The sequence below is a fragment of the Manacus vitellinus genome, unplaced genomic scaffold (genome assembly GCF_001715985.3).
Source record: "Manacus vitellinus isolate BGI_N305 unplaced genomic scaffold, ASM171598v3 scaffold_73_pilon, whole genome shotgun sequence".
Lineage (NCBI taxonomy): Eukaryota > Metazoa > Chordata > Aves > Passeriformes > Pipridae > Manacus > Manacus vitellinus.
The window spans coordinates 1,241,361-1,529,718 of record NW_021940773.1 but is presented as its reverse complement, the minus strand read 5'-3'; the positions used below and the strand labels follow the sequence as shown (position 1 = coordinate 1,529,718).

At 39.9% G+C, this 288,358-nt stretch overlaps 1 protein-coding gene across 1 annotated transcript; it reads right to left on the bottom strand.

The window, feature by feature from the left end:
* Window positions 1-101,855: 101,855 nt before the first annotated feature.
* On the bottom strand, window positions 101,856-232,068 carry FAT4 (FAT atypical cadherin 4). Its single transcript, XM_029964532.1, has 18 exons — window positions 231,949-232,068; window positions 226,159-231,393; window positions 165,556-165,687; window positions 161,964-162,225; window positions 159,890-160,240; window positions 154,713-155,635; window positions 153,821-153,995; window positions 138,498-138,678; window positions 134,935-135,185; window positions 127,632-131,981; window positions 122,130-122,234; window positions 120,181-120,488; window positions 115,967-116,052; window positions 114,730-114,909; window positions 113,579-113,703; window positions 112,231-112,448; window positions 107,376-107,637; window positions 101,856-105,290 (listed from the first exon to the last, which is right to left on the bottom strand). Exons 1-18 carry the CDS (start codon window positions 232,066-232,068, stop codon window positions 103,426-103,428), a joined length of 15,129 nt encoding a protein of 5,042 aa, XP_029820392.1. The 3' UTR covers window positions 101,856-103,425.
* Between the last annotated feature and the right edge of the window lie 56,290 nt (window positions 232,069-288,358).

Below are 288,358 nucleotides of genomic sequence, written 5' to 3'. Positions count from 1 at the left end.
ACTGTTCAGTACAGCTAATGCAAAACACTGCTAGAGTCACAGTGAGGGATTTGGCAGCTAGAGAAACTTGGAAAGTCTAGCAACTACAGTTTAGGAATGTGCCATGCACACAAAAATATAAATGCTATCCTGCATACACATGTAGTAGCATGAACCCAATCAAGAATTACTATTCCATCACCCCCATTTACTCTAAGCCAGTGTATTAGTTTTCTTAAGACAGCAGCACTTAATAGTCAGATATTCCAATAGTATTTCCAGTTGATAACAGATACGAAACTGAACTCTATTCCCTTCATTTCCCAGACAAATTTATTTTCCATACATCCACCTTTGCCATTCACATGGACTTTATTTTCCACATCAGTTGAAGACCATCCACATGCAGAATTTGCTTGAGTATCAGTACAGACAACATTGCAGCACTGTTTTAGGAATCTCCTAGCTAAGTCATGCTGTGCTAGTAAGGCTCGAGAGCACAAAGTACTTCTGGTATTTAGCATCCTTTAAAAAAGTGTACAAAAGAAGAAGGTGAAAAATGAGAAAAGACCACCTATTTTACCTAATTTATTATTTAATGGCTATGAAATTTGAATCTCCATCACATTTTCTTCAGCCCACATTTCCTTTCAGGAACAGATACTTCCCAAGATCAATGACAACATGAATGAAATTCAAAAAGTCATTTTCCCAGCAGGGAGCAGAAGAACATAATCCAAGAAAGATATTGTGTGTTAAGTGATGACAATGACAGTGAGAGTTAAAGCCCTGAATACAGGTGCCAGCCCAGAAAATCATGTGGTACTCATAGTACATTTGGAAAAAAAATAAAGAAAAAGAAATTCAGACTTTAGTTCTGTGAAGACATGACCTTTTTAAGGATACCTGTTTGCTATCAACCTCACAAACTCAGTGCTTCACAGATATATTATGCACTGCAGGATTGAACTCAGGAAAGGGACTTGGCTCTGCTGCTCCAACCCACATCTTTGCCTTTTAAGTGATCTTTTAAGAGAAACCTGCTCATTAGCGATGCTAGGGTAACACCAAAAAAACCCCATGAGCAATTCAGGATGACCAAGGACAGTGATAACAGTTGTGTTGGTGAGACTTGGAGAGATCATGACTCCCAAAGGTCCTGAGCTTTAACCTATAATTTTTTAGAGTTTTTTTAGGGGACTACATCTTCAAGATAATTCGTCTGTGAAAATGCACTAAGAAAAAAATTAAATTAAGATGCAGAATCTCAACTGGATTGAATTAGATGACAGGATCATTTCCCATGTGCCAGCTGGTAACTGGGTGTATGATTTGCAGGTTGGTTTCTTATTTGAGACGTCAGGGCTGCAGAGAATCTTACAACGAGTCCATATATTTATTTAATGCAAAGCCCTTCCTTTTACTTGAACTGCAAATGTGAGACTACTCAAAGCCTTTCCAAAAATACATCTCCCTTGAGGTGAACCTTCCTTGAACTGAGGACCCAGTTTCTTTTGGATATCATATACCATTCATGTTTCCCTGAGCTTTACACTTGGAAATGCTCTAATACAGAAATCACTCACCCTTGAGTGACTTGTACAGTCTTGGGCGTGGGGAGGTTGCTGTTAACCCCATTCTGTGACACAGGCAAAACCCACACAGATAAGGGAAAAGGTGTTAATATGTGGAACACTTTGTCTGAGTAGTCTCAAAAGTTCCTTTTTCCTCTTCTCATGCAGAGCTTTGTCCCGAGTGTATAAGTATTGATGACTCAATGGATTCTGTGTAGTAACTGCCACACTCAGAGGTCCAAGGGGTGGTAAGAAGTACAAGATCAATTTTAATTATTACTGGAAATACATTCTTCACACATTCAGGGTAGTGTTTTAAGGAAAAAGAATATAAAAACCAGCCTTTTGCTGTTGTTTTGTTGTTTGGTTTGTTTGTTTGTTTCTAATTGTGTTTAGAAAACTATCCTTTATTTTAAGTTTCAACTGTATCCTGAGTTTTTTCGCCAAGTTTTGTACCCACAAAATGGAGTGTGAAACATCCCTATAACTGCAGGAGGGAAGGTCTGTTATATAACTGAGTAAATAAGTTGTCCCTTCTCCTGAGGGAAGACAGTGGATGAGCCTGTTCTTGGTGTTCTTAAAGTAAGCACAACGCACTGATCTATCTGTGAATAATAGCTGACTTGGCTGAGAAGGGCAGAGAGGATCAAGTAATGTTTCAGATCAAGCTTTCAGACACTTTGAAAAGGTAACAGAAGGATTTATTCATTCAGAGAAATCCGTAGTTTTTCAAGTAATTGAAGGCATTTAAGGCAGGAATGGCACACAAAAGAGAAATATTAATTGTGCCGATCATAGCACTGTTGATCTATTTTTACAAACCACAGACAGATTTATACATAGCTGTTCCTTTGAAGCATTTGAAGGCACCATTTCTTTCTTCCTTATCTGTTTAACTGACGTCTTCATTCAACTCCAGCCAGCTGTTGTGCGAGTTTTTAATCATTTGATTTCTTTCAGGGGAAGGCTTAGTCTTTTGAACTCCAGGAATAATTATTATTGCAAAGCAGTTTTCTCTTTCCAAAGGGACTGCTTTGGGGTCACCACTGCTTCCAGCCTCTCTGGGCAGGAGAACAATGAAGCTTTGTTGGTGCTGGAACGCCGTCCCTTCCAAGGGGGCTGGTGCTTTTTCTTTCTACGCACGCCTCTGCTTCTTGAAGTGAATTGTGCCAAATCAAAAGGCTTGAAATTAGCACTTCACTGCCTGCAAGTGTCTGGAAGTTAATGCTAAATCATATGGGGCTAAGAACCTTTTCTACATCCTTATGCCCAGGTATACCCTTCAGAGTGCAAGGTGGCTTATGAACATAAACATAAAAATGATTTATGGTCATTTTCTCTCCTCATTAAACACAATCTTGAAAAAGCATATTTTTCAATTTTCAGATAATCATCAAACAGAATACGTACTATGCATTTTATGAGAGAAGAGCAGCTATAATTCTATCTGGGAAAAGGCTACTTTTCAGTGACAGGAGCATGGATTATTAGGGAAAAGGGATGGAAGCTGCAGAAAACACAGCAAGTGCTGCTGCCAGTAATAATCTTGCCAGTAAATGATCCTACTGACTATCAGACATGCAAATGGACTTAGCAAATCCAAATGATTCTGTAAGCCTGACAATTAGCACGAAAAGTAGATTTTTAACTTTGCATCTTCACTGCGTGTTCAAAAGCTTGACATGCAATCTTGAGCCATACAGAATCTCTCTTTATCCAATCCCTTGAAAGAAAACACAAATTACACTAAGTTTAAAATATTCTTCTTGACTCAGTAAATAAAGAACAATTTTTTGAAAGTTAGAGGAATCACATCTTCATGATTTAACTTCACAAGAATATTGTTTTTATACAATACTTTTATACAGAGGGGGAGAATCTGCTTGCAAGAGACCAGAATTTGCACCTGCTTTGTTGTGCTCCTTGTTGGTGTACATTGCAGATCAAATACAGATTAGAACTTTGAGGTTCACCCTTAATTTCTACTGTAGCTGTGGTTACTAGAACGACCTCATCCAGTGACTGCAGTAGCACATTTTAGAAGCAGAGCATACAGGATGTGTGAATATCCTCTGGTCTACCAATGCCCAAGTCAAAAGCTGCCTGGTAAGGGTCTGTGGGAGGAATGAATGCTGCTCACACCTCTGAAGATCATTAGGAGTTTCCCTGCCATGGACAACTCCATCTACATCCCAGTCAGCAACACTGGAAAGTAGTTTTATTATTTTCGTATGGGAGCAGAAGATACAGAAGATCTTGAAAAACATATAAATAATGTTTGCATCCCAAGCTGTGTCTTTAAGGAATGTGAATAATGCTTGTGATAACATGATGGGGTGAGAGGAATGGCTGAAAAGCAGTATCAGAGAAAACACTGCAAGGAGCAACAAAAGGTCACAGAAACCGCACAATTCCTTGTGCTCCACAGCTGTATACAGGACACATAAATAGTTTCCTAAAAACTAATTAAAGTCAGGAGTGTAATTTGAAGAACTTTGTGTCAAGACAGAGACAGACACTGCTCTCATTCATTAGCACCCAGCACAGCCCAGTAAATGTGGCTTCCAGTGGGTTTATGGGCCAGAGGAACTCTGCTAGGCCCTTGCTCTGTTTACCTGACAATCACAGTTGGTGAAAGGAAACCTAGTCAGATGCTAATTCCAGTCAGGCAAAGGGAATATGAAGTTGGTGAAGTTGCTTCACTGCTGGGTTCTCTGCTTTCTTTTTTGCGTAGAGGACAGTTACTATTTTTGGGATTCCTCTTCCAGCTTGTAGAATTTTTTTTGTTATTTGTTTTTCTATAAAGGCTGACCCAGTCTTGTCATCAAGAGGTTCTTGGGGACTGTTATAAAACCCCAGTTACACATCTCCTCTGCCTAGGAGTGATAACTGCCATTAAATTTTGCTACCCCACTGTACAAAACATACCAACCCTTGAGGAACTACAGACTTAAAACTAAGCCTCACAATCTCAGAACCATACATAAGCAAAAGGAGAAAATGGGATTTTAAAGTGTGCAAAAATTTTTTTGCCTCAGGTTGTGAAAGGTGGAAGCCCAGGCCATGCTGAGCAGCAAGAGATGCTCTAAGGTGCCCAGCATGTTGTCAGACCTGTACAGCTGTGGGAACAAAGCATGTTTCTTGCCTGGGTGCCTGATCCTGATTTCCTTGCAGTCAATGGCAAAACTCCCCACCCATTTTAAAAGCACAAGATCGAGCTTTCTGTGGCCATATTGCTAATTCATTTGATAGTCCTAATTAGAGCTACATATAAACTGCCAAATGCAAATTTGACTCCAGATACATATTTTCCAATGTCTGGTTTACCAAGACAAGAGGGTTAGTCCTGAAATACAGAGTCAATTTAGATAAAAATGTTTTGTAATTTTAAGACTATTTAAGACCAAAGATTCAAGTTAGAATTAATATTTTTTTTTAGTCTTTTCTAACAAGAGTAATGGGGAAAAAATGTGGCAAACACCTTCCACTAGACCAAAAACCTGGTCTAGCAGAAGGTGTGCCTGCACATGGCAGAGGGGATGGAAAGGGATGATCTTTAAGGTTCCTTCCAACCCAAACAATTCCATGATTCTATGATAAAAAAATGTAGAGTATGATTGAGATCTACTACAAAGACCCATTCCTTTCATGGAAAAACAGTAACTTACGGAGGAATGCAAGTTTCTCTGCACACAGGTAAAAGAGAAAAATTTATATTAAAAATTACAGTTAAGTCCAATAAGATCCAGGGTTGAGAGACACAAACCTAGCACAACATTAGTTTATTTCACAGGCGAATCTCTATGACTGCTTTCCCTGTTCTGACAAGTCTTTCTGGCACTCAGTGGGTTTCTAAGTATCTTCACAGTAGGAGGTTTGAATGGGAGCATCCAGTTTTTCTTAACAATTCACCAGTAACTGGCGCTCAAAGTAAGCTGTAGGTGCATGGCACAGTGTCGTGGTATTTAATTGGTCTTGGAGAGGTTTGAATTCCAGTGCAGGAGCCATTTGCCTCATAACAAGGTCCTTGGTCTCTATCCTTGAAAGCATGAACAACCTACAAAATCCAGATCCTTGTCAAAAGCCCTAATTTTAAGTAGGTAGATGAAAAGTGGAAAGGAAATGCTAAATATAAATTAAATCTAATACCCCAGTGATGCATATGTGACATGTTCTGAGGAAAAAATAATTAAAGAAGAGCAAAGAGGGTCACGCACTGAGGTTCATTTTTATAACCATTGTATAAGATTTCTGTTTGAGACTGAGAGTACATTAAACAGTCATGGTCTGTCAGTGACCTTATATTTAAGAGCAGAGAGGTAATATGGGATTATTGGTAACACATTATTTTACAGGGCATCAATAACCATGTGTAAGAAATTACCATAGAATTACAATGTTATTACATGGTTATTTGTGGCTTTGCCAAATGCAATGTTACTTGATCATCCTTGGATTAATGGGGTGTTGATCAGGTTTGGCCATTTACCTCCATCCTGGGTCATAAACCTGATGTTAGCTGAACTAAGTTCCCAGCCTAGCAGTCATAGCATTTAACATTTCTTTCCCTCTGCAAAAACAAGTTGATGTTGGGAGGTCAAATCACAAAAGACTCTGATTCTTAAATGCAGAGGCTTTCAAGAAGACTTCATCAAGACCTTTTCAATAAATGCATGTTATTTTATATTCCCCATAGTCTGTAAACAGATTCTCTAAGTCTGGAAATTCGTATTTTCCCAAACTGTTTTAATTTTTCCATCAATAAAACACTACTTGCCACCACCCTTCTCTGCCTTGTAAATGGAAATAAAATTAACTAGCTAAATTTCATTTAACACACAACTTTTATGAAGGCAACATTCTTGCAAAGCCTTTTGTTTGTTAAATTTTGATGCAGGTAAAGCCAACAGACCCTAAGTTTGGTCTTGGAAGGCTGTAGAAAATCTTTATACACGTCTGTGTGCATACACATATTTCACAAAATCACAGAATCACAGAATTAATTAGTTGGAAAAGACCTCTGACATCATTGAGTACAACCTATGACAAAACACCACCATGTCAACTAGACCGTGGTACTAAGTGCCATGTCCAGTCTTTCCTTAAACACCTCCAGGGATGGTGACTCCACCACCTCCCTGGGCAGTCCATTCCAACTGGATGGTCCATTCCAGTCCAATCACCCCTTCCATGAAGAATTTCCTGCTAATATCCAACCTAAACCCTGCCTGGCACAGCTTGAGACTATGTCCTCTCTTCCTGTCACTTGTTACCAGGGAAAAGAGACCAATCCTCACCTGCCTGCAACCTCCTTTCAGGGAGTTGTAGAGAGTGACAATATCTCGCCTGAGCCTTCACTTCCTCAGGTAAACACCTCCAGCTCCTATACACATATATATATATACACACATACATATATATCTGCACTTAAATATACACACACACACACATATACACATATCCATGTGGTAATTAACGTTTGTTCATAGGCTCATAGAACAGAATTGGAGAGGTTTGAAAAGACCCCGAAGATCAGAGTCCAACCACTAGCCCAGCACTGCCCAGCCCACCACTAAACCACGTCCCTAGCATGGTGAACACTTCCAGGGATGGCCACTCCACCACTTCCCTGTTCCAATGCCTGACCGCACCTCCAGTGAAGAAATTCTTCCTAATATCCAATCTAAACCTCCCCGGTACAACCTGAGGCCATTTCTTCTCGTCTTGCCACTTCTTACCCGGGAGAAGAGACCAATCCCCACCTGGCTACAACCTCCTTTCAGGTAGATGCAGAGAGTGACGAGGTCTCCCCTGAGCCTTCTTTTCTCCAGGCAGAGTACCCCCAGCTCCTTCAGTCAATCGTCACCAGACTTCTGCTTCAGACCCTCCGCTCACTGATGGATGCCATAAGAAACTATAGGTGAGCAAGATATTTAGACCAATGTCCTTGTGTGTTTAGAAATTTTTAAAAGAAATGTCAAGTTGTGGACATGAGGCTTTGGCACAGGGGATGGCCATCACCTCTGTAGCTTAAACGCTGACAGCAACGGGCTGTTCCCACCCTGGATTTCTGTTTTCCTAGTCTTTCTCCCAAAACTAAGGCAGGTTGAACCCAGCCCTGGCACCAGCTATTTTCTTTACTTTACATACATCAATCACAGAGCATTTATGTGACCAGGTCCGAGAGAAGCCTAGTAGTATCCTGCAACATTCTAGAAAGTTCACCACAGTGTAGGCTTTCTGTTCCTTATGAGTGAGACTTTAAATGTAAAGATTTTAATGTAGATACAGAATTGAAATTCCTATGTGCTTAGGTTGGCTTTATTGGTATACCTCACAGCAGCAATAAAAATAAAACAATTTCTAAAAACCAACTGCAATTCTAAAAGAGATTGACCTTGTCTTCCACCTCACTGAGTAATAAGAGAAAATACTGTGGTCACGGTGCCTTGTGCTCATTTTGTACTCACTTTACAAAGTTGTAAATTGAATATATTGCACAGTCCGGGTCATACATAGCACTCATTTTCTGGTCAGCAAGGGTCACCCCATACCTCACATGACCCTTATTGCAGTCTGATGTGTGAGAAACTATTTATTTTTAATCAAAGACATGCTGTGAAAGACTAGGAAAGAATAAGCAGCAGGGGTTCAACAGCACACGCACAGTCCTCGTGGCTTTATTTCGCCCTGCCAGCGATTCCCCCTGCCATCTTGAACAAACTAACTCCTTGGTATCTCACACTCCCCCAAATCCCAAATGCAATAATAATGCTTCCTGTCTCTATAAGTGAAGGAGGGAATTTGCTAATATCTTCAAACCACTTCAGCTTCTCTGCTAAAAAGTGCTATTCATAATCAGATTATTATATTTGGAGCTGAGGATAATGTTGATAATTCAGCTATATGGCCTGTCTATAACTCAGGTGCCTTTTTTTTTGCTTGAAATGTAAAGCTCTGAGCTAACTGAACACCTACCATCAAAGCAACTGCCATTTTTCATGTTGATGCAGCTGTAATTCATAATTTCTTTTCCCTAATCCTATGAAGATCCAGAAGGGAGAGAGGAGAAGCCACAGCTTTTTGTGGAAGTTGCTGTCTCCTCAGTCAGGAGGCTACTCGGGAGGGTGGGCAGGGGCTCTGGTAGGGCTGGCAGTGAAAGTTCTCATCACCAGGTTTTAATCAAACCCACCAGCCCTCCTGTAAGGGGGCTGTCTGTCAGCAGCCCTGGCAATTCACTGCTGAAAATCCTCCTTGCTCCGTAGTCTAATTCAGGAAACAACTCTTCTTTAAGAGTGTTAACATTGGCATCCACTGCCTCATTCCAGCTTATATTTTAGCAAATAATTTCTCTTTCCTTTCACCAAATTTATCCTCAGTGGAAATTAGAAATATATATTGCCATACTCTTGAAAATTCCTGAATAAATCAAGAGCTCGGTGATTTGAATTTATAACAGCACCATCCCTCACTCCTTGAACCCCTTGAACACTTAATCCTCTGTCTCTCTTCCATTTGAAAGTAATCTACTGTGTATAAAATCACGTCAATTTTCTTACCAAAAATATTAGTAACATGGCAATTTCACCTACACAAATTTGTCATTCCAGATACAGAATATTTCTACCTATTATTTGTGTTGTAAAGATTTTGGGACTATAACAGCAAAGAACATATGCAATTTCCACAACCTCTCTCTCCACCCAAAATTCCCTGTTTAATGATTTCGGTTTTGAAATTGCAAACCTCAAAATGTTAAGGCCCTGCTTACTGGAGTCACCTGAGTAGAAACTGCAGGGATTTGAATGTGGCCTAGCAGATTTTAACCCCAAATGCAGAAAATGTTTGATTTTGTATTCCAATTAAAAAAAAAGAATGATCTCATAGTGGAATTCTAGATTGATAATTGACTGTCAAATACAGGAATTTAAAGTAATAAAGGTGCAAAAGAAGAAGAAAAAAAAGACTAATCAGACAAAAAAGGTTTTGGCTTTTTTTGACATCGGGTTAAATAAAAATTTTTGAAAGTTAAACTGTAAGTTCTTAGAGCTTCACAAAGCTCCTTAAAAACAAATGTGTCTGTAAACAGTAACTACTATGGGGCAGAAAAAAACCTGTTGGTGTTACAGAAGGGGACTATTCTATAAAGGAAGGACCATCTGCTTATGGTTTTTGCCATGGTGTAAACTCTAAAATGGCCTCAAAATGACTTAGTGGATTCTAATTTATATTCAATGTTATCAAGATAGCCATGCATTGAGTGTAATATTCATCGATATTAATGTAATATCAGTAATATTAATAACTACAGCCAGAATTACGTGCAGAATTAGGACTCCAACCTGGATGAAATCCGTTGTAGTCTCTGCTCATGTTATTTTCCTTTCTGGGAGAAACTATTCGTCTGGAAAAGGAATTAAAAGCTGCATGTCTTGTAAAAATGGAATAAACATCAGAAGATGCGAGGAAATTAAAAAAAGAAATATGGACAGAACTTTGAGTACAGTTTTTCATGGAATTCCCCATAACTTCATATAACAATAATTATACTTCATAATTTTGTATAGTGATAAATAAGTATTTTCTCTGTGAAAAGTAAATATTATTATTTCTTGAATGCTATGCAAAAGAAAGAGGGAAGTATCTAAAATGAAAGCCAGGCATATTTTATGTTGATTACAGTAATAAAATCTCAACCTCTGCAACCATCGGAATCAATGTTACTGTAGGGGTCTGACCTAGAATTCACTGGAGTCTAGGGAGAGATTTGTCCTGACTTCAATGGGCTTTGGATTAGGTTCTGCAAGAACAGCCAAACCCTGCAAAAATTTGTTCTGCCAAGTTCAAAACCAGATCTTTGAATACAAATAAACCTGAACCTCAATATCATCTCTTCTTGCAATAAATTCTCCTAAGTTCATTGGGTAGAAGAAGCTGAGATTTCACAATACCTAAAAGCTCCATTTCTCACATTCCAACAGAAATAAAGAAACCTCATGGGGATTTACTAGTTCCATCTTTTCTAGTCTCCATGGAATACAGAAGAAAAGGCTCCTCACTCTTTGGTGGAACTCGTCTCTGTTCCCACGTGAAAGTGGGTAGGAACCTCTGCCACAATTACAGCTCTCAGGGCGGGAGCAGGATGAAAAACGCATCCTTCTCTTATTTGGTTTCCTCAGAGATTATGGATATAAATCCCATGCCCAGATGGAAGAGATGTTTGCTTTTTTTTTTTACCCCCTCCACAACTTCTTGGCTCCCATCTCTTACTTGGAAGTCAGTTTTATTTATTTGGGGGAAGGTGTAGGCTGGACAGTTGTGGTCGTATTTCATGAACATACAGTCCTATGACTTTAATTGCTCTGGGTTTTTTTCTGCTCATCATTTCCCTACTGCATTCACTCGTCACTGCAAAAACAATAAATCTCAAGATTAATCCCTTGGCTCTGTAGCATACTGAATGCACTCAGTGTCCTCCAGAGAGCCGGGGCAGCCATCACACCTCCCTGACTGCTCCCTGTCTGCTACATTCCCGTCTGGCACTTGCAATCCTGGTGCTGGACTGATACTACCATAGAGATGGTCTCGGTGTACCTGGCAGCTATTCAAATGCAGGTTTATTTAGATATTATGGCCCTGATTAATAACATGGGCCAAGGGATTCTGTGGGGATGGCTGGTTTCTCTATTGCCACTGGCGTAGGGTTTAAGGCTGGGTTGGAAAAATAGCGATCTTCAGCTTTTACTAGCTTTTTCATTAGTTGAAAAATAACATCTATCATTACATGGTACAGATTTTTTCTAACCAGCTCTTCCAGTAGTAGTCCTCTGCCAATAATGAGAACTCAGTCAACTGGCTCATCGTGCTACACAAACAGTTTTGTTTATGGAAGACAAAGGGATGGTACTTCTGCTTTCATGAGTCACAGTTAAGTCTGAGTATCATATGTCCTCTGTTTACATATGAAAACCACTGCAAAGTAGCAAACTGCAAGGAAATCTGTAACAAATCTTTCTGTTTCCAGGAGAAACTGATACTGACTTTAACTGTATCTGACAAGACAATGTTTTGATTTTCTGTAAAAATTTAAATGTATGAAGAAATCATGGAAAAGCAACTTGGTTTCTTCCCCCTCCGTTCATTAGCCATAACTAAAACTCAAAGCTTACATTAATTCTGAATAAATTACTTTTTGTGGAAAAAAAAATTAGATGTGAGCAGGAGATACTCTACACAAGGTTCATGTGTCATTCAGTAAAAAAACATGTAAGGGGTATGACAAGTCGTGTCTTCTGAGAAAACCCACTAAAAAATAGTTATGACTATTATTTTAGTGGACTTCAGAAATATGCATAAAAATAATTCTCACACAGGCTCTCTTAAATGTCTGCAATACTGTAGCTCCATAAGCCACTGCAATACCTGAATTTAGCAGTCATAATCCCCTACATTTTTTCTGCATAATATATACATATAAATACATACATACACATAGTTTTCCTGTTTTAAATACAGGCCACATTTAAGTTTCCTTTCTGTGGGTCAGGACAGATGGATTTAAGTTAGAGTAACAATAAACATAATGTATCTGTCTGGTCAACAGCTTTCAAGAATCGACTTCAATACACTCAGTAGAACAGCTCGACAATTTTACCAGCTCTGATATAACACAAATTTAAAATATGTGGTCGCTAGCTACAGAACATATGATTCTTTCCAACTAATATATTCACTGTCAGCTTCCTCCAGTTTTAGCTGCCAGAAAGTTTCTCCTATCCATCAAGGATGTTTTCATTAAAACTGATGAGCTGCTGAAAATAATAGAGTGAAATGGGACACCAATGATTTTTGTTCTAAAATTAGCTACTTTTTTTTTTTTTTACAAAAATATCATTAATTTCACCCACAGATCTTTATTTCCATTTCAAAAGCAGAACCCAACCATTATGTATAAGTGTAAAAAGGTGGAAATAATGGGAGAAGAATTCTGATTATGAGCATATCCCCTTACTTTCCCAGTATATCTGTACTCAATTTCTGTTACTTCCAAACACTGATGAAAAACTTTTTATCCCAAGACCTACATATCTGTGTTAATGACAATTAAAAGGAATTGGAGATACCCTTTTTTCCCCCTTGGACAAATCTTGCTCAGGAGAGGATACAACCATCGGTTTGAAGGCAGCTTTCAGACAGCCACAACAGAACACTGCAATACCCAGGGCTGCTCCCTGCTAATGCTTCCAGTGTTGACTGTCTAATAGACCACCTTGCTTTCCCCGCACTAACTTGCAGACTACTCATGTCACAGAAAGGAGGTTATTTCTATAAGAAAAGACACTTATTTGGTTAAATTTTACTATTTTGGGGCAGGTGAGAGGGAGGGAAGCATTTTTTGTACAAACAGCCAGGAAAGAGCATCCTTTTGACATTAGCTTGCTTCTTCCCTGGTTGTATCAGCTTGTGTATCCTGACTACAGCTGCTGCTCAGCACTGGCTCTGACACATGGAAGTAGCTCCATGCAGCAATTTGCTCAGAATTAGAAAGAGGAAACTCAAAAAGACACAGCAGACAGAGACGATGTCCAAATGTTTGAAGAGAATTTCTTATGAGGATTGAACTTTCTGTAACCAAAACTACTTAGTTTGCTGTGAAGACTGTTAATTCACTGACTTTTATTATTTTAATATGTCTCTCTTAAACTAACAATGTATCAGGAACCAAATCCTCAGCTGAGATAAATTGATTTATCAGCCTACCTTCACAGTACCCTTTTTGCTCCAGCCTGCAGTGTTAAATCCCACTTCAACTTCACCAGTAAAAGCCTTTCCCAAGTTAACGTGTGGGAAGTACAGAGGAAAAGCTTTTTCCTGTTGTTGCTGATACTGCTCAGAGGCTTAGCATGGATTTTTCAGGCTAAGGATTTAATTGCAATGTCTAATCTGAGTTGTCTTTAAATCTTGGATGATGTTTATTAGACAGATATTTTCTGCTTCTTTTTCCAAAACTTAAGCATCACATAAACAAGACTGTAAAGCTGGAGCCTCAAAAACCCGCTCTAGGCAGATCAGGGAGACAATGGTGTTCCTAGAGGAGATTGTTAAAACCTGAAAATAGTGTTTCTAGGAATCTTTGCCAAAGCCCTTTGGAACCTCTTTCTACAAATGCGACAAACAATAGGCTGTGACTGAAAGAGCTTGAGAAACAAAAGGTTCAGGACGTGAAATGCTTTTACCCCAAGTAGCCTGACCGAGTAACAAGTATTAGATATTTATGTTCTATAATGCCCACACTGCTGTAGGTGGCGAGACAGGAACATGCAGCTCCTGCCCAGAGACCTGCCTGGGCAGAAAGGCTTTCACCACCCTCTACATGGAGAGGGATGGTAAAGTTTCCCTCTAACACATACCTCTGCAGAGCAGTCTGGTCAAAACTGTTTAGTCATTATTTTATTCCTTTTTATACTTCAAACACTCATGAAAAGTGGCACCAAATCATATGTACATGAAGAAATGTTGCCTGACACTGAGCATCAGTGGACAATTACATTTTTCTGTAATAGGATGTGTTCAAAATCTCCTCCAGTTATTTTATTCATGATTTTCATGATTTTATATAACAAAATGCAATAACCCCCCCATTTATTCTCAATTCTATTTTTAATAAAACAAGCAAAAATAAACTTGATAAGCTCATTTTGCTAATTGGATTGTGAAATGCTGCACATATTCAAGAATTATTTGGCAGCCAGTTAAATCACTAGCAGAAAATCCTTGATTTTTCTTATTTGCTGCAAAGTCTGAAATCAAGTTCTTCCATATTTGCTTTATATAGTGAAACATATCGCTATTTCCAAATGAGTCTCACAGGTATGAGGGTTATACTGAGTGTCCTTCTTTTGATAAATGGGTATAAACTGAGGCACTTTATATTTCAGATCATCCAATACACAGGTTTTATTTCTAAACTTTTTTCTTCTGTATAAAGCCCTTTATATCTATTTTTGGTGTGCTGTCCCTGACAGTATTTTCCCTCACAGTTTCATATTTTTTTGGTGTGTCTCTCTGCATTTGATAGAAAATATGAGTACAATTTCTGGGGATTTACAGTGGTATAAATGACAGGAATATTGAGCTTAGAATATCACCAGCTCTTCTCAAGCTACTGCCTTTCATCCTTCCCTAATACTTTTTCTGCGGTTAAATCTTACTCATGTTCCCATTTGATTCAAAAACAAACAAAACCCAGTTATCTCTGGTGAAGTCCTGCAAATTACAACCTTCTAGCCTAAAATGATAACTTAATCTTCCAGGAAACAGCACAGACAGACAGTATTTGAGCTTTGGGGAATAGTAGCTCACTGTGGCATGTGAAGCCAAAGCTTCATCCCTTCACATGTCCTGGACCAAAGGACATGTGAAGGGATGCAAGGGCCAAATAATTAATTTTGCTTCTGATTTTCACACAGAAGGGTGTTAATGCATTTGGCCTCAGGTGTTCACTCTGGAAGAGCTCTCTGTCATAAAGGTGGGCCTAATTTTCCACTTTTAGTGAAATAAGAAAGTTGGATTGTAACACGAGTGAAGCAAGTGTTGGTACCAGCCCTCTGGGACCCCAGGCTTGGGGATGCTCCGCTGGGGATCCACTGTCCCCATCGCTCTGCAGTTGTTCCTGTGCTACAGATGAGCAACTTTCTATTCCTGTTACTGCGGCTGTTTAAAAATACTGCATCCCAGAACCGAAGGAGGGAAATTGCAGGCGCTCGGCCGGCCCTTCCTGGTGCACAATGGCAGGAAGGCTCTGCTATGGTTTCTGTGAGACCTGGGAGGCCTGATATCGTTCTGTGATAGAAATACAGTGAGTGTGCGGGGCCAATCCATGTAGGATACGTGAGCTCCGTGTTAAAGGACAAATAACGCGGGATACGTTAGCAGCTGCGCTATGAGAATGTCTTGTCTGCCGGTAGTAAATGCTATTTAACCCTTGGCATCTTCATACATAAAACGCATTTACCTTTAGCAAATAACCATTATACTTATGCATCATACCTTTTTTCTTCCCTCACAGGTTGTCATACTGAACTACTATGCCTTACTACTGAGAGAAAACATACCATGGCTGAGAGAGTTGGGGTTATCCAGCCTGGAGAAGAGAAGGTTCCAGGGAGACTTTAGAGCACCTTCCAGTACCTGAAGGGGCTACAGGAGAGTTGTAGATGGACTTTTTGCAAGGGCATGTAGTGACAGGACAGGGGTAATGGCTCTAAAATGAAACAGAGTAGGTTTAGATAGATATTAGGAAGAAATTCTTTACTGTGAGGGTGGTGAAACACTGGCAGTTTGCCCAGAGAAGCTGTGGATGCCCCATCCCTGGAAGTGTTTAAGGACAGGTTGGACTTTGCCAGATTGGTCTATTGGCAGATATCTCCGCCTACGGCAGGGGGATTGAAACTAAATGATCTTTTAGGTCCTTTGCAACCCAAACAATTTCATTATTCTTGCTACCCATTTGAGAGCTTGTAACACTTCAGATCACAGATATAAGTGACTGTTTTGGGGGTCAAAAACCATCACCAAGACACCCACAAAAAGGAAAGTGATTCCAAATCCTTCAGAGTCTCAGCCCCCTATTCTTTCTGACATACACAGTGACATATAGTATGTGGGCCTGTAATTAAAATTACTACAGAGACAAAGCAAACAAACCCCAAAGCATACTAAAAACATCTAATCATGGCAGAAAAATTGCACTACAAAAGTATGCTAAACAAAACACTTATTATGAGTACCTTAAAAACAATGACAAATGCAAGATTGTAAAGATCAACGATAAAAATTAAACGTAAAAAAACCTCAAAACAAACGTCTTCTAAATTAATGACAATATTTATAGAACAGATCTAAGCACAGACCTAATATTTAGCTTTATTTAAATTTTGGCTCCCAAGAGAATTAAAAAAACAGCTGGTATTGTTGATCTAATAGCGCCATGTCGTCCCAAGCAGACGATGTAAGGACTGTGTGAGGTTCAATGTCAACAAGCTACGGACTTGGAAATATTGAGTTTACTATTTTATTTTATTTTATGTTGTGCTGCAATGAGAGTGGAATTAGATGAAATTCTAGAGCAAATATACAATTTAAACCCTAATTCATTTAGTCAGTTGAAGCAAAGGGAGAAATAAATATCACCCCACTCAGTACAACCAACTGAACTGTATAGAACAACATCCACAGGGAGCAACAGCTGGCTTGGGAACTTTGTCCTTTGGAGTTCACTTTGGTTTTCAGGAGAGATCTTTAAAACTAAACTACAAGCAACATCACAATCCCGATTCAGTTCCTCATAAGTCACCTATGGAGAGGAAGCACTTTATTGTCTGAGTTTTGAAAACTTTACAAAAATTTGGCTGTCTAGACATTTATTTGTGGACTATAATGTCTAACTTTTGGCAATGGAAAAGTCACTTAGGATCCTTTCTCTTCTAAATAAACATAATTCAAACCACCACAAAAAAAAACCACCAGAAAAGCTTTTTTTCATATTGTAATCAACCTTGTCCTGCTGTAATACATTAGTAATATATTAGAAATGATAATTATCTCCAGTGTGACATTGTGGTCTCTGAATTAGATTGTTCAGTTACAGCTCTCCACAACCTTTCTCCACAGCAGACATGTATTCAGTGATCCTGAGAAAATATTTGCAGCTTGTTCGGCATGAAAGGACCTATGTAAGAATCAAGAAGTCCTGAGCAATCTGGTCTAGTCAAAGATGTCCCTGCTCATTTCAGTGAGGTTGGACTAGATGACCTTTAATGGTCTCTTCCAACCCAAACCATTCTGTGATTCTGTGATCAGTGAGAACTAATGAGGACTTTGCAATCACCTTAGACAGCTTCATAAACTGTCAATATAAATTTATATTTCCAAATTTACACACACATATACATATATCTGTATGATGCTGCAGACAAACTAAAAGTCTATTTGCTCGTGCCAAAGCTGATTCTATATTGCACATACAGAATTATATAAACCACTTACATGCCTAGAGGTTGTGGAATGTGTAGGAGGGGATGAGAGTAGCCAGCTGCCCCCCCAGCCCAGTGCACATATGAAAAAACACCCAAAGGACTATTTGAGTGGCACAGTACCCAGGCAACAAATATTTAATTAGAGTGACAAACAGGATGAGTGCCCCCTATCCTTCTTATGTTGAGGGAACAAAGCAAAACACTGAGAGGGAAGCCTCTGTAACGCCTCAAATGCTTCCCTCCTGGAAGGATGTTTCTTCCCTCCAGCTTTTCCATCTTGGCCCTTTTCCATCTCATGTGGAACAAATGTCAGAATAATCCTGACATGGAAATCTCTTAAACATGCTCTAAAATCTGTCCTCACATGGGAAAAAAAAATAAAAAATTCTGATACATGCATCAGTATGGGACTTCACTAATTGACAAAAACCTGGAGATAAATACTCTTATCTGCCAGGATTGCCTGCCCAGGTCTGTGCCCAAAACTATGCTACTGCTGTGACATGTTTCTTGGTATAAAAAGCTATGTAATATGCCCCTTTTTCTTCTTTATATTCATTCATACTGAGAGCCCATAATCTTTTACTAAGATGAATTTTTCTAAGAAATAACAGAAAAGTGCTTCTTAAGCCCATTTTATAGGGAAACTTACTTTTTTGTTTCCAATCATTGCATATCTTTATCCCCTCTGGAATGATTTCTCAGTGATATATAGTGCTAGATGCTCTTTACCATCAGTTTCTTGGCATTGAATTGCACTCAGTTTAGTTTCTGACACATCCGGTCGAACAATAAAGTTTTTGGAAAAATTTGAGCCCTGACACACAGGAGCTGTACATAAATTTACTTTAATGTTCCTAACGGCATCTTTTGCATTCAGGAGACCATTTAATATCACTAGACTTATTTTCTTTGACTCTTCTACATTCTCCTTTTTTTGGATCACACCAGTGAGAGGAGCAGAAATTATGGAAAATCTCTGGGTTACATTTCCTATAATATCCTTGCAATCTAAATTTTTTTGTTATCTGAATATAGAAATGGCCTCTAAAATAGCTTACAAACCTGGGTTTAACCTTCATTCTTCAGTCTAAAAGTCAAGGATTTAGCCTTATTTCTGCAACAATCGCTGTTTCATATAAGCTTGGGAATGACCTGAAATCTCACTCAAAGTATTTGTTTCAGGTCTGATGACAATTTCAGTGTATCTTGATCTAGAACCTGCCATATTTGCTGTAATGTTTAGACATAGACAGAGAAATTAGTTAGGGTAACCCTAATTCAGCCCTAGCAGTTGACCTTACAAGCACAGGGAAAGACCCTGAGCTATATTGAACTACCAACTCATGTCATGAAATATGTTGCCACACAGCATTTTGCTCTTTTCTGGACATGCCATCTGCAGACTGAATATTTTTAATATCAAAAGTCTCCTCCTCCTTGTTAGCTGTTGAACCACACAAAAACCTACATTTGCTACATACACTTCTAATGCATAATTTAGAAAAGATAAGCTAACATGTTGCCTGTGAGCTGAAATTTAATCAGTAATTCCTTGTGGAGTTCTCATTAACCAGAAACAGTAGGAACAGTCATAGCCTGAGGTACTCCTCCCTGCCTGCAGTTTTATTTTGTTTTTCTGCACATCTGCTTCCCATTGTGCCTTTTAGTACTAACACCTTGAACGTGAATGATTCCCCTAGGCTTTCTGGCTGGCCACCTTGCTATTGTTTTTCTCCTTTAAAAAATAATGGTAGAAAAATCCCCTGACCTAAATGGTTCAGTTCTCCCTTAAAGTACTACTGTCTTCACTGAATCTTTGTGATAGATCATATTTACATAGTTAATCTTTAATGAAGGGAATTCAGTATTTGCTTTGTGTTCACTGTTGCACATTATACAAGAAATACAATTTGACATATTTTTTTCTTTGCTATAAACCATAAATTTTCCTAAGATCATCCTTTATGTCTGTGTGTATACATGCAGGATGGTCCAGCAATATAAGCTGATTGCCAGAAATCCAGGCTCAATTCTTTCCACCAACACAGACTTTACGCAATTCACCCTTAGCTAAGCCATGCAGAGTTTGCCTTTCCTGTGTGCGTAGGTCCATATTCCCTGAAAAGGGTTAACCTGAAGTTTGGCCCTGGCAACTCATCACTGAGAAGATGGAGAGTGTGGTACTTCACAGGACATGCACAGGAACCAGCTGTGACAGCTGGCCAAAAAGGAGCAAGAACACATCTGAGCAGCTTCCCCTAATACTGGTATCTGGACTGGATCGGACTGCAGGGAGGTACTCAATGTAATAAATCAATTTCTATCCAAGATTCCCAGCCTATTTGACCTGCAGCCACTTCAGCAATGGATGAGAAGATAGATTTGGATGAATGTGGGTACCTTTCAATGCAAAGGCTGCAGCATGTTGAAGATCCTCTGGCTGATGCTGTCCAAGCTTATATCAGACCTCCAGATGCTATTGCTGATACAAATAAATTGGCTGCTGGGGTTTCTTAACCTTTCTATTGAGCAATTTTTCATCATAAGAAAGACAGCTTTTCAGAGTCAGAAAAGAGAATAAGACTTAATATGGCCTCACAGCACACTCACTAGAGAGACCAGAGACATGAATTGTAGTTTTTACCCTAAGACGTGTTTACACTTTAACTAAGAGTTTAATGGAAAGTACATTGACCTGGCCTAAGTGCTTCTGCACCCATGTGCAAGAAAAAAAAAAGGCAATGTTGTAGGTCCCTTCCATTTTCCAGACATTTCCTGCTTGCTTGTTAATAAAAAAAATTTAAACCTTCTCAGTGACTCTTCACACTTTTGACTTTGATGGAGTTTGCACTACAGGCAGAGAACTTTCAGAATCTGCATATAGCCTTTCAGAGCTAGAACCAGAGCCAAAAATGCTTTGGACTGTTCAGAAACCATTTATATTTTACCAATATGGCTTTCTCACACTTACTACTTAATTGCATTATAAAAGAATTCCTCCTCTGTCATGACTGGTTCAAAAGCAGGCAGCACTCAAATGTTCTGCTCTCTGCCAGACTGTGATGCTTGTGTGAGTGAAGGAGAGAAGCGCTTCACTCCGAGATAGGCACACATTGTATTTGTCTTGTCTTTGTTTTTATGAGGTCTGCTATATCAAACAGGATATGTCGGAGGCCCCTATTTAAGTACACAATTCATTTTATGCAAATGTTTATGAGCATGACTGAGTAGGAACGGCTTTGCCATATTAGGAGCTAGGAAAAAAGGAATAGTTTGAATAGTATATGTCCAAAAATCATGAAGATTCAACTACAGATGTCTCAGCAAAACTCTTGAAAGGAAAACAAAAGTCCAGATAGGGGCAGTGTTGTTTATCAATAAAGTTCATGAACTCATTCATTCCTTAAAGGGAGGCAAAAAAAGGCCAAAAATGTATTTATAAGGGGAGAAAAGGGAAAATGTTTTAATTTAAGATCACAGTGGTCAGATTATGTGCAGTTTAATAGATTATGCTCATACAAAAAAGTTTGTCATAGAAGGATGAAGTCTTTCTGACAAAGTGCCTCCTATAGTAGTTTGTTTCTTTTTCTATCATGAATTCCCAGTAAACTTAAGAAGGCAAGATCCTACAGATGATGTAGCTGCTCAACACCGAGGCTTTCAAAATGATGCCAAACTTGCAGAGCTTTCAAAGCTCCATTTCCCCTTTGTTTGCCACTTCCTGCACCACTGTTCTCCATGAGGTGCCAGAACTTTATGCATCCCATGCCAGCAATGCTGTGAGGAGATGGAGAGCTGGATAAAGACTCATGAAAGCAGCTCTCTCAGCTCTTTTATAACTCTTTTTGTGAAACATTACTTGATCAAGAAAGGACTCTTCCTTTGCCAAACAGGGAAGGAAGACAGGTTAGAAAATAGAAATCAAAATACATCTCACTTTCTAAAAGAGTCTCTTCTATTAGTCCCTTCTTCTATAAAAGTAACATACCAAGTGCCAAGATTATGAAACCTTTGTTTAGAACACCTTGGGTCTGGCTGGTTTCCACTTACAAATCACAATAATAGAAACACTGCATAAAGAAAGGGCCAACAAGCTGAAAATTAGAGCTGGAACGTGCCATGCAGCGAGTTCTGGTCTTAGTGGTTTGTGCACACTGACCTAACACTTCTTCCTTTTTTTCCACCCCATTCCCACTTGCTTACTGAATTTTAGTTTTGCAGACTAAACGTCACCCATCATCTATCTCTAGCAATTTAGCCCTCAACAGTTTCTACCTAACAGGCCAGTGCTCAAATTTTTCATACTTATGCAAGTTCTCTTTGGGGGTGCATTTCTATTCCTGTGAACTTCTTTATCTGACCAACTATTCCAGACTCTTGCAAAATATCTTCCAAGAGATATTTGGTCTCTTAGATGCTGCCAACTCTTGTTTCTCTGAAGCTATTGCATTTAGTTTGAGTTCCAGTGCACTTTTTGAACGCTTTTAGTTACAGAAACTTCAGAGCTTTTCCCATTATGCTTGGTATTTATACCCCTAGGCCTGCTAGTAAAACAATACATGAAGACATATTCAGATGTTTCCAGACTCAAATTCTTGTACAATTTACTTCAGTTTAGAGAAAAAAATTATTTTACATAATTTTCTTCACTAACTGCTTTTATCAACAGCCTGGCTATACTGTGTTTCCCAGCAGTCTAGTTTGCTCTATCATTTCAACTTGGTGAGTTATTCATAGAATTCTCTGTGAAACAGAGTAAAAGAAACCTTCTCTGTGAGTATCGCCCATAATGTATACCTTGTTCTTCAGGAATCTCACAAACATCAATTATTCCGCATTGACCATACCACAGTGGAGAAATAAAAACATTTGTTCCAAGATTTTATTCCTAAGGTTTTCTTACTTTTTTTTGGCATCCACAAATCACCGTGACAAGTCTGAAGTCCTTCAAAGTCTCTCAAGAAGACATGTCAAAAGAACTGTAAAAAGTAAGGCTTCAGAAAACATCTGATTCAATGTATTTTCGTTTCACTCCTTATTCTTCAACTGGCTATGACATCCTTAAAGAATAAAAATTGAAGAGCAGACCTTTTTTCTTCACCAAACTTTCCTAAAAACAGCACTGTAGTGTAAGTAATTTGGGGATGTTGCATATGCTTTCCTTAAACTTTCTACCAGAAAATAAATTTAGGAGTTATAAATAGCACATGCGCATATAGAAAAGAGTTTACCCTTAGGCTTAATTTTATATGTAATTTCAGTTGGTTTCTGTGTTTTGTGTACATTAGAAAGCAAGTTATATTCAGTGTATGGTTGATATTCTTAGTTTTGATAATGGAGGAGGAAATAGCACTAAATCATTTTTATTTGCTGAAATATCAAAAGTGCTTTAGCTGACATAACATCAGGGAAGAATTGGCTGTGACTCCCAGCAAGTTAAAAGGTACCATTTTCATGGAAGGACGGCAGAGATGAGAAACTTCTTGCTTTGCTCACACTGCTTTCACTTTCCTCAGCTGCCTGACAAGGCACTTTTGTTCAGCTAGATGTAGACAGAGAAAACTTGCAGACTTACAAGCTTTCAGAAGGGAATCAAGAAGCAGGGAGTGCTCAGCAGCACACACGACTGGATGCTGACCTTAATAAAACTGCCTCTTCACAGGCAGCCCCCAGAATTTGGCAAGCTGAGCTTCCAGGCGCTAATTAAAAAGCAGCCGAGCCAAACGTGTTTGCACAAGTGTCATGGTCACACTTCTGTCTTCATGCTAGTTATGTGATCAGCATCAGAACTGCTCATTAGAAAGGCTTTTTGAAATGCTCCGGGAACCCAGCTTTGGCAATTTGGGTGACAGCTTCTTCAGCTGCGTGTGCAATTAGGGGATGCATAAATGAGTAGGCAGCTGAATTATTTTCCCCGTGTCTGTGAAAACAAGGTTAACCAAGCACATAATGGATGCTGAAGGAAAATGACAGTCACTGTTTATGTATTTCTGTCAGGATGAAAGATAACTTTTCACAACTGCCATGACATATCTCATCTTGAAAATCAGTCCTTAATTACCTTCCTGATGCTACAAGCAGCCTCACTTAGGTAGAGTCAACATGCTATACAAGAAGAGATTTCAAAGAAGTGTTGCTCCAATGCTTAACTCATAAAGCCTTTGCAGGGATTGGGGAACAGCAGGAAGGATCTCAGCTATGCTAGTTATGCATACCAATAACATGCCTCTCCAACTAGTTTAGTAGTGGAGGAGAGGTGATCAGGTTGTCAGAAAGGCTTTTTGGGTCCGCCTACATGCCCCAGGTAGTTTCATCTACCAGATCCTGTGTGAGACAAATGCCAAAATTATAGAGGGCATTATAAAATGTCACATAATATTTATTTTCAGAAGTAGTATGACTGGCTTTGGATTTTACTCACAAGTATAATGAATTTTACTTACATTTCCTTACTTACATTTCCTAACTGCTGCTTCTGTGCAGGGCACATTGTGCAAATTCATTTTAAAAAAAGGTATTTCTGTGAATTACAAAAATCAAACCTTCTCCTTTGTGACAGGCTTGCAAAGAGCTGACACCAGGCTATGTGAGAAGAAATGAAAGGAGCTCGCTTCTTGCCACTGAAAAATGTGGAAAGGTGGATGGATCATTGGTTATCCATTCCAATCTGACACCTCTTACATTAAAGCATATTGCAAGTAAGAACTGTCTTTGATATCAAGATTGAACAGCTGAAGGTAAATGTGTTATACTTTAATCCATAGGAGTTCAGGTCCAAGTTATACAAGATTTAGAGCATGTTTAACACACAACCCAAAACTGGAAGAAATATAAGGAAGGAATAGTCAGATATGGACAGTATTAAAAAAAAAAAAAAAGGAGAGAGAAAAAATACATGATAGGTGCTTATTTTTGGAAGTCTAACAGTGCAGACAGTTTCCAGATAGTTCTTTCAGAGGTGAAAATTCAACTTCTAAAACTCATCAAATCTAATTAAGAAGCAATTAGGATTGACCACCAGACAGTTTTGGGAAGAAAAACACACCTTCTTCTGTCCATCCATCCATCCATCCATCCCTCCCTCTCTCCCTCCCTCCTTGCCATTAGAACTGTTAACTATTACAGCACTAGAGCTGCATAACTCTGACAATAGGAAGTAATGTGGGAGAGTATAAGGCTATGAGGGATGAAAAGATAAAACAGCTCAATGTTTTGTTTTCCTTGCAGTGAATTTTGTGGTTCTGTGCAACTCAGGGGTAAATTAGAGGCTTTACTGCGATCATCACCTGAACCCCATAGTTTTCAATAGCCAGACTGTTGATGCCTTAAGACCCTTTGAATCTTGTTTAATCTCTAAAGGGGGGACTGATGCCTTAAGACCTTTTTAGTTTCTTATTTTTCTAATTTTGTAAGCTTTATAAGTTTTATAAGAAGTAGAAGTAGATTTTAGAAGCAGCAGCCCTTATTCCTCACCCTTTAGTACAAGTAGTTTACACATTCCTCAACCCTCTTACCCCATTCCATGCTCCTCATATCAATTCTACCCCTGAATTCAGTAGAAAATGTTTAGTCTTTTGTCAAGGCAAGGCCTATGCTGTTTAGAGAATACTCATATCTTGGCCTGAACAATAGAACACAGTCAAGAACTGGGTGGCCGTGTACCCTCTGTACTCTGAAGATGATGAAGAAATGGTCCCAAAAGCTCCCAGACCCAAGTCCCAGGGGGTGGACCAGGGGGTGGACCAGGGCAAAAGCTATGGGATGGACAAAACTTGGATTGATTGGTCAGTATTATAAAATGTAACATCTCAGGCAGGGCCTGTGCGCATCTTGTAACATCTATGCCTAGGCACAAATTAAACCCTTTCCTTATCTCATTCTCAATTAACTGCGTCAGAGTTTTTTTTTCCTTAGCACCATTAGGCATCACTGTCAAAAAGCTTTCTGGTGAGAGTTTATGTTGTCACAAAATAACTTCAAAATGGGTACTTTACACACCGTAGAATGTTAGAACAACCTAAAAAGACTTACTAGAAGAAATCATGAAGTTACTCTGAAGAGTAGACATCCACGAGGAATTTGTACAAACTGACTTAAGTGCCAGTAAAACTGAAAGCAAATGAGATCACTCTACCTTCTGTATATGTTACTTATTTTACAGAAGCCATATTTTGGGTGTTCCATAGAGAGCTCAAAATACGTTTTATAAGCTCTTCTTCTCCATCCCTCTTTCATGAAGTCCTGCACCACAAACCCATAAGAACAGACTTCAGAGAAACACACACAGCTGACATGAACCCTCCTCCTCTCCAAACAGGACTTAGTAATTAGGAGCACCATTGCACTGTCATTAGAACAATGATTAAGATTGCAAGGACAATCACGGAGAGACCCAAACTACGCAGCTGAGAACCAGATCAGGATGCAACACATTCCTAGCACTGAAAACAATGGCTTGCTGGATCCAAAACCTATAATAAACCCAGTGCCAACTATTGCAGCAGACTCCAATCTGGAGCAATACATTTATTTTAAATAAATACCTTGTGTGAGAGTGGGCAATACATATGTTTTGGTTACTTTTCCAAGGCAGATGTTGTTAGACAGAGACTCTGAATGCCCCAGGAAGTGTCCTGGCACAAAAATATTTTGTAGGTTAAGAGGTCAAAAGGGGGTGCCCCTTAACAGGGGAGGGCTCAGTTTATCAAGTGACCCTGCAATTTGTCATGCTGACATCATTATCCCACAACATCTGTTTCAAACATACGCTATATAACATATATATATGTAGCAAACATTTTCCCAACTGTTTTGTACTGCATATGCATGTTTATTAACTTACAGACAGACACACACAAAGGACTCTGCTCTTTTTCTCTTTCACTCTCCAGGATCACTCCCATCAAGCACACAACAGGCACTGGCAATGTTTGTGTATATATCCAGTTTGAACATCAAGAAATTAATTGTTACTTTACAGTATTATCTTAGATTGACTGTGGCAATGCATGTGTCTTCCAGTTTGTATCTAAGCATCTGTGTCCACAAACATAACTGGACATAATATTCTTCTTTTGTCTCTTTGTCTCAGGTCTCCAAGACCATGGAGTTAATTTTCTCCAGAAAACATCTCAGATGTATTGATCATAAAATCACAGAATGGTCTGGGTTGGAAGGGACATTAGAGATCATCTAGTTCCAAACCTGATATTGCAGGCAGGGACAGCTTCCATGAGACCAGGTTGCTCAGAGCCCCACCCAGCCTGGCCTTAAACACTTCTAGGGATGGGGCAGCCACAGCTTCTCTGGGCAACCTGTTCTAGTTCCTCACCACTCTCACAGTAAAGATTTTTTTCCTAATACCTAATCTAAACCTACTTTGTTCAGTTTAAAACCATCTCCCCTTGCCCTGTCACTACGTGCCCTTGTAAATAGTAGGCTTGTTTCTTGTAGGCTCCCTTCAGGTCCTGGAAGGCTGCAATTAGGCCACCCCAAAACCTTCTCTTCTCCAGGCTGAACAAAAGAAGGTATTTCAGCCTTTCCTCACAGGAGTGGTGATTCATCCCCCTAATCAACTTGGTGGCCTCCTCTGGACTTGCTCCAACAGGTCCATGTCCTTCCAGTGCTGGGGACCCCATTGCTGGATGCAGCACTGCAGGTGGGGTCTCACCAGAGCAGAGCAGAGTGGCAGAATCACCTCCCTCGACCTGCTGCCCACACTGCTTTGATGCAGCCCAGGATACAGTTGGCTTTCTGTGCTGCCAGCACACATGGCTGGCTCACGTCCAGCCTCTCATCCACCTGCACCCCTAAGTCCTTCTTGGCAAGGCTGCTCTCAATCTGGTCATCCCTAGCCTGGATTGATACCAGGGGTTACCATGACCCAGATGCATTGATAATGCCAGCTTACCCCATAACATCCCAAGACAGGGAACTTTGAAAGGAAAGTGGGTGCTCCTCTTTTAGCTCTTGGTCATTTTGCCTACTTGCTGAATGTGCTTTCCTTTTACAAGCAGTTGGACAACAACGATAAGAAATTACCAGATGCCACTGAGTCAGATAAAACCCACTAACCCAAAGAAACATTGGAAACTTTAAAATGTGATCTACATAGAGAAAAGTCATCACTACCCAGATGATCATGAATGAGTGAGAATGTTTGCTTCAGAAATTTGAACCAAGCAGTGCTCTCTGAGAGGACTTTTTGGCCTTTACAGAAATGTAATTTGTGGATTGATGATAACTAGGCACAGTACTGACATTAGCTCCTAGACACTGCTAGACAATAGGAAAGTACAGGAAATCCATAAGCTGAATCTTTCTCCTTGGGGGATACACTTTGTCTGACCTGGAAACCACACACTCAGCCCTGTCTAAAAAGGAAAAGATTAGTCACTGGTAGGTGGGCTCTCAGTCCTACCTTGCATGAGCCTGATGACAGCCTTTCAAGGACAGGTCCTTGTGAAAAGGGACTTGGCTGGAAAACAAAATATTACAGTGAAAACATTACCATTTGAGCTCCTTCATACTTTCTATCTAAAAGCAAAGACCACATACTCAAGTAGGATGCAGAATTAGCATCGGCAGAGGCAACATTCCCCTGTTTAACCATTAGTATGTAACTGCAAATTTTACTATGTTATTATTCTATAGCTCATAGGGTTCTCATTAACATTGAATCTGAAAAATTAGGAAAGAATAACTGTCCGTGAAATTATTGGGAATTCCTAAGTGCTATGTATTTCTAGAGTGTCTACTTTGTCTCTTCCAACTTTCCTGTTAATGGAGAAGAAAATCTGTCAATACATTAATTGGATTACAACAGTCCCCAGATTTTTTCACTCTGACTGTATTTGAGTAATATCACTTTAGGTTAATAAAAATAGTTACTCTCTGGATTTCTTGTCATCTCTTTATGCTGGGTTCACATCAACAGCTTCAGATACCTCCAGTATCACTGCTTCAGCTTCATTGTATGAGGAAAGCAACCGCCCTCGAACTATTTTAAGTGCTTTTTTTTCCATTACACAGGGCTTCTCTATTCCTCATCTGTGTTTTCCAGCTATTTCCTTTGCTCATACACTTTCCCCATCCCATAACAGAGTAGTTCCAACCCTGCATAGCCAAGTAAACAGGCATTTGGGGCCAGAGTAATGCACAAGAGAATCCAACCCACTGCAATGACAGCAGTGCAGGCTTCAGCATAAAGGAGCCCTGATAAGCATTTCTGTCTCCTGTGGCACCCCTGGTTCTGAGGTCACTCACCCATGGCCCTGTGCCAGAGGTGCATCCAAAGGCAGGAGATCTTCATCGAGCAGGGTTAAGACAACTGCTGAGACTTACCTTAAAATGGCAACTGGGTTTCTCCTTTGAGATGTTCATAGATTTTATAGCAGTTTTCAGCCACCATTTCTTCTTTACTGGAGCTTTCCTGTTTCTCACTGCCGGCTTTCACACTTTCTCCTATACTTTGGCCCAAGAGCTCTTTTAAAGGGACTGAATAACATTTCCCACATGACAAATTGGCAGCACTGGATCCTTATTATTCTTTAGGTTAAACAAACAGTTTAGGTAGGGAATAGGTCTAGGTTAACTGAGGTAACAAGAGGAAGGAGCAGAGCTGCTGCTGAGCCCAAACACTTGGTGGGTGGCATTTGCTTGATTCCAAATTGCACAGGATTGGCAACCCAAGGGTTTTACAATCAGGAATCAGAACCAAAAATCTGTGCAGTTTTGGCACTGAGGTCACAAGCCAGAGTTTGGGGGTGGTTTTTTATGGCTTTCCTCCTTAGATAGGAGATCTAGCAATTTATTGTTGCTTTTTGGTTTTGTTTCTTAAGTAGATCTGCTTATCTCACAAATATTTGTCTTTGTAAGTCAAGGCTTGAAGACAACACCCAGTGGTGATGCCACCAAAAATCTCCATCTGCTCCAAAGGGGATTTTCCACTTGCAGCTTGGATGGATCTCTGTGGAAAGATGAGATATTGCTTTCTTTTAAGGAATGCTCTGATCTCAGCATCCATTTATTTGGGGAATCTCACAGGATTTATCCTGGTCATTGCCTTGCACAGGGACAAAATAATAAAAGTTACAGCTTTCATTTTAAGCAGATCTTAGTGTGTGGTATGAGAGTTGCTGCTGTGTCTGGACCAGATGGCAAAGTTTCATCTGAGTCAGGCTTTTCCAAGAGACAGGTAAATCCCTTGGTAACTGCAAGGAGGAATGGTTGAATTTCATTGTTTGTACAGAAGCCCATACACATACTTTTAAAGTAAACCAGCCTAGGTCCCCACAGGGTCTCTCAGCTTGTTTACTTTCAGACTCCTGGAAATTTGGGGTGGTAGTTTAATTGGCTTGTTACTTTAGTCTCCTGGCAGTTCCTCCAGTACCTTTTCTCACTATAGCCTAGCAAAAAGGAAAAGAGGGGAAAAAAGGGAAAAAAAAGAAAAATTAAATCCTATAAAGATAACACAATAAATGTTGCATCAGCAGTTTTCTAAAAGGATTTTGTTGTTATCAAAACTGGCAGACATTAAACAGACAGAGTCTCAGAATAATTGATATGGGCAAGAGGGTAAGCATTTAGTCTCCCGGTAGGCCAGCCACCTGTGCAAACAGCACTTCCAACTTCTATTTCAGTTGCTGGCTCCTGAACAGTCAATTATTTAGGGCTTTCCAGAGGTTTCAGTGGTAGAGAAAAAAAATAGCCAGGCCTGTGTTTGAAAGGTAGCTTTATCAGCATAGGCCAGTTGTGCAATTACAGCCTGTGTCTTTGTTCCTCTGGAGGTGACCGCAAGTTTCAGCAAGATGACTCTTTTGTTTAACTTTTGGGGAGTAACGGTAGTACCATTTGTAATGTTCCCACATTCCTCATAACGCACACAATCCTTTCTCCCTGCAATCTCCTTGCATACACTGCAGAAGAACAGGGTGGATTCAGTGAGACACAGACCATCTTATCACTTCCTTTCCTCCTAAAATGAGACAGATTCCTGAATAACTTCTAATGAGTGATTTCAGTAGTAACTAAATACCACTGAAAATAAACTGACGTTTATATGACTAAGAAGTTTTCCTGTAGTGGAAACTTTCCTGAGTTATCCTTCAACAATGCACAATAAAATAGAGAACTCATGAATTCAGAATGATAAGATGAACATATTTATCTTACTCATCTGGATTAGACATTAGTGTACATGATACCCATTGTTTTACCTAAGGCTAATGGTAACAAAAACAATAAGAAAACAACAACTTGAAAGAGCTATATGTCCTCCTGTTTGGGGGAGAAATAGAACCATTAACTGCTTAATAATACATTGATTATCCTGGTTTATGATTTCCTAAGTGTTTGTTCCAAGGTTTCTTGTACCCATGGCAAAGGAAGATATCTGATTTCAGAAACTTTTGATGATCTATATTATGCCTTGTTCTGCACTCTCCTGGGGATTTTGAAAGAAACTGTGTTACTTTTATTTAATGAAATGAATCCTTTTACACAAACATAAAATAATTCATGTGGGAAAACACATTTCTAAAGTGATGTATAAAATGTTTGGCTCTGATCTGCTCATTAGCACCCAGGAACAAGGTTTAACAGTCAGTGTTGACAGCTCAGTGTTCAGTGGTGGTCAGGAGATGAAATATCAAATCATCAAATATGCTCATACAGGCAAATATTTTCCCTGTGTGTTCTTCTCCTTCAAGGATTGTTTACAAGTCACATACTTGTAATTCTACCTTTGCTTTGTATTTGATGTCTCTCAGAATTGATTGCTCCAAATTCTTCAACTTGTTTAAACACTGTTGCCCATGACCCACTGTTGCTTGTTTGCTTCCTATTTTATTTGCCCAATAAGAGACTTGCCCCTTTATGTCCTACACAGTTAATGTTTTCTTACAAAGTTTTTGACTGCAATCCCAAAGTTGTCTTACTGAGTATTTTGGGGTCAAAACTCATGCTGCTTTTAACCAGCCAGCATCCTATTACCCTGTTGGTGTTGTTTGACTCTGTCATGGCCAAGTCGGGTTTAAGACTGTTTGAATCAGAAGTACAATGGTCCAGGAATGGGGTTTCTGGGCACAGCTGGAAGCACTGCCATTACACAAGAGCAGCCACTGACCTGCCCCAGTCCCTGCTGGCCATACTCACAGGAGTGCTCTCACTCTCCTTCTCTCCCCCCGAAGGACCTGCTCAGCAAAAGAAGGAAATCCCTTTTTAAACATATCTTCCGGTAAACCCAGAGACAGTACAAAGAATGTTCTCTAGACCAGACATGGCATGGTTTTCTTGTGGGGGAACTGGAGTCCCATCATTTCAGCAAGCGAGGTGATGGATCTCATAGATCCAGCCAAACCTGAGAACTGTCTCTCAAAGACCACAAGTTACACAGGGCTCTCCCCAAAACAGCACACTGCACACCAGCGGCTACTTCAGAGACTACCAGCAGAGACTACGGAGCTAAATAAGCAAGGGAAAAAATAAACAAAAAAAGAAACAATGTTTCCAAGTTTCAAGCCAAACTACTCTCTCTGACCTGAGGAAAGACAACCACCAGAAAGTTACTGGTGCCTCTTGGTCCCAGTGTGATGTTGTTTCCCTTCAGACACATTTGAGAGCTTTTTATAGCTCTAGTGACTCAAGGGGTAAAATTTCCACTATATTCTGCAGCAAATTATTCATAGCTCACTTAACAAAATAGATTTATTACTTTGTCTTCCTGTTAGCGCACAAATCCTATTCCCTATTTGTCCTGCTATTCCCAGTAACACTTCTGTCAAATGGCTATATGTCATGTTCTCCTGGCATATGGCATTTACAACTTTGGTCTTAAAACATTTCCCATTATCACCAACGTGAGAGATGGCACTGCATTATGCAAGTATGATTTAAATAATAATGCAAGGTTTAAACACCTTTTAGCTGCGTAAAACGTACTTGTTTTTTCATTTGAAATATTTTTCCCTTGAAACAGTGAATCTCTCCCAGGGATATTTCTGTTTGCACATCACTCTGGATGCATTTCCCACACTCAAGGGGTCCTACTAAAAGCTCCGCTGTGATGCCTGTACATATGATATCTCCTCACTTGTGGAAACCTGTGGAAACCTTACAGATTCCTTCTGCTCCATGCTCCATATATGCAAACAATGCATACAAAAATGCACACAAAACACGTGTGGTTCCCTAACTTTCCAAATAGTTTCCTCTCAACAGGAGTCTCAAAAGATCTTCTGTGATTTCCCCCGTGTCTGCTCCTGTGGGGGCTGTCAATCCCAGCTGAAGTGCTGTTGAACACATAGCTGTGACTGCAGAAAAATAAGTAGGAAACAGCACAAGGGAGTTAAACTCTGACTTTCTGCTTAAATTCAGCACAGTTGTTTTCAATAAGCAAGCAAAGCTTCAGCTAAAAAAAAAAAATCTGTTTTCTGCTAAAAGAGTAAACTTAGATAAAACCTTTCCAGCAAAACTAACCATTATCCGTGAAAGTAAATGGAGCCCAAAGTGCATCAGTTTTGTTTGCTTCACATGACTTTTTTTTGTGGAATCCATCAGGCAAATGCTACCCTAAAGTATTCACAGAGCACAGTCCTAACAAACATTTGGCATCCATCCTGTAGCAGTAGAACTTGTAATCACCGAAGAGATTTACATGGTCCAATCTGCCTTGTTTTGACTGGTCAAAACCAGTCTTAATACAGGGTGCTGGTTTCTACCAAGTGTCACTCATCCCTAAAGTAATGGTTCTAGGGCAGATATGTTAGGAAAAATCACAGTAAGTGAAGATTGGATATGCTATTTAAAAAGTAAAATCACCACAGCAATGAGATTGTCTCATTTGGATTCTTCATCCCATCACTGATATTCCCCCTCATAAAATGACAGATATTTCAATTACTTTACTGCTAACATTTCTGTGGTGCGTTGGTTTTCTCTGGTGGGTAAACAAGTACTCCCCTATTCACTCCCTGATATTTTTATAAGAGCCTTTTTATGTGTTGATGTATGTTGTAAACTTAATGTGGCCTGGTTCATTTTAAACTGTACTGGGAGAATACCGTGGGTTCATTTCAGAGGCTACCAAATGGAAAGTACAGCTTTACAATACATTTTGTTTTACACTCTACCTTTCCCCCAGCTTTTTAAATTTTATTTTAATTTCTAGCCTTTGTGTGCCTTTATTGATTTTAGAAGACCTGGTGTGTCTGCATCTTCCTCTTACTCAAAAGTCACTTTCATGAAGATCACAAATTATGACTGGCATAATTTCTTTTCTTTTCTATCATTGAAACAATTACAAAAAAATAAAAGAAAACATTTGTTTAACATTATTTTCCAAACACAGTGTCAGCGAACAGTAAATCATTTTTAGCCCGATGAAACAGCTTTGGATCTGTCTTGTCAATGGCAAAACTGCAAAATTCACATCAGTGATTCATACAGTCTTCCAATTATTGGAAAATAAAATGGTTAAAAGAATAGGAAAGCAGGTTCATATGTGAAAAGATTAATTTCTAGATGTACCAAAGTGTTTCATGACACACAGTTGCAGATATGCTATTCCGTATAAATGCTGGCAGGTGATATAATCTTTGTGTTGTTGTAGTAAATGAGACCCATAGACTCAGGTGTACATGACTTTCAGCTCTTTTTCCTAAAAATGGAATGGAGGACCTTGAAAGACCTTGCAGGATATTCACTTTCAAGCTTTTCATATCTCATGAGAACCATTACTGGGAACTGATGTTCCCAGTACACTCTAAAAGTCCTCCTCAGCCCATATAGAATCATAGAAATCTATGATTCTGTGATATGCAGAAGCTTTTGTGTCTACAGTAACTATACAGAAAGACTAAGCATTTAAATTAGACTCTGAGAATTAGACTTCATAGAAATCCTCAGCTCCCAGATAAATATCACAAAGGAGAGATTTCTCTCCCTCCAACCCCAGCAGCATAATCTGTTAATTCATCTTTTTCCCTTTGTGAGGCAGGACTCCCTCCTTCAGCTTTACAGACATGCTTTTGCCACATTAGAGAAAAAGGTATCAGAAGCTTCATTCTGTCATGATTTCTTGTGAAGGATATTTAATTGCATTTAATTGTCCTAGAGTATTTCCTGTGTCCCTAGTCTGAAATGGTGGGCTTACCCCCTCCCCTAGGTATCTAGAGTTCATAAAATAAGCAATCCTTTTCTGCATCCTTATCTGCCATCTGGACATTGCTAGGGTCAGTAATTCCCTATCCTGATGGAAGCACAGATGGATTTGGGGAATTAGGGCTTCACACAGATTGTGATGTAGATTCCCTTAAAATAGGAGCTTTTGTTTTTAAACAGATTAAGTACCTCCTCCTCTGCTTGGTTACAAAGACCTTTTTCCAATATCCAATCACATATCCATGTAATCCTTTTGTTATTGCAGCTTCAGTAACTACCTCACTGACAGAAATTAAAGCAAACTCTTTCTAGAAATTGTGGGCAGGGAGGCAGCTTCACCAACTCACTGAGGCACTGGGCTGGAAGCCTTTTGTACAATGTCTGGCTTGACTGTGCTATTTTTGCCCTTTTCCTATTATTTCCTCATGATTTGCCCCTCTGTGACTCCTTCTTCGGATCTCTGGAAAGTGCTTGAACCTGGGAAGGAGTTTTTGGAGCAAGATAACTAAGGCAGAAAATGAATCCTTCGCCAATCCTTCACGTGACAGCTGTGTGCCATCACTTCTGCTCAGACACCAAAGTACTTTCAATGGGCTTTTCCTTCATGTCTCTTCACTATTAAGCTATTGGGTCCAAGGAATGTTGCTGCATACGTTGTGTTTTTAAGGAGCTAATTTCAACCAATGTGTGATATTTGCATGGTTTCCAGAAAACACATGAAACAAAAACCTAGTCATGTTTTTCCTGATGATTTAAAGTTGTTATTAAATTCTACTTCCCTTTCTAATGAGTGCTGAAGAAAATCAGTCTTTTTTTAAAAATTGTTATTTATGATGTCCATGGAACCAAAAGTATGTCCACAAGACCAGAAAAAACCTTATACTCTTCATGCAAGCCACAACTTTAATAGTCAAAATGTATTAAAGTCATTAGAAAGCCCAGTAAACTGGACAGCTACAGCAAGCTAAAAAAGGTTACAGTCCCCAAAGTTTGCCTCGTTTAAACTACATTCATCACCAGTTTGGAGACAAACATGCATTTAGACACTTCGTCTGGCTGCAGAAGTATTTTCCAGCATCTATTATTTTCTGTCAGCTGACAGCACTGAATCTTCCAAGTATTGAATTTAATGCTGAAAGTAGAAACACTATTCCTGCTTTCCCTTGCTGTCCCAATGCACCCTCCGGGCTCCTGCCATGCTGCTAATCCTGGGCTGGGATTTCTGTTGGTGTCGTGGGCGGTGCTGGGGCCCCAGGGTAGGAGCTGATGGGAAGCTGACCATCTTAGATGATGGATGCCCTACACTACTGCTTTTCTAAATGCCATGGGACTTCTGCCCCAGCTGCTCCCTCACCAATTGTTATAAAAGTCATTTTAACTTTCACTGGGCCACAATGATGAGAGAAGGTGAGCAAAGAAGCCATACGTGATGTTTTGGCCTTGACCTCTGTGGATACTCAGATCTTGGTGCATGTTATCACAGTGACCCAATTGCAACTGATTCAGTTAAAGGCTACAAAATATTTAACTCTACTGTTTAATCTATTTCTAAAAATCTTATTCAGTGTTCTGGGAAGCAGATTTTTTTTTTTGTTTTCATACTTTGCATTCCATTACATGAGTAAGGAAAAGAATTACAATAATGTTAAATTCCTCTCATTCTTTTTTTTTGCTGAGAAAGCAAACTCATCACAGGTTTTTAAGACAAAAAGAGCTTAAAAAATACCTGTAAAGCAGAACTCCAAACTTTGACTATGGGAAATGATAAACAAGGTTTTTTTGCTATGTTTAAAACAATTTTGTATAATTGACAGTTCTTTGATTGAGAACTGAAGGCCAAAAATTAAATTATCCTGAAAGTCCACTTTAAGAGGTGGAGAAGCATGCATATACAGCCATTCCCAAACAGGTATGCCTAAGGTGGTGGTAAACCAAAGATCTAAAGGATGATTCCTCTCTGTACACATAGAAAAGACAAAATAACTAATGCTCTTAATGCTCTTACCCATTTCTCCTACCTTTCATTCAGCTTTGGAATAGACAAAAGCGCATGAATATGAAGAACAGAGAATCATGGAATTTTTTGGTTTGGAAGAGACCTTGATTCCAACCCCCCTGCCATGGGCAGGGAGATCTACCACTAGACAAGGTTGCTCAAAGCCCCATCTAACCTGACCTTGAACACTTCCAGGCATGGAGCAGCCACAAGTGGCCAAGGGAGTCCAGCTTATTCTACACAATGAAAGGAAGGCAAGAAAGGAAGGCAAGAAATGCCTTAACAGCACAATACGTGTGTACAAGAGTTTTGGTGTTGAAGATTGTTAAGACTTCTCTATTAAAGCCCTACAGTGGCTGACAGCTAACGATAGACTAACACAGCCTTGACATAGACACCTTCAAAGCTGTGAAAGTTAAACATTAGAATCCCTAATGGAGCAGGTGGGTGAGCTTTGACATAAGATCAGACAACACATCAAAATATGCTTTGATCAGTTTTCAGGATAATTTCTTCAGTCTCTATATGTGTTATGACTGAGACAAGACCCTTCCATTTATCACCTTCATTCCTTTTCGCTCTGAAAAATATCTTTGATTGCAATGTACTATCACATTTAACAGCTACACATTTGTACAGCAACTGTGATTGAATCCTGTTTAGGAAGGCTCTCTATTGAGTCTGAGCAGAATTATTTTTGCTTGAAGAATAAACCTGATTTGTTCTTCTCTCCCCAGCATCAGCAACTGCCAGCAGTAGGAGACAAGGTGCTGAGCATATAGGACAGGGTTCTTGGTCAGCAGAGAGAAATCCCCTCGGTCTACTGAACATTTAGTACCTCTTTCTTGGATCCCACCTATCTGGGGACTGAGGAAATTTTCCCACCAGACAGAGGTAGGGAAACACTTCTGGCTTTCAGCTTTCTCTGCAGCATGAAGGTGGAAGGAAACCCTCCAGGCAATCACTCTAGCTCTCCACTTATCTTCCCAGTGGGGTCTTTTGCTGTGGAGTCACGTTTTGTACTCTGGACACTAACGCACAGACTGAAGTCTTATAAATAAAGTCTTTGGTCTTGACACAGAATACTTGACAGATGCACAATGGTGTGTTTTACAAGTCTGTGCAAGGTGATCTTTTGATCTGTTCTTGGCCTAAGGAACAAATATTTAGATATGAAAACCATTGACTCCCCAACATGTACCTCCTCTAGTGACCTACATGCTGTGAGCAGAAATACCCCAGGCACTTATTCTTTATGAGCCTTCAAGCAATTTGAAAACATCACCTACACAATTTTTCCAATCTTTACAAAGAGTTTGAACCCAAAAAAGAGGCATGGAGATCATTACTAAAAAATAAAACAGGCAGTGCTTTATGTAACTGCAAGGTATACAGTACCTCTGTTCTTCAATTGCACAGTAATTGCTGACTGTTCAAGCTCATGGAAAATGTTTAAAGCCAAGTTCCATGAACATCTCATGTTTTTAAAAGACATACATGTAGTACCTTTATTTGCACTATAGCAAGCTGGATGTTTTAGCATGATCTTTTCTGCTCCAGTTGCAACCCCAATGGAGAAGCACTGCATGTTTAAAAACAGTCTCAAATCTGTAAGGCTGGCATATAAGCATATTCATATGGAATCTGTTTCAAACACTGAAATAGGATGCTCTTTATACTTATTTGAGTATAAGGGGTTTTGATTTTAAGGGATTTGGGTGCAGCAAGTACATTAATCAACTCAATCACTTGATTGTGGTCCTTGCAGTGAACACCAAATGTGCTTTCTCTATAAATAATAAGAGAAAATTACTTTTAAAGTGAGCAGTGTATCTAGTATAGACCTCAGGAAATGAAGTCTATTTCCCCAGTCTTAAGATGTAATGAATTTGCCTTTTCTCTTTGGAAATTCTTTAATCCTTTTTACTTGTCTTTTTTTCCCCCCTAAATTAGCACTTGGTAATTTAATGTGAAAACTTCTAATATCCTTTCCTTTTTCACAAAGATATCCATAAAATTACAAGAGTTATTTCTACCTACTCAATGGCCTCAAGTGGTTTCTGTTTGATTCCTGTAAACAGTTTCAGCTACAAGCTCCAGTGTGTAAATATCCACCCTTTCAGTCAGAGTAGAGGGAAAGCAGTGCAAGTAGAAATTATATTTGAGGATTGTATGATTTTCTCAAAGAGAAACAAGAACTGAAATATTTTTATGCCTATGAATTATTCAAATGCTCCAATACTCTGCTTTAGACTAAGTTGGGTTCTTGCTAAGGTAGTCTAATAATGACAGTGAACTGAAAGAAGAAAGCTTCTTAATCATATACCTTGTTTCAGCTTAAAAAACTATTTGATTTAAAATGAAAAATCTACACAGATCTGTGCTTTCAGAAACAACATCCAGTTTTAGGTTTACATGGGTGTAGATTAACAGATTTTAATCAAGAATTGCAGCAATTACAAATGCAGAGTCACAATTCAGTTACCTACTCTATGCCCACTAACACTGCTTGTGTTTTATAAACACTTAGTTTTCCACGTGAGTGTAGAGACAGGATGGAATTTGGAAGGAGAACTGATGTTTTTTTCACTGTTTCACCCAGCTGATGTGGGTGGCATTTCAAGACGATACAGATGACCTCTTCAGTGAACTGAAGGAAGTTTTTTTCAGGTTAGGTTTCGGATATTGCATGAAATGCTAGTCTCAAGCCATTTTCTTTATCTGACATGGCTCAAGCCCATGCAGAAAGGTCAAGTAACTTGCCCTAAGTGACAAAGTGACTGAGTGGCTCCTAGACCTCTGCTCTCAGCTACTAGACCTCCCATGCTCCTCAGCCACGTCACACAGAAATTCAACAGCCTATGCCATTAGGAAAGTGTTACTGCCTCAAGTCACGTCTTGCCAAAACTGTGTCTGGAGGGGGAAGTCAGTATCTAAAGGTGTAGAAAAACATGACTTTTGCCCTCATCAACAAGCTGTGATGAGGGCAAATGCTTGTTTTCCTTCCTCCTCTCCCCCCCATCCCATCTGGTTCAATAGCTATCAGTGCATCTCCCCTCACCAGCAGCCTGCCCCTGTACCAGTACCTTTCCAAAGACAGCAGATTGCAAAATATACTTCTGCTGTGGGGCTTATTTCTTTTCAGTCGTAACCTCCTGACTCACTTAATAGACTAAGTATCTGGGATGGAGCCCAAAACTTTGTAGCTGGATCCCATTTTCTGTCCCTTAGGGCAATTAAGTCCTTCAAGCAGTGCGAGCAGCTTGAGACCCCTCTAGTGTTGCCTGCTTGATCCAGGCGAGGCCATTGAAAAAGAGAGAAAAAGCCTATTCTGTTGAAGTCCTTATGTTCCCAGCAAAATATTGTTGCTTTGTTTTAAAAAGTGCTCTTAAAAGATCTCCACATATAATATAAAGCAGTCAGCCATCCAGCCCCAGACTTAGTGTGTTATATGGACAGGTTAGTCACAGGGCTCCCACTGACTTTAATAGGAGTTTCGATACAAAACCTATTTGCAGGGTATTGGTAATCTGTACGTTCAGATTACCAAGAGAATAAAGAGAAAGTTTTAGAGAAGTAAAATGTCTTGAGGGGTTTGAGCTAGTGGAAAAACTCTGTGACATCATGACAGCACAGCTCAGATCTTACATTACTCTTGAGTGTCTGAGTGGGTTGGTGAAGCCAAGAGTCCAGAGCTCTGGTATGAGATTTTACACGCTGTCTTATTTCCACTTCTGAAGAGTCCTGAAAATGCCCCTGCAGTATTCTGAAAGCCTTTATGATAGCAAATATGTGAATAGAAGAGAAAAAAATTTTCTCAAGCTGTTTCTGATGGTAAAATACAATACTACTTTTTAAATTATAGCTATCTTTGAGGGAATCTTAGCTTATTAATACTGGTTTGCCACATATAGACAGAGGCTATTATTTTCCTAACCTCTCTGAATATTTAGCATTCCACCAGAGGTATTTTTTTATTGGTTTGTGTCATAAATCTCGGTGTCATGGGTCTTTTGTGCATACTAAAAAGTTAAAGAGATTCACCAACTCAGCAAAAACATGCATAACTGTAAAGCTACAAAACCAGATTGTTTCTGAGATTTTGGAAAGAAAATAAAAGCCCAGAATTATGGCTTGATGGGATAAATCTGCAAGAAAACAACTGCATTAGCAGTAGATATTTATAAGTGATTAGGTATGATTGTTAGAATGATCCTTTGGAAACCAAATATATTGCACTTCCAAATACGATGCAATACATCTCTCTTTCTCTCAAAGGACTTATATCTTAATTTTAGACTAGACACTTTTAGTGTGTACGTGGATCAACTCAAAGAGCAGATCACTTTTCCCATAGAGAACGTGAATATTTTAGCTGTGCTTTCTAGTGCCCTCATTGCCTCCGTTTTTGGAGATACTACAAAATCAGTAAGTTTTTCTGTCAATGCCCTAAAAAGAGAGGGGAATCAGTGAATTACTTGATTTCAGAAATTATTTCAAGCAGTCTGTCACCTGCAGAGGATTATGAAGAGGTTACTGTACAAGGAAGGCAGTCAACTATACAATGGCAGCCTAGATTGCATACTAGACAACAGAGGTAGCTGAAATTTGATAGTGTGTGAAGAAAGAGCTGGTAGATTTATTGAAAATGCAAAGCAAACTGGCTACACAAAAGTAGGAAAAATAATTTTAACAGATGGTTGTTCAGGAGGGCTCAGAAAAGAGAAGATCACAAATATCACAGTAGGACATGCCCAGGAGATAAATAGATTAAATGGAAAGAAAATATGGATTTTGCTGCTCTGTAGAAAAAGCAGTGACAAAATATTCTTATGTCATGCAGGTGGGATGAACAAAAAAAGCAGATGTCAAATGGAATCGGCTGGGAAGAGTAGTGTCTGTTCTAAACACCACAGGAAAATATATCTAAAAAAATACGATATATATGTCTGTGTCTGAACAACTGATATAAGTGGCAGAGTTTTCCAGGATTCTGTTCACTGCTTATCTAGACAGGAGACCTGGCCAAAATGTAGTGTACTGAGGCTCCTTTTTGGCCAACATTTCTGCACTTAGTTCCATGGAAACTATGGTACGGACAGGTAGGAGGAAAAGGCCTCAAGTGCACATCCAGATTCCATCCCATCCCAGATCTGGGATGTGTCCAGGACCTGCACTTGGACCCAGAAGCCAGGAAGCACTGCCAAATCCTGCAATATTCACATCATCTTATCCCACAATATTCACATCATCTTGGCAGAGCGCAGGAGGATCGTGAAACCATCAGTGTGATGCAGCTGTGAAAGAGGCAAAATGTTCTCCTGGGATGGAGCAGGGGAGGAATTTCCAGTGGAGAAAAGGAAGCATTAATGCCTTAGAGAGGCCTTGTCTGGCACAGTGTACTCAGTGTCCTTCGCGTTGGAGGAAAACTGACTTGCTCAGGAAGATGTAGAGACAAGAACTACCTGGGTGAGGGAGAGACTGACACTGAAGAAATCAGTGGAAGACAGAGCTGGGTATTTTAATCTCCCCATAAAGGAGAAATGATCACTATTTTGACACTTGGGGACATAAATGTCAGTAAATTCCCATCCACTTACTCCTCAGAGCTTACGACCATCCCCTGCTTTGCCTGTCTGGAGAATTAACAGCATCACCACCAGCTACAACTTGCTGCTGTTCTCCCCTCCATGCCTTAGCTACTATTAAGGTGAAGGGAACTTGAAGGTTTCCCCAGTTGGAGACATGTTTGTCCAAAATAGCTGTGTTGTTCAGGCCCATATTACTTGCTCTCTCCATAAATTTAGCTACTTGACGGTGGTTTTGGTTTTAATTTTTTTTCTGGCACATGGCATTTGGTCCCACAACACACCCAGTGGCTCAAGCCAAGAATGACACTTAATTTTCAAGCAGCCTTATTGATGGTATTATAGCTAATATAAATTATACTGAAATATTTAAAATAGCAGCAAGTTCATTTTGTTGCCCAAAAATAGTATATGAAGGACTGTGTATTTTCTTTTAATCATTTTCAGTGAATAGATAAACACTTTGCAAGCAATTGTTTCTCATGCAAAGCCAAGACAGGTATTAGATAGCAGAGCTTATTAAATATTTGAGTTTGGGAACATTGATACACTGAGAAATGCTATGTTTTCATTCAAAAAAAAAAAGGCAAACCGGCCAAAACCTCTCTAACGAGCCTGACAAGAGCTAGACACTTTAGGAGGAGACACATCTGGGGCAAGATTATCGATTTGGGCCCCCAGCCTGGTTTCACTCTGGGGCTGCCAAGTTTGCCCATCTGTGCATATGCTTTGTGAAGTGTTTGCCCTGTGCAGAGAGCCTTCAGCACAGAGATCACCATCCAAATTCCACTTAAATCCTCAAAACACAGCCCAAAACAGACTTAAAGTGACATAGACCCATGTGCAAACTCTTTATAGAGGAGTAAACTAGGTCATTTTTCAGGCATTGACACCTGCGTGCACAGCTGATAGATTCTCACACCTGGCTGAACAGATGATTGAGTTTGCACCTGGAAAATCCATTTTAGAAATGATTTTTGCATGTATGAACCGTATGATGTTACAGTCTCTCTAGGAGTTTATGCATGAAAAAGACCATGTACAGGACTGGTAATCTGAGGTAAAGGTTGTCTCTCTATACACAGGACAAAAGAGAAATTGGGGATAAGAGAAGCAGAATCCTGTGGATCTCAAACCTTATAAAAAAAAAGTCTGGAAGCAGGTTTCCCCCCTCTTAATTCCATCAATACTTGAAAACCACTTAAGGCTGCAGCCTAGTACAGTCGTGTGTTGACCTCTGTGTCTTTTCCAGACTTTGCCAAACTTTTTAAAGTCTTCACACCCTACAGTTCTGTATCTCAGATTTCCCAGTCTGAACTGGAACAGACAAAATTACAAGCACTCTGGTCCATTGCATCCTTCCTCTGACTGAGCAGCCCTAATTCTTCTTCCCAAATCAATGAGCCAAAGTCAAGTGGATGCCTAGACAGCAATCCTGAAGCTTGCTTTCCCTGCTGCTGCAGCATAGAGCTGTGATGGGATACACAGGCACAACCCCAAAATGGCTGAGCTGCAGGGATGGAAAATTAATTTCACAAACATCAACCTGAAAAGATTCTAACTTAATAATCTGCAACCATATGCTATGCCCATGGACCATGGGTGGAGAACCATGCCTACTCCAAACTTAAATGGACCAGAGCAGACAGAAAATCCTCCTCTTAGTTTGGAGCCATTATTTTCCTCATCTTCACCACAGTACTGGGTTTATATTTCCATCTGTCAGAAATAAGATGCAGCACTTATTTGCTCCATCATTTGCACTAAATACTTTTGGTTTTTAAAACGTTATCCAAAACACTCTGCTGGCAGCAGTGCCTGGAAATAACCCATGCAGGAGATCCCCATAAAGATGGTGACATGTCAGAAGAAGGAATCTATGTATTCGTGCCATCACTGTTGCTATAAGAAAAGTAGGAATTAAACAGAAATGAAACCGAGCAGTCAAAAGGCTGTGACAGTCAGGGAGCACCAGGATTTCCTGGAAAGGTAGAGAGAAGCACCTCCAAGAATAATTGGTGAGACTATACCACAGTGGATATCCCTCACCATCCAGCACCTTGCTCAGTGAGCTAGGAAATGCCTGGGTGCAAGCATCAGTTTGGAAACGCCAATGGAATTTTGCTCAAGAAAGACAAAATAGGACTGACCCGTTAGGTGTGAGAATTGGCAGCCCAGCTGCCTGGAAAATGTAGAGCTGGTGGAGGCCACGAATGAAACAGAAGTTTCTCCGCTGCGCCAATCAATCATTTAACACCTTTGTCAGTTTGTGCTACCCACGTAACTTTAGCTGGATGTTCAAGTACAGAGGCTAAATATAAATTTGTAGGAAAATGTGATGCCACGTTGAGTGATGCTTCACTTGGGTCTGAATAGGTCCCTCATTTCTGGGCTCTTCCATCTAGTTACTGCTGAAAATAAGTGTGAACATGAGAAAGGAATAAATGGAAGGAGAAGTAGGAGGAAAGATAAAAAGAAATCCTTTGTCATTTGTTGGTTTCAACCACAGAAAAAAAAGAACATAGCTCCTTTATCTACCTATGAGTCTCATGGCCAGATTCTTCTGCCAGGCACTAAGAAACAGATGCAAGAAAGAGATGGAAAAGAGTTTTATTCCCTTTGTTTCATAACATGAAATGATTGTAGAGGTCTGTGGTTTAAGGGAAAACAAAAAAAGATCCACCATATCCAAGCCTATTACAAATACATAAAATGTTATTCTGAAGTGAGTGCAAATGGTGAGCCTTATGAGTAAGCACTACACTCAAAACCATTCCTAGCTGCCATTTATTACCATGTCAAAATTGCTGATTCCTGGAACAGTACTTTCTGTCAGTCCTGAGATGCATCCAGAAATTTCAGAGTAAAGTTGAGTTTATTTTTCCTAGTGAGGTCATCAGTCAAAATTAATTCTCAAGTGGATTTGCAAAAGAATAGCTTATTCAACATCTGTAAATGGCTTTATTGGTATTTAGAAGAATTAGAATCATCTCCTTTTCTGCTTTTCAGCAAAATCTGAAAGGCTATAGGGGAATAAAAGTCACACCCCTCCCCCCTAAAACCAGCAATTATGATTTTGAACAAAACCCAGGAACAGATCTGCTGACAAAGATCTTAGTAAAGATCAGAATGTTTACATTTATATCTAGATTTGTGCCTGAAAATGGTAGTGACATCTCAGTGAGGCGCACTCTCCATCCTCTGCCCCATGGACATTGGGTCTCCCACATATGAAGATCTGCTCCAGCAGCATGGACCCAGATCTTGACCTCTCTCTGAGGTCAGGGAAGATCATCATGGTCTTGCCTGGTAGCCCATCAAGCCTGAGTCCTCTGCAACTTCACTCCCAACACTTAAGTCAGATGGATTTTTATGTCTCCATAGTTTCAGTGTTAGCTTTATCCGAAGAGGAGAAAATGATTGGCTTTGTCTATTGTTTGCAGACACCAGGCAGAAGGATGGGAGCATTTTTCTTCCCATCCTTCTTTTACCCTTCCCCCAGCACCTCCATGGGTTTTGGCATCAGAGAATCAGACTGCAACATCAGCTTGTTACATCTGACCACTTGATTTTTAAAAGTCCACAAACACAAAAGGCTGTTGAAGTTTTTTCAACTTAGCTTAGCATCTGTGCCCATCAGCTCCTGTGTTTCTTTGTAATAAACTTATTAAAACTGTGTGGTTTTGTTCTGTGGATTTATTACTTGGATGCTTTTCAAAGTCCTAATCTTGGGTTTTTTGAGACCTTAAAATGTTAGAGAGTTTGGGCTAATCTTTTTCCTTTTATATTCTCATCATTTTGGTCCATTAAAAACAAAGTATAAATAATTGGTTTTACTCCTATCTGCTCTGCATAAAGTTTTGATAACTTAAATGCAGGCAAATTCTTCTTTGAAGCCAATTAAACTGAAGACCTTTGTAAAGAACAGAACTTGAAGTGGAAAAAACCAGATATCATATATAAAATAATGTAGGATTCCATTCCTTTTACCACAATAATAGCCTTGAAGGGTTTGCTTTCACAAATAATTCAGTCCCAGTGAAAGTGATATAACTCAGCTGAAACCAGAGCAACAGCTCTGAACTTTGATTCACTGTTTTGCTCAAATAGTTTAAACTTTCAGCGATATGTGATTTAATAAAGACAAAGTGGAACTGTCTATCCTAGCTGCTACCAAGTAATTTAATACACCCTCTTTTCAGCTGTAGATAAACAGAAAATACCATGACAAGGCTGCATCAGCTATAGAATTATTCACTTGAGAAGGAGACTGATCTTGGAAGTCCTTCTAAAATAAAATGAATGCTGTTGCTCCCATGAGCTCATCCTCCCCAGCTGCAGGGCCAGAATGAGGTGCAGGAACCATGGTGGGGACCAGAGGGGATGATGTCCTCTGCTGTACCACAGTGCTGTGTGACAATGTTGACCTGCCAGCCAGAAGTTTGCTATCATTGACCCAGATTAATTAGAAAAGTCTACGGTTTCAGTATACATTTCAAAATATAGGAGGAGAATAAAAAAAAAGGAAAAAAAAGCAGTACAAGAACTGAGGGAGCTGAAATCTTAATATTTAGATATTTCCCAATGATTTATATGGGATTTATTCCTCCATGTTTATCTGAAGCTCAGTGAACTGACAAAGAGCAAACCAACATGCCTTATTCCCAGATTTTACTCCCAAGGTTGACTTACATGGGAAGTATGATGCCACTTGGTTCTTCTGCTCACTCAGTCAGTTCTGGGCAGGTACAAGAAAACCTGGAATAAATACAATTTTTCCTTCTTCAGTGTGCTGGTATGGTTTTAGAGGAGTACACACAGTTATCTCTGTGCATTTTCCATTACTGCCATTTCAGAGGGTAACTGATACAAATCAAGGGGTTATAAGTTTATATATGGTTTTCTATATATAGAACACCCTATTCCTGCATGCCCACCATCAGAAATCAGACCTGAGATGCTAATGACCAAAAGAGCCAACACCTTGGGGCAAACCAGACGTTACCAAGAATAGGACGAGAACTTTCTAGGAATTTTCTATTTGACTATTAAATACCATATTTGCTCCCTCGCTGCTGCCTTTACTCAAAGAGAAATTCTAGAGGTATTACTTCGGTTAAATGAAATTTATTAATTTTGAACATTAAATTTGCAAGTTAGTTATAAGAATGAACACACAGAGACATTTTGGTCAGTAACTCCAATAATCAGTCACTTTATATTTCTTTCAAAAGCATTCTTTTCATATGAAAAATGTTAAAAGCAAGAAAGAAATTACTGTCTTTATTCTGGACTCTGTCAGTGAAATGAATTGATTGATTTTGATGGACTTATGCCAATAGATGTTTGGTACAAGGAAAATCAGGAACAGCCCTGCTTTGTTTTGTTTTGTTTGATTGGTTGGTTGGTTTATTTTGTTTTGTCTGTATATACCTTTAAAGAACAGCTGGCAAAAGTACCTGACTATCTGTAATCGTTTATTAAACTAGCGTCAAAACTCATATGTTCGCCCCATGAGGCAATTCCACAGCTCTAGGAAATGGCACGGGAGAGATAGGAGCTCTTCAAAGGACAGCTGAAAATAACCAGTAGGCAATCCAAACTGTGATGATAAAATTATACAGAAAATTCTTCAAAGAACAGTGTTATTAAAGGTTTCTCCTAAATGACCAGAAGTGAGACCTGGCCATTAAGAGTGTTGTTATTATTGCTGAGATAATTAGCTTCCAAAAAGCTTCTTGGAGTGTATGTAACTTCCTTTCTTCTAAGGAGAATTAACATTATTTCCTCTCAGAAATTAATTTCATTTGCCTTCTTTACAACAGGGCCAAAGCAAACATATAAGAAAACTTGGGACCAAATAATACTTTTTTAAAGGCAAAAAAAGGACTCCTAGTCTTTAATGTCTTTTTACATCTAAAGCCATACAATTCATCACGTTCTCCTCATGGAGGAGGAAGTTTCAAGCTAAGTAGAGAGAGCAGAAGTTGCAGAACCATGTTTCCTTCTACTTCATATAGTAGACATATTGAAAGATGACCTTTGGTCCTGAAGGTAAAAGAATAATCTCCCTTTTATTAAAAAGGTGAATCAGTAAGAAGAAATAGGAGTTTTACTTAGATATTAAGACAGTACCTGGGATAGAGAAATTCAGCTTTAATCCCTATTTTTAAGCTCTGTTTGCTCCTTTTATCCACTAACTCTGCAGCAGGAACAGGAAATGCCTATGCCTAATCCAGGTGTTCCAGAAGATGCTGTTGATAGGAAGTTGTTTTCATTCTTTTGGTAGCTGTAATTGCAGTATTAAGTAAAGCACAGCTGAATTCTTTCAGCTCATCTCCCTCTGCTCTGATGAGGCTTTCCACTGCCTCACTATTCCATATCAAACTGTATTTCTTGTGTCATTTACTTCTGGTCCTGAGTAGCATTCAAAAATTACAGAGGAGAAATGCTACCTTGGGTGTCTGAATTCCACCTGCTGTGCATGCCCTAATGTGAACCTCTCATAGCTGCTCACTACTAATAATTGTACTTCTTAAAGTACAATTTCCTATGCCGAACCTCATGGCTGTGGTGTAGAAGCAGGGAACCTTCCACCACAGGGTAAAAAGTACTAGTAGGGTACAGCTGCCACCTCTTTGGGAAATATGTTTTGAAAGAAAGCAGTGAGTCTTGCTGAATTTCACACGTAGGCTAGCATGGTAGATGTACCCATATATGTAGGTACATATTTGCACACTCAGGCAGGATAATTTAAGGAACACAGGTATCAAATACTTGCAAGATGAAATCAGAACATGAGTTTCTAAAACCAAAGCACATCTGGCTTGCAGAGGTTTAGAGGACTGTTAAGCAATCAAGTCCGCATTTGGCAGGCTAAAATTTCAGGTTTGGCTACTAAGCCCTACAAAGACCTGCTGGAGATGCCTCCTGCCTTTCGTGGAGCTAGATCTTCAGTTTTGTAGAGCCTGAGGCCAGGAGATAAATTTTCTGATCTGAGTTCTTAAGTATTTCTTGTTTTTTCCCCCCACCTTTAGCGACATGACTGATTATTGGAATAAGGCAGGTGAGGAGAACACTTGCTCGTGGTATTTACTGCTTTCCTGTTACTATGACTTCCCCCACCTCCACAAATGTTTTACCCACTCACCAAACAGTAAGTACATGGAGAGGAGCTATTAGGCACATTTGCTCTCTTCCACTGAGCATGGTATTGAGTCCTACCCTGCTCACAGCAGAGCAGTGCAGTGGAGAAAAAAAATGCTGCTCAAAACGCTCAATTAGGAGTCAGATTGGAGCAATAAATAGATACTGAGTTTCATCTCTGGGTCAGCACCGATGATGCCCATAACAGAAGTTTTTATAGCAATTGTGGAATTTTGCCCCGAAAGAGTTTTTGTGACTTATTGTAAATGTGAAGACTTAGGTAATTTCCCAACTTAAATTCCGTCTTTGATCCCATTACATATAACCCCCCTCCCATTGTCAGCACCCAACATTGATGGCGTATACCTACTGGATGAATGCCTTTCTCCTGTTGGGCTGCATGTCCTAGGACCATGAGGTCAGCACACTGGTCACGGTTTTATCTGGATGTACATCTTCTCTGCACCTGGAAAAATTACTTCAGTGTCTTGGTGTTAAGCTGGTATTTAGCCTTATGCTAGACATTTTATTTCGGAGTCCTTTATTAAATTGTCCTTGTGTGAGGATGTTTCTTCCTTTCAATCCCTCTAGGGCTGGTTCACCCAGGGTTATTTACTCTCCAAACAGCCATATAAGAAGCTTGTCCGCCTGATATTGTTAGTTTGCTTTAGCTGGATGAATTCATGGGCTACTTTGTGTGGGTCTTCAGGTGCTACAACTCTAAATTGTCTAAAAGCTCAGGTGCCTGTTGAGGTCCATGTATGTGCAAAAGACAACAAAGAAGCTTCAAGTTCTGGGTTACTGAGAGTCCTGGAAATACAGAAGCAATGATGTCCTCTGGTCTGCCAAGGGAGCCTTGACATGGACATCCATTTCTACATCCTTTGAACATTTGCGTTGCAAGGAATGAGGAGCATGGGGAAGACATGAGGGCTGTGGGGAAGCGCGGCTACATCCCCTTTGGATCTGGTGGCTAAGCACATCAAAGCAGAGACATAAAACAAGGAGTAGTGTGTATGAATAAACCCTTCTGGGGAAACAAAGAAACCTCTGTCTGGAATCTGACCCTTATGGCAAACCCTTAAGTGGTTGCCTCAGCCATGTTCCAGACCTGGGTTTATTGACCTAAAATTCTAGGCACATTCGAGAGCATTTAAGAGAGGCATGTGCTTCATGTCACACTTATCTTTCAGAACAGGAAAAAGGAGGACAATTGGTTTTCCTCCATGTTTCAGTTTCAGCCAAAATCTGAAAGGAATAATAGACTAGTATTGAGGTCTCCTCCTTTAGGCAGTTTTTATGCTAGACAAAATTCAAACCAGAAACTATCCTACCATAAAAACAAATGTAGAAAGATAAAAACTTTGTAGCAGAAAGTGGAAAATAATGGTTATATACTGGATTTCCCCATAGCTGTTTGAGTACTGGTATGAAAATCATGAACAAAAAGAAAAAGAGCTGTAACATTTGGATCTGGACTGACTGCACTGAAAGTTTTGATTTGGCCCCCAAAATTCTGGGTTGTTAGTAAGGGATGTCTCAAGACTGTGAAAATCTCAGAGTGAAAGAATGTGAGATCAGGTCAGCAAGGGAACACTTCCTCACTATGGCACGAAAGGTTGAATCTGGAGGTATTAACCAACTCAACAACAGAGCTCTACTGGGGTTGCAATAATATCAAAGCTAAATGTGTCCTCTTCAAAATCAGTTGCCACACTGAAGCTTTCTGTTCACTATTTTTAATATGAGGAAACTGAGCTGAAATCCAGAGTTATGATGTTTGGTTTATTAATTTACTCTGCTTACTCAACCTCATATGTCAGGAATCTCAGAGCATCACCAGAAGTACAGATGTCAGCAGTTGGCAGCCAGTGATTTCTGGCTGTTCCGAGGTCATTTTTCTCTTGGATTCCCCTGTGAAAGGTTTCAAATTCACCATTAAACGGTATCACATTTCATGCCTGCTTGCTACTTCAGGTCCAGGAACTAAAGTTCTCCTGAACAATGTAACAGTAAAAGCCAGAGAGGTTGTTTGCTTTTTGGTGTTGGATGATTCCTAGGTATGACTGCAGTGCCATAAACTGTTTGTGCCTGTAATCAAATCATACATCGTAAAATAGCCAACACACACGTCTGCTTACAGATGGATCAGAAAAAGAAAAAAGAGGAACAACATGGTTAATTTTTTTAAAAAATAAGATAATAATTAAAAACCATTTACTGACTTAGGTTAGATTTCAAAGCAATATTTTGTGCTGGTTTTATTTTTACTAGCAAACACTGAGTTGCTAGATACACCCAAAGAAATCTGTTTCATTCCTGTATTATCACTTCATTACATTTATGTACTTGGAGCTTAGCTTGAATGTGCAGGATTGAACAACAATAATGGTACTCTCTACTCCAAATAGCTGTAAAGTTAGGACATTTGAAGGGAGTGAATCTGACTTATGAGAAAAAAAGGAAAGTTGGACTAAAAGTTAGTTATTTTGGTACACGTTGAATAATTTGCAAAATATGAGCAGTTCATGTCATAGATATGGAAAGAGAGATTTCTCAGAAAGGTGAAAGGTCTTGCTTGTGCTGCATTAGTAGTGAGCAATGATAAGGCAAGAACACACAAAAAATTGTTAAACTTTGTTTTACAAAAGAAAAAGAAAATTGTGCTTTTAGTGGAAGATGTACTGCTTTTCCTAAAGTGCTGCTACTGAAAAATCCAGCCTTTCAAGAAGATCCCACTGGATTTCTGTGCCACAAGAACAAGTGAGGCAGGAGAAACTGAAGGATGTGAGGGTTGCAATGAGCATAAGGCAGATGCACAGCTTCCTTCTGTGCCTGACCAGCAGCTGTGCAAACCCCTTTGTTTTGGGAATAAAGCACTCAGCTGGTACCAAATCATACAGCTCACTCCACAGTTCTTGTGGAAGCATGTCTCTGAACTGCCTTGGACACAATGGTTCTCTTTAAGTGTACGTGTATGAAAACTATCTTGTGATATATTATTAATAATATGTGTTAAATACATAAGAATATTTTCGCTATAATGATAATATGATAATAAATAAAGCAAAAAACCTTAGATATAAGATAAAAAAATAATGTATATTATGTGTCTATTATGTATGTATATTAATGTGTGTCTAAATACTCTCAGCTCCCAATATAAAGTTCTTCTCACCCTGAAAATCTGCAAACAAACATGTATTGAGCATACCAGAGGTCTGTGATGTCACTCAGACAGAAATGTAATGGACACATTTCATCATTTGTTATGATTTATTATTTTTTAAAGGTGGGAAAATCCACAGCTACTTTTCTGTCACTTAATCAAAGAGCTCATCAGGCAGATGAACTTAAGAGTGTGGGGCTATGAGCTGATCATCTGACTTATTGCTGATGAGCATGTTCTACAATCAACAACAATTAATCAGTTAGCTTAAAAAAAGTTAGTATACAGTTAGTTAGTATACAGTGGTTTTCACCTCCAATAAATCAATCTGTATAAAAACATAAACATACAAGAAAATGTTTATAGATGGAAACTCTGACCTAAGGCTTTAAACAGACTCAGACCACCAGAGTTTTGTCCTCTTAGGATTTACATGCCCGAGTTGCCTAAATGGCACTGGGAACTCCTCAGAGCAAAGCCCTTTGTGTCAGGAATATTTAGCAAGTGATATTCAATGTTAGCAGTGGCACTCATTCCAGTAGATGTTTTTAACTGAAAGGACAGAAAAAAAGTAATGGAGCTTTTTTCCTACAGCTATTAGTTGGGCATTAGCTATGAATGGAAGAGGAAAATAAGGGAAAGGCCTGCAGCAATCAACTGAACTAAGCTGCTAAAGTCAGAATAGACATTATTTCAGCAGAGAAAGAGCTTCTATTCAAGCAACATGAAACCAGTTTTGCAATTTAAATAATACAAAATGCACAAAAAGAGCAACAAAAGATTATGATTTATATTATTATTTGTTTTTCCAACTTCCCTTGCAGAGGAACAATTAATTCTTCTGAAGGAGGTGCCAAGCTCAGGTTTTCAGACCTGAAGAGAAGGGGAAGGAGAGGTGACACAGTTGACAAGTCCTTTTAACGTCTCTACTTCAAAATAACATCAATGCATTTTAAGAAAGTATATGTTTGTATTTCTCACTGAAGCATGGCTTATACAACATGTTTCAAGGCACACTTCCATCAAGGCAAATCAAATATACAAATATGTATAAAATAAAATCAAATATATAAATGTATTTAAAATACTGTTGAAAAGAAATAAATATTTATTTCACAGAGCACAGGATATCTCAGAGCAAAGGGAAAATATTCCATATTCATTCACTGATTATGTAATGAATGTTTCTATATGATTATATAATATGTTTTCTCAATGGGTTTTCTAATATAATCTATATTATATAGGTTTTCTAATAATTATCAATATTATCATATATTCTAATAACAATATATGGGCTTCATAATAACAATCTATATTATTCATTCATTATAGAATCATTCTATTATTCTATAACATGTTCTCTCAGTGGACATTTCAGCATGTTAATGCAAATTTTCATATCAAGTATCTCACTGCACTGCTAAATTCACAAAAACCATTCCCATCAATTTTGGATTAGGATGGAAGCAGACACAGACTTATTGCATGGGCAGCACTTCAGGTGAGGATGCTGCAACCGGGTGCTAGGGACCCTGCAGTGGCTTTGGGAGCAGAGGGATGAGCTGGGACATAATCTGCCAGGCCTCTGACACTCTGCTGATGGCAGAGGCAGCGGCACAGGAACCTGCCCACGCACAACAGGCTGCAGTGTCAGAGGCAGTCGAAATCACCAGCTAATTTTTTTTCCTGGTCTGCTTATAGAAACATAGATAGGTGATTACAGGGCCTGTAAAAGCTGTTTACATGACTTTTATGACTTTGTTTTTTAATGGAAATGGTATATTCTGTCATTTCAGCTGAAAAAGCTCAAACATTTACTTTGGAAAGAAATCATAAGGAGCCAGAGCTGCCACTGAAGTGCAACAAAGATAAACATTACTTTATGGTAATTAATTGATTAGGCAGATAAAAAAGTTTAAAACAAAACAAAAAAATCTTGTAAGCCTGAGGGGTTTTTTTTATTCCTCTGCCATGAATTGCCTCTTTATCCTTCAAACAGGGAAAAAACAAGTGGATTATTTTTGGTCTCTGGCACCACGTATATGTTATAAGCACTACTTTTTTTTTTACAGCCTCTTTAGCTCATTAAGGTATCAAAAGTTTCACTCAGCTTTATTCCGTGTAGGATGCTGGGCACTGCTGGACATGGGATGCTTGGCTGAAGCTTCAAGTACTTTACTTGCCAAACCTCTAACGAGAAGTTTGCCTTTGAAGTCCTTGCCTACTTGCTGGAGGACCACTGTGTCCCAGTTCCAACCAAAAAGCTTAACCAGAAAAAGGTTCTTTGACGCAACTAATTTTTGGAGACAGAGATTGTGTAGCCTTGTGTCAGGGGATAAAAAACCACGACAACTCTTTGATTAATCCGATACCTGTGTCAGCAAATGGATTGTTGCTTTTTCAGCAGCTGTCTGCTGTGAAAAACAGTTCTAAATCAGTTGGTGACGTTAGTTTCCTGGTTCCTGAAGATCTTAAAAAGGAGCAAGTGAGAAAGCCAGGTTCATATCTACCCTGGAAAAATATAGCAAGAGCTTCATCACAGGGTGGCAGCTTTCTATGGTCATGACAGAGTGCTGAAACGATGATCTTGGAGTCATGATTAATGGAGGAATATGGATTACAATTTGGAAATATATTTTATAATTTTCAAGAAGAATCTTTTTATTAGGCTGTTAACAACTAAGTTTCAAATATCCCTGGCCTGGAAATGCATAGTGGTACTTCATAGTTTGCCAAAAGCTGGGGGAAAGCAGTTGCTCTTTGCATGTGCTGTGAAGACCTCCAGGAAGACAAAGTTTTTGAAGGAGTTTGTTATTGAAACCCAAGAGGGAATCTTGTGGTGACCCATACTAGAGACTAAAACACCATAACGTTACCAGAACAAAATTCACAAGTCAGATCATTTAAAGGAACTTCATCTCAGGTGTCCCTATTTACTTACCCATGTTAAGAACTGTTGTTCTGTTGTTTCGTACTGCAGATCTGGACCACTGCTCATATCAGACACAAGGAATTGCAGTCTAAAAGTGGACTGCAGTTATCCAAGGAAAAAGAAAGAAATGTGGTATCATATGGGACCATCTGAAAGCCCTTGAACAGCATAATTGGTTAGTAAACCTTATAAATTGATTATTCCCTCTCCATTCTCGTTAGTCTTTCATAGAAATTTTATCAGTTCTAATAATCTCTACTTATTTCTTCTTTTGATCCCCTCGCATTTCTTTTTAAAGCCATTTCATCCTTTTTTCGAACTCTTTAGGTCTCATTCTTTCTGCAACATACAAAACTGGTTTGATTTACTGAATATCGACTTATTTTTATGCTTCTCAATGTTCTCATGTGGAATGTATTCTGGATATATTCACACAAAAACGTACGGAGGATCCATCCTGTTATGTGATATTGTTGCACCTATATCTATATTTTTTACTTTCATAGTATTTGAATGTCCGAGCAAAAAAATTAGACTTGTAACAAATTAGAGTTACTCGGAATTGCTGGACAATGGCAGGTAAAGACTCCACTATTTTAAATTAGGAGACTTCCCTTGAATAAGCAGAAGGTTTTGTGCATTGTGTCTTGAGAGAGTTTGACATGATTTTTTTTTCCCTCAGGTGCTGAGTATGGAGCCTTTAGATATTTGCTTTCTGACCATACTCAGCAGCTGAGGCCTCTAAGGAATTTCTTTAAATAAAGAATAAAACCTAAGGTTCCTGTTGTCCTGATCACTGTCTTTCAGGGAAAGCATTAAGACACTTCTATTTAAAGCATGATGTCTGGTAAACCTGAAGAAATTAATTTAAATAATATTCTGGGAAAGACATATTACAAATGGAATTTCACTAAATTAAAGACCAAATGTTAATAAAAGTCACATGAAACTAATGGATTGAGAACATTTTTCTCTCCCATTCATAGTGACATAATAGAAAAATAATAATAGGAAAAGAAATGTTAAAATAAGCAAGTAAAAATTTTTGTTTGCTCTCAAACAAAACATACACAAATTTACATGAAATCTTGAAGACATATGTATATATAGAGAGAGAGAGAGGGTGTCCTCAAAAGCTATGGAAAAGCTGTACTATAATAATTATGCTTCTCATGTAGCAGTTAACAATTTTCTGTTTTACAGACAGTTAAGCTATGCAGTTACTACTCAGTCATCACATTAACATTACTGTTCCTTCAGAGCTTTTTCTCTGGCTCCATACACTTCATGCTCTAGATACTGCAGCTCCCAGTACTTAAAAAATGATTTACACAGATTACACAATGCTTCATTTATGTATAAAAATTATACAAATGCACTGGAGTATGAATTGGCAAAACAGAGTCAGCTTTATGTAGTACATTTTCCAGTTTCCATACTATTTTCCTAATTCTGTCAAGTTAATTCATGTACTGCTAGACACTTGACTTTTAAACAGACTCCGATTGTTGGTTCAAGAGCATTATAATGAGTGTTATTTGTTCCCCTTCATTATTATGCATTTGTAGATGGCAATAGTCATATTCCACCAAAGGAAAATAGTTTCCCACCATAGGAGAACCCTGGTTCTTTTCCTCAAAACTATGTGTTTTCCCTCACGAAGAGAAGCCTCACAAAGCTTAACCATGAGGGAACCAAGAAGACATACCACAGAATTTCTCGGACTAATCATGGTACTATTGGTGAAAACAACTTTTTAATTATTTTTCCCAGTCATGTCTTTTTACCAATCCTTTCCTAATCTTCCATTTCACTTTTCACTGGACTGGGCTTTTTATGGCTACCAGATGATGTTTCAATTTAAATCACTGAACTAGCCAAAGATTTGACCATACAGGTCATGCTGAAAAATAACTGGAGGCTGTGGTTCGCTGGGATAAATAAGCACCGAGACCTGCATCCCAGTATGCAGAGTAACAACCAGTGAAGGTCTTGGCAGCTGCCAGTCTCAAAAAGAAAAAAGTTTGGAAGCATATCCAAACTGTTTTTAACAGAGTCTGAAAATTTCCAGCTGTTTCTGGGTGGTTATTATAAAGCTGATATCTCCCCGGGTATTTCTGTCCCCTCTTGCTCCTCTTGTACAGCTCGGAGCAGCAGGATGCTCACCTGGCCACCAGAGTCAAAGCACCACACCCTGAACATCATCAGGATAAGAATATTCCTCTTTCTCCCAAATGTCTTCGTTCTGTTCACACCTACCACCTTCATCTGGTGAGTTTGATGAAAGGAGTGTCAGATGTAGAATCAGTAGAATATTTTTATTTGCAGGAAAGCACAAACGGGGTGCAGATGAATAAGCCCTGAGCTTAAATCTGAGAAACTAAATTGACCTTTAGACTAGATATTTTAGCATGATCTTCCTGCTGCACTTAATATGAATAATATAATAATTAATGCTGAGCCTAATTGTTAATGTAGCACACTTATTTTCCCATGCTTAATGTCTTCAGCTGATGCATATCTTCATTCTTGAAGTCTCAAGCTCACCCATCCTGCTTTCCCCATGCTGTGAACTCCATGGGAGACGGCAGTTAACATCACACCTACCTTTCCCTTGGCTCCCATGGCTGAGCCATCTGCATCCAGCAAGGATAATGTCTGTCCCATAAACAGAAGCACATATCAGATGCAATTAATAGTGTAAGAGCTACATTTAAAAATATTGATATAAAAATATCAGTGAATTTAATGGATTTTCACAGTTGTGTTTGTGCTGATGACCTTTGAGTTTGGCATTTCCTGGCTGTTAAAGATCTGTGAAGCTCAGGGCTAGTGGTTTCACCATAACTTTTACCCCAGCTCATCATCTATGAGCTGTCAGTAAATGCCCTCCCCATTGGTCGTTACTCCTTAACTATGTCCAGTGATTCCATCTGTGAAATGCAGCCTGGGTGCATTTTAAAGCATTATAGGAGTATGTCAATGAAAATATTAGCTATGACCTTTTTTTTTCTCTCTAATGGGTGCTGTATGCTATTTGCACTTCTAGAGTAAAGGCTATTTCAACTTTTTTCCATTATACAATTCTCCCCCCCCCAATGGTTTATAACCATGCAATAAAAATTCACTCAGTTTGAATCTTGGCAAACAAGGTTTTAAGTTGGAAAAAAAGTCACTAAAGCCAAGTTGGACTTTAAAGAGTGTAAACTCTGAAGGAAACTAAGTTTTCTTAAATACATTTTTGTGCTTATACAAATGAAAACCAGATTAATTCTTTATATTTATTGAACTTTGATTGCCATACACAAAATGCATTCACTATTGAGTGTGTTTTCCTTGGTCCAAAAGTACAAGCATGAAAGGTATATTATTTATTGTCAGACTATGGAATGGAGCAAGGTGGTACCTAGGATAGAAAAATAATCATATGAATAATTAACTTAAGCTTGAAATAAAGCTCATAATAGGAGGCTTTTCCAAGGTTGTCTACTTAAGTGACGAGGCTAAGCATTAATTTAAATGAAATGCAAACTATCTACCAGCCTCAAAAACTAAGGGGCCCATTTTAACTCACCATGGATGATATATCATATTTTTATTCATCACTAGGATGCCTTCAAGGAATCTCTGGAAGCAAGGTGCTCTGATACATCTCCTGGTTGTTTTAGAAGCACTTTTGAGATTGGTGAAAGACTGAAAACAGCTAGAACCTCTGGATGAGTGCAACTGAAGAGTCACAATGGCACTGTAGCTAAAAGGATGCTGTTAACAAAACCTTAATTTACTGTGAACTAAACGAACCTCTTATTGATGCCATGTAGGAGAGATTTATTATCTTATCATTTTGATCTCAGTGAGGGAAGGTGCTGTTACCAGAAAAGCATCTCAAAGAGCTCAGAACTTGGTCATTCAGCTATGTGGAACTGGTAAATGATGTTTTAAAGCCAAGTAGATAAAAAGTCTCAGTTCAAAAACACATGCAAGGTGTCTTGTTTGATATCTCTCTTATGGCTCTTTCCTGTTTAAGCATGGGAGCTCTTAGCTCTGGAATAATGCCTGAGAGGATTTTATCTGCAATCATTGTAAAAAAAGTGACAGACCAGAGGCTTAATTAGAGATGAAAAATCATAAAGCATTTAGTTCTATTAGTGATCCTCGCATATGAAAATAAAAGTGCCTGAGGAGGAAGATGAGAGGAAACATTAGCAGAAAGCCAAGATCTAAAGTGAACCCAACGGTGTCAGGTCTCATACTGAACTCCAGAAGTATTTCTCTTGTGAGAGATGCCCTGACCTCTCCTCCGAGTGTGACAAGTTCTCCTCTGTCCAGTCAAATGCTGATAATTTTTTAGGACCTTCTTTATTTTCAGAGCAAAGAGACTTTTCAGCAATCTGCACTTCACTGCTCAGCCAGTGTAGAAGTCAGTTTCTGAAACTGAGTGACCTTCACCCATCCCTATTTTCAGTTATGAGATTAACTGCAAATACACCTGAAATCTATCACTTCATCTGTTACACAGTGAGCAAAGATGAGCAAAGTCTGACCAGTCAATTTTCCTTTTTACCTTGTCTCAGCCTCAGCAGGTATTTACAGTTTCACATAAAGAAAGCAACCTTCTCCTTTTCTAACAGTCACTAACCAAAGACATTAAGATGATGAAAGCTGGAATAGAGCATGGGAAGGAGAGAGCAGCAAGGTAACTACTGTTCTGACTACTCTTTATTCCCATTCTGAATACATAAAGGATTTCCCACCTGTTCATTTACTTGCCTTTATCATGTTATCAACTCTCTGTTGTTATATGGTTCTTCCAACCAAAATACCTGATTTAGGAATCTGAAGAAGACTCAATGCAGTTTGATTATGTATTTCCTCTCCAAAATAACAAGTCTTTATAAAATACCCATGTAGAATTGAAAACTACTGCTTAATGATTAGAATAAAGGTCTGAGAGTCACAGCTTCTGATTTTTATTGTTAATATTGCATCATTAATGTTGCCACATGGTTGTTTTCTGGCTTTCGCAAGTCATTTAGTTTCTCCTGACTTCTAACCTTACACTAATGTAAGATGTATAATATACCTAATATATATTATGCAGAATGCATTATATATTTTATAAATATAGAATAAATAAACAGGCAAGGTAGCCAGTGTAAAGAACTCTAAAGACCTTCAGTAGAGGTACGTACATGCAAAGGATCCAAGACATATTTACCAACCACAATTTTAGTGTTTCATCAATGTATTTCAATACATTGTGTGCCATTGATAACAGAGAATTAAAGGAGTGCAGTAAATTTTCTCAGGAGTTATAATCTATAGATGTCTAGCGTTGCACCAAGAATAAACTAGTGGAATATAGTCGGTACTTCTCTTCAGAGATTAGTATTCATGAGAAAGTAAGAAATGTATTCCATTTTGTACTGTTTCCCACAACAGTCTGACACGAAATACATTATGAGAACTTTGGCAAGCCCCTAATATAATAAAATATTCAGTTTACAAAGCAGAAAGTGTGCCCCATTTTCTTCCATAAATCTACTATAATAGGCACTTGTGGCAAAAAATACATTTCTGAACACAGAGAAAACACAGATTACAGCATAATCATGATGTAATTGGTTGAAAGCCACCACGGCTGTTTTCTGCTGCAAGTCATATAAAAGGTTTGTGACTATTTTAAGTTCAGGATGAAATGAAGTGAGAGGAAGCCTCCACAGATTTAACTTTGCTGGAAGTCACATGAGCAGATGAAATGAGATCAACTTGTAAAGTCAAGGCAAGCTGTGGCTGGAAAGATTTCCTCATGGCTCCTGCATTAGTAAGCTCAGAGGAGAGCTAAAGTGATGTAGACCATTACTATGCAGTTAGTGGGCTGAACACATCACCCTTATTTTCTACTGTGCACTCTTACATCAAGTTAATAAGGTATAGATGGGAGCTCATTCACTGATCGGTGTAGCAACATAAACTTGAAACATCCAAAATACCAGTACAGAAGTTCCCAACCAATGCCACACATATGGCTGTTTCTATGAACCAACAGGGGAATTTTTCCAGGAAGAAGTATTGGAAATCCCTCACAAATGTGCTGCATCGATCCAAAACATTTATAATCATTTGATTTTGGTTTTGGGCACAGGGTTTCCATTTGCACATGTACACAGGCAGACAGATCCTCCCTGTCTCCCTCCCTCTCTCATGCTTTCTTATAAAAGCAGTTGCTATTTCCTGACTGGCTTTCTTCCAAATTTGTGAACTAATTTAATTTGGCACCTTTTAACTCATTCCATTTTGCCCACTACAAACCTTGCCTAGGAAAAAAAAAATCCCCCATCGGATTGAAGGAATGAGGTTGACAGAGAAGAAAACTAAACAACCAGGGAGCCAAGTTTACCAATGCTGGTGTATAAAACATGGAGCCAACAAAAATTCCACATACTGTGTGCAGTGTACTTCCACAGAGCCAAAGGTGGGAGTTAGAAATGATACAACTGTTCTTATTTGCAAGTTTCCCAGCCTAAACCCTACATGGTACCTGAATGACTTTACTAATTTGGGGCCCCAACTCAGCATCTGCACACAACCTTTTTTGGAACTGCCTCTCACCTCACTGAGCATCATTATGTGGGGCAGATAAAACACTCAGGAGACTGTCCATGTTGTTACAAGATACTGCCACAAACCCATGTGACTGAGTGGAAGATCCTGGAACTTTCTGGAGGTTTCCAGATGCCGTGGGGAGGGAAAGGCACCCACACTGCTCTACCAGGTGACAATATCCCCCTGACAGCAGTGAGGAAACTACAAACCAAGTGTGACTGTCACAGCTGGGCTGCAGCACCGGTATTGAGTCAGCACAGCTGTGTGCTCCCCCACCTCCCTCCAGCCCAGCTGTGTGAATAGTGTCCCAGCATCACATCAAGGAAATGTGTGGCTGCACTGAACAGCCATTGTGTTTCTTTCCAAAGGACCTCTTAGAGCAGCTCAGAGCAGTCCTTCAAAAGGTGTAAGTGGTATGAACAGTCCAAATTTTTCTCTTACTACTAGGAAGAAAATAACTCAGCTTCCCAGTCTTGGTAGTGTAAAAACATCTTAAGAGGAAGATTGAAAATACCTAAATTAGATCAACTCAACTGTGTCTTCTCCAGCAGCTGAAGGATCAGGATCCCTCATGCAACTGATACACAATTTATGTGGCACGATATGCGTGTTGTTTAATGCACCACCTCAGAAGAATCAGTGTGACAATATTTCTGTATCATTTCCAGGTAGAATAAAATTAAATAAAAGTTATATAAATAAAAATAACCCAGAAAATCCAGATGAATGGCTTCAGTTATACTTCACCTGCCCCAAGCTGCCATTGGAGCATGGAGGGGGAATATTCAAATGTCCTCATATCCTCAAATTCTTTGTTGCACAAGTTGCATCCCCTCCAAGCCAGCTCACAATATCCTTGCTGACAGGAATACCACGAAAAGCCAGACAGTCCCTAACCCAGGCACAGGGCTCAGAGGGCCTGTGCCACGATCAGGTCTTCTTCCTGAAGATGCCCAGTGTGTACAGTCGTTGTTCTTACTTGGAAAAATCATAGATCATAGGATCGTTTAGTTGGGAAAGATCTCCAGGATCATTGAGTCCAACCATTAATCCAGCTACCAAGTCCATCACTAAACCATGTCCCCAAGTGCCACATCCACATATCTTTTAAACACGTCCAGGGTTCGTGAATCAGTGCCTTCCCTGGGCAGCCTGTTTCCAATGCTTGGCAACCATTGCAGTGATGAGATTTTTCCTAATATCCAATATAAACATTCCAGGTGCAACTTTTGTCCTGTCACTTGTTACTTGAAAGAAGAGACTGATTCCCACCTTGTAGGGAAGTTTGGAACCCAATTAAATGGATAGTATTTGGTTTTTCAGAGTAACTACAGTTCTGCACTGAATCTCCTCCACAGTTAACCACTTTGGGGTCAGGAGTGGAGTTCTTTAATGTGCCACACGACAAATTCGGGAGTTGAAGCTGAGGTGGCTGAAATAACCAATCCACCCAGCAGAAAGCGAGGCTTGCATGAAATTATTCATGAGCTCCTGCTGGGACGAGCCCGGGAAAGTGCACATGACTGGGGTAGGGTTAACAGTCTTATGATGTTCTGTGATGAGATTATCTTGTATAAACAGTCACTTGAGATTAATCTCTGTTATCACAGTTACTCTTGTCAGAAGCTGAACCACTGCAGTGATGTTACACAGGACTTGCACATTTTCACTGTTCCAAAAATCCTCCTCTTCCACAAGGACAACTCCCAAAGGCACTAAGATTGTTGTCACAGTAAATTAATAAAAACCTAAACAAAACTCCCCAAATTGCTGCTGCCTTGTAACCAGAATTTCCCAGAGTTACCTATCAATACCGGGGATGGAAAAACAGGAAAGTTTTTACTTCTCCGTATGGTGCTAAAGAGAAAGAAAGCTGGGAATGGTCCCACCTCACCTGTTTTAGTGGACAGCCATCCTTTCTCCCATCTGCATCTGCCTGACAAGCATGTTTATCCTTCTTAAAATAAAGTTCTCTTTCAGTTTCTGTAAAATATTTTTATGAATTCAGAACAACAAAGTGAACAGGTAAACTGTCTCAGGAAAGACAATACAGCCTCTCTGATGACACATGTTACTAGTTAAAATATTGAGAGAGTTGGAGGACACTGGTAAAAGTAGGAGCATAGGAAAATAGTTTTCCACTCACTCAGGAAAAAAAAGAATGCAACTTTCAGTTAAATATAATACTGACACCACCATAACTAAAAGCTAATGCTTTGTTACCCATATCTTTTCAAAAGCTTGATTAAGCTTTATTCTCAGATCATCATCCATTGAATCCTAACCTTTTGTAGGATATCTAAGAGGGGAGTTAGGCACCCACTTGCAGGAAAACAAAAACGAGTGGAAATCTCATGGCATATGGACTGCCTTATTAACAAGGATGTACAAATAATTTTTTTCAATGTATATCTGTAACTTCTAAACTCAATTAAAGAATATCCTATTTAGGGAATGTCATCTAAAGCTTACAGAATTTGCTGATTTTGTTTCATCAAGAATGTTTTACCTGAAAAAAAGACTAAGCAGGAGAAAGCTCAAGAGAATCTCTAAATACTATGTTGCTTAGAAAATCTTGTTGGGTAACTTTGTTAATTAACCTCACTAACACCTTTTTCAGCAGAGCTGTTTTCCTTCTTACCTACACTGACAACCCTCTGCTTTAGCAACATAACACTCTTAAACTTGGAAAAGAAATTCTAATTCTAAAATTTCTCTTCAATAAGGCAAATACCACTTATGTCTTAAACATCTTTTCCAGTCACCAGCTCACTGTCACTTGAGTCCATTCTAACCAAGTCTTTCCATTAATACCAGTGGCCCTGGTTTGAATATTGTCATTAGTAAAGCTTTAGTTTTATCCTTAGATATAATGCAAATTGTAGAAACAAATAAAATATAACAATATACAAGAAGTATATAGTTAAAACAATATGTTACTACAGTGCTATCATCTAATAGTTGCAAATTATAACTTGTAAACCTGTGATACACAGAGGTCCCTCCGAACAAAATTGTTAGAGCTCATTAATAAACATAACTGAGTGCCCATCTGTAAACAAGTACACAAATCAAACAACCTTGTCCTTTTCCTTTGTTTGCCAAATTTAAAATTCTTACATCCTTCATGCCTTTTCAATACCTTTTTTCCAAAGGAAAGCTTCTATACACAGTACCTTCATATTGCTATATGACTAATAAACTCTTTTTGCCACTTTACACATATAAATAAATTTAAACTATATTTCATACATTTATGTCTCTCTTTGAAATGAAAACTGAAAATTATTCCCCTCCACTTTATGTTGAAACTGACTTTTTTTTCCTCTTTTGTTTGTCTGTTTGTTTGTTTGGGGTTTTTTTGTTTCTAGAAACAATTCTGCTTGAAACACTCAAAGCACAAGGCTGTTTTCAATACAGACAGAAGCTTTGGGGAAAATTCTCTACATTTACTGAAGCCTGGTAGGGCTGGCAAAAGAAATAAGGAGCAGCTGCAAAAATTACTAATGCAGAAGGAGGCAATACATATTAAAACAATGAAGTCAAATACCTCTTCAAATTGTAGAAGTTGAGGTGAGGCAGTGATTTACCTGCACCTCCTCCAAACCAGCTCTGAGAAGTTGTGAGGGCATCGCAGTCACACTGACCTGAGCTGGTAAGAAACCAGAGAGGGATGAGAGACATGAGGCTATGAAAGGGAAGCATTATCACTTTTCACTCTAGTCAAAGCACAGTCTCAAGGTGTTTAGTTACAGCAAAAAAGGTGCCAGATCATCAGAGGGAACAGACTATGATGAAAGCCATAAATTTATTTAGATTAACTGAAATTTTCAGCATTTGGCTTCAAACAGAAGAACTAAATATTTTTTCTTACAACTAATTTGTTTTGACTCTATGAAAAACATTTTCATTGCAATGAAGTTATTAAAGTCTTAGCACTTACTGTTTTGTAGTTAATATAGGAACTTTTTTCTCTCCCCCTGCTAGTTTCTCCGCAATAAATTTCTTTACACAGGTCGGCTCTTCACTCTCGTTCTCTTATTACTTCATTTAAGAGAATGATTTATTTTAAACCCCAAACCAAACATAGGATTGAAGAGTAGAGGTTAAGAAATGAAATAAAAAGAAAACAGACCTTCACCTTTCATTATGCTTGTCTTAAGTATCCGCTTTATTAAACTTACTCAGTGTTTAAGTCTGGTTTATTAAAAACCATCAATGTTTAGCTTATGCTATTTTTAAAGCAGTCTGCACTGTGTAATATTTAATAGGTTGTCCAAAACCAGGTTTTTTTTCTTGTTGTTTCAAAAGCAAACAAAGTTAGAATGCTCCAAGATATCCATTTGTATTAATTAGTTAACATTCACATAAAGCTTAACCAATATCATATCAAGTTAATTTTATAAACCAAAATCTGAAGTGTGTTTATTATATCTAATATAGCTACTCATTAAAGATATAATCTAGTTCTCTATTAGAAATCTCAGCATAGATTGACACTTACATCAGCGTTTAACCACACTTTTTATCCGTATGAAAATCTCCTTATGCTGCCAAGATCACATAAAGAATTATCTGTCAGTAGTAACCTGATTTTCTGTTCCACCCCTAAAATCTCAGCTCTTACATCAAGAATCACTTTTAATCAGCTTCACTTTAATATTTATAAAAAATATATAATATAATTATATATATATTGCACTTGTTACAATCAGTGGGAATACTGTTAAGGACTTAGTTGAGAGGAAGGTTGACTTACAGGGAATTTAGAACCAGGATTCAGCAGCAGACACTACATTTAAAATGTTACCTCTGAGCCATTGCTCCCATGATATCCACAGGGAATGCTATCATTTTGGTTATCAAGTGCTATTAGTTCTGAATCAGTGTAATCATAGCATCTCCACTGCATCATCATTTTTAGAAACAGGGAGTTTGGTATGAATCATGTGCATCTCTTATTTGGTATTGTTTTTCCCTATTTCTTAGCATGATGCAGTTTGGAAAGCTGCAGCAAGACACATGCTTCAATCCAGCCAGGAAAGTCCTGTTTTCTCTAGTCCTTATAAAATAAGAAGACTGCTTAACACATGATAAGAGCAGCTATATTTGATACAAGCAGGTCTTTCTCAGCCGTGACTAGCCAGCAGCTATGACTGTAAATACAATGGATAGCACAGGATAAATTTATTTGTCTAAACACAGCACTCTTTTAGATGCTGTAAGACATGGCTTTACTGCAGTCTGACCAAAAGCAGAGACCAATGTTTTAAACCATTGGCCCTGTTGAAGAGATACCTCAAAGAGCAGTGTCAGTCCCAGCTGAAACCTGTATCTTTGGAAGCCTAACAGCTCCTCCTGTCCTGGAGACAAGTCCCCTTAACTGCTCTCAGCCTGGAGCAGGGACCAGTCAGTCCAGTATGTGTCAGGACCCTATGGGAATTCACCAGGGTGACCACCAAGTCATCCCTTGGTTCCCTGCAGCTATCCTACCTCCACCCTCAGCCACAGTCAGTCCATTGCCTACTCGTTTCCCAGCTCCCAAGGGAGACCAGCAGACCCACGGCGTGGGTGGCTTGCGGCCCACACAGCTTCTCCTTCCCCAATCTGATTTAGGCTTGGCTGTGTCCAGCATCTCCATTTTGCAGGACAACTTGGTCACACAGCGACACTTCACCAAGGGCAGGGGGTTTGGGACCCACCTGAAGGACCCTCTACAGCCACCAGCAAGGACCAGCACTGTCATCAGGGACAGCCAGGGGCACGATGCATGTACAGGCAAGCCCATGCACTGTCCTGTCCTGTAACTCAGCCTAATGAAGCACAGCTCGCTGAAAGTCCATTTCCCTTCCCTGTAAAAATATATCGGTATTTTGCAAAAGCAAACAAAAAAGCCCCCAAATTTGTTCCATGTCAGAATGAAAAGTGGACATTTTTAAATTCCCAGTAGATAAAGCCGTGTTTGAGCAAACCCAAATTTCTGGACCTCACAAGTTGCCACACAGCAGAGTTGTTGTTGCCCTTCAGTCAGCTCTAATTATGAACTAATTGAATGAGTTTTTGCCTCAGACATTGCTGCAAACAGCCTTGAACTACAGAGTCATAGCCAAACATCTTCATTTGAAAAGCTGCTCCTGATTCTATACTCAAACATATTGCACATCTGTTTGGAATGCCCTGGAAAGCAGGTAAATAATTGAAAATTTGTAGCTCTCAAGCTTATCCCGAATCTAATGTTTAGCATCTTATAGAAATAACAGAGAAAGGAAATAAATGCAAGAAGGAGAAGTCATAAAAACAAAGGTCTAGGAGGTTCCCATGTAAGGGCACCAGAGGAGTTGAGAGGGTTGTTTTTCTTCTTCCTAATAGAGGAGCCTAAATTTAATCTCTCTTTTCATTTTCTACTTTAGTCTGTTCTTTTCCTCTCAATCTCCGTCCTCCTCCTCCTTCTTTCTTTTCCTCTAGTCTGAAATTCCATTCCCAGCCATATGTTTCTCATTGTGGTCCACCTTCCATTTTTGGTCATATAGCAAAATGTGGTTTGAAGATCCAAGTCAGAGCATGTTGACACAAGGACGTTGGATTCTAGGTTTTGTCAACACTGAGCTGAAGAGCTTTGGGCCTTGAATCAATTTTAGCCTCCTTGACCAAGGAAACCCTGCAGAGAGTCAGACTAAGATCAACGAGAACAGATTTCCAAGTGAACAGAGCCATATAAGTATATCTTGCTCAACAGGGGAGTGTTTTTTATTTTCTGTATGATCTGCCCTTGCTCCAATATTAAATTCAAACACAACTCAATTTTGCTTGGCATGCAGCTCTTTGCAACGAGACCCAAGTTTTCTTGTAGGTGATAGACAGTAATAAGACCCTTAAGACAAATTTGACTTTCAAACATCAGATGGCTTTTTCCTAGAAATTGAGATAAATAATAAACCCAAAACAACTCCAGGTTCTCTAGGTGATTTATTCCAAAAGCAACAGGGCTGGCAAGTGACAGTGTCTCACTCTTTTCCCAGATGACCTAGGGAATTTCCTGTTGAATTACTGTACTCCTAGACATCTGGGCATGTGAAGTGGGTCCACCAGCTAAAAGTCCATCCCCAACCACAGGATTCAACTGAAAACATGTGTATAAGGCTGGGTAATGGAAGAGAGTGCAGGGGAAGGAGAATTAAACTGATGTTGACATTATTTGAAATGTGCTTTAATTCATGCTCTGCCAGATAGCTGAAGATTAATCTCAAACTGTTTATTTTAATGTATCATATTTCTGACTTCCAGCTAGTTATCAGCTGGTGTAATATAAGCTTTAATTTTGGCACCACCAAGTCTTCATTGTGTTTACATTTTCACTCACACTTTCTTTGGTTCTATCATAAGCAATTTCATGATTTAATGGCACTTACTTTCCTGAATAAGAGCTGGTGTAGTTAATTTTTGGAGGCGGAAGAGGGACTTTTTATAAACTACCTATTGTCCATGTGCAGTTGCTTGCAACATTGAGAGTTTGAAAGATCCCTTAGTCATACGTCCACTTCTGAGGGAAAGTGAAAATGAAACAGAGGATTATCTGTTTTTAAATTCTGGATTAAGGATCAGGCTGATCTGAACAAATCTGAAAAGTTTTCATCATTTTTCTAGCTAACACTCCAAACTCCACATTGAAAATATGACACTTTCATTTGGCTCAAACAGAGCTATATTTTAATGCAGAAAGAACCAGGAAAACCCTGTCAATATAAAATCATAGCAACTAGAAAACAAAAAAAAAGGTATTTCGCTGAACAGAGTTACTCTAGCACAATCCAGTCTAGGAAAGAACCAGGATTGATTTATTTGATTCAAATATTTTTAATCACTTAAAAATATTGCTCCTTTAAATTAGCGTACACTTAGAAAGGCAGACCCTTGCAGATCCTGATGGCCATGGATAGGAAGTGCTCATTGCTGTCGCCTCATTGGCGGCATAGTCAAGAGCTGCATTCCCGTGTTTCCTGGGGTAGGACTGGCTTCTTGCTCCCTTCATCCTGCCAAAGGATGAGCCCAACTCTGTACTGAATTTACAACTGATGGTCTGTTTTTAGGATCTGTGGCAGGTTTCCAAGATGACATATTGGTGTGTTCAGATGCCTCTAATGAGCGGCAGCGACATGTCTAAGAGGAATTTTTATAAAACACATGTACATAAAGCTCAAGGAGTCATGTTTTACATGAGGCAGCACAGTCTGAAGATTCAGTCTTTATAACCAGGGCAATAACGCCGAAAAGTCCCAAACTACGCTCCAAGTATTACAACTTGCAAAACACTGCAGGACCTCACAAGTGTGCAGACACATAAGCAGGAGGCAAAATACATCACGACTTCTAGCCAGCTTTCTTGGCTTGAGAAAATTTCCCAGCTAGAGAAAGTTACTCTGATTCTGGAGCACACTAGAGAAATTCAAACAGGAACCATACATCTTGAAGATGCATGAAACTATAAAAGTATAGACAAAACTTTTTGTACCTATGTCTACAGATTTTATCCTCTTGGGACAATTCTCATATAGCATCTGTGGGAGAAAATGAACTGTGTAGAGGTAGTGAAAACAGAGAATGAGAAATTATAAAGAAGGCAATAAAACGAAAAGAATAGGAGACGACTCTTAGACCTCACACAGCCTCCGTTAAACAATGGGGATAAAAATCTTCCAGGAATTCAGTAAGATTTGAGAAGAAATAGAGGGACTGCTGGAACAAATGGTTGCTGGCTCCAGTTCCATTGAATGACCTTGACTGTGCACATTAGAGCTAGTTGTTACATCAGGCACTGAAATAGAGAACAGACCATAAAAACCCCTGAACATTTCCTCCCATAAGATTCCTTTGTTATAGGGCTCTTTTGTAACATTTAGTAATAATTTCCTCTCTGACAAATGTTCTTGTGCAAATTATAATGCCATTATGTTCTGATGCGAGCTTTTCCCTCGTTTCTTAGTTAATTCATCTTTATGGAAGCTCTTCAGCTGCCAGCCAGTACTGGAAAGTTATTAATTCCAAGTGAATTTAATAATGCATGGGAGCTGAGGAGAAGCTGAACAAACTCTCAAAATATTTCTTTACCAACACTTGAATGAATATTATATTTGTCCTCCAATTTCTATTCTTTGCTGGAAAACCTTCACCTGGATCTCTGCCATAGTTCATGGGTTTTTCAGCTCTGACAAGGTAGGTTGCCAGTAGGAAGCATAGGAAAGATGGGGAGTGAGTCGGCTCTTTATTCGCCATTTACATGCTAGGTTGATCATAGAAGTACTGCAAAACCTCTCCTCTGCTCTTTTCTGCACAAAAAGTGATTTTTGTTACACGTATAGCAGGGTCAAGGAAATCAGACAAAGCAAGTGAGACACAGGTGGTTGGCCACCATCAGCTATCAAAGTAAAGGGGTTTCAAGACAGCATGAACTTACAGCTCAGTTATTAAATTTCTTCTGATTGTCTAGATTACTGCTCTCACACTTTCTTCCTCTATTCTCTGGTATGTCCATAAGCCCTAGTTCACCCTCTAGGTTGCAGTTTAGTGGTGCCAAAACCTTCATAAATTATTATTCTCTCTGCTTCACTGGCCGATAACCTGTGCTTAGTCTGACTAAAAACTTGGCAAAAGGTTGTAAAATGACTGATGCACCAGAAAGACTGACCTTGGGAATACCTTTAATACGCACACAAAATGAGGTAAAAAATGTTTATAAAGTAATTTGTAGGAAAATCAGATTGCAGGAGTTACCAGATTTTTGCTTTAGATTATCTGACATTCAGTACCTGGCACCCACTCATCTGATCAAGAAGAAAGATACACTCTCATTCTGAACAACCTCAGAGGAACCCCACAACCTTACTCACCCTAAAGACAGTTTTCTGGGGAAGGGAATATTTCACTCTTTTGTAAGTTTCCAGAAAGATTCTTCTGCCTGGCTGTGAAAATCAGCATGATCTCTCTTTTCTTCTGTTTAGCTTTGTTCAAGTTTAACACAAACAGCTTAAATTCTGTGTGGTTACTGGAACAAAATATACTGCCAAGGACTGAAACTATTAAATCTTTTCTTTTATCTGTTCCTCATGGATATCGCATGCCCAGACAAATTAGATTGTTCATAACAGTCTGAGCTTAATAATATTTTCATTGTTAAAAGGAAAATACTTGTGATAACATATGTAGAGATGAACCTCTCCACAGTGATTTTATAGCATTTTTTTCCAATGAGGCTAATGAAACAGAGTTATAAAGCTGAATACTTTTAGTCTTGCAAGACATATGCATTTGCAGTGATACTATGTTTAGAAGCTTGCTCAGGCACTTCAAATCATAAAATGATGTATTTTCTTTTCAAAAAATTAATTACACCTGAGGACAGTTTTGGATGGCTGGAGACCTGTTCAATAAAATGATCAGGCAAGTGTTGCCCACTTAGTCATGCTAGAATTAATAGTCTAAGTGATAGGGTTACTACTTCTTCACGAACAGGGGCCATTACATTCAGCATCCACAAGGAACAAATAAAGCATCCCACGTGTGAAAGAGTGGGAGATGTCCCTGCCCATGGTATGGGGTTTGGAACTAGACAATTTTTAAGGCTGCTTCCAACCCAAAACATTCTATGATTCTATGTTGCATGAGCAACATGGGAATCTAATCCAGCACTTTATCTTGCTGAAGGGCAAGGACAAAACCCAGAGCATCTCAGGATCTGCTGGAATGAAGCTGTCTCTGAGGCTGCATGGCTCAGTGCCAGAAAACACAGGACCGTGTCCAAACAGATCCAATGCATTCCTTTGCAGTAAACCAACCCCATATGAAGTTCAAGCTGGACCACAGACATTCCTTGTTGGGATGTCTGAGGAAATAGGCACAGTCTTAGTAGTAGAGTAGACATAGCCTTAGTTCCGTGAGCAAGCAGAACCTTCACAAGAGGTACTATTGAAGACTAGTCAAGGACCAGCAAGTAAGAGTGGAAACGTGGTTCTTATGCAAAACTTTCTCCACAGGCATCCTTCAATGCTTCTTCTCTGGCTTCTCTTCCCTTCTTTGAGCTGGCAGGAGCAATAGGAAGGAAAATGCTATTTTGTGTAACACTGTCAGCAAAGATAACCTTGTTTGTCAGCACAGGGAATTACAGCAAGTGTCTGTAACCACAGGCTGTGAACTGAAACAGCAATGAAGTGTCTGGGTTCCTGTGGCTGTGTCTCTCGTGCTCAAAACACATCTGATTGCTGCCATTGGTCATGGTGGGTGGGTAGGAAGGCAAGGTGTCCCCTCCAACAAACAAAGAACATATTGGACAGGATCACAAACGGTGGCCAGATTGAGCAGAGGACAAGACTGCAGTGTCACGCGGTGTTTCTCACCAAAATGGAGTTACATCATTAAGGTATGAATAAACTAGGTGTCTAAAGTATAACTAAAAATTGATCAAGTATGAAAAGGAAATAAGATGTTATGTTGAATTCATAGTGCATTTTAATAGATGAGACCCAAGCTGTTTTGTTTTATTTTTTCAGAGGTCCAAATAATTCAGAGAAAAATACAGTGCCTAAATGACAGGTTTTGATGAGGAGACCAGGAAGGCAGAGGGAGGAAACTAAAATGAGAAAACTTGAAATAAAATAGGTGCAAGCCACTAAAAAACATGCACTATAAGAGGTTCATATGGAATACCAAAAGCTCAAAGCTTGCCTCTCAGTTGAATTATAGTTCAATTTGGTTGACTAAAGACCACTTCTGTGTACAATTACTCCATGACTGCTGTTTGTAAGATGTCAGTGGCTGCTAGACTCCATTAGTGTGGTCTTGAAAACCTAAAGGAAAAATAATAATTGTCTTTAACATTTCTGCTATTAAACAAGCTAATAATTCAGATTCTTTTAGTAGCCATCACTCCAGCCAACTGACTAAGTTTTCTGCTGTCTTATTTGTGCAGACATGAAAACCTTCACAGCCTTACAAGAAGCAGCAGCCCTCAATCCTCAGTCACACCACAGCTAAGCAATAGCCTGACACACTGATCTATTCTTTCCTCACTGCAAACTGTGATAAGAAAGGACCATCTTGCAGTTTCTTGCTGTTTCTCTTTTTGTACAAGAAAAAAAGCCTGCCATCAACCTGCTCTCTGCTGGCAACCCAGGAGTGTAAGAGACATCTTTCTAGCAGGAGAGCTATAGTTTTTAACAATTAATACATCAGAGTGTAAATCTGAATACTCTGAAGCCACAGCCAAACAGAAAGTCTGTTTATGATATTTTCTGTGTGACATAGGAGAATTCAGGCAAATCCCAGATATATTTACAAGTTACACGAGGTTGTATCACAAGGTAACTTTGGGTTACACAAGGTTTGTTTGTCATAGTGGTATCAGCTCTTGTGCTTGGATTCATCCAATTTTTTCCATGCCATTTTAGAGTTAGAAAATCATTCCAGCATGCCGAATGATTTCATGAGGTCAGAGCAAACAAACCTCAGAGTGTAGCCACCCAAAGGAGGGAGGGAGCAGATCTACTGATGAAGAAGAGGGTAAACTGCTCCCTCTTACCTCAAATCACAGCAACATTTGAAGCTCTGCTAGTGACCTCTGTGCCCAACATACTTTGAAAACCTTTCAATGGCAAAGTTGCTGATTGGGATCATTTTAGGATGAGTTTTATGGTATCTGAAGCAGAGAAAATACCTGTTGCCCTTGTTTAATTTTGTAATTATTTTTTTTATTAAAGCTCTAACTTTATATAGAGTTTAATATTTATAATTTAGCATTTATCTTTTAATATTTTTGAAGGGTTTCATTAAAATTTCTAAAAGACCACTTACTTTTGCTGCATAAATTAGCATGAAATTCGTTAGCTTTCCTAAAAAAAATGAAAAAATTAAAGTGTTAAATTGCATACAATAACAATTAAGTTATTTCATATCCACAAAATTACACTTTCCTAAACAAAAGGATATTTACCAGAGTAAACTCTAATTCCTTTCAAGAAAAACTAGTAACAACAACAAAAGAGATTGATGCAAATATTTTAGTAGCAGCGATATTGTTGCAGCTGTAGTGGTCTAAGGGCATAGGAGAGGAATCATTAGTAAGATGCAATATCTTTTTATTAGACTGACTGACACAGCTGTAAAACACTGACAAATCTTGGACAAAGAACACATAGCTCAGAAGAAAAAGAAAATCCAAAAATATGGTAAATCAAACATAGATGTCCTCATGCCTCATAGAGGACTTCTTCAGACAGAGCTCCACTGGGGCTTCCAGTACCGTAAGGTTTCACCCCTGCTGGGGTTCAGACATTGCACAGAACGGTGTGACAGCAGGGATCTAACTAAATACAGCTGTACCTGGGCATGCTTATCATTTTAAAAGAAACACATTGATATGTCTGTTAGAAGAGGTTATACATCAGAGCCAGGATAATGAGCTCCAGGGAACAGGCTAAGAGATGTCACTCAATGTGATTTGTTCTCCTGGAATTTTATTTATGACTGCTGTACTTAAAAGCACACTGAAGTTCTGGCCAAAGGCAGACTTAAATCTAAATTTGGATTAACCCTGACTAAAGTTTATCCTGAAGAGGATGACTTTGTATTTATACCCAAGACTCGAGTAAACTGTTTTCTCTCTCATCCTATCACTGCACTTGAGCCATGTGGAAGAAACTGAAATTTACTCATCTGCTAAGGAAGGAAAATATGTTGCAGTGATTTATATTCAGACACTCCCATTCACTTGTAATGAAATGTAGGTGCTTATTAGTGACATAAAATTTTAAACCTGAAACTAAGTTCCATGCATTACGGGCATATCCAGCAGCTCAAGCACTTTGCTCACTAAATCAAGGTGGCATACTACAAAACAGCAGCCAAAATCAGGACTCATTTCAGAAGAAAAATGTGATGAGGGATCACTAGTCCATCAGTTCCATCTAACATTACAGAATGTCTATTTTTGACTGGCCTTTCCTTCCTACACGTGCTTCTAGCAGGACTTGACTCCCAGTTCTCATGAGTTTTCCAGTCAGCTTGAGACACATAAATTTGTGTGTGTAAACATACAAATCCCACAATTCACATGTCATATGTTCAAAACAATTTGTTAATTTCACTTTCTTATATACATAGATACAAAAACCTCCCTATCCTGTTTAACAAAATGCTAAATTATACAGCTGCAGAGTCATTGATACAACTACATTTCTGCATTTGATTCGGACAAAGATGACAGAAGAAACAAAAGAAAAGAGTATTCTCCTGTGAAAGAGCCAAATGAAAGAAACGCTTCTGAATACTAGAATTAATTTAACCCTACTTGTTTGAAATGCTCTTCACAAGCATCACAATGTTGTTTCCAAAGAAACAAACAGAATTTAGATGTTGCCCTGAAGCACATTTTTTTTCAAGTTACAAAACCAGAAGTTATTGAATGCAATTGAATGTGTAAGCTGGTCACCATGAAGACAATAGAAACCGAAAATCAGGCTAGAAATTGGGAATTCAGTTGGGAAATTTATCAACCACCCATTTCCATACAAGAAAGGAGATTCCAGAAAAGTTTTTGTTAGAATATAAGCTAGATTTAGTCGCAATATAAAGAGCTCTTTTAACAACATATTTCTACATTTCTTGTTGAATTGGTGAAGATAGTGTTGAACAGGAGCAGTGTCCAAGAATAAACCACTCCTCTAGAAATGCCAGGTGCTGAAATCAGCTTTTATATGTATTGACATCGAGGCAGCTTTTCAGACCACTTGACACCATGAGTGGTAAGAAAGGGTAGAATACTAAGTCTCTGATTTTTTTTTTTTGGTTTGGGTTTTTCTTCCAAGTTAAATAGAAAGAACAGGAAAAAAACTATTTTAAGAGAGGGAAAGAAAACATTTCCCCCCAATAGAAAATATTTGAGCAGTATATATGACTGAAGCATTTTGACTCACATTTTGTTTTGTTGTAGTGGCCACTCAGTTGAAGAAAAATTACTTTTGTAATTTGTCAGATCATCACAAGTTTTGAAGTTTTCATCATAAAGGTGTGTATTGAAATAAGAAACTGTTCTTTTCTCTCCCCTGCCTTAGCAGGTTTAAGTACATCACAAATCTTTTTTTACTATAAAATGCTATGTCAGGGGAGAGAAAACAACAGAGGATAAACAAATAGCATCTCAATTTTGTACACACAGGTGGTTTTATATTTCAGCTGTAATATATATTAATGTAGTTTCTGTAAAGCAACATCTTAAGCATTAACAGAACTTTTCTAACAGCCTTTTCTGTCAAATAACTACAGCTGTAGTAACTTTAGGTTTTATTGTTCATGACTATGCAAAGTATGCCTGACCATCCGATAAATCTTCCTTTTTAGACTTTTGAGTTACAAAAGAAATGGTTTAACTCTGTTACCTTCTTCTTTCCTACTGAATATGTTGTAAAATACTTCAAAATGAATTATTGTGTAACTTCTCAAGCTGAAGTTTTTATGTAAATAGTCCACACACAATTTATAGCATTACTGTTTGTGTAACATTCTAGCTTATTGGCATTTGTCCTATGAATATACTGTTTTGGAAATTATGCACTAGGGTTATAAAACATTGTTTTCCCAATATACCATTTTAAAAAAAATAAAACCTAAAAATCGGTCTTGAAAGACTTGTCTGGTAAAATATTTTAAATTTAAAGATCAGGGTGAACATGTACTTTCATGAGGTAAGGAAACACTAGCTCCTTATTAGAGTAATAACCTTTGCAATTGTATAGGTATCCAGTGAAGGCCACAAGGCTTTGGGACAGTAATGAATATTATTTATATTACAGAGACCTTGGAAGTATTGACCAGCTCATACTGACAGGAAAAATAGCCATGGCCTGAATAAATACAATCCAAGACAGAAAAAAATGGGCGTTGAAGGAAGCTGGACAAAGTGATGGGAATTGTCCCCACCTGCCTAACTTGCCAAGAACAGACAACATCCAAATCCCAGAACAGGGTAATTGTCCTGCATACTGTTGATGCTGAGCCTTTAGTGTTTTTCACGTTGACGCATAGGAGTGTTTGATCCAAATGAGCAAACACACACAAAGCAAAAACACACGCAGAATAAAAGTTAAAAAAACCAGAAATCTTGCTTGCATGGTAACCACTAAAGGATGTTATTGCACTTCAAATCAGTCAAGCATGATTCCTTCAAATTAGCCATGAATTCGTTGTGCACTTAGTGCACACACAGCTTAAATATTTGCAACTTGTTTGAGTAGAAGCACACAGCATGTAAACATGCTCAGTAAAATATTGAATACAATTCAGAAAAAAGAGTGCTGTCTTCAGAGTGCTGTCTGTGCTCAAGAAGAGCAGAAGGCTTCTTCATTCATACAATGGCCACTTTTTTGTTTAATCCCTGAATCTTTCTTTCTCTGCATTCCCTCAAGCGTAGCTAAGGCCCCAGAAGATGAAAAATACCAGCAGTCATGCCTTCCCTCAGGAGGAGGAGGTTGTCCTTCTACTAATTCAAACCTGGACATAAAGCAATAAGAATTAAATGATTCTATATACCCAGAACAACAGGGGACTCATTTTTGTTCTGCAGCATTGTGATTTGGCCACAGACTCTGAGTGGATTGGGAAGAGATAGTGTTTTATCTTCCCAATATGTTAAAACACATATATATGACTTAAAAACACAAAAATAAATTCCAACAAACAGCGTAAATAATGGGCGCAAGAGGAGCAAAAGAAAGAGAGAAGCAACAAAGAGGCTAAACTAAACTCTACAGTAATTACAAAGGTCATTACTACCCATAAATAACTTATTAGTTTCAAAGTCATATCAATCTCATGATTATTAATGCAAGCTTTTAAAATATCAGTGATGTGGTATCACTAATTTCCATTTGTTGACTGTGTTGGACTTTTGCTTTAAATGCTCAGTACAGTCTTGATTCTGCAATGGTAACAACAAACTAGAGAAACTTTCTTCTCATTCTTAACTCCCTCCCTCCCATATCTACATTCCAGTGAAGATGGAAAGTGTCAATTTGGATTAGGTGTTTTTCTCACTACAGAATATAAATTTCATCATGACACCAGAGAACCCTATAAAACAATGAAACCATTGAAACATGTAATTCTTTAGATCCTTATTAGTAACATGTAACTTAAGCAACTTGGGCAGTGATTTTGAGCAACGTTAGAAGTCATGTGCTGAACAGAGGCTTCTTAAAACCCTTTGGCTCCAGTGACACTTTACCATCTGCACAAGGCTAGGAGGGATCAGGATTTAATTAGGAGTACAGTAGACATCAAGCCAGCATTTTAAAAGCCTTCAGGCTCTAGGCTTCCTTCGATCACCTTTCCCCCTCCAAATCTAATCCTTATGTCTCAAATTTCACAAGTGCTGACACTGCATTTTCCATATCCAATAGGTCATTACACTCTCTTCACACTGTTGCTTACCTGAAATTCATAAAGAAGAGCTGCTAAGAGGATGCTACATGAAAGAGAATTATGTGATCATGTAATGAAGGAGATATAACACACAGGCATAGGAGGGAGAGTGTGTTTTTATATCATTAGGTGTCCCCAGAACACTAATTTGAATTTCTTTTGCAGCTTTCACACTATAGTGGGGAAAGATAACCTATATAAACACCAACAGAAAACAAATAATCTGAAGTAAGACTTAGAAAATCAAGTAGACTCTGCTTTACAGAATAACAATCAGCTTGTGATTCCGGTAGTAGAGGGAAAATGTTTCCCCTTGTACACTACATCAGAAACCATATTCTTTGGGATTAGATCTGTAGAAGAATCTTCAATTTTAATCCCAACCTAGCTGCATCTATTTACATTAAAAACAATTGTACTTGGTGCTCTTAAACACTTGAAGTTATCTGGCTTCTACTGATCATTGATTTATTGCATCAATACTGGCTAGGATTTCACATTTTTCTGAGACTTCGAGTGTTGAAACATTAACTGTACTTTCTGAGCAAAGCAAAGCCATCAAAGTGTCTCCAGCATCTTTAAATACTAAGTTACTCTAGGAAGTCAATTTTAAAATTTCACCATCAGACCCCCTTGTACCATATACCATACCCATGAATTCCCATTCCTCCCTGGATCTCCTAGGTGTTCTCCTACCCACACTGTGACCATCACCTCTCACCACTTTCAGCATGTCCCTGTGCCCTGTAGTATTGACTGACATGTCTGGTGCTCAGCTCAGGAGGGAAGTGATCCCAGGGTACCAAACTTATCAAAAACTAAGTCTGACCTCCTGCAACTCTTCTTGCGTCTGCCTTCATTCTCCTGGGTAAAACATGTTCTTCAGATTATACTCTTTATAGGTATCACAGAATCATAGAATGGTTTGGGTAGGAAGGGACCTTAAAGCTCATCCAATTCCAACCCCCCCTGCCATGGGCAGGGACACCTTCCACTAGACCAGGTTGCTCAGAGCCCCTTCCAGCCTGATCTCGAACACTTTCGAGGATGGGGCATCCCCAGCTTTTCTGGACATTCTTTCAAATGTGAATCTTAAGACTCTCCCAGCCTGCTGTCCTGCGTTAAAGGACTGTTTTTACAAACCCTTGCCCAGCAGCGTGGGGATTAGGCACGGGAGGCAGGAGGGCAGACAGCAGCACATCAGGCATGGCACAGCACAGCTTTCTGCTCTCTTGCTCTGCTCAGCAGGCATGTTACAGAAGCTTGCTCAAAGGCTTCTGCCTAAAAGAAAGCCACAATCAAGGTTTTTCTCTCTTTCAAAGTCAGCTGTTCTTGCTGAATCCAGACTACATGGCCTTATGCTTTCTTTGTGAGTTTTCTGTGATGGGATGCAGCCATGTAGTGCCTTCTCTGTTCACCTCTCAGAGCTTAACATCCAAATAAGCAAATTAAAGAAGTCTTCATTCTTCCCAGACATCAGAAAAAATGATATCACCTCGAGCCCACATGTAAACAGATTTCTCAAATCTTTTCAGAAATTAATCAGAATCAGTAAACACTTCATTTCCTCCCTTTAGAGAAGCCCTCTATCTTAGACTAGCAATGCTACTTCCAGTAGGAAAGGCAGCCAAACATTTTCTTGGGTTTAGTTTTTTTACTATTTTGTCTACTGAAACAGCATCCGGATGGTTTGCTCTCTCCCAGTTCAGGAATAGCAGCTCTGGTAACTGCCACAGCCCTGAGCTGCAGATTAGATACAGCCAGAGCTTCTGCTACAGCAGCAGCCAAAGCAAGCTGTGCACATCCCTCAGACGTGCTTCAAGGTGCTGACTTTGAAGCAAGTGTCTGATGTGTTTTACTCACTCCAGGAGATGGGCAGAGACACAAGAGAGACAGCCTATGGGTCACATATACACAGCCCTTTCCCCTCCCACCTTCATCTCTGCAGGCAGAAATGGGGCTGGGATCAAACAGGAATAGTTCAGCTGCTAAAAATGTTGCTACAGGAGAGTTCAACAGGTATGACTGCATCTACATCTCTGAATGAGAGTTAGATTCCTAAAGAATTTACATGTTTCATTCTGATTCATGTCAGTCATTAGATTTAGTGTAAAGATATAAAAGGTGATAAACTGTGATAAGCAGAATTACACGTAAAATCTGCATGATTTCTAAAAGCTTAGCTGAGTTAGAAAAAGTAGGTTATCTGTTATTTACAGCTGTCAGCAGGAAACACAGAGCAAGATATGTGCTTGTAAACTCCTACCCTAACCATTTAAGTGCAGTGTCTTACCAGCACCTTTGTTTGAATTGACAAAGACACAATAACCTTAGTAACTTAGATTAAACACAAGCTTAGCTTAAGTCAGATACCATGTAAGATTACAGTTATGCTCCTGTTCAAATATTCCCTTGGCCAAATTACAGAGGTAAAAATCCTTTTTTTTTAACTTGTTACAAAAATCCCAAAAGGCATTCTGAAAGAGAGGAAAGAAACAAAGAGGAAAAAATGCTGAAGTTTAAGAAAATCCTTAAAGTGGAAGTAAGCAAAAGATACATTTATGAGAAGAAGAAATAATAAAATAATAATGATATTATCAATAATAATACCTCATTCCTTACAAAACCTTTACATGAGCATCCCCCTTTCAAGGTCCTCCTGGCTCAACTTCACAATCTCTGTGGAGTTGAAGCTTTTTGACACTTCTCAGAAGAGCCACTGGCCTTCATCACCATCTCCCTCCCATGCTGATGGGCTGCAGGTGGCTCAGACCTCTGCAACAGGCAGTTGTTGCAAAGGGAATTTCCCTGGGAAGAGCTCATTTTTTAACCCTGCCAGATCCTTCTGCAAAGAAATTTGACCCACCACTTCCTTAGATAAGTCATACACACCTGGAGAGCACTTAAAGGGCACACAGAAACTGCAATCAAGTACCTTTCAGTGTTTATGCCACTCTCCTTAGCAGCAAGGCCAGCAATTGACAAAAAAATGACCAAAAAATGGCTTTAAACTGAAAGGGGATGGGTTTACATTAGATATTAGGAACCAATATATTACTGCGAGTGTGGTGAGACACTGGCACAGGTTGTCCAGAGAAGCTGTGGATGCCCTGGAAGTGTTCAAGGTCAGGTGGGATGGGACTTTGAGCAACCTGGTTTACTCTCTTGGGACCATGAGGAGCCCCTGGCCCGAGCTATGCCCACACAGGGTACAGGGAGAGCACTGAAGCCAAGAGATGCTGCCTTCAAAGCCAAATCTTGCTCTGCCTGAGCTCAAAACTGGCTCCATGTAACCACCAGATGTAGATGCAGTTCATGTCCCCTCTCTGACACTGACCAGCTCAGGCACTGACACGGGGCTACACTGCTGAGCAGGGACTGTGAGGGGTCCAGCTGGCTGGAGGTGTCAGCCAGCTCATAGACTGGTTTTAAATTTGGCCATGCCACATACCAGCACTTGAGCATCCTGACATCCGTCCAGGACTCCGAATCCTGTTATAATTTAGAGGCTTGTGCTGGCTCTTAGAGGGGTGAATTAAGCCAAGCTATTTTTCATTTAGAAAAATAAGGCAGCTGTGCCCATTTTCCCTTTTCTCCATTAACAAGAAGCTCCCATCCAGCTTATGAAACACCTAGGCAAATTTATGCTTCTGCTTTCCTAGACCTCCTGATTTTGGTAACAGCCTTTTTGATAATATGCAGCCCTTTAAATCTGGTCACAGCCAGGAGCAATGGTGCAATCGATGACAGATTTTCAGGAGTCAGCTGAACATGTACATGCATCCCAATATTCTTCCCATAGCTTACCACCAACAGCTTATCTGTTGCTTTCACACTGAGCCACTGGAAATTGGGACAGAACAAGGCCCTTCCACTTTATATGGAAATAATTACACAACCAGAGGATGGAGTGCAGCTCTATAAAGCAGGTGCCTGAAGGGTAGATCTAGGTTTCAATCCCTAACTCCAGTGTTTATTTTTATGTTTTTAGTATTCAAAATTCATAGGGTGAGGTATGCTGCAGCAGCAGCTCCTGACTGGATGTTAGAAAAAATCAATATGTCTTATTAGGACCAGAGTAACAGGTCACGCTTGTGAGCATCATTTCAGGTATATTTAGTAATTTAGGCATGGAGTCCTGGCTAAATACAAACCCATGTAATTTACAGCGTCTGTAAGCCAAATGAAATTTTCAAAACTCTGTTCGAGGTGGATTAAAAATCCAGTTTTTAATAAAAAAGATGTTTGCTTTTACAGAACTGGGCTCTTGGTGACTATTTCTCTGCAGCTTTCGCATGTGTGCTGAAGCAATTGGGGGGATCATGAAGCTTCCAGCAAAGTCCCTGCCACTTGTTGGCAGCTTTGCTGTGCTGGTACAAGTGCTCCAGGGCAACTAGAGGAGGAGACTCATTCAGGAAAATCAGTATTGCCTTGAGGGATCTGCTCAGGCTGTGGCACTAGATCTTAAAACCCAATATATTGGAATTGCAGTGAAGGGGACTGGACTTTGGGAACTTTTGCTAGAGCAGAGTCCTGATGTAGGTTCTCCCACTCTTGTCCAAGTCAGAAGAGTGGAGAGTGGGAGAAATCTCTTGTATATAAGCATAGAAATTTCCATACTGATTTAAAGTTGTGATCTGCTTTGTCCTTTCTCTCAGATGATAGCCAGTGGGAGAGGTCTCAAAAACAAAATAAAAGTGGAAAAAAATGTCCCTGGGGAAAACACTGTGAATTAATAACCATCAAACAAAGCAAGAAGATTTCTTATTCTTTTTCTCTTTTCAGTCCCACACTACTTTTTAATCCTGCATAATACAGCTGGGAATTTACAAAAATGCCTTAATTTCTCAATTCCTGTGAGATCCTTTTTATCGGTAATGACTTCTGAGAACATCTTTCACATACTTGTTACAACCTGCCAATACATATGAGTGTGTTCATGTGTGCATATTTTCTAAGTTTTTTAAGTGCTGTCATTGTGTTTTGTGGGATTCTGTTAAATAAGCCAAGAAAAACAGAAATAGCAGAAACCAGCTATTTAAGGACAGAATAGAAAAAAAACATCATTGATACATAAATTTGAAAAACAAGGGGAAAGGATTTATAGTTTTCTGCTGCAACTTACAGAGTCATGCACCTTGTAAGGAATATAAATATTAATATTATTAATATATTATTAATATAAATATTAATGCCACTCTTTCAGCAGAAAAATATCCCTCCCTTTACCTGTTCCTCTGGTGACTGATTGGCCACCTCCTCTCATTGCACTGTTTTAAAACTTGGGTACACTGGACACAGCCAAAGCCATAGAAAATTACCCGCATATACTTTTCACCTGTCAAATTCTGAAAAGCAGGAACTTCGGCAGGTTCCTTCTCAACACCCATGTGGGACCACAACAACATCTCTATTTCTGAATGCAGACAGTTTCTCCCTTGTTAGAGACAATTCCTTCCTGCTATTCTTGAACAGTGGTTGAAGCCTGGGACTTGAGTATTTTATCAGCTTAAAAGTATTTTAAGGCCTACTTTTTCTTATGCTTTTGGGGGATTGTTACTGAAAAATCCTTTGCCAGGTTAAATATTTGTGTTTGGGTTTGTGAGGCCAGAGACCCAATTTGCTAATGTTTAATATTAATCCAACTCCCATAACCAAACAGAGATTAGATTGAGACACCCTCTCAGAAGTATCACAAAAATTTGCTTGTGTTTTATCTTCTTCTGTTATCATTGAGGATCATTTTCCCATACAAATTAAGATGACCAAAAAACCCCACTTGAATTTGCTGTGCTTGAATAATTTCTATAGAAAAGCCAATGTTACCCCTGAGCATTGATCAGAGAGCTCCGATGGGACTGGCAACAGTCACTGCTCTCTGTCTACTGGGAAGTTAATGCCAGATGAAAGCTTTTCTTTATCCAAAGCTCAGATGTTCAGTTAAATCATTACATATGTACATTATATTACCTATTACACACGACACAAAATATTCGCCTGATTTTAATTAGAGCCATGTTATTTGACTATCAGGGGGAAACCAGAATTAGATCAGAGTACAAAAAAGAACAGGTAACATTTAAACAACATCAGAGTTTGGCTGTAATAAGTGCCTGTCTCAGTGGTAGCGTGTAGGTCCATCCTTAATAACTTCCAGCAATTTTCACATTAAATTTCCTTGCTCTAAAGAAGAAACAGTGGTAAAAAAACCCTCCAAACTGCTTTGTTTAAAATGGAGCTAGACAAGCTCAAGAAACAGTATCAGTATATCAACCTTATGATAACCCATTCCATGGCTTGAGGATGTCTCATATAGATATATATACACATAGCATAAGCCAGGCAGGTTTTGCTGAAACCAATGGGCTTGCTAGAGTCACAGCAGGAAAAAAAAAAAAGCCACATACTTTTTCTAACTGCCAGGTGTTAAACCATCCAACAGCAACTCAGTTTCTGGATTCAGGCATTGATTATCAAAATTTTATTAATATATTTTTATATTGTGAAATAATTACTTATTCAATATCTCCCATGAGGGAAACAGCTTTCTTTTTGTTTGTACTGCCTCAATCTGATCTCAGCCCATTTTGAAGTCAACAAGCACAGAGACTTTCATCCAATGATTGCCAAAGTGACTTTCAATCACCAGAAAAATACGTTCCCAGATTTACCTGTCTACTGCAGGGATTCCTGCTACATTTGATGTAGGGTGTGCTTTTCTTTTCCCCTACAGGTTACAGTCATTTTCATTCTGTTTAGAATTGAAGTGGTGACCAGCAATAAGTGCTAAACAATGAAGGATTACTTTTGTTAGACTGGGGATTCACAGAAAATTGTTTTACACTGCTCTGTGGAGAGCCTCAATTGAAGAAGATGAGCTGGCTTGGAAGGAAGAACATGAGAGTTAGGAGCATTTGAGCTGTTGACACCTTTTGCCTCTTCTCCTTTCTTGCTCTTTTTCCTCTTGCTTTAAAGCTCCTTCTGCAGAAGATCAAAGCGCCAACAACTGAGTTGATGTTAATGGGTTAGGCCATACCTTAAAAAATCCCTGAAATCTTTACCTCTTTTTTTCCCTGAGAAGAGTGCCCAGCTGAAAGTGTATTTGACACTATTAGCAGAAATTCCATCTGTTTTCCTAGGAAAACACTTTTCTAGCAAACCCACTACAGTATTTGTGAAATGGCCACCAAACACCACATTACACAATATCTTTGATCCTATTGCAGAGTAGGTACTCCAAAGTAGGAACTTTCCACAGGATTAAAGTAATATTGGAGACATTAGGAGTTAGTGTTTGAGTCCATCTGTAACCCTCCAGCACCAGAGCCCCTCTGCCAGCAACAACCAGACCAAACCCAGCTTTGATTTCCTGCTTTTTTTTCATTCTTATTAGGCTATAACATCATTAGATTATGTTTCTTGTCTCTAATTTGATGGACAAAGACAAGCCCAAAAAAAGAAGCAGAGCTAAGTGAAACAGGGAAACCGCTCAGGGGTCAGGACACATACAGGGAACAGCTGGATCGTGAACATGACTAGGCTGTGAGTGAGCTCATGCAGCTGTGGCTGGGGAAAGACAGCTCTGAGGCTGCCCAAAATGTCACTGCAAACAAACTCTCTCTATTCCCAGCTGAATCACAGCTGTGTGGTTAGAGCCTGTGGTGGAAATACAAGGGAATACACCAAAATGAATAGCTATGGTCATGAAATCACTGCAGCACATCCAGTTCCCCCCCACTGGAGAATACCTCAGCACTGCATCCAGAGATATTGCACATGCAGTGGGTAAACCTCTGAGTGATTTATCAAAACTTTAAGTGTTACATTTGTTTATAGAAAGGGGTAAATACTTGAAAGTTTGCAAATTCTTTCCAGTCTTATCTGAATCATCATAAACTTCCTTAAAAGGTAAGTTTGGGACTACATTTTCATGATGGGTTTCTGGGATTTTACAATCTATTCTGTTTGGAAAGGCTCAACAGCTTTGGGCCATGCTGAGACACACCTTTTCTCACTTTATTTCAAGTATTTTCAATAATTCCAAGTAATGATGTCTTGCCAGAACCTTAAATCACTGTAAATGATCAAGAAGCAAGCCCATGCCTATGTGGAATGTATATACATATAGATAAATGTACAGTTATTTGTCTTTAAAATATGTTCACCTACTTAGCAAAAGTAGATTTTCAAAATGAAAGAATAACATTTGGTGTTCTGGTTTTAAACACTTTTTATTTCCTTCAAATTAGCTGTTTTCTTCTGATGTTATTCAATGAACACAGAACCAAAACAGCTCAAATTTTACTTGTAGGATAACTAAAGGCTTTTGACTCACTTTCATGATTCCGTTACTGAATTGTTATTTTTGTTTCACTGTTAATCAGATTCTGCTCCTGGTTACCACTGAGCATGTCTGAGATAGCGCAGCCCAAGACACTCAGAACTACAGAAGTCAGGTTTGAACCCCAGCAAAGCCCACACGGGGAAAATTTGGCTGTCAGCAGATAGATTTTGGAGCTGCCATGGAGCACACTGAGAGTGCCTGGCTTGCTGTGACACACTGACTCTCTCGGGTTACAGTTCTTCTGCCCCCTCCAGACTCTGCTGATTTTCTCTCCGATTAAAATGCAATCAGTGTAACTGAAGTATTTAGGGGAAAAAAATTGAGGGATGGCAAAACCTCAGTAGTGTTGGGTCATATTTAACTGGTACTGACTGAGAGAAGTCAACGAATCTCTGCAGCGCAAATAGTATTGAAAGAAACGTAGGGAGAAACTGAGCCTCTGTCACTTTTAAATTAATAACTTTTCGTTATTAATTATGAAAACGAGCTTGGCTGCTGAGCGAACATGTCATTTGGAGAAATAGGGCTTGAAGGACTGGCAGTGCAGTTTGTCTGTAGATAAAAACAGTTTGCAGTTTGTCTGATAGACTAAAACACAGCATAAATAACCACGGCAATGCCAGCCTTCAGCACCATCACAAACTATTTATCAGCAAACTGCATTTAACTGAATGAGCAGTTTTTCTTGTGGATAGGCCACCTCTCAAAGCAGAGACTAATTCTGCTGATGGATTTTCCCTACCTCTGCAAAAAAGGCATTATATGCTTGATGGTGATACCCAGCACACCAGCGGAGTGTCGAATGATGCAAAACGTGTCAGTGCTTTGCTCCTCTTTTGCAGGCAGGGTACCTGGGTCCCAGATAGTGCTGCCAAGCACTGGCTTATTGGCAGCCCAGCAAAATACAGCATTTTCTGAGCTATTTTCACAGGATGTCACACCACTGTACGCACAAAAGGTTTCGATACATTTTGCATCTGATTCTGAGCTCAGTTATCTCAGTGTCAATTGGAAATAACTCCCATGAAGGCAATGGAGTTCCACTAATGTAAAAATAATGAGAATGGAGACTCGAGCTGAATTCTCCCTCTCCCTTATTTTCTGCCAATTACTGCCTTCTATTGGGGCATATTCTACCTTATGAGGATACAAGTTTGAGGTGGATTTCATAAACCAGCACTGCTGTGTTTTGTCTGTCACTGAGAGCAGTAGTGTGGCTCTGCAGCCCCAGCCCCATCATTCCTGCTCACCACACCAAGGTGGTATTGACTAGGGAACTCCTGGAAATTAATGGTATCAGCTGGAGAACATCTAGAAATCAATATCACCTCACACCATTCAGATAATTCGGCCTAAGAAAAAAACCCGCATACACTTTTTCCAAAGCACTGAGGTCTGGGTAAATTGTTCCCTTCACTCAGTGCTGCTCTCAGTTTGTCCCTCTGAAAAGGATTTCTCCATTTTTTTTGTGTTTCAAGACTATAGAAACGTAAAGCACTTTGGAATGAGGTTTTAGCTTGATTATCTCCCTCCTGAAAAATGTAACCAAGTGTTCTGTGGCCTGATGTGATAACAATAGATGCCACATAAGTTAAAAGGAAAAAAGGAAATAGGAGAGGAGAAAGTCACAAAAAATAAAGGGAAAATGGGAAAGAAAGGGACCATATGAACAAACTGACTGCAGTTTGCCAGTTCCTCGACAGACAAAACCAGCTTCAGCAAATACTACTTTGGATGGTTCAGTACTGTTTTCTCTCACCAGCATTTTCTGGAATGATTCTAGTGGAGTTTTACTGGTCAGACTGTCAATATATACAATGCTAATACAATAATAAACATCCAGAGTCATGACTCCAGAGCCAGGCTTTGAAAGAGGAAAGCTTTGGAAACACAATGGTTTACTGAGGGTAGTCCCCCTCCCACCTAATCCCAGTAAGCTTATTTATTTTTTCAGGGTCTTCTTATCATGGAGTATTAAAAACAACCCTTCCCCTCCAAAAAAAAAGAACCACCCAGCAACACAAAGAGGAGTGTTCTTGTAAAGACAATGTGCAGATAGCAAGAATAATATTGCTATTTTTTGCTGCTTTAAGGTCGAATGTTTGTTTCCAGCTAATCCATAGTAAGTCTATTCCAATGAACTCATTCACCACATAAATGCCAGGAGACTCTTCCAACAGCATTTATGGAAATAGACCACTTTGACAATGCCCTGCTATGCTTCCTGTTATTATGAAAGCAAAATAAAGTAATTACTAAAAGCGATTAAGCCTTGATAACTCCATATTTTGGAATCACTGGATGCTTAGTTTTTTGATTTTATAGAAAAGTTTAGCCAGGAACTATATAACTGATAAGATATGGAAGTGCCCTGCTTAATGTAAGAAGAAGCTATGGATGTCCTATCCCTGGAATTGTTCAAGGCCAGGTTGGATGGGGCTTTGAGCAACCTGGTGTAGTGGAAGTGCAGGGGGTAAGAACTTGATGGTCTTTAATGCCCCTTCCAACCCAAACTGTTCTGTGATTCTCTGAAGGGCCCATGTGAACAGAGCGTAGAGTTAAGGTGAGGCTGCTTTGAGAGGGTTAAATTTCTGTTTGGCTGTCCCTCCATCAGCCCTTTGATAAGTGCTACATGTTCTCTGAAGTTTTTCCTAGATTTAGAGCTTCTAGCTATAATTGATCAGCCATATAAAGATCACAAAAACTGCTAAAAGAAGTGTGGTATAAACAAGGGAGGAAAATCATCCAAGACCAGGAAAGTCAGAACAACAAAATGTAGATCAATCAGCCCAGTTTTTTGCAGACTGTGGAACTAGGAAATGGGCATAAATGCTGCCCATATACCATTGCTTATATCTAGGATTTGGTAGATAATTCTTTAATTTGAGGAGGAACCAGAAAGGTGTCTTGAAAGGGCTGTATAGCCTGAGTTCCTCTAGGTGAGATTTGCTCTGGCAAACAGCGCTACGTCCTCCTGATATATTACTGACATGAGGTTCAAATGAGGCAGATTTGGTAGTTTTTTAAGTGTCAGGAACTAATAATTCTCTTTGGTTTGGTAATGGAGTTTTCAGCAAGAATGTAGCACTTTTTAAGTAGGGAAAGGACGGGAGGAGAGGAAAAAACACAGCTGGTGTCCTTAGGGAAAAAAAACAGATAGTGGCAAATTTGCAGTGGGGAACTCCTTATGATGTTCTTTCATGTGGTTCTGAATCAGACAAACTCATTTACTCAGCTACTTCAGCATTTTTGGTTAGTGGGTGACCAGATCATTATGATGTAAAACATAGTTTAAGTATGTATTTCTCTTTGTTCATGATTCTTGACCCCAAATCTCACTGGACCAGGTAAAAGCTAACTCAACACATCCCAGAGAGGCAGATCTCGATAGAGCAGGTTTGTGGAAAAATCAGAATTTTCATTAAGGTAAAAAGTAATAGCATCTGTTTTGGTTTTTTTTGTTTGTTTGGTTGGTTGGTTGGTTGGTTGTTTTTTAAAAAAAAAAAACAAAAAAACCCAAAAGTTCTTCTCTGTGTGTTTTGCACGTGCATGTTATCTTATGCACACAAACCTGGAGCACAGCGTTTGACAGAGCTCTCTTTATAGCAGCTGCTTATGGAGAAATAGCACCAAATGAAAACCAGCACACAAAGACACCCATTAGCTCGTTCTGCAAGATTGAGAGTCCAAAAGAGACATTTGCTAAACATGGTGTGTGTTTCAGCACAGGCCTGGTGGAAACATTAAAACTGGGATCAGCAACTACCATAAACATGAGTTCCTTTAAAGCATCTGAAGACAAGCAGTTTGTTTGCTGTCAGTCCCAATGCTGGAGGTCTTTCCACAGACACGGTGTAATGCTGTGTGCTTAGATTTTGGGATAGCAGATAACTCTGAACTGCAAGAACATTGTGTCAGGATCTGGCACCGAACGAGATGCCTGTGGAGTCTGTGCCCATCAGGTAGTTTTACTGCCTTATTGTGCAGCGGCCTCACCTCTCCTTTATTTCTCTTCTTGTTTTGCTCTGGGTACATCCAGCAGCAATGTCCCTGCTGTGCTGTGGCTCTCACACTAATACAGCCCCCCTCCTTCCACCAAGCTGGTGCCCCTTGCACTGCTCTGAGATCACATACGACTCTGGGAAGTCCCGGCCTGGGAACGAGGAGTCCTGCTAGATCTAGTCTGTGAGCTCCACTGAACACCCAGGGGCATACAAGAAGCCAGGTTTGGTTCTCTTCTGCTTGATTAGCTTCTGGGAAGCCAGCTGGGAAACAGAGATGGCTCCAAGTGGGTTGTGAGCATAAAAAGTCCTGTGTTGGTTCCAAAGCATCACAGAGGTTCTGGATAATTGGTGGTTGGACGCAAACTATCAGGGATAACCTAAATCACCTGACTGGCTCACAGAAGCTCAAAGACCTAAACGTTTGGGATGCACATAGTTTGGAAATTATCAGAACCACAGAACATCCTCACAACATAGCATGGCTTCACTAGACCCTCACATCTTACTTCACCAGCAGGGGACCTCACAGCTTGGCTTGTGCTTATTATTTTATTATTATTAACTTTATTATTACTAATATTAATTTTGTTATCATTCCTTTTATTATTATTACCTTTAATTCTGTGATGAGCAAGCAGGTATGGAGTTTATACTGCCAGCAGAAGAGCTGCAAGGTGATCCCTGAGTTCCAGGAGCACCCAGTTGTACTCCAAAGGGCCATTTCCCTGCTATAAATGCCAGAAATCAGGGGTAAAGAGGAAGGAATTTGTCCTACCACAGCAGCTCCCAGGGCAGCAATCCTCAGTGACGTACGGAGTGGAAAATATGTCAAAGCAGTTTAGCAGGAAAGCAAAAAATCATCATGAAGAGAAGGGCGGCTGAGTGACAAAAGAGTCATGAAACAAACATCCAACCACAAATAATTTGTTGGTTTTATTTGTTCATATTATCCTGCTGACACGGCATATTTTTCCCTGCTGACTGCGCTTGCCATATCAGCGCTGAAGGCTGGCAAATTTCGAGGCTCCTTTTTGTGTAACAAAAGTGATTATAATTAATAGCAATTCCTTGTGTGTCACCCATGTCTAAATGTGACATCAGTATAACGAAGAAAAAGGGACCATGAGATTAAGTAAAAAGATTAAACAAAAAAGTCTGTGTGACAGTTGACTGCATCAAATTTGGTCTAGAACAAAGAAAAGCAAAAGAAAAGGCTCACACTGGAAGCTGCATCCTGGTGCCTTTCAAAGGTGGACAAGGATTTCTCTCCTCCATGTGGGTTTTGTCTGGTATGGAAGGTCATCTGGAAGTCATGTGTGATCCTCTCAATCACTTTTTAGTCCTGGATAAGCAGGGGAAAGAACCCACTAGGATGAAGTAAAGCACAATAAAGCAATTAAGACCATAAAGGGCCATTTAAAAAGAACCTTAAAAGTTTTGTTCCACAGAACTCTTAGAGTTTACAAAAATGTAAAGGACCCCTTGAAAACATTAGGTTGCCTGCTGCTTTTTGTTTAGGAATCTCCATCCAGCCATCACAGGAAAGATACACAGCCTCTTGGACGTCTCCCTAACAATTCTCATTTTAGGTAATGTAAATAACATTTTTTACATTAACATCTTATTTATGTAGAATCTTCTGTCAAAGCAGATGTCCTACAGCTGTAGGTGTATAAAATACAAAGCAGGGCCGGGGGTGGGAGGGGAGGATTAATCTCTTCCTTGTACTCAGGCAACTAAGGAGGCAATTCAGTGGTGCTTTGGAAGTGTTATCAGTTAATATCACACAAGCCGGATATCGGACCCAGAGCTGAAGCTCTGTTTGCTTAAGACACAGTTTGTATCACCCATTGTCCTGCATATCATATTTTTAAGTCAAAGATGTAGAAGTCTAATTATTTTTAGAGAAGCAAAATCTTTTTTAAGGTAGAATCATAGAATCACAGAATAGTTTGGCTTGGAAGGGACCATGAAGATCATCTTCTCCCAAACCCCCTGCCATGGGCAGGGAAAATGACACTAGACCAGGTTGCTCAAAGCCTCATCAAACCTGGTCTTGAACATTTCCAGGGATGGGGCATCCACAGGTGCTCTGGACAACCTGTGCCAGTACCTCCAACCTCACAGGGAAGAATTTTTTCTACTAATGCAGATTTCCCCTACTCTGCTGCCTCTACTCACAGATGTCTGGGGACCTGTACTGCTGCTCTTAACTAACCACAGAGAATCAGCTCTTCAGCTGCTCTAAATCAGCCAAGTGCCATTGTTTCCAGCAAAAATAGGATAGTTTTGCCCCAGGACTAATAACCCTTCAGAGCAAAAAAGGCATTATGAAGCAGTTAAACCCAGGAATCTGCACTATTTAATCTTACTGAAACCATTTATTAAAGGCAGATTTTAGCTCCACAACCTGTTGCTTGTTGTGCAGGAACCCTACAGTTTCTCTCACTGCCTTTTTTTTCCAGGCACTACAGACTCTGCAGCTTTGTTTTTCACCAAGTGACAGTGTCTCCTGCCAAAGGGCAGAGGAGTGCTGATGAGACAAATTGGAAAAGGTTCTCTTAGTTGTCATACCACAGCTTTTCTCTTGTCACTGACATTTGCCAGATTAAAAACTCTCAGTGGTCTACAAGAGTAATTTATAAGTGTAAAAAAATCCCAGTTCTAAACTAGCTACAGGGAAACCCTATTAAAAATCCAGGACAAAGTGTACTGCATGAGCAGAACAGTTAGATATGTGCATGCCTGGCTATTTCATGGATGGAAAAAGAAAAATTGACCCAATTACAGACTTGTCATACTCCACTTCTTTCTTCAGAGTATTGAATGTCACTTAAACCAAACCAAACAGCCAGGCTCATTTCCCGTGACAAACATCCAGGGACATCTTAAAGTCAAAACAGAAGCAACCAAAATCAGAAGGCAGAGGAAACTTTGACAAAGCTTCAGAACCTTGTCAGATGCAATTATTCAGTGACTGCACTCAAATCAATGAAAAAGAAGGGACCCCTTTGCCACAAACAGCATTGAAAAGTTTCACAGGAGATGCTATTTGCAGCAATAGCTTAATAAAAAGCTGCCCTAGGTTTTCATGCTAAGAACAGGTGAACAAAAGCAATACTGCAAAAACCAAATGGGGTACAGAACAGCAAAATACCAACAGAAACTCTGCTAACACTAGGAAAAGACTCAAAGTGAACGGAATTTAATATCATCTCCCTCGTAATAAACTCCACTTTACTGCAATTAAAAGCTGCAAAAATCAGTTCTGTTAAAGTAATGAGAGTATTTCTTACCTTTTTCACATGGCTCCAGCTGCAAACTACTTTGGGAAAAAAAATGGACCAAACCCCTAAATATAAGGGGATTAGAAAAGCCCCAAGTGACACCCACACATAGTGCATGATTTGCCCTAGCTGGAAAGTAATTTCCTAATCATCATTAGTGCATCACTGGCACTTACCAGGAATGATCTCCTTCAGGAGAAGTAGAGAACAATTCTCATCCTCTGGGACCTGTTTGTTTCACCAGGATCTCTTTTCTACTTGCTGTTCTCCGAGTGATTGGGTGGTGCTGTAAGTGTAGCCAGGGCACTAGAGATTCTGTGGGTAATTTTAATAGAAGTATATTTGATAGGAATAAAATAATCTGGTTATTTGGATTTTTTCGTCATTTCTGGGAAGCCAGAATTTTATGCAATTTTATAAAACAGTTGCTGAAATGTTGGGGTGCTCCTGTAGATTAGATACATTCATTTTTGGCTTTTAAAGGATTGCATTCTTACATGCTGTTATGTTTAAGTGCTTTCAGCCTTGATTAAATCTCAAACAAAAGTAGTTTCCAGTCTGTGTTACCTATATGGTCTCTAACTCAAAACCAGAACAGCAGTCAGATGAAACTGTACAGAGATGACATTGTGGATAGCCCATCCCTGGAAGTGTTCAAGGCCAAGTTAAACAGGGCTTTGAGCAACCTTGTCTAGTGGAAGGTATCCATGCCCTTGGCAGGGGGGTTGGAACTGGGTGATTTTTAAGGTCCCTTCCAACTCAAAGCTTTCTATGGTTTCATGTGGAACATCTTCTGAAGATGTGAAGTCCTGGCACAGAAGCATACAGCAACCTAGAACCACCTCTGTCTGCTTCCATAGCCTCCTTTACTTCCTTCCGAAGATATTTGAGTTGAGTTTCCTAAAGAAAATGAATATTTGCTGTTGGTTGTCAGTGCTTCTGCAGTCCATCATTAGAAAATATGCTTTTTTTTCTGCCCTCCCGAAGTATTATGTGCATGAGGATATAGTAACTTTATTTATAACATATTGATTATAACCCCCTTCGGCAAAGCAAGAAGGTGTTATCATCGCAGAAATGACATTCCCTGACACATGGTGTTATGTGGCTCTACAAAGTCCAGCCTGTTTTGATGGTTGCAATGAATTCTACAGGAGTAAAAAAATATCAAAACATTATTAATTTTCCTTTTTAATATGCTTACCATCAGTTGTTTTATGAGACAAGCCATTCCAGTTCTCACTTAGCTTTCTACAAACTACAAGGAATTCTTATAAAACAATGCTGTCACATAGTGTCTTCGCCAAGGCTTTACAAACTGTTTTAATAAAGACTTGAATTATTAAGAGGGAGTTATGTTTTAAAGGAAATTATAATGCATATTTGTAAAGATTCTAGATCATTGCACCAGTGTGCTTTTTGAATGACTCAACAATATCCATTTCTCATCCCATATGTGTTCTTCTATATTAATGTTTGTTTTCTATATATAATGTTTATTTCTTATTCCCTAATTTGCTGTTTTACCTAATTGCATAAGATATGCAAGAAGAAACACTAATTACTAAATCAGACTCTGGCTTTTAAAAGGTTCTGGGGAAATAAACCAACAAATGGGAAGACAGGGACCTGTTTATTTTCCCTGCTCCTTGTCTGACGTGCTGCACAAAGAGTCCCAGTGTTGTAAGGGAACGTACAGAATCACATGGAACAGTGGCTCGGGCTTTTATTACTGGGGGAAGGGAGGTTGCTAATCTGTTTTCCAAACATGGAGTCTTGACAGGGAATTTGAAAGGTATTAATTGCCATATGGAAAGCACGTTCATGAATGTCTAAGAATGCTGTTGCTATGTGTACACATCATAGACTCATTTAGGTTGGAAAAGCCCTCTAAGATCATCGAGTCCAATCATTAACCCAGCACTGCCAAGTCTACCACTAAACCATCTCCCCAACTGCCACATCTACACAATTTTTTGAACGCTTCCAGGGATGATGATTCCACCACTTCCCTGGGCAGCCTGTCCTAATGCCTGTTCCACTTTTTTCTCTTGACAATTTTAATACAGTAGATGACACAACATGTGAGTTATCTGAAATATCACACGTCATCCTTGGGACTCAGTCTGGAAAGACTGAAATGTTTTTAATCCCTTTGCTGTTGATTTGTCCTGACCGACAATTCTCTAATGTGGGGTTTCTGTCTTCATTTTCTTCTAGTTGACACTGTTTGATGACTCCCTGAAAATGCTCCCTCTAAAAGGATCTGAAGTTAAATGAATTTACTTTAGCATTCATGTTTCCCAGTGGTTAGGAGGAGCCATTTCTACTCATTTTCCATCTACTTTCAAGTGTGCTCTCCAGTTTTAAGGTGGTGGTGGGGAACCAACACCTTGTGGGATCCTTGTTTTGTCCTACACTGAAAGCAGAGGAGTGGAAAGACTGTGTAATACAGGGATGAAGTTGAGCTCCATCCAGCCACAGTGTAATCCGTATCAATGCCAAAGAACAGGCAGAGCATGCTGCCATTCGACTGCCACAATGCATCATGCAGGGTCTTCCTCTAACCAGCCATTTGGGGGCTCTCAGCTGAAAAAGGGCTTGGTGGAAACTTTGGAAAATCGTAGAAAATTTCTGAACATATTTCCTTGGAACCACAGATTGAGAGTCTTTTCTTCCCCAACAGTAAATAGCAAATTGGAAGAACAGACATTGGTTATTCATGCGGGGAATTATCCAAAGCAGCCCCTGGAAACCAGTCCTTCAGTTTGGTCTGAGGTGAAAGATACGATTATTTTTGAACTTACCCTCAGCTCAGGCTCTTGAACAACTCCAAGCACAAGATGGCTTCTACACAGTCTCTACTGAGGACATCTCATCATTAGCTAGTTAAACATCAAGTTCTTGTCATCATTAGTGGCAGACACTCTCCCAGTGGAGAGTGCAATCAATAATGCCCTGTGGTTTTGTTTCAGCAGGATGCCAAACTTTCTGGCACTGCTTTTATAGACTCTTCCCCTTATGTTTAGAAGTTGTTGAGAAATTGCCTGCTGCTATCACTATTTTTTATTTGGGTTTTTTTGTACATGCTCATTAATATGTGGCCCTAATATTGAAGAGCAATTCTCTTGAGGATTTACTTGGTGAAGGCCAGAGATAAAGGTATTGTTAAGCTCAAAATTCAACTTAGAAAGACCCTATCCACTGCTGATCATCTCAGTACAGAAGAATGATGAAACTCGGAAGCCACTGGAAAAAGGCTGTGAAAATTGCTAAGAATACAATGGTATTTGATTGCTGGAAAAAGCTCTTGTAAGGTGTCAGAAGGTGAGGTTCATGCAAAATACAGGAAAGGCCAATAGTGCAAATATCTAATTTTTTAAAAAAGGCTGTGATACTCCCTGGCAACCTAAACACATGCTGTCAGTCATCCCATTAACTGATACACTTCAAGTGAGTACATTGGGATGAACAAAGCACTGACTTCACCAAGCAGAGGGAAAGATGGTGGAATAAATACATAGATGGACAGGGAAAAGGATAAAATGGTGAACAGTAAAACACTAGGATGAGAAAGTAGAGAGATCAATGTTTTCCTTTTCTTCTTCCCTCAGTACTCCTTCAAAAAAATAGCAAGCTTTTCTCTTAATCATCTTTTTCTCCTCATTCCCCTTCCCAATTTCAAAAGATTCATAATTAGGAGTCTCTTACAGATTTCAGTTAAGGAAGTGCCCTTTACACATCTGTACACTGAAGGATATTATTTGAATTTTATACTTCAGAAATACAATCTACGATACAATAAAACACACAGTACTCAAAAAGTGGCACAGGAGGTGATCAGTAAAAGCACAAAATATATCAGCTCAAGGTCACCTCTGATTATCTTGAGCTGGTTGGTAAAAATTCAATAGGATTCACGTTACACAGAAGGAATAAATGAAATTCAGTAAATTGCTGCAGTGAATAGACTGCTTTGCTGGCATCACCTCATGTGTTCTCTGCACTCCTCACTTGGATGGAAAGATCTTCCCAGGCCAGCACATCTCACTCACTTCTTTCTGTAACAATGGAAAGGGCAAATGGAGGATTCTGGACACCCCTGGAATGACAGGATTGTTCAGTTGGAAGAGACTGCCTGAGGACATGTGGCACAGCCACCTAAGAAGTTAGATAAGGTTAAACAGTATGTTGTCCAAGCAAGTTTTTAGTATTTCCAGGGACAGGAATGCTGTACCACCTCAGGGCAGTGTCTTCCAGCACCTACCCACTCCTATTGCCAGGACAGCTTCCCTCACATCCAATGGCAATTTACCTTACGAACACTGGCGGTTCTAGTCCTTTTGCTGTGTGAGGAGTGTCTGGCTCCATCTTCTGTTTTTGAGGACATCAGCGAGATCTGCACCCCCTTCCCACTCCAAGCCTTCTCATTTCCAGACTGCAGTAATGTGGCCCCAGCTGGATTTTGCACTGCTAACTGATACTCCCTGACATAGGTTGTGGTCTGCAGCACAGACTCATAGTCTGACTCTTGATGGAGGGTTTTCATCAAAATGTGGGACTTTATGTTACTTTTCAATGCAGCATGCCTTTCTATTAATTTTATGGTTTTGAAGTTATACACCTTTTAGGAAAAATACTGGAAGGTCTTGACTTAGATAAATTTAGATTTCACTTCTTTTATTACTTTATTTCTCTACTGCAAATCACAGTATTCCTCTATTTTCCTTTTCATAGGTAAACAAGAGAATGCCAAGTAAACCTGCCATTTCCCTGTCTGTTTTCATCTTATTAGTGACATCATGAGGAGAAAACATCTCCATCTGAGATGGCAACAACAGTTCAGCAATCTACCAGCTGAAAGACAGGTCACAGACAAATTGCTGACATGAGATGTGGTTGGAGGCTCCTGTGCACGACAGTGAGCAGTGCAGACTATTTTTCTTTCCACATATTTATGACTTATAATATGTCCTAGATCTTGAAGCAGGACCGTGTAGTTCTGCTGATGAACCAGGGAAATAATGCAGCTCCCTCCCTCACAACTAGTAATTTTGGATGTTTGCTTCACATGATTCACTTGGAACTCTTTGCTGATCCTCATCATGAAAGAATTATAAAAAAAAAAAGGCAGAAATGGATCATATGTTTAAGTGTCAAAAACATTTCTACGCTTTCAGAAACAGAGAAACAAGGAAACCAGTAAAAGACACATTTGTCTACCATAAAGTGTCAAAATTTAGACAAATGCACTACAACTTGATAAACTGTAAACTCCGTTGAAGTTATGAAATAAATTTTGTGTAAGTCAACATTGCATATTATTTTCCTTTAGCAAAAGTTTTTGATAATTTCAGAGTGCTTTACTGGCATAACGCAGCTCTCAGTGTGTTTGGCATTACATTTGAAAGTTTTCATTTGTTAAAGTTTTCATGTGTTATTAAAATCACTGCTTAGATGTGGTACAGTTTGTATTAAAGGATAATATTCAAGCTAAACATACAGCTTTTTAACAGATGTTTAATTACAGCAGCTTCTCAAACTCTGAAATCACTTGTGGATCTCATGTTATTTCAGATGAAACTACTTACATACCAATGTGGCTACTTTGGCCCAGTATCTTCTCACTTTTTTGGGGCATGATGAAGTCAGCAGCACTTTTAGCCAAAAAGAGCTGGTTCCTTATTGCCAGTTTTGAGACAAGCTGACCAAAATAAACTCTAAACCAAGTGGGTAACAGATAAAACGCCCTCAAATTTTTATACTTTTTCTAAGTTCTTTACACAAAATATCACCAATTCAAAGTATAACCTCAGAACTCACCTCTTGCCTGCAGCCTTAACTTTTTCACTCTCTGCATACTCCAACAAGTTGTCCAAGTATGATTTACTCTCTTATAAATATACAAGAATGCAGTTATTTATTGTTCAACTGCTGCTTTATTATAGAAAGCTCTTGTTCTCACACTCCTCACTATCTATGTATGGGAAAGCTTCAGCTTGGAGCAGAGGTGGAAATCTTGGTTAAAAAATGTAAAATCAGTTGCTCCTAATAAACCCTTATGCACTGAAATACAGTTTTTATAATGTTATCAGGAATATCAAAGTGGATTTGGTACTTTTTGACATTATCTTAGGCTTAACAACCTCTCGTTACCAACTGTTCTCCATCTTCCTGAGATAGGTGAAGCCAAATCATAGTGAGATCAGCCATGAAACAGAAGAGGGATGGGCCAAAAGCTCCTCTCACCCTTGGTCAAATCCATCCCTTTGCAAGGAACAACCGCACTGGACTCAGTGGGACTTCCTGAAGTGCACTGGGTTCATGCTGCCCCTCTGCAGGGAGAGTAATTTAATTTCCACAGTGATACTAGTGCTGCCTTCACTGTGAATGAACCCCAAATGTGTAATTTTACATCATCACCTTGATTCTCAAAGCCTATTTTCTGGATAAAAAGATTATATATCTTAAAAAGCTTTTAACTTAAACCCCAAAAGTGAAGATGAAGGAGTGAAGAGTAGAGAGAGAGAGAAAAGACAAAAGGTTACCAATAACACACACTAAGGATTTTAAATAAATATTTTAATTCTATTATTGGCATTTACAGGTAGAAAGCATACAGTATGTTACAATTTTATCAAAATGTGAAAAATATGGATGTTACATAAGTAACAAATGTAAAAAAAGTATTTTTCTTACCTTCCCTGAAAGTAAGAAAACTATTCAGCATAGGAAAATATTGATATAAAAACACAGCTTAGGTAAAAAAAAAAAATTGAAGTTTTTACACAGTACAATAGGTTCATCAGATCTGCATGAAGATGTAAAGACTTTGTGGGGTTCTATTTTACCTAAAACTTTAGGGAACTGGGGGCAACTGGTAAGCTACATTAATGAATCTACAAGTAGTTTTCCCTCATATCTGCTCCAAAATGCTAGAGTGCAGTAATTTTCTATACAATAAATAATTCTTCAAAGTTTCCATCACAGAAAATCATAGAATGTAGAAAATGCCACTCCAAGGTCACAAAGGCAAGGCAGTGCTTTAATAATAATTATGATAATACTTATTATAGTGCTTTATAATGTCGAAGCACTTCAGATGAGTTAAACTAATTAGTCCTCACACCACCCCTGTGAGGTAGGGGAGTAAGTGTTGTTCCTACCTTTCCATAGTACAGATGGGAAACCAGAATCAGGGGAGAAGCACGAACTGCAGCAGCAGCACAGTCGAGATGAGAGGCCAAGAAATGTGGGAATTGAGAGGTTTTTCCCTTGCTCTTGCTGCTGCGAGCCAGGGTGCTGGGCTGGGCTGACAAATGCCCATCACTCCCCTCCCATGGGAAGCACTGAGGGGGGCAGGAAGGGACCAGGGTTAAGTAAGCATCCCCAAAAATTCATAGAGATTCAGAAGCTCTCACACAACTTTGTCAAAAAACCAAAACAAACAAAAAAAAAAGGAAAAAGAAAAAAGAAAAAGAAACAAACAAACAAATAGACGAACTGAAAAGGAAAAAAACTCCTAAAGTGCTGACTGGCTTGAGCTGCTTCTAGCACCTCTTGTATGGAATAAGACTTACAGCACTGTTGCCAGCAATTATTCAAGCTGCTTTCATCCATAAAGTCACATGTGAGCAACTGCAGGATATGGTAACTACATTTTCTGAGACACCTTACTACTGTTATTCCTTCATTCACCATCTTTCTTCCACACACTTCTTAAGGAAAATTAAATCCTCAATACTCTTGCATCGTAAAACATGTTAGTATTTGGAGACAATATGCACATCCTTCACAATTAAAACAAAAAAAATTAGTTCATTTTCAGAACAAAGCATTATTAATTTAAGAATCACGAACCAAACAATGGGAAACAGGAAACCCCTTCCAAAGGCTGCATGCCGAATATCTGGTTTGCAAATACAATGCATGCAGGAGAAATAAATTCATCCAAGCATAATTAAATTAAAAATGTTTTTAAGTCTCTTTCAGCAGCATAATGGTTATTATTTTTAAAGTCTCCTCCATCCAAACTGGCCTGGGGTTCAGATGCTGACCTTGGCTTTTCTACAACCATATAATGGTTTGACCAGCCCCTGTGGCTTTGCACTGTGGCAATACCAGGAGATAAAGCCTATACATATTGTTCTGCTTCCCCCTCCTTGGAAACAGGCTTTATTGTACCACCTTTGCCATCTTCACTCGCTGCTGCTGCTGCTTTTTCAGGAAGCGATGCCAAATCTTTGAAAACATCCACGTAATGCCCAAAGCCTGGGCCCCAGTTCAAGAGGTTGTCCCAGTTGAAGTTTCCTGCTTGCTGCCCCAGCTTCACGGGCAGGGAGCTCTCCCCGGCCCCGGCTGCCTGTGCCCCCACGGGCCCCCCCTCGCCGCGGCGGCCGGGGTAGCGCCGGGGTTTCAGCCTGGAGCCGTAGTTGTCCTCGTCATCTGCATCAGACTCATTGACCTGGGATAACTTGGGCATTCTGGAGGTGTACGTCACAGGCTTATCCCTGTCGTACTCCATCTCCGAGCAGGTGAAGGACTCATGGGAGTCGCTGTCGGAGGAGGACTCGGGTGCGGGAATTCCATCGGCCGGGTTCCTCGTCCGGGACAGAGGCCTTCTGCAGTCCTCCTCTGAAGAGGACCGGCCGTGGTCTGCACTGCAGATGCTGGGGTTTCTGGGGCGAGGCGTGTTAAGTCTCTCCACCTCTTCAATGGACAGCCCCACCGGAGGAACAGTCTCCAGAGGGATCTGCCCAATGGGCTGCTTCAGGCGACTTCCTGGTCGGGAGCTGTGGCTCGCCATGGTCTGTGGACTCTTACTTCTCCTTCCCAGTCGAGTGGCATAGTTAAAAATGCCAGGCTGGCAGACATCGTTGTGCATCTCCAGTGGGCTCCCTTCCCTTATGGCGAGGTGCAGCTCCCTCGCTGGGCTGTGCCTGTAGAACGTTGATGATTTGGAGAAGGGTGCGGGGCTGTGCCGTGACAGGGGGTTGGGAGTAGGGCATGCTGAGTGGCTTAAAGATGTTGTCCTCAAGCCCTGCCCGTAGGCGGGCTGGTAGGTCAAGCTGCTGGCTCCCAGGGGCATGGGGGACTGCCGTGCGAAGCCCAGTGGGCTGTGCCTCTGGATGGAGAACTTGGGCGTGTGGCTCCGAAACTGCTTGTAGTGCTGGATGATGTCGGCGTCCGAGGGGGCGATGCTGCTGGCATTGTCAATGTCGTAGTGCTCGATCTCGGGCTCGGGGGATGCCAGCGGGGCGCTGGGGATCGTCTCCGTGGCGTGTGGGATGTCGGTTTCATCATAGATGAGATATGGGTTTTCTCTTTCGATGATATCGGGTTTCGGGTTCCCTTCAGGCTGTTTCCTGACAGTCATATCATCACCGTAGGGTGGGATGTTGTCAGGGTCATCAAAAGCCACGTTCTCACTCCCTTTTTTCTTCTTCTGCTTTGTTTTCTTCTCCTCTTTAGGCCCTTTTGACTTCTTTCCTCGGCACTGGTTGCAGAGGATGAGGCTGAGGACCAGCAGTGCCAGGACCGTCGCGCAGCTGCCCACGATGGCCGGCACGGCCCAGAGAGGAAGGGACAGCTCAGTGGGGTGTGGGGACGGGAGGCAGATGTGGCCACCATTGATCCCTGTTCTGCACTCGTGGCCAGGGGCACACGAGACCCCCAGGCAGGCCACCACCGTCTCGCACGTCCGTCCTGCGTATGCCTCGGGGCAGCTGCAGGTGAAGCTGGCGTGTGCTGCAGGCTCACAGCTGCCTCCGTTATGGCAGGGGCTGGAGGCACAAGCTCCCGGTGGGACGCACTGGTAGGCGTACCAGCGGTTGATGCACATCAGGTCGCCCCAGCAGGGACTGCTGGCACAGATATTGGGGCCGCGGCAACCGATCTTGACCGAGGGGTCTGTTTTGGAGAGGGTGGCGAGGCTGTGCTTGCCAGCGAAGGGAAGGCTCTCCCCGCCATACTTGATGTAGGAAATGCAGCCATCAAAGCCTAGGAGAAAAAGTAACAGTCATGTCAGGACCTGAAGACTGAATGTGCACTGTCAACAGTGCAGTACAGGCTCCACTGTTCACCAAACAAGCCAAGAATTCAAATGGTTACCAGAGAAAAACATCTAGTCTAATAGTACTTAATGTCTTGAAATTGAATTTGAACAAATATGCCTTCTAGTGACTTCATTCAATATACTGAAATGCCTTTGTTTCCTAATTTTCCCATATTTCTAAAACTTCCTATCATCTCCACAGAGAAATCTGTGTGCAGCTGGCTCGGCTGTGCTAGCACCAAACATTATCTGGATGCTTCAGCTAAACCTCCTGCCTTACTGTCTCCTACATTCATGACGATACTTTTGTGTCTCTGAATCTCAAGTGACCTTTTCCCAAACTTCCCATACCCCGGTTGTTGTGCTACTCTACAACGAATTTTAGTGCTGTGAGACCTCAGGGAGATGGAATTATCCCCAGGCTCTCTGGGGTGGTTGCATGTGAGGTCTCAGGAAAATCCAGCCTTTTGCCAATCCCATAATTCTCTGTGTTCTCCAGACTTAATTCTTTCTTCAAGGGTTTTAAGGCAGTGATACCTTATGCTGATCTCTGCTTGGACCTGTGGCAAAATGGTACACAGAGACGGGTTCCACGGGTTTACTCTGTCATGAAATAGCACACTAGAGTCATATGAGATGATATTAAAGGTTTATAATCTTCAGAATTGAAGATTTAGGTTCATGCGGGAGCCAAAGCAAAAATGATGATCACCCTGCTGCACAGTTGGTGATCCCTTGCAGCAGTGATTTGATAAACAGCAATGAGGAATTCAGCAGGTCTACCCAGGTTTGAAAATGTTATTGGACACACAGCTTCACAGCCCTGGAACTGTAACCCACGTATGTTTTTGTCTGCCTTTAACGGTACTGCAGATATTTTTGACTCTGAGTTCATGCAGAGTTTTATACCACCCCTTGTAAATCCTTGGTATGTCGTACACAATGTAATCCAATATTAAAATAAAATCAAATCATATGAATATGACATTTTGGATTGTGTGTTCTTAATGGAAGCCAGACATTCCTAATTTGTCTGCCACAGCGTTGGGCAGTGGTGAGAAGTTAGTGTCCTCAATTTTCTTTGTTCCAGCTTTCCTACAAGCCTCTGATTTTTCCATGCACATGTTGCTCATAAAACATACATGTAAAAAGGATAAAGGTCATCTCAGCATCCATATGATTTCATAACACATTTCAGACAAATTCACAATACACAAGTGTAAAGTGTGAATTTGCTCCACTCAAAAATACTTTATCTGGTCACAAATCATGAAGCCAGGAACATTTTTTGATATAAAAACTCTGTGAAATCTACATCTACATTGTCTGGACTATCTCATGTTTTGCAGCTAAAAATCACTTCCATCTTTACTTAGCACTGGGGGAATGATATCAAATATGTGTTATTGACTTCTTTTGCCAGGGTTTAAGACAGTTGCTTTAACTCTTAAGGGAGACTGATTTACTTCTTAACAGCTAGATGTTGGTCAGAGGGTGATTCCTTATTGTCCTTGTTTTCTGTTGCTCAGAAATAAATCCTATTCTTCACTTGACAACAGGATAAAGCAGGAGGAAGGTGGAGTTTCAGAAAATATTTCAGTCATAATAATAACAGGCTAAATCCTACTGTACTTACCAAACCCCTATGGAGACAAAATTTCCATTTAGCATTTTTGCCTAAATGAAAGCTTTGCCTTGGTTTTCCAGATTCTGACCCAGGTAAAGAATAGATTCTTTTTCTTCTCCATTAGGATAGTAAAATTATAGCAACTGATGTACAGACAAGCAACCAAAGCCACCTCCCCATTTCCAAAAAGCCCTGCAGATGGAGTGCCTGCTTTTGGAAACAACAAGCCTGCAGTCTGTAACCCTTACTCATTCAATTTGCAGTTTTTCTGGCAAAGGATGGATGTATACTAATTACTGATGAAGAATTATAGTACTTTGGGTAACCTTAAAGCAAACAGAGACTCTTTGTTCAAATGTGCTTATGTGCACTATATTAAAAAATCAGGTGGAACAAAAATTACCTGCAACTGTGCTCTTGAAAGGTTGGCTTGATGGAATTCCTCCCAAAGAAATGGTAAGGACATTTAGGCCCCCAAAGTCCTGAGTGGCATGGAGAATGTCTCGGCTGTGGGTCTTGTCGACTGACAGGATGGTGGCAGACCCGTTCTTCTCAAGGAGGACCGAGTGCCACTGACCATCTGCAGTGTACACCTCGGGGATGTTCCGTTCCACCTTCCCAGCAACTCCAGCATCCGATATGTAATGCACCTTCCCACCTTTTATCTGAGCAGAAGAACACATAATGGATAATTTTAACATCATATCACATAACAACTCCTATACACACATCACCATCAATACAGCTGCATGTGGCTTTGGTGTAATAGAAAGCTGGGGTGTATTTTCCTCCAAAGAATTGTTTTGTACTAAAAATGCATTAATCATTTAGTATATTTGGCCAGAATTAAATACATCACATGTAGAAACCTCTGCAGAAATATTCCAGCTATATCTTACACTCATTCCCTGCCTAATATCATAAGAGAAAAACCTATTGAGAAGCCAGCTATAGGACATGCACATGACAAAACATTTTAACCAATAAACTAATAATTCTTCCTCCTCCTTCAAGGCAAGTGTGGAAAATGCTTTGCAGAGTGAGCAGATTGTCCTTGCCCAAAAATCTTGCATCTAGTTTTCATTATGACACAGTAGGAATGTATAAGGCATGGCAGGGCTTGAGTAAGAATCCCATTTAATATCTGTTTTTACTGCTAATTTGTATTTTGCAGAAAACCACTTGTATTTCAGAAAACTTCCTGAAAAGCTGCAAAGTGCCTTATTTTGGGCAAATTTTCAAATGGTGCTTACTTGAGCAAATGGCTTTAAAACTTGTGAGCTGTTAGGAAAAAAAAAGAACATTTTGGCTTTTCATCTAGGAATGACGCCTCGCAATTCTACTGAATCATGAGATGCAGGATTTCAAACCTCTTATTATAATCCCAAAATGAGATCAGTGCAAATTCTGCATTTAAGATATAGGAGCTTAAAAAGAATCCCTAAAATCCAAGCCTGCCAGTTTCTCAAATATTGCATAAATTTGGGTATGTCAGCTGATGTCCTAAGGGTGTACAGACTTGTGCAAGCTCATACACGGTGGCTCCTGTTGCAAGTTTCCTTCCATGTTCTGCATGTTAAATAAAACAACTGCTTTCCACCCTGTGTTCCTCACTGCAGCTCTGTCAGTGTGTGACCTGTAACACGAGTGTGCAGAACGTGCACACACACAGTCCAGCAAAGCCCCAGGTTTGCTGAAAGCTCTCAAAGCCTTGCATCCTTTGTTCCAGGAAAAATAATGTTCACCTGGGAAGAACTGTGAGGTGACACACCGGCTCCAAGAATGCTGCTCTCTTTTCCAGAAACTGTTAAATGTTCTGGATTCACTTCTTTAGTGATGCAAGCTGAGCACTTTGTTCATACACTTCTGAGCACTTTGTTCATACACCAGCTTTAATACAGCTGTAAGACCACGCTCATGTCTTGGCAGTAGCCTGAATGAATGCATCTAGCACGTATTCATTTATGAACACAATAATTTGGATTATTTGAAAATGGATTCTTTGAGGGCCTCTTTGACAAAGCTGCCCTCAGAGACGATGCTTTTGTTACTGGCAAACACAAGTGGCATATGTTAAACTATCACACATCCCAAAGGAAATCCTACATTTCGAAATGCAGCAACAAAGATTATTGTAAAATATTAAACACTGTTTTCCATAATCATTTATAAAAAGATTAACTGAGTCGAATATATACACATATTTATGTCTGCAGCCTGTAACTGGATCGTTAGTCTTATCTTGTCTTTTATGCTCCATAAAAATACCTCCTTGTATTTTGGTCTTTATGTAAACAGAAAGAAATACACCATATCAGACAACACCCTCCAAGTTTAAGGGAAGACTGAGCACAGCATGGCAACTTTTAATTCCACTTTAGAAAAGAACTGTAGAATTATTTACCTGTCAACAACTGATATTTTCCATATTGATTTATGACTCTTGATTTCTGTTTCTTTAAAATTGCATGTGACTAAGGCTAACAGACTCACAAATAACATACGAGGGGCATTTGGAAAAGAAAATTTCCAGAGACAGGACTGGTCCATAAATTCTTCGAGCAGGAAAAAATAAGGAATGTTCTTCTTGGTTCCTTGAAGCAGAACATATTTCTAAATTTGAAACAAATGCTGATGCTGACAGTATTGAGAAACACCCATTTCTGGGTTTTATTTAAATGGCTGAGCAACTGAAAAGTAAAATATAATGAAAAGAACGAACCACTAAAGCAAACATATTCCTAACTACAAGGATGATTCAGCTGTACTAATATTCCAAGTCCCATTTACTGAACAAATTGTTTTTCATTTGTCTTAAAACTGAGCACTATCCCTTACAGATCTATAGCTCACTGAATGAGATATCACTTAAAAGGGTTATGTTCTCATTAATTCCTGCAACTTGATATGTGCATAGAACCACAGAATGGCTTAGGTTGGAAGGGACCTTAAAGATCATCCAGTTCCATCTCCTCTGCCATAAGCAGGGACACCTTCCACTAGACCAGGTTGCTCAGAGCTCCATCCAACCTGGACTTGAATACCTCCAGCAATGGGGCATCCACAATTTCTTGGGACAATCTGTGCCAGTGTCTCACCACTCTCACATATGAGTATGTTAGCTGTAATCTGTAATCCACATTCTCTACCCTTACAATTCATAGATTTTAGAACTCCATTTATGCTAATTTAATCTGATTTCAGATGAGATTTCCAGATAAAGTAAGACAGGCAATTTCACCTTTAACCTGCTGTATTTATCCCATTATTTCTAATTGAATTACCTACAATGTGTATTTGTAGGAAAATAAGACATGACAAGGAGCTTTAGTAATAAGGAAACCCCCACATTCTTCCTTGCTGAGGGTTTTGGAGGAAGCATTTTCCACCTGCATTTGACCATTATTAATGTAACCTGCAAAGGTTTGTATCTGTCTTGCATTAAGGATCCTTTTATATCATAAGGTCCTCTGTTGGGTTCTTTGTGAGGAGTTTATATCCATCATTTAGTGACTCAAGTGCTCACAGTCTCAGTGGGTCTCATTTATTATCACTTCTCTGATTTTACCCCAATCCCAGCTACACCAAAACTAATTAACTACAAGAGGAAAAATGTGGAGGCATGGAAGCAGCTACAGAACTTGTAGCTTTTCCCTAGCACAATTTAATATCAAAACCACATGGTAGGTCTTCTCTGAGTGCTCATACTGTGGATAATAAGCGTATTAAAAGACCCAAAACCCAAGTGATAAAATTATCTGTTTTGAAGACTGACAAGAGCTGTAAACAGAAGCCTCTAAAGGTCAACTTTTGTGCCAGAGGTGGACTGAGATGTCATGGAGATCTTCATGTGGGGTGGCTTCACTGGTGTCTTCGGCCACACTGAGCGAAGTACTTGTTGTGATACCTACTCGGGGTACAAACAGCAGTGCAGAAGCCACCCTGTACTAACTACAGTTAAATTACTACAGTTTTACTAACTAGCATCATCTAGGATTTTTTTGGCAATAACCAGCACGCTGATGTTACCTCTCCTTCCTCAAACTTCTGCATCTGTTACGAGGCAAACTTCTGCTCTTTGCCCTTGCACAGCTGGGTCTGGGACTTGACACCCTCTGTTTGCTTGTATAACTTCACCAATATTAACAATGATCAGAGTGTTTGCATAAACACAGCACTAGTGCTTTCAGACAGGAAAGGTAACTCTCTTTTTTTTTTAATAATGCTTATAGAGCTCACCTAGCAAATGCTACTGGGAGAAAAAGGTTTTTTGTCTCCAAAACTCAGAATAATGAGATCTTATCTGCTAATATGACCGAGGCAGAAAATTCTTATGAAATGATGTGGTAAAAGCGTATGCCAGAGAAGTAGTGCAGACTTGCTTCTTAAACAGAGCCGATGTGTGAGGAAAGCTCCGTACCTCTGATCAGGCAGGTAGAGAATATCCATGGGGCTGCAGCTTAGAAAGTGTGAATTTCTGTATGAATTTCTTTAGAAGTCCGGGAAAAAAAAACTTGGAAAGCCTTAGAGCAGTCAAGGAAACTTGGAGCTTACACCAACCCAATAAAGGGGCTTGCCAACATCACTGCTGTACTCATTTAGAGTTATGAGTAAATGGACTGAGTCATAGCCAGGAACTGAACCATCGCTTTCTCTTGAGAAAGGTAACTCGTGCAGCAATAAGTTCTTTGATAGAAAAAAAAAAAAAGCAAACCAAAACAGTGTGGCATTTGAAGCATTAATTCAGCTATGTATCTCAAAATAATTTGATATTGACACTGGTCTATGAGTAACCTCATGAATTCAAGTTATCCTTCACTTCCTAATTTGATAAGCATGAGCCATGTTAGTAGGAATTAATGAAAACTTTTTGGCAATTGTTTGCTAGCTTAAGGAGGGCCTGGGTTCAAGGCTCAAAAAGTCAGATGATAAAAGGCCAACAGTGAAATGATTTGTTCTGTAAAGTGTAATGATGATAATAACCATGGCAATGAGTAACATTCTTGCTGCCTTAAAATGGTCACTATTTGGAGTCTAGACAAAACTGATTAGACACAAAACCATCAAGATCTTCTGATACCTTGGCAAATAGCAAGGGAATTGTTGAGAAGATGAATGATACTGGAGCAGTGCCGAGACTCAGTTAAAGGCCCAATATTTTTTAAAAGAAACAGCAAGAGAAATGGAAAAACACGATTTTGATCCCTCTGCATGAGGCAGGCCAATTAAACCAAACTCAGCATTAGCCGTAATCTTACCTTCAGGGTAGTGAAGTTGCTGCTTTCTTGGACGTGAAGTAAAACACCGTTCTCGCTTCTTGTCCTGAACTTCACTTCCAAGTGTTCCACATTCAGGGGTCCCACACCGGTGCCTCGAGCTCCCAGTCTCATCACGTAGTCTCGCTTCTTATTTGGGCTCATGTGGTAGTCGAGTCGTCCTTTGCCTTCCAGCGATAAGGCGGTGTCAGCAGTGATATCTGGGATAAGGACAGGGACGTACTGAGTATGCAGCTCATTACAGCTCTAGCCATCCTGCCTCGTAATGACCATTTTGTCTCAGAGCACAGATCAAGTTCAGAGCAGGTCAGGTGGGAGAGCAGGACTGAATGGCAATTGCAGCCCCTCTGTTCTTTGGCTTCAACCAGAATGTGTATTTGAGAGTGGGAGTGTGCGAGTAATTTACTGCTGCTATCAGTCAATAGTAAATTAAAACTCGCTAGGGAACAAGTGAGGGAGTAGGGAAAAAAATCTGGCTCTCGGAACTGCAATTCCTTCCCAGGGATGTTACTGTTTCCATTACTGCAAGTAGAGTTTCATGATATATTGAACTCTAAGCTCTTCAGGGCAGAGATAATAACTTTCTATTTGTTATGGCATAAAAAAGTGAATAAAAAATGGCAGAGCATTGACTACCAAATGCTGCTAAAATTATGGCTGAATTCTTTTGTAAAACGGCATAATAAAAACATATAAATCAGCTAAACAACAATGGGACATGTAAGAAAACAAAGCCCAGTCATTATACTACAACTACACAGAAATAAATCTCTTTGCTCTCCTAGACGATCTCATACTGATTTACAGAGCTATTCCTACGAGAGTTAATAACCCTAGAGTGTAAATGCCTTGTTTTCATTTACATTTACAATATTTTCTTGCATATAATCTATGGTCGATTTGATTAAAAGGACTTTAGTTTGGAGAGGCCATAAGCATATGAACACAACATTTACATGAAGGGGTTTTCACTTACCCTCTTACCTCCCCCTAGCAGACAAATCCCTCCTATGGGATACCTTTATTTTAGTTACGAATTATACATTATTGGGAACCAGTAGTTTTAAATGAGTGCAAGTTACCTTGAAATGTGATATACAGACCAGAAAAAAATATGCATTTAAATTGCTGCTATTTTTAGTTCGTGAAAGGACAATAGTCCATTGTGGACTTTTCCTTCAAAATTATTTAAGAGGCTAGCATGCTGCTTGTTTCCATTCTTTTATAAAATTCATTATCCCATGGCCCTGAAAAGAAACTCCTAACGGCATTTGGTTAAGCCATAGTTAGGTGTACATTTAAGAGGAAGACAGTAAAGCCTCCTCCGTACATTTTTCACAGTGCTTTCCTGTCAGTCCATCCTTGCAGTGACACTGCTGCCACGACCAATGATCGACACAGGTACCACCATGTTGGCAGGGACTGGTTGTGCAAGCACCTTCCAGTCTGGGACACCTGAAAGAAATCAGAGAAGTAGATGCTGAAGAATATGTGCATAAACTAGCAGAGAAAACATGCTGGGAAGCATCCTGCATTTGAATGGTACTCCTTTTCTTCCCCCCAGAGATGCAAAAATCGCTCTTTCCCCCATCCCTGGAAGTGTTCAAGGTCATGTTGGATGGGGTTGTGAGCAATCTGGTCTAGTGGAAGGTGTCCCTGCCTATGACAGTGGAGTTGGAATGAGATGATCTTTAAGGTTCCTTCCAACCCACACCATTCTGTGATTCCAAGAATCTCCATAGACAGTTCCTGTTTCAAAGCAGATCCCAATTTTCAGTTTCAAGTTGTAACAGTCTTACAAAAGAGAAAAGAATTCATTGACAGCCAAACTCCTGTTTCTGTTATGCCAGAGAGCAGAACCTCTTTTAGGTGCTTTTTATGCTGCAGACTGCCAGAGACTCTGTTTCACAATGAGCAGCACAAACCTGGGTGTTGAAAGAGGAAGGGTGAGCTAGGAAATTTGGACGGAGGACTGACATTATTGCTACGACTGTGACTTCAAACACTGCACTGGAAAAAACAATAGAATCAGATAGTTCATCATTTATGAAAAACTACTCTGAGGATATGAGAGAAATTCAGTGATACTTGAGAGGCAAAGTGGTAGAACAGACATTGTGGATTAAAAGGAAATAAAGGGGACTAGAAGGTTAGCAAACAGTATGAGTACAGTCAAAACCAGGTGGAATTTATAAAGAAACCCAAGAACAGGGCTACTCAATTTCAGCCTGCAAAGCAACTTTAATAATCACTGGCAATAGAAATGTAATGATGTTGCTTTTTTGAAGCCTCTGTAATCTTTTGTGAACCTTTCATCCAAATTCCCTTTCTTCCTATATTTTTCCCACTTCACAATATATTCTACAGTAATTTTTTTTACAAGAATCTCTGACAGTGTCTGAATGGGATAGCATCTGACTTTCATGACAGCTTCCTTTATTGTAAACATGGTCCATTTGATACCACATATAGCAGACGTACTGATCTAAGATTCCTTGAGCTGCCAGAGCCTGGCTGGGCTCCAGGGGACGTCCGTTGACTGCAAACTCCATTATACAGCCCACAAAATCATGGCTTTCCACCTGTCCTCTCCTTTGAAGGATGGGCTCTATGGACCTGATGCCACCAACAGTAACTCGATTTGGTTGTACATCCAGAGTCCTATAAAAGAGTTGGAAAAATAACTAATCAGTATCAGACATTAAGACAGCGATGACAACCCATAAACTGCAACCATCAGCTACAGTCTGAGAATAAAGTTCCTCTTCCAAAATTTCTATTTTACATTTAGAAGTGGACACAGAGAGATCAAAAGCACTTGAACTAACAGTTGAAATAGATATGACTCCAAATTCACATTCAGTTATTGCAAGTCAAAATTTCTATTTCAAGTACATAATAACAGTGTGCTTGAGATCATAATGAATAAAGCTTTTTACCCAATTATCATTTAGATTGTAGATGATATTTAAATAGCTGGAAGAAAGACTCATTGTTTTACAAAGATATAGCACCTCTGCTAGCAGGGAAAACGTGTGTGACAGAAAATATGATTGTGATTATTGTAAGAAATTAGCCAAAGTGATTGGGATAGAAGTTATTGTTATCACCAAAGATGCAACAGAAAGGCTATGTAATTAGTTACAATAAACACCAGAAAAAAAGTTTGGTTTTTTACTGACAAGTGTTTGCAAACTGAAAACTGTAAAAGACAACACCTGGAAATTACTGAAAACAGTGACAAAGTAACTACTCCCAGTATTTTTTTAAAGACAGCAGTAATCATGTGATATTGTTTCTTACAACTCTATAAGAAATGAGAGGTGAAGTTTAAAAGAAATAAATACATGACCCCAAATCATTAGGCAATAGATCTTACTCCCTTTTACACCACAGTGCAGACTACCCATGCCCACACATTTCTTGAGTGCCACCACAGCCTGGGGACAGAGATGGAGTCAAGAACTGAGGATTTCTGAGTAAACCCTTTGTTATGATCAAACTCCATGCAGAAATGTAGCCTGAACCAGCAAGCAGCAGCACACAAAGAAAATTTAATTTGCTTCTGCAAAGATGGAAGAAAATGACACTTGGGAGCCTTATCATTACTCCAAATTTCTCTGGCTTTACAGGGAGATTTCTTTTTAATTTTACTTTTAATTTTACTAAAAAAAAATCCAAAAACCAAACTAACCCCACAAAATGAAGAATTATTTACCAGTCAGTTGAAACAGCAACATTGCTAACAGTGCAGTAGCCTGGTTCCTGATCCTCAGAGCAGGAATCCACAGTCAGGGATGCTGCCTGCAAAAGGCACACACACAAATATGCTGAATATTATACAGTTGTAGTCCCCAACCACAATAAATATTTATGCTTAAAGATGTTATATCAGGGACTTGGCTAGAACGGAGCACTTGTACCAGCACAGCAAACACCGAGGTGTGGATTACTAACAGAGAGGGTGCCAATGTCTGCTTCATACAGACAGTCAACCAAAAACCAAGTTTTCAGATTTGGGTAGAGTTTCTTTGGTATTTGTTTGCTTTACTCCTTGAAACTGCAGTTATTTTGGCTCGAACCATATCCTACTCTTGATATGGTTAAGATAATCTGAACAGAAAGCTGCTCCCTCCAAACACAAAGGGCGTTCCTTCAGGGGTCTGACCGTGACATTAAACATATTGCTTGAACTTGATAAGAAGCATGTTCCAAAAGCTGGGAGTACAAACACTGAGGTTACTCATTAAAAATAATAACCTACCACTCAAGAGAACTCAAAAACTAACACGAAGTGGACCAGGGTAAGGTAACCCTTAGGCTGACAGGTCATGAGGGACGAGGGATCTCCACTTTGATAATGGAGAAGCATTTGGACACCCACAGTGGGACCAAGTTGATGTTTAGAGAAGTACCAGGCATCATCAGTGCTTAGAGCAGTCTTACTCTATATTACTATTATTATTATCATCTCCAAGCCATCAAGTCCCAAACAATGAAGTCGCCTCAATCTGTTCCTAGGGGAAGGTTTCCCTTCCCATGGCAGGAGTTGGAATGAGATGATCTTTAAGGTTTCTTCCAAGCCAAACCATTCTATGATTCTATGATTCTATGATTCTATGATTACCTATCTAAATCATTTACAATAAAGCTACTCATGGTACATCTATTTGTAATCTCTATAAGTCTAACTAAAGCTGTCACTAAAATCATAAAATAACTCCTGTTGATTTAAAAAGTTTTTATTTTATTCCTTATTTAGCAAAGAATTGTCTCCACAGTGATTTATTAATAACAGATGCTCTGAAAAAAGAACAAAAACCAACCCTGAAGGTTAGTTATTCCTTAAAACAAATTTGTAGAAAAATAAACATAATCTCCAAATTGTACTTATCAGTTCCTCATGTTTCAACTAGATGTGTGGTACCGTTTTACAGCAAATTTAAATCAAACGCCACCTTTAAAAATGCCTGGGTTTGTATTTTGCTTTAGATTACTCTATAGGAGCTGAGCAAGCAGCAATAGCTATCAGTATGTCATTACTCTGCAGAGGTTTTTTCTACTGCCTGCAACGAAGTTCATTAACAACAGCCTGTTGAAATCCCCACAGATTGTCCATGCTATTTCCAAATACACACTGCAGGCTGACACACTGTATTGACCAACTAAATTCATAGCTCTTAGCCCTAAATCATGCCCTACAGGACGCCTAAATTGTTCAATTTGCTATTTTTAATGAAAGCTTATCTTGAATTTCTTTCCATACATAACGAGCAAACTGCTTCTCCCAAGAAATGTCAGTCTGCAATTCCAAAGCAGATTATAGCCCTGTATAAATGAAACAATTCACGGAAAGAATAATAAGCTGGCTGCTCTGTATGCCATCACATGCATACATATTTTCCTTCAGAACATCAACAACAAAAACTGAAATGAGTTTTTTGTTCTTAGCTCAATCAGCGTAATCTCCCTAACTTACATCGCTATGCGCTGTGCAAGCCAAGCTCCAACCCCAGCTGAAGGGTAGGATATTTGAGAATATATTTTCCTTGGACCAGAGTTCATACAATTTATTTTCTAATGTTAGTCAAATGTTCCTGCTTGTTACTTAAGCATTACTCTACAGTTACCTTGCTGCATTATGAAACTTTCTATCCCGTCACTCTGCAATAGCTCAGGACTGACAACTTAATGATTTTACCAGTTTCCGATAAAATCCCACTGTGCTGTAGGAAATGACAGATTTGGAATCCTGAAGGGGGGGCTATTTTATACGGTTTTGGACACCTGGGAGACACTTTTCCTGCAGCAGAAATATCTACGACAAAGGTGATTCTTTTCACATACTGTGTTTGTAAACAGTTGACATTACTGAAAAGGTTTAAACATTAAAAAAGAACCCAACAGACAAAGATACGGATTGTCTTAAATGTTTTCTTTCAGCCTGAAGGATTCATAGCTGAAATTTTCTGTAAATAGACCTGTTTATGTTATCTCTTCTTCTATAGTCCTCTGGCATATTGACAAGTAAAACATTTTCCTGCTCTATTTTTTTGTTAAGTCTACTTTATTTATTTGCTGCAATTTTTCCTGTGTGCTCCTATACTTAGGCACTTAAATCCTATTTATAGAAATATCAGGCTACTTTAGTTACTAAAACAGGAACCTGGTGCTTTTCAAGATTAAGGTGCACCTTTGGGCTTTACCACTTGGAACCTGGGATACAAATTAAGTATCTGATACCAAGGCACATTAAACCAAAGTCATTGCTCAACATCTCAATTATCCTTCATCTTGTTTGGATACATAACTCCTACAAACATAAAAAAATTGGATTCGCAAATCCAGCTGAAGACTGGATTCCGTAGAATCCTTTATGTTGGAAAAGACCTTTAAGAGTCCAACTGTTAACCCAGCACTGTCAAGTCCACCACTAAACCATGTCCCTAAATGCCACATCTACACATCTTTTGAATACCTCCAGGGATGGTGACTCAACCACTTCCCTGGACAGACTGTTCCAATGCCTGACAACCCTTTTGGGGAAGAACTTTTTCCCAATAACCAATCTAAACCTCCCCTGCTGCAACTTGAGGCCATTTCCTCTTGTCTTGTTGCTTGTTACTTGGGAGAAGAGACCAACACCCACAATAAATGGCAATTTCGGGTCTTGCACTATGAAATGAAATGCAGTTTCAGGCTCAAGATTCTTTTATGAGAGAACAAAAAATCATCATGTAGGAAGGTCATGAGACAACCCTGGCCCTACAAAGAAACCCAGACCACAAGGAAATACATCCCTCTGCTGTTCTTGGGACATTTGTACCAATGGACATCTCACCCTGGACCTGAAGCTCTTCGGCAACAGCACCTTCTTCTGCAGCAGTTCCTGATGGGAAGTCACTACAAGGACTTAGGGGGAGCCATGCTGGCTAGAACAGTTTATTGTTTTTTATTCCCTACATCACTTCTAGCTTGAAATATATAAAACAAAAAGTGGAGCCCCAGTCATATATTACTCTTATATGACTTTAAATTCAAACATGGGAAGAATATGGGATTCCATTTCTGTCTGAGAAGGGAACTGTTGGGCAATAGTTAGTGATTATGGATGGCAAATAGATTTGGTTTCATTTCTAACTCAAACACTGTGAAGTCAAAAAGCTTGGCTTGAATTCAAAGAGCATTTGGTTTATGTTCTGCTTTGGAAATATTAAAAAAATCAGAGAAAAGGAATAGAAAACATTTACTGGAGAAAAAACGAAGGCAGGAGAGGGGTCAGAGTACTAGGCATATGGCAATCAGTTGTCCCAGTCCAGTTTTTGGCAGAGTTTCCTCCCCTCAGATACTTTCGGGGGGACAAAAAGAAAAGTAACTTCCCTCCTTCCCCCCAAAAAATTCTCATAACATAGCACCTTTTAACTTTGTACACATATGCTACAGAGGAAAACCAGGTTTTCAGTCTGATGAGATTGCTAAAATCTCTGAATTAGCTCAAGGAGGTCAGGGAAGCCTGGAATTTTAAGTTTGTCTGCTTCTATTTTCCAAATGTGGAGAAAAATTATTTTGAGGCTTTTTGTAGTTACTATGGTTAATTAGCATTCCCTGATAATCATCCCTGTAATCTGCACCAGTTAATTAGCCTCATGCGTCGTCATCTATTTCATTAATTATTCCTAGTTCTCATTTTTCACATTGAGAGGTAAGGGCACTGCACATGTTTTTTTAATTATACTTTATCTTCATCATACTAAACAAACACCGTAGGGCTTTGAGTCAGCTAGAATAAGACAGAAAGGAGGGAAGTTTATCCCAAAGCTGGAGGTTCTGCTAGCAGACACAACGTTACTGATTTTACGTTCCTTGAGTGCACAGAGAAGCCAAAGTGATTTGGCTGAACTTGTCTTAAATCCTCATTTTAGCATTTCTTACCATTCCAGCCCTCCTGGCAATGACCGTGTGGAATTGTCCATCAGACACCCTCTTAGCTGTGGTAAGCTTGTATGTGCCACTGCCAAGGTTGTAGGAAAATCTCAGCCTTTCTTCTACTATTTCCAGGGCCAGAAACTCTGCCTTCTCTCCAGTTTGGTTATCGTAGTTATACAACAACAAGGCATTACTTTTTATAGTGGCAAACTTTATATAGATGTAATTATTGTTTGGATCCATACTGGGAAACTCCATGTACGACAACTCTTCAAATCCATAGCTGTTCAGTTCACAATGATTACCAAAAACACCTGTAAAATAAAAAGCAAAATCTGGAATCAGAGGGTTTTTTCCATCACTAAGCATTCTCCCAGGAACAAAGTATAGATGTGCTCTCAACATGGTTGTGATACACAACTACTTTAAGGAACTCCAATGTATGATTAAAAACATACACTTTGAACAGAAGAATGCTGTTATCCAGAGGTGGGTGTTGACGTACATATATTAAACTTAAAAATCAAGCTACAAAGGACAGATACGTCTACTGAAAAGCAAAGTACATTTCACTGAGTTCTCTGGTTTCTTTAGAAATCAACAAAACAAGTCAGTTTGACAGTTATGTCAGACATGTTAATTACAATCAGGCATTTATTAATCCAGTTATGGAAATGAATTTGCAAATTGAGTTTATTTTTCTTTCTCCAGCTGTTATCTGAACTGTTTTCTCACTGGATGGTTCATTTTTTAGACTTCCGATAAAAGCATATGCGTGATTTAAACATTATGCCTTCTTATGTTTTTATTGATGTAAAGATTTTGGTGCATTCTACATCTTTCTTTTCAGATCTCTGTCACATAATTTCCCTTGATTTTTTTTTACTGCAGTAACAATAAGAAAAAAATCCTGATTTAATTTATGAATATTAGCTACATTTACAATGAACTCAGGAAATTAATAAACCCTGAGGAAGTGTAAAATAAAGGAAATAAAAGAGAATAAAGAAGTTATTCCACATGTTAATAGAAAAACTTATCCAGCATTAGCTACAAATGCATATTGAGAACGATATGTTTTTGAGAGGGTTTTCAACAACCTTAAAACACTGTAAAAGATTTCTCAGGTTTCTCTGTTTTTTTTATTAATCTGTTGCATTTACTTTCATACTTTTCCATATGAGCAATGAAAATTCTGGATTAATCTGCATTCAGAATCAATCTTGTTGCAGTTGTATCACGATACCTTAAAATATCTGTGTTGCCTTATGTTTTAGTTGGGTTCATTCCACAAACCAAATCTGGGATAATTAAATTCTAAAAATTATTAAACTATTTTGGCACTACTACATGCTTCTCCGATGGAAAATACTGACATTATATACAGCGGTCTTACTCTTCAGCTCTCCTAAAAATGTCTGTTATTCATCAGGAGAGCTTTGTTATCATCATACCTCCTCCTTCAGACTGAACTTTGGGATATCCTTGGTGGGAAGGTCCTTTAGCCCCGATCAAACTGTGGCTGAGCTAAGTTCCTCCTTTAGGAAGTCACTGGTCTTGATTTAAAGATTTGAAGCACCCATTCTGCTTTTGGTCAGTTATCTGTCTCTATCTATCTATCTATCTATCTATCTATCTATCTATCTATCTATCCATCTATCTCTCCTTTCTTATTTTTAGGCACTGAGTAGTTTGGCTGGATCTTGTTATGTTTCTGTGTCAGAGGGAAAGAAGCCATTACTAGCAATGACAAAATAAATACTTGTAGCGATCACATCACTTTCTAATTTCCTTTTAAAGACAAGTGAGTTAATCAAACCTATACATGCAGTTTTTCCAAACCTTGAATCATTTCCAAACCAGAAATCATTTATGCGGGTAAAAATAAATAGCAATTTGAGAAATATGAATAGGGCAAGGGGAGATGAAGAGGAGAGAAGGAGGAAGGTACTCACCAAATGGGCAGTGGCAGTAATACCCCTCCAACCCACTTTGGCAGGACCCACCATTGAAACAGGGGTTGCACTCACAGTAGTTGACAGTGGAGTCACATGTTTTCCCTGTGATTAGGGAATAAAAGCAATTTCCAGGTCAGAGTATTCAGGGCAATAGGGAAGTCAGGCTGGTATGTAGGTCACAAGGTTATGAACCAATCCTGAACATATGGCCAGGAGAGAAGGTGCCAAAGACTGGCTGTGGGATGGAGAGACGAAACACAGACAGGATGCTGGGCTGCTCCCAGCCCAGGCACAGGCATAATATGTGGGTTGGAGATACTTACTTTACTTTTCAAGTGTCTCATTGTAATTATATCATATAGGTGTATTGTTTTTCTAACTGAATTCAATTTTTTTTTTTTATCAACTGGTGTCCATAAAAGAGAGATCACGACATTAAAGGCAATGCTGAACTAAAAAATTGTAAAAATGTATCTTTTCTTCTCCCTGTTGAGTGCAAGGTACTCATTAGTGCAAAGGAGATAGAGAGCCCTCACTGGACACTCTACAGGGCATGCTGAATACAGGCTGCTATTGTACATTACATGATTTTTCTTATTTTCCCCCATCAATTAAAATCTCCTTCCTGACTTGGAGGGGGAACAGTTCTCTGGAGCTAAAACAAGCTCTCCTGGACACAGTCCTTTCCTAAGCAGACATTGTCGCATGTGGTAAATATTATTCCTCAGAGAATAAACTGAAATCACATAATTCATTTCAGCAAGGAAGGGAAACAAGAGAAAAAGTGAAGATTTTAACAGATGCCGAATACGGACACAGGGATTCTTTGTATAAAAATAAAATCTTCTTTGTATGGAAACATTAACTACAAAATTATTGATCTTCATTTCTAAGGTTTTCATTGCTTGGCTTTGATCAGTTTAGCAGCACTTCCACTACATCTCACTCTTGGAACCCATCTCCCTTCTGTCAACAGTGCCTGTGCTCAGCAAAAACTTCAAAATATCATCATGTTTCTCCCTCCTGTTTAACTGCAAAAACTGGCAAAACCAGTTAAACTCTTTCAGACCTGTCCTTGAACTTCCTCTCAGCCAGGATATATATATAAAGCAAGGGCTAAGACTGCCTTAACATTCTTATTGCATTGATAATGAATTATTTTATTTCTTACATTATATATATATGTTTAAGTTAAAAGTACAAGATGAGCTTGCATAGAGGGTGTCCATCCTTATATGTCACATACATCTTATAATTTTACATCTTACATGACAGGAATGCACAATATGCAGTCCTTAAGCATTGCTGGTCCCTGAAACTGTAGAAAATCAGGACTGTGCTATATGCACTCTGCTATCTTTTTCAGAATTTCACAACTTGAGCCACCTAATAAAGAAAACTTCTTTTTTTACCCTTCCTTTACTTTTCTGCTTAACCTACAGTTTGCAAGCAGTTCTTCCGTGTGAGCAGCAGCTCTCCATGTGTGACTGCAAGTGGGATGGAAATGGAGCACTGGAGGATTCCTGTGGTTAATACGTAACTTGTAGATTCACCATAAATCCAGGAAACTTTTCCAGTGTCTGAATCTAATTATGCTTTGGGGGTATTTATTTATATTTTATTCTCTAATGGGCATGACTGAAGGATGAGCTAACTTTTTATGTTAGATTTTGCTGTTCTCTTTGTTTTAAAATTATGGTCCACAGTACAGCTCTTTGACTTACTGAGGAGAACACACTGCAGGAGTTAGGAAGACGTGCTTAAAATACTCAGTGATGTTGCTTAATTTTCACAAAAATCAAGTGTAGCTCATAAGGCTTACTGATATTTTTGCAGTTCAATCTAACTAAGTACTCTTCTTTTTCTCAGCTAACATTAAAGCTGACACATTTGCTGAGTCAGCAAGAGAATATGGATGTTTATTTTAGTTGCACATATTTTAACCAGTGAATAAGAGCATCTTCATCATGTTTAACTATTGTTTAAAGAATTCATGAAACCAATAAAAGTGAGTTTAGAATAACAGAATTATAGAACCATAGAATGGTTTGGGTTGGAAGGGACCTTAAAGATCATCCAGTTGCTGCCTCCTGCCACGGGCAGGGACATCTTCCATCAGACCAGGTTGCTCAGAGCTCCATCCAACCTGGCCTCGAACCCTTCCAGGGATGGGGCATCTACAGCTTCTCTGGGCAACTTGTGCCAGTGTCTCACTATCCCCGTTGTAATAAAATTCCTTCTTTTATATAGTCTAAATCTGCCCTCTTTTAGTTTAAAACCATTAACCCTTGTCCTGTTGCTACAGGTCCTGTTTGCATTTATTCCTACTGTTTTGATGCAGGAGAAGATGAATACTCTGGTTTTATTTGGACAGCATAAAGAATTAGGCTAATCATATATGCTTGATTAGTGTTTCAGTGTATCCAATCAAGCAAGGTGAAGGAAACATCTCAGTCCATGTTTTGGGAACCAGGGAGATCCCAAACCAGGGTCACTCCATAGCCCTCCAGTTCAGATGAAAATTGCATTAGTTGAGTTTATAGATTGCTTCTCAGCTGAAATGCTGAAAGATACAGGATATTTACTTCTGTGTCAAAAAGATCTTTTTCTGAAGACCTTGAAAATTAGGAGAATGCTGGATAATTGATAACAGACAGCATTCAACCTTTATCATTCATCACCTCCAGCTGATGATATCATATGCAGGGCTTATGCAAAAATCTAATTTCCTCAGATTTTTTTTTTAATTTAAAAAAATCTAATTTCCTCAGATTTTTTTTTTTATTTAAAAATGCACCAGGAACAGATACCAGCTGAATGCTCTTGGGTTAAATTTCAGCTGATTTGAGAATTTTAGTTTTTGTGGTTTTCTGTGTCCATCTTTTAAAGTGGTTGTTCTAATATTCTAATCTCGCATTTGAAACAACTTCACAAACCTACATTCCTTCATCTTAATGAATCTTGGAAAACAGGAAATGAAGGGTTCAAAGGAAGGGCAGACAACTACTGTAAATCACAAAGCATATTCCCTCCAGAAAGTGATTATTTTAAAAACAAAACCTGATCATCATTAAGAGATGTAATTATAACAGATTGCTTAAACCCTAATGATGTTGCTCTGAGGTAATCAGTCTTTATAATCCTATCCAGTGAAAAGAATGACATTACCTTTGCAGTATGATGAAGTCAAATGCAGCTGACAAAACATAATAAATCAAGGTTTTCCTTGACTCTCAGTTTTCAGGTACGCCATTATAAAGGTCTACAGCTCATGTACTCTAATTTACAGTGAACAGAAAGTCTGTCTCAGAAAATACTAATTTCTACTTGTATATAGTACCATGTAAATATTATTTTTTTTACCGACCATGAAAATTCAATTATGTGACCGTGTTTTCATTCCAAGAGAAGCAGCAAAGCTATGTATATGGTGAAGTGAATTAAAAATCTCTTTTTTTTTTTTAAATTTGTTGTTGTTGAGGCACTCAGGGTTTATAATAATGAAGAAACAGTTTCAGGCTTTATTTTTACATTCACTGTGGTTATCTTTAATCATATATGAATCAGGATTAAGAGCCCAAGCAGCCGTGTTCTAATTCTGTTGGCAGGATAATAATGACATAATAGCCTCTATGTCAAGCATTCTCAAACAATGTGTATTCTGACATTTGTTTGCAGAAGCTATTGAATATTAAATTTGCAGAATTTCAAATATGCTTTTGCAGAACATAAATGTCTAAACATACTGCATGCTAATTGTGATCTTTTCTAATAAGCTCCGTTGATACTAAACTCCAAAGATATTTTGGTTTTTAATTACACTGGTGCCATTTCTTTTCCGTCTTGATCAATTAGTCTCAGGACACTTTAATAAATCTTGATTCTGTAATATCCAACCGATTAAAAAAGATCTGACTCCCAAATAGAAATGTCTGCCCCGGTGGCAGTCTATTTTAAGGTTATCTGTGTTGACAAGGAGTTTAAGAAAGCTCCTATCAGATGCCACATTTAATTCACAGCGTGAAAGAAATCCAGCACTTCAAACTCTAAATCTCTCATCACATTTTCTTGGTAAAAATATTCATCTTTTTTTTGAGCTTGTCACACGTAGATCTTGATTTTTTGCTGACATAAGGGTTGGACATTAAGATATGAGCTTTAATACCAAAAGAAATCAGCTGGATGTTTCATTAATGTTTTAAATTATAGTCTAGAGGCATATACTGTAGTATGCTGCTGGAGATAATGAAGTATTTGGCTTCATTGCAACAGCAAACATATGCCCATGTAATCTCCAGTGCTAATGACCTACAGAGTTAGAGGGCATAGGTGCCCTTAGAATTTTTTTGCCAAGCTCTTGGCAAAGTAATTTGATGCACTAATACAATATGAGATAAAATTCTGGATTGGTAACAATCAGAACTGCTTGTTAATTAACAGCAATTGCTCCTGACCTGAGGCTCAGGAGTACAATTTGTGAGGTTCATGCGAAAGATCATCAATGTCCTTGATATTGCACTATGTACCCACTGCTGTAGCTGTGATTTAAATTAAGTATTTAAACATTTATTTTGAAATCGATTAACTTTCTTCTCCACATTATATCCTGTACTGATCTGGTTTAAGGAAAAAAAACCCAAAGGGACAATGGATACTCTGATCACTCCATGGGCTACAGGTGAGTTTTGGTGGCATTGGTGGCAAGCCCCAACACCCACACCATAATGAATCCAGCTGTGTTGCCCTGGGGCATCTGCAATACAGAAATATTCCTTTGAAAAAGCATAAGTAATCTCTGGTTAGATTTTTTTTCTGACTTCTACAAAAAGTGGCCATAACACTGGTTAAGATTGTTCAGACCTTCCTTAAATATCATACTCATGGCAGAAGCAAAGACCAGCCTGTTTTTACAATGCTGCTGTGTTTGAGTTTATTAAATATTAGAGAAAAAATACTTGGAAGAGGTAGAAATGCCACAGATATTTCTGTGTTTAGCGAAAAAAAAATAACAAAGAGACATTTACGGAACATACGGGTTGATCATTTTGCCTGAATTCTGGTTTTTCCTATATCCTTCATCTGTTTTCTGTCATGTATGACTGTAAGCAATTTCAGGAAGAGGCTGTTTTCTTGCTTACAACACTTCTAGCAGATTTGAAATTCTAACACAACATGCATAACAATAACATGAACAGAAAAATCATACTTAAGCACTGGAAATGGTTTCTACACATTTAATAAATTTAAATAGCTCTTGTAAAATCCTTTCTGTTCCAATGCATATCAGGTAAGCGTGATTTGCCTGAGGACAGAGCTAAAATAAAATAATACTGTGAGCACCTGGTCTTCTGCGTTTTCATAGCTATTAATACACCATTTTGCATGACCTCTTCATCTACTGGGGATGCTCATATTCAGAAAAACTTGTGCTAAAAAGGTGCATTTCCACCCTCTTTCCAACCCTTCCGGCTTGTAAGGTATAGAGAAGTAAAAGCGTACCTGTATATCCGGTTTTACAAACGCAGTTGAAGCTTCCTGGGAAGTTCTGGCAGGCGGCACCATTTTTGCACGGGTTGGAAAGGCACTCGTTAACATCCCTCTCACAAGCCATGCCAGTGAACCCCTCTGGGCAGCTGCATGAGAAGCCTCCCACCAAGTTGTGGCACGTCCCATCGTTGTGGCAGGGGGAAGGGAGGCACTCATTGATGTCGGTCTCACACAGACTCCCATCGTACCCCGGCATGCACCGGCACACAAAGGGCCGGAGGGGCTCGTTGGCCACAATGATGACGGGGATGCTCTCGTGGGTCTTCAGAGCTGGGCCCACTGCCAGCCTCCTCAGGCAGCTCCCTCCATTCTGGCAGGGGCTCTGCAGGCACCAGTCGTGGTCCACAGCCTCAACCCGCACCCCGCTCTGGCGGAAGAGGACATCCTTGATGCTCTCAAAGAAAGTGGCCACGCCGCTGGGATTCACGTACTGGTTGTTGCCACGCTTGATGGCTGCCATCAGGAAGGTGTGGTTGCTCTCCTCGTAGAGCCCATAGAGCTGGATGGCAGTGCCCAGCCCCGTCAGCTGGGAGCTGGCAATGCGCAGGAAGTGGAGGTAGTGGTTTGTCAGGAAGTCCCGCACGCTGTGGGCGCTCAGGCGAAGGAGGATGCTGTTCTCAATGGTGGTGTTGCTGAAACCCGTGAAGAAGATCCGGACGCTGCTGGTGACAGCACCATGTAACCCATCATTGCTGAGGACAGCCAGGTCAAATGTGCCATCTGTGGACCTTGCCTGCGAGTGCAGCTCACAGGTACCTCCGGGAATGCTGAAGAGGCTGGTGACTCCTGAGGTGAGGGAGCACTGGAAGCTGTCTAGCACATCTGGATCCTGTGGCTTTACGTTGCCCAAAATTCCACCCGGGAAGAGGTTGCCGTAATAGTGAACAAAGATTTCTACCGTTCTGGGCTGAGATGGGTTGTCGTTTTGGTCTATTACCTTGATATGCACAGTTCCCGTGGAAGACATCTGAGGGACACCAGAGTCTCTCGTAATCACTGACAGGTAGAAATCGCTGATTTGCTCCCTGTCAATCTCCCTTGTCGTTGTCAGAACGCCAGCAGTGCTGAGGCTGAAGTAGCTGGTTGCAGGACCAGTGCTGAGCAAGTAATACGTAAAAGGACCTTGGTTGGGAGGAAGATCAGGGTCTGATGACTGAAGCGTCATCACAAGAGTTCCTGCACGGTTATTCTCCATGACTTCTCCTTGGCTGGCGGACAAGGTAGGGCCGTTGTCGTTGATATCTTCCAAAGTTACCAACAGTAAGGCACTTCCTGTAGCAGACGGTGTTCCCGAATCAATGGCCAGCACAGACAGGTTGTAGACAGGCAGCGTTTCTCGATCCAGCTCTGCGGTGACTGTCACCTGTCCCGTCTGTGGGTTGATGGAAAAGGCGCTGTTGTCATTGCCAGAGCCAATGAAATAGGAAAACCTGCTCCAGCTAGGGACAGAATCTGAATCAAAGGCACTAACAAACGTGACATGGGTGCCTGGAGGAACACCCTCGCTGATTTGTATATTGTAGGTTCCTAAGGTAAAAACAGGAGGATCGTTGGCATCCAGTATAGTGATATTAACAGTTACTTCATCTATGTCTGCACCACGAATGCTCCCCAAATTTTTTGCAAGGACTTTCAAAGAGATTCGTTCTTCTTTTTCTCTGTCAAGAGGTCCTGAAACATATATCTGGCCACTCTTCTTATCTATTTGGAAGCCCTTCTTTCTGCTGTTGCCAAAGATAAGGTAGTGGACTTCTCCATCAGTTCCCATATCACGATCACTTGCAAAAACTTCACCTATGACAGTACCTTTGGAGGCTGCCTCTGAAACCTCGAAATAATAAAGCTTGGACACAAAACGGGGCACATATTCATTTGTCCCTTCTAACTGGATGTTGACACTAGCAAAGCTGCACCTCTCTTCATCTGGAACATTGAAAGCCTTTACTGTTAAATGGTAACTCTGCTTTGTTTCATAATCTAAAAATCCCTGGGTGGTGATTGTTCCCGTATTGGGGTCAATGACAAAGAGGTCACTGTCTGAGGACTGAATGGCATATGCAATCACAGCGTTAGGTCCAGAGTCAGCATCAGTGGCGTTTAAACAAATAACAGTTGTCCCACTGGGGGCATTTTCTAACACGTTGGGAAAGTAGTCCTCAGGGCTGAATGCTGGAGAATTATCATTCACATCAATGACATTAACAGTGACACTGCAGTAGCCTGTTCTGGACACCCATCCTCCATCCATGGCAGTAACAACCAGCTCATGCTTTTGGCATAACTCAAAATCAAGTGGTTTTGCTAGTGTCAGTGTACCGGTAGTTGTATTGATAGCAAAGAGTCCAGCTTCATTTCCAGAGGAAATATTATATCTAACTAATCCATTCATAGCAGCATCTCTGTCTCGTGCTGAAACTGTCCTGACCACCGTTCCAACAGAGTGACTCTCTGGGACAGTAACACTCATACGGCTCTGGGAAAACTCAGGTGTATGGTAATTTTCTTCTGTTACTACTATTTCAACAGATACCTCGGATGAGAGTGGAGGATTACCTTTGTCCTTGGCTTTCACTTTAAACAGGAAGTTTTTGTTCAAATCAGCCATTAGTGAAGATGACACAGAAATCCATCCTGTACTCCTGTCCAGCCTGAATTTATTAGTTTTGCCCTCCTCAGAGATAAAGTACTCCACCTCAGAATTCAAGCCAAAGTCCTTGTCATCCACGGCAGTAACTTTGATTAAGTTTGTGCCAACCCTCACATTCTTAGTAACAGGAGTGAAATATTTCTGAGCAAGGAACAGCGGTGCGTTGTCATTGCTGTCCACTACGTTAATGGTGACAGTTGTCTCACTCATTAATGGGGGACTACCTCGATCTGAAGATGTAACGATGAAGCTGTGCCTATTGATGTTGACGTTGCTTGAACGGCTGGAGTTTTGGTACCTTAAGTACTGCTTGTTGAAAATTTCCCCCGTGGTTGCATTAATGCGGAAAAACTCAGACTGGGATTTTATGAAGTAGAACACTTGGCCATTTGACCCTTCATCTGGATCGGTGGCTGAAACTTGGGTGACCTTTAACCCAATCCCAGGAAGCTCGGGGCACTCCAGGTAATAGGATGGCTTTGTAAATCGTGGGGCATTGTCATTGACATCCATGACAAATATGGTGACATCCGTGCTCACAGTCCACCCAGAGTCATGTGCAGAGACCCTGATCCTGTAGCGGTCAGTGTCCTCCCTGTTCAGTGGTCTGCTGATGGTGATGTCCCCAGTGCTGGGATTTATGGTAAATGGGAGACTCGTATCCCTTATGGAGTACCTACTGATAGCATTCACCCCAATGTCTTCATCTGATGTTGTGACCCGGGTTACTGTAAAACCCAGAGGTGCATTTTCAGGGACAGAAGCAGTGAATATCTGGGAAAACCTTGGAGCATTGTCATTTTCATCCAAAATATTAATGATAACTTTGACAGTTGTGCTCTGGAGCGGAGTGCCTTTATCTGAAGCTTTTATGGTTAGTATGTATTGAGACAGCTTCTCCCTGTCCAAGGGTCTGACACTCCTGATCTCACCAGTGGCTCGATTGATACTGAAGCTATTTTCAGTATTGCCCTCAATTATTTCATAATTAAGCTGTCCATTTAGACCACTGTCCCTGTCCACAGCAGCCACTGTCAGTATCTTCCGTGGGGACAGGTTCTCCACTATTTCTGCAATGAAGGGATCTTGCTCAAACTCTGGCGCGTTATCATTGACGTCTATCACCGTTACTTCCAATTTTTTGTATGAGGAAAAGGGAGGAAAGCCCATATCTCTGGCCTCAATCCACATCACGTATTTCTGTATGGCTTCAAAATCCAAAGCCCGCCTGACAGAAAGCTGTCCTGTCACCTGGTCGACCAGGAAAGTGCTGCCCAGGTTACCACTGGCGATGTAGTAAGACAAGGAACCTCCTCTGGCTGAAGATCCGGAGATAGTGGTGACAACTGTACCAACTGCTTGGTTTTCAGGGAATGTGAAGGTCTCCTGATCCGCCTGAACATGAGGGAATTCAGCTTTGTTCACGAACCTCACAGTGACAGTGGTAGAGTCTGTCTTGGGGTACCGGCCGCCATCCCTCACGTGAACAGAAATGGTGACTTCGGACTCTCCCTCCAGTGGGTTTGCAGCCAGGATTGCCCCCCTCACTGAATCAATGTGGAATTTCTCTGAGTTTTTCCCAACAAGGGAATAATGGAGCTCGGCATTGGATCCGACATCTGCATCAGTGACAGTCACAGCAAACACAAAGGAACCTGAAATGGAGAACAAAGCTAGGTCAGTCCTTTAATGAATGCACCGATTGCGGGAAATGTGATGCCAGATTTTCTCTGGAAGCATATCCTGGAGCAGCATGCTCTTCCTTACACTGCTCCAAAAATGAACTTCCTTTTTCACAAGATGGTAAGTTCAACAAGGGGCAGGTGATTTTTTGAGTGTGCAAGACACGCAAGCAAGCAAAAAATGTGGGTTCAAAAAACAGGACTCTGCATTCAGACAGATGGATGTACTGATCTCAGTGACTGCACTCGAAAATGAACCTGCAACCTTTTGGAAGCCTATCATCCTACTACTTCTAGAACACTGACACTACGAAAGCCATAAACCTAATAAGATTTAATGCTACTTTGATTTTTTTGTATTATTCATATTTTATTTATCCATGCAAAAAAACCCCACCAAAACTGGAATTCAAGGACTATTAAGGTTACATGAGTGAGCAGGTAGACATTTATCCTACACACCCGCCTTCCCTTGTAGTCCCTTCTCTTCCTATTCCCCAGGTGCTGGTCCTTTCTCCCCACTAGCCTCTTACTTCTAAGGGTATTCCAAGGACAGCAACTAACAGCACTGCACTTTTAAAAGCATGCTGGCCCTCTGAGAAAGGGGTAAAATAGAAATACAAAACTATTGCACACGGTTACAGTAACATGAATACATTCAGACATTTCAGGTCTTCTGAATTTTTGCTTCACAATGAGCTTGACTATATTGGCACCATTTGCATTAACCTCTCCATTTGTCCATCTGCAAGGAGAATCCAGAGTGTCCTTTCTCACTGGACTTCACAGATCTAATGCACAGCACACCTTTCAAATTTGACACTGTCCAACCAATTGGCACAACACTCTGTTGATGCTTTACTGGTCCTATAATTTAGAAATTACTCACTCCTGTATAAAAATCATGTTATTTTCAACCTCTTAAGGCAAAATCATTTACAGACAGGAATGACTTTGACAGCACCCCTTTAAACCACACTTCATGTCACTATTTGTCATGTGCAGTGATTTGCACTTCAGGGGTAGGAATATTTAGACAAGAACAGTATTCAAACCCATGTGAGAAATGAGACAGGAAGAAATGAAGATTTGTTGCTTCAGTTATGTAAATTATATTATTAATTATTATTACTAGTTTCCCCTTTTAAACTCGATTAAAAAAATAACAAGGAAATGAAGATTTTTCTTTCAAAATTTACACAAGATATTCTGTGATTGGAATAAAAGCAAAAGTCATGGTCAAGTTATGTGAGTTTGCTCTTTTTTTTTTTCTGAGAAAGGTATTTCAGATGCTACATTCAACTGCACTAAAGATGTTGTTTGGGCTTTAGTGGATGCCATGCCTGCTAGCAACACCATTATCAACAGCCTCTCAAAATAATGTGAAAAGATATTAATATTTCCTTTTAAAAGAATAAAAAAGTGCATTTATCCCTAGATTTCTGCTAAGTTAATAATAGAGTAAACATAGCTTAGGCTTTCTATATGTTTCTAGTTATGAGAGATTTCATACAAAAAGTATCCAAAAAGATATGGCCAGAAAACATCACTTCAACCTATGTGTACTCCTCACTACAAGCATTTTAAGAAACATCCCAAAAAGAACCAGACAAAGGCACTGTGCCCTATTCAGAATACACAAAGATTCACCAATGCAATAATAAAATAATTTCATAATGTTGTTCTGGAAACAGGGAAGAATTGTAAACAAATTCATTCTTCCATAAAAAGGAGAAGTATTTGCAATTGTTTTAAATTTAGAGAGAAAACCAAGACATGGAAATAAGCCTTTTTTTTTTTCTTTTAAAGGAAAACTTGTTTTGTAAACCATTTGTCTTGGAATCCTCTTTGCAGGCATCACATATCCATGTATGTGTAAGCACGTGAAAACACAGCGTTGCCAACTTCCACAGTCAACCTCTCCAACTGCAATTGGGTGAATTTGTGGCAATAAAGTGATAAGATTATAAAATCCTTTTACTGTTCCGAGATAGTAGAGGTCCTGGTATTAGTTCATTTTAAACCTTGGAAAAAATTCTCAAAATAGGAGAATCTTTCACTAAATTCTCTCCATCTTCCTGCAAATATACATATTCTCCTTTCTTTCCTCTTGAAATGCCAATTCAGCAAATAGAAAATATTAGTATTTTTGACTTACCCATTGGTAATGTATTTATTTATTAGGCTTGTTTAAATATAAACTAAATCAGAAATTAACTGTTGTTTTGAGTGAAGTCACGTTAATTTGTGTGTAGGCTTCATAAAAGGAAGGTTTCTGCGTGGCTTCACTTTTATTTTATTTTACCTCACCGCTTGGCTCAAGCGAAAGCAACATAGTTAACATCTGTGATACAGACACAGCCTTTCTAGAAGAAGTTGTCAAAATCCTCTTGAAAAATTTCTCAGGGCAGAAAAAGAACATCAACACACAGAAGAGACTTTCTGAAATAAAAAGAGGCCATAGTCTTCCTAACCCTGGTAAAATAATTTAATCACTTGTTAGAGTGGGTGCTCATTTACACTATATCTGCTTTACATAACTATAGGAACATAACTGAATTTAGACGGCAGGAACACACTAAAAAAAGATTGCTAAACTGTAGGTGATATATTGAGCCTTGATATTCCTCTTTTCCCATGCAAGATGAAGATAATACCAGGAAAACAGTTGCAGAGGAACATCTCAGAAACATACCCTGTGGCACAACTTTGCATTTCATTAACATGTTGCCCAGAGAAGTTATGGATGCCCCACCTCTGGAAGTGTTCAAGGCCAGGTTGGATGGGGCAACCTGGTCTTGTGGAAGGTGTCCCTGCCCATGGCAGGGCAGTTGGAATGAGATGATCTTCAAGGTCCCTGCCAACCCAAACCATTCTATATTTACACAATCTGAAGTATCCCAAGCAGTGCCACTCATCAGGTTACCTGAGGTGGTAGGTGATGGGATGTGGGTGACGTAGGGATGGTGTTGAAATTTGGGTGGGTTGTCGTTCACATCAGCAACAGAGACGAGCACACTGGTGGAACTGGAGAGAGCCCTGGGGAAGCCCCCATCACTCGCCACCACCACCAAAGTGTAGTTCTCCCTTGTCTCTCGATCGAGGAGGGCACTGGTGATGATTTGTCCTGTAGATGGGTTGATTGTGAATTGTGAATTGCCACCAGAAAGCCTATAGCTGTTTGAAAGGAAAAACAAGGAAGAAAAATTTGATTATTATTTCAAAGTAACCATTTGCTATATTCTTCAGACCACCATGCTGATGGGCATCAATAGACAGTCAGATTTGCTTCTGACTGTGTATCTGTCTTCACTTTTTTACTCTTCCATATTTCAAGGCCTGTCAGAAATGACATTTCTGGGGATTTCCAAGCATAGTGCTTAACACAGATTTCTAATACATAAGTAGCTGATTGGGTCCTTTGATATTTGGAGATATCATCAGACGGATTCTCAAAACTGCCTGCTGGAGTACTGATTTCCCCGAGCTAACGCAGTAAGTGTTACTCCAAACAGCTGACACACCTCTTAACTGAATCTGCAGCGTGTAACTAGAAAAAATATTATTTTCTGAAATGAAAGTATGACAGTTTTACAAAATAAAATGAGGATTTAAAATTCATATTGTTTCCTGATACTAAGCCAAGTTTTGCTGTTCAATATTTCAATGTTAATTCATAGTAATACATTGCAAATTACTAACAGAGCTACATTAATAGAGACTAACTGGGATAAGAATTTAACCCTTGGCTGGTGTATATGTATGTGCCCACATCCTTGAGTGCGTGCAACAGTGTGATTTGACAAGAACTGACTGTGTGCTTATTGCAGGGCTATCTCTGGCTTCCTAGCACAGCGAGTTTGTTCCTTCTCTTGGAATGCTTATCCAGTTTTTGTTCATACAGAATGAATCTCAAAGATATGGTGGAGCAGTGGGCTGTATTTTTAAAGGTAATTTATTAATATTACATTTTATATTAATTCAGATAACAGATTTTTGACAAAACAATGGAAACAAAAAATAGCTGAAATGAACAATTCTCACATTCAACATCATAACCCAACACAGCTGTGGTTTGCATTGCTCCTTCAGAGAAGCACAGTAGCAACTTTTTTGAGGTATATGATTCTATGAAAGATTCAGAAGAAAGTGGCTTTAATGAAAGAGATTAATATTCCTATCTTCACCTCTTTAAAATCAGCACAGGTTATGACAGCAATAACACAGCCCAGAAGCTGTACCAAGAGGATTGAGAGCCAGCCTGTGTAATAAGCTGTGGCAACTTCTCATGTTCAGTCATTAATCTCTGCACAATGCCACGAGCATACTTTAATTGCCTAATTATGATATAATATGATGGCCATATGTAATTATTCTCCAGCCATAGCAATGTGCATCTAAAATGGAAAGAATGTGCACAAAGCCTAAAGCACCACTTAAATCTCCCTAAATAGCAGCAGCACAGGCACATTTCATCTGTGATTTGCAATGATTTAACCCTGCATGAGGTGTTACAGAAGACAGAGACTTTCTCTTCTGTATTTCCACATATATATAATGGCTGAAACTTCAGCACGGGAAAGATACTATGAAAATCTTTAAAAAACCCCAAAGAAATAATAAAGAAACTAAATTTTTCATAAGATATTCTGAATTATATCTGAGTATGACTGCATGCAAACCAACTGGACACTGTGTGTCTCAATAAAACTAGAAAAAAAATCCAAACTCTACCCAAAAAAACCCAACCCAAACCAAAAACTGCCTGCGACTCTAATGGTGACAACTGGTATAAAAGGAATTTGATCTAAGCACTTAAATTCTGGCCTTTTGACTATTTGTCTGTGCTGACCCCTCTTATCTGCACTATCTTTAACAAGACAGCTCAAGTGTGCATTGCCATTTACAACCTCATCACCCTCCTTTCATGACTCCACAGGTTATCACCAGAAATAAGAGGAAAAGAGTCAGTATATATGGACAGGTAACAGTTTTGCACATTAACCACTTCTTGCAAAACACAGAACATTTTTTGACTTTACACGAAAATATTAGCTAAGGATTGTGCACTCTTGGAAACCAAAGGTTTCATTTTGAAACAGAGTCTAAAAAGACTGAAAAGGAATTCTAAATGTTCAACACCTCTGACAAGATGACCTTATGTTCTGGTTCTTCTGGCTTTCACCAGTTTTGTAATACCAGTCATATTTTAAGATCTACTTTAAATGCTGAATCTGGACAAATTCTGTCCAAGAAAAACAAAGTCTATTCCTGAGTCTAAAGAGTGTAAAACAAAACCTGAAAACAATTTTTTAATAGCTACTTATGAAGGGAAAAAGTATTTTTATCAACTAATTCTATGATGAGGTACTGAGTGAATGACAAAGACTAATGGCAGAGATACTAAAGAAATTCAAGCACAGTAAAGAAATCTGAGAGCACTCTGATAATTTCTGATTACGGGACACAATCATTACAATCATTCATGCTTTGCACGGAATTCTTTTTTCTAAAGGAGCTGCCAGAAATAGTTTCTTAGACTAAGATGGAATAAAATTAAAAGCTTCATTGTTTCACAATTTAAAAAATGGTAATTCTGGATGATTTTCAAATATCTAAAGATTCCTAAACATCAAGTTTCTATTTTTGGCTTGTAACTAGTTTGAAAGAAAATATTAGAGTATTTTATAGACATTGCTTTGCCATAACATAGTTCTGTTTTATTTTACTTCCTTTCTTTAGGGGAAAAGTGACAACCACAGTGGCATTCTTATGCTCTTTGAAGAATGAACTCAGGTGAACTAACAAAAAAGTAAATACAGAATCTGCTTTTATATCCTGTTTTGTAAGTTTGGAATCAGTGATGTTTGCAGCCACAACAGTTAAATGTGATAAGGTTACCTATGTGTCCTTCTGATTAATAACTAATACAAATCTGCTTTGCATTCCATTTTGCAACATATCAGTCCTCAGTGGAAAAATCTTAGGCTTGTCACTGCCACTCAGTATCCTCATTACTGTTGTCTGTGACACTGGGAATGGCCAGTGTTCAGCCCAGCGCCCAGCTAAGTTCCATCAACTGAGCTCTGCAAAAGAGCTGGAATTTAGAGCAAAAATGCCAAATTCTAGCTTTTTACTGTTTTTCTGAATGTCATATGCCTCACCGTGTGCAATTTTCATGTTAAACTGAAGACATTAATTGACCAAAAATTTACTCAAGGAGCCTGTTGGTTTTTAGTGAAAATTGTTCACTACATGAAAAGGTGTGAATGCAGCAGCAAGGTAGGTAGTGGGTGCAGGTGCTAGTTAAGCTCGTTTGCTTTTCACTTAGTAAAAAATTAAAATAACCCTGCAACTCTACTTGTGCTTAATATAATTCTAAAAGCCTAAACAATAAAAAGACAGATTTGCCAAAATAATTTAGTTACACATATACATCCGTTCTACTGTGTCTTACAGCTTTAAGGCATGTTGGTGTTAGACACCTACCTAATAACAGCATTTGTAGAAGCATCAGCATCCGAGGAGTTTACGAGCAAAATATCTGTCCCTGTAGGAGCATCCTCCAGAACAGTGGCAGAGTACATGTTAAAGGCGAACGTGGGGACATTGTCATTGACATCATCCACTGTGACAGCAATGGTTCCAGTGCCAGTGAGGGCAGGAGATCCTGTGGGAAATGGGGATAAAAGTGCCAGAGGTTACAAATACCAGCATGCTAATCGAAGGTCTGCCAGCCCTGATTTAGAGCTGAGCACTCGAGCATGTCACAGTTCACAGAGCAAGAAAGCCAGTTCACCATAGAGGACAGGGTCAGGTTTGTTTCAAAGTCATCTTGACATAAAGTACAAGTTGTGAAAGATGAAAAAAAAAGTTGTTATTCTTCTTGCTCCATCTAATTTCAGAAATATTTTGTAATACAAGCTCAGTGGAAAAAGATGGTCTTGGAACTGCTCAGCAGCCTTCCTGTAACAATTAGGACCAGTTTGAAGATGTGGTTGACTTTCCTATTTCTCTGCGAGAAGACCTTCAAAGGTGGCACACTGACAGATGTGAAGATTCCAGCCCTCAATTTATTTATCCGCAGAACAAATAGAGTGGAAACTGTGGCAAAACACAGATTTCCGCACGGCTTTTCCACTGCCGGTTGCACCCCTGACCCGGGGAGACCTTTTCAGAGTGGGTGAGAGGGTTGCACAGTCTCCAGCCCTGTTCAGACTCATTTTCTCCATAGAAGCAACCATCTATAGCAGCAAATAATGCTCACTCTGATGGGATACTGGCTTACGGGAAATTGGACTGAACTTATTTAACCTACGGCTTTCATCCTCCTCGTTATTCTAAACTTAACTCCGATGAGCAGCAATGAGCAAGAAATAGCATGTTTATTCATGTGCAATCTCTCTGTATTTATTCTCTTAAGCTTTTCCTTTGTCAAATCCAAAAAAAGACAATGAAGAGTTTTACAAGTTCATGTTAGTTTTGTCAGTCCATTACATTTCTTTTCAGCCAAGAATCAGAAAGACATCTTTTGCTAACCAAATTCTTCACTGAGGGTCCCTGAAAAAAAGAGACTATTCCTTTCTTTAATACATGGGAAGGAGAAGGAAGAAGTGATAGCAGAGAATAAACGCATGAGTTATGGCCCCTTTTACTCAAAAGACAGATGATGACCATGCCTGTTTTACCCAAAATTGCATCTCTTTCCCCTTCAATCTCAAACCAGATACAATTTAACATTTGCTGGACTGGGAAAAAAGAGACAATAATGAAATGCTTTGGGCCAGATAGTGGTCGAGTCCTTGCTGTGAGGCAAACATATTACATGGAGCTGTCATTTGACGGAACACAGGCAGCCCTGTGTGACCGCCCTCGTCCTTCCAACCCAGCAGATGATTGGGTCACTGCTATCCAAGGTTATTGCTGGACCCAACCTTCGGGCTGGGAAGGAGGCAGGCTCTGCTCTTGGGTCTCATCTGCTCCTGGCAAGGGCTCCAAACACAAAACTCTTATATAAAAGAAGAAATAACGACCCATTTTCCCACATGTTAACCCTTGCAGGTTGAAGAAGCACCACACTGCATTGCTGGGAAGAAGCTGTGAGCAGCTTCTGCATGGGAAGGAGGCTTTCCACCACAAAATGCTTCACAGCAACTTGGTTTAATGTGCAAATGGGCTGAATGACAGAGCTTCCAATTGAAAGGTGTTATAAATATCACCAGGCTGAATTTGAAGCATGCCGATCAGACGGGAAAGATCGCGATGCCGAGGAAAGAGCGCGCGAGCCACAAGTGTAGGTTTCACATCATGGTCGCACACAATAGAGGCCTTTCTCTGCTCGAGTCTGAGGTAATTCATTCTGCCAATTAATACACTTTCAGCCAGGAGGGTTACATTAAGGCAATAAGTCTGACTCATTTTTTAGCCCTTTTTTTTTCCCCTCCCCATTTTGTCATTTAGCCAAACACATATAGATAGAAAATCCTGCAGAAGTTTTCCTGATTGCTGAAATATTGCCTGTGAAGTGTTTATTATTACTGCACTAAACGAAAGAGAGTCCTCGGCGGTGTTTGCTGCGTGTGTCATCAAGCTCTGGCCTTCCAAACACATTTTACTGACATTCATCTCAGAGTTAATGAAATGAAAGGTTGAAGGCTGTTAAGTTTCACAGGTGATTAAACAATTTATACATAATTCAGAAATTAATCTTGGGTAAGTCACATTCAAAGAGCATCAGTAATGCAATTCAGTCTGGAAAAGAAAGCTAGCTCACAGCTAAAACCTGAAACTCCTTGTTTTAAATGTATTTGCTGTGACAAAGCCAACGCTGGAAAATTCACGCTATCAATTTAGTCACAAAAATGAATGGAAGTGGCAGCAACTCCATAGGTAACCCAAGGCTGGGGTGATGGGACTGGCTCCAGCACAGCTCTGCAGGTTGACCCAGAGCTTGGGCTTGGTGCTGCACCAGCTACGTTCACAGGGCTGATGGAAAGGGGAGAATGGGAAGAACATGTTCACATCTGCTGGCAAAGTACCGTGTGGACAGACATCAACAGCAAAATGCTGGGTTTGTTCTTCCTTCTGCATGGCTACTGAATCTTTGGTCAGTTAATGAAAACAGCCAAAAGAGATGCCAGATGTAATAGCTCCTTGTGGACTATAGATATTATCCTGCTCAGGATCACACTGACATCAGCAGCTTTTGACCCAACTATTTGACTCCCACCAGCCCTGGCTCTCTTTCCTCTTCAAGGAATCTGAATTTGAAGGGTACCAAACAAACAAACACTCCAAGCGTCAAACCCCAGCCCTTGCCTCAGCCCCCTATATATTCCATGCCCTCATTCTCCGATTCCACTTCCTGCCTGGAAGTGTCTACAAGGCACCATATAGTGCAGTATGGGCACATATGTATCAGCCTCAAAGTGAATAAACCAGCCATGGTTGAGTGCCATACTAACAAAATTAGCTGGGGTAACATAAGTAACCCAGATCTCATTCAATGCTAGCTTGTGGCTGCATAGTGTTCACAGAAACATTCCGCAAGTCCTATATAAATTCAGCTGTTTGTAACATCCCAAGACACTGCTCTCCAATTCAAACCCCCAAACCTTTCTCATCTTACTTAGATGGAAAAACTCACGTATTTACACTGGTTTCCTGTCTGTGTAGTTATCCAAATACGCTTTTTTTCCCCTTAAGTAAAATATCACGTCCACAAATTTACCCCTTTATTCTATTACACCAAAAAATAAAGTTGCAATTTTACAGAGAGTCCTCAAAGTTTTTATTCACTTGAAATTAAAAGACTAGCTCACATTTCTGCAGTTACTGAGAAATATAAGAAGAGGAAATTACAAATGAATAATTTCAAATGGAAAAGAAATAGCTCAGTGCCAAATTCTACCATCCTCAGTGAACTTCCAGTGAAAGTTGTGCTTGCATAAGGACCACAGAATTTGGCCCTTGGTAATAAGCAGGTTTCATAAAATGTACATGTCATATTTGTGGTGAGAGAACTAGTTTCCATGGTCAGGCTGAGTTCCCAGATTTCTTAGTTATGCTTCGATAGCAAATCTTCCCCAAGTCAGTTATCTTATTATGCTACAGCATCAGCCCTTATTTTCTTCAAACTGCACTTAATATTTTGCATAAATAAGTGTGGTAAATTTTGTGTAAATTCTGCAATATTAGCCAAACACTCAAGATGACCCCAAACTGTTTTTACTAAACCAGGCATGTTACAACCTATCTAAAATTGTTGTACACAGCCACACAAGCCTTTGAGTACTCTTACAAACAGCCCTGAGAGCTAAAGCCACAAAGAAACAGACACTTTTCCCTTAGTGAACTTGCATTAAAATTTCTATAATTTTTCATGATAGTCTGAACTATTTCTCAGAAGCAGCAACTATTTCTTTGTCAGACACTCCTCATTTAGAGTATTTCTCTAGTGCAATACTACTAGTAGGTTTTTTTTCCAAATCCCAAAATACCATATCTCACAGAGGGTCAGGATACACGTTGGAAAAAAAAAATTCTAGAAGGACGGAGGAGTGAAAGAACCATCAAATGATGAATAACTAGAGACCATAAAGTTAACTACATGAACTAAATGGGAGAGATCAGATTGACTGTTTCTGTTCAGTGCATATCAAACCTTTAAAATTTAAAAGACTATGACATTAATGCATTTTTATTATTACGAATATCCCATCTCTGTGTAGAGTGGTCTGTTTCTGTGAACTGAACAGCTTATTTTCTAGGTGACAGCAGTACATATATATTAAGCAGACGGTCCTACAAATGTCCAAATGTCATTGTTGACATAAAGATTAACCTGGGATAGTGTCAAAATAGTAACACTGAGTTCAGGAGGAAAATTGCTTCCCACGGATGTTCTTCCAAAAATTTCAGCTTTTTTGCTTACATCTGCAAGTAAACATGTGTCTGGGGATGAAGAGAAGGAGCAGACCTTGGGAGCCTGCTCCCCAGAGGCCCACGGTGGAGGGTGAGTTACAGAGGGAGGTTATGAGAGGCCACCTTAGGCTTGGCCAGTGCTGGGCTGTGGTCCCTGTCTCTGCACAGGACATTTGAGGAAGTGACATGAAGAAACAGCATGGGGAACATGGGTCAGGCAGGCAGGAGTACGGGGCAGGATCTCTCTTGTCCCAGCAAGATGGGACTGGCAAAGAACTATGAGCAGGTTTCCTACCCCATTCACCAATGCTTGTTTGTGGCTTATCACCACAGAAAATATTATGATATTTGTAATTTGTCAGTTTAGAAGTTATAACAAGCCCTTTCAATGTTTTTCTCTCTCCGTCCAGGAGAAGGGGGACGAAAAATAATGGCCATGTGCAGCAACACAAGTAGAAGAAAGGAAACAAAATGCAGGAAGGTGAGAGAGAGAGGGAGGGAGAAATACCATTTAAACTGACAATTTGTACTTTTCCGCATCTGGATAACCAGCAAAGAGAGGACAATAAACCTTTTTGGATGAACTCATCGTAAGTCACTCATTCCCCTAACTGGTGCTAATGCTTCCAAGCTACAAAGTCTTCCACAAGGGATGCAAAGACTGCTTTCACTTTCACCTTGGTCTACACATGCACCTTGGAAGAAGAGAGCACCACGTGCTACCTTCATCCACCTTGTCCCGAGGAATGGGGAAGGTAAGATGTTTTGGCTGCCTGTAATCCCAAACACATGGCACCGTCTGCTCCGGTACATGTTCAGCTCTCCACACTGCAGTAGGACACCAGGATGAGTGGGGAATGATCAGAGTACATAGACTGAAGTAGTAAGAGAAAACCATGGAAGGAAACTTGCGAAGGAACTTAGGTTTTTCAACAAAGCTCAGGAAAAGATGATGCTATTGGAAATTATCTCGGCTGTGTGGTACTGTGTGGCTCACAGCAGAAATTAGAAATAGGAGAACGTGTTCAGCACACCATCCACATATTGTTTGAAGCTTTAATGGCTTCTGGGTCCTGTCTGCACCATGGTTAGCAGAGCAGATAGTAAAATGATCATTCAGAAAACAGGAACTCAAAGGCTTTCACCAGCATTAAAATATCAAAATAATATGCTAGAAAACTAACAACAAACTTAAGCAAAAAACCCAGATACACTTCACCAAAATGAAAAAAAAAAAAAGGATTAAAATTAAATAAAATGAATCTAAATGACTAATCAAGACTCATACTGCAGGCAGTTTACCATGTTTTGCGGTAAATTAAACACATCATTATCCCGAAAATTGGAAACGATTTAACAGAAATGGAATTTTTGCCTCACTGAAACGTGTTGCTTTGCAACAAAGCGGATTTCACTTCTCCAGTCAAACACTCAGTGAATGAGTCCCAGGACTAGGAGTTGTATGTGTTATTACAGAGCATTAACTTTTTCCCTCAAGTAAACAAGGCCTTTCTCACAATAAAGTGGCCAATCTTTCTAAATGCATTTAAATGCAAACAGAGTGTGCTGAGCCTCACACAACTGGTGAGTTTTAAAATAAATATGAGGCTAGATTAAATGAAAATGCAACTAGCTTCCATTACACTTTGAATTTTTAGTGCACACAAGGCTTGATTTGGAACATGGCTGACTTTAACTTATTTTCTAAGAATACAAAAGTAACTGCGCATGTGAAATGAGAAAAAGAAGTAGTTCTTTTTACAAGATTGCACCACAAATATTCATCCTGGCTGGGTATGTTGACTGTGCTTTGTTTTCTTCTTACTCAATTTTTCACCACAGGCTTCCATGCTAAGTCTTAAAAAAACTGGTGAGTCTAGATTATTTTGAGACAAAAGCTGAAATAAGTAGCTAATAAAAAAAGATAATAACAAGCTTAGAAGAAAGCCCTGCTCTCTCAGTTCAGTAGGTGACTGGTGAATGAGACCATGCAGGAACTCAGATTTTCAAAATTTCTGAGTGTGTCATATTTCTCATATTTAGGCACAAAGTAGCAGTTGTTGCCAAAGGTGATTTAACAGAACTTCTACTTCAAACCCCAAGGGAATAGATAGACAACTGGGACAGATCTGTACTTTTGCAAGGACTATATAACAAGAAAAAAAAGGGATTTTCCATACTGCACCAGATATTATAAAAGTCAGTATCATCCCTCATCCGGCAGTCTAACTAAGCTGGGAGAAAGCAGAACTAGATTTGAGAACATAAAACATCAAAAGTAAAGAAAAAATAAAACTAATCACTAGACCGGAGTTCAACCTTGCTCAAGTAATGACATGTCCATTCTGATGCATGTGCACAAACACAGATGCTCACACCTGTTTGGAGAGTGTAAAAGAAAACCTTGTCCCAAATAGTGATGCAAGATTGGATCTCTCATCTGGTTTTATCCACATGGGTTTTAAATTTGGATACCAAAATACTGGCTTCATCCTATGAATTCATTAAGCTCTGGAGCTTCACAACAGGGACAACATTACATTGGAGTACATTTAATATGCTGTTGAAAGGATGGGACTTGCAGGCACACAGAGGCAGTTTCAAGTCCTCTGGTGTATATATACATTTTCCTATCCTCGTTCTCTTCCTCTGACCAGGAGGAGTTACCTGCAGCTGTTTACCCAGAGAGAGGAAAAAAATGCTGTAGCACTGTTACAGAGCTGGACTTACTGTAAGGAGACACAGACTGAGAACAAAACACATGCAATAAAGCAAAAGTATAGTATATATTTATCACAACTTCAGGCTGTTCCACATAATAATCTCTTGGCACATACATGTTATCATAAATATCATTTACACATCTGAAAGTGGTAGGTAATATATTCCTCCTGTTCATAATTTTTTCCCAGGGTTGCTTTTGTCTAGTAAATTTTAAAATGTACAAAGGAAAGGTTAGAAGATGCCTGCTCTGCTGCCCATGGTGTAAGCTGGATACAGGGATGCTGACATAAGCAGATGGCAGTGAGAGCCTCATGGCCGTCAGGTTTCCTTCTCCTTCCACGAAAAGCACAAGCATTAATTCCAGGTGCCATAAACCCCTTGACACACACTTGTCATCTATTAACATCAAAGGTACAGGTCATCAGAGATGGTGCTCAGAAATGACACACAGGTACCGCAGGTTTCTTAGCCAGAAATGCATTTATTTCCAGAGTAAGAAGTTGCCTTCTACCAAATACATTTCAAAAAAAGAACATTTACAGAAAACACTGAATATAATGTTCATACCAACACCTAGCAAATGACTGGTTATAACAGTGCAAAGAAGAAATTCTTTCCTATGAGGGTGGTGAGACACTGGCACAGGTTGTCCAGAAAAGTTGTAGATTCCTCATCCCTGGAAGTGTGCAAGGCCAGTTTGGATGGGGCTTGGAGCAACCTGGTCTAGTGGAAGGTGTCCCTGCTTGATGAGCCTTAAGGTCCCTTCCAACCCAAACCATTTTATGATCTGTGCCCATGTGGGAGGGTGGGCATAGCCACGTGCTCCACCAAGGCCTCTTGTGAGCCAAGTGAGATTTCAAGAAAGAGGAACTGCAACCTAAAAGAAAGGCAGAGCCATTTAAGAAAATATTTTCTTAAAACCACAAAATTACTCCTCCTTGTTATAAGTTATTGCTGTAAACAAAAAAAAAAAACAGAAAAGTTGGCTCCTGCAGGGACTGCTGACTACGGCAAATTTTTGACGGCTTGTGACTCCTGAATATCCCACAGCGAAATTCCTGTAATGCACAATTTTGAATTACGCTTTAAAAACACCCTGTATAAATAGAGAAGATTAACCAGCAGGATAACTGTTCAGACCATATGTGCATGTTTTACTTGTTTTATCCTTGCAATTAAGGCTTCCTGAAATTGTATTTGAAGATTGAGTTAGTAGACTTACAATTTATAAGGTGTAACACTTAATTTAAAAAATGGTTTAAGATCACCAAGACTGGGAAAATCTCAGTATTTCTCAAAGGCTGATGAACTGCACAGCATAACAACTACTCTAGGTATTCTTCTGCAAAAGAGATTACATTCAGTCAAATCATTAGCACCTTCAAAAGGGAATTTCATAGAGAAAAGATGTAGGCAAAAGGACAGTAATTTAAAATTAATTTTCATTTAAAAGTTCCAAACTAATCAGAGCAAGAGGGATGAATGAAGAAATAAGAGAGAAAGTGTAACACCTGAAAATTTACAAACAGAAAATCTTTTCTTCTCTGAAAATTTTGATTGTTTACCAAATCTTACATATTAAGCATTATTTTCTAGTTTGTCTCCCAAACATGAATAAATGTACCTGAACCTTTTTTTCCAAAGACATATACCTCCCAAACTAGTTTGAGTTGGTTTAAAAGCTGAAGTTCTATGCATTATTTTAACCTGACTGAAAATCTTTCATTGTTTTCACAGTTATTTCAACTTGAGCTGGCCAACCTGAGCCCTTTGCCAACCTTTCACTTGGATTTAGTCCAGAGACTATCACTGGACTATTTTGAAAATAGTGATCTAATAATGAAAGTTTAAGACCAAACAGAAGACTAAATCCCTGAAATGGTATTCTGGGGTTGTATTGTGCATCTCATAGGGCAGTTCTCTGAAGGGATGGGCTAAAGTCCTGTTGCCGTGGTATTTTGGTGCTGAAAAAAATCTCCGGAGCAGTTAATTAGGGGTGAGATAAGAAAGGGTTTATTATCCCAAGGCAAAGATGTTACAAGACACACGCAGGCCGTGCCTGAGATGTTACATTTTATAATACCATCCATCCAATCCCAGATGTGTCCACCCTGTGGTTTTTACTCTGGTCTGCCCCGGGTCCACCCCCTGAAAATGGGTCTGGGGTGCATTTCGGGACCCTCTGTTCATCCCCTCAGAGCACAAAGGGTACATAGTTACCTAATTCTTGACCCTATTCTGTGGTTTAGGCCCTGATATGCTGTTCTGCCTACAATCTGGGCCTTGCCTTGACAAAAGACTAAACAGTTCTACTGGTTTCAGGAGTAGGATTGATATAAGGAGCATAGAATGGGGTAAGAGGGTTAAGGAATGTGTAAACAAGGGTGTTAGAGGGAAAGGGAAAGGGAAAGGGACAAGGGACAAAGGAGAGGGGGGTTGCTGCTTTTAAAACCTACTTATAAAACTTAAAAGGCTTACCAATATTAGAAAAATAAAAAAACCATTAGGGGCTTAAGGCATCAGTCCTCATCTCCTTTGGGGAGTAAATGTGTCATATCATATAGACATAGATACACTCTCTTCCCTGACAATTACTCTTTAGGGGACATCAGACTGACTTTGACATAAACCCAGGTTTTGGAGCTTTTGCCTTCTAGAGAAAAATTTATCAGTGCTAACAGTTTCTAGGCTCTGTGGTAGGGTAAGACCCTGCTATTAGATTCCCACAACCACAAAATGCCACCCTCAATTCTCCTCTTTCCTGATTTTAGATGATGGTAAGACAACATGAACACTATGAACTCATTGATGAGTGTCGCCATTTCAGTTCTCCTGCTGCACGATTTAGAAATTAATTAAGAAGTCATGCAGAACTACTAAAACAATAGTTTTAGGACCAGTATTAAAAGAGCAAAAATAATAAAACTAGTAAAATAGCAAACCAGTAAAACTAGTCTCAAATAGATAGCACTGACATGAGGAAGAGCTTCCATAAGGACAAGGAAATAAATGGAGCTGGGACAGAACCCAAAATTCATTTTGAAACAGCTGTGCCATAAAACAAGACCATAGAAGAGAGCAATCATTCTGTAAACTGCTAAGCAGCAAGGTAAGCACACATCAGCTTCATTTAGCTCACTGAAGCCTGAAGTGATGGGTATATTTAGACATTGTACAGATAGCATGGAGGACAGGATACTTCTAACTGAAATTTGTGAGTTGCTTGTTTGTTTTGACAGTACCAAAATTTAACAAGAGCTAAATTAGTTTTAAAAATAATAATCATTCTTTTCAGGCAACATTTTTTTACACTGTAGACTCCATGTTAAGCAGACATACAGTGTCTGCTAAGAAAACAGGATGAGTACAAATGTCTTCAAGCCAGTCACATAAATCTCACATAGTGTTGAGTCTCAAGACTTTCTTAACATTACAAAAAAATACAGCTGTCCTTTAGTTGTCACCCCAAACAGGGAAACATTTTCAAATGTGTTAAAAAACAATACAGCTACATTGTCAGGTTTCATTTGATTTTAGGATTGAAGGGAACCAAAAGCCTAGCTCAGAAGAGAATTCCTGAAAAGGATATAACCTCCCTATTTGGTTGCCCTCCTACATTCTTGAAGGAAAGAATGCATAAGTTGGAGACCAACATTTCCTAAAGAAAAAACATATGGTTGTTTTTCATCCAAGTCAGGGATGTATACAAAGAACAGCTAACTAAATATAATAATCAGTCCACTGATTCATTTCTTTCAGGACTATTTATCTAAATCAGTAAATAGATTATTTAAGAAAATAAAATAAAAAAAAACACAGGAACACAGCTTCTAATTAGAAACATCACATTTTGAGTTTGGTTATATTGTGGCAACATGCCATTCTGACCAACCAAATCAAGAGATGGTGGCTGCAGTTTATTTAAACAGTAGTCCTGGGCAGTGAGCAGGTTTCCAGATGTGCTATCCACATCCCTGCAATCAATAAATAAAAGGAGGAGGACCGTTGGAATGCTAACATTTGTCCAGAAAATTGCTCAAAGAGTTAAAGACACGGATGATAAAAGCAGCTGCACCAGTTCTTGTCATGCTGCCAGAGTTGAATGTTTACCCAGTGCTGCGTCCCCTCCAGATGGGGTGAAAAAAAATCCATAGAAAGTCTCTTTTCCCAACCATTTTGCCATGAAGAAAGGTAGAGCAAAGCAGACCAGATTTATGTGGTAGAAAGAGACCCATGAAGACACATTCAGACAGTTGTGTATAGGTTTCTCGGTGCTTATATTAGCAGACATTCTGGGGGAGCATCTGCAATCCAAACACTACCCTGTTATTCCACAGTCCATCATTTTGCCTGTCGCTATATTTATAATTCATGCACTCTGGTCTTACAGCTTGTGCTGCAAGAGGGGCTCTGAAATGGGATGGCTGAATTTTGGGGTTGAATTATGTTTTATTTGTCGACCAAAGTCACAGGTGTACAGTTCTGGAAGATGCTGAATGCTCCTAGTGATGGACGCTTTGCACGTCCTCATAAATCCCTGCTGCTTGGAGTAGCAGTCTAGTGTCCAAGACCTAGCAGTAGTGAGAGCAGGGTAGAAGTGCAGAAGTGAGGGAAGAGTGATGATAAACTCAGGTTGAAATCAGAAACCTTCGTGCAGACTTGTCCTGTGGAAACTGGGCACAAAGCAGGCTGCATGGCCACAAATCACTGAGCCAAGCGCCAGAAAATGTTTTGTCAGTCTTTTCCCTCCCCCAGGGCAGAGGGAAGACCCTTTGCCGACCCAGGATCTACCCTGAGGACCAGGCGGAGGATTAGCAGGAAAGGCCAAGGAATAGTTGGGCCAGAGCCAGGACAATGCATATATCATGATTGACTTCTCTGGGCCCGAGGGGAGCTCTTGCTTGGGAAAGCATTTCTTCAACAACTGCCCGAATTTCCATTGCTGGAGCATGTGGTCCCACCAGTGGTCCCCCACCTGACCTGCTCAGCGTGTTTATGAGCAGCTCAGCTCTTAATAACTCAACAATTCTTCTCACATGCCCAGGATGGAGATCTGGGCTCTGAAAGAGCACATCTGTGCATAGTCAAAAAGCGCAGAGATCTCTGAGCCGGTGCAGGCACTGCATCCCATGCAGCCCTTCTGGCTCCACACTTTACCATGTCCTAATCCTTCACTGGCTATTGGACTCAGTGTATCTACTGCCAATACATGCTATAAAACCTATAAGGTGTATTGGACTGACACCTTGAGATAAAAATAATCAAAAATTAAAGATCATCCTTCTTCCATCAACTTCCCCTACACAGTCTAAGGTAGCACTGCAACAACCTACAGTCACAACTTGATGAAGTGAAAATAAACACAAGAAATGTAAGAAATCCTTGATTATGGATAAGGAGATCAGGAAGACCACCAAAACTAACTTGGGAATCCATTAGTTCTTGTGTCTAAAGGTGCTTCTAACTAATGTATTGTGTCTGCTTCCTGGAAAGAACAGGAAGAGTTGGCATAGACGTCTGTAGGAGCAGGATATCATGTTTGAATAGTTTAAACCAGCCAGTGTAGCCTACAAAAATTGAGATGCAGAGCCTAAGAAAGGTGGGAAGTGGATTGGACAGACAGAATTTTGCTCTTGATGTGCCACCCAGACTTTTCCACAGTTAACTGCATCTGGATGCGTACCATGATTTTTATCTGTAAAAAAACCCACAACCTTAAGTATGATGCACCATATATGGCAAGACTGTTGCTTGGGCTGCGAAAGACAACTTGAAAGAATGTTTATTACAGCAAATAAAAGCCAACCTCAAAGTGCAAAGGATAATAACCTTTTCCTTGACTCATTTTCAAAGATAATATGGACGTGGAGAATTTCAGACAAGTCTCCTTTCTTCAACAATTTGGCAGGTACAGTCTCCCTACAGAAGAACACTACCTGTTTTGCATTTGTGTTTCTGGATTAATTGTGTCTATGTAAAATCCTTCTTTCTAAGAATTATCAAACCAACACAAACTAAGACACTAAAGAAGTAGTTACATCAGACAAAGAGCTTGACATGCCTATGGGAGTTTCTTTTATAAACATTTAAGAGCCACTCAAGAACATAAATACTCAAAACATTGTTCTTATCCATTTCAAGGTTGTGTCATTGACATCTTTTTGCTAATATGGCAAGAAATACCTCAGTTAATGAAACAGGCACTGAGTAGCAACAGTCAGTGTGGTACCACCTGGATATCTACTGTGTCTATGGCTCATATCCCGCTTCCATGAAACCAAGGTAACTTCTGACATTGACTTCTACTGAAGACTTCTACTTTCCTGTGATGTTTTAGCTTAGATAAATCACAGCTAATATAGTTTTCAAGGTATTCTTTGATGGCATGAATTTAGAGGAAGTCTTCAGTGTAATCACAAGATGATAACTAACATTATTCACTGGGTTGGTGGAAAACTATCTCAAATCACACCATATGTGGATTAGTCAGATTGTAAACTTAAGCACATTAGAATTTTAGCCTAAAGTTACTACTGAACAGCTGCTTCTGAACACACTAGTGCTTTTTAACACTGATAGGAGGGTGTAATACCTTGCGAGTTAGCTTTATAAGAACACAGCAAATGTAAAAAAGAAGCACCATACAGTGTTTAATCAGTGTAATATCTACATGTTTAAGCACAGGAAATCATTAAACATGCTGCTGTTCTTGTCAGCCACTTTATGGCAAAGGTCCCATGCACACTTCATGTTTTAACATCTCCCCAGAGATCTCCCGACACAACTAAATATTTTCATTTGGGACTGCTGGATTTAACTGTTGGTTAAATCTCCTGGATTTCATATTTTTTTTAGGAACCACAGTCTAGGACAAGAGTATGCTCTTGTCAGACTCGTGGCTTATATGTGGTGTGAGCTGTGGGCTAGAGCAGACTTTGCTCCCCTCTCTCTTCCAAGAAGGACAATAATTGTTGGCTGCACGACACCCTTTATCAGTTCAGCCTTTAGGTACACTGTATGTACAGTGAATACATTTTGTACAGTCTTCACTGACTTCTGCCAGCTTGGACTGAGAGAACAAACAGACATCAAGGATCTGCTATCCCTCACAAATCCAGCCACAGCTTCTGAAGGAACATACGGATGTTCAAGCCCAAGCAAGTCCAAGTCACAAGTGAGCATTTTGCGGCTTTAGCATAATGAAAAGCCAGTGCAAAAACCATAAAGCGTACAGTATCTCTAGCCAAAGTACAAGACAAATGATATGTCAAGTCCTAAAATTGTGTTTCTCAGCTTCAGCTGAGACTGTGGAATACCTGAGCACTGCTGCAATAGGAAAATATAAACCATAGATACTGTCACTGACACAAGATACTGCACAGAGTATGGCAGAAACCAAAACTGTATTCACTTGTCAACAAGTCAGGTTTGGTTCTATTTTTACTATTAGAAAGTAAGAACAAGTTCTGCAGTAAATTAAATCCATCAAACCATGGAAGACTGGAGATCAGTTCAGAATATGATGCAGGATGTCTTTGTTATTAATATTCATACTAAAATCTGAACCCAAAATTTTGTGCTTGGACACCTCAAGTGAAAGTAATTAATTTTTGTAACAAGACTTTACATCCTGTTTTAAAATGAGGGAACTTGGAATACATTTGGCATTGTGGAGCAAACGTAAGACAGGATGCTAAGCAAAGTAGAAAATGAAAATGTTGAAATGTAAGTTCTCATTACTTTTCAGGGGTAAGATTTCAGTAAGATTAACTCAGTAGTCCATAGTTGTTTTCTGACTGTTCATTTGATCTCTCTGCTCATTTCTGATGCCAACATCATATTGCTGTTTCTATTGGGTTTTTTGTTGCCATCCATGACTTAGGCAGGATCACTTACTGCTGCAGGGCAAAAATCAGCCTATCTAAATCTTTACTGAGTACTATTGATAGCAGACAACTGGAGATAAGAATAAAATCCTGATTTCCAGAAACCAAATTCCCTTTGACATCAGGTGAGCCCAGGTCTCCCCACAGAGATCTCCATTCAACTCAGCTATGAATCTCTATCCAGTTAAGTTTCAGACCATCATGAAAACATCTCTTGTCTCCACAGAGTGCAATTTCTTCAACAAGATCTCAGCAGAGGAGACTTTTTGTTTGCCTTACCTGCATCAGCCGCTGTGATCAGTAGCATGTACTGCTCCTTTGCCTCCCGGTCCAGGCTCCGGACCAAGCGCAGTTCTCCACTGCCCGAGAGAGTAAAGGCTCCTTCCTCATTGCCAGCCACCAGCACATAAGTCAGCTTGCTGTTCAGGCCCTGGTCATCATCCCTTGCTACAACCTACAAAAGCAATGCAAACAAAAGAAATATCAAGGACTGATGAGCACAGCGTCTGTAAAATTTTATTGGCGTAGAGGAAATATTCTCTTTGATAATAATCCAAATTATCAGAATCCAAATGCTTTATGTATAAATTAGCTGTAATTGTAAAAAATTACTTAACACGGTGGTGATGGACTTAAAAGAATAGTTTGAAAATACGAAATAGTTGATTACTTATTTTTCTCAAGTAAAACTGTTTCACAGTAAAACTGTGTTGGGGCTCATTGAAAACCACAGATAACATGGTTTAGGCTGAGCTCCATATGAAAACAAGCACTGCACGTCCTGCTGTCTGAATCCATTTAGTGCTCTCTCAGTGTTTGGCATAGAGCCTCATCCCATGTAGGCAATGATCAGATTGAGAGATTTGTTGCATAAAAGTTGGGAATGAGATGAGAGATAGAGCAAACTCTTAAAGTCTCAGTGAAGGCGGGAGTGTAGGTAGGGAGAACACAAACAGAACTACAAAGCACAACAGAAACTTTTGGTAAAAAAACCCCATGCATACAAACAAAAAGAAAAGGAAGCCAAGGACTGCAAGTTTGATTACAGGCAAGAGGCACCTTTTAATTGTCTTGCCACTGTTTAATTTTGGAGGAACAACACTGTTCATTAATACCATCTAGGTATGCTATTAATTGTCAGGGATATATATTTATTGCTGAACGTACTCACCTGAAGAATAACTTTCGGGAGCATCTCTAAATTCTCAGCAACATTCACAGAGTAGGGAGAAAGTTCAAATGTGGGGATAAAATCATTGACATCCTTCAGAATAATATTGACTGTTGTAGTGCCAGTCCTTGGGCTGCTCCCACGGTCAGCTGACTGAACAGTCAGTGTATAGGAAGGCTTCTTCTCTCTATCCAAAGGCTTGGCAACTGTTATCACCCCCGTCACAGAATCGATACGAAACTCATTATTGGCATCTCCACTCATGATGGCATAACGGACCTGCCCATTTGTCCCTTCATCTCCATCCGTAGCAAACACCTGGATTAAATCCGTCCCTGTCAAAGTATTTTCCTCCACCTCTACTTTATAAAGCTTTTGGGCAAAAAGCGGGTTATTGTCATTAATGTCCAGGACTATAACCACCACATCCACAGACGAAGAAAGGGATGGCTGGCCCTTGTCTGTGGCTACCACAGTCAGGGTGTAGTTGGATACAGCTTCTCTGTCGAGCTCCCCGGTCAGCCTCACTTCCCCATCGATAGTGCCAATGCTGAATTTGTTTCCCAGAGGCCGGAGCAGACTGTATTCAATGTAGCTGTTGGGACCACTGTCAGGATCGGTTGCCTGTGCTTTGAACACAACTGTATCTATCGGCGTGTTTTCCGGGACGTAGGTCAGCTTAGGGGAGATAAAGGTTGGAGGGCTGTCATTCACATCCAGCAGAATAATTGAAACTTGGGCTGTGCTTGTGTACCTGGAGGCAGCGAGAGGGGCCATGTCGTGGACTTGCACGACAAGGCTGTAGAAAGACTGGCTTTCCCGATCCAAAGGCTGCCTGATGCTCAGCATCCCGCTGTTGTCAATATCGAACTGCCCCGCGCTGTCCCCCGATGCGATGCTGAAGGACAGCTGAGAGTTGGAGCCTGGTTGGGTAAGGAGGGAAAAAGGTAGATATCATAACTTCATCCCACTGACCTAGACACGAATGTTTCTGGCCTCATTTCCATAGGAAATTTTCCTTCATTTTCCTATGGAAATGAGTACTGTGTAATGGCGTTGACTGTTGAGCCTCCTCATTACCATTTTTGAATCCATCTGCTAATTTCAGCCAAGTGCCACAGTGGAGCAGAAGCCTTTGAAATGATTATTTTCTGACAAGAGTTCAAAAGAGAGAGAGAGGGAAGGATGTTAATTGAAGAGGCCGCAGAGGGAGTGGTCATCAGGGTTCATCTCTGCATTTCATTCAGCAGGATTGCATGGTGGCACCATGTGTAATTTCCCCCATCTACAATGGTTAGGGATAAAGGGTTTGAAGGCTTTCCTTTGGAAACCAAGACTCAGTAGTTCAGCTGCTCATTGAACATCTGTTTTCCTCGTTTTCCCCGTTTTCCCCAGTTCAACTAAGCAACATTATTATTAATGTAATTATTTCATGAATTCTTCCACTCAATTAAAAAAAGCCACAACCAGAAACTCCCAAGCCTAACTGGAGCAAGCCAAGAATGAATACTGGGGAAAGGTATGCTTCCCATATATGGCATGGTATTCCAAAATATCAGATGAACAGCCCTCATCTCATGATCGAAACATAAGTGGCAATTATGGTCAAGGGAGAGATTTATCATTCCAGTAAGGGAAACACACTCTGAGTCTTGACAAGGCTGTGAAATATCCTTAAATATGCCATACAGGAAACAAACGTGTGTTACTGCTTCAATTCCAGAGTTCACTCTAAACTACTAATTTTTGGGAACATCTAATTGTGAAATTGAGTTTTCTCTCATCTATCTTACTCCTATTTTAATTAATCTCAAAAATTTCTTTTTCTTGCTTTGAGTATTCAGGACTGTGAGTTCGAATCAGGAGATTACCAGACCATTACTTACTAATTTACCCCTTAGATTTGCTTTTTCATGCACAGAAACCAAGTTGCCCACTTAAGTAACTGATTGCTGTGCATTTTGTAATTTTTACTCAGAAGCTCTTTTCTCTCTGACTGAATTGCTGTGCTAATAAAATTATTCCTGCATGAGATTTATTAATCTCTGCTGTTTATTATGTTCAGATTGGGAAATCTACTCTTACTTGTCTTTCCCCAGTGGCTACTCTAATTGGTATCTTTCTCTCTCTCTTTTTTTCTTGTAGGAACTTAATTATAATATGAATAGAATCAAACATGAAAGACAAAATATTTGAATGCAATTAAAGAAATTAATACATTTATATGTCAAATATTAGTGTTTTTCCATTACTTTGATCAAGTGAAGGATGGTGAAAGTTTAATTCTAGTCTGGTTTTTGTTCAGTTGTATTTTCAAATGACTGAAAATGGATGAAAGTCTTGATTTCAATAAAATACTTTGTGGCAATTTTTTCAGTTTTTGGAGATGGGTGGGATTTTGATCCTACAGAAGAAAATTACTTTTAAAAATACTGTCTTTTCCCCCCCCAGTGTTTCCTACAGTGTTTATTCCTATAAAATTTACTCTTGCTCTTCTTTATCTCACCTCTGTGAACCTTTTCATTCCCTGTCCATTATTCCCATAGTTTTCCTTGCTGGTAATGCTTATATATATTAAACTATGGTGCAGAAGTTACCTAAATATCAGTGGAGCCAGGACTGTCACTTAATGAACTATTCTTTTTTTAAACACAGCATGCCAAGCTGGCACTGTGCACCTTGTCCATCCCCCCTTTCAAGGTTTGGAGCTGTTTTTTTCTTAGGGAGAATGCAGGGATATCCTCTTTGTTGAACTTTGGGTTTATTTAATCTGAGGGTTAATCTGATAAAACTCTGAAAGGACAGACATGGAGCCACCAATTTCATGATAATGCTCTTTTAAAGGGTTTTGTTTCTATTTTTATTTATTTACTAATGAGACTAAACAAAAAATCCTACTTCCCCCTGCCATTCTATAAATACCTGTAGAGATTGTCTGGGAAATGACACAGGGTTTTGCCTACAGGAATATCTTGCCATACTTTTTAACAAACAGACAAGCATATCCTTTCTTCTGAGATTTTTCCTGCTAATTCTATGTGGAAAAAAAATAAAATCTAAATCATAAAATGAACGTGTTTAAGATAACTGATTTCTTTATTGCTCTGTAAATATCCAAGAGCTGTAGCTGATATTTACTATGAATCTGTATATGAAACAGTCCAAGCAGAGATAAACAGCTACTGTTTCCCAAGGGGTGTGTTGAACAAGAAAATGAAAATTGGACCCGTTTCACTATCACCATGTTTCTGTCTTTTATCAGTGTTTATCCTAAAACAACAGGCATATCTCATTATAAAACAATGTATTTTCAGAGCTCCTTCAAACTATGGGATCATGTAACATAAATAATCAACAAAATTATAGTTCTATTGAGTGCATTATCGGTGAGTCACAGGGGGAAGAGTATAATGCTAGCTATTTCTGTACTCTAGATTAATATAAAACAACACAAGATAACAAGTTTGGGCTTGAAACAGAAACAATAGATCATAACATTTGCTGAAGTTACAGTCTTATGGGAGAACTCAAACTGGCACGCTCTTGGAATGATATTTCTGCCCTATTAATTTTAAATCCAGCCAGTTAGAAAAGTAAGTGTGCCAAAAAATATATAAGGCAAGACATCTGACTTCTCATTGCATTGCTCCTCATATACTCATTTGCCTCCCTGATAATTGAGTGTATGATGAATGTAAAATGATATGTCAGTGCTATGATATAGTTCCCATTCACGGCGTGCAGATGGAAATTAATGTATGAGGTGCAAGAGAAAAGGAAAACAGACCCATAATGGTGAAGTGAAATTAACTTCCAAAAAGATCTGAAACCAAGCCTTGTACTCCTAATGGGAGAATAAGAAATAAAGGAGGAGATAGACACAAATCCATTTATCTCCAGGTCTGAAGGAACAATCCCTTCCCTGGTATGCATGATGCAAGTACAAGTTCCTCCTCCAACTTATGATTAGTTTACATAAAATAAAAGCTTTAATGAGAGTGGTGAGAGATCCATGCAAGAATAGCCAGTATCACCAAGGTATAATTTCTGACTTGTTGGCTTATCTTATGGAATCTCTTCTCGCTCACTTCCTCAGCTTGATCTCAAAACCAGTTGCACAATTTTACCATGGAAAGTTCTATCTATCAGCACAAAATTTATCTCCCCACAAAAATGTTTGAGTTCAGCAACTCAGCATTTCCTGAAAAAAAAACAGTTTTATTGAATAATCTTGACTGGCTCAGTCATTTCACGTGCACAAATTCCTCGAAGCATGTAGGTGCTTTATGCCTGAAGCACATTTCAGTGCGAGACGCTTCCATGGGCTTTGTTGAGCCCTGTCAAATTGAGAGGGGACAAGGTTGCTCAACGTGTCACAAAAATAACCTTCACCTGTAAAGTCACCATGAGGGTTATGAACAGTTTTGTATTAAGTCACACTGACTAATGTCTGTGGACACTTCAGAAAATGCAGTACTCTATGGAATGATGTTTATGGTCACGTTCTATAATCATTCTTGCTTGGGCACAAACTGGCAAAATGGTTAAATCAGCTATAAAGATTGTACCTTTTACACCCCAACACATTAACACCTTCTAGATGCCATAAATAATCCCATGATTAAAGCTCATTTTAATGAGAAATTTTCCCATAATCTCTTTTAATCAGATTTTTAACCTCCAGTATCAACACCCTGTAGATGACATTTCTCTTCACAATACACTTAAAATTTACAGGACATTCAAAATGACTTCAGATAACACCTCATATTATCACAACGTTATTTAGAATATATTATAAACTTTCAGAAGAGAAGTCTACAGGAAATCTTATGTCTAATTTAAATGTGCAACACAAACATCAGGGGAGAAATTATTCTGTTCAACAGCTGTAACATTCTCTAAGTGAAATACAGCTCTGCAGAAGCAGTTAAAAAGCAGTATTTGAATGTATTTTTAATTTATCATAAAAAAAGTTAAGGAAGAAAACACCCACTTACACTTAATATAAAATATGAGAAAAATAATTTCTTTTTATACAGTACACTGTGAATTTAAGCATATGACAGAAACCTAAGGGTAGCCCTAAGCTCCCCTTTCAAACAAGTCTTCTAATACATTGCTAAGGTGAAACAAGTGTTTATCATCAGAGATACAGAACATGAGGAAAATCCTACCATCATCCGCATCGGTGACACTGAAGTTGAGGATGGTGGAGCCTGGGGACAGGTTCTCCATCACAGATGTGCTGTATGAGGCCATGCTGAACACCGGCGGGTTGTCGTTGATGTCCAGGATGTTGAAGTACACTCGGATGGCTGTGAATTGGCCTCCCCCGTCCTCTGCGCGGACGGTAAGGATGTAGTACTGCTGTGCTTCGTAGTCCAGCGCACGAGTCAGGTTGAAGACCCCAGTGACAGGATTGAGGAAGAAGATGCCCTCTTCATCATCCTCACTTACGGTGTACGTGATCTCCCCATTGACACCGGAGTCGTCGTCAGTGGCTAGAATGGCTGCCACTAAGGAACCTGCACGGCACGACAGGACAGCACCATCAGGCACTCTGGGGCAGTAAGAGCCAGCTCATCATCAAGCATGAGAGGCATCCTCCAGTAGAAATTCAAACCTTAGTATTTATTGTATGACTGACTTACAAAAGGTTTTTCAAAGCTGAAAGGAACATCATATTCTTGCTTTAAAGGTCTACTAAAAAACCCCCAAGAAATGCCCAGGGACGTTTGCTTTTATCTTTAAATGGTATCAACTGGGGCAAAAATACCTTTTCTCCTGATAGGTATTGTCTTTCTAGGACTCAAAGGACCTTCTCATTCCTCTGAAACCTTCTAGATATTTCTTTCTAAATGCAGAAACCTAGATATCAGTACATACCACATATCCCAGCTCTACATTTAAGCAGTGCCTTCGCAGGGTAACTGTGGTTAGAAAACTAGAAACCTTATAGGGGTTCATTCTTTGCTGTTTTCTGAAATTCAACTCCTTGTGAATCTGTGCCATTGTTTTCATTTCTGCATAGCTGCCCTTGCACGACTGACTAAAGTTTGGAAATCAAGTGTCACGTTTTAGTATTTCGAACACTAATTATAATTAAGATCAGCTCATTTCCAGGAAAATCGATAATTTAATTTCTTTTCCGTGGAACCAGATGAACTACATGCGTTACAGCACAGTAAGCTATTTTTGAGCAACGTGATAATGAAAACTTCTTGTATCATTAGAATGAAGAATAGTGCTACAACCCCCTTTAATCCACCTGGATATGCTGGTATCATTGACACCCATTTCATAACCTCAAGCTTTAATGTTTCTTTAACTGCAAGGGGAACAGGGATTACTGTCTGGGATAGAGATAGGAACCTCCAAGGGTTCCTCTCTCTATTCCAGAGGTATCCAAGGGCTCATGGTCCTTCCCCTTTGGGTGAGCCTACTCTGGGACTGCTGGAGAATGGAACAGGAGAAGATGAAGTACTTCAAGTACAAAATCAGCCTATTTCTTCTTTTGCCATCCCTGACTGCTAAGCTGGGTATAAGGCACTAATGTACACTCCATACATGATTAACGAGAGAAGCCTCATCTTAATGTGGAGGGAATTAGGATTGCCTATTCCAGGGTTGTTCCTGCTAAAAGAGACCAAGCCTCAAGACTGAGCAACAAGAGAAAAGAGTATGGCTGAGGATCTACAACCAAACCACCCATGCTACACAGACGTCTCAGTTACTTCCAGATCAGATTCCTGAGACACAGCTGATTGCATTGTAATCCTTAAATGCAAACCACCATCAAATTTTGGGACAGGGACTGTGGGGCAGAGTGGAAAAGTTGGAGGCATAAGGGTAATCTTGGTTGTCCCAAACTGAGACTCCTATGCCTATGAAAGCCTTAATAAAAGCTGGAAAGCTATCACCATGTCATTTGCATCTCCTTTGTTTATTCATATTTTAAAATAAGCTTCTAAGATGTTGCAGTTACTAATACTGGCAGATACCGCTTTTGTATTAGCAGTCTGTATAAAATCTTGGAAATATAAATAGAGTACTTTTGTTGCAAGTAATATTCATTTCTCATCTGGAGACATGTAATAGAGCACAGTTTTTGAAAGCTTTATTTGATGTAAATATATTCTAGCTTACAACCCAACTTTTAAGCATCAAAACACTCTTGCATGTGAAACGAGCTTTAAAAGAAGGAAACAACTGAAGAGGTCAGTGATCATATTTCCATTTCCTATTTACCTGGAGTGGCATCTTCTGGGATGTCAAAGGAATACACTGGCTTGGAGAATTTGGGGATGTGGTCATTGACGTCGCTAACAGTGATGTTTATCCTCATGTCTGAGGACTGCAGGCCGTCATCGGCACGGACCAGCAGGGAGTACTTGGAGCGGCGCTCCCGGTCCAGGCGCTTGGTGGCGATCAGTTCTCCTGACTCGGGGTCAATGTGGAAGCTGTCATCCGCACCACTGATAATAGTGTACGTCACCAGGGCATTGGCTCCCTAAGGAAAAACAGAAGTGGTCAAATCAAGTTATTCGCCAGGAAAACCACATCATAACTTTCAGTAAGACAAGAATCGTTCCAGTAACTGCACTTGGCGAATATTTTTCAGAATGGTTTCCTTTAATAAAGAGCCTTCCTGCCCAGTCCCTGCTTCAGTTCCACAGTAAAGACACATACGTTCACAGTTTTTATTTATGAGATGTGAACTGATGAGATTGCCCAGATATTTTTTGCTCCACTTTTCATAAAAGGATCACATCCAATCAGTACCACAAAGATCTGATATCTGTTTTAATTTCAAGCCAGCATCACCGAGCAGTGTAACATCTTAACAAGGATCAATGTTTATTCTTGTTTTATGTTTGAAGGTTAAATTAAATCCCTGGTAGTGGGATCAGCTCTGCATTCCTCGCTCTCTGGAGGCGAGATGGAGAAGGCAGGAGAGGGAGGACCTGGGGCAGCCACGCAGCAGTTCCCCCAGCCAGCACATGGCAAGAGCTGCAGCTCCCGGTCAGGAAACACTCATGAGGGTTGTGCTTGCAGCAGCCCCTCAAAGGTCAGTTTCTGCAAGGAAATACATTTACCCCTGTAAATAAAAAGCCCCCAAGTGACAAATCATGTGTCATTAAAATCACACTTCTGATCTTTTGGGTTGTGCTGGAAGTCAAAAGCTTTTGGGTCAAAAAATCTCACTTGTCCTTGGAAAAAAAGGATTCATGTGGACTTTGATCATTTGGTTGAAAGGAAAATTAGGGAAAAATAATGTTATGTAGAAAAATGTCACGTTCTTTTTTTTCCAAGACAGACTAAGGGCTCTAAAGCTGGTGACATGTAACATGGGATACATGTACCTATAGTCTGCGTGCTGATGATGCCTGACAATGTGTTTTGGTGGGTGAGCAGATATCTACTGTGCCCTCCTCTGGTGCCAGGCCAGAACTAAAGGTGTCACAGCTGAAGTCTGCTGCTGGCACAGAAGTGGCACTTCTGAGTTGAACAACAGATCAAAGAGATCAGGGAGAGAGAAATTCTATAACTGTTCCAAATGCTCTTGCCTAAAAAAGCAAATTAACAGAGATAAACACCTGCTTGTATTTGTGAGAGGAGAGACAAGTGTTAGTTACCTGACCTTACCAGACTGCCAAACTTTCTCTCTAGGGTGTTGTTTCAAAGAGTTGGACTGAGCTAACTGATAAAATGAAATTTAGAAAGAAAACAGGTTTGTGCAGGTGTCCAGCCCTGACGAGCTGCATGCAGCACTTCAGCTGTGTGCTCAGGTGTACGTAGGGGATGTCACACGCTTTCCTCCAATTGTGTGGCTTAGCAAAAACATCTGATCAGAATTTCAGATTTCAGGTCAGAGGTGACCACATTCTTCACCCCTTGTTTGACCAGCCAGAGTCCTTCTAAGAGAGTGTAGCTATAACCACAGCCACCTGCAATACTGGTTTATACACAACCTAGGTGAGAAGCAAAACAAAACATAGATATGTAAAACCTACTAAAAAGAGAAATTTCCTATCAACAAGCGACTTTAAAAAGTGTTAGAAGCTGCTGATATTGTTAAAGCTTTTGGTATCACTTAGCACCTAAAGAATGTCTTTATATCTTTTCTCGGATCTCTATGATGCCCTTATAGCAGACAAGGATCTGAAATTTGCTGCCTTCATACTATCATTATAAAATATTACTAAGAGATGTTCTTGTACACCTCTCAGCCATGTAAGGGTTCTGACATCCTTTGGAAGCGAAATCTTTGATTCTGAAAGTGTGAATGTCACGTGAATGTCTGAAAGCGTAACGTCGCAGGAAGATGATATGAAAAACAAAGAGCATTCACTGTGCCCTCAGCTTTAGAGAAGGGGGGAAAAAAGGCAAGTATCTTGACCCTAAACTGCACACAGCTAAGAAAACTTCAGCTCTTCATAATGAGTTTGAGTTACAAATGTTCTGGCAGGGAAACTGAAATCCTTCCTTTTTATAGAAAAGATTGACTAGTTTCTCTCTGAGGTAACAAATCGCTTCCCAGTGGACAGAGTGCTTCAGGATGGATAATACATGAGACACAATCTAGGAATTGTCAAAAAGAGGCTGGAGCATTGCTAAAATCTTAGATATACTTGCCATACCATACCAGAGAGTGGTAGTTCAATATTTATTTCTTCCTAAAATAAATACAAACAGCTAGAATTTTTGTTACAGATGTGCATCTGTCCAAAATCCTGGGTTTTGTCAGTATATAAGGCTACTCCCAGAAAATAAAGGGAAGAACAAAAAATTCATGATCACATTTGTACCATTCCTATGGGTGTTCCAGTGGTTCCCTCTGCAGTAGTAAGATTAAGTACACCAATTAACAGTCACAGGAAGACTAACCAAGCTAACACAAAAAAGGGCAGGAATAAAATTCTCTTGAGGAGGTTGAATTACCCTATTATTTGAATGCAAGAACTGCTCATTGTTGTCAAGTGTAACCCTGTACTTTAATGACAACACAAACTTCTTTGCATGTTCACATTGACTTTTTAGTCCTTTTCCTTGTGGAAAGAATCAGCTGAAATAAATGAAAACAATATCATTAACATTTTCATAACTTACTTTCTAAAATAAATGAATGCATCAATAGCACTGTAGTTTCTTAATAGCACCTTAGTTTTGCAGCGCCCTCACAGTAATGAATCTAACTGGGCAAAACTATTTTGCAAAGAGGTTCACATACGGAGCACATATTTTAGCATTATTTCATTTCCTCTCTTTTTGGTAAAATAAAACCTTCTTTAGGAAAGGATAATATTGATATTATTTAGATCTAGTCAAAAGGAAAGCAGGCATTACCAAAAGTTTTCTTGTTCTCCAAGGTTTGTCTCACATTAATTTTATTGCACACCTTGCAACTGGGCTCAACTACAACATTTTGGCTTCAAAGTTAGTTTAGATCTCAAGCTGTGGTCTTAAACTGAACATCAATAACTCTTTATCACACACTGGGCAGTTGAGCACCTTCGCCACATCACTGGGTACTGTGTGTGATGAGACTTGTAACAACACCATCTAAACCCAAAATGTGGGGCACGTTTTGGCATTGAGATGTTACGAAAACATTAACTCACTCTATACAAACCAGTGAGCAGCCTTCAAGTAACAGAGTAGTTGTCTCACTGGCTCGTGTGGTTATGCCTCTGTGTGACTCCATGATACTGAACAGAGTTTGGTGAATGACTGCAATGATTCCTGAGGCAAAGCTCTCACAAAGAGATGAAGGGAACAGGTAAAAACGTATTTCCAGCACTTTTAGTACCAATATTCAAATACAAACCCATGCTCCTACCTCATCAGCATCCATGGCTGTCAGCTGCAATATTTTAGATCCATCTCCTATATTCTCTTCTACAGTCAGATCGAGCATATCTGTGGGGAATACTGGTGGGTTGTCATTGATATCCTGAAGTGTTATTTCAACCTGTAAAAAGCAGGAATCAGAAAAAAGCTGTGTGAGCCCTAAGTGCTGATTGGACCTGAATGTTACAAATCACGTAATTCAGAAAGAAATTAGGTAAATTGTTCTTAATCACGTGAATTAGCGCATTCCCAAATCACACCAACAACAGGAAAAGCCCCTCCAGATATTAAAATTCCACGTTGTTATAAAATACTCATAGGAAAGCCTCTAACATAAATAAAGTTAAATTGACTTGTTGATAGCAACTGATTTTAAATGGTCCTAGTCTAGTTTATATTGGAAAAGATCCACTGATAGACTGTCATTGTAATCCTCAAAGTCGGCCCCTGGAGAGTAGCTGCCAAGTGCCGGGGCAGGAGATCGCTCAACCATTAAATGCTGCCTGACATAAAGATGAGGTGGTGTAAAATTCTCTCTGAAATGTTTATATATTGGCAACTCTCTGTTCCGAGAGAGGAAAAAACACCCTTGCACTTAATATATTTTATAAAAAATAATCTGTTTTTCTCTCTCTCTCAAAGCTCTCCCCTAATTGCAAACATAAACGTTACTTTAGAAGCACCCACAAGCATCTACTCTCCTTGCCTATCCACAGCTCAACTAATGTTCTTTTCACATGCCATATTTGTGTGCTTTTCCAAATAATAATGATAGTTCCTGAAAGGTTGTTGTGTGATCATTATTCCTAGTTTTTCATAAGCAAGATTGCTGCCCTGTTGATGCTAATTTAAAAAGATGCAGAGTTACGTTTTCCTGCGTTGCTGGGTATGGAACGTAATATTCCAAAATAGAAAAAGAAGACACAGCTGTTTTACATTTATCATAAAAAAAAAAAAGGCTTGTTTTGGACCCAAAATACTGAACCAAACTCTGAAGACCCTCTAAGGAGAAAAGGGCTAGATGAAGGAACTCTTACCAAGGAACAGAGAAAGGCAGAGAGAGAGCTGTTGCACAGGAAGGGAGGCAAAGGGATGGATGACTTAAAGATACCTAGACTGACAGACAGAATATTATTTCCACTTCAATATCTGCCATGCTGTTATACACAAGGGTTCTCCCTGCACTTAGTTGAAAATAGATGTGTTGGGCTGCTTTGGATACAACCAACACAGACACTTTTGGTGATCTGAAGTCTAGGATTCTATTATTTCTAGTCCCCTGTCTTAACATTTTCTTTTTTTTTCTGTTTTCATACAGACCACCAGTTGCCAAGACATTCTGACTTGATCACCAGGACGATCCCAAAGACAAGCACTTCAGTGACAGAGTCTTGGCCGTCCCTGCAGAACAACTGAGTCACCTGGTCTCACTTGCAGCATCTCTCCCCAAGCACTCAGTGGCTGCTCACCAAGGTATTGGTTCTCTGTGGGCTTCCTGAAACCACATTCCAAAGGATGCTCCATCTTTGGTCCTCCCAAAGGCAAACGTTTTAGAAAGTCTCACACCAGAGCTAGACTTTGTGACAGAACAAGTTTGTTGTGTTGTACTGCTGTCTGTCATCAAAGATACTGAAAATCTAAATTGCTGTAGACACGTAAATATTCTGAGGGTGTATTTGATCCTAGCACACCAGTCTCTTTTACCTCAGAGGAAGTTTTGAAGGCAGAGAAGGCTACAAGGAGCTCAGCTATTTCCCTGATAAGCACTTTTGCACCAACAGAATTTCTTCAGAGGGGTAGAGAGCTTTAGACTATTGAGAACACATACTGGTTTGTGGTCAGTATATACACCACATAAGGAGACACTTTCCACCTGGGGATCTAAGCCAATCTGTCACCTCAAGTAAGTGAGCCTTTTTTCTTTTAATTTTTAATTTTTTTTTTCAGTCTGTATTCAGTATTTATGCCCACAGTTGGTTACCGTTACTGTCGGCTTGTCAGAACTTTCCCACAGCATTACAAAGAACTACCTTTAAAAACAGAGATATAATGTTAGTACAATATTAATATTATAGCTATATGTGCTGGAAGTGGAGACAAAACAGTAGTCTTTTATAGAAGGTCATTATTTATTTATCCCATATTTAATCCCTTTGACCATTCACAAATGGTACAAAAAACAATTCATGGCCTGAGACAGATTAACCTAGAAGGTTTTATCATTAACTTTAAAGGAGCACTGACCAGAGCATCACAAGCAATGCCTGACAACTAACTAATGAGACACAAACTTTCAGGGAATAAACCAGCCTAGGTTAGTTTTCAAGGAGACTCCTGCATCTGGGTGACAATGAATCAGAGAAATGGGAGAGGTGTGGTAGAAATTAATGACAGATGAAGGATTTTGCCAGCTCTCCTTGCCAAGAGGGCCCTGCCCCATGAACTGGTACAGCACACTCTGCCTGCTCTCGTCCTCAAAGAACAGCATTTCCTCAGATAGGGTTTCAAGGTAAAGCAGCTGCACAGCTCTGTAATTTATTTATTCATACCATACATGTCATTCACAGCTAATGTTTCAGCTGCGGGTGACATTTCAGCACCAGAACCCATTTTCATGATGAGAGATCACCCGTTGTACAAATCACATGAAAAATATATGACAACTTCTGGGGGGTTTGGGATGGGAGTTGTGCATTGCCTACAGCCTGCATAATGTGGAATAGTGAGAATCCAAGGATACAGATGGTTAAGGGTTGTGGGACAAATAAATTAATTATAAAATCAGATTCCAGAGAACCGAAAAAAAAGGAGAAGAATAATAGAGCTAATTTTATTCTGAAAAATCAGTTCACAAGTAAACAAAGACATTGTATTTTATACTGAAGATGTGCTTTAGATGGTGGAAAAATAAGGAATTCTCAAATAAAGAAGAGACATTTTTAGAAAAGACCACAACTTCTTTAAAGAGCATTTACACCATGATTTACTATTTATCCACAGGGCTTAGATAACGTGTATTGCTCCATAATTCCCCATTGGCTAAGTCTAATTAGCATCCATGTTTAAAGCCATCTTTTTACTTCTGTTATAATTTACTACTTCAGCTTACACACAGTACCGCAAAAACTAAGTAATAAAATCCTTGGATGCACTTGTTTGCAGAAATTTCACTTAAGTAATCACAGAATGGTTTGGGTTGGAAGGGACCTTAAAGATCATCTTGTTCCAACTCCCTGCCATGGAGAGGGACACCTTCCACTAGACCAAGTTGCTCAGGGCCCAATCCAACCTGGCCCAATGTATTTATGAAAAAGATTTGAGAAAAATCTTCACATTTTCCCCAAAACAAGAGTCCATTAAGCTTCATTTCAGAAAATACACATCCTGGGTGAGATTGGATGTAAAGTGAATGTCCAGTCTTCTGTCTGGGAGTTAGAAAATTAATTTAACTTTGAAATTATTTCAGAAGTTCTGACACCAAGCAGAGGCCCATAGGAGAACCACAACCACAAAGTCTTTTATGCCACAGGGCACTGGAAGATTGCAGCATATCTTATCACATCTTCAACAGGGAAAAAAAAAGTCCACAAAGCTTTAATCAAAGATCTAAACTAAACCTCTTCCCAACTAACTTCTTCTTTCTAATGCCATACTACATTTGCCTAGAGATATCAATATGTGTCATTTGGATTTCTGAAATATATGGTTTGATTAATATCATATGCTACCCATTAATAGTTATGTTCAATCCTGTCTTGGACTTAATGAAGGCAAGACAAGGTGGTCATGACAGTATTACCTGTTTGTACCACAGGAATCATGTTCAAAAGGGTCTACAGATCACATGCTATGCTCTCAGCTTGCACTGATGGCAGACCAACAACAACAACAAGTATAAGAATAAATATTTAGGAAACCAAAGGCCTCAAAACCTCAAATACACAACAGGAAAAAAGACAAAGAGAGCTGAAGAGAGTTGTCCAAGCCTTGGAAGGAAGGAACCATCATCTGCCAGTGCCTATAGAACTGTAGGAAGCAACACGCCCAGGCTACACCAAAAGTGATAATCATCACCCCCTTCTCCAAATCTATCCAACGTGGGGATTAATCTTGCCTGACCTCAAACCCAGCAGTCAATGCAACTCTAGGATACCAATCAGGGACACAAACCAGTCACCTGAGCCACTCACCTTGGACTACTCAAAGTACTGTACTATGGACAGACTCCAAAAAAAAATTCTGCAACTTTCCGTCTGACAAATCCTCAATTCCCATTTATATCAACAGCATCTTTAAAATAGGACCCAAAAGTTCTTACTGCCACTCAAAGGACTCAAATAGAATAAAATACAGCAGCAGCAAAGGTAGTGAAGAGTGTTTGCACCTTTTTAATTCTCTAACTTGCTCCCTCCAGTGGTCCATGAACTGATGGGGGCTTTGCTCCTCTGAACAGCCTTGAATTTCTGCAGAAGCCATGGGAACATACATAGTTACAGACCCTTCTAAATCTGTTAACACTATGATGGAAAAACTATTAATAGATTCAAAATATTGCCTTGGTTTGTTTCTTCAATGGAAAATGAAAAAATCAGAAAGCTTCTATCCACATGCATGTAAATCTCCACAAAATTATCCTAATTTTGTACAAATTCTAGTATAGGGCTTTTCTTTCACACATTTAATGAATCTAGAAAAATGACTGAAAATTAAAGCTTTCCTTCACAGTTCATTCTTCAGAAAAATACATGTTGCTTATTAACTAAGCCTTGTAAAATAAATACAATAATTTTACATATCCACTTCTAAGCAAACTCTCTTTGGGTGGGTTTTTTTGTTTGTTTGTGTGCTTGTTTAATGTTTGATTCCAGCTATATAAAACTAAGATGCAAAAACACAGACATACAACAAACCACAGAGATCAGCAATAGAAAGTCAAAACAATACCATAAATTTCCCTGTGTGTGAATGAAATTTCTCCTTCACAGGCTTAATAACATTCTTACAATAATGCTGTGTCCCTGTCACTGTTACAGATAGCCAACCCATGCTGCAGCCTGGTGTCACAGACATTTTCAAAGCAGAGGAAGTATTAATTACCTTGATCTTATTAAGATTCTTATTTGCTGCTCAAATTAGCCTCTTGTGGCTTTTTTTCCTTCACAAACAAATTCAGAACAGATTGAGGCAGGGCAGCACTCATCTCAAACAGTTCTGCCTCAATTTAACTGTAGATGTAAGAAAAGTAGTTCTTTTCTCCATTCAGACAAACCTCAAGTCTTAACAGATATAAGGAATCACACCAAAACCTCAACTATTAAAGTACAGCGATCTATTTAAGCATTTAGAGGACACAAACCTGAACACAGGAAGTCACTGGGAAACTCACTGTTCTATCAAAATGTTGCCTTTACTTTGAAGAAAGTAGAAAATACTCTCCTTGAATTAATTGATAGCACTTACGAGGAGTGTCTGTGAAAGGGACTCTCTCATCACACAGAGTGATGCTGCAGTGTAAAGTATTTGATAGCTTCATACTTTGCACATGGTTCTGAAAACAATTTATTCTATGCAGGCAAGGAGAAATTCCATTATGACAGAAATAAACAAAAGTATTTTTTGGGTTAACCAATGAGTTGCATTTGAATAAACTATTCTTAAGCTTATTCAAAGTAATTTGTTGAATTAAGTTGCTAGAAGATGAAGTGTCACATCTTAGAGCAAAAACACCAATACACTTCAGAAATACTTGTACGCCAGATGATTGGTCCTGAACAGGCTAGACAAATTCCATGCTCAGTATAAAAAGCTTAAAATGAGAGTTTTATTTTGGAACAAGAAATTATTTTAGTGACCAAAGTTACTGGGTTTATGAGCTACCAAAGTATGTAAAAGAAAACATCGCACTGGAAGGTACTGTGCCAAATTCTATCCAAACATAACACCTTTTATAAACCAATGGGTTCATTTGGCCAGAACTTATCCTTCTGCTTTATTACAGTTAATAACATTTAATTTCCTTTTATTTCAAGGTGAGGAGGCCTTACAGACAGAATACTTTTCTGAAGTTCTTCTATCTATTGAATGAAAATGAGGGAAGAAAAAGGATGACACAGGAAACGTGAGTGAGTTCATGTGGCAGCAGCAAGTTTCCCTGGGAGTCCCAAAATGCAAGCAGTAATTGTTGCTTGGGGCCACCCCATCCATGGCACACATTCAGTCTGAGATCTATAGATAGAGCACAATCTAAGAAGAAAAGAACTCCCAGATGTCTCACATGTTCGACACTTCTTCAAACAGTATTTGATTAAAGATTAAACAGAGCGGAAAGGCAACAGCTTTTCTTTCAATTTATATGTCGTTGAGTCATTCTTCTTCCCTTTGCTTGCTGCCCTGATGTTCACTGCCTCTCTCAAGAGACACCATCTAACAATCTCCAGGCAGCATGATCACACCACCCTGAAGACTTTTGTTCATGCTTAAGTCATTCTATGATCCTTCATCTTAAAAAAATTATGGAGTTTATTCTTCTTTGCTGGAGATCATGGCAGTGCATTATCAATATGAAGAGAATAAAAGTGAAAGGATTTTATTTCCTCCTCCCTTGATAAATACTCTAAATAATATCATTCAGGATGATAAAAGGAAAGAATTCAGCTATTAATTTATCCCGTCCATGTAACTGACTGAATAACCTGGCCAACACTAGTAATTTTATTTCCTGCCTCCATCACTTCAGCCTTTTTCTTCATTAAGCAAACAATGCTTCACTAATCCTGAAAAATACACATGCATGTGTAGATTCCTTTTTTTATTGATGTGAGTAATCACACTGGCTACTCACATCAGTGAACTTATGGTTATACTAAGTGCTTGAGGACTAGTGCATGCGTGCTTCTTCCAAACTGTAAGGTCAAGGAAAAGGAAAGATTTAGCATCTGAGTACAATGCATTTCTGGAAGTGCATTTCCAGAAAGAAAAAAAGAAAAATCCTCTTTAAAAAAATAAATTTATATATATATATTCCTAAAAAATAAAATTTCTAATAATGATAAAACCCCATAAGCTATCTTGAATCAGTTTCCCACCTTGCTCTGAAATACTGGGAAACAGTAAGTGTGTGTGGGGGGGGAAATTATAATTTAAAATTACTTGAATACCCAATAACAGCAGAGCTCAGGAAGGTGAAAAACCTGAATTACAGATCCATGCGCATTTACAATTTCCACAACAAGATGGAAAGCCCATTTATAAAGAAAATGTCTTGGGACAAGGCAATAGCTTTTGCTGAGGCTGAAGCTGAATGAGGTATCTGAATATCCCATTTTCCGGGAGGCAAACAATCCCAGCACACGCTAGCACAATAAAAATCACATTAGTCTATTGTGCTGCAGGCCAGCAAACCTGTTAAATAGAAATACAAAGTTGTTAAGAATCCCACTATTAACAGGGAGAAGATTGCAGCTGGGGAGAAAATGTGGGGAAAAAATGCTAAAAAGGCACTGTTTGGAGACCAAAAAAAGGCCAAGTTTGAGCATCCAGGGGCAGCAGCAGTCACTTGATCTTTGAGATTTGGGGTAACACCTTTGGAAGAAATCAGTGTAGTGAATACTTTCCAAACTCCTTTTTTCATGCGAAATCCTTAATTTTAGGTGATGATGACAATTGCTTAGGCAATAGATGGATGTGTCAGCAATCAGACCTTAGACACTGAGGATCTCTCCATGCAAGGACAACAAGGCACAAGACCAAATTTCCAGGTCTGAGCTCAAGAGTACCTTAATGAAAGACAGATGTGAAACCTGTCCTGGGCTACCCCACTGGCCATTCCAGTAACTCCAAAGCAAATAAAATATTGAGCCAATACAAGACAACAGTCTGAGCCAAATTAGAATAGGGATTATATAGAAATACTTCCTTTTCTTCACAGAATCAGGAATTACTACTGACTACAAGCCTTGAAATTGCTTGGAAACTTAGGGCTCAGTGTATTTTGGAAACATGTTTCACTTTCTCCATTAAACAAACATGCATGGAGCCTTATAAATCTTACTATGATATGCTGGAATTTCCCAGGTAATTTTAATCCATGGCCTCTAATTCTGGTATTTTAACACCACATAACTTTCCTGGAGTTAATATCATATGGTAAAGTTTAGTAAGGTGATTTGATGTTTTGCAACCAAGTCACTTTTATAAAGCATCAATATCAAATGGTAGGAGATCAGAGTGCTTTCAAGAATTCAGTTATTTAACTGACACTATCAGAAAAATCATAAAATCATAGAATAGTTTGGGTTAGAAAGCACCTTGAAAGATCATCTAGTCCAGCTCCTCTTCAATGAGCAAGGACATCTTCACCTAGATCAGGTTGCTCAAAGCCCAATCCAACTTGGCCTTGAATGTCCCCAGGGATGGGACATCCAGCATCTCTCTGGGCAACCTGTGCCACTGTTTCACTATCCTCATTGTGGAAAACTTCTTCCTTATATTAGTCTAAATCAGGTGTAAATCTGCTTTCATCATCATTTAAAATTAAAAATTAAAAATTAAAAAGAAGCTGATTTCTTCTGTTGTCTCTATGAAATATTGATCTTAGTGCTGCAAAAAAAAGGTGCAGTAATTTGTTTCGTTTTCTCTCCCTTTTTTTCTCCCTGTTAAGGTGACCACTGGGAATTGCACTGCCTGGAGTCTTGATTAAATGTTTCACTGCATCCAGAACACTTCATCATGCAGCATAGCCAAAATCTATTATGGTTTGCAAGTGACTCATGCTTTAGCTATGAAAACCATAATAAAGAACATTTTACATAAAAATGCCCAAAAGGTTGGTAATTTAATCCTGATTCTAAGTAGGTATGCAAGGTCTCTGCATCCAGCCTGTGCAGACAATAAGGCATTGTCTGGAAATGCGTTACCTACTGTGGTTACATCTAACTTTTCACCAAAGTCCAGATGAAAGACACTGAAAAGAAACATTCTTGTCCCCAGCAAAAGGCCACTAGCCAGGACAGGACATTGGTACTTTCAAGCCAGAAGAGAAAAAAAAGTTTTTCTAAAGCGAAAGAGTGAAAGCAAGCCATGCTGCCATCCCTGCTCTTTCTGAACTCAATATTTTAAAGTAATTTAAGTGCTACATCATTTTCTACTCTCTCAAAAGAGGCACAGTCTCACATGCAACAGAGGGAATTAAAACTGGGTTAAGGTAAGCACTACTCAAACCTTGGCTAATTTGAGAGGGTAACAGCACACTGCCTTTAAAACACACATCAAAACATACAGAATCATACACCCGGAAATCCAGTTTAATCCAACTTCACAGTTAATGAGAGATAAACATCCAATTGGTACAAGGGATAAAAATGATAAGAAATGCCACAAGCAATCCTGTTTTTCCACCCTTCCCTACTAAAACCATAATGAAATAAGGTTACTTTGTCAGTACTGCTAAATGAGTAACATGTCAATATTCATACAGTTTAAAAAAGATATTGATTGTGTGAATATGTTATTTTGAACTCCATTTCAACAGGACCAATTAACATAGAAGGACCTCTCCCAGGTCTGCCCAGAAATTTCAATCCAGTGGGACCACGGCATAGCCGAGCTGGCACTAAGGACCATGAGCTGTCCTAAAAGCACATGGCACCCGTGTGTGGCACATATATCTGACAAAGGCCTGGCTGCTGTACAGCCCACCTGGTCAGAGCAGGCACAGGGACAGAGACGTGCCAGAGATGCTGCATGTCCCCTCTCCCACCCAGTAACAAACCCTATTCCAAATACCTGCCAAACCAACACAAACACTTGGCAAACACTCGCTAGTGAGGTTTTTCTTCTTAGGATTTTTTTTTTTAAATACTCAGTATACATTTGGGAACCATTTAGTTTATAACTTTGCATTTAATTAAATGAGGTCTACTGCCATGTAATAAGAAATGGATTGAATTGGTAAGAACATTTTAGTCCATGCCAAAAAAAAAAAAAAAGGATAAAGTCAGAAAACTCAAGTATTGGCAGTTCAAGAATGGGAATGTCACACCTCTACACTAAAAAAATCACCTAATTAAACTTACAGGTGTGACATTTAAGACACACATACTCATCAAGACAATAGGATAAATCCATTCCATTGCTGAAGCATGCCCAAACAGCAAAAGAAAGGATCTTTACCCAGATACATGGTAGTAAAAGCTTTGCTACAGGCAATTAAGAAAGCACAGATTCTTCTTCTCTGAGTGGAAAGGAATTAAAGATATAGGACTGAATACCGACTGATGTTCTGCAGTGTTACGGGAGTTTTACAAGTAGCACCTTTCTGAGAAGAAATCCTATATGAATCTAAACAGATTTCAGCCAATAAAACACATAAGGCCAAAGTGTTACGTTCCAGTTTCACATTTAGAAGAACAGAGACATTTTACAGAAATGCCTAAAGGTTTTTCTAAAACAGGTTGCTAAGCAGGGAACTGTGGGGGCTAGAAATTCCAAGTATTTCTGCATCTTCCTACAAATTTCAGGGAAATGCCCTCCTCACCATATTCCTCATTTGCAGGCCGCAGGCTTATTGAGCAGCTTCACATCTGCTCCTGCAGCATCAGGGAGGGTCCTTTCCCTGTGGCCACAGGCCACTTGAGGCCAGAAAGGCTTTTTTATGTGGTCACAGATGGACATTTTCATGTGGGTACCCTCAGCAGAGCCAGCTGACAGTCAAGGCTATGGTGGCAGGGTCATGAACTTCAACTTACTGGGCACACCAGCCCTCCTTTATCCACTTTTCTCCCATATATCAGAATTTTTATTTAGGCAGCTTTATCTTCATGCAGATCTTACCCCACTTATCTTTTTGGTCCCCCATGACTATGCAACCTTTACTACTATTATCCTTCTAGATAATAGTAAACTGCCGCACTGTTTATTAGACCTGGACAAAAAAGACAGTCTTATATGCCTCTAAAACCTAGCTTTTCTGCCCAACAAAATTCAACTGGTCTATATCACCTCTTCTTGAAAAAATTGCTGTTTCTAGTGATGAGGTTTTGCAGTAAAGCCCTTCTTGAAGCTGAATAAAGAAAACTATATTGCATCATCAACAAATGTGAAGATTCAAATTTATATATAACTGCAAGTTTTGATTTCCAGAAATATTCTGAATAGCTGAATAATACTTTCTGTTTTTTTTTTTTTTGGCCTGGAAATGTGGAAGGTGACTGAAGCTCAGTTTGCAAAATTCTTCATGTCAGCCAACAATTTTAGTTTCCCTCACTTATTTTTTGAATTTTCTTACTCAGCTGTTGGACTTTGGATTTGACACAGCAAATTCAGAAAATCAAGCATTAAAGACTAATTAAAAGGTACATTTCAAATTTACCATTTCATCATATCTGTAAATATATACATGAACCTTGTGCACTGAAGAAAAACAAAGTGAAAAACCCCAGGCATTCACAGAAACTGTTGGAGTAACTGGAACAGTGTGCTTATGTGGGATTCTTACAGTCATCTTCCTTAATAAAGGATATGAAGTGTTTTATTTGAGCATAAATTCAGAGATTTGACTTTTATTGGTTTTTAAATATCCGCTACATCTTCCCTAGATGTAGAACCTACATCAAACTATGAAGTTATGCTCTCTGGCCCCTGCAGTCAATAATGAGAACTTTAAATAGTCCAAATCCTATACTGACATATTACATCTCTCTCCCCCAATACCCATGACTTCACACCACAGCCAATCTCTCTTTGTTCTCAATGTGTTTAAAGAGGACACCTTAAGGGAATAGAGACTGTAGGAATATGTATATACAACAAATGAGCAGAGTAAACTTATTTATCAGTTTCTGTGGTTAATTCCTTCCTCAAATGGTTGACTAAAATGCTTTTCAGTCCTTCTAGCCTTAGTGTAGCACTCTGTTGGGCTACCTGGGAGGAAAGGACATAGGTTAATGCCTGGTGATAGTTTGCCCTGCAGCCCTGCCATGGGACACTCCATGACTGACCTGGGGACACTTCACAGCTACCTGCTCCCAAAGGACATTAGACAAATATGGTTTTATTGTGGACAGTCCTGAGCAAGCCCTGATTACTGAGTCAGAAATATCACCAACAGTTGACAATTATAAAACAAACACAGCTGCTAGGAGGCTACTTGGTCTACTCCAGAGACTGACCAAACCAAAGCCTCCCTTCAATCAAGTAAAAACTAACTTTGAGCTTTGATACTCTTACTAAACTTTAAAGGAAAAAAAAAAAAAAGGAAGAAAGAAATATACTGGCATTTCTGCATATCTTAATTTTAGTGTGGCAGGAAGCAGATATACCACAAGAGAATGGTTCTCATGGTATTTCAGGCATAAGAGAAACCAAAGAACCTTTTCTTGTTCGGGTCCCTGTCTGACGTCCCCACTAAAGCTGTTCAGCTATCCTTTGTATTATAGCACTTGGGTTTTTCAACTATTATCCTAATTGTGCCAAATCTTTGATCCTTTGAAAGTTCACCACCACTGGTCATTACTACAAGTCTATGGATATCTAAAAATGTATGGGAAGAATTTTAGCAGAGCTGAGAATCAGCAGTTCCCTTCTGAGGAAGACAGAAAAAAACCCCAAATCAGAATGAAAGCTCAAGTGTAACCATGAGAGATTCAGAAATTCTTCACAGAGTTCAAGTACCCTTAAATACACAACTAAAAGATATAATTCTGTCTTTGGAAGATTGAAACTAAGCTCAATTTCTTTGTGTTTTTCCTTTGTTTTACTTCGTTTTGTGTCTTCAATAGGGTGTTTATGTTGTGGTATGTGATTTTTAGAAAATGTACAGTTTTTCTAAGGTTGCAACAATATCAGTCTTGCTGGTTTTAACTGAATCAAGAAGTTCTGTGTACTAGATGTACAAACTGGACCAACATCCATGTGGAATCGATTAGGGGATGATCATTCATTGTATGTTCACAATTGAAGCATTTCAATAGTTTTACAGACAATTGAGGGGAAAAAAGTATTTTGAGGACAAAATTTGAATGGCTTACAGTTAAATGATTATATTATATTAAAGGGTTGGAAAACAGAAACAGAGCATAGGCAAAATTTAATATAATAAACCAAAGAAAGTCATATATTGACTCTTAGTAAAAAAATAACAGCAAGAAACCTAGGCTTCGTGGAGAGATTTATGACGAGCATTTTTCCCCCTATTTTTAGTACCATTTTCCCCCTGTCCACACCTAAGATTCCTAAATTTCAGCCTGGTTTGATCCTTCCACAGGGTGTGACACAGCTTATTCTATTTCCTCAGCATAACACAGTAGAATGCCAGAGCAAAACTTTTCCGTAAAAAAGTATTTTGTAGGGACAAGTGTAATAATCCTGAAAGCTTTTTGAAAGAGCCTTCAAGCAGTGGAAAGAAGGAAACAAGGCAGGCACAGACTTCTGAATAATTAAAAAAATGGCAACAACTCAAAAGCCTCTGCTAGCTCATCGTGTTAATGGTGACAAGATAATTACCAACATAATTTCACAATGAACAGTTGGTGATAGGGCAACTGGGACAGCATTATGCCTCAAAGACATCATGGTGTGCTTTACAGGGATTTGTTTCTGTTACAAGTAATCGCACAGGAAGTAGAGATGTAAATGTTCTGTTTAAAAACATTCTATAACTGAAAATATCCACACCTATCTAGAAACATATTGTTAGAAAAGTACTATTTGTGAGAAACTTATAACAGCATTTTCTGCATTTATTGATAGTTGCCTTCTAAAAACTTCCAGCAGACTTTCTCGAACATGATTAAAGGCATCTTTGTAGTAGTAAAATATTACAGTATTTGTCTTCCAGGAGAAAAGAATAAGGGACAGAGACATAAGGTGATATGATTGGTACACTGCAGTTTATGGCAGATCTGGCTGCCAGCCAAGCCCTCATCATACCTTCTTTTCAGTGAGAATGTGACATTATCCAGAAGCTATATGGTCACTAATGACAAAGGGAGGAAGGAAACCTCTTGCAAGAAATCTCTGTCTTACTCTCAGCCCCCAAAAGCCCTGAAAACCATGTGTATAGTGAAGTCAGTCCTTCAGAGATTTCTGTGATCAAACTATAGCACAGAAAAGCAGAGGCTGCTATTTACCTTTCCTTTATGAATCAATGGCACACTCCCTGCTGTGTGCCATTTGCTGACACGTTGTGTTTTGTCTCAAAAGAAGATATTGTTCAAAATGATGAATTACAGGTTACTGGTATATTTTAAACATCTTCCTGATAACCACTGTGGATTTTTAAAATGTATTTCTCACATCACCAAACAACACCCAACAGCTTTCTTACTTCTTGAAGCCTAGTAAGTCACAGATGCTCTCCAACCAGGCCATGGCAATTCTTTGATGCGAGTTGGCATGCAACATGCTGTAAGTATTTGCAATATGCTTCAGGGAGAAAGTTACAGGTTGTGATTACAGTAACTCAGGTTAAAATAACAACAGTAAAAAGAAATGAAGGGGAAATATTTGCAACAATGCTAATTGCTGACTGGATTCGCATTCTGTTTTCAGTTACCTCAAAATCCTGAGAGATCCCAGTAAGGTTAATACCTTTCTTTGCACATATAGCAGACTAATGTACTTGGCAAACACTGCTGAGCGAATTTAAATGAGCCTACAGTACAGGCAAGTTAAAAGGGTTAATTGAAACCTCTTTGTGCAGAAATGCAAACCCCTCAAATCTGTCAAAATTAATGAGAAAGGCCAGAAGAAACATTATGGTTATCCCGTCTAGACTGCCAGAACCTACAATCTGCCTTGTATTAATAAATTCTATAGAAAATAAATTCTTTACTTAGAGGGTGGTGAGGCCCTGGCACAGGCTGCAGAGAGAAGTTGTGGATTCCCCATGCCTGGAAGTGTCCCAGGCCAGGTTGGATAGAGCTCTGAGCAACCTGATGTAGTGGAAGGTGTCCCTGCCCATGCCGGAGGAGTGTTGGAATCAGATGAGCTTTAAGGTCCCTTCCAATCCAAGCCATTTTGTGCAATCACTTCAGATCACAGCAGACAAGGTTTCCAAAAAGCTTTTCTGGCCAGTTCACAGCAGCAGACATTGCATTTCAGATCCAGCTCTGCCACCCTGATGTAAGGGCCAACAAAAGTAGAGGAAATTCTTTTATTTCTCTGGGCTTGATATCCACGTTACACTTGGATGGGAGAGCAGCTCCAAATGGCCTCCTCGTGACGGTGGCTGAGCCACACAGCTGCCTCTTCCCTCCAAACCCATTCTGCCCACGGAGCTCTTGCTGCAAACTAGGTCTGACCCTGAGCTGGGGAGAACCAGGCAGAGCAAACCCCTTTCATGTCCCCTATGATCTGCCGCCTTCAGACAGCGACACCTCTCATGTCGAGTAGCGCCGAAGCCACAATTGAGGCCTTTGATAATTATACCCTGTATTGGCTCTACAGCTTTTCCCATCTTAGTCCTTAGAGGAAAACAAGCAAAAGATAAAAAATCTTAGCAAGAAAAACCTTACAAAGCAGAATAAGCTTCCCAACACGACTTTTTGCAAGCCCAGACCCCTGGCACAGCAAGCTGGGACAAAACCAAGCAGAAGTGACCACTGAACTTGCTGGAGGGGTCCAAAAGCTCTGACATCCCTTCGGGCAGTGTTTTGGGGTCTTCAGGCATCCTGGACATTCCCACATCCAGGAGATATGAGCATCTGTTGGCACCCAGGGTAAATTCCTACCTGATGCCTCAATCTATTTCTTATTTTTCAGGTTGATGAACCTAATGAACAAGAGAAATGCAAACAGGACTCCAAATCAATCTGCTAAAGACCTAAAGTAGTTTGACACTTAGTAAGACATCTTTCTTCCATTTTTGTTAGACAAAAGTCTTCTCCTACGTTTCTAGCAGCCCCTGGTAAAACACCCCAGACATCAGAACAGCATTAGAAAGCACCTTACAAAGTACATTATCATCATTTTCTTTGCATAAAAGATCATTAAAAAAATGCAAGTAGTTTCAAAATCATATTTGTTCACTGTATTTCAGCACGAGCTCAGTGAACTTTAAACTTTTAGTTGTTGAGCTTAGTATATGTTGTTCTTTTAAAAACTCTATTTTGCAGATTTAGGAAAGTGTGCTTCAAAACCTAATTTCCAGTATTTGCAGCTCCTTAATTTAATACACAGCCACAACATTACAAGTACATTGCTGAGCTTATAAAATAATCACAAAAAGCACATCAAATTCAGCATTGATTTTTATAATATGCGGTCATTGACCTTACTGATATTGTCTAATTAAGCTCACTTATAGCATAGTAGCTGATTGAATTTTCTGAATTATGTACAAAGACAGCTCAGCTCCTCTGATTTTTGGGTACATTCATGTATGCATCAAATTAAGAGTGATTCCATTAACACCACAAACTCGTTAATCAGTTTGACAAATAATAGCATCAGACTACACAGAAACAGAGCAGCATTTTAATTTTTTTTTCTTCTGAACTTGAGCTTATTTCCTGGTATTGAAATCATAATTAAATTACACCCAAAAATTCTGCTGCTGTAAATCCTATTGACTTCAGTAACTATGCCAGAGAGCATTATGTGAGTCATCTGCTACAAAACAGAAAACAGCAACCCCACAACAAAATAATGCCAACTGAAAAGATTTATTTTACTCTTACCACATGCCCCTTCCAATTGTGTAACTATACAATGGCTGTGATACCATCTTGTTTCTCTAAAATGTGACAAAGGAAAGGTGACTAAGTTTCAATTGACGTGTTTTTTTCCTGTAGGACTAAAGAGCAGCTTATTTGTACAACTTATGTACCACAGCAACAAAAATTGTGTGTCTCATTTGGCACAGGGCCAGGTAATGCTTGCCAAGTGCCAAATGCTCCAGTAACCTAGATAACTTACACAGAGATGATGTGCAAGAGAAAAAAACAGGTTGTTACTGCATTTACTACCAGATACAGCCTTAAATTTCAATGGATACAGGGCAGTGCTTTAGCGTGAGTCATCCTCTCAGCAGACACTGTTGGAAAATACACCTGCACTTACAGGGTACAGTCTAAAAACAAAGAAAAAAAAAAGAGGTAAATTTAAAAACAAGAATAAATGAATACATCTGTAATTCTGTAATTACAGCATCTGCTCTTAAGCCTTCGCATCTGCTTGCATACAGCTGCTCAGCACTGCCAACAATAACCTTAAAACCATGAGCAGAGATCATCTCACAACTTCTTCAAGCCAAGCAAAAAAAATATATATATTAAGTTCATGTAGTGGGCACGAACCCACTGATGGAAATAAGCTAATAATTCACTGGACAAAGTTCAGTTTAAAAAAGGTGTGTGTAGGGCTTTATGTTTTCAAATACAAAAAGACTTGCGTGAAAATGAAGAGCTGCCTTCCAGGAGTATATTAACAAAAGGAAAAATCTCCACTAAAAAGATTTTATTATAAGTATTCATTGGATAGCAATGGTGTTTTAAAAACAAGGAATTTAATAAAATGTTCTGTTAAATGAATTTTAGTAAAAATTCACCTCAAAACAAAACGTTAATGGTCAGGACAAGAAAAAGCACCACATTTTGAAACAAAGAGAGCTGTCACCGTTAACTCTTCCTGATGAAGAAGGTTTCTGAAGGTATCAAACTAACACTTGGTTCAGAGCAAATCTTGACCAGCTCCAGGGTGATCTCAGTAGGAGTGATGGATAACTGGGTAATTTCAGTGGGCGTTTGAAATGGGACATACCTCAAAGCTGAAAAGCTACTGAATATCCTCAAAGCCTATAGAAAGCCTCAGAAAGATGCTTTCAAACAGAAGGCAAAAAAATAATTCAGTATTTAATAGAGACAGCCTGTTTATTGCCTTCTGCCATCACTGTGTGGAGCTGCATCCTGAGGGAATGGCTGTTCCCTCTCCCGGTGCTCACTGAGATTATTCCACGCCTGGTAAAAAAGGGGTTTTTATCTCAGTTTCAGTCCCAGCTCTGCCAAATACACGAGAACCAAATGGAGGAGGTCCAAATATTGTTCTAGACGTGCAATTTGTACTATTTGTGTTTTCTTGTCCTACAGAAGCAGCGGGAACACACATTTGGGGTGTAACTTCTACTTGCTAATATATCCTGTTTGTTGGAAAATGCTGCAAGATCTCTTCCATTGCTTATAACTGCACAGTTACAAATGGGCTAATATGAGTATGGGTGTATTAATGTAACAGTATTAATTAAATCTGATTTATTTAGGGGGAGTTTAATACTACTTTCCTTGGCAGAGTTTTCACCTACTTGCACACTGCAATGTGGGATTTGCAGTGTTGCCGCTTCCTGAGAGAAAAGAGAAGCACAGATCACCTGAATTACCATTCCTGACATCACCCACAGTTCATCCCCTCCTGTAGTAGCTATTGGGGCAGTGGTGATGCCACAGAAGGTACAGTTTCCTCAAACTTCACTACTTTGATTCCCCTGTCATTAATACCTATGTCCTCCATATGTCAGTAGGCAGATTAAAAACTGTCTGTCTTCTAACCATTGAAAAATTAACTAGCTCCCAGAGGCTTCCTTCACTGGCCTCATCCTCTACCTACAGTCTCCTCATAGTTTTTATTGCCCTTCTGTGCATGCTCCAACACCCTCCCTGAGCCAGCAGGCAACGCTGTGGGCAATGCAGCACCACAGCTACACGTAGTTGACATATTGTGATGTTTTACAAGAAACCTTTCAACACACGTTTCTTACAGGGGAGGTATGAGCTGTTTAATATGTCCCTTCTGGAGAGTAGTTATGTCCCACCATTGTTTCCATATCAGGATGGATTACCCCTGAAGGAGAAGCGAAGGAGGTAAGGAGGAAAGATTACCTGTTCATTCGAAAGTCATTAGCAAGAGATTTTATGTAGACCTTTTTCTAGAGGAATGCAAAAGGAGAGACATATCACCTAGAGAACCAAGGAAAGGGTTCACAGGCACCTAGAAGACAACAAGGAGATAAAAACCAGCCAACTGTGTAAAACAGACCCAATTTCCTGCAGCGAGGGAGCAACAAAGAGTTACCACAGGGGAAAAGCTACAGATGTCACATCTTTCTATTAGAGGCGGGTCCTCCCATCTGAACACAAGCCAATAATGTGCCCCAGATGTAGGAAAGGCAAGCCACATGCTAGGGCATAAACCAGGAGTGCCATGCATATGGCATGGGAAATAAGCCTTCTGTTCTGCTATTCAGAGGCTCACCTTAGCTACAGAACTTGGATCAAATTGCAGTGCAGAAATTGCATGGATCCAAGGGAAAACAGCCAGAAAAGAGGAGCAATGATGACCACAGTCATTAAACATGACCCACAAACTGAATGATATTGAAAGAGATGAGACTCAATTTAGGAAAAGAAGACTGGGAGACAGTATATGGAAATAACCTTAAAACATGAACAGAAAGAGAATGTCTAAAAACCAGACTTAAACAGTAATAAAAGCAACTTAGGTCAGCGCCAGGAGGAAATGCTGTGGTGCTGGAAGGGAGGAGAGTCTAGGAAGGAGTAGGAGAAGCCACTGCCAGGAACAACGAAGGCACATGAGGTCCTGTCTCAGTGCTGGAAAAGGAGCAGGTTCCTCCCAGCCCTCTCTCCAGCGACACCGTAAGAGTTCAGGAAACAGTTTAGCTGAACAGGGACTACCAGCACTTGATAAGACCAATCTGGTAGAGACTTCTGTGAGAAAACAGAGAAGGTAACCAAAACGAAGCTTCAGACTGCAGCACAACACCATCCGTGGCATACAGAACACTTGTCTGCATCCCTTTCCAATGCTGCACAATGCGAGCTTTTATTCAGGGATAGCGGAGTATCAACACCACCTTGAGCACTATCACCAATAAAAGTCAGGACTTCATACAAAAACCATCTGCATTTGATTTGCTCTTCCTGCTGCTCTGCACATCACCACCACAATTACAAACAGAAGTATTTGGCTCCACGCCTTGCCCTTTTATTGCTTCACTATGCTTCACTGCCAATCCTTATGGAAACAGAACTTGCAAAGTTATGGACTCTTATAAAAATCTTATAATACTAAAACTCTGTACAGCAAAATTTCTCCTACTCTTGGACACCGTGGGGTTTCCAGGTATTGTTTTTGTTCTCATCTCATTTTATATTTAATATAATAGCCAGAAATATGAGTCAACAATAATAAGTTGAAGAATTTTCTTTTTATTTTTCTTTTTTTTTCAATCTTAGGTATGTCCTTTCTGCTTTCCCCAGTGTACTCTGCTCTGATGATTTTATTTGTACTGCAAACTCCTTGGGGCAGAGGCAATCTGTACTGAGTATTCTTCGTTTGAGTTTACAGAAGAAGGTTGAATATTGAGTTGTGATCCTCAGTAGTACACATTGAACATTTCCTAATCATTTGACCTAAGTGTGGTCCTAGGCTAAGGCCGAGCCTACAGCCTACTAGAGTAAAAGGTCAACAACCACAGTCTTAAAATAAAGTATTATCATATTTATCAAAAGACAACAGAGCTTGCAGTAGCTCCTATTATTGCAATTCTCCTGTAAACTTAAAAAAAAAAAACAACATAGAGTGAGTAAGATAGGACATACACGGATTCAGTTTTTCCTTCTCAGGCAAACGTGCCAATTATTACACTTGTTTTGGAATCTGAAAGATAAAAGGTGTTCTCCCAGGTGTGTGCATTATAGCAAAAATTTGAATTGGAGTTAAATTAAATACTCTGTTGTTCCACAAGGTGAAAATAATCAAGGTAACTCCACAAGCTAACCGAACTAGGTTTACAGTGGTGAGGTACATAATTGTTTTTGAACACACAGGGAACAAGTGGACCTGTGCAGCATTCTGATGGCTTATGATTATGGGATACTGGGAGAAAGGAAGAGATCTGTTAATTTTCCATAAGTTTTCCATGAGATCACAAGTTCAGAGCATTCTCACAGCACCACACACATCCCAGCTAGTAATTTACTCCGAAGCACACGAGCTGCTGCTCGTCAGCTGACTGCCATGGACTGCAAGGGGATGGGAGGAATATTAACAGCAGTTTAACATATTATAAGAACATTACAGAGTGGGGGGATAAACTAGGTCAAAAGCAAATAGCAATACAATTTGAATATTCTCCTTAGCTTCTGCCAGTGCTGCAAAACAAAGTGCACCCAGTGCCTCATGTGGTGTTCTCCACCTTTCAAATTCTGTGCCATGCAGTGTTTACTTTCCAAAAATTGTATCTTACTTGTTCAAAAGCTGGACTTCACAGCAAGAGAGGTTTTTGAGGGGTGCTTTTAAATAAATAAGAAAATTCCTACAGAGAGATACAAAAGAATTCTGTATTCCTCACATTTTTGACTCAAGTTAAACTTAAATAATGAGAAAAAAACCTTTTAATAAAAAAGTCAAATCTCAAATAGGTAAAAACATTTTGGAGAGCACTCATACAGATTTTTTACTGAGAAAAACATTTAAGACCCAGATAAGACCCAAACAAACAGGAATGCTGTTTCTGGGAAAGGCAAGCCACCTCTGCCAGCATGATGGCCCCGAGGCAGGGTCCGCAGGCAGTGCTTCTCATCAGGACCCAGTGACACCCAGCACTTCCCTTTTATAGCCCAAATACATAAATTCCTGTTTAGAAAGGGAATTTTTCACAGCACAGAGAACTAATCATCCCCATCACCTGAAGCCTTTGAAGAAGAAAGCACAGTAGGTAAATGCTGCCATCTACACACGGCCAACTGAAGGCTGCTGTGCCAGGCTGGGCTGTGAAAATGCAGGGAAACACAGGGCTCTGCTCCCCTCCACAAACAACTACCACAGGGGCTTAAAGAGCCTCTTGATGGAGCTGAAACCAGTGTTACTGGGAGAAGGCACCTCTTGGATGACTTAAGTGCCATAGGAAAAGGCAAATATTATCTAACTCTGCGTAAATCACAGATAAAGTTTGAATTTGGGACTACTGTGTCAAAAAGTCTCATCATTGAATTATCACTTTCTTTTCCTGACCCATATACACAGATTATATTTTGCAATATCTCAGCTGTCAATTAAACGTTTATATGGCACTCACAATATATTTTAAAATAACATTTCACAGCAGCTGTGTTTACAGAAGGAAATATTTTTACAAGGCTCTTAATGACAAATGTCTCCCCCTTCTGCAAGTCTGTCCTTCATTCTAATTACCCTTTCACTTTCTTGATGAAATCTGTCTCTGGTAGACAGATTATCATCTGTAAAATTCAGAGAACATTATTCATCAATTTTGGCATGCCACCTGTAAAGAACATTAGGATTTCAAGCTTCAGTTACATCTGTGACAAAACATTCCCAAAAACACAAATCATTCCTTTACCTAAGATTGAAATTTTTAACACTATTTAGGTGATAGAATACATGATGGAAGATAGCCTCTTCAACTTTTAATCGAAGAAACAGACACCAAAGTACAATCTTAAAAGAATAACTAAATAATATCTCAGGTTTGTTTGTGTGTTTTTTTTTCTTTGTGGGGTTGAAATCTATTTACTTTGCCTAATGTATGTCTATATACCTGCAGGTATTTTCAAAACATGTGCTTTAAAAGCAAATATTGACACTATGTTCTACACGTTGGTCTAATATCCTTATACAATACTGACCAAACCCTGACAATAATAGATCAGAGCTCTCCCACCTTAGACTTCACAGATTTTATAAGAAACTTCACATTAGTTGAATAAAACCTGTGGCTTGCTCAATCTTTACTTAACAGCAGTGGCTTCTGAATGTGCATTACTTATTTATTTATCCACACTTTGACTTCTTTAGGTGACATCTCCTCCTCCATAGAGTTACTGTGGTACATGAATATTTTAACAGCCCTTGGTGTCTCTTACATTCAAGAAGATGCTGTGAGAAAGGCAGCCCGTTAACCAGCTTCTGCTCATGTTTTGGAAATTATGAATTTCTTTCATACCTCCCCCAATGCTGTAAAAAGTAAACCTTTTTTTTCCCATACACACATACAGCAATTGAAGGACTGTAAATTAAAATCAAAAGAAATATTTGCTTTCATTATTAACAGAAATTATAACCAAAAAAAAAAAGATTCAGAAATGAACACAGGGGCCGGAAAAACACTGCCCTTCCTGAGACTGTGAAACACATCCTCTTAACTGAAAAAGGGATGCACATCAAGAAAGCAGCAGTGGATAAGGAATGAATCTGAAGTCTCAGCTCACTATTGTTTTTGGCAGCCCTTGTTCTTGCCAGAACAATGCAATGCCCTGGGCTGCAGAGAAAGCACGTGCCTTAACAGACCACCAGAATATCCCAGGTAAGTATTTTCTGGAGAAACATAAATGGTTGGAAGTAAGCCATTGCTTCTTCTTAAATCTACTGGAAAAGAGGAAAAGGGGGGGGGGGGAAAACATTGTCTTATTTTGCTCATTTAAACCTACCCAGAAGGTTTATAGGACTAACAGTGATTAGTAGGGAAAAAGATAACCTGCCACACAAAAAACTGCCATTCATTACAATTCACAGCCATTCATTTGTAAACACCTTAATTTATTTTCCAGCTCAGAACACGTTTGTTCCTCTTTTGGGGCACTGTAGCTTGAATTGCAATTTATTAATTGTACTATATGATGGTTTGGCCTAAAATTTGAGTATGTCTCAGTTATTCAACCCTGCTAGGATTAGTAGTCCTAAAAGCAATGCCAAGGACTTCTGTCCTGCATTACAAACACAAAACAAGTAAGACTGGAAAAATCTGGAACTAGCTTGTTCATCCCCGTGCCCAAAGAGAGGATCAACTGTACCTGTGGAATCCCAGACAGGCGCTTCTCTAACCACTCTTAAAAATAGATGCTAACAAGTATTTTACAAACTCCCTGGACATGTCTTTACAAGGCATTACTAACTTTGCTATTAAAAAGTTGTTCAAGCGACTAAGCAATCCCAAAATAGCATTTCTTTTGTTACTCAATAGAGAGATGGAGCTGCAGAAACCATTTCTTCATTGCTTTTACTGCTATGCAGCAGCAGGAGTATGATCATACTTAGAGCAAAGGTTCACCTGCTCAGGTCTTCACTAGTGAAGTAAGCAAGAGTCCAACTTCAATCGCATACAGCTATTATTTGTGAAAGATGTAATTTATGAAAAGCCCATACAGAAAAATTTCTTAAGTAAAATATATTGTTGAGGTTTGGATTTGTTTGGACATGGCAGTTCTGGGTTAATGGTTGGACTCGATGATCTTGGAGGTTTTTTCCAACTAAAATGATTCTACAATTCTATAATTCTGAGTGAAAAGGTAAGTGTAAACCCATGGAAATTTAAAAAAGCACTGGAACACATGCAAGAATAATTCTCCCTACACTTCCCCAGCTTCCAGCCATTTTCAGTTCAAGGATTTCTTGAGCAGGATGTGGTTTCTATATATTGTCCAACATTCCCTTGAACCCATGTCGACTTCTAGCACACACAATGCTTTTTGGCGGGGAGCTCTACTGCACAGCTTCATCAATTGTGTAGAGAACTACCTCCTTCCAGCTCTTCTGGAGGTCAAACGAGTTGCTAGCCTCTTATATCACTTTTTTTCTTTAAACTGACATGTATGTGCTGTTTCAAATATGGCTCTGATAGATAAAGTAGTCCTACACTCATCTTCATTTCCCTCAAGACACAGGAAAATTATTTTGGAAACAGGAACAATGCCTCAGCAGAATTTACTAACTCTATACTGGATTAGGGTAAAGCAAACTACTCCCTGGATCTAAGAAAATGAACAAATGGATCTACCAGGTGTACAATTGTTCACTTCTGTGCTTTTCCCTGCATCCAGGGACTTGACAGAGAGATCAACCCACCACCACTTAACACCAGTGAGCAGCACCAGGAGGAATGTTGCCAAACACTGACCATGAGCAGAGCTCTAGAGGCCAAACCCTGTTTCCCAGGGGAGAAGAAGAAAAATGAAAAGAAACAAGAAGTGACAAACCCAATTGTCTCTGCCTTGCTATTTACAGAAAGGTCTTTCAATTGCAAAAACGTCTGTGTAAATCCAGTCCCAAAGCTCTGATTTTTTTCTTACATCTGCACAGGTGGGTACACTCATGTATTACCTTTTGTGCTGTCTACCTCAAAAAGTAACTTAAGTCACAAATTACAATGGTTTTCTGTTGCAAATGTACATTTTTCTCTCCCCACACAGGATATTGGTAAGACAGAGGCACACATGAAGAGAGCTAACTTCACAGCTCACTCACACAAAAATGCAGTAGATTAATCTCCAGCTTTTATATTAAACAAACAGGAAAGGTTAGAAGCAAAAACAGCCAGTGCTGGAAGTTTATAGATGATGCTCGATGCTGTATTTTGCTCTTTGGGTGCTACTTCTCTCACTTCTGAGCTCTCCTGCTGGTGAAACAAGATCAGCTCTTCAATAAAAACCAGCTGGCTGAAGCTAAAGCAAGTAGTGACAAATTATATTCATATAGCCAACATCATTATAGAGGAGAAAAAAAAAATTTACCTCTCCAATATCAGCATCTGAAGGTTTTCCTTAAAACTACTGTGTTTAAGAGTATTATGGGTAAAGTACCACCACTGGATAAAGTCCCCTTTCTACCGATCATTAGTAACAGTGAAATGATGTCAGTTTGTGGCTTCTGATCTCTAGTTCCCTGCTTCTGGTAAATGAAAGGGAATCATACAAAACCAGACTACAACAGGTGACCATGTTTTGTATCACATATTTAATGCCAGAGGTCTTGCACTAGACCTTAAATGTTTTTATGAGCAGATTCTTCACGCAAATGAGTCTGTAACTGGATCTTACTGTGTTCTAACCTCTTCTGAGATTGCCCATAAGGAAAACAACTGAAATGAATAAAACCAGGCAAGGTCTTCCTACTTGTGCTGGTATTAAATAGCCCTTTAGAAAATATTTTATATCTTTGGGATACATTTTAATAAGCCTAAGAGTTCTATAGGCTGTGAAAGCTGGGGATCAGGCTGGACATCACAGTGGTCTCTTTGGTCTAAAGAATAGCCTGATGCTACTCAATGACTAATCCCCTCCTCATGGCCATGGGAGATGGGCTCCTGGGCAGCAGTCTCTGATGCACAGAAAATCCTACAGAAGTTTGGGAAAAGTAACTTATGTACTCAGAGCCCAGCTGACCCGTGTGGATATTCACAGGAGAACTATGAATAAAATACACAAGGGAAGCTTCTCCAAAATACACAAATCAATACTCAGGAGAATAAACAGTCACTTCCAGAAGGGATTTAAAAGCAGCTATCAAGCAAACTACATAAAAAATCTACGGAACTGGTAATTAATTTCATAGGTATTGAATATTATAAAGGTCACCATCTGTGCATCCAACTTCTGAGCATTTTGCAACTCTGTTGAACCATGTTCCTGGAAAACAATGGACTTGCTGCCTGACCTGCTCAGATAACCTCTCGATTCTCAGCAGTCCGTGCCTATCTCCAGTGTACAGTCAGCGGTGGCCTCAGAAACAAAGCAGACTGCTGAATAAAACAGCAAGGTGGAAAGTGTGAATTTGTGAAAGCACACCAGTGTTTTTATTTTCTCTGCACAAAGAAAATTCTATTCTCTGAGACCAAAAATGGCTCCTGCCCCCAGCACTGCCAGGGTTTTTTTAAGTTATCGCTCTGGGTCTCCAGCCATCTATCAGTGCATGTTGCAATAACCTTTACTTCTGCTGAATAATTCAATAAAGCAAAGATTTGCTATTGGCAATCTCTAATCTAAAGGAAAAACCTAAAGCTTGCATTTTGTTTATTAAAAGTCCCAGAGGGGAAAAAAAATATTATATCTCTCCTCTTTGTCCTTATTCAGGACTTTGCTTTGGGGAGCAGCAGGAGGAAATTCAATGCTGTCCAAAGTTTTGATTATGGGAAAAACAGCTGACAAAACTGCATGCCTAAGGGTTAAGATGACAGTGACAAACATGAGTTGGTGACATTGGTGATGGCAATTCGCTCTGAAAACCCTAGTAGGGTGGCAAGGGCTGCGTGGATGAAGAGAGCCCACACTGCCCAGGTTAGAAAGGACACAGTGGACTTCAAGGGCAAGATATATTTTTTTGTGCATGATTATAAACTCAATGAAAATGAAGCTCTGCTTTAAATCTTGCCTGGAGGCCAGGCCAGGCTGATATGTGCTGCAAGAGCCTGACCAGCTCATGGCTCTAATCTTACCCACCAAAGACAATTTGGCCAGTTGTTTGCCATCATTGTTTTCCTTTCCAATACCTAAACTTATTAATCTGCTGGTTCAGATCTATTAGGAGAATACCACAAGGCAGAACAGCATCACAGCCCTCCAAAACCACACAGCATCAATCTCCCCTTGGTTGCACCCCGGCATGAAACCATACTGACATCATACAACCTGGAGCTTCACAGAGAGCATAAAATTTAAAACAGAAGCTGTAATAGGATATGTTTCCATTTGCTATCCCTCTATATTTAATATAGAGGATATTATCCTTCTGTCCTGTGGCAAACGCACTAGGCTGGATTTTTTTTTCATTCTTGATCTTCATCCATCGAGCAAAATGTCATTGGTGGTGACAGTACAGCTCTTGGTAAAGGGATGATGTGTTAACTTGTGCTCCCTCTGCTGCTCCTGCTGCAGCACAGCAAAACACAGCTGGATCCAACCTGAAGATCCCTAGGGTTTCTGCCCATTGCTTTAGTCCATTTCACGATTTTTTCTCACTTTTCTTTTTTAAAGAGGGAGGGATTTTAAGACAGACAGGTGAAGTATGCAAATGTAGGATTTTAAAAGAAGTGATTTCTGAGATGACAGATGCAAGTGGGAGTCTAAGTCTCTTGGGATCCCAAAGTCCTTCTGACCCTGCTGCACAGGTTTGAGGTATCCTCTCTCAAGGGGATGGAGAGTCAGTTTAAGGATGTATGAGGGACCTGCACTCACAAAAAAACACTGCTCATCCTCTGTGGTCTGCTGTTGCACCATGGCAGGCACATTCCTAACGTGGCAGTCACAGGGAGCCCGGATTTCTGCAAGGACATCTTCCCTGCAGGGCCACTGCGTCTTAGGATCAGTGGAGAGGGAAGAATAAGTATGAAATATTTAGACAAAGAGTAACCATAAAACTAATTATAGTTGTCCATTAAAATGTAAATATTGGTAACAAAGTGTAAGGAAAAAATCATTTCTCCAGAACTACAGATCACTCAACCCAAGGTACAAACAAAGCCTTTGGGGAGATGGTTTGGTCATTCATGGCTAAGCATGCTCTTGGTTACTACAAATTGAACACCACCAATCAAAACAACAAGTGGTACTAGCTAATCACCACCAGCACCACTCAGACACACAGAAAGACTACTAATATCAGTAACATTTTTCCAATTTACTCTTAATATTTTATCCAGAAGTACCTAATTGCATCAACTGTCATAAATAAACTTATTTTAGGAGAAATGCTGAGAAGGAAACGGGAGGAATGTCTCTGAAGAAGAAAGGCTGTGCAAGCACAAATACACATTCATTTGCTTGAAAACCTACATCCTGACTGCCTTGGCAAGTTCAATAATATAAATAGCGTATGTCTAACAGGTCTAGCAATGAAGCACAAATCTTCTATATATATATTTTTGCTTACTCTGGGGAAAATACTTCTCTCAGTATCTAGTATTTAAGGACTGCAGGTTGGATAGTGCTCCTTTTTCTGAGTTTGCTTGTATTTTTTTAAAAAATAACTCTGAGGTACCTCATAGCTCACGAGGTGACATGGTGATGGAGAAGGCAGGGGAGGACCTCTTCATGCTTCAAGGGAGCAGGTACAACCACAGCTCCCGCTCCCCAACCAGCATCAGCCTCGCCACCATTCTCATATACAGCCAGTACTACTGTCATTGTCACCATGAGCCTTATTCAAGTAGAAGCAGCCAAAAAGCCACAAACATGGTCAAAGTTACAGAGGTAAGATTTAAGCCTGTCAACTGCAAGGAGCGTCCACTGCAATCAGTACACAGTAAAATAAGAAGGAAGAAACTGATAGGCAACCTATCCACAACAAAATGTGAAATTCTCTTTATCCATCTTCCCTTCCTGAAGAGAAATTGTGCTGACAGGAAAGGTTGGAGGTTGTGCCTGAAGCTTCCTAATCTCTCACTTTAAACTGGATGTTGAGCCCTCGCACTGACCCTGTGATGCTTTATATTTTTTAAAGGGATGTGTATATAAATAATTTTGTTAGAAATCTATTTGGCAGTCAAAAACAAGGGAAGGAAGCCTATCATTTACTGACCATAACTTTAAAGAAGAGAGGGTGTGTGAATGTATGCTTTGATAAATCTTCCTCCCATGTATACACCCATATCAGCATTTCCTCCTCCTGCCGATTTCAGAACAAAAATGTGCAGTCTAAGTGAACTTCTATTTTATGTCACAATAACCTATCATTCAGTGGTTAACAAAGACCACTTGGAATTTATTTTTCTGAAAGACAGCTAACCAATCCCTGTAATTCAAAAAGACTTTTTCTCATCAAAGCACCACAGGATCACTGAGGAAACATTTCAGAGCTCAGCATCCAAGATGTGGGCATTATGTGCGACACAAAAGTATTCTGGAGAACTCAAGCTTCTGGTATGACACTGTATGATTCAACTTTTTGGCACACTCCCCTTACCATCATCTGAAAACCATCTGAGATAACCTCCAAAGAAGATCTGTGCAGCACTCTTCTCCCAACAAAGAACCATAATCTTCTCTTTTCTTTCTTTTATAAAACAGGACTACAAAAGAACAGCAAGGAAAAAAAAAGCCTGTTTGAAAACAAGGCAGCCAGACATCCAGCAAAAGCTTCTCATCCAAGCCTGAGGGAATCTCACAGCTGGCCACTGCCACATCTCCGAATGGCTGTGGCTTCCATCTGCTTTTACCATCATCTCCATATTCTGGCTTAGACAATAGCAACAGGTGCAAAAACATCACAACACACATGGAACAGCCTCAGGAATGTGGATGTTTTCTGGTGTAAGGGTTTAAGTAATAACACAGAAGTGCCTGATGGGTATTGAAGCTCAAAGCCACAGGATGATACGCAACCTCCCAACATAACAAAACTTTTTGATCACGATATTTGGTAAATGCAACCAAATTATCATATTCAGGCCTTGATACTGAACACAGGAAAAATATTTGGGGTGTAGGACCAGGCAGTTCCAGGGTGCTAAATAAAAACACAGTCTTAAGTTGTTTTCCTGTTTTCCACTTCAGGGTAACTACCCATCCCCCAGTTTTACCCTAGCTTTACTATTAGTAAAATGTCACCTGTTGTAACCACTTTTCCCCACAGAAGCATCCCTCCCAGAAAGACCAGATAGAGCAGGCAGCTGGGGAGGAGGAGCCCACAGCCTTTCACCTTTAGGTCATCACTTGGGGACACCAACCAGATATCAGATCAGTGGAAACCACCACCCTCTGACACATGGGGAGAGGGGTCAGCCACAGAACACCAGTCCTTAAATTCTGGGAGGCACTACAGCTACAAGGAAGTCTTTCGTACTTGGGAGAACAGCAGAAGACAATGTTGGCATATTTTCCATAACTCAGTTGCTTAATTTCAGTAGGTTGTTTGTTGCCTTTTTCCATCATCCCTGATGTAGACACAGCAGGAACATCTGCAATCCAGGCAGTGAGGGCTGAGAGTCGAGAGAAGGGGTGGAACCACAAACATGAACTCATGCTTTGCAATTAAAAAAAGATAGATGATACCAACCTCATTCCTATATGAAAAAGACTGGTTATTACTAAAACTTTTTTCCCCTCAAGCTGAATTTATTACTTAATATTTACTTTTGAACTACGTATTTCCAAAGGATATCTAACAAAAAGTCTTGCCAAATATTTTCTATCTTGAGTTCTTGAAAGAAGACATCTCTGCAATTTCCAAACTATGGTCCCTCCTTAAAAAAAGTGACCCATGCAAAAGCAGCAGAAGTGCCAAAAGCAAACAGTGACCCAAAGAGAAAAAAGGTGATGTTTTCCTTAAAAATGAAGAGACATGATCCATGGCTTTGAAACCTACAGGGAGAGAGGACTGGTACTCCACACACAACCAACCATGAAGAGGACAGTAATTTATCGTATTGTTGATAATGCAGCGTCAGATGGAATAACAACACAGGACCCTGACCTCTCATTCCAAGCATACATCTTAACTTGGCAAGAGTTGGTCTGGTTGTATTGTCCTGCTGATGGAGCTCAGCTTTATATAGGAGTTCTCTGCATTTTTGGCAACCATTAGCAAGTCATCGTGATTTTTCATTTTCATAAGTATGCTGTCAGGAAACAAAAACAAGCCAAAAGCCCCAGTGTCAAACTTTGTTAAGTAATGTATGCACACAGAAGAGCACTGGGAAGCAGCTCTGGTCAGACCACCGCACTTCATCCTTGCCTTTCAGAACTTAAAGGGGGCTTACAAGGGAGATGGGGACAGACCTTTTAGCAAGGCCTATTGTGATAGGACAAGGAGTAATGGGTTTAAACTAAAGGAGGGTAGATTTAGACTGGATTTAAGGAGGAAATTCTTCACAATGAGGGTGGTGAGACACTGGCACAGGTTGCCCAGAGAGGTGGCGGATGCCCCATCCCTGGAAACATTCAAAGCCAGGTTGGATGGGGCTTTGAGCAACCTGATCTAGTGGAAAGTGTCTTTGTTCATTGCAGGGAGGGTGGACTAGATGACCTTTAAAGATCCTTTCCAACTCAAACCATTCTCTGATTCTATGACTAGAGTGCACTGGTCACTTTATGATTCTACCAGACTTACTTACTTCAGAGTATCTATCAACTTTTCTAAGAATTATCTAAGGCCCCATTTATACCTGTTATTGAATTTATAACCCAAACTTTGTTTTCTTTACTTTTTTTTTTTTTCTTTTTTTTAAAGAAGTGGCAGTAGTGGCAAGCCTTTACTTACTCTTCATTGTAGTTTTCCTCAATTATCTATTTCCAGTAAAGCCACATATTGTCTGGGCACAGCTCACCCAGGCATTCAGCTGACAGAAGGGCCCAACTAACTAGAAGGGTCCTCAGTGAACACCAGGTGACAGCCAGAGTGACAGGGGTTAACTCCTGTGGTCAGACCTCTTTTTGTGAATGATTGGTCACAAGACTCCCTTTTGCCCACTGAGCTGCTTAAAATAACTTTTCTCAATTTATATGGAGCAAAGATTAAATGACTTCAAAAGAAACTAATACTGGCAGATGAAAGGAAATAATCTTATGGATATGTGAAGGAACTAGCTGTTTCTTTGATTACTGCAGGAGAGGAGGTCCTTAGCTCCATCACTTATTAACATCCATGATTTAACAGTGTCTAAAGGCCCCCAAAGCCTATTCACACCCATCCCACAACAAACTCAGTGGTAAATGACAACCCCCCTAAGAGGAAGGTACATGCCTTTTAAAACCCAAGATGCAAACATATCCACAGGATATGAACCCTCCGTCTTCTACCGTTTATATTTTATTTATCATGTTTCCAAATCCCAGCTGCAAAGCTGAAGAGAGAGAGATGGAGTTTCTCATTAGCAAGAGCAGTAAAACCTGCGAGAGGGAGCTGTAAAATAATGTCCTACATACCTGTGTGGAAAACCCCTGGGATACCACATAAACTAGGAGTGGCTGGTATTTTTCATTTAGCTAAATATGAATATGAGTTTTCCTGATCCATCTCAATTGTACCCTTTTGTTTTACTATCCCAAGTTCATTCCTGCCTCCAAATTCTTTCTCCCTGGGGAAAGGTTATAAACTTAATCCTGAAGTTTGCTTCACACATCATTTGCAGCTTGTCAATGGGCTTTTGAATGTCGCTGTGTGAGGAATAACATTAGCTGGGGGAAGGGTCTAGAGAGTTCATTTTGCTAATGGAAAGAAGAATGATAGGACTAAAAGCAAGTTTTGTGTTTTGCTTTTTTTTAAAGCAAGTTAACAAAACGATTGCATGATCATATTTTTTTTCTGCAATATAAGTGACTATAAAAGATTTTTTTGGTCCACACTTAGTCTATTTTTCTGTTAGTATTTTTGACCTCTCAGACAGAATGTAAAGCCATTTGTTAAACTAGTTTTTTCCCCATTTGTGACTCAGTTACACGGTAGGTTTTTCTTCTGAACAAATTACCTCATGTCTCAGTTCAAAACTGATACGTTAGTAATTCGGGCTGCAGATACAATCTGCCAGGCTATGGAAAAAAACCCCTTCCTTAGAGATTTAGGTCTCAGGATGTTGCCACCTGGTAGCAGTTGCCTGATATCCCTGACTACAGAAAAATCATTAGCTGGAAGTATTGGGCTTAAGAAACAAATTCTTGCCTAAATTGTATTCTAGTTATGGGCCTTTTTTTTTTTTCAATTTGTCATTACTGAGAGCTTTTGTGTGTCTTAACAGTTTGTACTATTAAGAAATCTTCTCAAGAGTAAACTGTTCTCCACAAATATTGAATGCTTAAAGCTGTAATTCTTCTAACATCACACACACTTCCTACCAAACAAATGGGAAGTTTTTTGGCGCTCTCTCAGGAAACACCTTCCTTTAGGGGGAATTAGAAAAAAAAAGTAATCTTAATGCCCTTGCTACATGTAATTTAAGGAGGCGCACATCACATCACACAGACCAAAACCACAGCAAGTGGAATTCGGTAAAGCTCGAGGGGCTGGATTACATCGATGTGTTAAACATCAGGCTTGCTCCAGCCTTCAGGCTCACTCCTGCTCTTGGGACCACAATGAGTTGCTCAACTTACGGGAATTCCTTGGTGGGATTTGCCAAATCGCTTGGGGGTGGTTGCCCCTCTCTGCCCTCAGCACAGGCACAGTGATCCCAGGCTGGGTATGGCCTGAGGGATGCAGATACAGTCCCACTGGTGACCACCTCCACAGCTGATGGGCAGGGAGGGCAAGAGCACCCTTTGCCTTCAGAAAGTCCTTGCCCTGCACAAGGACAGAGCTGTAAACCACCCAAAGAATGCAAGCCCTGATCCAAAAGCAAGTGTGATCTGAAAGCCTATTCAAATGGATCATCTAACTATCATCATTCCCTCTCCCACAGCTGTGGCATGGCTAAAGATTACACATATAAGTCTTGTTTTTTATTCCCTCAAGCAAAGCCAAATTGTCTAGTAATTAGTATTTCCAGTTCATTGCTGGATAAAACGTTTGGTGACAATCCAAGTTATGGGGAGGAGAGGGTATGGAAGCAACACCACTGTGTGTGTCAGCAGGAACACCACCGTGGTGACCACCTCATCTCCCAAATAATTCAAAGACAGAGACACTGACAAGGAGGCTTTTTATCAATTTATAGTCCACAGCACCTAAGGATAGTGCATGAGACACACCAGAGACCAAAAACACTCCACAACACAAGCAGCCAGACTGCTCCTCTCCGGATGGGACCACGTCAATCACAGGAAGCAGCTGCGACGCCGTCAGCTCTTTGACAAAGCAGCATGACTTCTGCCTGCTTGCCCATGCCAATTTTAGACTGGTTTACCTTCATAGGAATAATGAAACACGAGAATTGTGCTGGGCAAGACCTAAAAGCTGCTTAGATTTGTAAGGAAAGCTGCAGTGGGCCATCGTTCACAAAGCACAGCTGGGGCAACCACCCTGAGTGCCTTTGGCACTGCCACTGCCAGACCTGCAGCATCCTCCCCAAAACAGACAATACTTCAGACTGTTCTGCACTGTGTCTCCAGACAGTAGCCTCTAAGAGACAATTTACAGAGCTAAGCCTTTCTGCAGAGGAAATTGGAGCAAGACATGGTTTGTTAGCTTTCCCTTCTCCGTTTTTAAGAAAATACATTTCCCATGGAATAAATGTGAGTGTGGTTTAAAGGCAAGCTCTGTAACCATCACATTAGGACCAAACATGGAATTATGTGCAAGCCTGACAGTGATTCATTTTAGTCTTAAAAATGAACAGCATTCAATTAGAACAATTAGTGCAGAACTAGGAGGTGGTTTTTACAGCTAGAACAGAAATTCCCCAGTTCATGCTGGATCACACTCCACCAGTCCACACAGCGCCTTCAGTACAAAAGTCAGTAAAAATATAAAATGATACAAACCTAGGGGACAGCACTGGAATGAGACTCAGAAGACTCACTTTGCTGTGCCTGTGTCTTCCCATGCTACTGTTCATCTTGTCTTGTGAATGGTAAGGATTTCTGGATCATAACCTCTACTGTTTTCCATAGGTGGAAAGATCTATCAGTGCTGGCCAGCCAGCACTGCTAGTTTGCTTCCCAAGGATGGCAACAAAGCACAGCCACTCAGACAAACAAGCTGTCCCACGCTAACATTGCCAGAGAGAGTTCGTCTCCTTGAAGAGATAACACTAACAACTTAATCCAATTAACACAGCACAAAGCAAGAGTTTTTAATTCCAGGGTGCATGTGTTCTAATGCCTCCCTTGGCTTTAGCAGAAGGAAAGTTTGAACTAGATTAAAGAAAATACTCAACATTCATTTTTGCTTATCATGGAGAAAAGCAGCATATAGGGATGTACGAGCTAGCAACGGCCAAAACCAGGGATGATGTCTATCCCCAGTGCATAATGTCTTTGCTTGCTTTGAAAGAATGTTATGTTTCTCAATGATATCACTAAATTACTGCCTTGTTTTCCCTTTGAAAGATACTGTGAAGTTGTGGTCCTTAAGCAATCATTCTGATCCACTGCCAAGCCACTTAATCACTCACATGCACTCTAAATAAAAGCTGTCTAACTTACAAGAACTACATCATCTCAGTTGTCTATTCCAAATTGCAAGGAGAAGTACGTGCCTTCATTCAAATAATGCAGAGAGGAAAAAGTTGAGAAATTATACAGAGAACCAGCTTGTTCATTGCGATCATGAAATCCTAATGCAACCAACAGCAATGGGATTTTTACTTCAGAAAAATTACATTTCTGCAATATCCAACCACACAACCATTAAAAAAAGTGCCAAGCAACTTGGGAAAACTATTAGTAATAAAAGTTGAAGATAGAGAATAGATCTATTTGAGGCCTAGATTAATACAAACAATGGGAGTGATAAATCAAGAGATTCCACCCTTCCAGAGCACAAGAGGTTAGAAAAGGGTAGAAATACAAAAACCCCAGGATTTCCAAAGAGTCAGAAAGCATGGGGTGCAAAAAGGCCAGAAGTGAGGTCTCAAGCCTGAGGGCTGGAAAGAAAATGCTTTCACTCTCACTTTCTGTAGTGGGACAGAAATGAAGGTGTGACAAGCAATTGGAAGTCATGTTAACTAGGAATGTCTAGGAATGGCTTTCTACCCTACTGTCCTGTTCAAATAATTTCACTAAACAGGCACAATGGGTTGGATCTGAAATTTTTCATTTCACTTCAGACAAAAGGGCTACAACTTAAGAAATACACTGGATAACAGCCATAACGTTAGGAAACAGCTTTGGAATTAAAACGGCAGTTGCCTGCAGAAATACTAATTAGCAAGAATGAATGTTTCATTTTTTGTGCCTTCAGTTCTTCACAGATATTGTTGCATTACCTTTGTCTGTCTACAACATATAGCACCACAATTTGCCATCTTAATGCACCAGTTCTGAATTCAACGAAAGCACTTTTTTTTTTTTTTTGCTTGAATGAGTTGCAATAACATACAGCTTTCTCTGAACACTCAAACGTCATCTTCCCCTGACCTGATGTTCTTTTTTCAGTCAATTCTTTTCCTTGGTTTAGAGAGGAACTGAAATGCCAGAAAGGAACGATGTAGCTAAAGAAACACTGCAAGCAGAAGGAGTGACCTGACAGCATCCGTTTGCCAGGACGTGCAGGTTGATGGTCCACAAATCAGCTAAAAATGGATCATCTGCCGGGCGAGGTGATAAGATTACAGATCAGACCAATTACAGTTGGAAGCTGCTTTCCAGGACTAATTGATTAAAGCACCATTAGGTCTAAGCTGAGGACAGCACTTGACCTGGCGGGTGCTACGGAGAGTATATGGAATCCATACAATTTGCCTCATGGGATCCAGGCTCACTCCTGGATCTTCAAGCTGGAAGACTCTCAGGAAGAGGTACCTCCCCCAGGCAGAAGTCACTCACTGGCACAGTCCGTGCTCCAGTCCTGTTCCGGTGGTGCTCACAAGGTTACCCTGAGCTCTCATTGCACCAAGACCTTCTGATACCTGATCCTTCTCCTTCCTTTGCATCCTTTCGCCCCACCACATTAAAAGCATAGGGACCCCCCCACTTCCATTCAGATTGAGGAGCATGGAATCACTTGCGTAGTGATGTTCCAGCACTCACAACTGCCACTTTGTGAAATACAGCACATTCATTAAAGCCATCACGTTTAGGAATCCACATTTCTGTTTGATTTTAATGATGACACTTATGACTATTAAATTATTAAATTATCCATAAATTATCCATAATTTATCCAAACCAATTCCCTACCTCTGCTTCTTTCTTTTCTTTTTCTTTTTTTTTCTTTTTTAACCTCCATTAAAACAAAGATAATGTGAAATAAGTTTTTTTCCACAGCACCATCCTCAAAGCAATTATTTTGCTGCAGAGATGCAGTCAGGAAGAATAACCTCCCGGCGGTCTCTTTGGGAAGGCAGGAACTGAGCGAAGCCTTCAGAAAGCCAATCTTTCAGCTTCCATTCTTCCCACACACATCTCAAATCATCTACTGCATTTCTTCTGCTCATTTGACTTCTAAAGCTCAAGTAAAGCGGGGATTCAGATAAAAGACAGCGGTAAAGAAAAAAAACGACCCAGCCACTTCCTATAGTGATCTTTGTGCAGCACTAACCCCGGGGTTTTTTGGATGCTGGGGAGTGTGGGTCGGTTTGCTTTCAGCCAGCATCAAAAACCATGGACTTTGCCTTGGATCGCTGTTCTGTGCCATCACAGAGAACAGTTCCAGTTCAGAGCAACTGTGTAAATTGTTTAAGGGCTGCATTGTGAATACGAACTCCAGTTTTCTAAAAAAGCAAAATTCAGCAGATGAACTTCAGAAGAGTTTAAAAGCGTAACAATTTTAAAGAATACTTTCACAAGACCAGCTAAGCAATCGACAAAACAAATTGTAAAAACAAACAATAATAAGTATTGCAATGAGCAAAAAAGGAGGTAGCACATGCCAGAGGAACATCATATATACATTTAAATAAAACAAATAGCTTTCGTATGTTTGCATATCTTGATACATATTCACTGCCCAAATGAATTAATGAAAATTTGGTTGTAAGACGAGACTATGAAGATGTACTAAACTGTATTGTCATCTATGAAGTCATAGTCACTGAAACCATGCTGAATTGTCTGAAAAATACAGAGCAATATATATATATAAAAATTCAGTTATTTGTTTGCTACTCAGACAAAAGCTTCTAGCAGATGGCTCGTACCTCCGTGCTTTCCTCTGGCCTCAGAGACTGGAAAGAAAATCCCAGCCACCATCTCTTGTCACCCTGCTCTCCAGGAGCACACCATCAGCAGACCTCATTCCCTCATTCCCTTCTTCATCACTTTTTGATAAGGAAATTATTATTTCCCAATTTCTTTCCAGCTTCCAAACAGTTTCCCAGTTCTAAATAACCTTAATTAGTTGAATGAACTAAAGAAACTTGTGATGTAGCAGAGAAGGCTGCCAAAACTCGGTTAAGTGGTTGAAACCAAAAAAAAGAAAATAGTTCTGAGCTTTTAGGTGATGATTTTTCTGCATGCAGTGGTGAATACTTCAGGACTGGGCTATACAACCAGGCGTGGGATCCTGAGCAAGGAGAGGGATTTGGCTGCTCCCAGGGGGTACTGATACTTCGGAGCCCAGATTAAAGCCTGGACACCAAGGTAAAAGCCCTAAGGATTGGAAAGAGTCCTCTCTCAGGAAGCATTTAAGGGCCAAACTTGTTTGTTCTGGTTCTTGCCACGTTTCCTTTACCTGCAAAACCACATACAATTTCCATTTTGTTTGGTTTAAATTATTTTAACAGCTCATGAGATTAGACTTTAATGAATTGCAACTTCTCTTGAAGTGTAGGCTTCTTAAAGGAAAAAAGTATTTAATTTGAATAACAATCTTGTACCCTGCATGCGATGCTCAAAAGGGACTAAAACCTTCCTGTGGAATAAGTTGGAAAAACCATCGCATCAAGAGGGAGACTTGGCTGGGCATGGAGTTGCTGGCACCCATGAGAGTGGGTAACAATGGTAGAGGTAGAGGGAGGGATGAGAAAGACATGAGATCAATCAGATAAAAGGAGACAAATGATGATTCAAGGTCTTGTGGGCTGTGACCGTTTTGGGAATGAGCACATGAGTGAAGGGGGAGGAGGAAAACGTCTGGGACATGGTGGCAGAGACACAGGAGGCTTGCACAAGGAACAGAGGATGAGGCACGCATGTTTTCCTCAGAGGAGAAGGGCTGAGAAGACTGGATGATTATCTGTCTGGATGCCTATGTCAAAGTCCAGGATCCATGAAGAGGAAATAGGTGGACTGATGTATTTACATGAGCACACCTGAGCATCCAGATTATTTTTGATCACAGAGTAAAAACAAAGAAGGTGTCAGAAGAAAGAAATCTTTAAAATAATAATAAGAAAACCACCTTTAGTTATTGTTCTTAGCCTGTAGTACTTACTAAGAAATCTTGGCAAACACACCTGGATTCACAGATTTCTCTTCCATAAGCCATTCTTCAGCAGTGAGAGGGTTTGAAAGGGCTGATTGAGCATCTTCTATACCCTTTCACAGTATGCATGGGGGAACATGGCACAGCTTCTTCAGTTTCTCTTAGAGCAAACTATTTCTCACTTAAGGGCAGTCCCTTTCATTATACTAATATTTCTTTACCACAACCAATCGAGTCCAAGCACAACACGTATCCACCACCAAGGAGCAGCAGACCCTCAGCCCTGGGACACTGCGGCTACTGTTCCCTTTCTGGGCTTTGTTTTCCATCTTTCCTTGTTTTTCCCCAACAAGCCATGGCACAATCACTGCTTCCCCCTCCCTAAACCCCAGCTGTCAATACCCCCTTGCTCTGCTCCTGGATATGCGAGCGCTCCAGAGTCAATCTTCCCATGAAAATCAAGTCAATGACCTGCCCTTCCCTGGTCCTTAAGAACCAAAAAACCCAAAACAAAACAAAAAAGACAGACATAATTTTTCTTCCCCTCAGTTCTCACGTGTTGTTAATGGTCACTCTAGTTGTTAGGCAATACAAAATGCATTAATTTCTCCAAAGTGAGTTCACCATGAAAGATTTAATTGTTGCTGATTAGGCATAGTTTTCTCCTTCCCCACCCCCCCCTTTTCTTTTTTGGTTGGTGAAAAAAGAAGAGCAGAATGCAAAGATATTTTTCACTCCAAGCCCACGTTAGCCTTATTATCTAATCAAGTGGAAAGGCCTTTGTCTGCCCTGGCCCAGCCAAAAATAAAAGTGCAGCAATAAAAACCTTTAAGATTTTCCTCCGTCCTTTGTCATCCCAAAAGACCCAAGTTTAGTCAATTGCTGTCACACCACTAGAAAGAAAGAGGGAAGGAAAACAGAAAAGAAAGAGAAAAGACACTGCTGTAGCTGTTTAAAAAAAGGGGGACTTTCTGAAACCCATGAAGTCTGGTACATAGAATTGCACAGTAACTTTTAAAAGATTTGCATTTAAAAGATTGAATACAGGTCGCTTCCCTGTGACCATAGAAACATCAGAAAAGGTGGAAAATTCAGTCTACTGAACTTCAAATGACTTTATTAAAGTGTCACTAATCAGAAACCAAGGACACAAGGTTTTAGTGTTTGGGCTAACAAAGTGAATAACCTTCAAAAGTCAAATGACCTTCTAAGAGCATTATTTTTAAAAAAGCCACTTGTCGACAGCAAGTTAAATAAGAAAAAATTGATTGTCTCTAAAAAATGAGTGATCCCATGCAGCTCACAAGAACACAGTTGAACTATGTCTCTGAAGCCAGGAAGCTATGGTTCATGTAAAACAAAAATCTCCAAACTTTTAAAAGTTATACTACATGGACAACCAAGCACTTGCTTTTATTTAGGATGGTTTAAGATGAACTTTATATATATATGAAATATTAATTTGAATTTAACTCCCACCTGTAATGAAACACAGGGATGAGGACAAATATCTAACAAGTTTCATTAGGAAATGGTGTTTATCCGTAACAGCAGTGCCAGGACACAGGTAGACAAAGAAAAAAACCCTGAAAATAAGTTACATACACATGACATCTTTTGTCGCTAATCCGAAGGTTATCTGAATCACAGTTCAATTAATATATTTATTCCCCTGGGGACACCACCACTCCTATCAGATAGGCCTATCCCACTTGGTTTTGTCTCCAATGTTACGCCAGACACTCCATGCCTAAAATTTGCTGCTCCTCCTGATACAACACCCTGCAGCTCTGGGCAGCTCTCGCAGTTCATATAGCAAGGATTCCTCTCATAAGCACCACCCATTTGAATCTTAACTCCAGCATCTTCCTTCCTTTTCGCTTATTCAAGTCTTTCTAAATGCTTCTAGTGAAAGATTTTTATATTGGTTCACCGTTGGGCTTTTTTGGTCAGTTTGGGGATTTGCTTGTTTTGCGGTTTTGTTTCTTTTGTTTCATTTTTTAAAGGAAGCAAACAAGCTTTTCTGCCTTAGTTAAAAAAAAAAAAGCCCGCATAGCAAAATAAAGGCTAGAGGAAATGTCTGCCCACTTGAATTCAGATAGTGTGGAAAACAAGAGAACATGGGCAGCTCCTGCTGATAAGCACACGCCAAGATCATACGAGACTGACGCTCTTGCTACACAGAAGCTGATGCAGTTATGTGTCTTCACTGCTAGAACTAACTTCACTACTACCCATCTGGTTGCATTCAGCATTGCAGGAATATACCTACATATGCTTTCATCTGTTCTTTTATACCATTTCAGACCTACCTCTACTCAGTCTAAACTCAGGACTTAACTCTACCTGCTGTGGACCTACAAATACCCTGTCCCGCTCTAATTAAACATCCCACCTCACAAAAATTCACATAGCAAATAACATTTGCTGTGTCGTTTATACCAGTTTATAATCATTTGGGTGTAGGAACCACCTGCTAGAAACAATCTCCAGTAATAGCACAGTATCCTGTAATATGGATTCAACAGTTTTAAAAGTTAACACTGTGCATCAGTGTCAAGTACACAGCTTTCAGAACTGAATAAGAAGATCTAGAAGGCAGCAAGAATTTAGTTTGTTTATTGAAGTATCTTCATTATGCTTCAAAATAGCATGGCACAAACAGATTGACCACACAGATGCTTCTTTTTCAGTAGCGAGATTATATTCTAGTGATGTGAGCTCTTGAATGACACCAAGCAGCAAAGCAGCACAACATCCAACTGGTAGAGTTCCAATCTTTAGGAGCCCTTTAGTACCAATATGCCCCCAGTTAAAATTAATAAAAATTTGATTCAATGAAAATTAAGAATTAATAAGAACTGTTAGTTTTCCTACTGCCAAAAGAGCGTGTGAATAAAGAGAAGTGGAGAACCTTCAAGGAAGAACTTAAGAAAATTGAAGAGTGTGCTCAACCAGGAAGAAGGACAAGGAAAAAGCAATTTCAGAGTCAGAGGTGGAAGAAAACTGCCTTTAGACATGACCAGGGGCAACAGTGGGGTTCTCAGGCCATTAGTGACCAGGTCCCAGTGAACAGGGCAGAGGCAGGGGTTTCAAGTAACTGCCCCCCAGGATGTGCCTCTATGTGACTTACCTCTCGAACTACAGGGAAAAAATTGGGAACATCAACCCAAACCTGCCAAATACAAACGTGTAAAGCTCATTAATCTTAACTAACAGGTGACTAACATTTCTGACACATTTTGGGTGAGCTGTCACGGCACAGACTGAATAATCTCCTTAGCGTGACAAGAGTCCTGGTTGGGACTGATGCCCAGTATCGTGGGTCTTAACCAAAAGTTTATCCTTCCCTACAGTGGCCTTTTTCTGCTTCTTTGTTAATTTTCCAGGGCTATGACACCAAGCTATGAGGATAACACCATAAGGAAAAGGCAGCAATACCTTCGTGAGTACTTTATCCTTAGGAAGATACACCATCCTTTTCAGTGGCACAGTAGGACACAAGCTCCAGCAGCAGAGTCACAGAAATATCTCAAAGGTGATGATACAATCATTATACCCATTTCCTTGCTTTCCTCTACATAATACGTAAAACACTCTGCTGTATCTAAGATCTTCTATGCCTGATACTGCCATTTGGATTGAAATGCTTATCTACATTAAAAGGATGTCTCAAAAAATAATCCATCAACGTGGAAATTCTGTAACTGTATGAAGCCTGAAAGGAGAGAAACAATTCCTCCTCCTTTACATATACTTAGCTGACACAGGGACAGACATACATAACAAACCTGACTGCAATTCTCTCTTATATGTTCAGCTCTCACAAATGCATGCAACAGTGTATTAGTTTCTTCTTCCCACCAACAGGCATATTTTTATCCCACCAGGAATGCACATCAAACTCTGGCAAAGGGAGCAGTCTAATTAAAAATATAAGAAAAAAAAGACAATAAATTAATCCAAATGCAGACAATTCCATGCACTCTGCCTTGCATTATATTTGTCCCAGCCATAACTGAGTGGTTGGATTCAATGTCTGCCCAGGTCTCACAAAGTTCCACTGCCTTGCAGGCAAAACTCGGTAGGTGCACAAATTTTTAATGAGATATCATACCATATTTATAAAGGGAATTCATATGGTTTTATTATTAATAATAATTAGCATATTTTTTTAAAAGTTTCCTTGTTAGTAATCATTTAGCTTAGCAATTAAGGAAGTCTTAAAATATCAAATTAGCTATCATGCATAAATTCTCCAGAATTAATCCTCTGTATTATAGACAAAACAACTGGTACTTAAACAAGTATTAAAGTAACTGCAACATAACAAGTAGCTCCAAGCTATTTATTTCTTAAATGTCAGTGAACAAAGCTGAATGCTTTTCAACGGACTCATGTAAGTAATCTCACTGGAGATGAAAGTGCTTTAAACATTATTTTTTTATTAGATCGCTTCTTTCACAGGCTTAATTGATGAATATCCTTAATTTGAAGTATTTGGTAATTAGCTCGGTCAAAGACAGTGCTACATTCATTACTACCCTTACTCAACAAGAACTATTTTTGGTCTAAAAAAGCTTATATTAAAAAAAATAAATATTTCTTCTGATAGGGTAGTGTGTCCCATAAATTCTCCAAGGAGAATAAATGGATATTAAAACAGTTAAATGCTACAAGCGCTAATTCTAAATTCAGACCAAAGCAGGACCTAATTTATGGGTTTAAATTACAGGAATGAAACAAAATAAAAACACAGTGTTATCATAGGAAAAGCAATGTATTTATTATTGGAACTTGACTGTGTCTTTGATTAATGTATAGAAGCTCCACGGTTTCCTACCCTTGATTTTGTGAGATTTACAGTATAGGAACAAACCCTTATTCACTCCACTGAAAGATCAGGCAGAACTTTCAGGAGCAACAAATTATTTCCCTACTTGCAGTGAAGGTCAGATGTGATACATTATACCAAAGGTGGGTGATGTCTGTCTGAGACCAGTACAAGAAAAAAAGAAATGTTGAACTGATCTGGATATGGCCACCTTGGATGGGGCTTCGAGCAACCTGGTCTACTGGAAGGTGTCCTTGTCCACGATGGGGCAGTTGGAACTGGATGGTCTTTAAGTTCCCTTCCAACCCAAACCATTCTATGATTCAAATCAACAAAAATCTTTGGTTAATTACTTGTCCTTGCAGCAGTCAAACACTCAGGTCTATTTTTTTGCCCGTGCTGTTTTCATGTCAACAGGACTACACACAGTCCCAACCTGGTTCCTCCAGGCTCCAAACAGCACCGTTGTGAATGTACCATATAAAAGGATAACAGCTAATGCACATAATCCGGGAGTAACAAAATGGGATCTTTCTGTTCTGCCTGTAAGAAACCGCAGGGATGCCCTGCGCCGCCTGCTTACCAAAGAGATGCCAGTGAGGTTTTGCTGAGAAAAGATCTTTGGTTCTTAAAAAATTGCACTAATTCAGCAGTAAACTCACAATGAAAGGAGAATTCTCATTTGCATCAGCTTTAAACATCCATGTTCTAGTGCTACAAAGCCTATGGCTGATAAAGTACTCTTTCTCCTTAGCAATAATTATAATGAAAATGCAAAGATCTGGCAAGATATTTGCTTCTGAAATACTTTTCTATTACCATGGAGAATTTGGAATATCCACCACTGCACTGGAACAAAATGAAGATAAAGGAGCTTGAATGCTACTATTATTGTTAGGATTTTTTTCTTCTTTTTTAAAGGCTCCGTGGAATTAATCACAAAAATAAATCAAATACTGCTGCCAGTAACAGAGCAGGAAGAAGTGTTAAACAAAAACAATAAATACAAATGATTACTCACTCAAATAAAAACACACACAGATAATTAACATTTGGAAATTAACAGAAGAGTGTAAGTCCCATGGGTGCTGCCAATGACAGAGAAAACTAGAGTACAATAGCAGGAAGAAAATAGCACCTGTCTTCTAAAGTAAAGGTAGTTAGTTGGATCAGGGTTCCACCTCTTTCCCTGGGAAGGTGACATATCCCATTTCTCGCCCTGACCATGTCTCTCTCGCTCTCCTATGTGAGGCTCTCTATATTCTGCAAGAGAGACATGAGTCTTCATCCACCTCCACTGCCAGAGCTCTCAACCATGAGCCCTCCATGCCTGGGGAAACTCACTTTGCAATCAGCCAAGTGCTCATCCTCAGTGACCACTGAGGGCTGTGGACATCCTTGACTTCTCCTGGAGCCCTGGGATCCAGCTACATTCCCTCATTGCACTCGTTCCTGGACCCCATTATCCAGTCAGGCAGGCCTGCATTTGTAATGAGGGAGCGGTTGCACTACTAACTAAATTCTTAGTAACTTCCTTATTTTCTTTTGGCAGATTTCTTACAAGACAGTTAAAACCCAAATACTACAACATTTCTGGCTTCAAAATAATAGCTGTTAAACACAAAAGTTATGTTGTTAAAAATTAACAACATGAGTTTCTGTTTCATAAATGTGTCTATGAAAAAAAGATATAAGGACAGATAACAGAATTTTACAGAAAACTAAAAAAAAGAATAGATGAAGGCTCAGGACAGAGAAAATTATAAAGAAAATGGGGTTATTCTGTGGGTCTAGTTATGTCAAGGATACATTATGGTGGCCCTTCCCACTGAAGGCAAAGTCCAACCTTACAAAGGTACCCCCTCCCACCCCAAAACAGACATACAAGAAAGCAACCAAATCCTAGGAGATGTGGTGCTCCAAACCTGTTGAAAGCTTTGATACTGATGTCCAATGCAGGCCATTTTCAGAAAATAAAGCCACTGTCACTGTAAAAATTAATACAAACCAGCATGGAGTAGAATTTACATTCCTCAAAAGACAGTAAAATCCTCAAGATGAGAGACAACCAGACCACGACACCAGCATGTCGTCATCCCACCAATATTTTAGAAAGCCAGGGGAGCCAAACAAAACCTATCAGCCTGTAACACAAACACTCCCTCAAAAGTATATGTTAGTCTTGGACTCAAAGTTGTAAATTTTTCTGACAAGCTAGTCACATGCTGTAAGAGACCTAATTCCATCATCTGTCAAGATAAAACTAAATTTCAAATGCTTAGGTGTACACAGGCTGGCACTTATGAAACCACCACTGGCTGAGTTTAATAACTTAGAGGGAGAATGACTTTTAGGGGACTCATAAGATGTGAACATTGAGCTGGAAGCTACTGACAGGCATTGACTGTGTAAACCCAAAAGGACATATTTATAAAGTAGTTTTACAAAGGATGTATCTTTCAAAACATATAAATCAAAGTCATCACATTGAAGCTACCCTAGTGTAACTTTCCCATAAGCCTATACATAACATCTGTTAAATGGATTCAAGACTACCAGAACATTACATAAACTTTTGTAGTTGTAAAGCTGTGGTGAATCACACAGCTATATCCTACTATTCTTCTTCACATGACTGGGGGAAAGAAGAATAAAATACAGCAATTTACAAAGTGCTGTCAGCTAACATAAGGAAAACTCTTCCCCAAAAGAGCAATTTCCTAAAAATAACCATTCTCAAGACCCCTGGTTTAAGAACAGATAAATGCATCCGATGTCACTGAACAGGAGCAAAAACTGTGGTGTCTCACAATTCACGGTCTCTCCAAAACACTGGAGATTATGCAGGATTCATTCAAGAGATGCTTAATTACACGTTTCAGCCTGCTGCAATCATTGCTGACCAGCAACATGGAACTACAAGTGGACAGACATTGCCAACTGCGTTGGACTGGGTGCCTTACCATCCCCTTGCTTTTTGAACAAAGTTCTCATTCCTCAGATGACACCAGTGAAAAAAAAAATCACACATTAGAGGGTACATCTCCAGTTTCATTACTTTTCCCAAAGCATTGAGAAACATCAAGCCAGAGCAACATCATCTGGCTTAGAATTGGTAAAAAACTTATCAGCTCCCTGGTTTTCAATTCCAGTGGTACAAAACACAGAAATCAGTGTTGGTAAACTGTTCAATATTGGTGTTGCTTTACCTGCAACCAAGGGACAGTGATGGCTTTTCTCTCCCAAAACCACCAAATTACTTGGAGCATACACAATTATATTAGGATCTTGACAGCTATCACATGGAGATTAATGTTTCTGGCTATATATAGGATATTGTGAAATATTTGCCTGTGTTTCTATTGTGCACAACAACAACAACTCCCACTGTCTCTCTTCTACATTCTTTTATAACCATTTTATAAGCTCAGTGGGGGGGACAGAAAAAGAATTTAGTTAATCATTAAGTTTTTCTTTCTAAAAGCAAGCCATGCTGACTGTCCCAATTAATCAATGTCTGTGGGAGTCACAAAGGAAATCTAATACACCATTTCTGCTTCAGAATCCTTCATTCTAAACACCAGACTTCTGTTTTTTAAATGAAGAAATACACAAGCAGCCAGGTATGTGTTATAATCATATTAAAATCAATTAAGCAATTATTTCTTTTCAGTATAACTTTCTTGAATGAAAATTAAGAAACTATGAATAAATTGTCTTTCTTAAAAGGAGGAGATTGTCACATAAACTTCTTTAAGCATTTATGAACCACTGAATTTCACACACACTATTTTATACCCTTCCATCTGTATGTGAACTTGGGACCACAGAAAGGTGGGCCTGTTACCACCAACCTGCTCTCAAGCACTCTAGAAGGATTTCCTGGTTGCTATTTCCCATATAAAGAGAAACCTGCATCTGCTATGGGATTCACTACCCAAATTTAGTTAAATCTCAAATACAGTAGCTTACTTTAAGCAAGGCACACATAAACATCAAGTACCCTACCCTTGGCATAGATTGGATAAAGCAGCTAATTTTTGTCTTTTTAAAACTACACAACAGAAAGCCCTCTAAATTAATACTGGACTATACTTCCTTTTAAATATATGAGCAGTGAGCAATGCGTATGCTTACAAATTAATTTCTAGAGTTTGACTTCTTGACCAAGGCTCCTACAAAACTGCTGTCTATTAAGCTGCCCTGTAGCACACTTCACACTATAATTTATCTCTAGTTCTTTTCCTTGGAGTACTAATGCTAATGCCATTGTCCTCTATTCCTTTTTACAGAGCTACAGCCATGTAAAGAGCCTAATTATAGACTCCAGAACGTCTTGATTTCCTTATTTCCTTGGCAAAGGGCAAGCTTTTTGTTAGATGTTTAGTGTTTACTCTGTGTCACTTTCAATATAGATTTTAATTTACACAAATAGAAGGTCCTTCTTACATACTCGGGGCCTCATTTTCTGCCTGGTTATACCAATGTAAATTAAGAGTAATTTAACTAAATAAAATATAGTTACAGTGATGGAAAATTAGCATAATTCAAAAAATCAGTCCACTGTTTAGTAATAATTTCTTTTATATAATCCAGATTCTCATGCTCGTTCATCCTTTACAGAGCCAAAGCTGTAATAACAATGTTATATTTTCACAGAAAAAAAAAAAAGTAGTATTTTCCTGCTCACACAAAGAACCTTTTTTTTTTTTCTTAAGGGGGAATGTAGCTGGGCTGCATTTATTTTTCTATTTGTGTAGTGGTAGCCACAATTAATAATCATAATATTATGGTGTATTTATAGAAGAGACTGTTTGCACATGTGAGACCTCATGGAATCAGAAAAGCACACTGATTTTTATAGCACTGAATCTCAGAATGAAACCCTCTCTCCCTCCATCAGTTTTGGGCAGCTTTACTGCTTAAAAAAAAAAAATTGTATTTCTATGTCTGTTTTAAAAACATATACATATGGGATGATCAAGGAAGGACAAAGAGTATTTAGAAAGCAATAGACCAAATAGCCCTGTTTTGGATGAAGCTTAGTTACACCATTAGGAGTACGGCTTTGCAACTAGATTTGTAATATCTTAGTTTCTATGAAAAACAACTGCAATATCTCAACCTAATGACTACAAATTGAAAAAGCTATTCAAAATGAAACTTATCTGCCCTAGCATGAAGCCTCAAGTACCATTTTTCTTTCATGTACACCAGCAAGAACATCCTGTGGATTTCCAGCTGTCACGAGCAGGAGAACATTACTGACATCATTTACAAGACAAGAATCTTAAGGTCCTCTAATGAAACTGCCTCTTTAAGACTTTGCTTTAAATAGATGCAGGAAAAAAAGGTCTTGCTTCTACTCCCTTCTCCTCAGCCCTGCCCTGATGGATGGTGTTGCTCATGGGTGGAACAGATCTGACAGACTTGGAACCACGACTTTGTCTGGTGACAGCGATTTATTTCTGCAAGCAGCTTTAAAGTTCAGACATACCATTTTTAGATAGCAGTGACCAGTTAATTTCTAGAATAATAAATAACAAATGCTAAGAAGAACTGGACTTTGCTCAGATAGAGAGTCTGTGGGACTTGCTCTTCCCCTACACATTCCTTTCCTGCAGTGGCTTGGCTTCCTCCTCCAAGCAAACTGGAGGCAGACTTTGGCACTGCCTTCTCGAAGGACAAGATATTATTGGTACCTATGTGTGTATACATACATATATCCACATGTGGTTTGTATATACAGGTATATAATTGATGTTTAGATGCACATACATCAAAAAGCATGGTAATAAACATAATAATTATAGTAATAAATGACCTTGGGACTAAGAAGACATGAAGGGGCCATGTAAGAGGAGAGCTACTACCAAGATTGGTTATGAGCAGAGGCAACCACGTGCTTTTAAGGCTTCTTGGTCCAATTTTTAGGAGCTACTTACAGCAGTGGATTGGGATTTTTCTATTAGCAGATAAGAACTGAAGGTTGGACAGCATGACATAAATCCCTGAGGACACATTATTGTTCATTTGTTACAGAAACCTAAAAGGAGGGCTCAGCTTCAGCCTTTGGCGTCCTACCGAGACAGAGTATTGACTTTACACAAGTCCTTTCCTATGCTGTAAAATGTATCAAAATAAACATATTCATGCAGTTGTCTTCCTCCCCTCTCACCCCTCTCTCGCACACAAGCTCAAAACAGTACTGTGGAGAAAAAAAACACAATAAGAGACACCTTTATCAGCCTCAGCCATCTGTGTTCCTTTAGCCTGATCCAACAATTTTGGCAGGCATGTGTGCAGCTTGCTCCTACCCAATATCATCCTTCCCTGCAAAAAGAAGTCCCCTCCCTCTTCCTCCCCTTTCCACCAGCACGAGGGTCAGTCTGTTGATGACAGGGCTTGAAATAATAAGGTATTGGTGCATATGTTTAATTATGATCTCAACACAATCACTTAACCTTATTCTGAGTAACTCCAACCCCACTTGATAACTTGGCTCAAAAGATATATAGATGTCAAAAACCCTTACAACTCTCAGTGCTGACCATAAGAATTATCTGGAATTAAGAAATTTATATATAAAAATAAAATAAAACAAGCTAATTCCTCAAAAGTTTGAAGCACAGCAGTTAAGAGAACTGTTAGTGAAAGAAAACAGTAGACAACACTGCCATAAATTAGTTTCTAGACAATCTGACATGACCCTACTGGGGTTAAAAATCTGGATTTTCATTAAATTTGTTCACTGAAATCATAAAGGTTCAAATTCTTTTCTCAAAGCAGACGGGCATAAAAACTTTCTTAAGCAAATTTCAAAGGGAATAGAATCATGCTCAGAAAAAAGTCATTTAAATACACACAGAAATGTCAGTCTTGAAAGAATAACAGTGCAATAAACTATTAAGTTTGCCTTCTGTTTCTAAACAGCCTTGTAATTGCAACACGTCTTCAACATTTCAAGAAGCATGACATTTTGATAGATTAAAAAGATATGTTGTATTTAAAAGAACAAAGAATGAGAAAAGGAGAAAACACCAGGAAACCTGAAGTGTAATATTATAGAAGAAAATCCCTATGGAAAATTCAAGCTTTAAACACATACAGTACAGATGTAAAACATAGCTCTGGCATCTTATTTATTCCTCTGAACTATTTAAGAAGAATTCTCTTAATTTATCAAAAATGATCCAAAAAGGAGTTGACATGAAAAGCCCTCAACTCAGTTCTCTCTCTAGCTCTCCAAGGAACAATTTATCTCCTGGTACACTACAGGGGAAATAGAATCACATATTTCCCCATACACAGTGCCTATGGCAAATCTACTCCTCCAGCTTGAAGTAGTGTCTCTTTTATTTTAATATACACATATGCCCTGTGATGTAAACCTGGGTTTTTTTGTCTCTCCAGCTGCTTCAGGATGCTACACATCAAATTCCTGTTTTGACAGTCAATTACCATTGCTTTGTGTAATTCAGCACTATCTAGTGTTGGATGCTTTTTAAATTAATTTGGTCCCAGTAGGATATACATTCTGTTCATAGCTTAAAAAGAGGACTACAGTTTGTGTAGGTGAAATGTCATATACATTCTTAGAACTAACACTCTTCTCCTGGATTATATTTCAAGAAATATTGCAGCTACCAAAACTGAAATGTTTGCTTTAAAACCCGAAGAGGACTAGATATAAAGCATTTGCCTAAAATCTGAAGTTAATGTTTTACTCATTCATATTTTAAACAAAAACATCTTTAAAAGGCTTCAGAAGCATTAAAAATGAATATATCTCCAAAGGTGTACTTAAGGAAAGAAATTATTTTATAACTAAAATATAACACTCACTAGCAAAACTCATTGGTTGAAAAGCGGTCTTTTGTTCATTCTTTGCTTCACAGTAGGTGTTAAACTCGCATCAGCAGCAGTATCAGGCACAGCTATGCATCAGCCCAAAGAAGCTCCATATCTGAGGCCTGGCAGAGAGCCCCTGGCAGGATTGCGGGCCCTGCTCCCAAAGACAGGACTTGCACAAGGGTGCTCCAGCACTGGTCCAGCTCTGCTCTCCAGGAGAGAACACAGGAATGAGTCATGACGCTGTGATGGAGGCCTCCAAAAGCGGTCGCTCTCATAACACAGCTCATAAATCTCCTCTTCGATCCCATCAGCGACAGACACAGTTATGCTGTGTAGTATTAAGATGCCCCATAAAAGAGAGATCCAACTAAGGGCCTGGAAATGAGTCAAAAGTAACTTGTAAAACACTAAGTCTCCAGCTCGTCAGTTTTATCAGTGCTGTTCGTACAGACCTAAATAAGAACGACGACAGGAGAGCTGGAGCACCTCTCCTATGAAGACAGGCTGACAGAGTTGGGGTTGTTCAGCCTGGAGAGGAGAAGGCTCTGGGGAGACCTTTGAGCATGTAAAGGGGCTACAACAGAGCTGGAAAGGGACTTTTTACAAGGACACAAAGTGATAGGAATCTTCATCACTGATCTGGTATCACAGGTACTACGGAAGAAACAAGTGGGTTCTTCTTACTTCCCTTCTGAATCTCCTAAAAACTAACACAAAGAGTCACACTGCTCTGCTTCCCTTGCCTTTTACACATTTCTTTGCTCGTAATGGCAAGTTGAGGCTTGCCTCCTGCTTGGGAGTGTTCCAGAGAGGTACCCAATGAGAACCAAAAACAGGATAGGCAGATCCTACAGAGAAAACCACAACATTGCTTGACCCAGTTTGGTCTCTTTCCAAGCCCAACCGAGTGCCTGAAGTGAGAATTATTTTGACACGCGCCTATACATGCATATTTAGAAGAGCATAGCCAGGCATGAGGCTGGAAAATGCGAATATATGAAATCAAGAGAACTACAATTTTGTGTTAAGGCTGATGATCCTTCCCATACTTGGCCCTGTGGCACATCTCAAAGTGATTCCCATTCATTTCACTTAAAGATCTGTGAGAAAAAACCCATCTTTGTGTTTCAGTTCTATTAGAGGATCCAAATCAACTTCCCAAGTCTCTTAGGAGTTATCTTCTCTCAACATGGCTACCAGAGGGAACCTAAATTTAGCCATGGGATGATGCCACCTCTAGGTCAGAGTGTAGAGGGGGGGAAGGTAATGCACTGCAAGAAGATGTTCTTCTCCAAAAGGAGCCCCTAAAGCTCCTTCCACCCGTCTGAGTCTAAGGGGCTGCTGAATGTTTTCAACATGAGCATGTCTTTCTGTCTGTAGGTCAGGATGGCAGCATTAAGTATAGTAGAACTCTTATCCACTTATTTAAGATCACTGTGTCAGTACAAGCAACAGCCTACTAACAGTTTGTATGTATGTGCAAGCACTGCAGAGCATGAAATGCTAAGGCAAATGCTGGTTTTCATTACTTTTTGCATAGCTGTTGGCACATAAATTACCACTTCATAATAGGCTCTTTGAAATTCTTTTGCATTAACTAATACCACTCTATGTATTTTTACAGTGTGATCATGGCTATCACTTTCCATCTGTTCTACTGTCCTTTTGGTATGTTTTTGCTCTGAGGAAGTAAACAAAAATAGATCACTATAAAAACAAACCTGCCTGACAGTCTAGACTGAGGGTCTAATTAAAAAAAAGATTTATTAGAATAGAGAGAAACATCACAGTAAAACAAAGACACAGTTTCTATAACATATCTGGTATTATTCTTGGCAAAGCAAAGTCAGGCTATAAATTTACTGAAACAAATCAGTATGGTACTGATGTACCATTCTGATCTGGCATCCCTTTTCCAGACTGCAGGAATGTGTTAGGAAAACTCTTTGTTTTACTTATATTTTAGTCACCATAAATTCCTTTTCTAATTAGAACCTGAGAGCATTAGGGCTTGTCTACATACAGGTTTTGCACAGACACAGTTACAGGGGTAAGAAACCCAACTGAGTTAACAGTAATGCTACTCCCTAGTCTAGACACAATTAAAACAAACTGTACCAGTAGAACTATGTCATGCTGAGGACCTGATATAAATTGAACAGGCACCTTGCTACTGGAGAGGTGGGAAGTAGCCCTTGGAGTAGAGAGTCAAAATCCAACCTCTGAAAAGACTCCGAAGAGACCATGGAAACATCTGGAGCCTCCTTCTGTCAGTCAAGAGGGTGCAAGAATCCTTTGATGAGATGCAGTCTCAGAGTTCAAGATATGCATAGGAAACAGGAAAAGACAATAGCAAAGATTTCAGACGCCACCAACCACACAGTCTTGCCCCAGTAAAGCTACTGGTGAGAACTGGAGACACCTAAAGGGTGAGTAGGCTTTGGTGACCAACTTCTGGAGCTCTTCTAAATGAACAGCCACCGATTGCTTCACCTAACACTAATCCATAGAAAGAAACCTGCACTCCAACAGCTCTGGGAGTATCATTTTACATGGAAAAGGGCTCACTTATTAACATCGACAGAACCCAAGAATCATTTAGAGATTTGTATGAAGAATTTAACACAGCAAAAATAAGCACATGAAAATTTTGCGCTGCTTTTTTGGCTATTATTTCTCGTGTTTGCATTAGAGACATGAAAAATAATATTTTCCGTAATAAAGAATGTTGTTTTTAAAAGTCTAGTAATTTTAACATAAAAATTATGAAGCGACCTCACACACCAAAATGCCCAGAGGTTGCTAAAATAGCAAAGAAATGAGAAATTCTAGATATTAAGAACATGTAGCAAGGTAGAATCATTTAAGAAATTAGAGAGGATGAAAAAAGAGAACGACTTTGAACCGAAACACACAAATTAGTTTTGAATAATTTTCCACATAAGGCACATTCGTCTCCCCCTTCAAGGAAAGCTTGGAGATCCTCTTTCAGATCGTGCAAGTGACAGCAGTAACTTAAATAATAAATCAGCTGTAGGAAGAAAAAACACTGGCTTTGGAGCTGGGACAAGGCAGCAGATTTTCATTGTTTACTCCAACGTTTCATAAGCAGTTTCCTTTGTCAAGTAACAATTGATGTGCCATGTATCGTTTAAGAATAAACTGATTTATAAATAGTATGAATAGAAGGAGTACCCCATTGTTCTTCTTTGTCCTGGTAAATGATAAGACTTCTCTGAAGTGGGTTTCAAATTCCCTTTACTAAATTTAAAGCCTTCTGTTAGCCAGCTTGGTAAGAAAAGTAGCACCTTCAGCGTTTCGCCCCCACCAGTGCACACTTTTTTCCTCTCTCAAACGGATGTTGAGTCTAACACCACATCCCTGAAGACATACCCAGCCCAAGCATCACAAGGGATGCATCGTGCTTCCATGGCTCAGGCTGTCTTTTCTGCAATGTTTTCTGTCATTCCTGCTTAGCAGCATATTCCCCTTCTTAGTCTGGGTTTCTGGAGCTCTGCACTAGAAACCTGCAATGGAGGAGACAGGTTTGAGCACCTCCATCTCACTCCCAGGTCCAGCGAGGATCTGCAGGGTGCAGAAGGGACACAAAGCTAGCTCAGCCACAGGATGTAGGCTGGGTTGAGACAAAAAAGCTCCACATCAACTATTTACACCATGCAATCGTGGGTTTATAGCCGTGGCTGCAGTTCACACTGAGTCAAGGCAAAATGTCCTATGATTTTCTTTGCAGGAGGACAAGGCCATTCATTCTGCCTGTCTTCATTAATTCCCATGTATTAAGCCAGCAGTAAGCATTGTCTAAAATCCCCACATCTTGCCTGAATGAATAATGAACACTTCCCCAGTGTGGAAGTCCAAGCTTCCCAATAGTGTGAGTCACAAAGCACTTAGAAGATGCAGCTACGAACACACAAGTGCAAAAGAAAACTCAGTGTCTCATGTTTCCCTGTCAGAGAATGAAGACAATCTCCCCTCTTTTGAGAGGATATTAACATTTACAGGTAAAAAGTAAGGATCACTGATCTGCCTCTCCAAGTATTTCCATTTTCAAATCAATACCACCACTAAATCTTTCATTTAAAGTTTATATACTTTATTCATTTAAACCCTTCTTCTCACTTCCTTGGAAAGTATGAACCTACTAAAGTATATGAAAGATGTTTAACTGAACAAGTAGTTCACCTCCCAAACTCCTACCCTCTCACTTGGCATACATATGTCACTATATATGATAGAGATAGATAGATAGATACACACGTATAGGGAACATTGGTTCCTAGCAAATCCATGGCTTCCAAGGAAGCCATCCACTGAAGGGTTAAACATGCAAACTAGAGATCCTGTCTAATTCCATTTAATCCCTGGTAACACAGCAGAGAAGATGAGGTATTGTCCCTGGGTTCCTATTATTGCTGCTAGACACAAAACAGGGTACAACATACGACCACCCAAAATATCCCACAGCATAGGATCATTTTTAAGGGAGGCAGGCCTGAGTAAAGTCGTGTGGTGGACAAGTGATGCCAATATGCATTAGTCATTCTATATTAAATATAAAATCATGGTGGTGAAACCCTCAGCCCTGCCTGAAGAGGATAAAAAAGAATTTCTGTTAGAGAAACAAGAAAAAGGAGTTAAGCAACTGCTGAGGGTTTTTTCCCTAGCAAAAATACTTAGAAAAGTATAAAATGGCAAGCAGAAGGTATCCCTTCAGGACACCTATATTATTTTTTTTAATCTGAGATCGACAGTGCAACACCTAATGATTAACAGAAGAGGGGGAAAAGCTAAGACTGATCACCAAACACATTCACACAATGTCAAATCCTCTGGTTTGTCACTGCAGATTACACAGAAATTGAATGAAAGTCCAAAATAAAATTTAAAAAAGCTTTCAAATTCAATAATTATATCCAAAATTATACCATTTAGCTGTAAAATACACTGGAAGAAACACTTGGGTTTTCTTTACAAATCTCAAATATTTGGTACTTGAAAACAGCTTTACCTTACTAGTTGCACTTTTGTGACACACCCCTGCACACACACTTTTCTCCCCGTATAGTAATAACAAGCACACAAACATACACAAGATGAAAGCTACTGCTAAAATAAATAAGCAGTACACAAATTGTAAATAAATGTCTTCATTTCTAAACTTTTTTTGCTGTTGCTTCACTGAAAACTGTCCAGTTTCAAGGCATGTCAGCTGCTTTGGGCTCAGCAAGGGATTCTCAAAGTCCTGCCATTGCAAAGCTATGCCCCTGGACCCTCAGTTCGGAAAGCACTTACATAGGATCCTGAGAGACGTGCAATCAGTGGGTCTATAGTCTGATCCTATAGGGCAAACCCCAGGGAAGGATGAGAAATACTGGAAACAGACTTTCCATTTCAGTTAGAGCACTAAGTGGATCTTTTCAATGTATCTGATATTATTAAAAAAAAAAAAATAGTGTCAGAATTTAGGGAAAAAATATTCACACCATTTCCCAAGGACAAGGATTGATTCAGTTCTGGAGAAAGTGGTTTCATGCAAGCCTGCTCCTCTTTTATGCTGCCTGATGGCAAGACAAAGCCTAGCCACTGTTTCAAAGCTGTAAATATCTTTATTTCACACCAGGTATCTGTCACCCAAACCCATTCCTCAAGTCTACATTAGTCAAAAGGCCTATTAACTTTCTAACTACTGCTGCTCTTCACCAATCTCAGACAGCAGGTTTAACACTGGGTGGCTCTCTGTGCTCAATGGTTCACTCACACGCCATGGCACAATTAAGATGATTTCTGGCATCGGGGCAGAAAGCGTGGCGGGCAGGGAAGGACAATCATGTAAGTGAAAGAAAATACACAATACTCATGCTTGTATGCCAAAAAAGTAAAAAGACAAAAAAAAAGAAAAATCTAAACCAAAACCAACAAACAAAACCAAACAAAAACAAAACTTATATTAAAGTTATCTGGCACAGAGCTGTCAGGTACAGTGGTACTAGACCTATAAGACTTTGCACATCTGGACTGATGTTTTACAACTTAATTCTCCTGAGGGAATATAAAAATCAGCCAGTCTTCATCTTGCCATGTATACATTAAAAAAAGTTGAAGCAATTATGGACAAAAGAACACTTCAGTTTTGTAGCTGTAGATATTCTACAGGTTCATGCACATTTATTGTCCCTCATCAGTGTTCTGGTTATACCACTGTTCAAACCATCACCTTAAAAACCAGGGCTGCAATAAAACACTAAACCTTCTGAATTACACATTTGCTGTGTGGATACCTTGGCATGAGTGAGCTTTAAGGTGGGTTGCTCACTTTTGGCTATTTTTTCATGTACATCAGACTAAACCCTCAAAACACTGCCATCCACGAGAAACATGGAAAAAAAGGCTGTGTTGCTTATTCAGCATCCACTGACAGTCGGCTTGCACAAAGAATGTCACTGTGGTAGTTCATGTTCACGTGTTGGACAGCAAAAGCCATTCCAGAGAAATCCAATCAGTCAAGAGAAAGACTGCATATGGTTATGTTTTTTAAAGTTGATAGTTGATTATAATTTATAATACAATTCTAAAGAAGCACAGTAAGCTAATTACATTTGGGAGAAGACACAATTTAGAAGCTATAAAGATACAACCAGTAATAAGAAATCCTAGCTCCCAATTATGGCTCTCAATGGTCTTTACAGAATAAAACATTTGCTTTTGATTTCAGAAGTGGTTTGTATTCAACAATGTAAAATTTGTTTAAAGTTTCAATGGTTGTTCTCTTCCCTGCTCAGCAAATACTTGTATTAAATGCTTTTACAACATGCAAGATTATTGCAACCATAGGGTTGGGACTCCTTTGAGTCCTTCCCAATCAATAAAGTCTTTGCTCAGACTCAAAGTTGAAGGATTATGATCCAAATACCCACTGACAAATGCCTGACCCTCAAAACAACTGTCTGTCAAGACAAAATATGACATAATAATAAGAAAAAAATTATAAAGGTCAAATCTTTGCTAGCATGGGTACGAAGCCTGTATAACAGGAATCTTCTCATAAAGAGCAGCACTCTGAGAACAGCTGATTTTTCAGTACACTACTGCACTTCAAAATGTGATAACCAACAGCACACAGCACACACACTAGGCTTGTGCTCTCTCACACGTGCTAAGAAATCTTTGAGTTTGAACAGTGCTAAAACTCCCTCCCGGATGATTACTTGGTAGAGCATCAGTCACTGCCAGTATAGCAGAGAGGTTACATACCTACACAGATCACACTCAAACTGCAGTAAAAACAACAAAAAAGCAGCTATGAAGAGGAAGAGCTACACAAGGAAGAATTAGAAATATCACTTCTGCTAAAAATCAAACAGAAGAAAAACCACAAATCACCACATTATCCTTGGTGGCTGAAAACTAAAGCATAATTCCCCCAAGTACAGCTGGGGGTAATGCCTGGGACCCACAGGGCTATGCAGTATTGAGGTAGCATGTTCAGCTGGCAAGGGAAATGGCTCAACCACTACATGCTACCAGCATCCTCTGCTGGTTGACCCACTTAGCAGTGCCAGCCCCAAATTTCCAGGAATGGCAAGTTAAATGGCTCATGGTGAAGCATAGAAAGCAGCTCCAGGAGACGGTGCAACTCAAAACAAACACAAGACTCTCTTTCATCCCAGGCTTCTCAGAATTCCCAAAGACAGCAGGAAGGATGTAAACGATCAGCTCTGTGGCTCAGAAGACAGAGCAAATAGAATATTTGTACCTCACACATGACACCTGTTTTCCACCCTTTGCTTTTCAAGTTAGTCAGGTAGAGAACATTTAAAGACCCTTCAGTCAAGGCAAATGGCTTTGCGATAAGGAAAGCTGCCAAGTAAAACATTATGCTTTTACCACCTGTCACATCCAGAAACAGAAACAAGACCATTTTCACACTCATCAGTGAGTTAGGTAGAAAAGCAACCTAAATTGGAAGCGTGTGAGGAAACCTATCATCTCAGGGTCTTAGCCAGGCAGGGATTGCAAGAACTTCCATGACTGGAGACACTAGACAAGCTGTTCAGAGATCAATTATCTACCAGCCAGTTCTCATGGCCAATACCGACATGATGACTGCAGCGAAAGAAGTTCAATCATAATCCTGGAATTACACAGGAGTGGAAGGACAGGGAAAAAAATTACTGAATAAGCCTTTACCTCTGCTCGTTGCGTGCGAGGCAAAACCGACGACTTTTCAATGGCATAAACATCCACCAAGTAGAGACGCGCCCCTTGCTCCCTGTCCAAAATGGCAGCGGTCTGGATGACTCCAGTATGGCGCCCGATGGTGAAGAGGCGCCCAAGACTCTTATCTTCACATCGAACGGAGACGATGTAATATTCCACCTGAGCTTCGGAGCCCCGCGGACTCGCTGCTTCGATAGATATCACGTTTGTCCCAATGGGTTCACCTTCTTTCAAGATGGTTATGTATTTTGGCTGAGTGAAAACAGGCCCGTCAACCCCCTGCAGAATTATAGTCATTTCAGTGGTGGATTTTCTCCTTTCAGGGCCAAGATCCGTGGCAGAAACTATGAGATTGTATATGAGCTGAGAAGGTACCAAAGCTGAGGCTACTCTTAAATCTCCGCTGTAGCGATCCACGATGAAAGTCTCAGTATCTCCATTAACTATTTCATATTCCACTTCTCCATTGGCACCCTCGTCAGGATCCGCAGCAATAATTGTCGTTAGGATGGAGCCGATCACAACCGAGGGGTCAGCTGCGAGGGCATTTTGTGATACGAACACGGGAACATTGTCATTTTGATCTGTCACCAAAATGGTCACGTTCTTCAGAGCGAATCGCCTGGTCTCCACAGGAACGGCCTGATCACTGGCTTTGACTGTTAACTCAAAGAGATTAGCAAACTCCCGATCTATTTCAGCGTTGGTAAATATTGTCCCTTTCACTTCATCTATGCGGAAGTGATTACCCCTTGGCATCTGCTGAATGATTGCATACGTCAGCTGCCCATTAATATCCGCATCCGGATCATGGGCAGTCACAGAAATGACAGAGCTACCAACAGGAACATTCTCAACAATCGATTTAAAGATGTCTCCTGGAGGAAAATTAGGAGGATTATCATTGAAATCTCTAACATGTATTACCACAGACATAGTAGATGACCGCGGTGGCCTTCCTTGGTCTTTCGCTGTTATATTTAGCTTATACAGAGATTGAGTCTCAAAGTCCAGTTTCTTTGCAAGAAAAATACTACCAGTGTTGGGACTGATGCTAAAGGTCCCGTGGTTGTTTGTCCCCGTAATACTATAGTGCAGGTCAGCATTGTCACCTGAATCAGAATCAGTGGCAGTGACAGATGACACAAGTTCACCAACCCTCATATTTTCCAAGACATCCACTAACAAGGTTGATTTAGGGAAGGAAGGACTGTTGTCATTTTCATCCAATACATCAATGCTCAACATGCAAGTTGAACTCAGGGAAACCTCTCCAGAGTCTACTGCTTGGATGACAAGGGAATATGACGCAGTAGCCTCATGATCTAGTTTGCCTACTAAGGTCACTTGGCCTGTGCTACTATCTATTGCAAACTGATTTTCTTCATTTCCCTTGATTACAGAGTAGTGAATCAATCCATTAACCCCTTCATCAACATCTGAGGCAGAAACTCTCAGCACCTGTGTCAGATTTGCTGCCAATTCTGATATAGTAGCTTGGTAGAGATCTTTCAAAAATTTGGGGGCATTATCATTTATGTCTTTCATGTAGATCTGTACAGTTGCCTGATCCTTTAGAGGCTTTGGCAACCCCTGATCTGTGGCTATTACTGTAAGACTAAATACTGCAGCTCCCCTCTGTCTCATAAGAGCTTCTCTGTCAAACTGATGAGTGCTTCTAATCTCCCCAGTTACTGTGTTCAGCTCAAAATCTGGCTGCAAATGCTCAAAGGAATACCTGACCTCACCATTTGGCCCGAAGTCTTTATCTACAGCATTTATTTTACCTACATATGATCCACCTCTCTGCTCCTCTTCAAAATAAAACACATAGTTAGTACTGTTGAACAGGGGCCTGTTATCATTTACATCCTCCAGAATCACAGTAACATTCACAGTAGCATTGAGTGGTTCTACTGCTCTATCAGAGGCAACAACCAGTAAAATATATCTTTCCTGAAGTTCACGGTCCAGTTCACTTTTTATATACAGCTGACCATCTGGGAATATGCCAAAGGCATCCCCAGCATTTCCTTCAATTATACTGTAAGCTATTTCACCGTTCACTCCCGAGTCTTTGTCGGAAGCCTGTACCTTAAAGAACCTGGAATTCACAGGCTCTGACTCCAAAATGGTAATTTCATAGGAAAGCTGGTCAAACACAGGTGGGTTATCATTTACATCATGGACAGAGACAGTCAGGATAAAGTTAGAGGACAGCTGCGGCACCCCCATATCCGAGGCCAGGATTTCAACCTGGTAAGACCCAGCATTTATGTCAAGTGGCCCTGTTAAGCTTATGGCACCAGTTTGTTCATTGATTGAAAACAAGCCCTTCGGGTTTTGCTTAAGGCTGTAAAGGACCACGCCGTTAACACCTTCATCAGGATCAAGAGCTTTGGCCTGGAATATGGTATGCCCAGCTTTCCAGTTTTCAACCACATTTACACTTTCCACAGCATGAATGAAGTGTGGGGAATTGTCATTTAAATCTTTGACAGTTATATTGACCAGAGCATCGCCAGTTATCGCCCCACCACTAGCAACCACCTTCAGCTGGTAAAATGCTTGCTCCTCCCTGTCAATAATACTGGCTGTGGTGATCTGCCCCGTTGCTCTGTTGATGGCAAACATGCCCCTTTGGTCACCTGTCGTAATAAGGTAACTGATGTTGGTGTTGAGGTCCATGGTGGAAGCAAAAACAGTACCTACGTGGTAACCCAGGGCAACATTTTCAAAGACAACAAAACTGTACATGCCCTGGCTGAAAACAGGTGGGTTGTCCTGGGTGTCCAAGACAGTGATGGTGACAATGGCTTGGTTCTGCGACTGAAGATGGCCACCGTCAGTGGCCACGATCTGCAGCTGGTAAGCAGTTTTTTCCTCCCTGTCGAGGGCTATTTTTGTTGTGATGACCCCTGTCTGGCCATGGACCTGAAACCTGGAGCTATCTCCAGCTGAGATACTGTAGCTGACTGTCCCATTGGGTCCCAGATCAGGATCTGTGGCAGACACCGTGGTCACGTATGTTCCAGCTGGTTCGTTCTCTTGGATATGGGCAAAATATTGAACGGGGTAAAACACGGGGCTATTGTCATTCACATCCAGGACAGTCACATTAACTCGAGCTATTGAAGAAAGGGGAGGAGTGCCTAAATCAGTGGCCAAGACCTGCAGAGAGAAGTAAGACTGCTCCTCCCGGTCCAGCTGCGAGATGGTGCTGAGCTTGCCAGAAACAGGATCCAAGCGAAAAATCTGGCGAGGGGTCACAGAGGAGGGGCCAACTGCTACCAGAGCTGGTTCAGCTTCCTGCAGGGAGAAGCGGACAGTCCCATTGTCCCCCAGGTCCCCATCAGCAGCACTCAGGACAAGGAGCTCAGTTCCTGATGGGGAGTTTTCAGTCAGGGACACCTGGTAGCCCTCGGGTTGACTGAAGCGAGGTTTGTTGTCATTGACATCCAGGATGGTCACCACGAGCTGTGCATAGGAGAACTTGGGCTGCACGCCCTGGTCACGGGCACTGATGTTAAGCACCACCTGAGAAGCAGTCTCCCGGTCCAGCCTGCTGGAGATGGATGTGCCTGCAGCATGTCCGGCACTGCCGCCCTCGGGGCCAGCTGTGGTGACCAGCCCGCTGTGCTCACTGATGTGAAACCAGCCCAGCTCATTGCCCGAGACAATGCTGTATTTGAGGTTGGCATTGAGGCCCGAGTCACGGTCCGTGGCACTCAGGCCCCGCACGTAACTGCCCAGGGGCACCTCCTCACTGATGTTCACCCTGTAGACTGACTGCCCAAAGACAGGTGGGTGGTCATTAATGTCATTCACAAAGATCACCAGGCTGGCTACTGAGGAGCGGCTCACGGGAGCTGCCACGGCCCCGTCAGGAGAAAAGCCAGAAGTGGGAGACCCTGGAGGTGGCGGTGGGGCCCCATAGTTATCCGCCACTGCCACAGTAAGGTTATAGGCTGGGATGCGTTCCCGGTCCAATGCAGCCGCTACCTTTATAAGGCTGAGGTTGGGTACCTTACTGCTGTGCACCTCAAAGTGCCGCTGCTCATTTCCCGCCAGGATCGACACTGAGATGTTCCCGTTGGCCGCAGGGGAGTCGGCATCGCTCACCGTCAGCAGGGCCACCACAGTGCCAGGGGCCGCATTCTCATCCACAGAGGCAAACCGGGACGTGGCCGGGAAGTAGCGGAACTTCACCCTGGGCTCGTTGTCATTGACATCGAGCAGGCGGATGAGGGCCTCGGCCCGGCCGCTCAGCGCCGGCACCCCTCGGTCCATGGCCTGGACTGTCAGTGAGTACTCCTGTCGCACCTCATAGTCCAAGCGCTCACGGATGCGGATCACTCCGCTCTCAGGGTCCACCTCAAATGGGAGGCTGCCAGCCCCATCCCCACCACCACTGCCACTGCCATCACCTCCTTCCAGGCGGTAGCGAATGTCAGCATTGGTGCCTTCATCAGCATCAGCTGCAGTGACCTGGAGAACACTGGCCCCAACAGGTGCATCCTCAGGCACTCGTGCCTGGTAAAGCGTCTGGCTGAAGATGGGGGGGTTGTCATTGATGTCCTGGACAGTGACGTTGACCTGCAGGTACCCTCGCCGACGGGGCTCCCCCTTGTCCTCCACCTGCACCAACAGCTGGTAGGTGGGGGTGGCCTCCCGGTCCAGCCCTCCACGGGAAACCAGGTGCAAGAAAGCTCCTTCACCGCTGGGGTTGAGGGTGATGTTGAGGCGGAAGCGGCCCTCCTCATTGCCGGCCACAATCCGATAGGAGCCGTGGTCTACACCATTGGTGCCACTGTCGGCATCGGTGGCTGTGTCCAGGATAAGCTGGCGCCCGCTGCCCGTGTCCTCCTTGAAAGTCACCACGATGGACGGGTCGGGGAAGACGGGCGCGTTGTCATTGAGGTCGAGCACCAGGACGCGCACCTCGCTGGGGTAGGTGGGCTGGCTGGAGAGCACCACCAGGTCCACCACGTCGCTGGCCAGGCTCTCGCGGTCGATGGTGGCGCGGGTGTGCAGGGCGCCCGAGGTGGCGTTGATGGCGAACAGGTCGTGGTGCTCGCTCAGGCGGTAGGTGAAGCCGGGCCGGGTGGCGATGGTGCCCACCCAGGTGCCCGGCGGCTGCTCCTCCAGCACCTGGAACACCTGGCGCGGCTGGCGGCGGGCGGCCGGCGCTCCCTGCGGCGGCAGCTAAGCGGCAGCGCAGGACAAGCAGCAGCGGCGGCGGAGCCCCGCGGCGGCGGCGGCGGGGCGGCCCATGGCGACCCGGGGCGCAGCGCACCCGAGCCGGGGGCCCGGCGCCGCGCTGCTCCGCCGCTCTCCGCTCCCCCCTGCCGCCTCTCTCTCACACCGCGAAGCTCCGCTCGGTGCGGACGGCAGCGGACCCGCCCGCGCTCACCGGGAGCTCCGGCTCTGCCTCTGCCCGCCGCGCTCCTCCCGCCCGCCGCTCTCCGGGGGCTGGGGGGCGCCGGGGCTCCGCCGCATCGCCGCTCAGCAGAAGCCGCCGCCGCTACCGCCGGGGCCCCGCGCCCCGCCGCTGCCCGCGGCTGGCGCCGCCCCGCTGGCATTCCCCGGGCCGCTCGCGGGCGGAAGCGGGTCCGTCGAACGCGCGGCCGATCGGACCCAACTTTGCCCGGCGCTTCATTGGATCCGGCCCTCTTGACGCACCGGGGCCGGTCCCCCCAAACGGGCGCCCATTGGCCGCCGCGCCGCAGCGACCCTCACACCGCCTCAGCCACCCCGCACCTGAAGGGGGCCTGCCCGCGGCGGGACCGGGACGGCCGGGCCGGGAGGGGAGGGAACTGGGTTTTCCGCCCGGCAGCGCCGGGATGGAGGCGCGGGTCCCTCCCGAAGCGCTCCCGCCATGGAGCGAGGAGGGAACCGGGACCCCGGCCGGGATGCCCCGCGCCCCGAGGATGTGGCGGGGCGGCGCGGCGCGCCTCTCAACTTTTTACAGAGGCAGTTGCTGAATGGAACTCCGTGGCCCCGTTATCCCGGGGAGATGCTCTGCCGCGCCGCTCCTCCCGCGGGCCCGGAGCGCCCTCTGCTGTCGTGCCGCGCGCGGCAGCGGTGACACACCGCAGGAATGCGCCAGTGTCCCCAGGGAACTCTGTCCTCGACCGACCGAAAGTCCCCAGCGTCCCCCTTCCCAAAAAGGCGGTGCGTGTAAATAACAAGGAAAGCCCCTAATCCCATCTCCCCGCGGTGCCGCTGGAAGTAAAAGTTTTGATTTGGCATGTGTTGACCTTTGAATACAAGCAGGGGTGTAAACACAAACCTGCAGACGGCAATTAAGCTGACAATGTAAATCCTGCGTGGCCACGTAGCAAATCAGCAAATGTAGAGTTTATTTATCCTTGTGAGAGAGTTAATGAACCTGGCAGTGGATTTTTCAGCGTGGAAAAGCCGGAGAAGCGAGAAAAGAGGGAGGAGAGGATAGAGGAGTGTGTGAGGATAAGGTGTCAAAGGCAGTTAGTTATCCCTTAGTCTCCTGGATATGATGAAAAAAGGGATATCAAATAAATATTAGCAGCAGTCTTGACTGGAAGCAGTTAGTAAGGAAGAAGCAGCGGTTCCTGTCCCCGGATGGTATTGCCATCTAACACAAAGAGATACTTCGGGACAACAGCTCCTGAAAATCCCTGTTTCCTTTAGAGATGGAGCCTCACATCCACGACCAGCCCCCTCCCCTGTGGATGCCGCAGCCAGCTGTGAGGGCCGGTGAGGCTGGGGAGCCTTGTGCTGCCCTCCCTCCATGGGACCCTGTGCCAGTGCTGTTGTCACGGTGAATCTTTCCTTTGGGTCACAGTATTTAGTTTTGCACTTTTCAGTGTCTGCTACCGACCCCGAGAAGGACTTTTGTCTTCAAAGTGCTCTGCTTTTCCAAGCTGCACTAGTTCAGTAGGAGATAGCAAGTTATCTACAAAAAAAAAAAGTGCTAACACCTCCCGCGCTCTTGGAAGGAGCTGGACAGTAAATCGATGCGACAACTAAGAACCGATCGTCAGTCCTGTCTGCCTGCCTGGATCCGTAACGCTGTTAAGGTCTGCACCAGTTCTTTGATATTTAACTCCACCTACAGGCGGGCATCGACCCTTGCCTGTAGCGAGCAATTCGCTGCGTCTTCTCGAGAGCATAGAAAGGTGACTTCTCTACTTGTATTACAAAATTGCCCCTAGTTTATAGAGTCAGCAAAAAACAACAGTAATACTAAATTCAGAAAGAAATAAGATTATAAGGGTTGGAGGGGGAGGATTACCAACATAAGTTAACATCAACCCTCACTAGAATAGATCTTCAAGCATTTCAGCGCATCTTAATCACTGGAGTTTTTTCCTCTCTACATGGGATTTTTCACATCTGCTAAATTTGATCTCCAAATCAAAAATACAGCACTGAGAACCATTCTGACACCCCCTGAAAGAACTTTGATCCTTTCCCTAATGAATAGGTCAGAATGAATCATTAACCAAGTATTTTATGTGTGGAACAGGCACAGTCTTGTTCTGACGTTGTTCAAACTTTTCTGTGCCCACAGTTTGTGCTTCCCTCTGGGTTCTTCTCTCAAATCTTAAATTTAGAAATGCTGCTACACAAGTACGCAAATTCAAATACATGAAAGCACAACATCAGCCTTTTCATTGCTGTACATTTCAGGTAAGCAAAATGGCTAAAATTCAAAAAAAAACCCCAGGAGAATATCTAGACAATAGGTTTCAAAGCACCAGGTTTATGCTACTCTAGCCACTCATAAATAATGCCTGTCAATATTAGATACCAGAATTATGATGTGTGCCCCTTGCATTATAATACCAGAAAATGATACATTGCAAAATTTTGCAACCCACATGAGAATGAATCAAAAAATATCTGGGTTTTTTTGTTTACAGACCATGTAATTTAATATTTGGAATTATATCTATGATATGATGACTGTAAATATTGACAAGTTGCTTCAGAAACAGAATTTTCTTAAGCCTTTTGTAGCCATAAATGTAAAGCAGGCCTTGGTGTATTTCTAGATATGAGCCACCCACAAAAGAAAAACCCCACTCCTTAAATTCCTGAAGTGTTTCCATATATCAAAAATTGCATTTCATAGGGTTCAGAAAGTAGAGGGTTTTTAAATTAAAATGTTTACAAAAAGTTATAAAAAACTTACAGACAACTTCCAGTTACCAAAACAATTTTAGGCAAAGTTTTTTTATATAACTTTCTCAATGCAGCTGTATTATATTTTTAATGTGAGCTATTTTAAATGTAGCCAAACTTAGAAGATGCTTTAAAAACAAATGTACTTTTCTTCTAAAAAAAAAAATAAATTGTTTTAATGGCTAAGAAAAAGCCCATTGAAATTGAAGCGGCTATGGTAGATTTTAAGCAACAGAAACCTGCATATACTGTCACTGGTACTGTCAGCAAGATGTATTTTAAATGAGTTAATGGAACAGTGCAATACATCCCTCAGGATCCAACCTCTTCTCTGTCGCTGCTCCAATTTTGCTTCATGAAAGATGAACAATTTGTTTATCTGAAGATTAGGATGTGACTGTCACAAACACTGGCTTATTTCTACATATCAGTGGTAAAAAGACAGTCTAGGACAGAAGAAAAGAAAACCAAAACCCCAAAAGACAAGTGTTTACCAGCCATAGGGTCATCCCCAGTGGCTCCCAAATCCAAGTCTTGCCAAGCAATTCAGATGAGACCGGGGCTGCTGCAGTGAGAACTCCCATCCTACCTTGTGGAAGAGTAGTTATGAGGAATTTGGTGGTGTTGGAAGCAGGAAAGAAATCATTCATCACCTCCAGCAGATTTTGTCCCTGTTATTCATGTTAAAACAAAACAAACTTGCTGGAACAGGTTGCCCAGAAAAGCTGTAGATGCCCCATCCCTGGAAGTGTTCAAGGCCAGGTTGGACAGGGCTTTGAGCAGGCTGGTCTAGAGGAAGCTGGCCCTGGAAGAGAGGTCTTAAAATTCAGGGGAACTCCCAAAATTCTTCCCTGAAGCCAAATGGAAACTTTACATGTAGATCTGTTTCCTCTTTGCAGATCTTACAGCCTGTGAGTAAATTATGACAGAGAGACCTCCTGAGCCAACTTCTAGTTCACATTGCATTATCCTAAGTTAGGAATAGCTCTGCTCATTTCAGTGTTGGTACATCAACATAAGTATGGCTTGAGTTTTAACTCCTTTTAGATTAACACAAATAAACTCAGACAGAGTTAGCTGTGCTAAGAAGCGCTGCGCCACTCATAACTTGTGAGAATGGAAATAAAGTGAAGAAAAGGTCATTTTGCACTTTTTGTCTTGCCTCCAGCTCTGTTGATAACACAGCCCAACACTTCATCAGGCTTTCACCTCCAGATACAGGGAAAGCAATCTAATCCCAACACTGTCCAGCTCACACTCCACTGCAAAGTCTTAATAATGACCTCAGTGTCCAGTGTCAACAGATCAACACATCTGGCTGTGATGTTTGATGTGTTTCCAATGCTGTTTTGCCTAAAGTGGGCAATGATGCTGCTGAAATGTTGTACTGGAAGGCACAGAAAGTACAGAAGCGAGTGGAGGGCTAATGAATGAAATGAAAAGCATTATGGGGGAATAAAAAGTTTTTAAGCAAGTTTTTTACCCTTGGGTAGCTAAATGAAAATTGAATTTGTACCTGTTATTTCACACAGCCCTCAGAGGTCTCAGGCTTACAATTGGATATCACAACAGGCAGAGAATTTTACTCTGCAGCCAGAATAGGAACTGGTTATGAATTCATCAGATCTGCCAGGTAGGTTTCTGTGTTTTGTATTTGATGAGCTGAAGGTGAGAGCACAGAAGCTCTGTTTGATGCACAGCGCTCCTGAGCAATGCGAGACTTGGCACTGGGCATTTTCATTATTTCTTACAGGCAGTTGGAATTCTGCCCATGGCCCTAGGAAGATATTCCTGTACCCCTACCTGCAGTAATCCATTTGCTTCTCATCATCGCTGGATTGGGGAATGCTGTAGTCAGGAAATTAGGCAGGTGTCTTAAAAACAGTCTTAGTGTGTCCCAGAGATATACCAACAGGTCCCCTCTCAGTGTGAGCTATACTCCTTGTTCCCATATACACAACTTAATGATGTATTAAAATACATTTTGGTCTGATTTCAGCTTCCCAGTAAGAAAAGACAACCAGTAGTGCAGCTTGTCTGAGGACACAACTATTCATTTTTCTGTTTTCCTATGGCGTGTGCTGTATCTCAGTCAAACAACATTCCAAATTACTCTGAATAACTGACTTTGCATTTTGCTACACTACATACTTTGCTGTCAGCTGGTGATTTTATCAGACTTAACTTTATTTCCTTCTAGACCACTGATAGAGATCTGGAATGCTATGTGACCAAGACTATGCAGTTCCTAGCAGAGCCACTAAAACCACTTTAACAGAATGAGGATAATTCAGTAACTAATTTTTTGAGGTCTATCAGTCCACTTGTGTCAGTGTATTGAACACAGGCTGCTTTCTGAGTGGAGATATTTTATCGGCATTCAAACAGGATTAAGTTAAATGCTGTAAAGAATCCTTGTATCACTACTCCCAAAAACCAATCTCAAAATCAATTTTTATTAGTTAAATAAACCCCTATTTTTAAATACATTACAAAGCAGCTTGGCAGTCATTGCTTTCATTCTGTGCTTGCACACCAGAGGAGCCTTCTGTGACTGTACGATAGACAGCAGGTTAATCAGATTGTCCTCTCCAGCCTGTGTAGTAGTGATAATATTTGACTGTCTTTTAGTATTTCATTGATGTTGCTCAGGCACATGGTGTGATTCTTGGGACTGTCCTGGTCAGGGCCAGGGGTAGAACTATGATTATCCTTGTGGGTCACTTCCAATTCATGATATTCTGTGATTCTAGAATTCTAAGAATCAAATTCCTTGACAATTGTGAATATCCTCAAAGTAGCCCAAGTGATCAGGCTTCAGATCTGTTTATCACAGGCACATTTTGGAATCTACTTTTCCCTAGAAGTGTTATTTCAGGCCCTACGTAGACTAGCACAGTAATCAGAAATTCTAGGTCGTACAATAAAATTGTGGATTTCCCATCATAAAATTTGATCACAATGGGGGGTTTTATAATCATGTTCTGTTAAATATACAGTTGCAAAGGACAAGAATTTCCCACCTTATCTTACCAGCTTGTCATTCGGTTTCTTGATTTTCTACAATATTTTCCTAGCTTTTTATCTGAAAATGAATTTGTTTTATTCCTCTGGCTCATCTGAGACATTTCTTTCTTGAGAGAGTGCAGCATCTGCTTGATGAATGAGTAAATCCAGTCTTTTTTGGTTCTCTTACCGGACTTTTTCTCTATTGGTTCCTTTTACTAATTACATTCAAAGTTTTAACACCACTTTGTATTTCAGTTAGGGACAGATAGAGTGGAAAACACCTTTGCTCCATCTTTTTCTCCCTTGATGTTACATGAATGAAATATTTCCATAATATTTTTCTCAAGATACAGTTTAGCAGTCACTGAGGCAGGATAATGTTGATTTAAATCAATAGGTATTGAACCCTTCCTTTTCATTATTATTCTGCATAAAAACGGGGGTCTGACTAGAGACAGTGAAGTGACAGGTGAGTTAAAAATCTGCTTTTCACTGGTTACAGAAGTTATGGTCAGGTATTTCTCCCTCCCCTTGCTGTATTCATGCACTTGGCTCCTACCAAGGCTACAAGGGATAAAAAAACTGAACATGGCATGTCATTTGAGTTTGACTTGTTCTGACACTAAATAATTTAGACTGGGATAGTCATAATGTATTCCTGAGAATCACATCAACCCAGCAGAATCAGACCTTGTGTGCCTGATTCAGTTCTCAGTTGCCTTCCCAGTCACACCAATGACAGCTGAATTGGACTTTTGATATTTATCACTTAATAGACTTGCTGTGCTTAGAAAAAGAACATTAAAGTGTTTTTCCAGCCATTTTTTATAGCCTAGAAATATACTGGTCTGAACTTAGTAGTTTTGTTTTTCAACACCTGTCTGCAACAGCATGTTTTCTTTTTCCTTTAACAGCTAGAGCACTCAGCAGTGCTCTTAACTGTATATTGTGGCTGTGGCTTTTCTTTTTTTTTTTTAAATTAAGGTGATTTTTTTAGTAGCTCATGGCCTGGCTCTTTGTGAAACCCTGTTGAAGTCAGCAGCTGCCGCATAAAAATGGTTTTAAAGGTTTTAAAAAGGTTTTAAAAAAACATCCGCTACAATTCAAGTGTAAAATTCAGAGTTATTTCACTCAAAGTAAGATTCCCATCAAATGAACAGATGAATCCCATCACTTCTGAACAGAAAAAGAAAGAAAAAAACTCCCATAAAAAAAAAACACCTCACAAAAACCTCTAAACAAGTACAAATCCTGCAGTTCCAACACAAAACTGTACTGATCTCTGGCACTTAAGGACAACTTAACTGACTAGTAAAGAAAGAAAGAAAAGGAATCTCAAAGCAATTACTATTGCTTCTTTTTTGTTCATTTCTTTCTTTTGAGTGCTCTTATTTCTTTGTCACAAGATTTAAAATCCTAAATAGCAACAAAAGGTTTGCATCATTCTCTTTTCTAATCTCACAGAAAAACTTCCACGAATCGAGTTAGAAATTCATAAAATAACTGGGAAATACTGTAATATATGGAATGTATACATATTGTTATGGCTTGGAAAGCCAGGAATGGAGAGAATGAATTTTAAAAAAAGAAAAGGAAGGAAGGAAGGAAGAAAAGAAGGAAGGAAGAAAGGAAGAAAAGAAGGAAAGGAAGGAAGAAAGAAAGAAAAAGAAAGAAAGAAACAAAGAAAGAAAGAGAAAGAAAGAAGAAAAGAAAGAAAAAGAAAGAAAGAAGGAAAGAAAAAGAAAGAAAAGGAAGGAATGAAGGAAGAAAGAAAAAGAAAGAAAGAAAAAGAAGGAAAAAAAGAAGGATAGAAGGAAAGAAAGAAAGAAAGAAAGAAAGAAAGAAAGAAAGAAAGAAAGAAAGAAAGAAAGAAAGATATAGAAAGAAAGAAAGAAGAAAGAAAAAAAGAAAAAAGCTTTAATTGTATTTTGTTCATAGAATGCCGCTTAGTCATAAAAAGCCCCTCAAAAAACCCTAACAGTGCTTTCAGCTATTTTAGACTGACAAACTTATTAAGATGGTTTTGATACTGAAACTGTAGTTTCCTGGGAGCCCACAAGGTGGTAGAGTTCAGCTGAGGAGAGAATCTATGCCCAATTACTATTGCCTGGACCGTGAACACGAAGTTAATAACTAGTTAAAAGTGCTAATTTTGCTATGACCCAGAAACTCAAATAACTATTTTTATTTTTTTTTTTTTAGCTTTTCGTTTCTGGCTTAGTCTTGGCTTTCTGTTTGAATGAATGTGCCTCACTAATGCTGCAAGCATCTCTGTTCCATACTCTGGATGGAGTTTAGTTCAGCAAGTATTGACAGCGAGACATTGGGAAAACAGATTATTTGTTTAGAATGCAGTAAATCTGTAATACAGCTTAGTACAGCTGTACACAGTTACTGCGAAGCTGCTGGACCTTTACTCAGCCTTCATTGAACAAAGCAACCTGTCTCTAAATCAGTATGCAGTAAAACAGCTCTGCAGTGCTACAAATCTGGAAGTTAAATCTGCTCTTTGGAGTCCAACAGATTTACTAATCTCCCTGATGCTAAGTGGTGCTTTACTGACTCTCTTGTCGTGATTCCAGTTGTTCAAGAAAGAAAAATAAAGTACCTACAATATTTCAAGTGCAGTTTTTGAAGAAGTAAAGCCATTAATGTCAAAATCACTTGGAGCTCAGAAGAATAAAATTTTGGTATAAACTTGGATTACAGTGGCAGCTACTTTAGCATGGATATGATTAGAGGATAAAGCAAGAAAAGCTAGGAAAAAGTGTGTCTAGAAAGAATTTTTGGCATACAGTACCATAATTGCTATGTTTTCAAGGCCTGTCTCTACCAGTCATTGCACTGCTGATATGAAAGCATCATGCAAAAGCAAGTCCCAGTATCCTGAAATCCTCTGGCCAGATGCTGTAGAGAAAGCCATAAAAGTCCTCCTAAACCAGCCTAAGGCTCTACCTTGGCTCTTTTGAGAAAGCTTTGCTTACTGCTGCCTATAAACTCAGATAAACGAGCTCATATTGAGCTGTTGATGCAGTGACAGCTTATTAGCCCCTGACAGTGACAGCCCCGGCTCATCACCTACTCAGACTCATCTTTACTCAAGCCAAGATGCTAATAGGTAATAAACTGTGAAGAAACAGCAGGAACTGAATTTAAGTAACGGGCAGTATCTGCATAACATTCAGAAATGTGTACTCTCTATAGGGGGGAAAAATAAAAGCAATCACCTTCCTCAAGTTTTTTAAAAAAATATTAAGAAAAACTGTGAAGCAATACTGTACTGAGCAGTGGGAGTTGTAAGTGGTCCATAACCTTATCCTACATCTCCTTAAAGCAAATTATTATATTTCACACTTGATAAAGAAATAAAGCTCTCAGAATTGAATCAGTCTTGGAATAGCACAGAACAAGACTATTATGACTCTACTGTTAGTATCATTTGGTGATTTACTAGGAAGACTTTTTGATACTCAAAGGAAAAACCTTAGAGCTTTTTGTCTGTGCAGAAGGTGAAATACATCATGTTTTATGTTAATTAAACATTTAATTTTTCACTGGTGAAGTAACTAAGGTAGAACTTTACTTTTACAGAAATTGCCAGTAATATTAAAATTCTAACATATTTTGAAGGGACCCTAAGGGTAGGGCATAGTCACTTTATATCAGTACTTAATGTCATCCTGAAAACTACTTTCATTACTCTAAGACGAAATATAGCAAACTAAGTGCTGAATGGGAATTGTCAGTGGAAGCTGGAACTCACATCAGGTGAAAATAAATGAGGAATGATTACTATCGCCAGAGAGGCAGATGGAATTCTGTGGCATCCCATAATTTTGACTGCCCATGGAAGGGACATAAATGGGGACCTGGGAGGGAGTCGCTGGTGATGCTGTGGCAGTGCCACGGCCCTTCGTGTGCCAGCTCCCTACTCTCCCTGCAGGGCTGCAAACACCTCTTTCAAGGAAAACCGATGCAGGATTTCAGGAGCTTTGACCTTTGCAATAGGTCTGTTGTAGTGGGATGATGTCCACTGGGGATAACTAGGCAGTTTGCATACCTGAAACAATAGTGGACTTCCTGAGGAAGAGCCACATAACACCCTTTGCACTCTCATTTTCAAGACTGGCTTCATGAAAAAGGAAAGAAATGTTTCCTTAAGGAAAGGAGTGGCTGAACCCTGAGAAAAGTCCTGAGCAAAGATTAAGAACCACTTTCTTCTGCAACCCCCATCCTGGTTGCAGCACACACCTCACAACACATTAAATGCCAACAGCTGCTCTTGGGAACAGACATCTGAGAAGAAATAAGTAAATTCTGATTAGCCTAATATTTCTCTGGCCTTTCTATACAGAGCTGTCCCTTAAGGCATAAGAGGAATTTGATAAGACCAAGATGACAGGTAACCTGGGGTTGGGCAAAATAAGACCTTTCTCTTGAAATGTGTTCAAAATGTTCATGACGAAGATGTCGGAGAGCTGGAGCACCTTGGATCAAATGCAGCAAGAGTTGAAACCTCCCCTGAATAGAGAGCAAAGTCCCTCCAAGGCTCTTTGATGTCCCAGGTTTCAGGTTGTTAGAAACTTTAATAATAAACCTCTCTGGTATGCATAATTTCACACAGATATATGTATGTGTGTGTGTCTGTCAGGGAATGAAACGGCAATAGGAACAGAAAATGAGAAAAAGGAAAATGAACCCTGCAAGTATTTCTTTTACACCACTTCAATATTTGAAATGATCTTTGAGTGGGAATGACTAAAATTTCTGCCATGATTTTCCTTAGGGAATACGTAATTTACAGACTGCAGTATACATGGTGCATTATTTCAGAATAAAGGCTGTCTTGACTAGGTGGTAGTACAGGATCTCCTATCTTAGCAAGGGTGGGTTTTTTTTTTGTAGTCAACCTGCATTTGAGGCTAAGCTGCTTCACTTTCTTGAGGAATCACTATCCATTCCATTTGACCCATCCTCTGTTTCACAATTGTCTACTTCCATTTAATTTTGAGGTAATGAGAATGGCCACACACACACACTTAAAATGTTTCTGTCGATGTTTCTGTTATTGTGACCCTAATGAAAAGCTGAAAGCTATTCATTAGTCACCATTCCAGGGCACGGTAGGAAAGAGGCACAACACGTGAAAACAAACATAACTAAACAAACTAACATACCTCATTCCTTCACACAATGCACTGAAAGTAGAGGGTCCCTTAGCCAGCCGAGTCTGCTCCCAGAGCAGGAACAGCATGTGCTTAGCCATGGGGAGGCGCTGCAGGTTTCTAAAATTGAGTATTTCTGCTTTGGCAGGAGTGTTCTTTCATCTTGTGAGCATTTATTAGGCAAACACTCATAATTACCTGTTCAATAAATCTTGTTATGAAGTAACCCCGTGTGCAACCTTAACTAAATGATTATTTGCTCTAAAAATACTTGTCTTTATAATCTGAGCCACATTTTCGAACAAATATTTAAAGACATACTAAATATTAGGAAAGCTCATATTTTCACACTGAAATAAACATTTTCATTGTTCCAGTTTTGGTGCCTCCTGAAACCATCACAGTTTATATCATAGTGTTATTGTGGTCCGGACTGGACTGGAGGTATATGTTTAAATATGAAGCATAATCATGCTTTCAGAAAGGCAGGTTTGTCTGTGTGTTTATAAACAAACCTTCCTATCTGGACTTCTGTTCTCCCACGGGTGCCCCTGCCAGCCCAGCTCAGGTTTGCAGGCAGCAGGGTTTGTACCCCAGCACAAACACTGCTCAGATGACAGTACAGTGTAGGTGGGGGATGCACCCAAACAGTAATTGTCTTGTCCTCTACCTTCAAATATACTTTATAATTTCCCTGACAGAGCAATGACCTTAAAATAGGAGGCAAAGCATGGAAGGTATGCAGAAAGACCTGTGAAGGCAGAGAAGCTTTTGGTTTAGCAGTTTCCTTGCCCTTGCCAAGGAAGAGACCAGTGTGCTGTGGACCTGGTGGCCTTGCTGTGGCTTGACACAGGCCCTGACCAAGGAACACAGAACCACAGAACGTGCTGAGTTGGAAGGGATGCAAAAGGATCATCGAGTCCAACTCCTGGCCCTGCACAGGACCATCTCCAAGAGTCACATCCTGTGCCTGACTGAGAGTATCAACCAAATGCTCCTTGAGCTCTGTCAGCCTTGATGCTGTGCCCACTGCCCTGGGGAGCCTGTTCACTGCCTGACCACCCTCTGGAGGAAGAACCTTTTTCTAATATCCAACCTAAACCTCCCTTGACACAACTTCATACCATTCCGTTGCATCCTGTAACTGGTCACCACAGAAAAGAGATCAGTGTCTGCCCCTCCTCTTCCTCAGCTCAGCTCTTGCTGAGCTTCTGCCCCCAGATTCCTGTAGCATGGAAATATCGGTGTTGGGAAGAGGGATGGAAGGCTGCTGGGGCAGAGAGCCAGATGCAGTGCCACAGCAGTGAGATAGTTCCCTTCCCTTCATTGCTGTGGAATTTCTCACCATTGAACTGTTCCTGCTGTAGGTCATGTTTTCTTAAAATTCACAAAAATTAACATGGCTTGTCCTAATGTCTGTCATTTTCCATTTTCCATTGCAGTCTGCAGGAGTAATTGTGCTTGGTTGGTGTTAGAGTGAGCTGCTGTGTTTATGTTTAGGGCCTTGCAGGGTAAATCAGTTTGGCAAGTCACTGCTTGGAGCACAGGAGGCAAACTGTTCTTGCGTGCAATCCGTGCCCACGGAGATTCTCGGGCTGTTACAAACCTGAAGTTGTATGCAGAGAATTGTACTGGGTTTGACAGTTTAGAAACGGTGTAAAACTCATTTCCTGATATTGTGCCATTAATACAGGGCTTTTTTTTTTTTTTCTTGAAGTATGTGCCAAGCGGTTAAATCTTGGCAGGTCAGGTTTTCTCTCTGAGAGGAAGTGTTACATGCTATCATCTCAAATTGAAGGTAGTACATATTTCCCACAGCATACTTTTCCTTAGTTTTGCCTCTACATATCACAGTGATCCAAAGCACTGCCAAAATCCCTGGGTGAAGAGCACCCACCTTTTCTTTGGTATTCCTTCCTGTAGCACGAGGGAGGGCACAGATGACTGGGATGGATGCTGGGAAGGAGAACCACAGATAACCTGAAATTGTTGGTGGGCATTTCCCAGAACAAAATGTAATTTGACAGATGTATGGACTTCTGTTTCTGTGGAATGATGTGTGCAGTTGAAAGCCCATACAGCAGTTAGTGCTAAGAGCTGTTAATACACAGCCCTAAGTCAGAATAATTTCAACAGAAGCATTTTTTTTCATCAGAAAGTGCTATTAAAAAGGTGTGTGCAATTGCATCTTTTTAATTCATCTTCCTTTCTGTTTCCTCCCTCACTATTTACCTTGTTCACAGAGATTTTAAGACCTTCAGAACAGAGACTGAACTCACTCCATATTTAAACCACTCATACCATAGTGATATCCCTCCTTCTTTGAAATCCTTTTCTTAATTACAATCCCAGGTAAAAAATTTTGATTAGAGAAAATAAATTGCAAGAATACTCTGCATCACTTGCTCAACTCTAGCTAAATGACAGAAAAAAAAAAGAAAACCGTAATGCTGTATATTGAGCTTTTGGGATTATATCATGGTTAATCAAGTTTTGTGAAATTTGAAGAATAAAACCCAAGGACTTATTCAGCTGCTTATTCTGTTGTCTTAGATCTGGCTTCCTACCAAAAGGGGTCCACAACAAAGATGTTAATGCTGCATTTCAGATCCAAGTGCCAATATCAGTATTTTTCAGAAAATAAAACTTCATTGTTAACCAAATTTATTTAAAAACAAATCAGAAGGACCTCTTTGTAATTATGTATATGCCGAGCTGTTTGCAAAATCTTTTCTTTATCTGTAATCTTTCAGAGGATGTAGTAGAAAAGGGCCAGTTCCTCTGAGTTTCCCTCCTGCTCAGAGTCTAAAAGGGTTTAATTGTCTGCACAGATGTTGGTCTCAGCAGGGCACAGTAGCTCTCTGTTATTTTTTAAAAGGGGGGAAGAAAAAAAGTTAAAGATTTTTTGAAAACTCATACCCTTAGTATTTTCTTGGAGCATCTATGTGCATCCCCTTTTGCTGTCTGTGAGCATATGAAAAGAACGGACTATATTTCCAAAGGGTGCTGGACACACACAAAAACAACTTTCTGTGTCCCCCCCATCCTGCCAGCCCTGCCCAACCCCAACCCCGGGGGCTGCCCCTGACCCCCAGCCCTGGAGCTGTCCTGAGCCTGGGGAAGCCAGAAACAACGCTGTGAGGCTTTGCCTTTGGGGCAGGTGTAGTGTCCCTTCTCCAAGAGGGGACTGTACAATGCATATTTGCATGATATTTGCGTATCATTCTTAAGAGAACTTGTGGATGCCCCATCCCTGGAAGTGTTCAAGGACAGGTTGGATGGGGCTTTGACCAGCCTGATCTAGGGGAAGGTGTCCCTGCCCATGGCAGAGGTTTGGAACTAGATAGTCTTTAAGGTCCCCTCCAACCCAAACCATTCTATGGCTCCGATCATTTAAAAAAAATCAAATTGTAAGGAAGTATCTTATTTCTGTTACACGTATAGGAAGGAACCTTGAACAAGGTGAGAATGACCACCTCTCAAATGAGAAAGAAGAAAACTCTTAAGGAAATAATTCCATAAATTTGTCATATCTAATATAACACATTTTTTTAATTTAATTTTCAAAATTTTGTAAATGTCATTTTCCTTTAAATTTAATACATATTGTGACTGGAAAGTCGCTTCATATATCTTCATTAATTAATATTTCACATAATTATTCATTCATTGTATGCTAGCTCTTGTTAGTTCTACCACAGTTATCTGAACCTCAATTACCACAATCTCCTTGTTTTTCAAAATAATTGTATCCCCAGAAAGCTATTAATTACATTTAAAAGCACTACCATTAGCCAAGGCCTTAATTATGCAAACATATTCAGTGTCCCCATGACAGTTGGATAATCAAGGTGGTACTGTCTAAACAGCAGCCCTATGATTAGCTCTTTCTGCCCTCGGCTGAATAATCTTCCCTGCACCTGTTGTGCCCCACAAAAATAATGCAATGTCTTATAAAATAATAATAAAAACCCCTAAATGATGACTGACACCAGTTCGCTCCCCGGCACAGTAATCCATTTTCTCCATCAGCAAAGGACGTGGTACAAGATATCAAAAGATTATTAACAGGCTTTTTAGTAGCAGAATTTTGAAAGATGAAATCTCTCCTTTCTTAGTCTGTTTTCTCTCAAATGTCTGTTTATGGATCAATTACTAAAAAAAAAATAAAAAGGTCCTCTTGTTATATGGATCAATATCCAACAAATCATTGACAGAAGGGGATCCCCATAAGGCACAATTAAATTCTGCAGCTAGCAAAATCCATGCACACCAGCTTTCTGACCACTGTCCAATGGGATATGCTGGAGGATATGCTGACTAAATGTAGCAAAATAGTAATTCACAACTGATTACTAGAACAATAGCTACAGTCCTTGATTAAGGTTTTCCCATTATCTTTGGATTATTATACTTTGCTGTAGAGCAAACTGACTCCTTTTTCACTAGGAATTACTGCCTTAGTCCATGTGCATTTCTTCGTCCCAAAATAAATTCATGGCATAAACATGATATACTGCAAACTGAACTGGTGTTTTGCTCTGTGATGATTGCTGAGATGGATTTCTGTACATGGGGTGGACTGAAGCAGGTGACTGTATTTTTGGGAAGGCTGCCGAGGCTTACCTTGCTCTGCTCTCACAGGAGGCACCGCTGGGACCCCCTGCTGCCTGCCTCGTCCTGCATCCCTTTGTTCCCGAACAAAGAAGCCTCAAGGTAAAAACAGCTCAGACCCTTGCTCTGTTATCAACATTGACTGCAAAATCAGTTCATGCTACAGAACAAATGCTGTATAAATTGCTTTCCCATTTAAGGTTAATCCCGTTGAGCCAAATTTCATCTTGGATTCTGTTATTCGGAATGCTGCATCACAGAAATGAAAACCCTTGTTGTATTCACTGCTAGGTCCATGTCACTCGATTTTTTAGAGCAGAGCTTTCTCATCATTTCTCTTAAAGGCTAAAATCGTGTCTGATATCTTGTGTCGATGTATGTCCACTTCAGACAACAAATACTTTGTTCATCATATCCTGCACAACAACTCTCTATCCTTTTTCAATGGATATCTGGCAAAACTGATTTTCTTTCTATCCTCTAAAGAACATAATTTTTTTGATTCTTATTACAAAAATGCATGATTCAGATGATGAGAGAAAGATCTTACGATTGTTAATATTGACTACCTTTTCTCCTTCCTTGGGTAAATTTGATTTTCCTAATTAGTAAAATGTTGTCAATGCTGGATGGGAACATGGGAACCTGTGAAACATTTTATAGAATTGGCTGTTACACTTAGGAATATCAAGTGCTTTCCAAGCTAATAGCATCTGGTATCAGAACCTGGAGCACAAATTATATTTGGTAATAGAGGTGGTAAGGATAACACAAAATCAATGTGTGCACTGTGAGCAGAGAGGAATGGGAGCATTGCATTGTTAAAATGTAGTAGAATGTCAGAGATTATTTGAGCATGAATTTCACTGGCATATTTACTATAATTTCTTATGTGAAGAAGATCTGGAACACTGATCTTATGCAAATTCAATTATTTCCAAGGATTTCCATATGTCCAGTTTTTATAAATTAAAAAAAATATATAGATAAGATTAATCAAGCCAAGAGCTAACCACAAAATGTTGTGTATATTCATATGTGAAATACTACAGGCAAAAGTTTCCAAATATTGAAAGATGCCTAAGATAAAATATTAATCTCGCTTCTACTGGATTCAATCTTGGCTTGATTTGAATCATTGGAAAAATTTCCAGGATTTCACCTTATGAGTGTGTCCAGCAGGATCATATAATGGTCAAAATATAGTTGCAAGCCAATAAACCAGTTAGTATTAAATTTTCATGCTAATTAATAAGCAAGAAGCATGCTTTGCCCTATTTGATGCAAATACTGGACAAAACTAGCAGTATCTTAATTCATGTGTCATACGTGGACAAGAGAGGTAGCCTGGAGTGTGTCTTGCTCCACCCTGTGAGCAGTGTACTCCAAGACAGAATTATCTTTGGATGGGATCATACATTTGTAACCAGAGTTGCCCTGATTCTTTGAGCTGTCCATATCATCTGAAACCTGTGATGTTAATCCTGTAATGGTTTTCACACTGTCCATGATGAGTTAGTGAGAGATGATGACAAAATTAAGACAGTTTTATCAGTCTTGCAGAGTTATTTGTATTTGTACTCCTACTCATTTTTCCTCTTAGTTCCCTCTGGATAGCCAGCTATATCTACATGCCCCTCTTTCTTCACAGATTCAGGAGTACTGGTTTTGTTCTGTGGCTGGCACTCAAATACATTGATTTCTCCAGTGCCAAAGCTTTGACTTGCTTGTTCAAAAGCCAAACACAGTGCAGTGATGATGTTCAATCACTGAGCCAAGTTTTGAGGCTGAAGACTGGGCTTCTTCTATCTTCTCCATCTGACAGTCACAGGTACTGTAGAAGAGCCTGTGCTCCACATCCTCACCTCGTTTATTCTGTCTAAAAGGTGATTTAAGAAATTCGTTGTTCTCTTTTAAGAGTCCAAGAGTGATATACCGTCAAAATTTATGTATGGTCAGTGAAAACAGACAAAAGCCATCATTAAAGATCACAGAATCATAGAACCACTAAGGTTGGAAAAGACCTCTAAGATCTTTGAGTTCAACCATCAGTCCAGCACCACTGTGATCCCTTGGGGACATGATCCCTAAATCATGTCCCCAAGTGCCACATCTATGCATCTTTTGAATAATTCCAGGGATGGTGATTTCGCCACTTGGCAGCCTGTTCCCATGCCTGACCACCCTTTCAGTGAAGAAATTGTTCTGAATATCTAATCTAAACCTCCCTTGGCGGAACTTGGGGCCATTTGGGAAACTCTGGACCTGCCAAAAACCTCTTACCAGTCTTCATGGTGCATTCGCTGTGTCCACAGCAGCGACAGTGAAGGCATTTCTTTGGATTCAGGCAGGAAGCTGGAAATGGAAATGAAAGGTTTTCGCTGCTGTCACAGCCGTTTCAGCTGGGTAATGTCTCTTGTACAGCCAGAGACTGCAGTAGTCTGTGTTTACCCAGAGAACTCTTCAATAATGTATGGTCGGCTGAGGTGCATGTTATAATTTTGTCAGGATTGAAAGAGCAGGAGACAGGGGCTGCTTTAACATCCAGAGTGTCTCAGAAACCTATGCTGTGAGAGCTTCCCAGTATGGCATTACCATCATAGCAATCCTTCCATTTTGTACCCATTACCACACCCCAAGAACGAATAAAAGAAGATAAAAGCTAAATTTTCATAAAAAGCAGCAGAGTTTGTCTGTGGCAGTCCATAAAACTCCATAATAAATAGAATGGAAGCTGAAAAATCAAAAAAATATGCTTTTTCCAGGCGTAGATCTGGCTGTCCCTGACTGTAGTTTGGCTGTTCTGACTCTGTAAGACAGAGACATGGTGTATGCTCTGTCACTGCAAAGGAAAATGTCCACTCTGGTCAGCACAAGCACGGACAGTCACCAATCTGAGATCGAAATGTTCCATCTCAGATACAAACTTCTTTAAATAATGTATTCTGCATCCCAGGGATTGGATTAAAAGTAAAGAATGCGATTAAAGGATTTCCTTTCTGTTTTTGTTGTTTCTCATTTCAGAAACAGCTGCTGAAAAAATCCCTCGGGAACAGAAAAGGAAAGAATTGCCAAATGTCAAGCTACTGGGAGCTGCTGAGGTGGCTATCAAGAGGGAATTTTGGCTTCAGTGGGAATTTCATAGATGTGAGATGAGAAATCAGGCAAGAAGTTTGCTCTACCAAGCAGGAAGGATGGTGAAGAAAAGGAATTCAGTGGTACAAGGCCTGTCTTGCTCCATTCAGTCATGAATGGCATTCAACATAAGTAATGTTATTGAAGAACCTTCCACATAATGAAGGATCTAAAATACTGGGTGGTATGAAAGCCAAAGAAGAGGAATTACACTGGACATTAGGTAAGTGCAGGATATGGCCCAAAGAACATGGGTCGATCTCCCTTGTAGAACTTGAAAGAATAATTATTGATAAAACTGAAAGATCTGAGATTTTTTTTTTTTATCTTGCAGGTCTTTCAGACTCTACTTTTAAGATTTAAAATAAAGAGCTGTAGGGTAAAGACTGCCTATCTTTGTGTCTGTATATTGGAGGTACTTGTCTGTATGGCAAACACTTTTAAAGGTCTAACTAGGTAGACCTTTTTTTGAAAAAATGGCTCTATTTTGTGCTCTATTTTTAAAGCAAAAAGTCATCACACTATTCTGCATTACAGTCTTTGCTGAAAAATATCCCTACTGCTCCCACATGAGTTCTAATATTTGCCAGGATAGCCTAGTCACACATCTACCAGAGAAGGGGAGATACTTCAAAGGAAACCTCTGGCACTCATATTAACACCATCAGAATCATAACCCTGTTCTGTCTACAGGTGTAGGTACCTTTGCTGAATCTGTTGACTCCATTTGGAGCAGAAGGATAACAGATTCCTGATATTTTTTTTCTTGGACTGTAACAGTGAGTTAAATAGATTTTTGTTTGTGGATGTCAATGACTTCTAAACAATGCCACCGTTGTGAAGGTCTGCCCTCCTCACTGCAGCTGCCTGGAGTGGCTTTCCTTTCGAGGAAACAGCTCCCAATTATCTGTCCCCTAAATGAGCATTCCTTATTTCTGAGAAGCTGTAACCTAGAGGCTGAGGTTGCATTGTTATGACAGGACAACTGTGTATTGATGTCAAGCTTGTAGGTCCCTTATCAGTTGTCTGCCCCAGCGCATTCAGTCTAGGACAAACATCGTTGAGGCGACTTCATTTACAAAAAGTCCCTGTAGTGCTCAGAAATCCCAGATGCTATCAGGGAGTATCAATAGACAGGGATATAACGTAACAAACTGAAACCTCATAGCCCCATGTGATTTTGTAACACTGAGACCTGAATTTCCCTCTGTGCAATGCAGGAGGACCCGCCAGTGACAGCCTAGGGTTTGCTCTCCAGCGGTGCTGGGGACTGGTGAGGGCTTTCTCACCGCCCACTGAGGAAGTATTTTACACTTGGTAAAACTTCACCATCATTCTCAGGGCGCCCCTAACCCAATCAACTCTCTTCTTGAAAGACAACTTTACAGCTTTAAACGGTTGGCTACCGTGGCAGAGCTGAGTTCTTTGGGGTTGGAACTAGGTGATCATTAAGGTGCCTTCCAAACCAAACCATTCTGTGGTTTTGTGGCCAAGGTCAATTCTCCAAGACCTCATTGTTAACCATTCTGGATCTAGCACACAGATGCCACTCCACAAACATGACCATGTTGAATACTACGCCGAAAGTATATTTTTGCATTTTTCCAGAATATTTTTTCATTACCACTGAGAAAAATAGGCTAAAGCCTCCAGGTATTTTGTGAAATAAAATTGTGAAATTTTATTTAGTCGGTCCATTTTTTTATACATTGATTTAAAGAACTTTGTTGTATAAATCCATTTAGGTAGAGCATAAAAATACATTTAAAAGTGAAAAATTACTTTGAAAGAGAATGTCAGAATCACCTGAAAGCACTTGAAAAAATGAATTGTGACATCTTGAAAAGAAGGTACTTCTACTTTTTTATTCTTAATATAAGACTGTTGTAGCTAATAGTTTCAGATAGAAAAAAACTCGACTCTGAATAACATTGAGGTATCCTCTATTCCTGACAGAGGACTAAAATATTTTTTCCTCATTGCCTTTAGGTGCATGAATTTACATACAACATATGCTGTACTGTGCTGGGTTTATAAGGCTGATAAAAATGATGTATGAGGGTTACATTACATTTTGAAAAGGCCGTGTGTGGAAAAATAAGCACACAGAAGGAGAAGGAGACAAAAAGGAAGTTATTATCTGTGAATACAGGCCCAGATTTGGCAAACAAAGCTCAGCCCAGAAAAAACATGTACTGCTGCATATACAGAAGCATGTGGCTTAATGGGGCTCATGTGGGCATTAGGCTGGCTTGTCAAGGAGTGCCGCCAGAAGATTGAAACTAGAGCAAAACAGGAGGCAGATATAAATCAACTTCAAAAGTGGAGTTGAAAGAAATACTAAAGAAAGACGTGTTTGTTATAGACAGAATTAAAAACTAGCATGGAGAAGTATTCCCTTGTATCGTTAGTACATGTCACTCTATACTCACAAGTGTTTCAGAGGGCTCGGAAACCCCTAGAATCACATGTGAAAATCATGTATTCCATCCCAAGTGAGGAGCAAAAAGGTAATTAATTAACCTAGTTTACTACCAGATATTCATTCAACTATTAACACAGGTTTCCTTCATGATTGCTGCTGAGCTGGGCTGTGCCAGCTGGAGTACCTAAACTCACCCCCAACAGGGATGTCCATCGCTTCCCACCCTCCAAGATCCTGAGCAATCCCCAGGAGCTTCCTAAGGGATGGTCTGGAATCAGTGGCTCTTTTTGAAACCTCTCTCAGCAGGACACTGGGGTTGACTGTTCGCATCTGTTCTTGTGTGGGTGTGAGACAGGACACACGGGGTTGCGATGCTGTAAGGCAGCGATATTCTCCAGTGCTCCCCTGACAATTTTTGGGCTGCAAACAATAGTGCTTTATGTGTGCAAGTGCTGACACAGGACACGGGGAGAGGCAGCCAGGAGAGCAGCTGCAGCTCCTCCTGTCCAGCCCAATTTCTCCCTCTCTGCTCTGCAGCCCTGTGCAGGCAAATGAAGCCCCCAAGCCCAGCCCCAGAGCTGGGTGGGCTTTGCTCGTGCCCCTCACTCACAGCGTACGAGGGACAGGGCTGTGTGTTTGCTCCCGCATGTTGGCATTCACTGCATCCCATTTTCTCCCTGCCATTTGTGCTGTTCTGATTGCAGCAGTGTGAGGTGATTTGAGAGCTCATGAAACTCCAAGAGCCCTGCAGTGTTTTAGTCCTGTGCCCTATGCCTTTGCTTTGCTGGCTGTAACCGGGAGTGACAGCTGCATTTAAATGTAAATCAATAGGGCTTTTCTTTAAGATAGTCACAGCTGGCATGTTTTTGTCCTCTAGGCCATTTCAGTATTAAAAAACCGTGGCTCTACCTGAGAACTGAGTGGCTGCAATCCCTCTTTCCAGGAGAAAGAGGAGATGTGCTGAAGGGACACGTCCCGGCAAAACCCTCATGAAGATCTTGTTTCCCTCCCAGACGCACGACTGCAGTGGAACTTCATGCTAAACAAGAAGATCCAATTTCTCTCTTTCTTTTATATCATTTGTTTGTTTTGGCTCCTCCAAAAACTTTGGAAATGGTAATCAAAGGTGTTGCAAAATCTGTCTGTGCTTCCCTACCTCAAATGGGAGTGTGCAAGAAGGAACATGACCGCCTGTCCTGTTGGCTGCAGTGCTGCCTGGCAGGTGGAAACTTGTGGCCTCATCTCCATCTCCCAGGCTCTTGTGTGGCTCAGGCATTTTTCATTCTCTTTTGAGAAGTGTAGCAGGAGCTGGGAAAAGTGGCTTGCATAGAAAGATACTGATGACTCATTTTTCAGGAGTATTACCTAGCCTGCTTTCACAGCCTTGAGCATCTCCAAGCTGACTCCTCTGGCCATGCTTCCTGGTGGCCCCTCTGAGGATGCTCTGGCTGGACACTCTGCACTAGGGCATGGTTGAACCTGCCTCTCTGGTTTGAAACAAGGGATGACAGGGCAAGGCACAGGAAGCACAGCAAGCTCAGGCAGAGACAGCAAAGAATAAACAGGGAGGTGTGAAATCTGTGTTAGTCTGAAAAAAATCCCAAAGAGCAGCCCTCATAAACCTGGTGGTAAATCCATACTTACTCAGGTGCCACTTAACTGTTACCATTTCACTCCTTCTTACACAGAATCCTTTTACACCCCCCTCCCCCATACATATCCAGATTATCAGCAGCTCCCAGATGCAATTCCCTGAAGTCAGTGCTGGCTGCTGGGGGCAGGTCTCGGGATGGAGGGAATTGAGCACCACTGATTCAATTAGCCTCCTGTGACTCATGGCTCAGAGAAGTGCCAGGAATTGATGGGCTTGGGAAAGTACTTATTTTTTTTTCTAATCAGGAAGGAGCAAATCCCAGGAAGCCCAACAGAGCATATGAACATCAAAGAATCCAAGAAAGCCAAGTCCCTGTACTGTGGAGGCGAGCCCAAGCAGCCTAGCAGGACTCAGTGGAACCAAGAAAACCTCATGTTATTTTCAACATCTGCATAATCCAGTAAAACAATAAATTATTTGTCACCTGGTTGCAAGGAGATGATTTGAAAGTTGAGGTCTAGGAAGTTGTTGGCAAGCTTACAGCTTTCCAATTTACTTTTTTTTTTCTTTGAAGTATGTGACTCCAAATATTGAAGGAACATGTAAAAAACAAAAGCAAATGAATAAATGTAGTTCTTATTTTTATACAACTGCTCTGTTTTGCAAATCATAGACAAAGCATTGATTATCTGTCTGTTGTCAGTGTAGTTTTGTTGAATTGCAATAGATTATATTATTTCCAGGCTAAGAATATTCTTTTCTTTGCCTATCAACAAACACCTCTCTTATTGCAACAGAAGCTATGGATCTTGTATTCATACTGCAGCAGACAAGATAATGAAGAAGTCATTATCAGAAATTGTCATTTTTGTAGCTTCAGCTAGTGTGTCATAATCAAGTTTAGCAATGTCTCTATTTCCCCCAGAAAAGGAAAATCAACTGTCATAGGTCTGGGAAATAAGTGTTTGCTTCTAGACTAGGAATAGAAAAAAAAAATCAGAGTAAGCCTGATTTATAAAGATGAGTAGCATAGGAAAATAAATATTGCTAGGGTGAATTACAGAGCCAGAAGTTTTGATGTGGTGGTGATGAATTTCTTTCTTCCTAAGTGTTTTAACTGAGGTCAAAGGTAGGACAAGAGGTTTAAAGTGAGCACAAAAAAAAGTGAGCTACCAAGTGTCTACCCCACTTTTTGGCTTTGTTGTGTGCATTGGTTGGTTTAGAAGGGGACAGCTGTAGAGAAGTCAGAATCTATGACTACTCACATCAGCCAAAAGATTGGTTCACCACCACTAAACACTATCGTAATTTCATTTTTATTACTTTAACTCAAATGACAGATAGATAAAATAAGATTTGTGAGAGTAGTTTGCTTTATCTAACACCCATCCCTGCAAAAAAAAAACAAACCAAACAAACCAAAACCAAACAAACCAAAAACCCAAATAGTAAAGACACTACCATCAACAATTTCATCAGCTGCACTGTAATTTCAGAGCATTCATTTTCCCCGGGTATTCTGACAGCTTGTTTTGAGATCATTAAGAGTAAATCTGAGGTTACCTGTGATAATGAATGATTCTAAGGAAAAAACTAAATACAATAAACCCAACAGACTGGAACAGCAAAGGTGTCTCACTGAGAAAGAGGGCAGCAGCTATGAAGGTAAAAAAAGTGTTCATTTTCCTTTGGTTTGAATTGATTTTTTTCTGGTTAAGAAGTAGAATAGAACATACTCCTTTTGTTTTCTGTGACTTCACAAAGATTCAAGTAGAATTAAGATTGTGAAAAGAAGACCTGGTGATCTCGAGATAATTTGTTTCAAATAACTATGAAATTGAAGAGCGTAAAAAACAATTACAGTCACCCAGAATGGAGATGAGAGCAGTTCTGTTCAGCTTGGTGCTCTTCAATAATGCTGGTGTTAAAATGACACTCAGGGTGAGCCACGTGGATGCTTTCTCCTCAGCTTCCCCTCTCTGTCAGACCTAGATGTTTCTAGACATCCACCTGCATTCCTGCTTTTATAACTGGCTATTACCCCAATAAACACAGTCCTTGTCATAGTTTATTGCTGACAGGCCTCACAAGTATTTTCATTGACATTATCACAAACATAGGCCAAACACCTGTAGAGTCCAAAAACAGTGTTGAAGTTGATTTTTGTTGTAGTAGTTATGATTAGGGGAAACAGCTAATTCAGTTGTTCTTATGTACTTCACAAAGATTAGCAGTACCTCTTGGTGTCTCAGCTGGTTTTTTAACTGTTGTGAAGATCAGCAGGTTTATGAATAGAAAACATTCATAAAACACGTTGGTCTTGCCCTCATTCAGAACCTAGAATGGACTGCTGCTGTCTCCATGCTGCTTGATTTGTTGCACGCTCAGTCACACACTCAAGTCCTTGGATGACCCCAAATGCAGCAGCTCGTGTTTGACAAATTTGGATGTATCAAATGTGACACAAGTAAATGATACACCTACATCTTCACAGATGGGAAACCACTACACTGATAAGCATGCTGAAGGACAGAGGAGAGATCAGTGTACAGTTTTATTTTTGCACTGCAGGGTCCTCCCTCAGCCACCAGATCCACACCAAAGAGGAATCACACTGCACAGACTTTAATGGGTTTCCAGCAACCAAGAAGGTCATTCTCCATCCAACAGACCTTGGAGTTGGCATCTCACATCCTACTGATACCACAGCAGGTTCTGACTACCAACACGCTACTGCTTAACCCTACTATTTATTAAGTGGAACAAATAAAAGCCAGGAATGTAAACTGAGGGAGAGTGACATAAGGAGAAGACATGACTGGAAGCAAATATGCTTCAAAAGGCTATTGGATGGTGCTAGATTTATTAACTTGTACTTTAAGTTTTTCTGCCAAAATGACATTTGGCAAAAGAGGATTGTTTAAGTTACTGAGCGAGTACAGCATGACAATATCAGTTTCAAAAAGACTTCTGAAGAGCAGCTCACTAGTTTTTCAGTTGTGCTGCCATGGCTTTTTTGTTTATTTTCTGACACCAGGCTGCATTTGATGTGTTTGGTTTGGGTCATTCATTTTATGACATAATAATTAATACTGATTGCTAGCAAAATACATTATCAGGAGGAAGTGTGATCAAAAGGTAGGTACAAAATTAGGACCCTGGAGAACAGCATCATCTTCCTTGCAGAGACAAAACCAAAGCCTGATCACATCACCTCTATTTACCACTGTTCCCTAATCTGATTTTTTTGCTTAACTTTTCACAGAAGACGTCTTCTCAGAGACAGTAAATGACACCTAAAACAGGTCCCAGCTTCAGCTGGAGTTTTCAGAATATCACTCATCTTAATGCAACCCCAACAGTATCCTTGTCCCAATTCTAAAGCTGGACAGCAGAGTCCTGGCTCAGATGTCACACAAAGGCAGGACTAAAAGTTCTGAAGTACATGGAATAATAAATTAAGTTATAGGACTGCTTGGTGCAGAAGCTCTTAATTAAGAGAAGGCTGTGCAGACTGTTTAGGAAATTCAGGTATGTCGGAAATAAATCAGATGGAACAAGATGATTAAGGCTGAGGGAGCTCAGCAATCTGGAAGAGCAGAGGAAATAAGACCCATAATAGACTGAAGGTATGTGCTATTGAAGGTAAAAGTAAATAACAAAAAGGTTCTTCCACTGATTTTTAAAGCATGTGTTTAAGATTTCAATTAAACAAGTAAAAAAAAATAAAGGGGCACAAAGAACAAGAAAAGGCATTGTAGCCTTAAAAAAAAAAAAGAAGAATGAAAGCTCTTAGAATTGCTGGAATTCAAGTTAAAGTGCAGTGACAGAGCCTTAAATTCTCTAGAAACCACTAAAATTTTTTCAGTATAATCTAGGAAGGAGAAATTTTCCTTCACAACTAAAACAAAGATTAATTTTCTGAAGGAAGGAGACCTTATAACAAGCAAGGAGAATTAGAGTGGTTTCAAGGAAGAGAAATCACACGTTTCTGCTTGTGATAGCAAAGTGGAGCAGAATACTGAGTAGCAGCCAACACTCTTCATGAGGTTAAACCATTTCTGGAATGTCATGGTGTCTCAGGAGAAATTTTGAAAAAACATATTATTTGTAATATTATTTTATTTTTCAAAGTATTATTATTTAAACTGTAAAAAGAAAAATAGTCATGTTAGATATGTATACCAAAAAAGAATGAGAAATGGGAAGAAAGGTCAGGTTTTACTCATGCCAAATACTGCCTGCACAAATAGAAGATCCTTAAAATTCTAATTATCCAAATCATTTTGATATGGATGTGGAATAGTGAATGACTTCGGAAGCCACATTTACAAAGAAAGCCTAACAAACACAAAATAGAGCCTGATAAACCTCAAGTTACCTGAAAGAGATTGGGGATGGCAAAACTTAACCTGCCCAGCCAAGTTGTTGAAGGTCTTTGTTCAGGCTGCCATCGTCTTATTCTGGAAAACACTTAGTAGGGCACATTTAATGCCTAGAATTATTTTTTTGCTTAAAAATAATACAGAATTAGGTAGTTTCTTCAATTTTTCTTTCCAATCTTCTTTTGGACATATTTAACCCCTGACTAGTGTAGTGTATATAATAGGAGTCGGCAGATTTTTGACTAATATCTTCCAATCAAAGAAGTCTTTCACAGAAGGGAGAGTGTTTGTTACTTTTGGAACTGGCAAAGGCCAGTAGGTAAGATGCAGGGACTGCCAGCAGTAGGGTTTCCTGCCAGACAGAACAGGGAGAAGAAGGGGAATGAGGAAAATGGTGTTCCCTGGCAATGATTCTTGTATTTCCAACAGTGGATAGAGCAGGCCACCATCTTCAAACCTTTGTAGGGTCAGTGGCAGGGGTCAGCAGGGTGGCCAAGATCTCCTTCGTCCATATCCCATTAGGCATCCATTTTCCTCAGCATTTACAACCCTAGAATCGTTAAGGTTGGAAAAGGCCAAGAAGATTAGGAGGTCCAACAATTGTTTGCCCATCAATTCTGCAGCAGCAGAGCACAGGCAAAGAATCCAACTGCTTGGATCTCTGCCTGTTTGCCACAGTGAATATCCATGGATGGCATGGGTTAGCTTTATATCCTTTGAGCACAATACAGTGAGATATTATTCCCCTTGTAGATAACATCTGGGGCTACAGTAAAATCTGTTGTCATAGATTCACATGCTCATGAGGTGACTCGTTTGCTTCCCTCCTAGAGACTGCTGCCTCATCCAAGGTCACTGCAGCTCCCTCTGACTACTTAATTATATCATTTTTACCCTCTCTTCAGAAAGGAGTTACTTTGTTGTGGCCCTGGTTTCACAGGGAAACACTGCTTCAATAATGAATGAGTCCCAAGATAAAAAACACCAAGAGTTTTATTTTCTGACTGTCAATTAAGGCAGATATGCAAATCTTAATTCATAAGAACATTTACTATTTTTTCTATGCAACAATGGGTTTTGTAAAAGAATTCCTCAGATGTGAAAAGCTGGCAAATATGAGCCTGGTAACAATTATTTCATTATGACTTTCACTAATGGCAAGATGCAGCAGAGGGCTTTTCTAACCTGTACATATCTGTATCTATTTATTGAGAACTTAACTCTAAACAGAAAAGAAGCTGCAAATCAGAAACAAGCCCACATAATACTAGCCCATACAAACAGTGCTCAACTGAAGGAAAACAAATTTTTCAATTTGAAAAGCATTCCTTAAAATTGATGCATTAGCAGATAGAAACTCTACTGTCCAGAATTCAGGTTAGGTAATGAGCATCAAAGTGTCTTCACTGACAGACTTCCTGAGAAGTTTTATGCAGTTTGAATATTTTGAGAGTTGTTCCAAGTTTCTCCAGAGATTTAATTACATATAAAAAACAAAGCCAGCATGTAGAGAAAACCACTCGAGGTAGGGTGAAATTTGTGCAGTATTTTCTTCAGAAAGTATTTCCGCAAACAAAGGAAGTAAAATAAACATGCAACTTCCAGGCAGTTGAGATTGCTTTGTAGAGCCTAAAAAAACTGGCTTGAGGGGAGCACCTTCTGCTACAGACAAAAGACTTAATTCACCATAGCTATGGGAAGAGCTCTCTTTCCCAAAGAAAAGATCTAATAACCCCTATAAAGAGAGCCATATTGTGATGCTGTAACCTGATTAGAGGGAAAGAGAGCCTTTGTGTCTTTTAGCCTTTGCACTAACAGGAAAACAAGGTGTTCTGCAATAAATAGGAAACCTTTTTCTAAAGCTTTACGGTCCTCTGTGCTATCTTACTAAGTACCCTATATACTACTCACCTCAAAAATCCACAATGAAAGTGAAGTGATTCTTCTCTTTTCAAAAGTCAGGCTGGTTGAGAAAGCAGGGTTAGAAATGAGAAAGCCAAGAAGCTGCTCTTTTGAAGCAAGCAAATGCAATACTCTTATTTTTAAAGTAATTGCTATGTTTTTGGGGCACAAGGAGATGGGAATGCACCTTGCAGCAGGATGAATGCATTCAGGTCAGCCCAAAAAAAGCCCTTTAGTGAGCACACAGGGGCAGGGGTGACTGCTCTGAGTGACTGAGAGTCCCTTACCTTATGCAGGAGATTACTAAAAGAAAACATACAGAAGAAAACTAAGCAGAATAAAGGAGGAAATAAAGGTGGTAAGCTGAGAATGTGACTATTTTTGTGTTGATAAGCTTGCTGAGAGTGCTTTGGATTGGAAGGGACATTGAAGATCATCCAGTTCTAACCCCCCTGCCATGGGGAGGGACACCTTCTGCTAGACCTAGTTCCTCAGAGTCCCATCCAACCTGCCTTTCAACACTTCCAGGGACGGGGCATCCACAACTTCTCTGGGTAACCTGTTCCAGTACCTCACCACTCTCATAGTAAAATTTTTCCTAATATCTAATCTAAACCTCTCTCTTTCAGAGAATGCAAGGACGCCCTAGTGGAGGGGTGGTTTACATTTGCCATGTTTTAAAGGAGATACATGCTCACTTAGTGGTTGATGGAACTTGCCCCAAGACATTGAAAAGTTTAACATGATTTTAAAAATAGCATTTATTTTTATTGAAAGATCAAAACTTTTTTTTTAACATACCCCCTAGCTAAGAAAATAACAAGCATGAAAGGGAGCTGTTGCATTTCAGAGTGTAAACCTAGGAAAAAAATTGTCCTTTGGGAGACCAGTTCAACTAAGTAGCTGTGTGATGCAGGATTCTTAACTCCCTCCTCTAATGCAGTTCATACCAACCACTTTTAAAGAAAATTAGAGCTGATGGACTATCATGTTTAGTCTCTGTGACTCCTGGGAGCCAATTTGTGTTATACTATGTAAGCTTCTGTACAATTGCAGACAGTAGTAATGCTGTACCTGGTAGCTGCCTGTTGTTTAAATGAAGAGGGATGAGATCTATTAGAGATCTGGTTTGATTTCATAAAGAGGTGGTATATTTGCCTGAAAGAAAAGAATTCCCTATATTCTGCCTTTTTCAACTGCTTTTAGGATAAGAGGGAAAATAGAAGACTGTAAGGAAAGAGCTGAAAAGTCAGGATAACACTTGGCTAAGCCATGATTTGCTCGGACTTACACAACAGCAGCCCTGAGTTTCCTAGTGAGGTGCTCTCCTATATGAAGATTTGAGGACCATCTCTGGGATGAGCAGGTGAATTGAGAAGCTGGGGACAGAAAGAGAAGGAGTCAGGGCAAGGGGACCTCACTGCATTTCATTTGTAGGTGGCTTAAAAGTGAGTATACCCCTGGTTTCTTGAGAAACCTTGAGGGACATCAGGAGCTTGTTGTGGATGGGCTGTTAGAAATACAAGTTATCCTTGTGCACGCTTTTTCTCCAAGCACTGCCTAAGGGTGGCACATGATCCGGAATAAACAGGGGAAGGTTTATAAGCCCTGTGAATCATCAAGGCACAGGCCCTGCTCCTTGCTACCAGAACCCAGCTTTCCACACAGAGGCAGGTCAGGGAGCCCTGGGACAAGAAAGGCTGATGCACAACTCTTCGTGAGGGTTTTTTATGGGCTCGCTTTGGGTTTGGCAGAAAAAGAATGTTCTTTAGGTGAGTCAGACTTTCTTAGTGCATTTCTGCTAAGTCCCTTTTCTGGTAAAATTCTCGCTTTCTAGCAGTAAAGTTGTTGTTCAGGGGACAGGCTTGTCTGGTGGGGGAGTGCATGTCTGTCTATTGCAATAACAATATGTCCCTGCCAGTATTTGTAGAGATGGATATTTTTCTACCCTCTAGACATCAAAGCAACCAACCCACATATTTCCAGCTGGAGAGAAGGGAGTGGAAAGAATAAGCTTTGAGAGAGATATAGGTTCTGCTGTCTTTTGATTCTTGAATGCATGTAATACCTACATGATTCACGAGTGTCAGAAAAGAGGTTCACTAGAAGGAGAAGCTCCCATGAATAATAGCCTGTGATCATTCTGTCTAATAGGCCCCAATGCCTCTGTTTTAGAGAAAGGTCTGAAAAGCTGAATTTAGTGTGTTTTTTTCCCATGAGTATCAAAGGACGTGGAAAAAAAAAATACATCCAGTGCGTCATCCTCAGCCTTGACTTGCAACCAAGCTTTTTTCCCCCTGAAATTAAACAAAGTGAGTGGTCTGGATCAACGTGCGACCAACAGACAATCTTTGCAATTTACCTTCTGAAGGTGACAATTGCTTCATAAGCTAGTGTAAAGCATTTGCCTGGCTTTGCTGACATTTATAATAGAGAAGTATAGATCATAGAATTATTATAGAATCATAGAATGGTTTGGGTTAGAAGGGACCTTAGAGATCATCTCATTCCAATCCCCTGTCATGGGCAAGGAAGCTTCCAGTAGACCTGGTTACTCAGAGCTCCATCCAACCTGGCCTTGAATGCTTCCAGGGATGGAGCATTCACAGCTTCTCTGGGCTTCTCTGTTCCAAATACATATAAACTAAACCTCTAAATTTGACTATAAACAGGAATATTAAAGTTATGTATTATTTCCTTGCACTGAATGAGATTTGCCAAGTATTCAGGCATGTTCATAGAGATGATATAAGTAAAAACAAGCACTCAAATTCATGCCATCCTCATTCAGACCCTCCAAAGCATGTTAAAGGAAGAGATATCAAGCAGTTAGGGAATTTGGGGTAATACCAGAAGGGAGCAGCTTGAAGAAAATGAGGTCATTCAACAGTACTTCTAGTAAAATGGATTATGATGGGTTTGTGTTTTCCACAGATAATGAAGAAATTTTGACACAAAGTTAATTACAAAAAATAGAACTTTAATGGCTAATTGCTACCCATGTAGGCTGAAAAATGGCAAAGCCTCCCAGTTTCACTATTGATAAGCTGCATTCAAGATCCTGAATTATGACAGCAGTCTAGAGAATGAAGCACTTGCAAATAGCTTATCACTTTGAGAAGCCCTCTCTGCACCCAAGTTTAGCTGGTTAATTTTGCCCTTGTGCCTAATCTACCCAAACATCCCCACATCAACAGCCAGCTCATTAATCATGTGTCCTGCTTTGTTTTCTTCTCATTTGATATCACAGCAGGGCATTTTTCTCAGCAAAATAATCTGAGTAAACAACAATATTTCCCGGGTTGGAAATCTCTGCCCTTGGAATGAGCTTCTGACAGGCATGTCAGATGTAAAGCAAACCCAAAAAGGGGGGGGTTGGGAACGGATGAGCATGGCACCTCCTCCTTTTGCGGAAGTGGCCTTGCTTGGGAAAGGGGAGGGAGTTGTAAAATGCTCATTATAAATACCATAAATATTTATTCCAGAGCTAAGGTAAGGAGCTATTACCTTCCTGAAATACACTGTTGCACTTGTGAATGTCGTACCAATAAAGCAATAACTCTCAAGGAAAGGCAGTGTTTGCCCTTTTAGGCTCTGCACCTCTTCTCAGCAGTCAAAGGGATAAGAAGATCAGCTGCTCTTGCTGTTGTATTGCCTTAAGGTATCCCCGATAATATTATAAATATATGAACTACAGCAAACCCCACAAATTTCTGCCAGTAACATCAGGATCATCTTTCTCTGTGAATATTGTTTCTTATCTGCTCTCTCTCAACTGTTCCTCATGCTACCAAACACAGGCAACAAATACATGTTCTTGTGCACAGTGAGATTGAGGGGATGAAGCACAAGACCTAAAACCACCCGTATAATTCGTTCTGTTTCAGTCACACAAATGCCTCAGCCCCATGCATCCTCCAAAAAGTAAAATCCTACCTCAGCTAGTTCACTAAAGGGCACTGCCACATCCTTAACTAGTTGAAACTGGTGTATCAGCTACTTGATACCTCTGGAAACTGTCAGAAGGCAGAAAGGGCAGCTCCTATCAGGCATCTCTGACACACAGCAGCAATCCAAATCTAGCGAGTCATGGCTGCATTTTGGATTAAATGGTGAGAAACTTTTTTCCCCACTGCTCAGGCATTAGAACCAGCTCTTAAAGCTGGGGATAATAATGGGCATAATAATAATGGGCATAACAGTTCTTCTCAATGGTAGAAACCAGTGAATTTCCCTCCACTTTGGGAATTCCCTGTGTCCAGTATAGCTTTTAGACTGAGGGAGATTTTTTTTCTTTGAGCAGCATTAACTGCTTTAAATCCCACTTTTGCTCTGGATTGGAAAAACTTGATTTTGTTTAATAGAGAGGAAATGCTGAGGAATGAAAGGAGAAAAAAAAAAGAGGACTGCACTAATAATTTCTGGGTAATTAAACTGGCATGGTCACTGGAGCACAAGGTAGATGAGGGCTAATTCTAACTCTAAACCATTACCAAAACCTATTCCCCACAGTGGCAGGAAGTCAATGATGTAAGTGGAATTTCCTACAGCCTAAGAAACAGGATAATGGAGGTTGACATGCAAATATCTGGAATTACCCTAATGTCAAATAAGAACTTAGGTTTAGCCATGGGTTTATAAGTAGGATTCTTATTCCTTTTATAAAATTTTTTTCCCTGCTATTATAAGTGGAGCTATCATGTTATCTTGGAAGCAATAAGGCCTTTAATATCACATTTTGGTTTGTATTAACCATTAATGTTGCTATTTGATCTGGTTGGAACTCAACATATTCATTTCGCAAAAGCTTTTGTGAACTAAAAGATTGAAGCAGCTATAGCATTTTCAGTTATTAAGTACAACACATTCTATGTCTCTTTTAGTGTCCAGCAGTGGCCTGTCCATTTGCTATCAGAGTAGTCTGACAGACTGAATTTTTTACCCTGTACTTCCCTCTTGCATTGTAAGAGAAATAAGGACAGTAAGGAGGTGGGTGAGTACACCAGGCAAGAACGGACTGACTTGTTCCAAGAAGAGCACCAGAAAGAGCCATCACAGCTGAAAAGTCCAGTTTACCAAGGAAATTAGAGTGAAAATTTGGCCTCTGCTCCTGGGGCAACATACTAAAATGATGTTTTCACCCTGGATTTCTGGCAAAGCCACAGCTGATGCCATACACACATCTCAAAATATCAGAGTTTTGTGTGGTGACTGAAGGCATTAAACCCTATGATATCCACAATGTGTATCACAGCTCAAACATTTCTTGTACACACTTTAATACTATCAGACATCTTTCCTTGGGAATGGCTATGACATATGGAGGCAAATTCATTTTGGAAGAAGCAGTAAAACATTCAGAAAGAAAATGTGTTAAAAGCAGAAGGAGGGTGGGCTTTTCTTAAAAACCACAATTTAAAACCTCTTCTTCAGACACATTTAAAAAAAAAGTCGCAAGTTTAATTGCCATGGCTCTATTTTACACAGACTGCATTTATGTATAACAGTTATGATTGCTGCCTGCTGATGGATTAATCTTTGCTCAAGCACTGCTTCTTTTTTTTTTCTTTTTAAGCCTTGCAGCTGCCTCTGCAAGTGCTCCTCATCCTGACCTGCCTTGCTCTGTGCCTGTAGCCCATCAGCCAGGAAAACCCTGATGCTGGGTGAAGTCTCTGCAATATGAAGCAAGCAAATCCACAACAGTTTTATACCTTAAGGATTTCATCACTAGAGCTTTCTGGACTTGCAGCCCAGAGGAAACGATGACTTCCAAGGGCTGGAAGAGAATTGGTCATTTGTAATTAGAGCGAGAGAAAGCAACTCCAAAAACATCCTCTGACCTTCAAATGCCAAGAAGAAAGATGAGTTTTGTGTGAGATGTTGGCTATTCTATAGCCATATGGGATGTGGTGCAGCTGATCTCCATCACAGAGAGGTGCTGATGGAGGAGGGGGAATATACAGGACAGTGAGAATTCCAACAGGAGATAGTCTATTAATTCAGCATGCATTCCCAGGAGGGGAACACTGCAAACACGACCCTGTTGGACTTCATGTATCAGCAGGAAATAAGTGCGAAATTTGTTTTTACCTGATTTTGACATTTCGTATTTTTCAGAAGTACAGCTGTTCTTTCAGATGGGGGAAAAAAATATCTGGCTTGCAACTACCTTTATTTCTCTTGCTGCCAGTATCCCTCTACCACAGCCAACTAGGACCTCTTGCTGTTTCCCAAATCTGTATCTCGTGGATTCCACCAACAGGGAAAAATTAGACTCCTTAGGCAAGTGAGTTTTTCCCAACTAATTTTTTATCTGTCCCTGGACACACACAATGTGCTAGGATGCATTCCCAGACAAAGCCATCAGATGGACCTTGAAAGACCATTTAAGTGCATCAAGTCAAAATAACTTGCACCTATCTGTGCTTAGGAGCATGGTCTGAATATGCATCTATGAATACCTTGAAAAAATGATACAAGAACTAAGGTTTGAAGCTTCAGCTTGCTATATAAAACAGAGTTAGCAAGAACAGTTGGTTATATGCCAAGCTGCATTCTGCAAGTTATTTTTCTGGGTGTTGTTCCCTGTTCCATTAAGGATCACTAAGAAGCAGTGGCCATAGGTATATTTAGTATGTACTACTTATAAGAAAATAATGCTGCACTGACACATTTCAATGACCTAGCAACTGTAAAATACATTATTGCACAAATGTAATGATATCCAATATAATTGTTCTCCCCTCTTTTTAAGGGGCAAAATTTCCACATAGTGTGTCAGAGAACGACAGAAAATAAAGACATGAGTAACAGATCACTATTTTGCATCTCCTCTGAAACATAACACCTATGGAAACGTGATTCCATCGTGCTGGAGCACTGGCTGAAGATTTAGTACACAAAGGGAAGTGTCACCTCTTAAATCACCAAAGTCACTTATTTTAACACTTAAGTTTTCTTTGGAAGTTTCCCAAAGGCAGAGCAGCCCTGAAAGCCTCATGACTTAAAGATGTGGCAAGATCACAGCCTGAGATACTATAGCTGCAACATCAATGACTCTCCTTAGCCATCACCTCTCCTTAGGTGACATGCATGCTATACCATGTGGGAGTGCAGAGGGCCATTTTCTGTATGTCTTTCCTGTTAGTTCAGCCAGATTTAAAACAAAACCTGATCTTTGACAGCAGACTCCTTTTCCAATCTGAATACCATGAAATAACTTCCGATAGTAACGTGTTTCCTATGATGCTTTTCTCGTAGACCTAATGTAGGAAACACTGCACCAACTGATTTTAAAGCAAGTGAAGCTTCACAATCATGGTCTAACAGATCTTAACAGGGTTAATGCTCAGTGCTTGACCAGCCTTTAGAGGACTTTTAAATTAAAGTGCGTAAAGAAACCAAAGTTCCAAGTGTGAGACAGGAAACCAAAAAGGGCAGTGTAAGTGGAGAAGTTCGTGCTCAGAACAGAACAGGCAAGGATGAATTTTTTCCATGGGATAAAGTACAGACTTGCCAGCAATGTCATCATAATGTAAAACAAAGCTCTGGAAGTTTATTGCACTGAAAATAAACAAAACAGCAAACACAATGTGTTTTATTTCATAATCTCTGGTATCCTCCTCCTCCAGGGATCAAATCCACATCTGGTGTAAAATATAATTTGATTATCACAACTGAAATTTTGCATCTGTCCTTTTATGCTCAGGAATGTTTTCAGGGTACATGCTACCTAATATCTGATGCAACCCTCACTGGCACCCACACTTGGATCACTAGCAGCTGTATAAATTCAGAGCAACACAGCACAGAACACAACCATTTTCTCTATCTTTTTAGTGTTTGGCCTTTTTAAGAGACTTTCATAGCACAACTCCTGTATTTGGAGTCTGGCAGGAAAACAGCTCTGGGCAGGTGTAAAGGAAGCTTGGACTGGATCAGGAGAAATATGGCCAAGAAAGGAAATGAGTTCAGTCTGGAAAAGAAATTAGGACAAGGACATAGAGATCAGTAGGGCCAGAAGTGGGGCTGAAGCAGAAAACAAATGGAAGGGGAAGCCCAGAAAGGATGCAGCAGAGATGATGAGAGGGTGAAGAGGAAACACACATGTAGGGGGAGTAATTAGGTGACTGCGGTAATGAAAAGGAAACAGAAAATCCAAAACAACTTGGGAAAGATGTAAAACTTTTTTTTTCTTTCCTCTCAGGAAGAAGCTGAAAGCTCTTCTTGTTAAGAAAAGGAATAAACTACATATAAAACAGACTATCTGAAACTTTCTGTGCATATGAAATTTTTATGAAATTGTCCTTATTTGCAGCCTTTGGTCTGAGATGTTTCATCTTTAATGACACAAATGTGAGAATCATACAGGCTTTAGTCTTATAATCTATTGTTAACAAGTACCTTTCAAACACTAGATAGATGCTGCTCTCTTGGGTAAAGAACTGAACCATCACTCCCCAAGCACCTAAGGAAAGGCTTGTTTTTAATTTGAAAATAAGCTTCTTCACTAGAGTATGCTTTGTGCTTCTGAGGAGTACATTTGATGCTGAAATATCTTCCTTCCAGAATCATTACAGTATTCTAAGAAATTATTACCTTACAAGCTTTTGTTCATAAAAATCAGGAGGCAATGGGGCAAAATGACAATTTAAAAAGAAAATACCAGCATTTAAATTCAATTCGGGGTTTTATAAGGTGTCTCTTAGCTTTTCAAGAGCACAAAGATTGTCTCAAGTTTCCATTTTCAGCTCAAAATTAACTTCAAAATAAGGATAATAATCATCCTCCTGGTTCTGATCAATTGTACCTTGTCTCTGATGGGAGACAGAGGTGTAGGAAAACCTAAAACAGGCAATTACAAAATGCCTGCAAGGCAGCCTCTGATTTAGAGGGAGTTCCTGAAGCAAAATACTCATCTTACTGTAACTTATATATATATATATATATATGTATTTAATCCTTGCTATTGTTGCACTGTTAACAATCTGCATAGGGAAGAAGTGGGATAAAAATCTAAAAATCTAATCTGAGGCTAAAATGGAGAAAGCCATGTTTGAAGCTCTACCTTATAGCAAGGAGTCATTTCCAATTTATTATTCTTAAATGCCTTGTCTACAATAGGATGAAGCAGGAAAAGATAATCTGAATGAAAAATAAGTAATGTCATTTATTGCATTGATCTAAATGATGCTACATGAAAAAATAATAGTAGACTAATTTAAGTGCTGACATGTCACAAGACAGAAGTTTACCATGTAAGGAACTCTTGTACAGAGATAACTCCTTCCTTAAATATAAATCCTCTGCCTCAAAATGAGAACAGTTAGAAAAAAAACAACATAATAACAGTAAGAGGACTGGTAGATTATTTAATGAGGAAAAAAATACTCTATTTTTCCCTACTCAGAACAACAAAACTGTTTCTATTGATATAAACAGTAGTAAATAAACCTACTAGATAGTTGACCTCCAACAAGGAAAATTTCAGCCCAGTATTTATGTTCAATAGTTGTAAAAGAAATTAAAAACATGAGCACAGAGGCACTTGTCAAGTGCAAGAAGAGGTGGTCCAACCACCCACCCTCTTTTTTTACCTTGCCTAGAGCTGCCTCTCAAGACATAGTTACTAATTACATCAGTTCACAGCCTCACTGGTGAGAGGAGGCATAACTGCACTGGAGGCAAATGGTCTACACCTATTTTTACATGTAATAGATAGATGTTCATTAAGTTTTGGTGATATTGAGGAGAGTTCTGCAGCAAGAGCTATAGCTGATTTCAAATACAGGTTGTTTTATCAGAGTACCTTCCTGATGATTACCAGCCTCAAAAGATGCTGTTTTATCCAGGTATTTTCTCCAAACAAGGTTGCCATTATTCCCAGAGAGCACTCATAGGAAGTCTGCAGATGATTATCTTGTACACAGAAGTATTTTGACATTTTATCAGATTAACTGGATATGTCTACTTGAGCTTTTTTTTTTTTAAATTAGGGCTCTGAGACGTAACCATAAATAGGGTAACATGAGCACCCAGTGGCTCATTCCAGGGTGAAGGGACTGCAACTTTAAAACAACCCTCCTCTATTAGGTCCAATAATGAACTCTGATAAATAAACCCATTACATAGACACATAGATAATAATTTGGTAGTTATCCAGCACCATTCTCCCCAAAGTAACAGCAGTACCAGCTCCAGAGTACCTGAGTAATGATGATGTTCAACCTCCCTTGTCCTGATGAGGTGGCTGACCTGAGCCAGGAGCACTGCACAGCACCTCTAGGAGCAGCAGAAACATACAGTATTGTGTATTTTTGCATTTTTGATGAGAGCAGAGGGTCTTCAGGGACCTCTCACAAAGCTGATGCAAGCAGCAAGCTGGGGAGAGAGGTACAGGCAAATAGCATCATCTGGAAAGAGCACCTGGGTAACCTGACAGCACCGATGTCTGAGGCAGCAGCAGCAGCACAGACCCCAAGGTAACCTGTGGGGTGCCTCAGAGAAGCCAGAAGCTTCTCCAGGGGAAAACTGCAAGTTCAAGAGAACTCGGCAGTCATAAAAATAACTTGATACCAGCTATCTAAGAAAACAGGCTTTGCACCGAGCAGATTAAATCCTGGTTGAGTTTGCTGTTGTATGTGCTTAAGAAAGGAATTTGATACAGCTTTATTGTCTATAAATATACACAAGGCATAAATAGGAGGCTTGGTTTGTGATAGTGCTAAGCACAAATATAAAGCAGGCTTTGGAAAAACAGTGTTTTGGACACAACTATATTCACAGATATTTCTGAAACCGTGCACTTAGAAGCTGCCACAGCAGAGCAGACTGCAGGGGTTCACCCAGAGGCAGGCAGATGCTTTGGGGCAGGGACATCAGACAGACCAATATCCACATATTAGCTGCCCCATGCAGACCTACCTGATAAGAAACCATTTTGCTGAAGCTGGAGGAGCTACACACACATAGGCACACAAAAAAACCCATGTCAGAGCTAAGCTACCTGACTGAACGTACCCCCCACAGGAAGTTGACACAAGGTGGTAGGGCTGCAAAAGCAAACGTGCAGCAGAGCAGAAAGGGGTCCTACAAAAAGCCCTGTATGGCAGCAAGGTAGGCTTCTTAGCAGGTTTTCCTTTGAGGGAAAGGACCCTTTGTGTTAATGCAGAACAATTAGCTGGGAAAGGCTGGTTCAGAGCCGCAGAAGGCGACAGCTGCTGTGGCAGCCCAGGGGCTGAAGGCGCAGACACAAAGTGGCCTGGCTGCATCCCTGCAGCTCGCCTCAGGGCTTTCAGGGAGGGTTTTGTCTCTTTAGTGCCTTGTACAGAGCACTGACATAAAGCCAATTATTACATGGGTTCTTTTGTCAATTTTCCTGTATGCTTTCAGGGAAAGAAAGGAAAGAAAAGAAATCCAGTTATTAAAACTGTACCATTTTCTGCAGCTGAAGAGCTTTACTTAGCAGAGACCAAGTAGTTTTGTTTTCACTTCCCTTGTTAGAGAAACCAATTGGAAATCATTAGTGAAAATATTAGCAGGAAAAGCTAATGGGTTTAGTCATTCATATGCATCAGTCACCGGATATTTCACAAACTGCTACCTGGAGCACTGTTAATGTAATTTCCAATACTTGATTTGATGTTGTCAGCCCCTTTAGATTCTCACAAGATAGTGAACAGCAGCAGCTCCAACTGCACCGGTTGGTGAGGGCTGAGCCTCCAGTTTTCCCCTCCTGCCCTTCTTTACAACCTACCACTCTCCTCTCTGACTAAACACTGCCAAAAGAAGGATAAGGATAAAGCTCAAACCAGAGCATTCTCCAGGAGTATTTGGAGACCCAGCTGCTGTAGCAGCATCCCCCCTCTAATGTCTGGGGACTTTGTCACAATTAGCAGTGCTAACTTACACCATACTGGGATACAAAGGATCCCTGGACAGGAGTGAAAAGTCTATGCTGGAATAAATACTAGGGATGCAATCACAGAGTGGTTTGCTCACCTTTCCTTCTACATGACTGCTGCTAGAAACAGCCCTTTCACTATGCATACAGATGTTCAGAGACAGGCCACATCACTTTTGTGTTATGATAGGCTTTCCTTCTACATGTTTTCTTAATCCCATGATTAATCTAATCAGATGGGTTTTGGTAAAAGCAAGAAGAACTTCAAATGTGTGCACTCAATGCCCTGCCGCTGTTTCCCGGGGCTGGGGATGAGCACACGTGGAGGCAGTTTACTTGCTACTGGTTTCCTTTCAATCCTCTGGGAATTACACCTGCATCTTACATTTAATGAGATGTTCGCATGAGAATAAAGAGCTTTGCCAGAATTAAAAATAGATAAACAGTTTTCCTAGATATAATTTTCAAGGAATTTAAGAGTAAATCCCAAGCAATTAACTCATGATAATTTTAATTTCCCTATCCAACACAAGACCCCATAGATGTTAAAGACCCTGATTCCTTCTGAAACCATCAAGGGATAATTTCTCTGAAATGAGAGTGATTGGTCTGCTTTCATGTATATTATTTAATTCACCACAAGATTTAACATGCAATTTATTGCTATGAAATACAAAATCTATGACACAGGTTTCTTACTGTTGTGCTTTAGAATGCCACTTGCATGTAAAGAAAATATAATGTATTTTTCTCTAACTCACTAGAGATTTCCATATACACTCCAGTCTGAACTGACTGCACAATTAAAATTAATTTAGAAGAGCCAAAAAATTCTTTTTTTTTTTAATCAGCAAAACAAATGCATCTGAAACATGCTTTTCAAAGAACATTTTTCCTCTTTTATCCTGTGTACTCTGTGCATAATCTGTATTCAAGATGTAGGATATTTTTCTGTGCCTCGGGATGCATTTGAGGTATTTTTAAAGTAATTATGCATTATTATGGGATAGGAAATGGTAGTTTCCTCTCTTGGAGCTGTCTGGAATTCTCAGTTGAAACATTACAGTATCTTTAAGTCATTACTGGTCTGATCTGAAAGATCATCTGTTTCCCTCAATAGTACAGCCTCAAACACTACTCCAACAATGTGCTTTTTATTTTCAAAATTCATCAGCACTTGTATTTTTTTCTTCAAGTCATCTTCATTGATTTCAGAGGGCAGGTCATTGCCTGCAGCAGCTTATCACCAGTATGTTAAAGGCAAAATTCATTCTCTGATGCACAAGCTATTGAAGGACTTCACTGCTGCCTGATGGCAAAAATGCTGGAATGGAGCATTACACAACAGACTGTAGGTTGAGTGAACACCATCTCCTCTGACAATGAGCCCCACACTCACTATGTGTCCTAGAGCTGAGCAGAATTGGGGATGTTATAGTCCCAGACAGGTGAGAGCCAGCTCCCCCTTTAGCTATCCAGTTCAGAAGGCAGGTGAGGAAACAAGGAAATACATTTGTAGCATTATTTTGGGACTGCAGTCTGTATGGTCTCTATCTGACAGAGCAGACAGGAAGGTTGCTTTGCTGTCTAAGCATTTGAAATCCAGACTGTTATCCTAATCACATACATTTTTAAAAATCCACTGGCTTCTCATAGGCAAATTCATGGTGACAGGAATAAAAGGAAAAAAACCCCAAGCTAATAAAATATATTAATTTTGACTATTTCACTAAGCATTACTAATTAATCCACTCAACAGTCCCGTGGGATATATCACTGCAGTATTCCATGGGTAATTTGTCAGTACATCTCTGCTTTTCTCCAATTGTCTGTCGCATTCACAGAAGCAATTGGACTTCAGCTTGGAAGTTTATTGATAATTCACCCCTATCTGTAGAATAATGACAAAAGGGACCAAAGAGTTCCACTTCAGGAACATCTCTATTCCTTCAAGTTCACAGTCCTAAAACCCTTTCCTTATTATACTGAGGAGGCAAATGGACTTGAATTTCTGTTGAAAGTTAAAAGTATAGGAAGCCTGGTGTCTTGCAGCATTAGAAGCTATTCAAATGCAAGAACAAAATCAGACCTTTAAAGTACTGATGTTAAGTCTTTTTCCAGTCATAATCCTGCCTTCACTGAGATTTCTTTCATGATTAGGAGCCTGAAGGAGTGAGTCCAACGTATGCATGAGTTGCAATCCAAACTCTCTGTTCTCCGGAGTTCCCACAGCAAACCTGCCCTGTAGATTCCATGTCATGCAAGACAAAGAGAAGTATGGTAGCTCATGTAAATAGTTACATCAAACTTGATAAGTCAGGCAATGCTATTTTCTTATGGACCAGCAACATGGGGTTTTACCTAGTTCCCTTAATGGAGACTTTTCCTAGAAAAAACTCCGTGTTATTTGGCAGACGCTGCTAACAGTATCCCAGCTAATTAGCTTAAGGAAAGGAGCTATAGTTATCTTGATCAAGTAATATAAAAAGCATCTGCTGTTTTAATCAAAGATTCTGAACACTAAGTAAGCTTTCTAATTTACCATTTGTTGATTCCAAACCAACATGCTCGCTCTGATATGGGTGCAACTGGGGATCCAAGGAACCTCAGTGACATTCAGCATTAGGCTACTTGTCAGCACAGAGGGGAGCCCAGTTTGCATCTCCCAGATTCAGGGCAGCTTCCCAACCTGATTGTCTCCAGCAGGAGCCTGATTTTGCAAAAGCCATTATTTTATTGTGGTTCTTCTAACTCAATTCCGAGGAGATTCCAGCATGCAGATTGCAGCTTCATTGAAATACCCTAATAATTCATACTTGGAGGACTAGTTTGAAGCCCTCAGGATGCCAAAAGGAAGACTGGGCTATTCATCAGCACCTTCTGGTATTATTCTTTCCAGCAGTTGCATAAGTAATGAATGAGCAATAGCTCCATATGGAAACTCATAAAAGGGAGAGCGATGGGGTGGGGGTGAAACTATTGCATCAAAACCTCGCTCTCTCTGGAGGAGGATCAGTGCTGGAGCTGGAAAGTAGTTTACATCTAAGTCTGACCTTCCAACCTTTTGCTGTGCTGGCTACATCAAAGAAAGATGCTGTATCTATGATGATTTACACAAATAATCAAATCTCTAAATTTGCTGGGGTTTTCTCCCTCTCATGTTTTGCCTTTGATGTTGCAGCCTCCCTATGCAGGTGCAATAACAGCCTTGGCCAAAGGAATGGTTTGAGAGTATTGCATTATAGCTGAATGTCCCAGCTCTGATGAGGCCCTGCAGGAAGACATGACATGAAGAGTCATATGATAACCTACACAGGATATGGGAAATATTTTTAGACCTACTCAGGAGACCAGGTATTTACGATTGTCTGCTCCTTGCTGTTGTCTAGAGGTTCACATGACAGTTGGAAAACAGAAGCTCATGGCTGGAAAACAACTCATAAGACTGTCCCATGCCAATTCTCTTCCCCTCCCATCCAGTTTGCTCTTACCAAACTGCTAATGACATCATTACATGATTTAAAATAATGCTGAATAATAAACATAGCAAAAACAGACTGCTAATTTTGCAATATATTTACTGCCAAGTAAAGTTACTTTAGCTCAGAGAAATATTGAAAGGCAAGATGTGAACAATAGGAAATAGTACAGCATGTAGGGGGCTGGTTCAGATACCCCAGTGAAAGCCTAAAGAGCTAAGTTATAAAGACATTTATATATATTTTATGTTCAGTTTCTATCTGCCAGCAGTCCTTTGGGAGTTCATCTTTGTTCTGAGGTTTTCATAGACTAGTTAGAACATGCATTATTTATTAGACATGTAAATCATGAATAGTAATCTCAATTAATTAAGTATAATTGTTCCAGACAAACAATAAATTTGTCTAAAAATTGGTCTAACATCTTCATATTTTACACTGAAGACAGACATTATGATTTCCTATTCTTTACGTAAAGTGGAAAACAGGGCTTAGAACAGCTAACTCAATGTTTTGGTGGGTTTTTTTAAAGTTCTCAAGAATAATAAATAACCTGTAACCTATGTTTAAGAACTGATAAGAACACAAATTTGGGGTTGTTGTCTCAAAAGAAACATCAGTTGGATTTGCTTTACGCTCCTAGACTTAGGAATTTCTATTTATCCAATCAAAATAGCATCATTTAGGTGTAAGGAAATTGTCACTTAGCAAATATTACTAAATGCATAAACGACACCATATACAATTAATAAAAATAACCTACCAGAAGCATCCCCCCGATGTCAGCACACTGTTCTACAGGAAGTAGGAAGCAATAACTTTTACATTCCTTTTAACAACTTACATCTGTCTATGTAATTTGCTTTCATTATAAAAAAATTAATTACCTGGGATTTTCATTACAACTGTATTTTAAACTTTCTCTGTAAGGCACGTGAGTTTGGATTTTTTGTTTTACAGATGCAGTCCAAAAGCACTCCTCATGAGCATCCTTAGCAAGAGGAGCTCCACAGTTCTCTGGCCACAGAGGATCACAGTGCTCAGCTAATATAGACAATAGGAATCCCCTCAGAGTTTCTAATTATCAGTAATGTGCTGCCAAAACCAAAAGAACAGAAATGCATCACCATTAATGGATTTTATAGAACTTCAGTTTTTACAGCAATTTTCTTGCTATAGTGGGATTCTGCTCATGACTGATTTTAGCCAACTTCCAGTATGATTTGATTACATTGAGTAATGTTTCATTAATTTCAGTTCTAAAGCTGTGCAAAAGTAAATCAGCAAAAGATGCAGTGTCCATAGGTGGGAGACTCAGTCACTTAGGACTGCTGGTTGCACCTTTGGGGTTACATTTCTTGATTCATCAATACTTCCCTGTAACATTATTGCATAACATACAGATCTGATGCAGCATCCAATGTACACCAGCTCCCAACAGCAGTCAGTTATTTCCTTTTTCCTCTAAATTAATCCACTTTGATAACAGCTTTACATAGAGCTCATATGTAAAATATGTTGTCTGAAGCCAATTTTTCTTGCTTTTCTTTTTCCTTGCAAAGGCTTTTTTCTTTATCAAAACCATTGAAAACCAACTGTCCTTGCCTCTTCCTTCATGCTTTTAATTATTCTCCTTGTTTAAGTCTGCAGGAGCATGGGATGGCAAACCTAGTCCTAGATGTACTCAGATTTTCAGGAATAAGAGGTGAAAATAGACAATTAGTTTATGCCACAGTCCAGAAAAAACACCATCTCACCCAAATGCATATGATACAACATAAGAGTTTTCCTCCCTAAGCCTCACTCAGTAAAGCAAAAAAGGTTTCCTATGGTTGTTCTTAAAATGTATGGGGGATAAATTGCATTGAACTATCCTACAAAGTACCAATTCAGTTCACGCTTCTGATTTCACAGGATGCCCAACTGCACAGCCCAGTGTCCTTAAACTACTTCTCAGAATATTTAAGACATTTCCCACCACTTCTTGTTTGTTCCCTTCAAAGAATGCTCCATTTCATTTCTTCTCCCTCTCTAGCAGAGCCCCTAATGTTCCCTTTGTTTGCCTTCCCTCCACACCATCCTCCTTGAATTAGCCTGAAATCCTGCTGAAAGCCATCAGCTGTGGAAATTGCAGCAGGATCAAGTGGTAGCAGGAGACCACTGTACAGCATTGCTGGCAACATGCTGCTGGACCCCCTGTTACATCCCATCTCAGTCCTCTATCCTGGCACCCAAGTAGAACTGAGAAGGGAAGAATGCTGTTAGCCAACAAAACAGGAAATCAAAGAAAGGTTCTTCACCTCGCATTGAAGTCCATTGGTCACAACTGCAGGCCAGCAGTGCTCAGTGCCACCTGCTTTCTTGCAGAAGTGCTTAGTGCATGTGTGGAAAGGCTGGGGAATGAGGGGCTCAAGCTCATACACAGAGGGGAAATGTCACCTCTTCACATCCTGGAAAGTAGCTTCCAAAAAGAGGGATGTTTGCAGCACACACAACATAATGTCCAAATGTCCATTGCAATCCTACTACTCTTCACAAGGGTTTCAGTCTTGGAGCCAGGAGCACCAGAAGTGTTGCTGTATATTTCTTTTAATAAACAATTTCATCAGACCAAATCAATATCTTTCAATAGCTGAAAAATACTGTTGGCTTAGTAGCTCAGATGTCTTTTCCTGGTGTGTTTCCTATGTTATTCTCTCAAGGTCAAAAAACATCAGCAGTAGTAGAGATAAACCCAAGTGTCCAACAGAGTTCTAAATCAAGTTCAGCTGCTACCCTCTAATATATTTGCTACTAACATTAAAACAATCCAGCAAGAACTCCTTCTACAAGTCACTTAAGTCTGTGTCATTTCTACTCCTTTTATTTTGACTGAACTCGGAGAAGGCACACACAAGATAAAACATATTAGGTTCAGTTTTTGTAAAGTCTTTGAAGCAATTATGGAGCCGTAGAAGTGTAACACTCAGTAATAAGTCAGACAAGGCCAAGGGGAATGAACGTTCTACTAATAGCAAATGTTGAAGGGACTGGAAAATAGGCAGAGCTTTGGTACATTTTATTTTACTACACAATACAGAACTCATCATCAATATTCCCTGTGTAGCACTACAATTCACACTGCAGTGCAGATGGTTCCCATATTTTAAATTGTAATTTAATTACACTTTTCATGATCATACTGTATTTGAACTTGACAGAATTACTATCATGTTTATGCAAATACTTTATTGAAGAAATATAGCTTTAATAACCTAGTGCCTTCTCTTAATTATCTTTTATTCTTATACATATTTTGAATCATTATAAAAATACCAATTATGTACAGAACTTAAGCCTTGGAAATTTATATTTATATTTACATTTACAATAAGGGCTTTGTTACATTTCTTTAATTTTATACTCTGGTTTACTAAAACTGTTTCGTTACTTAACGTCATAAGGTCAAGAGATGTTGGAATCAGCAGAAAGAAAATGAAGAAGCAATAAATCTTTCCTGTATCAGTGAAACCCTGTATTTAATCTTTTTTGCATTTTGACTGCAACCTTAAAAATTATTACACAACCTAAGAATCATCATGGTGGGTTAAGTAAATGTTGAATGGGCCTGCAGAACACAGCCTTCAGACCTGGACCAGCCCATCCTCATCTTTTCTCAGAAGTCTTTATAAAAATCTTACAATTACATAAATTATCTCTCTTACTCTTCTTCTACCACTACTGTGCCTTTTAGCTTCTTTCTTTTTCCTCATATGTAGTCACAAGAGATATTTCTCAAGGTATAAAACAGCTTTGAGTCTCACTAAATACCTATTGCTGTATTGCAACAAACAATACAAAATTCATCCTCTTCTAGTACTAGAACTTGCTTCCACGAGAAAAAGTAGTTTACAACAGATAATTTCACATGTTTTCTATTTCGTCTTACTTTCTTGCTAAAGGAAAATAAACTCACCTTCTCCTTTTCAACCAGTCCCAAGAGCATCACTAGATATTAGATGTTCTCTGTCAAAAGCTCCCCTCCACACACAAACACAACCTTTTTTAACCCTTTGCCCTAGGTGCACTATTTATGCATCATTGCTCAAAATTCTTGATTGCAGGACTTATGTCTTTCACCTGGAATGGTGAGTGGAGCCCAGGGGAGTTAAAATCCTTAAAAAGACAGGGTGGAAAGGGCTTTTAGTTTTGGGTTGGGGCTGTTTTTGTTGCTTTAGGGGGAAGGAGGTGGGCTTTTTTGGTTGTTTGTGGGTTTTGTTTTTTTCTTCTTACTCTTGAGGAATCTCTCCTGTAGTGGGGCTATATTGATTCTTAGCATTTGATAGTCTTGTTAGTGAGAAATTCTATCTGTTAGTTGCTTAATAATGTTCTGAATACTTAAAAGAAACAAACTAACAACAAACCAAAATCAAAGCAGGGCTTTTGTATAGGGCTTTACTTTGGCTTTGTGGTTACAGATAAGCATTTTCTGCTTCAGCTACAGCTGGGCTTTGGGGCAGGGTGCTTGTGGGGAGTGAGTGGGATGCTGTGATGAGAGCATTCTTCATCAGAAACATGGGTTCAAGTCTCTCTTATATTTCTCCCTCTCTACATTTGCTCTAGACTCCCAGGCTGATGTGAAGAAACATGGGGAGAAAGCATTGAAGGCTTGAAAAACCTCAGAAGAGTGCTACTCCTCTTGTCAAAGCAGCCTTAATAAAGACAAAAACACCCTAGTAGGAAGAGCAGGTCCTTCCCTTGCTCTGTTCCCAGGACTGCTAGAAAGGAAGCAAATAGGAAGATGATTTCGTATGTTAGTGTCTATGTCCCAGCCTTTAGAGGAGGAAATCTTTTCTTCAGAAGATTTGTCACTCACATTGCAAGGAATCATCACTAAATAAAACATTGAAAGCTTGTGGAAGATGGTCTGGAAGCCTCATTTCCAATGTGCTAGGAGAACATCTATCACAAGCTATGGTTGTGCTTATTCTATTGCAACAGATATCTGAAAGCAGCATTTATTTTCTAGTTGCCAGTAAGCTCGTTGACCTTAAAAAAACCTTTCAAGGATTTTTATTCAGGCCTCTCTATTATTTAGCTTTAAAATGTTAGTTCAGGTTTACTTTAAAAGAATATTGCTTATCAAAGCACATCAGGTTTTGAAGTTTTCCTGAGTAAAGCAGTCTCTTGAAAACAATATTGACTGTAATTGGCATGTTACTGGAAGGTCAAAATATAAAATACTGGGTTTAATGGTTTGTTTTGGTTTGTCTTTCCTATGCCCTCATTAATGCTGTTGTTTTAACACCACCTTCGGACATGTGAGTCTTCCTAGGTATTCTCATCTCTGGAGTGGTTTCATTGCTTTGCGGTCTGTCTCCACAGGCTTGTTTTGTTCATTTTTGCTCTTTAGTTATGTTTCCAACTGTTTACACTTTCATAGGCTGGTGATGACTCAGTTCTCAAGGAGTTAAAGTCCTGTTTCCTTTTTCCTGTAGTAGTGCACACACTGAAGAGTTCCAGGACTATTGCAAACGAGTGGCCATGGAGTTGGTATTTATTTTGTGACAGTTACATAGGAAATAGGAAACCAAAGGTTAAAAGTTAATTAAGGAGTCATAAAGGAGCTGGTTATACTTCTGGCTGTAGTTGCTGCTTGAGATGTACAGCGAAACTCTGAACAGAATTGCAGGTCACGACAGAGAAAAATAAATATACTGACAGAGTAACTGTATTTGCCATTGACTGGAAAACAATGACATACTTATTATATAAAAAGGGCTTTATGCATAAAAATGTGCAAATACTTTTACCCTAATACTCTCTTAAGAATATAATATGCTATTATACAGGTAGAGCAATGAACATGTCCTGAAGATAAATGTGCTTTTCTTGGATGCTGAGTCATTTGGACTTTGTTTCTGCGCTCACAGCACCCCTGAGGCATATCATACCTACCTCTACAAACACACACTCTTTTGTTTACCCTAATTTCTCTTATTTACCCATTACTGAATGTTTCAATGCAATGACTACAAAATGTCAATGCTGTTTTCTGCTGCAAACTTCCATCTTCCCTACTTGGAAGACTTGGAGAACTCTGTTGTCATTAAAGACTCCACTAGATTTAAATAGTTCAGGACTTTCAGTTTCTGGAGACCTTCAGGACACACTGGTTATGAATGGCATTAACTAAAACTATCTGAAATGGCTTATTTCTACAAAAGGCTCCTTGAAGATCATGATAATTCAAAATGATTTTTTATGTCAATAAGTGGATTGCAGCCCTTTATCCTACCTAAAAGACATGTAGAGGTGGCACTTAGGGATATGGTTTAGTGGTGGCCTTTGCAGTTTTGGGTTAATGGTTGGACTCAATGATCTTTAAGGTCTTTTCCAACCTAAATGATTCCATGATTTTATCTATAGAAACTGCTGGGAGTTTTGAGAGTAGGAGGGTTTGAGGAACAGTTCTCCATGTGGGGAACCTTCACTGGCACAATAGAAATCCATCCAAAAGTCTCTGGCTGTTTCTGGAACCTTCGTCTTCAGTTCTCAGAGTCCAGCACGCAGCCCTGACTCAATACACACATCAACACCAACCACTTCTGCACACCTCTCATTGCCTTTGCAACTTCAGCTTCTCATTCGATTTGCACATTTCGGTCCCACATTTTTGTTTGTTACTTGAGACAAATTCTTAACTTTTCTCATATAGTTCACTTTTGCACCTCATGATTACCCAGTAGATTTTGAGGCTGGTTTATCTGAAAGGTGGTAGCTTTTAGACTGCAAATCTGACGTGGTAGGTCAGAAGTAATTACCAGGCAAGCAGTCCCCTTGTTGAGCTGAAATTGAGCTCGTGATCCCTTTTTTATGTTGTTGTTGTTGTATTGAATACATCTGTGGCCTCTACTGTTTTTATTTTTTCCCCTCTCATATAACATATTTACTTTGCTGCAGTATTTGTCCTTTGGGGATAGCAGCAGACAGATTTCTGTGGGTGGCACAGGAGCAAATCAGAGGATGTAAACAAAACGCAAAGCAAATAAACAGTTTAAATACACAGAGCACCAAGGGTTGCCTAAAGATAGACAACTGGTGGCTGGCGTTTGTGAGGCTTTTCAAATACTCCAAATCTATGAACTGTCTCTCCTGAGCCAACCTACTCAGCAAAGCTATTTAGTGCACAGTAATTGGCTTTGTTAACTCCTTGTATTGATTAACTTCACTGTTTTTACAGTGATGTGTGGATTTTGGTCCAATCCTGCACATGTGTGTGTCTGACTTTATTCAGGCAATTACAGTAAGAACAGCTGCTCCTGTTCTCCTTGTGTTTTGTTTTCCTTTGCTTCCATCTATTGAATCCCACATCAACCTGCTACCTTTGATATCTGCATCTTGTTATGACTGGCAAGAGCACTCGTGGATACAAAATAAATAACATCTACAGTGAAAAAGAATGATTTTTTGCATCACAACATTGATGGGTTTAGCATGTTTTCTTTCCTTACATGGCAAATATATTAAACACCTCAATTTACTGCTGCTTTTCTGTGCTTTCCTAAAATGCACTCTCTTTTTTTAAAGGAGCCATATAGTGCTAATTCATCTTCTCCTCTGTTTGGGCTAATTAACTTTTCATTGCTGTTTCATTGCTTTGAACTAATTAATCGAATTCAAACTGAATTAAAAAAATAAACACAGATTATGCCAAAATGCAAATAAATTTATTCTCAGGGAGCCATAATCATGGCCACAGTTTGACAGAGGAGTATAATCATTGATTTTGATAGGACTGATATTCAGACTTCTGCTTTATAACAGAATATGGCTGCTCTAGATTTTATTTGTGCTTTTTTGGCAGTGGATTATATATTCTATAACCTCAATCAAGATCATCCAAGCCAAGACTAAAGAAACCCAGATGACTTTAAAAGAGTTTCTGTGTATGTAATACGCTTGTGTACCAATTTTACTGCACTTTCCTCCTTTCAGCCTTTTTGAATTATGGTTTAGGGAACAAACAAAAAAAATAATAAATGTGAAATAAAACACGGGAACAAAAATAAAAATTATCATACAATTTCCTCAATTGAATGTCCAATTAATAATTTTCCCAGCTTGTATTGTAATACACAGTTCTGGTTTGTTTTTACTCATGAACCTTATTTAGCTATTCTAATATCATCTTTAATTTCTTCCATTAAAAAAGTCATCTGGAAACAAAAGAGTGATCACTTGGCATTCAATCATGTAAGCAACAAAGAAAATTTGTTTGATGAGTAGCATGTTATAAAATAAAAGTTGTGACAGATTTTGTTAATCAGTTAGTCATTGGTAAAGCTACATTTTAATTAAGGTGAAAAGATCAGAGAGCAGATTAGTGCACAAGCTGAACCAATCTTCATCAAATACACAGGCTGTGTCCAATTCCTTTGGGATATAACAGGTGTTTCAATTTTGCAATAAAAATATAACTTTAAGGTTACCTTTACTGATGCAGATTTGAGTATGGCAGTACAGAGGTGTCTGAAAATTGCTCATCTCTTCAAAGAGTGCCAATTGCTGTCCTCAGCCCATCGGTATTTCATTTCTATTATCTCTGGATCTCAAGTCAAGACCTCAGAGTCTCTGTAGTGCAGCTTAGCATGATGAATTCTTCATCACTGAACACTTTTTAAGTGTTATTTCATCCTCTGCTGCATAGGTAAGGTCAATCCTGATTGCCAAACCAGCCAGCAGTCTGGGAGAGGGAAATACTGAGTTTCTTTGGCTGCAGCCATGGAGGTTGGAGGATAAACAGAGACTACAACAGTGATTCATCTGGTCTAGTGGAAAGTGTCCCTGCCCACAGCAAGGGGCTTGGAACAAGATGATCTCTAAGATCCCTTCCAATCCAAACCATTCTGTGATTCTGAAATTCTATGATTTTTGCCCCAGAGAAGGAAAGCAAACAAGAGGCTACCTCATAGCACCTCTTTTCCTGCCGTGGATGTTATGTCCCACATGTTGGGGAGAACTAAGCATTTTCATATGATATCAGAGGGCAAGTCAACCCTCACCTGTGAAATAATCATTGTTTGTTGCCACTGATAACTCCCATTTGGTCTCATAGATTCCTCTTTGCTATTTTCAGTTAATTTAATCTTTAATACAAGACAACATATCTGCAAAGACTCATAATTGTCTTCTTCACAAACCTTACGAGGGAATTTTTTGAGATTATTTCTGCACTGAAAAGTTGCTCCCCTCTGTGCCTAGTGCTGAGTTTGAGCTGGATTTCCACGTCATTGTATTTTGGTACTCTATTTCTCTGCTGTGTATTATAGAATTCTCTTAATTTCATGCATGAATGGCTGTAGAAAGAAGAGATAAAGTTTCAAGTCTCTTTGTTTAACCCATATGAAATAATTAAAACACATTTTTCTTCTTAGCATTCCCTTAGGGCTTAACATATTGTGAGAAACACGTCCTAAAGTGAAATGAGCTTCAAGACAAATGGTCCTGGCTTTAGTTAGAAAGTCACCTCTGGAAAGAATGCGTAGCTTTTCTTATTCACACCAGTCATTCCTTTTTAAATTCTGACACGTTAAGATAAAATTGTCACAACAGAACCTACTCTTTAAATACAAATCTCTACACTTTTATACAGGTATAAAAACCACTTCAGGGCTGCTTTGCTTTAGGTTTTGGCAGCTGTTGAAGACTCCCTTCGTCCAACTTGCTGGCAGAGCTGCAGTCCTTCAGGGCTATGACAAATTTTTTTCCCCAGCTTCATACCCCTCTCTTGGCACACACCTGCTGGTGAAAACAGAGCTCTTTTGGTCTCATCTGGCTCTCCCAGAAACCACAGACAGCAGTGGCCAGGTTGGGCTTGCCCTACCTGAGTGAACTTGCCCAAGGAGCCACAGGAGTAATTTGTCATTTCCATGCTGCCTGGCATCATTGTGCTAACCCAACACTTATAAAGAAAGAGGGTATCAAGAAATAAAACACAACTAATAGTTAAAAGTCTCTCTATCACCCTAAGGAAAGACTAAAGGACTCAGGCTGACTTTCTAGCACCAGGCTGTACATTATATCTATATATATACATTTTCCATGGCTTATTATTTATTCTGTCAAGCATTATTCAATGTAAGCAAAAATATTGCCGCTGAGCCCTGAGAAATAAATATTCTTGTTCTCCCAAGTTGGGAAAATCAAAGTGTTTTCACCCAAAATGTTACAGATACTTAATGAAGCAGCACAATTATTTTCATGCAGGACCATGAAGTCCCACAGAAAGCTGGGTTTATTTGTGTTATGGTCTCACATCTCTCAGAAATATAGGTTCACAACAAGTTGTCATTTGCTTTCTCTTACAGTATTGAGTAGGGTTGTCCTTCCCAATAAACTCAGGAAAGGCCTGTGGTGTGTCTTTCAATAAGGTAAATGAGATTCTATTAAGGAAAATAGATCTCTCTCTGACTGAGATCTCCCATATGTGTGTTTATGAATTCCCTCAGCTCAATTCTTTCATCAGATACATACATATTAGCCCCAGTCATGGAATGCTTATGTTCATGGAAATGCATTGAGCTCCCCAGTTCCCACAAAGACTTATAAGACTTTTGTACAGTTATGAGTACAGAAAATTACTCTAATGAGAAACCTACTTAAACTTAATTGTCTCATTTAATTGGACTGTTTAAATTGCTAATCATTTTGTAAGTATTACTTTCTAAGTTGTTTTTAGTGGGTAGTTCGCCTTTTTGTTGTTGCTGGAGGAATTCAGTAATAATTAACTGACCTAGTGGGTAATTATACCACTGAAAATAAGCTATGAGACATTTAATAAAAAGAGACTATTAACAGGATTTGAATTTATGACCTTCAAAATATGAAGCAAACACTTTATCCATGAGGTCACACAAGCTTTCACTAGTGTCTGAGGATTTATAGCCAGTAGATCAGCCACAGAAAGACTTTGCTCTCCTTCTTTGGATGTACTGAGAACGCCCTGAGAAACCAATTAAAATAACATTAGAAGAAATATAGCAGTAGAAAAATGTTTGAGAAATCTTGCTCATCTTAAACATCTATGCTATGGGCTGTGGAAGTCAGACCTGATGTGGTAAGGTAGCAAATGTGATGGCAAGCACAAATTTTGGGGGTCTGAGGATTTCCCCATGGGGTTCCCTATGAAGCACCAACCCGTAACACCCTTTCCTCACCTGCAACAAATGTTGTTGGTGGCATTTTAATCCTCAAACTCAGCTGATGTCTGAGTCTTTTTTGTGCCCAATTTACAGGACACAGTTTGAGATAAGAAAATTACTAAACACCTTGGCTCTCAGACAGCTTGGCAATTTGTGCCATGTTTTCTTTAGCTTTTAGGACTAAATATGTTTTACTGAGTTTCTCACATAGAGTTACAACAGCTTTGCTGTATTTTCTGTGAGATATTTGGCTATGTGAAACACTGCATTACACACAGAAGCGTGACATTTATAGAAGCCACTGTTCCAGTAGCATCGATGTAAGGCAAGTGAGTCTGTTGTAGTTTCTGGTTAACAGGAATCTGGGCAGTTTCCTTGGGAGTTATCAGCTGTGCTGCATTTTAGAGAGTGAGCAGAGCACGTCCTGTGCAAACCTCGCAGGATTTGAGAAAGAATTGCCATTCTTGTTTGTGAAATCAAATGGATCTTCCCCCAAACCCATAGGTGATGGCTGCTGTCTCTTTAGGTCTTCGAATATTTTGGTATCTTGTGTGTTTGAACAGTGAGACCATGTGCTTACAGATATGTGGTGCAAGAAAATAATCTTGCAGCAGATGCCAAGAACTTGATAACTGTGAAAACACTCTAAAGCCAAGGGCTTGTTGGAAAGATCCCAGTTATTACTGCTGGCCAGAGAACTTTTACAACATCAGGTATCGAGGATGCTGTAGGATGGGGTCTGATATTTAGGAAGAAAATTCAGAAAACAAAGGTGAAGGGGAATAAAGCAAAGGTGAAGTTGGAAATAACCATTTTCAGTGCTTCTCAGGTTTGTTTGTTTCCATCCTTCACCTCGTGTACCAGAGCACAATAAAACTGAGTGTGCCTAAACAAATTCGGAATGCAGGAATACTTGAATTATTTCTTCCTGATAGTCCAAACAGTGTAATTGGGACAAATAAAGTGGAGAGACATGTCACCTAAACTCTTTTGAGTCATTAGTGATGTGCATAGCATGGTGGCATGGCTGTGAACTGCCAAAGTTTGGGCAGCCCATCCCTCATGGACACATGTCTCTGGGTGTTGTGATCATCATTACTCTTCAGAAACAACTTTGATTGGTGGGCTGGGATGGAGAATAACTATTCACTAACTAGCTTTAATTAAAAAGAATAGAGAGCATGTAATCAGATTTTTACAGTATATCTGAG

Coding starts and splice junctions, on each gene's coding strand:
- FAT4 (XM_029964532.1), bottom strand. CDS start 232,068: ATGGCGGGAGCGCTTCGGGAGGGACCCGCGCCTCCATCCCGGCGCTGC. Junction 165,688..226,158: donor CTCGCACGCAACGAGCAGAG/GTAAAGGCTTAT, acceptor TGCTTTTTACAG/GTTGAAATAACACTTCAGGA. Junction 135,186..138,497: donor TCTACAAATGCTGTTATTAG/GTAGGTGTCTAA, acceptor CCTTTCAAACAG/CTATAGGCTTTCTGGTGGCA.